General features: G+C 49.8%; 6 protein-coding genes, 2 long non-coding RNA genes and 1 other non-coding gene across 21 annotated transcripts; 7 read left to right on the top strand and 2 right to left on the bottom strand.

Annotated features, from left to right (window-relative positions):
• The first annotated feature begins 9,329 nt into the window (after positions 1-9,329).
• On the top strand, positions 9,330-11,122 carry CLDN4 (claudin 4). Its single transcript, XM_037504503.1, has one exon. The coding sequence runs from the start codon at positions 9,610-9,612 to the stop codon at positions 10,237-10,239; it is 630 nt and encodes a 209-aa protein (XP_037360400.1). The 5' UTR covers positions 9,330-9,609; the 3' UTR covers positions 10,240-11,122.
• A 923-nt stretch (positions 11,123-12,045) lies between these two features.
• Positions 12,046-16,508, bottom strand: METTL27 (methyltransferase like 27). Its single transcript, XM_037504502.2, is given in 7 exon segments — positions 12,046-12,517; positions 12,519-12,639; positions 14,661-14,753; positions 15,082-15,217; positions 15,394-15,522; positions 16,065-16,191; positions 16,481-16,508. Coding segments are annotated over 6 exon segments (867 nt in total). The 5' UTR covers positions 16,188-16,191; positions 16,481-16,508; the 3' UTR covers positions 12,046-12,252.
• A 12,486-nt stretch (positions 16,509-28,994) lies between these two features.
• TMEM270 (transmembrane protein 270) lies at positions 28,995-31,922 on the top strand. 3 transcript variants are annotated; one of them, XM_037504500.1, is made up of 3 exons: positions 28,995-29,562; positions 31,043-31,477; positions 31,627-31,922. In XM_037504500.1, exons 1-3 carry the CDS (start codon positions 29,524-29,526, stop codon positions 31,903-31,905), a joined length of 753 nt encoding a protein of 250 aa, XP_037360397.1. In that variant the 5' UTR covers positions 28,995-29,523; the 3' UTR covers positions 31,906-31,922. The 3 variants fall into 3 exon arrangements, with proteins under 3 accessions (XP_037360397.1, XP_037360398.1, XP_037360396.1); XM_037504501.2 differs by lacking the exon at positions 28,995-29,562 and adding an exon at positions 29,609-29,748 and having other exon boundaries at positions 31,774-31,922; XM_037504499.2 differs by lacking the exon at positions 28,995-29,562 and adding an exon at positions 29,610-29,748.
• An 81,907-nt stretch (positions 31,923-113,829) lies between these two features.
• Positions 113,830-123,577, top strand: LOC119240140 (uncharacterized). Its single transcript, XR_005124087.2, has 4 exons — positions 113,830-114,155; positions 114,395-114,478; positions 115,703-115,891; positions 122,711-123,577. It is a non-coding gene; the product is annotated as an uncharacterized LOC119240140 (long non-coding RNA).
• A 26,842-nt stretch (positions 123,578-150,419) lies between these two features.
• Positions 150,420-179,029, top strand: ELN (elastin). Of its 5 annotated transcripts, none has more exons than XM_054693613.1 (37): positions 150,420-150,634; positions 156,620-156,670; positions 157,532-157,561; positions 158,077-158,109; positions 160,052-160,078; positions 161,297-161,332; positions 161,847-161,939; positions 162,192-162,296; positions 162,380-162,442; positions 163,126-163,173; positions 164,036-164,107; positions 164,446-164,475; positions 164,927-164,998; positions 165,525-165,566; positions 165,945-166,004; positions 166,299-166,343; positions 167,277-167,342; positions 167,425-167,478; positions 168,048-168,185; positions 168,902-168,955; positions 169,529-169,621; positions 169,885-169,914; positions 170,286-170,375; positions 171,221-171,280; positions 172,226-172,324; positions 172,402-172,461; positions 172,988-173,092; positions 173,758-173,796; positions 175,115-175,168; positions 175,251-175,298; positions 175,550-175,633; positions 176,312-176,350; positions 176,562-176,606; positions 176,975-177,019; positions 177,379-177,408; positions 178,054-178,104; positions 178,965-179,029. In XM_054693613.1, exons 1-37 carry the CDS (start codon positions 150,553-150,555, stop codon positions 178,982-178,984), a joined length of 2,193 nt encoding a protein of 730 aa, XP_054549588.1. In that variant the 5' UTR covers positions 150,420-150,552; the 3' UTR covers positions 178,985-179,029. The 5 variants fall into 5 exon arrangements, with proteins under 5 accessions (XP_054549588.1, XP_054549589.1, XP_054549587.1 ...); XM_054693614.1 differs by having other exon boundaries at positions 169,882-169,914; positions 170,286-170,357; XM_054693612.1 differs by having other exon boundaries at positions 169,882-169,914.
• An 8,585-nt stretch (positions 179,030-187,614) lies between these two features.
• On the top strand, positions 187,615-270,569 carry LIMK1 (LIM domain kinase 1). Of its 5 annotated transcripts, XM_054693609.1 has the most exons (21): positions 187,632-187,716; positions 189,390-189,486; positions 196,011-196,149; positions 196,424-196,533; positions 197,630-197,836; positions 202,081-202,186; positions 202,294-202,460; positions 203,518-203,701; positions 204,241-204,327; positions 204,635-204,766; positions 206,136-206,195; positions 206,479-206,544; positions 207,583-207,739; positions 210,116-210,171; positions 210,422-210,579; positions 210,694-213,085; positions 214,016-214,102; positions 230,131-230,202; positions 244,965-245,047; positions 247,510-247,611; positions 270,532-270,568. In XM_054693609.1, the coding sequence occupies exons 1-16, from the start codon at positions 187,662-187,664 to the stop codon at positions 210,854-210,856; spliced, it is 1,944 nt and encodes a 647-aa protein (XP_054549584.1). In that variant the 5' UTR covers positions 187,632-187,661; the 3' UTR covers positions 210,857-213,085; positions 214,016-214,102; positions 230,131-230,202; positions 244,965-245,047; positions 247,510-247,611; positions 270,532-270,568. The 5 variants fall into 5 exon arrangements, with proteins under 5 accessions (XP_054549586.1, XP_054549584.1, XP_054549583.1 ...); XM_054693611.1 differs by lacking the exon at positions 214,016-214,102 and having other exon boundaries at positions 187,615-187,716; XM_054693608.1 differs by lacking the exons at positions 214,016-214,102; positions 247,510-247,611 and having other exon boundaries at positions 270,532-270,569.
• On the bottom strand, positions 212,021-213,602 carry LOC119241509 (uncharacterized). Of its 2 annotated transcripts, XR_008551212.1 has the most exons (4): positions 213,393-213,602; positions 212,532-212,786; positions 212,367-212,429; positions 212,021-212,288 (listed from the first exon to the last, which is right to left on the bottom strand). It is a non-coding gene; the product is annotated as an uncharacterized LOC119241509 (long non-coding RNA). The 2 variants fall into 2 exon arrangements; XR_005124330.1 differs by lacking the exon at positions 212,021-212,288 and having other exon boundaries at positions 212,336-212,429.
• Positions 221,860-221,965, top strand: LOC119242418 (U6 spliceosomal RNA). Its single transcript, XR_005124433.1, has one exon. It is a non-coding gene; the product is annotated as a U6 spliceosomal RNA (small nuclear RNA).
• Positions 249,061-279,734, top strand: EIF4H (eukaryotic translation initiation factor 4H). Of its 2 annotated transcripts, XM_037506813.2 has the most exons (7): positions 249,107-249,223; positions 270,532-270,719; positions 272,739-272,803; positions 272,894-272,990; positions 273,344-273,403; positions 277,061-277,198; positions 277,781-279,734. In XM_037506813.2, exons 1-7 carry the CDS (start codon positions 249,165-249,167, stop codon positions 277,918-277,920), a joined length of 747 nt encoding a protein of 248 aa, XP_037362710.1. In that variant the 5' UTR covers positions 249,107-249,164; the 3' UTR covers positions 277,921-279,734. The 2 variants fall into 2 exon arrangements, with proteins under 2 accessions (XP_037362711.1, XP_037362710.1); XM_037506814.2 differs by lacking the exon at positions 273,344-273,403 and having other exon boundaries at positions 249,061-249,223.
• Positions 279,735-282,547: the final 2,813 nt, after the last annotated feature.

The raw sequence follows: 282,547 nt of genomic DNA, 5'->3' as shown, positions 1-282,547 counted from the left end.
GGTGCCAAGGGTAGGGGCCTGAGAGGGATGAGGTGGCTCAGGGGCACGGTGGCCAGGCCGGAGCCAGGCAGGATGTCAGGACACAGGGATATTTGGCTGGAGGGGAAGGCTGGGCCAGATTATGGTTGACATTTTTTTTTAAGATTTGTTTATTTGTGCATACAAGAACTGGGGTACAGGCCAGAGATGGGGGGGCGGTAAGAGGATTCACCAGAGACAGAGTGGGGAACAGAACAGGAGGATTGACTGAAATACACTGCTGAGGGGAGCAGCAGGTGAGACAGGAGAGGTCTGCTGCGCCATGTGTGTAGCTCCCTGGCTGGGGATCGAACTTGTACTTCAGTGGCTGCGAACAGCTTCAAAGGTTGCATCTTAACTCCATGTGCCACCAGGGAGGCCCATATGGCCAACTTTTACGTCTACACCTGCTGTTGGACTTCATCTTGTTCACTCATGGGACACCGGACCATGTGCGGGAGTGGGGAGGGCAAAGCTGTGTCACAAGGGCACATTGGCTTGACGAGAGGCTGGAGGCGGGACAATGAGGAGGTTGAGGAGACAATGGCTAGTGTGTGGCAGTTATTGTCATCAGTTTGCGTTTGTTCTCTCTCCTGCCCGTTTCCAGCAGCAACTGCCAGGCTTTGGACTGGGCTGGGGTGGAAAGGGGCAGGATGAGGTAGGAGCTCAACTCGAGCTTGACCCTGAAGTAAATGCCAGGGTCAAGGAGAGCCAGGTTTTTTTCTGTCCAGAATATGGTGAGACTCATCCATGGGGAGGGGATGACAAGGGGCGTATGGACCACTTAAGAGCAAGCAGTGTCAGGCCTCCCTGGTGGCACAAGTGGTTAAGTCTTAGCACTATGAAGCTGTCTGCAGCACGAGTTCGATCCCCAGCCAGGGAGTTGATCCACATGGCACAGCAGACCTCTCCTGTCTCACCTGCTGCTCCCCTCAGCAGTGTATCTTAGTAGATCTGCCCTTCTGCTCCCCAGTCTGTCTCTTGTGAATCCTCTCACCCATACCCCTGCACCTCTGGCCTGTACCCCAGCTCTTACATGCATGCATAAATAAATAAAATAAATCTTAAAAACAAAAAAGAGCAAGCAGTGTCTGAGACAGCTCCTACTATATGCTCCTACTGTGCACCTGAAACTATTCTCAGGAACAAAGGTGACATCTTTTAATTGATGGCTGTATGGTTCCTGGTTGGTGTAGCTGAGAGATCATGGAACCCCAGGTCCTGTAGGGCCCAGGGAGACTGGAGCCTAGGGTTTCTATGGCAGCCAGGGCTTGGGCCAGGACAAGGAGGGCCTTTCCTGGGACCTGGGACCAGGGACCTGGAGAATCCCTAGTCAGAGAAGGAGCTGCCGGAAGGACTAAGATTGAGTTCCTTGCCAGTCTGCTACATGGCAAAGACATGGAGTGAGGTTGATTGAAAGGAAATACAGGACCCTTGTTACACACCCAGGTGTGTGGTGGGCGCACACAACCTGGAGGTGGGAGGTCTGGCTGAGGGGGGAGGTGGCTGGGGCAATAGGGTGGAGAGTTCCAGGCACCCTGTGGCTGTTGGCCAGCCCCCACCCCTGCACCTGCAGCTCCCTGAGCCCGGCCTGCTCAACTGTGTAGGTGAAGCCCTGCTGTAGAAGGAACACTGAGACATAAAAACCTCAAACCTCAAATGTCATTGCTCCTGGCTAGGGCACACTTCCTGCAGATGAGCCTGCTGGGGGTGGGAATGCCCTTCCTTGGGGCTAGACAAATCCAGGGCTGGGAGCCTGGGGAAATGAGGGCTGGTGTTTGGGCTGGATCAGTGGGTACACCCGGCAGTTGATCAAAGACCTGGCAGCTGGACTTCCTGGGACCCGAAGGCAGGGGGTCAGGATGTGTATGTGGTATCCACTCCCCTACTGGGAGGCACCAGAGCCGGAGAGAGGCCCCAGAGGCCAGGCCTTGGGGCTCTCTATACAGCAGTGAGGGGTAATATAATCTCTGAGTCACCTGGGGCTGGAGTGAGATGTCACTCGTGATTCTTAGACTCCTGGGTTTTCTCTCTGGCCTGTCACTGCTGACTCACTGGCGGCGTGTCTGCTAGTCTCCAGGTCAACCAGCTGGTTTCTCTCTCCCTCTCGGTGTGTCACAGAACCAGACAGTCATCAGGTGTGTGCCCTGCCCAGGCTGCCCTTAAGGGCAGACACTGGGTGCTAGTCTCCAGGATCCTCTGAGGCCCCACCCTTGGCATGGAGAGAAAGCAGGATGGGAAGACCCCCGTCTCCTTGCTCTGCTCACAGGAGACAAGGCTCATCAGTAGGCTTCTCCAGGAGGTCCAGGCTGGTCCTGGTTCAAGATATCCCCGCCTCCCAATGAAATCCCACCTCTCCCATCCTAAGGCTTCATTACCCACCCCAGAACAGGGCAGCCCTCCTGTCTCACTCCCCACAATTAACTTACCAAGCTGGCTCAGGTACCTCCCCACCAGTCAAAGCCGACAGGGCTGGCCCTTGCTCAGAGCTTGTGCTTGGCTCCCCTGTGGCCCCAAACTCCTGGGCTGGGCACCTGGACCTTTTCTGATGCTTTCCAGCCCAGCTCTATCACCTATGGCTCCATACTCCTCAAATCCACTGCCCCCTCTTTCCTCCTCCTGCCCCTTGCCATACCCCTTTTTGGAGAACTCTCTCTCTCTCTCTCTCTCTTTTTTTTAAAGATTTATTTATTTATGCATACAAGAACTGGGGTACAGGCCAGAGGTGCGAGGGGTGGGTGGGTGAGAGAATTCACCAGAGACAGAGTGGGGAGCAGAATGGGTGGATCTACTGAAATGCACTGCTGAGGGGAACAGCGGGCGAGTCAGGAGAGGTCTGCTGTGCCATGTGGGTAGCTCCCTGGCTGGGGATGGAATTTGTGCTGCGGTGGCTGTGGATAGCTTCATAATGCTGTGTCTTAACCCCTTGCGCCACCAGGGAGGCCCTGGAGAACTCTCTCTGGAGAGATTTCTAAGCTTTTACTAACCTCCTGATCTCCCTGCCACCTCCTCCAGGAAGTCTGCCCTGCAACCCAGATGGAGTTGACTATTTTCTTTCCAGAGTCCTTGGGGGCCTTAAGGACAGGCACTGGCCTGATTCCCACTGAGCTGCATGCCCCACCCCAGACCTGGTTCAGCCTGTGCTCATTATGTCCTCATGAAAGAATAAAAGGAGAAATAATAAAGTGTAATAAACATGAGGGTGGCTGTAGAGAGTAAGCCCCAGCAGCAGTCAGGGTGGGTGTGAATCCTGACCTTGTCATTACTCTGTGACCCTGGATTGCCACATCAGCTCATCTCTAAAGTGGTAATAATGATGCTCCTACATGATTTTGGAGGGAGATAAAATGATTTCCCATAAAGCAAGGCACCAAGCCCAGCACCTGACCCACAGCAGGTACTCAACAAAAGTTTCCTGACCAGGGCCTCCCCACTGATGCAGTGGTTGAGGGTCCCACATGGCGCGCAGACCTCTCCTGCCGCCCGCTGCTCCCCTCAGCAGTGTACTTCGGTCCTTCTGCCTGCTCTGCTCCCCGCTCTGGCTCTGGTGAATTCTCTCACCCTCCCGCGCTTCTGACTGTACCCAGTGCTTGTATAAATAAATAAATCTTTAAAAAAAGTCTCTTGACCAGGGAACAGTAGGAGTCTGGAAGAAGGAGGTCTCCCTGGGGAGGGGACCAGGGCAGGACTGACTCCTCCATCAGATTAGAGGGTCCTCAGGGATCCCCTGGCTCTCTCCTGTGGCCCTCTCCTCACACCATCTCTGCAGAGCTGCATACAGATAGACCAGCAGAGAGGCTGGGTTTGCGATGGGGAAGGAAGCCTCTGGCCTGGGAGGAGGAAAGTGCCCTGTGAAGGGGTGCGCCCTTGGGTGGGAGTGAGGAAAGCAAAGGTCGCAGTAAGTTTCGGGTTCTTTGAAACTGCCGGACAGAATTTGGAAGCAGAAGTTGGCTGCTACCTGAGGCCCTCTGAGAAAAGCAGCCTTCCTTCACTCAGCCCTCCCTATCTCAGAAACCATTCCCTAGTTTCTGTCCTGCCCCCAGAAGTGCCCTCTGTGGGACTCCAGCCAGGAGGCAGCCTTGTTTTTCCTCCTTGGAGAAACCCCAGCTGTGGCCACCTCCCCACCCCCACCTTCTCCCTTAACCCACTTGGGGCCCTGGCCTGGGGGCAGCACCTGCTTAGCCAGTCTGGCCAGCCAGGCCTGTCATTACCCCACCCCGCCAAGTGGGGAGGATGGCCACCCGGTATAGGTTGCCAGACCTGGGGGGCTGGGGGAAGGGAAGGGGGTGCTATACTCAGCCTGGGGCCAGCCCTCTTCTGAGTGCAGGGCCTATGACCTTCTCAGGCGGTTGCTGGGCAGGCTGGACACCTATACCTATCAGTGCTCCAGAAGATTCTCCGCCAGCCAGTGAACCCGGCTCCTAGTGCTTTCACCCCTTGTCTTCCGCAAGTTTCCCAGCACCCGGAGGGAGGGTGGTAGTGTCCTCTTTCTTACCCAGATGAGGACATAGGTTGGGAGAAATTCGTTCTATTACCCAATGTCATAGAACTGGTAGTAGCAGGACAGGGACTCAGTCCAGGGAGGGTTGGGGTCATTTCAGATGAGAGCCACAAAGGGGCCACCACATCCTCCTTTGGATTCTGAAAGTCCCAGCCCAGAGCCAGCCCCTCAAAAGCTGATGTTGAGTCCACCCTGGGGGAAGTCCCCGTGGCTATCAGAGCCTGCAGGAGGCAGCTAGTCCACGAGGGCCTGGTCTGGAAGTGACCAAAGTGACCACTTATTTACAGTATGCTCCGGAGGACCTGCGCCTTTGGGAGCCACTCGGGAAGAAAGCCCTGAAGTGACCTGGCAAGACCAGCCTTGCACTCGCTGCAGATTATTTACTGACATTGCAGTCATTTATAACTAAAGGCAGTGTCTCTGGTTTAGAAAAGAACACAATCTTAACTTGGGTCTGCAGGCTGAGATGCTAACGAACTCCTTGCAAAAGTAAATATTGAATAGTTTTACTATTCAGCTTCCAATGAGACAGATTTTTAGCCGAGAATGAGGCTGCTGCCTTTAGCTCTTCCAAATAGCCGCTTGATTTTATAAGGATCACATGTCATGTTTGGTGGGGACAAATAATTTTAAGCTGGCATTGGCTGACCTGGCCTTAGTCTTCCTGGAGTTCCTAGAAAAGAAGGAGAAAAGGACTCTGGGTCTTGGGGACCTGGTGGGCACAGGCCCTGGACCAGGCAGCAGCAGGCTGCTCAGGGTTGGCTCTCCCAGGGATACCCAGGGAGCTAAGGGTGTGTGTGTGTGTGTGTGTGTGTGTGTGTGTGTGTGTGTGTTGTGATCAAGGACTTGGCTAAGCCTCTGGTCTCGGGATCAGGGGTCTGAGAAACCCTAGCTCCTGCCTCGTGCATGCAGGATGGGAACTGAGTGTGGCTGCTTTATGCCTCTTGACCTTGGCTCCTTCCTTCTCTTGGTGCTGAGATTTCTGGCTCATGAAGCATTTCCACATCCTCGTGTCATTTCACAGCCATATTAGATAGGAGAGGGGCACTAGTGTCCTTTCACAAAGGTGAAAGATGAGACTCAGAGGTGGAACTGGCTTTCCTGAGGTCACAGGGCTGGCAAGATGGTGGATGGCATTAAAATTGTTAGTTCTGGTAGAAAACTTTTTGGCTCACAAGGCATTTTTCACATCGTCATCACATTTCACACTGTCTTCAGTGGGGGTGTGAGGGGGCGGCTGCTAATAGCCTCATTTTCCAAAGAGGGAAGTTGATGCTCAGAACTGGCTTCCCCAAGGTTCCAGGTTGGTAAAATGGTTATGGGATGGCAAGGGTGGGTGAAGGGATCTAGCAGGGGAGGGAGAGGGCCATCCTTGATAGAAACCAGCATGTATGGTCCAATTCTACTGGCATAAAATTATGCAGTGTATATTGGGAGAAAGGAAAAGGGGGGAAAAATTGCCAACTCTGCCTTTCCTGTCCCCAAAACAAAGGTGATGTGTGGCAGACACATTATAAAGTGTCACCGTAAAAGTTTATCTAAGTGGTTGGGAGAAGGCCAGGCTAAGGAGAGCTAGAGTGGGTCCAGAAGAAGGGCCTCCACTGTGCTGGTGCTTTTCCTGCCCCCACTGGGACCCAGCCAGTGTCTTCTGGTGCAAATCAAGCGTCAATGACTCTATCCCGCTCCACTCATGGCTCCCCCTGGACACCCCTCTTACTCCTCCTGCACATCTGGGCCCCCAGTCCCACCTGAGTTCCCTGCAGATCACCCCTGTCCTGGGTCTGCCCCTTTGCTGGTACCCGTTCTCTCCCCTCATCACCCCCCCCCCAGTCCTCCTGCCCCTCCCCAGCTTCTCATGTGCTTGGCTGAGCTAGGCAGGGTTAGACAGCTTTCTTTTGGGCCACAGGTGGAAAGCCTGCCTTCTCCCTTCCCCCACGCATTCCTAAGTTCCAGTTGACTGTGTCCCAGAACAAAGACAGGAAATTGGCAGGGGAATGTGTGTGTATTGTGGGGGGGGGGGGGGGTCTGGCCATCTGGTCAACTCTCTTCTGTTCTCAGAAATCTTGAAGAAGGGCAGGGACAATGGGTAAGGGGCACCTGGCTAAGGAGGCTCTGATGATGGAGTGTGCACCCCATCTGGGCAAGCCCCTGACCCCCTCTGTGCCTCAGTTTACTCATTTGTGCAAAGGCAGTAAGAGTCAGTGGCCTGCCTACTGGCAGGGAGGCAGGGATGAGGTCATGGCTGGAAAGCTCTTATTGTCAATCTCGGGTAGTTATCTCTGTTGCTCAGCCCACGGGCCTGGGTGCTGATCCTCAGAGCCTTGTAAGGAATATCCCAGGGGGTGTGGTCCGGGCAGAAACCATCTCTGTTTGTTTTGGTGTGTGTGTGCCCATGGGGGGGAAGGTGTGGGGAAGAGCTGCAGAGGGCAGCTGGGAACTGGGAGAGAAAGCTTCCTTCCTTGCTGAGTACCTACTCTGTGTCCACCCCGTGCTAGGCACTGAGGTTGACTCAGGCATTGCTTCTGGCCTCCGGGAGCCCCTAGCCTAGTGGGGGGGTTTGGGGGTGGTGGGGGGTGGAGAGCCAGGACAGATGCATTTACAGTCAACCATATCCAACTTCCCCATCATGCTAGGTAGTCTGAACCAGCCTTGAGGTTTATCAGTCCTGTCTCAAAGGCCTCCCGTGACAGAGGCTCACCAATGGCTTCACCCTCAACCATGCACATGTGATGGTTTTCCCACAGGAAGCTCAGGGAGCACAGGGCTGGGTCATCCCAGGTGGCTGGACAAGGCTGGGGTTCAGGGATGTCTTGGAGCCCTGGCCCTCAGCATGATCATCATATAAAATTGTTATAGAGCAACCCCGATATTAAACGGGTTCCTGGCTGTGGGTCCTCACCCGCGCGCTTTAAAGGGACTTATGAATACTCTACTACAGACACACGCAAAAGGGTTAATAAAAGGTTTATTTACAAGAGAAAAAGAAATAAGGAAAATGTACAACTCAGGGAGAAAATAGGGAAATAAAGTCTTTAATGCATCCTACCCGATCCGACGACCTGGAAACCCAAAGTCACTCTCAGAGCTAGACGGACGCCGCGAGCTGGCCGAGGGCCCCAAAATGGAGAGCGCCCCAAAGCCCACATGTCTGCCTTTTGTATCCACCTGGCTGCTTAACCCCACCCTCAGGTCCCAGCCACCTTCCCTTTGGTGGTGATGGGATTTGGAGTTCCCAGTGTCTTTGGCTTTGACCTGGGGTGGGGGTGGAGTCCACAAAGCCTGTATGGAATTTGCTTTGGGGCAGCCTTTTCCCCCTAACACTGGGGTGGGGGTGGAGTCCACAAAGCCTGTATGGAATTAGCTTTGGGATAGCCTTTTTCCCCTAACAAAATGAGGGGTACCCTTGGTTCAGCTATAATGAGCCTCAATTACTCTCACCCCCATAATGACCCCTTTCTACAGGTCCTCACCTCCCTACCCTGAAACAGGTCCTGGTTAATCCTGGACCCCTGCCCTATAGTCACTTCCATCCTGTTTCCAACGTCCTAAGGTGTGGGCATCGCTTAGACTGGCATCCAATGACCTGGCTAAACCCTGTGCCTCTGTGCACGGGGCTGGGTGATGTTTGAGGCCGGATATCTTTCTGGTCTATTCACTTGGGCTCCTCCCCACTCCCTCAAACTCAGGGTCAGACTAGATTCCTCTCCATCCATGCAGAACTATCTGCCTATCCCCACCTGAGTACCTTTGTCGCCTCTGACCTTCCTGAATGTTCTCCATCCACTCCTGCAGCCTCACACCACTCCAGGGGAATCCATTCATGGTGACTTGTCATCAGTGTCCACTGCAGCATAACCCCAGGCTACAATGTGCCCTCGGGCCCAAGAGCACCCCTTCAAGCCCCCTCCCAAGGGCCCTACCTCCACCCTAGTCCAAATTCTTCCTCCCTTTTAAAGTCTTCTGGGACTTTGCACCCTCCCTGGCCTCATCAGATAACTGCTCTGTGTGTCTGCAGAGTAAACACTCATTTGTTGGCTGATTTCCGTAAGGGTGGCCCACAGCTTGCTGTTGCTGGCCTCCCTCACCCAGTTCCAGTCAAGCAAGACCCAGCAGGAATGAAGCCCACGGGCTGAAACTTCCATAGAAGGGGGCAGGTTCCCTCTTCTCTGGCTGAAAGGGCATCGAAGGGGTGCCCCTCCTCTGGCAGGGATGGGAAGTCAGGGGTGAGTGTGGTAGTCAGAGATGGGGAGAGCAGGCACCAGCATTTCATTCCCCCAAACTGGACCTCACCAGGCCAATGCCAAGACTGCTGGGGAGGCAAATACATGGAAGATGAGAATCATAAAAGTAAATCGGACCAGTGATGAAGGCGATAAGGCCACAACCACAGTAACCCAGGTGTGGCGGCTCTTTGAAATTCATCCTGGAAAGGGGTCCCTACCCCTCTCAGTCCACCCACGCCTGCAATGGAGGAGCCCTGGGGTGTAAGAACCTTGGTCTTCAGGGCCTGAACCTGATTATGTCTGGCTGCCCCCTGCTCTGGAAACATCCAGGTGCCTACAGGCTATTACTCAGTCTCCTCTCCCAGCTGACCTCAGCAGGGACCCGGGGGCAGGGGAGAGGGCAGTTTCCTCTGAGACTGACTCTCCTCCAGCAGAGTGACTCAGGGACCCAGGGCTGGGGCCTTAAAGTGCCTTTGTGGCCAGGCTCTGGAATCCAGAGGAACTGGTCAGGGGGAGGCTCCAGGGACCGAAACCCCTCCCTCTGCTCCCGCCTACCTACTGAGCCTTATAACCCTTCCAGCCTTTAGCTGAGAGTGCGCGCGGCAGCTGTTTGCAGGGAAGAACTGGTCTGGCTTGCTGCTTCTCGCTGCTTCTGCTTCTCCAGAGGGAGAGACACCGGTGGCTTCTGACTGGGTGAGGACACTTGGTGGCTGTTCGTGGCTGCTCTGACTGACTTTGCCTCTGAACCTGTGGCAAGAGGCCTGCCTGTGGACGCTGAGTGTCCATCCTCAGTGCTTGAAAGCCTACAGCCCACAGGGTCAGATCCCCACAGGCGTTCAGTTTCTAGATCCCCGCAGACACTGAGTGATGGCCTCCATGGGGCTGCAAGTGATGGGCATTGCCCTGGCGGTGCTGGGCTGGTTGGGTGCCATCCTCAGCTGTGCGCTGCCCATGTGGCGCGTGACGGCCTTCATCGGCAGCAACATTGTCACATCGCAGACCATCTGGGAGGGCCTGTGGATGAACTGTGTGGTGCAGAGCACCGGCCAGATGCAGTGCAAGGTGTACGACTCGCTGCTGGCGCTGCCGCAGGACCTGCAGGCGGCCCGCGCGCTCATCGTGATCTGCATCATCGTGGCCGTGCTGGGCGTGCTGCTGTCCGTGGTGGGTGGCAAGTGCACCAACTGCGTGGAGGATGAGAGCGCCAAGGCCAAGATCATGATTGTGGCGGGTGTGGTGTTCCTGCTGGCCGGCCTGCTGGTCATGGTGCCCGTGTCCTGGACGGCCCACAACATCATCCAAGATTTCTACAACCCGCTGGTGGCCTCTGGCCAGAAGAGGGAGATGGGCGCCGCGCTCTACATTGGCTGGGCGGCCTCCGGCCTGCTGCTGCTTGGTGGAGCCCTTCTCTGCTGCAACTGCCCACCCCGCACCGACAAGCCCTACTCTGCCAAGTACGTCCCCGCCCGCTCCGCCCAGGGCAGCAACTACGTGTAAGGTGGCACCGCTCCACTCTGATGCTTTGGCTTTGTTTCTCCATGGACTGAGCTCAGTGCCGCCTATGACCCCGGGATGGCCCAACCACGGGCTGCGGGCTGAAGGCACTGGGCAGGCAGGACTGAACCAGGCCAGCAGCCCTCAGCCCCTCTGGCCCTCTTGGCCCACCTCTACAAGGATGGACAGAAAGACTCCTGGGCTACTCTCCTGAGTGGCCACTGATGGGGGGAGGGGGCTGGCGTGACAGGGTATGTCGGTAGAGCTGGTAGAGCTGGGAGCTGGCGCCTGCTGGCCAGGACAGCTCAGCCTCGATTTTGTTTGGGCTCTGAGTAGGTGCCCTGCCCATGCCTCTGTTGACCATTGTCTCCTTCTTTGATCTTCTCCACTCCCTCTGCCCACATCTTTGGGTGGGTCAGCGAGCACTGGGCTGTCCCTTGCCCACGGAAACCTGTGGTCATGAGACTGGCTGGGGCCTTGCTCATCCATCTGCCCGGTGGTGCAGCACAAAGTGGACAGACAGGTTTAGAGGGGAGGGGTGAAGGTGCTACAAACTGGTTTGGGTAGTGGTGGGGGAGGGGGCTACTGAGGCAGCCCACTTGGCCTCCACCCCTTCCTACCTTCCTGTCCCGCCACAGCCAGGCAGCCCCCTGGCTCCACCTCAGCAAAAGGACCCTGCCCCCCCGAGACTGGCTACCTCTGGATCGATGCCCCTGTCAAGGTCATTGGCCAGCCTGGGGAGGGCAGGGGGAGTGGTCTTTTGCTGGCCCTCATCCCAGGACATCCTGGGGCTGTTATGTTTTGTAATTTAAGATCTATTTGTCACTGTAGCTACTGTTATTTTCTATAATAAATGAGACGTGTGCACAGGAAGGCTCTGATTGTTTCTGATTCCAACTATGGGGGTGGGCAGGGAAGGCTTGTGGGCCTGGACGGTCTGTGAGGGGCAGGGAACACTTGAAAATCTGGTTTCGGGGGATTGTGAAGAATTGGAACTGGCCTCACCTTGGGAATCACCTTGTTCAAGTCCTCATGTGCTAGAGGGAAGACCTGTTCCCAGGAAATGTGCTGTGTGCCCAGGACCCTGGTGAGCTGCTGGGGACCCCAAGAAGGAAGACAGACGAGGACACCCAGCCCCGGGCATTGGGCCACTGTCCTGTCCCTCTGTCCCAGTTTGTCTGGCAGCCAGGCTGGTCTGGTCACCGTCAAATCCTACCTCCTAGCTTTTGCTCAGACTGTCCCTGCCCTCTCCTGACTTTCTCCACCCCTTGGAATCCTGCTTGTCCTGAAGGTCCAGCTCTGGGCCTCCTCCTCCAGGAAGCCTTCCCACAGGAGGCTTCAGCAGCCCTGTTCATATCCAATCCCCACAGTGCTGTCAGTCATCCGAGCCCTTCCACCTGCCGAGGTGAGGGCCGCCTCCAAGCCCTTTATAGATGAGGAAATGGAATCCTAGATGTGTGAAAGTGACCAGGGCCCAACCAGGAGCCCTTGAGCTAAAGAGGGCCCATCACCTCCCCAGTGGCGCAGTGGTTGAGCGCTGGGTTGTGAAGCTGCCCGCAGCCTCTGCAGCGCCGGTTCGATCCCCGGCTGCTCCCCGGCCACCGCAGGAGGGTCCCACATGGTGCGCAGACCTCTCCTGCCACCCGTTGCTCCCCTCAGCAGTGTACTTTGTCAGTCTGCCTGCTCTGCTCTCCCCTCTGGCTCTGGTGAATTCTCTCACCCTCCCGCGCTTCTGACTGTACCCAGTGCATGTATAAAAACAAAAACAAACAAAACAAAACAAATAAATAAATGAATAAAATACGTGCCTCTTTAAAAAAAAAAAAAAGAAAGAAAAGAGGGCCCATCAGCTGGGAAGAGCCATACAGTCACATCTGTGGCTGACTGCCGTGCCTGGTTCAGGGATGATCAGAGCTGGGGACCCTCTCTGTCCTGTCACTTCTGACTTCTGTCCTCAGCGACAGCTGGGGCAAAAGAATCACAGAACCACGGTCCTGCTGTTCCTCTGGGCCATCTTTAATGGGCACATTCTCCTGAAAGGTAGGTTGGCATGGTGACCCATTTTAGAGATGAAGTGGAGGAGCTCCAAGGATGGGCCTGGCCAATGCCAGGTGGAGGGTCAGTGACCTGCCAGGGCCTGGGGAGCAGGCTTTGCTCCCTCAACCCTGACTCCCGCTTGCTGCTTTCGGTACAGGTAGACAACGCCAGAGATGAAGCCCTCGCTGTCAGAAGAGCCAGGCACCACCTCGAGCTCAGAGGTGGCCAGCTCCCACCTGTCCACAGGCCAGGTCACCAGGCGTTCCCAAGCCCTGGCCTGCTCCAGCTCATCCAGGGTGGTCTCCAGCACCTCCTTGTAGCGAAGGTTGGATGGGTTGGTCCTGGTGGTCAGACACACCAGCCCTCCTGGGGAGAGGGAGGGGAAGTAAGTGAGGGAGGGGCAAGGTTCCAGGCCTGCCCTGGGAATGGGGAAGGAGCTCAAGGGCCCATGTTTTCCCAGCTTTGTCTCCAGGCCAGTCTTGCCCATCTCTAGCCTTTGGTGCTCACTTTTCTCCCCATGCCCCGGAATTCCCTTTTACTTCTTCAGCCTGACTGATGCCTTCTCCACCCTTCAAGGCCCAAGTCACCTTAACGCTGGGAATTCTTGGCTAATCCCCTGAACAGAGGGGTCTTGCTTCTCACTGCTCACCCAGCCCCTCTCCTGGAAGGTAAGGCTGTGTCTAGAGGCACAGGAAGTTCATAGGCTTTGAATCCTGGGCAAGTCTCTTCACCTCTCTGGGCCTCAGTTTCCCAGCTTGCACAAAGGGGATGGTTACCCTGTCTCACAGGAACACCAGCACAGCCAGCAAACACTGGCTGAATGAACAAGTAAGCATGTCCCTTTAGGTCTTCTTGGGACACCTACAACATGCCCAGTGTGGGCTCACAAACATTTAGATCAGTGTCTGGAAGGCTTCCTGGAGGAAGGGGTAAGGAGAAGCAGGGCTGGAGGAGGGGCTCCATGAAAGGAAGGACTCATTGCAGGAAGGGCTCCAAAGCCAGGCACCTGTGGCACGCAGGCAGCAGATAGGGCTCTGGCCAGCAGAGGGTGGGCTAGGAGTCCTAGTCCGCACCGGTTTAGGCTATGGGAGTTTCCTGTCCCTAGGTCAACCTTTACCTCTCCTGTCCCCACCAATCTTCCTGCATCTGTCAGCTGCCATAGTTCCCTGAGGCCAAAGCCTGCCCAGACCTGCCCAGGCTTAGCCACAGCCCTTGAGGGCTGACTGGGGGAATGAGTGGGGCAGGAAGAAGCTGTAATCTTGCCGCGGCAGAGTGCCTCTGTGGCACCTGATCCCTCCTACAGCCAGACCTTGCCTCCTGACCTTCCGCTCTGCTATTCTTCCTACCTCTGACTTTGCTTGAGTTGCTTCCCATTGTGGCCCTCACGCCCCATACCGGGCCTCAGAAATGTCTGAATTATTGGAGCACTGAGCACTCACAGCTCTTGTGGGTCTACCTCTGGCCTAACCATTTCCCCAGAGTTTGATGATAGAGGCTCAAAGGGTAAGTCTGCCTCTTCTCCCCAGCAGCAGAGCAAGGCACAGAATAGGGCACAGCAACAGAATCCTCACCGGCACATCAACCTCACATGTGGTGTTTATAAAAAGTGCTCACGTTGGGCCTCCCCAGTGGCGCAGTGGGTTGAGCGCTGCGCTATGAAGCTGTCCGCAGCCTCTGCAGTGTGGGTTTGATTCCCAGCCGGCCAGGGAGATACCCACATGGCGTGGCAGACCTCTCCTGCCTTGCCTGCTGCTCCCCTCAGCAGTGTCTTCGGTCCGTCTGCCTGTTCTGCTCCCTGCTCTCTCTGGTGAATTCTCTCACCCTCCCGTGCCTCTGACCTATACCCCCGTTCTTGTATAAATAAATAAAACTTTAAGAAAAGAAGTGCTCACATCTATCATCTCACCTGAGCAGTCCCATTTCACAAATAAGGAAACAGAGACCAGGATGGAGAGACTCACCTAACGGCTGCCCATGAGTTAGTGAGGAAGCTGGACGATGAGGGAATTGAGCTGAATTTCTTCTATGCAAAGGCCATAGAGATATTATTTCACCCAATTCTTACCCTGATCCTAGAGGGGAGGGACTGTGTTGCTCTGCTGATAGGTAAGGATGCAGGGGCTGGAGAGGAGGGTGTAACTTAAATGCTCCTGGCTGCCCGTGGACAAGAGGAAAGCCGGCCACAGGCTGCTCTGCCTGTTGGCCTGGTTTGTTGATGGTGGCAGCTGAGGCCCAGCCCTGGGCTAACAGCTGGTGGCTCAATGCCAGGGGAGGCTGTATGGCCCTGGGCAGGACCCTGTCCATTGCCTGGCCTGGGGGGTTCTGAGGCTGGTGTCTTTGGGTATGGAGAGGGAAGGTGTATATGCGGTTGGACAGCTGCTTCTCACCTGGCTTGGTAACTCTCAGGAGCTCAGGTATGGCACTGCAGGGCACCTGGCCATCGCTGAGGGCACCCACCATCAGCACTGCGTCAAAGGTCCCTGTGTGAGGCATGGGCATGTGGGTAGTGGTTTGTCTTTGGTGTGGCCTCAGACCACCCTGGAGGATAGTGCCCAGGATGGGGAGGGCCAGGCCTGTCACTAGTGTCTGCAGGCTCCAGATCCTGTGGGTGGCCCAGTCCCGGGCTGAGGTCAGATCATGGAGTGGAGGGATCAGTGAGAGGAGCTCACAGAGGGTCAGAGAGGTTCTCAGTGAGGCATTAGAGGACTCAGAAGGGGAATGGGGGCTTGAGGAGGGTTCAGCAGGGAGATCTGTGAAGGTAGGCTTGGACAGGGGGTGCAGTGGAGTGTCAGGTGAGAGGGGAAGTACCTTCAGGGCTGGGCAGAGGCTCCTGGCCCAGGGTGCAGAGGCTGAGGCACTGGTAGAGGCCGCGGGCCCGGGCCTGTTCCAGCATCCCTGGGCTCCCATCCACCCCATGCAGCTGGAGGAAGCCTCGAGCCTGCAGCTGAGGTGGGGGGGGAGGGAGGTGCTCAGTCACAGTTCAAACTTGCCACTTTCCAGCTGGATATCTGAACCGGGGAAGGGCAGCGTGCCCTGCATTGGATGTGGCTCAAGTATTTGGGACCAGTGAGTCTGAGGTGTGGGTCAAAAGAGAGGACTGGAGATCTGGGGAGACCTCACCTCGGCAGCCACCAGGCCAGTGCCACAGGCCACGTCCAGGATCAGGGCGGTGTGGGGAAGGCCTGGAAGGGCTTGGGTGAGGCAGTCCACTGCTAGGCGGGGGGCACGGTACTGCAGGGTCGCCACATCCTGGGGACAGAGGGCTGAGCCAACCACCACTCCATGCTCTAGTGTTTCTGGGATATTCTCTATGGGGTGATTTAGGAGTCAGCCAGGCCAAGCTGTGTGTGTGTGTCTGGGCTAGGGCCTGGGTGGAATTACAGTGAGAGGAGATGCTGGCATGAGACGCTTTCCTCTGCTAAGGGGCCAAGGCTAGAGAATTAGCCCCCAGCCCTCTGCCTGAGGCTTCTCTGTTTATCCCACAGTGACCCATCAATGGTATTCCCCTATGCAGCCCTGCTGCCTGGCCTGCAACCCTAGAGTGGGAGGTCTCGACCCCTGACCTTGAGGGCCTGCCAATCTGGAGCAATGGGGCTGGTGAGAGGGCAGGGCTGCTGAGGGTGGGCAGGTGAGGGCCCAGTCCTGAGGGGGCAGAACTTGATCAGGTTGCACCCACTGCAGGGGGCAGAACTTCTGGGATGACACAAGGTTAGCTATCCTCACTTCACAGGTAGGAAAATTGAGTCTATGCAAGTGGAGGGAGGCTGAGGTGATTAACTGGACAAGTTTACCTGGTCATAGTCCAGAGCCCAGCGGTCGTAGAAGCGGAGCTTTTGGGCCAGGTCGGTGATGCCATGGGAGGCCCCAACCCGGGCCCGCACTTTGGGCAGGCTCCAGCCGTCTTCCTGAGCCATCCTCCTGTGAGGACACAGCCTTCGGTCCTCAGTCCAGCCCAGCCCCTGTCCCCCAGCGCCCTCCCTCTGCACCCCTGCCTTCCGTGCCCGCAGAGGCCGTCTGGAGGAGGCCTGCCAGGTCCCCCCACAATCCCATTTCATATTCCAGGGCACTGAACACAGAGAGGACGAGACTGACATTTGGGGTTCAGGGCTGGGGGAGGGGTATTCCCCCTGGCGGGAGGGGCCGACCTCCCCACCCCGGGCCGTGGGGAGCCGCCAGCGGGGCAGAAGGCTGGAGGGTCAGAACTCACCGCCAGCCTGACAGCGCGAGCAGAGGGGCGCCGGGAGCCTGGCCCCGCCCACCCCTCGCTGACTGGCTGTCCTCTAGGACAAACTACCCAATCAGACGAAAGCAATGACAGCCCGCCCTTCTGCCAGCCAATGAACACCATTTTTTGACCCTTCAAACCCCGGGAGACCCCACACCCTGAGACATTTCCACGCTGTGCGGTTTTAGGGTTGTCTCGGTGCCCTCCTGGCGCTCGTTGTTCTTTATGGTTCCTACAAGTCCAGCATTTAGACTGTGGGAGCCTCAGAATTCTTAAGGCTAGAGAGGGACCTAGGATCAGTCTTAGTGTTTAAAATGCTCACCAAGGTCTGGGCAGTGCTGTCCATAAGAAAACTTGGCAGTGGGCCTCCGTGGTGGAGGAAGGGGTTAAGTCTCAGCACTATGAAGCCATCGGCAGCCACTGCAGCACGAGTTTGATCACAGGCCAGGGAGCTGACCCACAGGGCTCAGCAGACCTCTCCTGTCTCGCCTGCTGCTCCACTCAGCAGTGTATTTCAGTCCGTCTGCCTGTTCTGCTCCCCACTCTGTCTCTGGTGAATCCTCTCACCCCCCTCCCTGCACCTCTGGCCTATCCCCCAGTTCGTGTATGCATAAATAAATAAATCTTTAACAAGAAAAAAAAAGAAGACTTGGCAGAGAAGGAAATGTTCAATATGGTAGTCACTTGTCACCTGTAGCCGTTGAGCAATTGAAATGTGGCTAGTGCTACCGAGGAGTCGAATGTTAAATTTTATTTTATTTTTATAACTTCATACACAGCTAGCATCCTCACTATTGGAGAATGCCAGGTTGGCTTGCTCCCCTTAGGGAAGCTATCTGACTTGCAAAATCTTTTTTGTTAAATTTATTTATTTATGCATACAAGAACGGGGTAAAGGCCAGAGGGGTGGGGGGAGAGGATTCACCAGAGACAGTGTGGGGGGCAGAACAGGCAGATCTATTGAAATACATGGCTGAGGGGAGCAGCGGGCGAGACAGGAGAGGACTGCTGTGCCATGTGTGTCACCTCCCTGGCTGGGGAGGAGATCTACAGAATCAGAATCAGATTGCTAGGGGTGGGGAGGTGGGGGGATGGGAAGTGTGAGGGGGTGGTGGAGTGAGGGTGGAGCCCAGAAATCTGCATTTTAACAAACTCTAGGCGATTTCTATGCAGTTTAAGTTTCCAAAGTACTTCGAGAGCCCATTAGGCAGTGTTTGGGAGGTTGGGTGTGGGAGTTGTCCCTGCATGAGGTGATAGCAGCATGAGATTGTGTAGAGGTGATGGTTGTGGAAAGTAGTGGATGAATTTCAGAAAGGTGCCCAAAAAACCCTGTGTCATTTAAATAGTTAATTGGCTTTATTAATTGATTTGTGAATCAGGAAGCATTCCATTCCAAGTAGAAAGGGGCTCTGAAGAGCTGTACAAAAATGGAAAGCTTTTGTAAATGGAAGAGGGTGAGCTAAGGAAGAGAGTGGGTTGTTGAAGGGATTCCATTGTTTTAGGCAAGGTCATCTTTCTTTGGGGGACAAAAGGGTTTATCAGGCACGTCATATCTCTAGTGTTGAGCAAGTAATTCCAGAACTGGTTAAGATTATATTCCCAGGAGGGGTTGAAACTGCAATTAAGTTAGGTATGAACTCTCAACTTGGTGATGTGGGCTCACTACAAGTGACTCCATTGTGGGCCTTGTCTCGTTTAAGCAGCTGTTTAGGAACTCGAAGACGCAGGGCTTGAATAATTGAGAGTCCATGGCATGGAGTGGCACCCGGGCTTCTGCCTGAGCTGTTGGCTTCATGGTGGCATCATTCACAGCAGGGTAAGCCCAGAAGGAGAGAAGTAGGTTTGGGATGAAGAGGAATACTAGCAGCTGGGGATGTTGAGTTTGCAGTGTCTATGTGAAGATGTCAAGGATCTGTTTGAGGGCCTCCCCTGGTGGCAAAGCAGTTGAGCGCTGGGCTGCGAAGCTGCCCGCAGCCTCTGCAGCGCCGGTTCAATCCCCGGCCACCGGCGAGGGTCCCACATGGCGCGCAGACCTCTCCTGCCGCCCGCTGCTCCCCTCAGCAGTGTGCTTCGGTCCTTCTGCCTGCTCTGCTCCCCACTCTGGCTCTGGTGAATTCTCTCACCCTCCCGCGCTTCTGACTGTACCCAGTGCTTCTATAAATAAATAAATAAATCTTTAAAAAAAAAAAAAAAAAAAGAATCTGTTTGATACCAAAATCTTGAGCCCAGGAGAGGTCAGGCTGGAGATGGACTCAGGGTCATGGGTAAGACTAGTGGCGACTGGGGCAACTGGTGCTCGTAAGAATTGCATAGAGTGGGAATGTTACAGGGCAGGGAGAGGGGTACCTTAGAACCCCCAAACCTGCCTGTTCTAAATAGGTTCTGCCACCTACCACATCAACACAAAACATATAAGACTTTAATGGAAAGGAACTTTAATACAATTAATAAACAATACAGAAAAGACAAAGAATATAATTTTTAAATCAAGCACCCACAGTTACCCATCCCCTCATGGGTAAAAGTCCACCCAAATGGGATTGGCCCAGAGCAAGGCCCAAAAGCCTGCCACAAGTCTAAAGCACTATCCAGTGGGGATCCACAGAAAAGGATCAGAAACAACCAGACAAGTCTGGGAGGAAAAGAGCAAAATCAAAATCAAGATAAAAGCTGCCATTGTCACCTCCCCACGGGTCTCTCACCCACATCTGTGTCACCCAGTCCAGGACCAAGAAGCAAGTACAGTTTCTTCACATGTCTCTCTGCTCCATGTGCCTCCTCCAGGTCTCCTTCTGGCTCCATCCTGCTTCCTTCCTTCTCCAGTCTCCTCTCCAGCTTTTCTTCCTTGCTCAGCAAGACCATCCTTTTGGGTGGGGCAGGGAACCTGGAACCTCCCCTTTTCCTGGGCATCACCCTGATACAGGAAGAGAGAGAGAAGAGAAGAGGACTGAGGATCCCACTTGGGGACCTCCTACACTTCAGGGCAGAAGCGGATTGTCTAGGAGTAGTGGAGAAATCCCAGGGGAAGTTGGTAAGAATGCCAAGAACAGAGAGTTTGCAAAAGGTGGGGGATGGCCAATTCTACTCCATAGCACTGAGAGGCGGTGTAAAATGAGGCTTAGTGAGCACTGGGTATAGGGACATGGAGGTTTTTGGTGGCTGAGATCAAGTCTGCCAGTGTACACCAGCTGCTGAGGCTGCCTTTTCCCATTTTAGACTAAGGTCCCAGCCCCATTTGATGTAAGCGTAGCCATGTCGCTGAATTGGCCAGTAGAATGTGGGTGGGGATAAAGTGCTCCATTTCCAATCCTAAATTATAAATACTTCCTATGGGATCCCCTTGGAGTGGGCTCCAAGCACTCAGAGGAGAGCTGGGCTACAAGATGACAGTGCGTAGAACCCTAAATAATTGCCAGGAGCACCCTCCCAACTAATATGCGCTGGACAGTAACATAGACCAGACACAAACTTTCATTGAGTTGAGCCACTGAGATTTTAGGACTTGTCTATTCCAATGGCTATTATTATTACCTTTTATTAATACAGTGACCTGGGCAAAAGAGGTTTTGGAGACTAGAGGAAAAGGAGGAAATCTAGGTTTCAGCAGCCACCAGCCAAGATCTAGTCCCAAATCTGCCTCAGTCCAAAGGTGCCCAGGGATCATGTTGTGAGCTCTTTGTGTTCATCTATAAACAACAGGCCACAGGCACAGCAGAGAAATGTGGAGGCTACTAAAGGCAGCAGAGACTGGGCAGTGTAATCTAGGGCTTGGTTATGCCACCAGGGACCCAGGTTCTTGTTATCTTCCTTCTCTGCCACCTTTTGCCTGAGAGCCTTTGTCCTCATGTCTGTCACCTCATCGTGGCCGATGCACTTCAACAGGAAGAAGGGGAAAGGGCAGATCTTAGCTGTGTGGAGAGTAGTTCAGGTACACGGCAAGTTCCAAGGCTGTCACAATTACTCAGGAAACAGAGCAGCTGCAGCTGCATGGAGGGCCCGCTGGGAGCTGATAGGTTGTGGTGTTGCAGTGGGCACAGGAGAGAGACTTCCCTTCCTCCTGGTTTCCCTCCTGCCCTGGAAGCTGCTCCTTCCTGTCTTCTTGGTGGCCGCCCCTTCCACCCCCTCTCATCTATCTGTAAGTGGATGAGAGCCCCAGGGCTCAGTCGTTGGCCCTCTTTTCTCCACCAACACCCACTTCCTAGGTGATTTCATCTAGTCCCGTGGTTTCAACTACTATTTATATGCCCATGATTCCCCAGTGGGTGACTCCGGGTCTGACTCCCCTGAACTCTGGACTCTTGTACCTGACATTTCCCTGTAGAGGCCACAAGCCTCTCCCTGGCAACATGCCCAAACACCTCAGGCTCTGAAGGCAAACACCCCTCCTTGGCCTTGCATCTGGGCAGATGCCCTGAACCAGCCCTGAACCACTGCACACCCAGGGGCTCCCATCCCACATTCTGTCCCTCAGCAAATCCTGTGGCGTGGCCCTCCACCTGTGTCACCTGGTCCCACCCACCTCCCGTCACCCAGACCCCTGCAGTGGCCTCCTTACTGTCCTCTCTTTGGCCATTTTCCACACAGTAGCCAGAGGTAGTATTATTGTTTTAAAACATTTTATGTAAAATTTCAAACACACACAAAAGAAGAGATTAGTATAATAACCCCCATGTATTTGTTCGTCACTCAGCTTTTTACAAAGCGCTCTAATGGGCTTGATTAAAAGATTCATGAGTTGGGCAGCATCCCATCTAGTTAATTAATAGAAGGGCACTGCCTCATCACTCTGTTTTGATAGTTAACAAAACATGCCCAACCAGAACGATGTTTTCACAGTTTTCATTTGATGAATTTGCCCTCTGGCTTAAAACCTGAAATCCAAATTCCTTACCAACCTCGTGACTAACTTCTCTGGTCCTGTCCTCACTCCATTATCCTGGCCTCTGCAGTTCTGAACATGCCATGGTTGCCTCAGGGCCTTTGCATTGCTTTTTTTTGAGGGAGGCGGAGAACAGGTGGCTCTTCCTTCAGATCTTTGCTTGACTAGCATGTTCTCAGCCTTCCGGTATTCACCACCCAGGATGAACAGGTGCTAGCATTTTGTCATTATTGCTTCAGAGTACTGAAAGTAATTTCATTGCAGATGAAACTGACATTCCCTTTGACTTCCTTCCTCCTCCATCTGCTGCCTCAGGGTAGCAGCTATCACCTTGAGTAGGTAGGGACCTTCTAGATCTTGTTTTTGTATTTTACTATGGAGAGTAGGCATCAAGAACAACACATAATTTTGTTAATAGACCTGAGAAGCTTTCTATAAATTGTTTCAATTTATAGTCACGACTCGGAAACTTTTCTTTTCCACTTAGCACAGTTTTTGGAGATCTTTAATGCCTCTCTGTCACTCATTTTAACCACTGCTTAGTCATCCCTTACACGGACACACCCAGTTCATTAATCCATCCCCTTCTGAGAGGTAAAAACATTGCCCCCAGTGGTCCTGCACATGTTTCTTCATTCACAAGTGGATGTTTCTGGAAGGAATGCTTTCCAAACTAGGGTTTGCCACCCATTAGGGGTTAGTGAAACCAATTCGGTCAGTTGTGAAATAACATGACTAGAAAATAAAGAATCCCATTGCACACAGAAAGGTAATTAGTGTTGCTGGCGTCTTGTTTCAGTTTCACATGTGTGTAAGGGGTGGCTTGTGTAATACTTTTCACACCACAGCTCTCGGGCCTGAGAACCAGCTTGGAGCTGCCTGGACAGCCCCTGTCTGAGGCTCTGCTGCCCCGGGGACTTATTAGCACAGGTGTATTGTCAGACTTTTTTGTTTTTTTGCAAATGACTATGAGATAGTATCTTCTGGTGGTTTTAATTTGCATTTCCCTCGATTACTAATGAGGTTGAATCTCTTTTCATAGTCATTGGCTCTTGGGACTTCCTCTTCATGAATTGCCTTGGCCTAAGTGTTTATCAGGTCACATGACTTTGATCTTGTGTATCTTTATATTTATAGGAATTCCTTAGATATTCTGTATCTTCTGGATGCTGGTCCTTGCATGGTGACACAGGTTGCAAACATTTCTCCCAGCCTGTCACTGCTTTTTAGCTTTGATGGTGGAGACGCTACCCCAGATTCAGCAAGTAGGAGTTTACCTGTGACTTGGGCTGCGGCAGTGGCTGTGGGGAGGTGGGGACAGAGGGCAGATGGCCCGTGACTATTGGGGTTGATTAAGTGGCTGTGGAACTTCTTTCAATAACATGGTCTCATTGGTCAAGTGAAGGGGCGCTGAGAAATGTTTATTTTTTCCCCCTTTAATGAAAATTGGGTATATTTGTATATTTGTATATTACAACTTGATATTTCCATATGCATAAATATTGTGACATGATCACCAGAATCCAGCTACTTAGCCTATCTGTCACCTCTACACAGTTACCATTTGTGTGTGTTGAGATTAAGATCTTTCCTCTTAGCAAATTTCAAGTATACGGTATGGTTAGCTCCTGTTAGCATGCTGTGCATGACGCCCCCATAACTCCTTCTTCTTGTATCATGCTCATGTTGTACTCAGACCAGCAACACTCTATCTCCCCCACACCCAGCCTCTGACAACCACCATCTTACTGTCTCTGAGCATTTCACCTTTTGGGTTCCTCAATTGCAGTCATGCGGGATTTCCCTTTCTTTTTTCTTTTTTTAAAGATTTATTTATTTATTTATACAAGCACTGGGTACAGTCAGAAGCGCGGGAGGGCAGAGGCTGTGGATTGCTTCATAGTGCAGTGCTTAACCCCTTGAGCCACCAGGGAGGCCTGGGGATTTCTCTTTCTGTGTCTTGCTTATTTCTTTAGCTTAAGGTCCTCCAGCTCCATCTGTGCTGTTGCAAATGGCAGGATTTCTTCTCCACAAAATGTTGAATGATTTTTTTTCAATTTATGATTTTTTAAAGTTTATTTTATATATTTTTACATCATTTTTCATTTTTGCACAATGTATGCATTTTCATCTTGGTTATCGTTGCTATAAAATTCCCACCCCCCTTGTTTTGATCCTACTCCCTTCTCTGCCCCTCTGTAGTGTGTCTCCGGTTTATAGTTGCCTAATGATTTTGATGGTTGAATGATTTTTTAAAAAGATTTTTTTATTTATGCATACAAGAACTGGGGTAAAGGCCAAAGTACAGGGGGTGAGAGGATTCACCAGAGACAGAGTGGGGAGCAGAACAGGCAGACTGACTGAAATACACTGCTGAGGGGAGCAGTGGGTGAGGCAGGAGAGGTCTGCTGTGCCATGTGGGTTAGCTCCCTTGCCAGCATTGAACTCTTGCTGCAGTGGCTGCAGACTGCTTCATAGTGTGAGACAACCCCTTGTGCCACCAGGGAGGCCCCAGGTTGAATGATTTTCTATTGTGTAGACATATACCACATGTGGGAATGTAAATTAGTGCAGTCATTATGGAAAACAGGGGTTCTCTTCCCAGAGTTAAGCCAAGGACCCCAATCTCTGAACAACGCCTCTCCAAAATGACTTCAGCTACCACGTGACCCAGCAAGCTGTACTTCTGGTATAGATCCAGTGGATCAGATTGATTGAAATCAAGATTACGGAGTGATCTGCTCTTTCAGAAACACCGTTCATGACAGGCAAGGCATGGAAACCTCCTACAGACTTCCATGGATGGAGGGACATTTTCTTTTTTCTTTAAAGATTTATTTATTTATGCACACAAGAACTGGGGTACAGGCCAGAGGTGTGGGAGGGTGAGAGGATTCACCAGAGACAGAGTGGGGAACAGAACAGGTAGACTGACAAAACACACTGCTGAGGGGAGCAGTGGGTGAGACAGGAGAGGTCTGCCGTGCCATGTGGGTATCTCCCTGGCCAGCTGGGAATCAAATTGGTGCTGTAGAGGCTGTAGACAGCTTCACAGTGCTGCACTCAACCTCCTGCGCCACCAGGGAGGCCCAGGATGGAGGGACAGTTTCTGTAGGACACAAGAGGCTGGTAGAGAAAAGAGCAAGTACAGAAGCAGAGGTTGAGGATGGGGGTGGGTGGGGCTGGGGAGAATATCCTAGAGAGAGGGCTAGGTGAGCCTGCAGGAGACAACGAATGCCAAAAATTTTTTCTTCATTGCTGTCTTTTCATATGTTGGTGATTTTTGTATCTTGCTGGTGGCTGGCATTTATGCATTTTTGGTCCATTTATCCAAACTCTTATTAAGGGAGGGAATAATGTTTTCCAATAATGGGATGGTTTGGCAACTTTATATCCTCTTTTATAATCCTCAAAGCATTTTTATTATGTGTTAAACATTTTAAAAATTAATTTCAAGGTAGCAATGATCCTTCTTTAGAGTTGGCAGTTTTTATTGATTTTTTTTTTTTTAATTTCAAAAAACTTCAAGGTCTAATCTTGGGCTCATGAATTACCTGCAAGCAGTTTCGTTGAACTTAGTATTTCCTCACATTACTTTATGAATCAATAAAAATTGTGCGGGGAGGTTACTGTTGTTTTGCAAATTTGCACATATTTTAAAGCAATCTTGCCTGTAGCTTATTTTGTTTTAAAAAATTCTTGAGTTCCTGTTCAACCACAAATGCTGACTTCACTTACCCACCAGCCCCCAGGCTTTGGTGTGGGACCCGGTACTGCTGAAGGCACCCCACAAGCACATTAAACCTACTCCTACCCACTCTGCACCTAACAGATTCCACAAAGTACATCCCAGATTTATAGGTGAGGAAAGTTGGGGGGGCAGGAGTAGGGGATAAGGGGTGGGGGGCGTGGGGATAGATTTTCATTTCTAGAGGTCAGTTCAAAGCCAAATCTGTCTAACTCAGAAATCTTTTCCCCTGACCGGGATAAATTCAGTCCGTTTTTAATCACTTCTGCATTTCAGTGACTTCAATAAAATCACTTTTAGTAAGAAAATGTAAGGTCCAGTGTAGGGTAAAGAAAATGTCAGGCTTTTCTGCCCTTCCGCCATCAGGATAGATGATGGATCCTTGTCCTGGATGCATGCCTGATGGCGGGCACCTGGAATAGGGTGTGGGCATAGGTAGATGGGATTCAGCTGAGCTAAGACTGTGCTTTTAAGGGCGGCGTCACGGGGACGCCAGCAGCAGCAGTAGAAGCCGAAGCAGAAGCCGAAAGAGAAGCCGAGAAGCAGCAGAACGAACGCTAGAGAGCCCAGATAGAGTGAAGACTTGCTGGGGGCTGGGAGGCTGGCAGGCCTGCCAGCCTCCCAGCCCCCCAGCCAGCACCCCTGCCTGCCATATGCCTGGTGAACCCCAAATAAAAAACCTGCAAAACTACTGAGGACTCTGACTGCTCCTTTACCCGGTCTGCATGGGATCAGAAAACCTGCACTGTGGCCAGTCCTGCCCTTTACATCCAGTAAGCACAAAGGCATACTTACCATTTTTTTTGTGTGTGTGTACTTCTGGAAAAAGATGAAATTTGAAAAACAGTGAAATTTTAACCTTGGAACATGTAAAGAAGGGAGAATATTGGTTCTCACCCAAAGCTTTCTCAGTGATTTTTGCCTCCAGCAACTCAGACCTGACGGACCTGCATTCGGCGAGCTCCTCGGCACACAACATTGTCGTCCCAGGGAAACTGGCCTCCCACAACACTGTTGTCCCAGGGAAACTGGCCTCCCGGGTTGAGAAGACGACAAAACAAGCAACTAAAAACTTTTCCACCAATTTGCTCAGAGCGCACAGGTGCGCCGGCCCTCGCTCGCCGGTGTCTGCTGCCCCCTGGCGGTGGCGCTGCGTCCCCGCACCCGTGGAAGCGCGCACCTGAGAGCTCTGGTGCGCGGTGGGGGCACGTCTAGGCGGGGCTGGAGAGGGGATTCTCCGCAGAGAAGGGACGGGGAATTGCGCCCCTGGCGTTGGGGAGCGCAGAGACCACCGATAATTGGGTTATCCCGTCTGGTCCTCCCTGCTACCTTAAGAACAGGATGGCGCCAGGGTAGGGAGGTAGCACCTCTATGCCCTAGAACCTAGGTGTTGGGTAGTAAAGAGAAGGGGGTGGGGGGCTTCCCGCAGCAGTTCCTGCTGCCCTCCTGCCAAACTGGGCAGATAGGGATCATTAATTCATTGGATAAATATTTATGGAGCTTCCACTATGCACCCAGCACTATTTTAGACGTGGGACACCTTAGTGAACAAGATTCATGGTTTCATATGAGGGAGTGTATCAAGGTTCTGGCCCCTGGGACTGCGAGGTTGGGGCTGCTAGTTAGGGGGAGGTCTTGAGTTGATTTCACTCTTCAGGGAAGACCTCTAATCTGTCACTAGACTTCCAGCCTATGAGTCCCTCTGTGGTCTGGGTAGCCACAGAGCCAGAAACCTTGTTGAAATCTAGCTTGGGGACCAAGATGAGGGCTCTGGTGGGGTGGGGGCAGCTGATCGAAGCTGAAAGGACACAGGTGCAGCAACCTAATGGGGCTGGAGAGGTACCCTGGGCAGTGAGACAGAGTGAGGTCTCTGTGACTCTCCAGCTCCTGCCTACACCACAGGCTCCAGGGAGTTTGGTCAACAAGAAGTGGAGGATTATCAACTCAGACTAAGTGACAGTTGAATTCTGGGTACAGTGCTGTCAGGAGATGTTGGGTGGGGGGTGGGCAAACGAAATAAGGGAGAAAAGAGAGGAGGGAAATAAATTGCAATCCTAGTTTCAGCCCCCACCAGCTAGCTCCCTTCCCCCAACCGGGCAGCATCACCACCCTAGTCTTCTGAGGGGGGTCTCTGGGCCCTGCCTTGCTTTAGTTTCTTCCTCTGTTGGGAGAAAATTCTCCACAGGTCTTTCGTATGTCTGCACCTGAGCGAACTGTTCTTTGTTCTGGACGGTCCCTCCGAGGCTTCCCCCTGATATGGATAGTGTCTCCCCCTGGAGTCAAGTGCAGGCATGTTCCAACGCGATGGTGATAACTGTCTCTCAACAGCAAAGGGCAGATGGGCTTACTGCCTATTGTAAAAGATTTGGGTTCCCTAAGCTCAGCATTTCTCTTCTGTAACCCTCTGGCCCTCTTTATATCACCCGGTGGGATTTGAGACTCAAGGAACCAATGCAAGCCACTTTTGCTCTGGCTTCCTGCTGGTGTAAGGAGTAATAAATTATCCGTATTTCTGATCCAGGAGACTTGTGGCCTCCAAGAAACTCTGGCCAGCTGGCTAGTTGCTGTGCAAGTAGGGTAGTTGTAGACCTTTCATAGTTTTGACAGCTGCACATTCTGCACATTTCTAGCAATTTGTCCCCTTCTTGTCATTTCCAGCATCACAGTCCCAAGTCCAGGCTCCCAGCCTCTTGTGCCTGGCGGGCTTATTGTGGGTTCCTAGCGGATCCCTCCAGATCCCTTATTCCTGCTCCCCCTCCCCCAGTCTAGCTTCCTCATGCAACTGTAGGGACAACTAAAAAACCCACCGTGATCTCCAGGGGCATTGCCGCTTCAGTTCTGCAGTGGCCCTGTGGTTTATTCTTTTTTAAAGATTTATTTTTATTTATTTATTTATGTGTACAAGAACTGGGGTACAGGCCAGAGTGTGGGGGGTGAGAGGATTCACCAGAGACAGAGTGGGGAATAGAATAGGCAGGTCGACAGAAATACACTGCTGAGGGGAGCAGCAGGGGAGACAGGAGGTCTGCCGCGCCTTGTGTGGGTCAGCTCCCTGGCCGGGGATTGAACTGATGCCGCAGTGGCTGGCAATAGCTTGGTAGTGCTGAAACTTAACCCCTGCTCCACAGGGCCAGCTCCTGTGGTTTTACGAAACATCCCGTGACCCCGTTCCCTTGCTGACCTTACCACCCACCTGTGCTCTTCCCACGCCCCACTTTGTGTTGCAGTAATACTGAATTGTTTGAGTCATGCTGTTCCTTTTTGCCTGGCATCACCCACCATTTCACTTTCTTTTCTGGAAGATTCCTTCCTGTCTTTCAAAACTCACCTCAAGGAGGTGTCGGCACCCTCATGGTGCCCTGTGCTATGCAGTGCAGGAGACATAGAGGATGGGTGCGAGGGGCAAGGGCAGAGGGAAGGGACTTCACAAGCTCCACCCCCCAAACCCCGGCTTTTGTGGGGGGTGGGGACAAGGGGAGGTTGCACAGGACTACCCTGGGCAAAGGTCATGCTTGACACTCCAGGGACATGGCAGGCTGCCATGTGCAGTTGGGCAGGTTGTATGCTGGACAAGGGTGCCTGGTCGAGGCAGTGGGTGAGGACTGAAATCATTCCGTCTGCAAGTCCGTGGGAGACAGCCCTTTTTCCAGTCTGCCCAGAGGGGTCTTCTCCTTGCCGAACCCTGCACTGACAGCGACCTGTCCACAGAGGGTGTGCTGTGGAAGTGTATCCATTTCTGAAAGGGGTGAAAGCCTCCTGGACCCTCTGCTAGCACCCAGTCAGGAGAGCCATTGGGAAACGCTGTGACCCAGATTCTGAATTCTAGAGTTCACGGCCTTTGACCCGACACACACGGCTCCAGCCACCTCTCCACGGTGCTCCAGGCAGCCTGTGGCCTCTCAAGGCCCCGAGGGGGTTAGCACAGCAAATTGCCCTCCTTCCCTCAGAAGCTGCCTTTGTCCAGATGCTCTAGGCCTTCTCTCCCCGCCCTCTGACCTCCTGTCAGGACCCACTGGGAAGTCACTAAGATGTGAGGCTAAGGTCACGCCGTGGTCCTCTGCCTTGTGACGGGGGACCAACTTTTTAACAAAATGCAAGAGCCAGTGGGGAAGGGACTTGGCTGGACTCTCAGGGTTGGGCAGCAGAGGCTTCTGTCAGCCTCCAAACATGGTGTCACCTGTGGGCTAGGGACAAAGGTTTCAACTCATCAATAGCTTTTGCTCCTTTGGGAGCTGGCAAGGAGTGGGGCAGGATGGCACCGAACACCCTCTGTCTCACCCCTACACTTGCCAGTCCAGCTGCTAGCTGCAGGCTCCTCGGGCTCCTGCTGCTTGACAGGTGGGAGGCTGGTAGACTTAATGTCCCTAGGACCAGTCTCCAACCAGGAAGGGACAGGACATGGAAGACACCCCATTTTTTGTACAGGGAAGCAGGCAGGTAAGGGGGGGTCTCTTGGGCAACTAGGTCCCCATGGTAACTTAGCCCCCACCCTGCGGTATCTGTGAGGTCACCCTGCCTCTCCCAGCTGGGGGAGGGGAGGGAGGCCCAGACATGGAGGCCGTCCCTCTGGTCAGATCTGGCCTCTTGGGGTTTCTGCTGCTGGTAGCAAAACTCTCAGTGCTGGTGAGGAGGATTGGGGGGCAGTGGGGCAGGGACCACACTCCTGGTCCTTCACAGCTATGTCCAAGCTGCTGGACCCCACCACTCTGTCCCCACCAGTGGAACTGGGTGACTGCCCACCTCCTGCCAGCTCCCCGCGCCAAGGCCCTGGGCTTTATTCTGGGGGCGGGGGGTCACTGTGGGTTAAGCACCTGTCCCATCTGTCATTTAAAGATAGGTAAGTGCTAAAGATTGGGGCCACATTTCCAAAACGCAGCTCGGCAGTGGGCCTAGTTATGAGAAGAGGGTTCCCTGGAACTGCGGCCGTGGCATAGGAGGAGAAAGAACACGGTCTGGTAGAGAGAGATGCAGTAGGGTTTGAATCTTGACTTTTCTACTCTTTAGCTGTGTGATTTTGGGCAAATGACTCCACCTCTCTGAGCTTCTGTTTCCTCTTCCATAACCAGTCTTGTGGGACCATGTGGGGTATGCTAAGTTTCTCTCCTCTCTGATCTCAACGCTGTGAGCAGGGGACCAGCCCCTGTTCTTCCTAACTCCATCCCAGCCTCGCTCCTACTTGGCCCCCAGGGCCCCTGCCTTTCCAGCACCTCTACTGTCTCGGCTCTGCTGATCCAGCCCATGGGGGGCATTGCACAGCCAACCCCAGGGGGCTACTTGCCTTCCATACCCAACCCTGAAGGCTCCAGCTGACAGACTCAAGTGGAGCTTTCTGGTGTATCACCTCGTCTGCCACCTCCTCCTCTCCCAGCGCGGGGAGGCTCATTATCCACCCTGTCACTCAAGACAGAAACCTGGCATCGGGGGTCCCTCCCTGGTGTTCACCCCTCTCAATTGGTCAGTTGTTAATCCCACCTCTGCCCCTAGTGGTGCTGCTTTTGCCGCAGCTGCCCTTGGGACACTAAGAGCTGGGGTGGGGGAAAGCCCTGATTCTTGGGAGAATTGGATTCAAATCCTACAGGATTAGAGGGATGAGGGGGTGGTCACTCCTTAGATGATGATGATGATGATGATGATGATGATGATGATGATGATGATGAGAAATCAGCCTCCTTTGGACTGGAGTACCGTTAAGCATCATTTAAAACCAAAGGAAAGGAACCCCAAAATAATATGAAATGCCTTCTGAAGCTCCCTCTTCTTAAGAATGGAGTCCTGAGACTAGGACAGAGAAAGACCATTGTGGGGGGAAACAGACCTGGAGAAGAGGCAGCCCCTGCAGTCTGCAGCCAGCTTGGCCCACAGGAAAACTGTCCCAGTGGGGGGTGATGTTGACAAGTGCCTCTTCCTCTTCCTGCAGCTGGTCCAGAACCGGGTCCATCTCTACAATTTCCTGCTCCTGAAAATCATCCTCTTCAACCACTGGCTGTCGGGGTTGGCCCAGGAGGCCCAGGGGTCCTGTGGCTGCCAGTCCCACCCAGCCCCGGGCCTCTCAGCCTGCCCTGTGGGCCGGGCTCTCCGGGCTGGGCTGATGCTGATCGAGGTCCCTTTGTGGCTGCTACTGCAGGGGCTGAGGCTGGTGTGGGCAGCCGTGCTGGGCTGTGCTAGGGCCCTGGGCCTGGCCCCGCAGCGGCCTGGTGCCTCGGGGTGGCTGGGGCTGTCCGAGGCTACATGGACAGACCTGCTTCTGTCGTGTCTGCACAGCCTGATGCTGGCGGCCTTGCTGCTGCTGCTGCTGGCCTGGAGACTGTGCCGGAAAGCCCATCGCTATAGCCTGGGCTGGCTGCCCTGCAAGGTGGGTGGCCTGGGCCCAGGCTGGCCAGGTGAGGGCAGGTCTGGACATGGGCTTGGCCAAGGCCAGACTGGGGGGATCAGATGATGGAGTGGGGGTGGGCCCCAGTTCCCAGGCGGTGCAGCCTCTGTCTGTCTGCTTGCCGGCCCCAGGTCCTGCTGGAGAATCGTGTGGTACTAGAGCTGCTGGTGCTGCTGAAGCACCTATACTGGTGGGTGGAGAGCACCACTGTGCTTACCTCCTGGCACCTGGCCTATCTCGTCACCTGGGCCACCTGCCTTGCCTCTCACCTTCTGCAGACTGCCTTTGAGCACACGGCCCAGCTGGCCCAGGATCAGGAGGCTGAGCCCCAGGATGCCTCCTCACTCTCGGAGCCCTCAGCCCCTGAGGCTGAGCAGGTCCTAACACAGCATGGGACCTTTGGAGAATAAATATGTCCCCATCTGCCTCTCCATGTCTGGCCTGGCTTGGGTCTCATTCTCCATCCCTCTTCCCTGCTGGGCTGAGCTGTGAGTGTATGTGCATGTGCATGTGCGTGCATGTGTGATGGCATATGTGTATGTGTCCATCTGTGTGCATGTGTGTTCATGCATGGGTGTGTGTGCCCTAGGGCTGCCCCTGGGAAGAAATCACATTCTATGAACACCTGATAAGTGCCAGGTAACAGCCATCTCAGACACTTTATAGCTATAGTTTTATTTAATCTCATAGCAGCACAGGCAGCAGGTTTGATGAACTCTTCCAGATGAGAAAATCGAGCAGCCTTGGGAGGTTGAATATTCCCAAGGTCATGGAATAAGTCAGGGGAAGAACCAGTACTGGACCCTAATTTTTTTTTCATAGAACCCCTACAATCCTCTGTTTTGGTTTTTTTTTTTTTTAAAGATTTATTTATACAAGCACCGGGGTACAGTCCAGAGGCGTGGGAGGGTGAGAGAATTCACCAGAGACAGAGCAGGGAGCAGAACAGGCAGAAGGACCGAAATACACTGCTGAGGGGAGCAGTGGGTGACAGGAGAGGTCTGCTGCGCCATGTGGAATCTCCCTGGCTGGCTGGGAATCAAACTGGTGCTGCAGAGGTTGCGGATAGCTTCACAGCGCTGCGCTCAACCCTTTGCATCACCGGGGAGGCCCTGTTTTTTTTTTTTTTTTTTTTTTTAAGATTTATTTATTTATGCATACAAGAGCTGGGATGCAGGCCAGAGGTGTGGGACATGAGAGGATTCATCAGAGACAGAGTGGGGAGCAGAATAGGTGGATTGACTGAAATACACTGCTGAGGGGAGCAGTGGGGGAGACAGGAGAGGTCTTCTGCACTATGTGAGTCACCTACCTGACCAGGGATTGAACTCTGCTGCAGTAGTGCCACCAGGGAGGCCCCTCCCCCACTGCAGTCTCTGGATCCATGCCCCTGGTTCTCAGAATTGTTGGTGCCCAGGGCTTTAGGGTAGTTAGAGACTGTAGCCTCTGGGGGGTGCCAGGGCCTCACTTTTCAGAGATTTAGAAAATACTTTTGAGAATTTACTTCTGAGTCAGTCTGTAGGAAGCCCATCCATTCATTTTCACATGTAACTATTCACTTTCCCACCCATCCCATCCATCTACTCACTATTCACTCATCCATCCATCCATCCATCCATCCATCCATCCATCCATCCATCCATCCGTTCACCCATCTACCCCCCTCCTCCCTTCCTCACCTCAGCTTATGCACCCACCCATCTACCCATCTGTCAGTATCTACCCACTTACCAAAAATCCATCCACAGACCCACCCATCCATCCGCCCATCCATCCGCCCATCCATCCATCCATCCATCCATCCATCCATCCATCCATCCATCCATCCACCCATCTATCTATCCACCCACCCATCCATCTGCCCATCCATCCATCCATCCATCCATCCACCCACCCGCCTGTCCATCTGTCTGTCCATCCTTTCATCCGTCTGTCCATCCATCCATCCATCCATCCATCCATCCATCCATCCATCCATCTCCTCCAGGGAGAGGGAAACCCCTCATGTCTCAATCCCCAGAGCACTGCTGAGGGAGCAGCTGATGTGGCAGCCATGCAAGCTGAGGTTGCAGTGGGCCAGACCCAGACATTGCCCTTAGGCGAATGATTCTAGGAAAGGATCATTCTCTCACAGAATCACCCTCCCAAGCCCAAGGGTGGCACGCATATAGGAAGAGGTTCCGAGTGCTCTGTCCAACTTGCTCCTCTCTGACCCTCCACATGCTGTCCCACCTCACCTGCCACATCCCCGGGACCTGGGGTGGAGACCTTACATGACTGGGTGAACCCAGGAAGAAGGCACAAGGGCCAGAGATGGGGCAAAGAGGTCACTGGTCCAGACTTCAAGGGAGAGAGCCTAGACCTGGGTGATGGGGTGGGGCCAGGGGCCAGGAGACAGCTGGGCTTAGGACCCTACTTTCCTGAGAGTACCCAAACAGTTGGTTCCCAAATTGCTGACTGCTGGTGGTAGGGAGACTGTAGTTTTGAAAAGGCCTAGTCCCTACTTCCCACGTGAGGAACTTTGTAAGGAACACTCTTTGTGGTTATGCCTTGGGCTAAATGCCCACTCACAAGACACACTGGTGAGAGGAGCCCTCAAACGCTTGGAGGCAGGGTAGGGCTGGAAACAGACCAGGAGTAGTTCCTTTGGGCTGGGGTAGCTGGGAAGGCTTCCTGTAGGAAGGGTCCTTTGAAGTGGGCTTGAAAGAGAGGAATACACAGCAGCGCAGGGGAAGCTCACTCCAGATGTGCCCTTTGTTGGGCTTCTACCTTCACTGGACCTGGTTTCCCTTGCTGCTGTTGCTGATCTGCGCCCTGGAAGGGCCCCAGGCTGGATTGTGGGGCACCTGAGTGCACCCTGGAGGTGTCCAGGCTGGGGAGGTGGGGCAGGACTGAGCAGGGGAGGTGTGTGAGAGGTGATGGGTCTCTCACCATGAGTTCAAGACCCGAGAAGGCCAGGACTGGGCGCAGACACTCTGGTTCTGTGACTGACCTATCTCTCTCTGTGATTATGAATGAGGCTCTGTCCCCTCTGGGTCTCTGTTTCTGTGTGTGTGCTACATGGGATGATTATGTGACCCCCAATGAGACAGTCAGCATTCGATGGGCCCCAATGTCCTGAATGCCCACGTTACGAGGCGATCTCGGCCTGGAAGGAATAGACAGGGTCTTTACCAAGACCTGGCTTTTTGAAGTTTAAGTCTCCAGGCTTTGAACTTAACTCTCCAAGGGTCTGGTATCCTGGGACTGAGACTTGGGAGAAAGACAGGAGGGCAAGAATCTGCCCTTAGCTGCCTCTTGAACTCAGCAGACTAGAAACTGTGGCGGGGTCAGAAAACCTTGGATTTGACCCACCCCTGGACCCACAACTTCCTGACTGTGTGACCTTGGGTAAGTTCTTCAATCCTGTGAACCTCAGATTCCCTGTGAACAGCACCTCAGCACCCCAGTCGTCACAGGGGTGTCATGGGTCTGCGTGTCGGCAGTGCCTGCCTTGGGCATGGTGCTGGGAACCTCAGTTCTCTCTCCCAGGGCTGAGCCTTCTCAGGGGGCTCTAGAGACCCTGTCCTGAGGCCGAGGGTGAGGGCAGTCAATCAGTCTGTCTCAGGACTGTGAGTGTGGAGGGCCCCTGGACTGCTGGAGGAAAACAAGTGGGGGGCGGTGGGGGGGCCGCGGGCAGGGTGGGGGGAGCTGGCTGGCGGGCTGGCCAGCAGCTCCACGCAATCTGTCTGCTATGCAGTCCCGGGCCTGGCCTGTATTTATTTATGCTGAGCGTGTATTTATATCAGCCCCTTTCTCATTAATAGGGCAGGAAATGGCTGGAATTGTTACATACCTGGCGGCCCAGGGGTCCCACTCGGCCAAGACACACAGGCCCTGGCCGCCCCGCCACAGTTGCGAGGGGCCCCCTCCTCAGTCCCGGCCCCAGTCCCTGGCCTTTCACTGACCCCCTTGCCTAGAGCCCACCTCCACCTCACCTCGCCCTCAGCTCACAACCCTGGGATGGGGGCATTTTCAGGTCTCTCCCTCTCCCCCAGCGCCAGACCCCATGCTAACTCCAGGACAGACAGGAGGGGCTGTCACAGTGAGGCTCAGAGAATGGGGGAGACCCCAGGTGTAGGGTGAGAAATCAGGGTCCCCTGACTTGGGGATAGGATCCTGGGATCTTGGGAAGGGGGTCTGGGCAGAGAAGGAAGAGAGGTTGAGGGTGTTCCCTGGGGCTCTGCTCCCCACCCAACTGAGCTACATGTATGCTTGGGTAGACCCTGTAGCTGCTCCACATGGGACCCCCGTGGTGGGGATCTGTTTGCTACCCAACAGAGACCCAGTGGGGTGAGGGCGGTGGGACTCACCCCTGTCCTGCCTTCTCGGCCTTCATGGCTGAAGGAGGCTTCCCTGCTCCGGCCAGCAGCCCCCTCCCCGCCCTCACGCTGCACTCTGAACCCAGCCAGTATCTCTCTCCAGGCCCCAGCTTTGGGCAGGGCCTCAGGTGGGGCTGCCAGAGCTGAGAGGCGTGGCCCCCTCCCCAGAGCACTTGCCTGACATAACCTATTAGTGTTTCTCGCCTCAGCCCACTCCCCCAGCCAGCCTCCCCACCCAGGCCAGACAGTGCGGGTCCTGCAGTCCATCTCCTGGGCTGCTGTGCCAGAACAGGCCTGGCAGGAGCTTGTGGGATGCCCAGCAGCCTCAGAGGGTGGCTGTGCCTGTTCACCCCTTCCCTCAACTGGGGCCCAGGGGCTGCTTTGCACCCAAAGGCCTCTTCTAAGCTAGGCCTCCTGGCAGCTACCCATGGCCAGGCAGTCTGACCTCTGACGTCTGCCTGCTGCAGCCACATGCCCTCCTGGTTGAGAGGATTGCTGGGCCACGGCACAGACATGAGGATGAAGCTTAGAGAGTGTGGGGCGTTCCTGAGGTCCTGCCCTTGGTCTCATCCCTGAACTCTGTCATGCTCAGGTCTGGAGGAGCTGACCTCTGGCAGCTCCTGACATTGAGAAGGGGCTGCTGGAGACTTTTGGTTGGTTCCCTAGGCTGGAGACCCCTGGGTGGTGGGAGGGTTTGCTGTCGAGGTCTCTAGGCTCCTGGGGCAGCCCTCCTACATCTGGGGCAGATGCACTGTATGGGGAGGGAGGGCAGCTCCTCTGGGCTTTCCCTCGCCCACAACAACAGTTCAACTACCAGCCTGCAGAGCCCCCAGTTGGAGACCAAGTCTGGGCCAGGGGCTGAGACCTGACGTCCCTCCAGCCTTGGCTGACCCAGCTGTGTGACTCTAGACAGAGCTGGCATCTCTGGGAACTGCCCATCTATGAGAAGATGCCCCCCAGGAACTGTGGGACACCAGGGTGGTAAGGGACTCGCACAGCAAACTTCAGCTTGGTGACCGAGTGTCTAGGTGGTTGGCCCCAGTCCTCTGCCTATTTGGGTTCCTGACCCCCAATTCTCAGGTGCAATAGCATCATCTGGAGTAGGGGAGGTTGCATGGGAGGCTCCCAGGGTAAGGCTGCCTCTTTCAAGATTCTTCTAGGGCTGGACCATGTCTCCCTACCCTGGGGACCTTGAAGGTCATGGCAGCCCCTCCTCCCACTGCTTGGTCAAGGATGTCCAAGTTGCCTAATGATATGGGGCTGACAGCATCTGTGTGAGGGTGGGAAGAGGTAGGCAATGGCCCCAGAGCACCCCATCCTCCTGAAGATACCTGTGGTTTGAGGGGCTGGATCCTCTGCTTTCCCTGGGGTCCTGCCTGTCCTTGTCTGTGTGACCTGGGCAGGTTCCTGGGCTCTGTTCCTGCTGTGCACTGAGACTTGAGTCTTGACCTCTACAGTTTCTGAATTGGGGGCTTTTGTGAGCCCTGAGTCCCTTTGGGCCTCGGGGCCACTGGGCTGAGGGTTGGGCTGCTAGGAAGGGAGTGATAGGAGAGGTCCCTTGGCCCAGCCCCCAGAACCCCAGCTCCTTAAGCCCCAGCTCCCTGGGCCAAGTGCTGAAGCTGAGCCCTACAGCCACTCCAGCTCAGACCGCACACATCTGGAGCTATGTCCCACCCCCACTCCAGGCCCACATCTGGAGCCCAAAGCCTGCTAGCTGGCTCAACACGGAGCATCTGGGCCTGAAGTGCCTGCTCCCAGGTTAATGCAGCCCATCTGGACCCCTGGCTGCTGCTCCACCCCGTCTCCACAGTGGAATGCTGGCTGCACATCTGGAGGCCTGGAACCCTGAGGAGCCCTGCCTCAGTCTGTGCCCTGCTGGGTCTAGAGTGGGTGCCATCTGGGGTTCCCTGCCCTGAGGTGGGGGTCCTGTGTTCAGAGGGCTCGCCCTTCCTCTTTGAATGATGCAGCTCACAGGGCTTCTCCTGGGGCTGCCTTGGGAATAGCTTAGTATTGACATAATCTGGACACATGTCCCCTGCCAGGAGTGGTGACAGCTGTCACTCTGCACTAACTCACTCTGCAGTCTCCTGGCATGGCTTGAAAGAGCCTCTGGGGCCCCCAGTGTCGTCTGCCTGCTCACCCCCTCAGGGGGTGCCTAGACACTGCAGGATGGGCCATCAGCTGTGGGGACTGTGCTGGGTCCCTGTCACGAGCCCACCTCACACGACGCGCCTGGCTGTCATTTCCCGGGAACACTTCCTTGTCGGCCCCCTTTCTCCTCCAATATCCTTGCTTGGCAAGAGGGGGCTAGATGTCTCCCCAGAGGCCTCAGACTCAGAGATGAGAGCCTGGAGGAGCAGGTCACCCGAGGGAACGGGGGCTGGCATGTGGGAAAGCCCACCTCAGGGGCAAGGGGCTGCTGGGGAGGGAGGCGGGTCTGGCTTGGAGGAAACGTCTGTGCCGTGGGAACTGTCCAGCAGCAGCTGGCCTGTCCTGCCCTAGTTGCCCTTGTGGACCCTGCCCTGTTGATCTCCCTGGGGGCCTGGGACCCCAACAAGAGGCAGTGTGTGGGAGTCTGAAGCCACTCTCCTGTGGCAATGAGCTGCCTGTCACAGAGGGATCCAAGCTGGGGGGCTTCTTACTGCCAGGAAGACAGAAGCTGTTCTCACAAGAATCCCAAAGCCGTGTTGGACAAACTCCTAGCGGTCGGATTCTCGGATTCCGAGCTCTTGCCGTCTCCCATTCTGAACTCCCAATGACATGGGGTAGAGGCCGCATTCAGCATGCAGGCCGTGGAGGAGGCAGGGGAGAAGGGCCCTGGGAATGCAGGGGCCCCAGCTGCCTGTCCGGGGCTGAGAGCTGTGCTGCCTTCCTGCCCAGTATGTCCTCAGCCCTGGAACTGGCCCAACCTCCGAGGCCTGGGGTATGAGCACAGAGCCCAGCGATTCTGCATCCTGTGGCCAAACTTTATCAGAGAATCACTGGCCCCAATTGAAAGAAATCCTTTATGGCTGTAGCCTCCAGTCTGGAGGCCCCAGAGCAACAGGCAATTTCAACCACAGAGCTTCATGCCGCCTTCTGCACCTCCTTACCCTTGGAAAATTTGAGTCAACAAACATGCAAGACGGAGACACAAATAAAAAATAATGAGGACTAGCATTTATTGAGTATTCACTATGGGTTAGATAGTGATCTGAAGGCTTTACTGTGTTAACTCTTTCGTGCCTCCCTGAGACGGAGATGTATTGTTTTCATGAACCCATTTTACAGATGGGGAACCTGCTGCCTGAGGACCACTCAGCTGCTGGGTGGCAGAGCTGGGATTCAGTCTGGCTCCGAAGAGGGTCCTCCGCCATTGCTCCTCCCTGCCTGTCTGTCATCGGGGTAGATGGGGAGACAGAGAACAGAGGAGGAGAGGGACAGAGGGAGGAGAGTGGGATGGTGCTCAGGCCCAGGGGAGTGATGCTGCATTCTTGTCCCAGTTCAGGAGGAGCAGCAGGGACTGCTAAGTACATGGGCCATCCTGTCCTGGCTCCCCCAGGCCTTCAGGTAAGGTGTCCGGGCATGGAAAGGCAGCCCCAGCCCCTGCCTGCAGTCTTTTTTTTTAACAGACTTATTTATTTACGTATACAAGAACTGGTGTACAGGCCAGAGGTGTGGGATGTGTGTGAGAGGATTCACCAGAGACAGAGCGGGGAACAGAATAGGCAGATCTACTGAAATACACTGCTGAGGGGAGCAGCAGGTGAGGCAGGAGAGGTCTGCTGTGCCATATGGGTCACCTCCCTGGCCAGGGATTGAATTCGTGCTGCAGTGGCTGTGGACAGCCTCATAGGTTGCGTCTCAACCCCTTGTGCCACCAGGGAGGCCCCCCCACCTGCTGTCTTGACAAGATTTCCCCGGAGACAGATGGCATTTTCTGAGTCCCCTGGCCAGGGCCAGAGCCACTCTCCCGCTGTGCCTCGTCCTCTGGGGACACACCTGGACTGAGGCAGTGGCCCTGTTGGGGTGGTCACTGAGCTTCCAGGGTGGTACTGGCTGTCCTCATGAGTGGGCATGTGTGCATGCCGCTCCCCTCTACCCCGCCCGAGGAACCAAGGAGGAGGAGAGGACATCCTGCACAGTGGCATGGTCCTTGGACTGCTCCTCCAGATGCCTGCCCCACAGGTGCCTTCGAGCCATGTTTCCCACCATGCAGAGGCCCTGCCCATCCCAGCCACCCTCAGTGGGCCCTCCCTCTGTTCCAGGCTCAGAACTTCACCATGATGTGCCACTTCACTTAATCCCCACGACCATGGAAGGAAGCTGTCAATTTCATTCCTATTTACAGATAAGGAAACTGAGGCTTTGGGAAGATAAATCACTCATCCATGCAGCCGATAAAGGATGCAGACCTGTCTGAACCCCCTCTCTGAGCCGCTCATTCCCACCTCTGCCAAGAGGACCTGGAAGAAATCTCTCCCCTTCCCCCCAACTGGGCTAGGGCCAGTCTTCCCAGAACCGCACCTCCCCGTTGCCCCCATTCCCTAGCTGGGATGGTTTCAACTGGGCTCAGCCTGGCCTTTGGGCACTGGCCAAAGGCCAAGGTGGAAAACAATGGAGTGAAAGGAGCGGAAACCCTCTTGGAAGTGAAGGGGGAGGCAGTCCAGTCCAGGAAGCTGGGGTTCCTAGACAGGCTGGGTCCTGGGGTCCACGAGCTCGGGCAGTGACGGGGGCTCTAGGGGGCCCAGATCACACTTTCTGTGTGCATTTGAGCTATTGCCCAGGGAGACTGGGGCCGGGAGGGCTGACCCAAGTCCTGTCCTGTGGTCTTAGGGGTCTTGCCTCTCCCTGGGGTCCCAGCCTGAGGAGAAAGTGGAGGAGGTTCCTGGTAAGACTCAGATTAACTTGTCTCTATACTGTTGTGTTTGTCAAGAAGAGGAAGCTGCTGGTTCCACCCTGACAGCACCTCCACCTCTGGGAAGACAGGGAGAATAGGGAGGAAGGGAGAGGGGCCCAGGGCCCTTGGCCTGCACAGAAGGCCTAGCTGCCCCCACAGGCTCACCAGGTGGACTTCCTGTGGTCCCTCCTGGCTGCTCACCTGGGGTACTGTCCTCTGGCATTTATTGTTATTTAGGTTTCACAAAGTGCCTTGAGTTACAGAATGGGAAGCTAATAACTAGGGAGAAGAGGGAACTCTTCTGTTACCACATGCCAAGGCCCCAGTACCCAGACCACCTGGTCTGGTCCATCCTGGACCCCATGACCAGGCCTCTCTGGGCCTCAATGCTCTGGTAGGAGGGACCCAGCTTAAGTGCCCTGAACACTTGTGATCCTGCAGCCTTGCTCAGGGTCTGGCCCACTCAGGGCACTCACCCTGACCCCCAGATGGGAGGGTCCAGTTCTGGTCTAGGTATCTAGACTGGTTGGAGTTTCTGGGTGTGACTCTGGGCTGGGCTCTGTCAGCTGTCTGAGGGGCACCGTGGCTGGGGGCTCTGCCTTTAGCTCCAGACCTCAGGGTGGGCATTTCTTGTCCTCTCAGAGTTGCCGTCCTGTGGGTCTTGCTGCTGGGCCATCATGGGCACCGTTATTGTGGCCTCCCCAGGTTCTAGCCCTGGGAGGGCCTCTCACCATTCAAGTCTAGGGAAGGAAATAATCACCAACATGTGCTCTGGGTTGTGGGGGTCTGTCTGCTTCCTAGGTCTGCCTGGGGGCCCAGCTTCCCCTCTGGGGCCTTGCTCTTGTTGAGCTTTGGAAGCCCTCACTCCACACCCTAGTAGATGCCTCCTTGGTGTCAGGCCCTGGGCTAGGAGCAGAGGTTCTTGCTTGGGGTGGGTCATGGTTATGCTTGGGGTGAGTAGGTTTTGGTGACTTAGATTACTCACTGTTGGTCTCTGCCTCAGTTTTCCCTTGAAGAATGGGTTGGCCTTGAGTTGTTAACGGAGCTTGTTAGCTCTTGCTTTGGTGTAACCCACCTGTCAGCCTTTGCCTCTAAGGCGCCCCACTTTCCCATACTCCTGATAACTAAAATACCGAGGAAACACCCCCAGACCAAGATAACCATGACCATGAGGTCAGTCAGGCTAATGGGGCCCCAGATGAGAGTCAGGTGACCGTACCAGGACATGGGCTGAGCATGCGCCCTGCCTTCTGAGGAAAAGCACAACCGCCATCCCCATGCAGATACCCGTTAAGAATTTGGAAGTCCCCAGCCACCCACCTGATGGGGATCCATGGCATTGAGTTGTGGTTCAGACTCAATTACCAACCACTTTAGGACTGAGTGTCCATTTGGTGGTTTTCACCTACATAAGCCCGGCCCCTCCCCTACTGGGGTGGGGGCATACTTTTGATTTGTATCCCAGGGTTACATTCCTGGGTTTTCAAATGGTTTCTCCAAAATTGCATCTCCATCTGATTTTTGGTAACACTCCCAAGGCACAGGGCTCCCCCACCAGTCCCCAGCCTGTGGCTGTGGCAGTGTCACCTGGGCCCCCATAGGCCTGTTTCCAAGACAGAGAAGGGTCTTTCTTGCCTTGTCCTTTCCTCAGGACCAAGCAGCAGGGAGCTTGTCAGGCAGCAAATTCTCCCAGACAAACCAGGCCAGTAAACAAACAGGCGACCAAAACAACAAGGAGAGATTACGAAACCCAGATTCAGGGAAAGAGGCCACTCAAGCCTCTCTCCAGGACAGGGGGCGGCGAAATTGGGCCAGGCCTGTGGGTCAGAGCCTGCCTGGCCCGGACTATTTTTGTACTGTCTGGGGGATGGGGGCTGATGAAATCCCAGCTGCATTTCACCAAAACACTTTCCCCTTAAGCCCGGGCTCCATGTGGTTCAAATTCATTGTCACTTAACTCATCACTCAAGGCTCTGAGCCGCACCCCTCCCCCCCAAGAAAGACAAAAACACAGAGTCTCTGGCATGAGGGCGAGGTGGGCGTGAGGGGCTGGGACAAGCAGGCTGGCTGCCTTGACCTTAGCTGTCCCCGGCCGCCTGCCCCTCCATCTTCCCTGCTCCTTCTTTCTCAGCCTCGGTTTCCTCAAAGGTAGTCAGATGGGGCGGGTCTCAGTGCAGTCCCCACTGGGGTCAAGCTGAGGGCTCCGGGGTCGCTGACTCTTTCCCTTCCACCCCTCACTGCTAGAAACAGAAGCTGATGTGCCCCTATGGCCTGTGCGCAGGAATGCCCGGAGGTGACCCGGGCAGGGTCACGTGTGGACTCGCCTGTGCCAGCGAACATGGAGAAGCCAATCTGCTTTTACACTTGTGGCTTTTCACAACGTTTGTTGGCTTGCACCTGAGGTTCTTCACCTCTGGGCTGTGTTGGGGTTGGCGAGGGCAAAATCAGAGCGGATGGGAAGGGCTTCTGGGAGTGGGGGCGTGTGGAGGGCAGTTCATTCTTTATCAAACTTCTGCCTTCACAAACTATGCGCTGACCCTGCGGCTTCCTGAGCTAGTGGCCACGGCTGCCGGTGCACTTGGTGGTGGGTCCCCAGCCTCTCCCAGCCACGCCGCACCGGTCCCACGAGTCCATGCTTGAGCCAACACCAGGTCGGCGTTTCTCAGGAGGTGCCTACCTGCCCTCCTATTCCATTTCAGGTGTCTCTCCCCCAGACTGTGGGCTTCTCCTGGACAGGGTGGGGCTGACCCACTGCTGGCTCCCCAGTGCCCGGCACAGGGCTGGCACAGAAACCAAGTACAGCAAATGCTTGTTGAATGAATTGATACATTTCTCAAATCACATCAAAGTACAGTTTTCATTATCTTTAGGCCAGATTAACCCAGAGCCGTGGCAGCTCTCCAGATAAATATTGACAACCTGGCTCTCGCATAATCCACGGTCAGGGACGGAGCTTGTTTCTGATATAGGCAGAAAGGAAACCCCAGTCTCTAGAGAAAGGTGACCCCTGAGCTCCCCTCTCACCCACATTGGGGATGCCCCTGTCCCCTTTAGCTCTGGTGACCCCCTCTGCTGGGCTGCCTCTCCAGCTTCGGTCTCTGGTCCCCAGACTGAGGGGGCTGCAGGGTGGGGCTGCAGGAGTGCGCTTTCCTGGGCAGGGTCAGGCAGTTCCTGAAGCAGCCAGAGTTGTTTGGGTGCAAACATTTCCCTGTATTGTCCGACTTCAGAAGGCAGCCAAGAGTGGAGGCAGGAGGGGGGAGCTGTGGCAGGAATTTTTTCTCCTCCACCCCAAAGAGGATAGTACATCAAGGCACACAGGTGGGGGTTGGGAGGTCATCCCAGGTCCTGGGGGATGCAGAGGAACTTGAAGAAGACAGAATGGAGAGCCAAGGTGGGGGGCACTGGGGAATCAGGTGGACATAGGAATTCATTTTTGGCTGGCAAGGGAGATGCTGTCTTTCCCCTGCCCGCTGGGCACTGCAGCCTGCGTATGGCTCGCTCTCCTGTGAGGAGCAGACAGCTGACTCCCCTCTCCAATAAGCCGGCCCCTCCTCTGAGACTTCTGCCCAGTGACATGTTTTTTGGGGACCGTGGTTCTGGAGATGGGTCCACGTTGGGCTCCTATGGCCCTCCAGAGTAGCTGTTTCTCTGCCTTGGGGCCTTTTAACAAGATACTCCCCCAATTTCTGCTTTTCCTTCCTGCAACTCTGGAAAGAAGCTCTTCTGTGTCAAGATGGCACTGGATGTGTTTTCCAGGTGATGTTCCTTAGCACATTGTTTGGGGGGAAAGAAGATTCTGAATCTGATAAGCCAGAGACACACCGAATTGAATTGAACAAAACCAGATAGCACCTCTTTTACAGGATCCCTCAAAGCCCCCTGATCGTTAATAGGGACTATGATCTTCTCAGATGGGGTGCTGGTGTTCAGTGCTCCCAGACTTGGTTGCTACCACTGCTCCCTTTTTCTATAGACTCTCCTTGAAGACAAGCAGAAAGTACTCCAGGTCATGCAGGCTTAGAGAACACCTCACTGGACTTGAAATGTCAACTTACCTAGCAGAGGATAGCAGCTGTGGGTGAAGGTGATTCTCTTTTCCTGTCCAGTGGGAAATCATCCTTCCAACATTGGGTGAAGTGCCACCAGAGGTTCCCTGGTATCAAGCTAGTCTGCAGATCTGGACAAATAACTTGTCCTCTTTTCCTCCTCCCTGATGGGAGGTGAGCCAGCAAGTGGGCAGACAAGGAGACTGCCCAGCTCTCTAATATATTCTGATAATATGAGGCCAATGTTGAGGTCACCATCAGGTTGATGATGGCCAAGATTGGGCAAGACCTAGGCAGCTGGGAAATCTGGGCGACTTTACTCAACAAGCTGGTCTGAGGTTCTAGGAAGGGCAATCCTAGCTTCAGGAGAGCTCTGACTCCAAGGCCACATTTTGGAATTTATTATCAAGACCCAAACATGCTAGGTTGTACACTGAGCTCCTTGTCCCCTCCCCATAGCTGAGTTTTGCCTCTACTGTAGGCTCAGCTCCGCCCCAAACGTGGGGCCCCATTGTGACCTCAGTGAGGGGAATTTCTAAAGGAGCCAAGTTCAATGTTCAGGTGATTAGCATCCAATCTTGTGTCCTAGTTCTAACAATAGAGCCTGGTTTTGCTCCCAGGGCCCTACTTGGGAGCTCTTCCCTAGCATAAGGAGCTACCCTGAACCCTTTACTTGTCCCTGGATTTTCCCAGCTCTGCCCACCCACCTGATTCTCAGGTCCCAGACTTGTGTTGTTACATCCCATTGGCCTGCTGGACCCCCTTATCCTATTAATGGTGGCTGGTGCTCATTGGGTCTGCCTGAGTCTCAGACCCAACCCACTGCTCAGGATCCTTACAGGTAGGATTTTCTGAGAGGCTGCTCCTTCTCCAACAGGGGGTATCTTTTCCTTCCCTATTCTGGTCTGTAGCTCTCAACTGTCCACTGTCCCTGGGGCTTGGGCGCCAGATAGCACAAATGAACCATTTTACTCAAGCCTGGGGATAAGACCAGGTTTCTCAACACTCAATGACTCACTTGCCCATTCATATAATTAATTTTTATTTCTCTCAACAATTCTGCTGGTGACCATGGTCGTCAATCCAAGCCAGCAGTTTTTGAGTGTGCTGGATCAGTCCCTGGAGGACTTGCTGAGACAGATTGCTGATTTAGTAGGTTTGGGGTGGGGTCTGATAATTTGCATTATTAACAAGTTTCTAATTAATGTTGATGCTACTGGTCTGGGGACCACACTTTGAGAGGGCAAGTTGCACACTTTGTCAGCTATTACACCCACATGTGGACTGGCTTATCAGGCCATTGAAACCAGAAGCTTCCTCCCACCAGGGAGGTCTGGACAGAGTAAGGCATATGGAAGGGCTTGGGCCTCAGCGGGGAGAGGGGAGTTGTTGCCAAGAGACAGGGGTCCATATAGCTGACTGGAGTTTGATGAGCTTTGTCTTTTTCCTAGGCCTGGCTGGGCCCCAGACATCAGAGTCTGGGATGGGGGAAGACAGACAGGCCTTGGGGAGTCTGGGACCACGCTGAGCAGAGGCTAGGGTTGGGCGGCGGGCCCAGTGCACCTGACCCGTGGGGCCAGGAACAATGGTTGGGCTGGCGTGCCTGGCCTGCTGCTTCGGCACATCTCTGTTTTCCTTCCCAGCTCCAATCTTCCTGAGCCTCCTCACTCGCTCCCTCTCAGGCGGGCGCATCCTGTCGTCTGGCCCCTGGACAGCACATTCCTTCGTGCTGATCTCTTCCTCGGCGGCGGCAAGTGCACATTCTCGTAGTGAGGCATCCAGGGACCTGGGCAATGCAGAAGAAGGGCTTGGGCACGTGTTCCTGGGGCCCTGGGCCCACATGCAGAGACCAGAGGCACCTGGGCAGAGGGAGGAGCACCCCCTCAGGCAGGGGTTCCCCAGTGCCCTGCCAGCTCTGAGAACTTGGACTGCTTTTTCTCCAACTTTGTGTCTCCTGCTATTAGGTGAGACCCAGAGGTTGGGGGCTCCAGTTTGGCTCAGCCCCCGAGTCCCTGTGCCCTGACCTCATGTAGGTCACATCAGCTGCACCCTCTGCAGAGCATGGCCTGGGCCAGCTGGCCCTACATGTGGTCGGTTCCTCATGGAGGAGGTTCAGTGCCTGGCCTTGGTCCCTTCTGGACCTTCCCCTATGTAAGGCACCTTTCCTGTATGGGGAGGCAGAATAGCCCTGGCCCAGCCCTCCTTTTGTCCTACCGATGGGCTGTGGATCCTCTGTGAACTTCACCACTCACCTCCCGCCTGCCATCTCTAGGGGCCCGTATGATAAACCTTAGGCCAGGGAGGGTGGCACTGACTAGGGTGACAAAATATGCCCGTGGTCTGTACTGATTCTCCCTTCCCCATTCCAGTCAGGGTGACCCCATGTTCAGAATGATCTACTGCACTACCCAGTAGCAGAGGGCCCGGGGCTGTCACTGGATGTCTTGGAGGTTTTCCTGGACTGTTTATGTTGGGCCTTGGGATCAGTTTCAAGGTTTAATCTGGGGTCAGGCCAAGATCAAGATTATGGTCAGATCTCAGTCTCGGCTGATATTAGTGTCAGAGCTCAGTCTTTGCTGGGCTCGGGGGTCAGCCTGCATTGAGGTTGGCGTTCAGTCTGGGGGTGTGGGATTGCTGTTTAGTTTGCTGTCAGGCTCTGTCTGGTCAGGCTGGGCACTCAGCATGTCCTGTGTCGGGACCCTTGTATAGAACTGGTGGGGGCAGGTATGAGTTAAAGGTAATGCCTGTTCCCTCTTCACTGTCCACCTCACCCCAGCCAGCTGGTCCCTAACTCCTGAAATCTCACAGGAGGCCAGTGCTGGTCATAGTGGGTGGCCAGGGGTCTTCAGTCTTGTTCTCTCTTTTGCAAAATGTGCCCTGTTGCCTGTGGTGGGCCTGGGGACACGGGCAGTACCAGATAGCACATTTGCCTTCTGGGGGCCTCAGTTTCCCCAGCTGAGAAGCTCCATGCTCAGGAGCTGGGCTGTAGAAATGTGGGGTTGGCAGCCTGGGTAGCTGCGTCAAGAGGGTTGAAGCAGGGAGCAGGGGAAGGCGGCTGCAAGAGCTCTGGCCTAGACCAAAGAGCTCCTTTGGGCGGGGGACGGTGGAGAAGCAGGCAGGACAGGCCCTCCTGGAAGTCACTAGATGAGATGGCAGGGAGGCACTTACTGTCCCTTGGTGGCTGCTGGTGCCACCATTGTAGTCAAAGGGGCTCCTTCCTGGCATGGAGCCTCCCAGACTTCATGCGGTGTGGCTATAAATTTAGTGCTCAGTTATGGGACAGGTGAGAAGTCATGATCCGGGCATTGGGCTCCAGATGTCCCCAGCCCGTCTCGTAACTGATACCTGCCTGCTCATCAGCAGGGCCCCGAAACAACCCCGACAAGGGCTTTGCACTTGGGAGGGCAGGTCTGGGGAATGGGCGCTGTGCTTGGCCTCTGGTCCTTCTCTCCATCTCTCAGCTCAGCCCCCTAATCCGGCCTCCTCCTGTCAAAGCCACAGACACAAAAGAGAAACCCCGATTGACGTCAGGCGAAGCGCCCACAGGGCCTCTGTCTCTCCCAGAAATTTGGCTCTGGTGCCCAGTGTCAGATGTCTGTGGTTTTTAAAAGGTGAAAATGGCCCACGGCGCTGCTTCTGTGTCTCCACCAAAACCTAGGAAGATGGGTGGATTGCAGGGAAGGTGGGCCCTGGGGTCTTGGTCCTAGACGAGAGAGAGACTGTTCTGCTGAGCCTCTCCCCTCACTCCAAGGTCTCTTTCTACTCTCCGCCCACTTGCAGACCCCTTACCAGCTCCTGCACCCCTACCATCCCTACCAGCTCCTGCACCCCTCCCTCCTGCCTCTTCTTCCTTCCATCTCCTCTCTGCCCACCAAGGCCTTGATCTAGATCCTCCCTCATGCTGGTGCCTACTGCCCAATCCCCCTGGGTCTCCATGGCTTATGGATTTCTGGGCACCCCCCTACCCACCCATCCAAAGCCTCAGACCCTATTTTTCTAATCTCTGTACCAGCCCAGAGCCTGGCACTTAGTAGGTGCACATTGAGCCTTTGCTGGGTCAGGGTGGGTGAATTCCTCCTCAAATCCCTGTCTTCATTCATGCTTTGCCCCGGCATAGGTTTGATACAGACATTTAAACCACCAATTTCTGGCAACCTATCCAAGCGGTGAGTTGTGGTCGCTGGGAGGAGTAGAGGGTGAGGGAACCATATGTCAGATGTGCCCTCGGTCAGCATGACCTATGCTGGGCAGGGATGGCTGCTCTGGGCAGAGGGTGGTGACAGGCAGGCTCCTCATGGTTAGCACACTGGCACAGCGCAACACCCTCCTGATCATTCCTTCAGGGACCAGAGCCCCTCTCTGGTTCTTGAGGTGTCCCCAGCCCAGGATGGTTGTGAAGAGAAAGACTTTACTTTTGATTCCCACCCTGAGCCTTCTGCTGCAGCCTCACGGTCCTAGCCCGGCTGTGTGGATGACGCCTCCTCTGGGCCAGTGCCCCCCACACCGTGGTCAGTCTGACCGTGACCTTGCTTACTTAATCCCCTCGGTTTCCTATCATTTATGGAATATAGTCCAAACTGCTGATGTCGGCTACCCACACCCATGCTCTCTCTCCCCTGTCCACTCGTTGCTCCTCCAGCTCCTGCCAGCTCCACTCAGATCTCTACCACTCATAGCTCCTCAGGCCTCATGTCCCAGCTGAGTGGGGCATAGCCTGCCCCTGCCCTTCTCAGGTACTCACTAGAGTACCATGTCTCCTAAGTGAGGGACAGCATCTGGGTAGCCCCGAGCTAGTCCTTAGAGCACTGTGCCATGAGTGTTTTAGTGGGTAAGTCACTGTAAGACCTGGAGGGAGCCAGGGCTATTTGCCTCTACTTGATGGTTGAGAAACTGAGTCTTAGAGAGGGGAAGAGACGTCATGAGGTCACACAGACAGCTGACAGCTCACCTCCACGGACTCTGATTCTTCTTTGCAATTTTCCTTTAGACGATTTATCACCATCTCTTCCTAGGGTCACCTGAATGATTTCACAGAGGACTGTGTGGGGAGAATCCCTCTTCCAGGAAGCCATCATGATTCCCCCTACTCCCTTTCCCTCTGGGCCGTGGACACTGGCTGCTGTCCATCTGTCTTGGCAGCAACTCCTAAGCATGGTATTTGTGAACTTCATTACCAGACTCTTGCCTTCACCTCTGGTGCCCTCTGACCTTGGCCAAGCCCTGCGCACATTCTCTTTCTCTCTCTCTCTCTCTCTCTCTCTCTCTCTCTCTCTCTCTCTCTCTCTCTCTCTCTCCCCTAGTTTACCTGTTTATAGAGCAAAGGCATTGAACTTACTGCTTTTTGAGGCTGTTATGGGATTAGAGTTTGCTCAAGGACATTGAGACTAGGGTCTTGGCGGCCTCCTGCTGCCGGGACAAGGCATAGAGAAAAGCACTTGGGAGCAGGAAGGCAGCTGGCCTGGGTGAGAATCTGCCTCAGCCTCTCAATAACTGTGTGATTTCAAGCAAATTCAGCCCTGGGCCCCAGTTTCCTACAAAATGGGGAGACCCGCCAGGCCTGGCTTCTTCCAAGGGTCATTAACTCCGGTCATGGCTTTGAGGTGTTTGCTAAGTGGGGCAGCACCATGCAGGGCTGTGCAGGCTCCCTGGCCTGCAGTGCTCCACCCCGGGCAGCTCAGCGGAGACCCAGGGGACGTCTCCAAGCCCGGACGAGGGAACGTGGCAGGTGTCTGGACACTGCGTCCCCAGGCGACTCGTGCGGGCAGCTTTCCCGGCAGCTCATGCTACGTTCCCAGCCGGTCCCGCTGACGGGCAGGCCTCCCTGCTGATGGGAGGGGTGGGGGGCCACCTGGCACCAGCCCAGCCTGGCTGGTCGCCCACCCCATGTTTTGTTCGCAGAGTTTGGAATGTCCTGGGACGCGGAGCTCGGCTCCCTGGGGAGACACTGGTGCCATCTCCTTGATCTCATCGCTGGACAGGTTTCTCCTGCATTCCAGCTCGGGACTCGGCAGGCTCCCAGCCCCAGCTGCTGCCAGTCCCAGTCCGTCTGTGTCTGTCCCACTGCTGGCAGCCATGAGATGTGCCGCTGGGAGTCGGGGGGCTTCCCGGGGTGGGGGGAGGGGTTCTCCCAGCTTGTTTGCTGAGGGCCCTGGGCATCCTTCTGAACTATTTCCCAGCTGCCTCTCTTCACAAACTCCTTTGCCTGTGACCCCTGAGACTGGGACCCTGAGGTCTGTTTGGAATGATGTTCTCAGGACCTAATTGACTTGGGAGGGGGCAGAGCATGCCAACTGCCCTGATTTCTTTTCCCCTCAGCATGCACAGGGTGGGCCCTGCTAAGTGTCTGGAGGAGTGGGTGTCTGAGATGCAGAAAGATATGTGTGCCTAGGTTTTTCTTGAGTTCCCAGTTTTAAGTGACCCTACACTTGATTAATTGCAGGATGAGTTGAAGGGAAGGGCTAGTGAGGTCAGGGAGGACCTTCAGGAAGCAGGTCAGGAAGGAACCCATTGCACCTGGTCACCAGGCACCTCTGGGCGACTGTGCACTCTGTACCCCAACTTGGTCTCACCTGCCCAGATTGGGCCCACCTTGATGGAGAGAGGGGAGGTATAGCTAGTCCTGTTGCAGAAATGTACCAAGGTATGCGTGTGTGTATTCATGTGCACACACGTGAGTTGTTCTGGAGCCCCCAGTTCAGGAAGGAGATTCATCTTAGCTAGCCAGGTACTCACTAGTATAACTAGGTATACTAGTATACAGGTATAACTGGTTCACACCAAGAGGAATCCTCCCTGGGGGGAGGCAGAGCCCCGCTTGGACCCTTATGGGTCTGTCCTCAGCTTGGGTAATCCCTGGCCTGATGTAGGTCAGCACCCGCCCTAGACTTGGGTAAACTCTGCTCTTTCCACATCATTAATGAGGAGACTAAATAAGTCAGTCCCTCTGGCAGGCCCCCCCCCCAGCCCCCCAGGCAGCCTGGCTGGAGCTATTAATATTCCCCGTGTTTATGACCCCCTGGCCTTGCTGACAGGCTCCTCTCTCTAGCCGTTGGAATTAATTTTGTGAATCAGAAGTGGGGGGTGGGGTGGGCAGCCTGTTGGAATCCAGGACGATGACATCTCCACCTCCCTCTGCGGCGGGTCCCATTCGCTAATTCTCTAAAACAGTCACGGTGTCCAGCCTAGCCTGGGGCTGCCTGCCTGGCTAGGCTGCCTCATACCTCTGCTATGCTCTCCCCCCTGGGAGGGGGCTGGCCCCAGCCCCGATGATTCAGGCCCCCTGACACCTTGCACTGATGTCAGTGGGAACTGAGGCCTCAGACCCAGGACCTTCTGGCCTGTTGCCTGGGCCTGCGCCCTGCACGGGGCTGGGCCTCGGCTCGTGCCTCTCGTGACCTTCCCATGGTTGAGGCCTGGCTGGGAGAGGAGGCCAGGCTAGACAGCCTCTCCCTCGCATTGTCCGCTTTCTGAGAGCTGCCCGCACTGGCGCCGGGCCGTCCCCTGGCCTCCTCCGGTTTCGAGGACTCATTCTAAAATTAATATGGGGGAATGTGGAGAATTTGTGAGCAAGTTCCCAGAGAATTGTGGCTGCCCTGGGGGCAAGGGTCCCTGTTTCTTCCCATCCTCCCCCAATTTTCATTTCCCTTATTTCCTATATGGGCAGATCCTCTGGGCAAACTCACTCCAGGAAGGGCAGAGCAGGTGGCTGCACTCTGTCAACCCCCTTTACCTTTACCAGCACCGCCGGGAAGTTTCTGAATAGAGACTTTGATACAACATACTCTTTTAGGTCATTTGCAGTAAGATTTACAATTTTTTTTTTTCCATTCTGAGTTGTCTTTTCACATTCTTGATAATGTCCTTGGAAGTACAAAAGTTTTTCACTTTCATGAAGTTCATTTATCTATTTATTACTTTGTCCCTTGTATTCGTGGTGTTCTAGCTAAGAAACCACTGACAAATCCAACGTCAAGAAGATTTATATTTTCTTCTAAGAGTTTTATAGTTTTAGTTCTTATGTTCATGTCTTCGGTCTATGTTGAGTTAAATTTTGTACACGGTGTGAAGAAGGGGGTCCAACTTCACTCTTCTGTAAGCGGCTGTCCAGTTGTCCCGGCAAGTTTTGTTGTGAAGACTACCCTTTTTCCTGAATAGTCTTGACACCCTGGTAGAAACCATAGATCATAAATGTAATGGGCTGTTTCTCAATACTATTCCATTGAGTAACATTTACCCCTATGCTGTCTTTTCTTTTTTAAGATTTATTTATTTATTTATTTAGAGTCAGAAGCACAGGAGGGTGAGAGAATTCACAAGAGCCAGAGCGGGGAGCAGAGCAGGCAGAAGGACCGAAGTACACTGCTGAGGGGAGCAGCGGGCAGCAGGAGAGGTCTGCGCGCCATGTGGGACCCTCCTCCGGTGGCCGGGGAGCAGCCGGGGATCGAACCGGAGCTGCAGAGGCTGCGGGCAGCTTCGCAACCCAGCGCTCAACCGCTGTGCCACCAGGGAGGCCCTACCCCTATGCTGTCTTGATTATTATAGCTTTGTAGTAAGTTTCAAAATGAGAAAGTGTGAGTCCTCCAAATTTGTTCTTCTTTTTCAAGAGTATTTCAGTTATTTGGAGCCTCTTGAAATTCTATATGGATTTAGAATGAAGTTTTCCATTTCTGCAAAAAACACCGCTGGGCTTTTGATAGAAATTTCATTGAATCTGCTTTTAATAGCATTGTCATTTTTAAAAAAGATTTATTTATTTATGCATACAAGAACTGGGGTTCACCAGAGACAGAGTGGGAAACAGAACAGGCAGATTGACTTAAACACATTGCTGAGGGGAGCAGTGGGTGAGGCAGGAGAGGTCTGCTGCGCTAAGCTCCCTTGCTGGGAATCGAACTCGTTCTGTAGTGGCTGGAGACAGCTTCATAGGTTGCGTCTTAATCCTTTGGCATTGTCATCTTAACAATATGAAGCATTCTGATCCATGAGCATGGGGTATCTTCCATCTATTCCGATCTTCAATTTCTTTCAATGATGTCATGTAGTTTTTGGTATGTGAGGCTTGTACTTCTTAAAGCTATGCATATGTATTTTATCCTTTTTATGCTATTATATATGAAATTATTTTCTTATTTTGATTTTTGGGTTGAGTCATTTAAAATAGATTTGACATGAAGCATGAGCTTAAATTCATTTATGATCCAGCTTGTCAAGACCCAGCTTCTATAAAAAGTGAGATCCACCTGTGACCCTTTAAGCTTAGGTCTGTCACTTCCCAGGGCCTTCTCTCTGACCCACTGCTGGGGTTTGGGCCTCTGGAGGACATTTCATCCTCATGCTAGGTCTCCCTGCCTCCCGGCTCTGCCGAACCCAGCCTCTCCCTGCTACCCACAGGATTCTTGTAAATCTCATTGTGTCACTTCTCTGCTTACAGCCTCTAATCGTTCCCCATCTTCTCCATGAGCAGTTTGACCTTCTGTTTAAGACCCTTCATCTTCATTAAATGCTTCCCTTGTGTCAATGGTCCCCATGAGCCTCCTCCACTGTGATGTTCCAGATGCTACAAAGTCATCAGAGTCAAGGGAGCCCTCAGTGACCAGACCAGCTTCTTTTGCTGTCTCCATCTCCCCCTGCACCCCCTCTTTCCTCCTGGCTTCCCAGATGCCTCCTTCTCCCTCAACTCCCTACACCCTACAGGATTTATAAAAATCCTATAGATTTTTATCTCCTGAGTTCTTTTTGTGTCTGTCTTTTCTCCTTCATCTACACTCACTAAGTTTAGGCTTTATCCTGGTCTCCACAGTCCACCAGAGTGATCTGTCTATCATGTAAGTCCCCTGTGTTTAGAACCTTTTGATACCCACCCCATCCCCCTACCCCCCATCATCCATGGCCTCCAGGGACAGGTCCTGGGTGGGTGTAAGGCCCTGACCTTGTTCACCTCTGCCCTCTCCCCTGACCTGCCTTGCCTTCTCTGCAAGCACTCCTGCAGACCCCATCCCCAGCTCTGCCACAACAACCTCTCACCTGGCCTGCGCAGGCCACCTCTTTGCCATGGTATTCCCATGCACAGATGGCCATCAGCATTCATTGCTGAACACCAGGAGGGTAGATAGTGTAGGTGGGGAGGAATGTGATGCTCTGGAAAAGGCTAGTGGCGCTCACCTTTGAGTGCTCACCTTTGAGTACTAGGTGCCCTGAGGAATGCCTGGGTGGTCTGTGGGGGGTCTGCAATGACTGAGGTGGCTCAAGTAGCACTAGGAGAACCGTGGTAAGGCTGTGCATGTGTGTCCCTGACCTTCCCTGGCCCTCCCAACCCCTCCCCTCAGTCACCTGTCAGACACCCCCCAACCTGAGCTCTTGTCACCTCCACTTCCTCTCCTGTCCTGGCCCCTCTGTCCACTCTGATTTGGCTGCCACCCCCTGCTCCATGGACACAGGGATCTCTTGTTCATCAATCTGAGAGGTTAAGCAGCACATCCTCCTGCTCCCCTCGCCCCCAGCATCTCTCCAGGACCAGGCCTAGCTCTCCATGGCCCCCACCTCACAGCCTCCCCATCCTGTGCTGCCACACAGGTTCTGCTGGATGGTTCTGGAATACTCTGATTCTCTGCACTCATGTCTTCCCTGTTTGACTGGACACAACTCGAGGGCAGGGACTCAGCAGGTTTTTCTCAGTGTCCTCAGAACCTAGCATGGGCCTCTCCAGGAGGATCTCAGAAATGGTTTGAAATGGGATTCTTTGGGAAAATGGCTTAGGCTGCTTTCCTCTCCCCCAGAGAATAGTTATTTTTGGAAGAACATAGGAGTAGCCTCCCCAAAAGGGAATATGTGATAGCATTGTTGGGGGGGGGGCTATCACATAGAGGAGGGTCGAAGACCTTCTGGGAATGGGGTCAGGCGTCTGGATGAGCACCTTTCCTTCTCGGAGCAGCATTTCTGGATCAACCACAGGAAGCCCCACCCTGTCCCACACCTTTGTCCTAGCCTGAGGTTTTCTCTCTTCCCTGGGGACCCACGCCAAGCCTCCTGGTCTCCCAGCATGGGAGGCCATTTGAACAGCCTGGCGTGGTGTCCCCAAACACACACAGGCAGCCGCATGGCTGGGAGGAAGCCACCCGTCCCGGTCTGAGATCCTCGCACTCGGTTCCCGTCTCCGCCCCACCTTGCCTCCTGCCAGCACCTAATCACTTCCATCTGCCCCCACTGACTCACGGGACTCCAGCTGTCAAGGTTCTAAAAATTTCCAATTCCTCCTACTCTGCCCAGAGCTATTCCCCAGCTCTGGCCCCCTGGTGGCACCCCCATATACCAGGCTGCTCCTCCTCACACTGGCCGCATGAAGCAGGGAAGTTGGGGGCAGAGAAGAGCTTCTGTGAGGAAGCTGAAAGGGCTTCCAGATCCCTTTCCCCACAGGGGAAGCCCATGCCTCCTCCTCCAGCAGAGAACACAAAAGCTGGAAAACCAGGATCAAAGGAACCATCGGGACAGCCTGTCCGTTTTGCAGATGAGAACACCAAGGTCCGGAGCCAATAGCAGAGCTGCGTGTAGACTGCACGCCTTGGGACCTGGGTCCAGGCCTGCCCTCAGGCTCTTCCTCCCTCTCTGTCACTCTGCCTTCCACCCCTGTCTTTCACTTGGGACCATGGGAAAGGCAGTTTCAGCCCTGCCCCCCCTTCCTTCCCCAGGGACCAGGGCGACTTGCTGACCAGGAGGGGTCCCTCCATGCCCCCACCCTAGCCTCTCCCCAGCTGCTCTGTTCCTCCAATTTCCCCCAGGATATTTCCTGAAGAAGTGTTTGTACCTAAACAGTATTTCCAGGGCAACTTGCATTCCTGGGGGGTGGGTGGTGAGAAGGGGTGGGGAAGAACGGGTCCAGCTGTGATGGTCCCTGTGACTGGCAGTCCCTCTGGGTTTATGGGACTTGGGGCCTGGGAGCCTGTCCCACTCTTGCTCTCAGCCAGCACTGAGGGTGACTGCGTAACACCCCGTCCCCCTGCTTTAATAGCACATCCTCCATGGATGAAGTGTGTGTATGCATAAGGGGCAGAGTTCAGAAGTTTCCTCAGCCTGAGGAGGTAGGGGCAACCCTGGGGTGAACTACTCCCCTCTTCCTTCTGCTGCTTAGGGAGAATGTCAACACCGAGAGCCACCTCCCAGGCCCACCCTCTGTTGCCTCCACACCTCTGTCTATTCCCTGTTTCTTCTGAGGTGAAATCCCACCCCATTGGCAGCACTCACCAGGCAATGCCTGGCAGCACCGGTCACTTCAACAGCCTCACCTGTGTGTCTACCTGGCACACACCCGCCCTGGATGGTCCCCCACTCCTATGGTCAGGTCTCTTTACCTGGCCTTCTCCTCTTTCTTTAAACTCAGCTTGAGGCCCATGCCTCCTCCTCCAGGCAGCCTTCTTTGGGTGCCAGAGGGAGCTGACCATTGCCACCACACTTAGCTCACCAGCTGGATCTGATCCACAATAGCTCAGGTATCTGTATGCAGTGATCTTGTTCTTGACACGTGTCCATGGCGACTCCAGGGAGGGGTCTCTTTGCCTCTGTGTACCATGGCCCAAACAGGACTTGGAGCCTGAGTCCCACCCAACTCAGACAGCCCAGGCGCCTGCAGAGATGTCCTCAGAGTGGGCCCAGACCATAGGTCACTCTGTCCTAATCTTTGCTGAGGCCCTCACTGGAATGGCATAAGGTGGTTGCTCAGGTCCAGGCAGACAGGAGGCCAGAGGATGCAGCCTAGGGTGGGTGACCCAGCGAGAGCTATGTGACAGGCAGGACAAGAGGAAGTGTGATGGAGATGGGGGGTGGGGAGAGGGGCACCTAGGGGTCTTGCTGAGCACACCCTACATGGACCCCTTCTCTACGCCTCTCTCCCTAAGCCCCTTTCCCTCTCTGCGACCCTTTCCCCTCACTGTCCCTCCTTACCGAGTCCCCTTCTTACAATGTACTGACCCCTCAAGGCACCCTCTCCCCGCTAGGGTCCTTCTATTGAGGCCCCAGGGTGGTTTTCAGGCAGCTCCCGGGGTCCGGGGGGTGGGGAGTGGGTGGCAGCAAGTATTCCGGCTGCTCCAGATCCTGGTTCTATGGACAATTCCCAGGATCTGGCCCAGACCAGGCATTTTCTGGGGAGAAGTCCCCCTCCACAGCATGCTGAGAATGCAGCTCCTGCACACACAGGGCCCCCCACGCCCCCAGCGGGAGAGGAGCTCAATCTGGTGGACTTTTAAGGACTGAACAGTGAGCGCCCGCCATCCATCCCCGGCCAGGCCGGGCTGATCTTCAGATTCAGCCCAGTCTTGGAGGGGCTTGGCTGGCTGCCCCATGGGGAGGGGTCTCGGAGCTTAGATCAGGAATGAGGTGGGGCTGGAAGCATGCCGGGGCTAGCTGCACCTTTGTGCTCCCTTCATTCCCTCTCCGGGGTGCTCGGGGCTGAGGACCTCTGCCTCTCTCAACAGGGATTGGGCCAGGAAGTCAGGGCCACTGGCCTGAGCTGCCCACCCTAAGCCTCTCGGTGCCTCCCAGGGGACTTGAATTTGATGAAGGTAGCTGTGCCCGTGATACATCCCAGTGCTGGCCACGTCACTCCAAGGGCCTGATTTTTCCTACCACTCCCGTTTTAATGATGAGAAAACCGAGGTGCCGCGAGAATAACATCTTGGCCAGTGCTGTACAGTCGGTCGATGGCAGAGCCAGGACTTAGACCCAGTCCTCCGTTCCCTGGTCTGGGGCACAGAGGCGAGGCAGAGGCAGAGGAACACCCCCTTTCCATGTTCCCTGCACTCTTTCCCTGTTACTGCAATTTTTGGGCAATTTGACCCTCCCTCCACAATGGGTGACCCCTTATCCATTGTGCATTTGGCTTCTGAGCCCACGTGCTTCTGCCCCCTCAGTCCAGAGGCTCCGACCATCAGAGCTGTAAATCTCTGGACCGCGTGCCCAAATCTGGAGGCTCCCACGAGCGACAGGTCTAGGTTTTTCTTAGCGCTCGGATAACTGCCCCACCTCCACCCTTCCTGGGCTGGTCATGGATTCCTGCCTCCCAGATGCTTTCAGACCATCAGATCCTCCACTGCCTTGCTCTGCCCCACTGCACTTGTGAGGTCTGACGCCCCCACCAGCCCCAGGCCTCCAGGAGGGCACGCCATGTCTGGGTCATCCTGAGTCCTGGCTTCGCCCAGGGAGGACTGAACCGGAAACTGGGGAGAAAAAAGATGCGCAAGGAAGCCCCAAGCTGCCTGGAATCCCAGTTCCTGCTGGAGGGGGCCTCATCTGCCCCTGAGGCCGCCGAGGTTGTGCCTCCCAAGCCCAGCCCATTCTCTCCATGCCTGGCACTGGCCGGGGATGGAGGGACAGGCTGGTCTCTTGTGAGTTGTTTCCCATGCCTTGCCCGTTGTCACTACTTGGGGTTACCTGCGGCCAACTGAGGGGAAGAACACCCTGTGGATTTGTGCCAACTGTGTATTTGCCAGGGGTCTTGACTGGTGCAATCTCACTGACCACAGGGACCCCCAATATACGGGCTATTGATGCAGTAAGGTCAAGTAGCATTTGGGGTGGATTTAAGTTCAGGGGTCTGACCTGAAGCTTGAGCCCTTTTCTCTATCCCCACAGAGCCTCTGGGCCCCTTGTGTGGGGGTGATGACTACATTGGGGGCCACACCATAGAGCCTGGAGAAGCTGGGCAGGACATGTTGCTGGCTGCCTGCACTTGCCTGCACTTCGAGACCCTTCTCAATGTCCCTTCCCAGAATGGCCCCCTTCCAACCCCGTTCAGTCCAGGCCGCCTGCCTCAGGTTGGGAAATGTTTATACTTACCCCCAGCATAGAGTCCTCTGGGGACCAGGTAAGCCCAAGAGAGAGAGGGGACCTAGCCCCCGCCTTCATCTCTTCTCTTGGGGCACAGGTCCCTGGTCCCACCCTCTCTTGTCACCTCTGAGGGAGAGTCGAGGCTCGGCTCTCCCCGTCAGCAGAGTCAAGGGCCTGTGTGTGTCTGTGTTCCCGTGTGTGTCTGCGTGTCTGTCTGTGTCTCCACCTGCGGTGCATGCATGTACACACATACACAAACCCTGACTCGGGAGACTAGTTTTTAGGGCATCATCATCTTGCTGTGAAATGACGGTGTGAGGGTGGAGGCACAGTCGGGGGCCTAAAGTGGATGTGGAAAGAGACGCAGTGACTGAGCTTGTCCGCTCCTTGGCAGTCCAGAGCTCACGCTCAGCTAAGCCTGAGATCTGGCAATGGGGACGGAGCGGCCTAGGAGGGAGGAGAGGGGATGGGGGGACGGGGCTCTGGGGCTTGGGCGAGCAGCCCCTGACTCCTGGCCCTTCCTCCTTCCTGGACCCAGAGCAGGTGGCAGTCATCCTTGCATATCCCCACCCCAGCCGGACTGTCTGGGCCCCAGACTTGGCCTCCCTTTATGGGGCGATGTTTCTCCCCGGCCAGTTTGGCGGCCACTTCAGACATGCTCGTGCCTGGATGCCCCCTGCCTCGACAAGGACGGAGAACACAGCCCGCTCCCCCAGCTCCCGCCGCCCCCGCCCTGCTAATCCGAGCCGGCCAGCCAAGAATGTCTTGCATACTCTGGCGGGCGGGCTAGCCACGAAGCTTGCTGGAGGGGCATGAATCACGGCCCCGCCTGCCAAGTGCTCACTTGGGACGTGTTCGAGGCTGGCCGTGCCCAGAGTTGATGGGGAGAGGGGAGGGAAGGAGAGCTGGCAACTGGGATGAGCAGACAGAGCAATTTTGAGGGGAGAGATGTCTGCTGGGTCCATCCCCGGCGGCAACACAGAAATTATGTTATAGAATTTGAGGAGCCTGGAACCACAAGGTATTGACTTCTCAGAATCCCACAGGTCCGAAATGCAAGATGTGTGGAATGCAGCATCGTACCCGTCTGACAACGTGGTGATGCCAAGCCCCTGCCCTGCAGGTGGAGGTGCAGGCTGCGGGGCGGGGGTGCGCTCCAGGTCACAAGCACACTCAGAGGTCAGAGTCTAAACCAAGCCCCCTATTTTCAGTCTGAGCAGGCCCTACGTGCTCTGACCCTGCCCCATGTGGCAAGTTTGTTCCAGCCCTTTCCCCAACATGACCGGTGCTCCTGGATGATGGAACATGGGGCCATGGGTGGTGAAGGATCTCTTCTGTGACCCCCCAATTTCTCTAAGCACATAAGCCATCCTATGGAGACGCCTACCCAATCCTGCCTCTCGATCTGCAACCCCCCCGCCCCAGCCCCCAGGTCTTCACCCAGCCCTTCTGTTCCCGGCATGGGTAGGGAGGAATGAATGATGCTGGGGGTCTGCGCGTTAGGGCCTGCTCCCCCCATCTGTTCCTCCGCACTCATGTATCCTCAAATCAACCACCTTGGATACTAGGTGTCACCTTAGCCCTCCCAGGTCTGCAAACTCCTCCTCATCCTAAATATACCAATTACCACCCTCAATTCTCAGCTTAAAACAAAACAAGTTCCTTTTGGAATCCAGGTGACCCTCCTTCTCCAAAGTTCTCTCCATGTGTTCACAGCTCCTCACTCCTCACAGCTCATTGTCTCTGGAGCCCTGTCTGGTCTGGCTTCTCTCACCAGAGGGGTGGGTGCCGGAGCTCTGTGTCCAGGTGCCACAGCACCTCCTCCCCCGCCCCCAGGCTGTCATGGCTGACCAGAGCCCCTCCCACCCTGCCTCTTCCTGCCTCCCCAGAGCCTCCTGGTGAGCCTTTCCTCCCGCTGTCATCACCCAGGCCTGTGTTTTCTCCCTGTCATTGGGGCCAGTGGCCATGATCACCCCAGCTCATAGCACCAGAGTGCACAGACCCAAGTGAACACGCCCCCTGGGACACGCACAGACCCCCACGCTCCGTTGTCCATGCTGCCCTGGCCCAGCTCCTCTCCAGGGCTCCCCTTCACAGTGAGTGGTGCCCCTCCCACTTACCTGATTCCTAGGCAGAGACATGGGCATCACCTAAAACTCCTTCCTCTCTCATCTCCACGCTTTGTTCTGTCAGTCAATCCAGGCCATGTGACCCTGTGGCTTCACGCTCTCCAGAGCCATTGCTTCATTCCGAGTCCACCCAATTAGACCTGGACTATTGCGACACCCACATCACTGGTCGTTACGCTTCCAGGAGAGTGAGCAGAGGGACCACCTTCAAATGCAAACCTGACCCGGCCATTGCCCAGCCACTGCCCCTCAGGGTCCTCCGTGGCTACCCCTCCAACCTGACTCCACCTCAACACCCCTGCTCATGCCCAGGAATGCCACTCCGAGTCCTGCTTCTAATCTTTTTCCTGCCAGTCCTCCTGCCTGGAAGCTCCAGTCCTCTCTCCACTTGATCCAAGTGACTTGTCTGCCCAAGCCAAAAGTCCCCTCCTCGGTAAAGCCTTCCAGGATGCTTCCCGAGCTCCTGCAGCACCCTGCATCCTGCACTCTCAACACTGGGTGCCTTGCTGTGGCCCCCACTCTTTGGGAACAGGGCTGTGCTCCATCGTGGGTCTCTCTAGTTCCTGGAGTAGAGGGATACTCAACATGAACTTTCTAAACGGATGCATGGATGGATGGATGGATGGTGAATGGATGGATGGTCCCAGGAAGAGCTAATTCCTCTCTGTGGGTCCCCGCTGCAGTCCCAGCTTTGGACCCAGCAGGTCTGAGTTCTGTGGGTTGGTGGAAACAGCCTCTCCTCCGAGATTCTCCCTGTGGGGGAGGGGGTGGAGTGGGGTGTCTGCCTGGGAGCTGGCAGGGCTGGCAGCCAGTGGGGGGACTAGGTAGTCAGAGACCAGGGGCTATGCTTGGAGCTGGCCCTGGCCTTCACCTCTGGGGTACCTGGGCTTTGAGAGTTCAGTCTGAGACCTGTCTTCCCACCCTTCGCCAGGCCTGCCAGGGAAGTCCAAGCCGAGAAACCTGGAGTGTAGGAATCAGTGGAGAAATAGTTTGTGCAATAGTCTTCAATATGTTTGCAATAAAAAGAAAATGGAAAAAATGTTAATTCAATTTTGACAGTGCCCTGGGGACAAGGCTCAGAGCTCCGAGCTCTCTAACTGCCACCCTGTTGGGCCTTGCTCGGGGAGACTCCAGGGAATGAGGAATGTGGGGGCAAAAGGTGACAGAGTCTGCACCCCCTGTTCCAGGACATTCCCCCTTCCTCCCTGTCACTGTGCCGGCTACTCACCCATGAAGCAGCCTTCTCAGGGCTTCTAGACCGTGTGCCTTTCAGCTGAATGGAGGCCGCTCACTTGGGAAGGGGGCACCAGCCGCTCACTGCGTTGGCCTCCCAGAGGGTCTGGCCTCTGAAAAAGACCCCTAGCTGGGAGTTGCCAACCCCTCTTGGTCTGGGAGACTTTGCGCCTGCACTGCTCCCACCTCCTCTAGGCCAGTGTTCACCCCCAGAGCCTAGGGGCTGGGGTAGAGCGAGGGCCTGGCAGCAGGACACTAGGCTTCTGCTCTGCCTCGGTGCCCAGCTGCAGGCCTGGCTGGGGAGTTTTGGGTTGGAGGGAGTGAGGGAGGGGTGACTAGGGACTCTGACCTCTGCCCCTTGACACCATTCAGAAACTGAGGGGCTGGGCTGTTCACCCCCGGATGTCAGGGTTGTTGACCTCCTTGCACACTGGCCTCTGCTTGTCTCTCCACATGTCACCTTTGCGGAGATGAAGGAGGCACCGGGGTCAGGACCATGGTCCCGCAGCTCCTTCAGGGCTCTTGGGTGGTGATAGAGAAGTCACCCCAGCCATCCTCAGAGCGCCGTTACGGAGCATTGCCTTAAGTTCTTAGGAATCTGCCTTTTTGGAGTTTTATATAAAGAGAAGCACACGGTATTCCTTCTTTTCTCTACGGGTTCATTAGCTCAGCATGCTTTTTAGATTCCTCATGTTGTTGAGTCTATCAGTACTTTATTGTTTTTAACTGATGAGTAGTGCGCTGTTGGACGGGCCATTTGTTTATCTCCTCACCTGCCGACGGACATCAGGACAATTTCCAGCTTGGGGCTGTTAGGAAGAAAGCTATTATGAACAGATGCGTAAAAGCCTTTGCGTGGCCATATGTTTCCATTTCTTTTGGATATATACTTAGAAGTGGGATTATCGAGTCATATGGTGATCATTCAGCTTTACAAGTAACTGCCAAACTGTTCTTCAAAGTGACTGCACCATCTTCATCTGTAGTGTATGAAAGCTCAACATACTCACCAACACTTGGTATTGACAAGTGTTGGCTTATTGAATGTATTTTAAAACGTATTTTTAAAATGTATTTTTTAAAAGATTTATTTATTCATTTATACAAGCGCTGGGTACAGTCAGAAGCGCGGGAGGGTGAGAGAATTCACCAGAGCCAGAGCAGGGAGCAGAACAGACAGACTGACGAAATACACTGCTGAGGGGAGCAGCGGGCGGCAGGAGAGGTCTGCGCGCCATGTGGGACCCTCACCTGGTGGCTGGGGATCGAACCGGCGCTGCAGAGGCTGCGGGCAGCCTCGCAACCCAGCGCTCAACCACTGAGCCACCGGGGAGGCCCCGAAAATGTATTTTTTTGAATGTATTTTTGATCATGTTGTATTTTGCCTACAGTGATCACATCCTAAATGCACCACTCAATGTGTTTTGACAAATGCATATCAAAACACAGAACATTTCCATCACCTCCGAAAGTTTCCTGTGAGCCACGCCTGTCAATGTCCCCCACTGCACAGAAGCCACCACTGGTCTAGTTTCTAATCACCATCGGCTATTCCTATCTATTCTAGATTTGTATGTAAATGGCATTTTATAGTACATACATTCTTGTGGTCCAACTTCTTGCATGTAGCATAATGTTTTTGAGATCCATCCATGAAGCCACTTGAATTTTGTCCTGAGTGTTATCCCACTGTGTGGACACTCCACAGTTTCTTTGTCCATTTTTCTGTGAATGGCATCTGAGTTGTTTACAGTGGAGGCTATTTTGAACAAAAGTACTCTGGACAGTTGTGTTCAAGTCTTTGTGTGGATATATGTTTTTCATTTCTCTTGGATGAATGCCTAGGAATAGATAGAACTATTGGCCCATATGCAGGTGTATGTTTAAGAAATCATCAAACTCTTTCAAATGGCTTCAATTTACATTTCCACTGACAATTGCTCCATATCTGCTGCAGCATTTAGCAATTCCAAGCTTTTTTTTTTAATAATTTTTTTTAAAGATTTTATTTATTTATTTATACAAGCACTAGGTACAGTCAGAAGTGCGGGAGGGTGAGAGAATTCACCAGCAACAGAGGAGAGAGCAGAACAGGCAGACAGACAAAGTCTGCTGCTGAGGGGAGCAGCGGGAGGCAGAAGAGGCCTGCGTGCCATGTAGGACCCTCGTCTGGTGGCCGGGGATCGAACCAGTGCTGCAGAGGCTGCAGGCAGCTTCGCAACCCAGCGCTCAACTGCTGCGCCACCGGGGAGGCCCAATTACAAGCTTTTTCATTTGACCATTCTCATCAGTAGATAGAGTGTCTCATGGCAGTTTTAGTTTGCATTTCCCCACTGATTAATGATGGTGAACATTGTTCTTAAAAATGCATTTATTGAACATCTATTTTCTTTGGTGAAGTGTCTTTTCACATCTTTTGTTCATTTTTAATTTCATTGTTTATCTTATCCTTTCTGTATTCTACACTCAAGTCTTTTATTTTTTTTTATTTTTTATTTTTTTAATTAATAAATTTTATTTTTATATTCCCCATACAATTGCAATCCCCCCATTCTGACCCCAATCCCTCCCCGCCCGCCCCCCACCCCCCAAAAAGTGTCTCTGGTTCATAGTTTTTGTTGATTTTGATTTTCACTTTCTTATAGTTATTCATTTTCCTGGTCCCTTATTTAAGTTTTCTAGATTCCTGCTATGAGTGAGACCATCGGTATTTTTCTTTTTCTTTCTGGCTTATTTCGCTGAGCATGATCCCTTCCAGCGCCATCCATGTTGCTGCAAATTGTATGTGTTTATCTTTTTTGAATGCTGAGTAATATTCCATGGTGTATATGTACCACATCTTCTTGATCCAGTCATCTATTTTTGGGCATTTGGGCTGTTTCCAAAGCTTAGCTATTGTAAACAGTGCTGCTATAAACATAGAGGTGCAGGTGTTCTTTGGAATTGATGTTTCTGTGTCCTTTGAGTAAATACCTAGGAGTGGAATTGCTGGATCATATGGAAGCTCTATGTTTAGGAGGTCCAGAAATCTCCACACAGCTCTCCATAGTGGTTGGACCAGTTTGCACTCCCACCAACAGTGCAGGAGAGTTCCTTTTTCTCCACAACCTCGCCAACATTTGCTGTTGCTAGTTTTTTTAGTATGTGCCATTCTCACTGGTGTAAGATGGTATCTCATGGTAGTTTTGATTTGCATTTCCCTGATTGCAAGTGATGTTGAACATTTTTTCATATCCCTGTTGGCCATTCGCATTTCCTCTTCAGAGAAGTTTCTACACTCAAGTCTTTTGTGAAATGTTTTTGTCAGATATGTTTCATATTTTCTCTCAGTCTGTGGCTATCCTATTCTTTTTCTTGTCAGTGTCTTTTGAAGAACAGACATTTGAAATTTGATGATTTAATTTCAATTTCTTTTTCTTCTAGGTTTCTTTGTTCTAAGAAATATTTGTCTACCCCTACATTGGAAAGATATTCTCCTGTTTTCTTCTGGAAGCTTTGTAGCTTTCTCTTTACTTCCAGGTCTAGGATCCACCTCAAAATAATTTTTGTGTATGTATGTAGAAAGGATCAAGGTTAGCTTTTCTCCTGGTTATTTCAACACCAGCTGAAAAGTCTTTCTTCCATCATGGAATTGTGTTGGCACTTTTGTTAAAATCCATAAGCCATATTCAAGTCTTTTGCTCATTTTAAAATTGAGTTGTCTTGTTGAGTTAAAGAGGTCATTTATATATTGTGGATATTAAACACTGAAGAGATAAATGATTCACAAATATTCTCCCTCTTCTGTGGGTTGTCTTTTTATTCCTTTGACAGTGACTTGATATGCAAAAGTTTTAAATTTTGATAAAGTCCAATTTATCTATTTTTTTTTTGGCTTGTCTGTGTTTTTAGTGTCACATTTAAGAAACCATTGTTAAATCAAGGTCATGAAATTTTCCTTATGCATCTCTATGTAAGACTTAAAATGTTAGTTCTTAAATTTCAATCTTTGGAATGAATTTTTGTGTTTGGTGTAAGGTAAGGAAGGGTCATTATTTCATAGGTGTTTGATCCCTTTTCCCATTATCGTTTGTTGAAGAGCCTGTCTTTCCTCATCGAATGGTCTTGGAATCCTTGTCAAAAATCAGTTAGCCATAGCTATGAGGGTTAATTTCAGGACTCTCTTTATACCCCGAGCCTATATATCTTTTTTTATACCAATATCATGTTTTAAAAGTTATTGTAGTTTTGGGCCTCCCCGGTGGCTCAGCGGTTGAGCGCCGGGTTGTGAAGCTCCCCGCCGCCTCTGCAGCGCCGGTTCGATCCCCAGCTGCTCCCCGGCCACCTGAGGAGGGTCCCACATGGCGCGCAGACCTCTCCTGCCGCCCGCTGCTCCCCTCAGCAGTGTACTTCGGTCCTTCTGCCTGCTCTGCTCCCTGCTCTGGCTCTGGTGAATTCTCTCACCCTCCCGCGCTTCTGACTGTACCCAGTGCATGTATAAACAAATAAACAAATAAATAAATAAAAAAAAATACGTGCCTCTTTAAAAAAAAAAAAAGTTATTGTAGTTTTGTAAGTTTTGAAATTGGGAAATGTGAGGCCCCTAGCCTTGTTTTCCTTTTTCAAGATTGTTTTGGTGGGGCCTCCCTGGTGGCGCAGGTGCTATAAAGCAATCCGCAGCCTCTGTAGCACAAGTTTGAACCCCGGCCGGCCAGGGAGCTACCCACATGGCACAGCAGACCTCTCCTGTCTTGCCCGCTGTGTATTTCAGTCAGCTGCTTGTTCTGTTCCCCACTCTGTCTCTGGTGAATCTTCTCACCCCCCTGCATCTCTGGCCTGTACTGTACCCCAGCTCATGCATGCATAAATTAATAAATCTTTAAAAAATAAGATTGTTTTGGCTGTCTGTGGTCTCTTAAAATTCCATATGAATTTTTGGATGGATTTTTTTCATTTCTGCAACCATGGTTTTTATAGAGATTGATAGAGGGTTTTTGATAGAGATTGTACTGACTACGGTTTTTGGTAGTACTGCCATCTACCTGGAGCAGGATTGCCATCTTAATTATATCAATTCTTCCCATCCATGAATGTGGGATGTGATATTTCCATTTAAGTCTTCTTAAAATTCCTGTCAGCAGTGTTTTGAAGTGTTTAGTATATAAGCTTTATACCTCCTGATTAAACCTGTTCCTAAAGAGCTTTTTTATGCTATTGTAAGTGGAATTATTCTTTAAATGTCTTCTGCATTGTTATTGCTGGTATGTAAAAAGACAATTGACTTTGCATCCTGCAACTTTGTTATGTTTATCAACTCTTACTCTGTGTGTGTGTGTGAGTGTGTGTGTGTGTGTGCATGTATTCTTTAGAGTTTTCTACGTAAAGACCTTGTCATCTGTGATTATGCCTTCCTTTTCAACTTGGAGGCCTTTTATTTTGTTTTCCTGCCTAGTTGTTCTGCTTCAACTTCTAGTACCATGTTGAACAGAAATGACAAAAGGGAGCATCTGTACCCTTCTCTTGTTCCTGGTCTTAGAGGAAAAGCTTTCAGTCTTTCACCATTGAGTATTGCTGTGAGTTTTACATATATGTCATCTATCTTATTGAGGAAGTTATTTTCTATTTCTAGCTTATTGAGCATTTTTTTATCATGAAAGGAAACTGGATTTTGTCTTCAGCATCAATTAAAATAATTATGTTTTTTCCATCATTCTATTGATGTGGTGTTTTATACTGTGTGATTTTCATATGTTGAGTCATTTTTGCATTCTGGGGAGAAATCACATTTGGTTGGTCGTGGTGTATAAATAGTTCTTTTAATGTGCTGCTGAATTCAGTTAACTATTCATTTGTTGGGGGGGGGTTTACATTTGAATCCATATAATCCATCTGTAGTTTTCTTGAGTATCTTTCTCTGGCTTCTATATTAGTATATAAGTTAGCAACTGTACCCTGCTCTTCAATTTTTTAGAAGAGTTTACGAAAGATGGGTGTTAGTTCTTTGGATATTTGATAGGATTCACCAGTAAAGTCATCTGGTCCTGGGCTCTCCTTTGGCAGGAGTCTTTGATTGTTGATTCAGTCCTATTATAGGTCTGTTCAGGCTTTCTGTCTTCTTCAGTTAGTCGTTAACTTTGTGTGTTTCTCTGAATTGGTTTATCTCACCTAAGTTACCTAATTTCTGCTCTCTTGCTGTTTCTAAGATTCTTTCAGGGTTACTTGTGTTTTGAAAGTTTGTTATAATTTGTCTTGTGTGATTTTAGTTTACCTTATGAGGTGTTCTTTGAACATCTTGGATGTATAGATCCATGTATGTCATCAATTTGGGAAGACTTGATCTGTATTTCTCAGCTATTCTTTCTGCCCCCCTTCTCCTCTCTTCTTGGAACTCCCTTAATGTGTATATTGGTCTTTGTCATGCTAGCTCACAGGTCTGTTAGTCCCTGCTCATTTTTCTTTTAGTCCCCCAAGTAGATAATGTCAGTCATATGTCTTCAAGTTTGTCCTTTATTCCTTCTGCCTGTGCAAATCTGCTGAATCCCTAATGAATTTTCACGTCAGTTGCATTTTCAGTTCTATTGTTTCTGTTTGATTATTTTTTAATAATATCTATCTCTTTGTTGATATTCTTATCAGGCCAGTCTATTGTTTTCCTGATTTCCTAATTTCTCCGTTGATAGCTTCTCTTAGTTCTTGGAGGATATTTAAGATAGCAAGTTTAAAGTCTTTTTCCAGCAAGCCTAATGTCTGGATTTCCTCAGGGATGGATTTGGTTAATTTATTTTTCTTGTGAATGGGCCATACTTCCCTAATTCCTTGTATGACTTGTAATTTTTGTTGAAAACTGGGCATTTGAATATTATAATGTTATAATTCTAGAAATCAAATTCTCTTTCTTCCCTGGGGTTTACTTTTGTTGATTTTTGTAGGCTCCAGTTATTCATTTGTTTAGTGACTTAGCCAAACTATTCTCACTGTATTCCTTGTTATCTGTGGCCTCAAAAGTCTGTTTCATTATCCCAGTGCTCAGTGACCTGACAGAGATTTCCATCAATGCCTAAACACCCGATTCCCGAATACTACACCCTCAGTTTTCATCACTCGACTCTGATCTGGCGCACTCTTTCAGTGCTAAGCTGTGCAGCCTACAACTCTGACTTAACTTCACTTTCTGCTTGTATGGTGTCCACAGAAACATCAGAGGCGAAGTTTAGGGCCACTTCAGGCCTTTCCTGAACCTGCATCCCATTTTGGTTATGCACGTTGACTCTGTTTCCCCAGAATATGCAACGGTGCCTCTGAAACCTTATTTTCCCAATAGCCTCCATTCTGTTTCTCTCTTCCCAGCCCACTTGTCCCACCCACCATCCTTTGTCCCAGCAAGTCACAAAGTGTATATGACTTTAATTCTTACCATTGGCAAAGATTGCCATTCTTACAATGGCAAAGATGCTGCCATTGCCCAGAAAATCATCCCATCCTGGCAGGGGGTAGGAGGTCATGAAAAAAAGTCAACCTCTGAGCCATCCCTCTGGGAATCACCAACACAATTATAACATTTTAAGAACAAAGTCTGTGTTAGCCCCTTGGCACCAAAAGCCACACTAGGAATTCAGGCCACAGTCTCCACACCTGCCACCATGCTGGGGAATGAGGAATGAGAGTCAGGTGAGTAAAAATGCCACAGTGTTTTCTTATTCTATTTCAATTTCCCTTTTCATTCACTAAGCAGCTTCTGAATTGGGATTGTATCAATTTAGGGTTATATCCTAAAGTCTCCAAGAGGCTGATTAAGTCAGTCTTTGCCAGCTTGTGGTTATTCCAGTAGAGGAGCTAATTCTTTAAGTGTCCTACTCCACCAATTTCCATGATGTCACCTGTTTTCCTTCTTTTACTAACTTTAAATTTTTATCAAGGTAAAATTCATAAACAGCAAAATATGTACATCTTAAGCATATAGTTTGGTGACTGTTGTGTGTATGTGTGTGTGTGTGTGCATGAATGCTCAAGCAGCCTCCACTCATGTCAAGATACAAAATGGTTTCAGCTCCTCAGAAGAAACTAAGCTCCCAGCTCTCTCAATAACCATGATCATGACCTCCATCATTGTGAGTTTGTCTTGTGTGTTGTAGAACTTTTTATACTGATTTCAAGCAGTGGATACCCTTCTGAATCTGGTTACTTTTGCTCAGCTTACAGATTTTTGGGATTACATCCATTCATTGCATGTAACTGAAGTCCATTCCTTCTTTGTTACTAAAACAATTCTACTGCATGACTATACCATGATTTGTTTATCCATTCATTAACGGATAGACAGTTGGGTTGTTTCCAGTTTGGGGTTATGAATAGAGCTGCCATGAACATTCTCGCCTGTGTCTTTTGTTGGAGATGATGTATGGACATTTTTCTCTTTGACAGACGGTTGGTAGAAGATTCTCTAGGTCACCAGACTTTTGAGGGATTCCCTATTCTCTACACTCAAAGATATTCTTTCTGTGTTTACCCAGCCTGAACTCTGGTTTGGCCCTCTGCTTCTTGAATTTCACACCTCCCAAGAATTCTGTGGCCTGGCCCTGCTGGCTTTTTTCCACCCTTTGAAATTTCACTCATCAATTCTAAGACTCTTCTTGAACCCCAGCTGGACCCTCCCCCTAAAACCTTCTGGACCCTCTTTCCATTGGACTTCGTTGCCCACCATGGTCATTGAATGTCTTCCCAAAGGTGTTACCTTCCATCCAGTGAATGTGGACTCCAAGGCTCAAACTTTCACTGTCTTCCCTATAGGAGTGGGCCAGTGGCCAAGTACTTGGTAAATGTCTCTGGCTGACTCCAGACCCCTCACAATCCACAATTTCCTGACTTCCCTGTCCATCTGCCCTCAGATCCCCCCTTTCTCCCAGTGTTGTCAAATACTGCCCCAATTTTCCTTTAGCCTTGTAGGTCTGAACTCTGCATTAGCCCCTACTTCCTTCGTTTTGTCCATTTCTTTCCCCTCAGAAACCAATCTGGAGTACTAAATACAGTCGCTAGTACCCCTCGAATGCTTGGGGGAGCCGCCCTCCTCTCTAACCCCACCTCCCCTGCCCCGGTCCAGGCTTTAGCATCTCCTGTCAGCTCTCCTTGTTGTACTTCCAGCCTTCAGCCTTGTCTTGGCTAATCAGCTTGGCCTGCACCTCCAGACGTGGTCCCCCAAGCTCACTCTGGCTGTGTCTGCCTTGGCGAGGCCATACTCAAGGCCCTGCTTTTGGGCCTGGGCTGCAGCTGAGCCAGCCTCAGGCGCCATTCCTTAGCACCGATCGTGCATGGCGGACACGCTCTGCGGCCAGGGCTCACAGACAGGTTTTTCGAGTTAGGGATTTGGAAGGGATTCCAGTGCTGGTTATAGTTCAGAGCCTGAGAGGCGCAGGAGAGCCCCTGCGTGAGCTCATCTTTCCAGGGGCGGCCGGACTCAGAGCTGAGCCGGCTGGGGAGGAGAGTTGGAAAATTTCACACTCAGTCTTGCCACTTGGCCGGCCTCTGGGTGTTTGGCAGCTCAGGTGACTTGTGGTGAGGCCTCAGTCAACCCTTCCCTCCAGTAAATACTGCCCTGGGTGGGTATGGGCACCTCCAGATGGGTCACAAAAAGGAGGCTCAATGGGGGAAGGCAGATCCTACAAGGAGGGGCTACACTCTTGTTGGGGAAAAGAGACTCGTAAGGAAACAACAAGAGAACAAGATGGGCGGGACTTTTTGGGCCAAGAGAGTGTTGATCATTTAAGATTGGAAAGTTAATTTATTTGTGCTGTAATATGTCCACAATCCTCTGGAAAAGACACAGTAATACACCCCAGAGAGACACTACCTTATCACAGTTAAGAGCTGGGGTTCTGGAGTCAGTCTGCCTGAGGCCGACATCTGGCTCTGACACTTGTTAGCTGAGTGACCCTGGGTAAGTTGCCGAATTCTCTCTGAGCATCTATCGCTTCATCCACAAAATGGAGGTGACAGTATCAGCACCCATCTCTGCTTACCTCTTCAGATATTTGTGGCCATCAAATACGTGCACACAAAGGAAGCACTCAGGCCAGCACTAGACTCCTAGATGCTCACTAAATATTTGCATTGTTACTGCAATGGCCGACTCCCCCACCGCAGTCCACCTGCTCCAGCCTGCCCTTCATGCTGTTGCCGCAGTGTCTACACTGGGGGACTCCTGCTCCTCCTTAGGACCCCGCTCAAAAATCACCTTTTCTGGGAAAGCTTTCCAGCCCTTGGGTTCCTTCTCTCTATTGCATTGATGATTGCTCTTTTTAATTTTAAACATCTCTTTACCTGCTTGGTCTTTTTACCAGTTGGTAAGCAACTTTAGGGCAAGTCTGTGTCTAAATCATTGCCTTGTTCCTAGTACCACAATGGACACAGCGCTAGGCCCCCAAACCACCTAAGCACTATTGGATAAATAAATTGAAAGAATTACTGACACAAGATAATAAAACATATAATAGGAGAAGACAGATATAAAATCCTACAACCTGGCAGGTGCTATTGTAACAGGGTGGTCCCCAGGAAAGGGGGAAGTTCCAGGTTCCCTGCCCCACCCAAGGGAGGGTGGAGCTGAGCAGGAAGAGGAGAAGCTGCAGAAGAGACTGAGGAAGGAAGCAGGATGGAGCCAGGAGACCTGGAGGAGGCGCATGGAGCCTAGAGACACGTAAAGAAACTGCGCTTGTCTTTTGGTCGTGGACTGGGTGACACAGATGTGGGTGAGACCCGTGGGGAGGTGACAATGGCAGCTTTTATCTTGATGTTGATTTTGCTCTTTTCCTTCCGGGCTTGTCCGGTTGTTTGTGACCCTTTGCTGTGGGTCCCCACTGGAAGATGCTTTAGACTTGTGGCAGGCTTTGGGGCCTTGTTCTGGGCCGATCCCATATGGATGGACTTTTACCCACGAGGGGATGGGTAACTTTGGGTGCTTCATTTAGAAACTAGACTCTTTGCCTTACCTGTATTGTTTCCTAGTTTAATTAAAGTTCCTTCCCATTAAAGTCTCCTATGTTTTGTGTTGATGCGGCGGATGGCAGAACCCATTTAGAATAGGCAGGTTTGCAGGGTTTTTGGGCTGCCCCTCTCCCTGTCCTATAACACTATGACCTGGCATAAATTGACAAGGATGTTGCCTGGAGCTGAAGCCACGGAGATGCCACATTGTGAGATCCTGTGCATAGCAGTGGTCAGGGAAGGCTTCCTGGAGGAGGAGGGGTGGGTGTGACAAGCCCTGGCTGGCTCCAAGTCTGTGGTATTGGCAGCTGGTGCCCCCATGGTCTTCACTGGGTCATTCTGCTGCCACTTTGGGGCCAGAGGAGCTTAGTAGAGAGTAGGCCTTGCTTTGGTCCAGGGAAAAGGCTGAATGTGAGATGGTGGTGGTGAGGACCGGCCTCTATCCTGGAGACACACGGAACCTGTTAGAATGGATTTCACGCTCCCTGCCCTAATGCGGACCGTCTCCTCTTTGCTTCGGAAAAACAGAGGTCTCGATCCAGCCTCCTGAAACCAATTGGAAACAAACCCTCCCTCCCTGCCCTTCCCCCAACATCTGGGGAAGCCAAAAAGAAAAAAAAAAAAAAAGATAGAACAAAGCAAAACAGAATGACCCAGGGTCTTAGGACCTTGTTCCCTGCAGTGAATGGAGTGGCTGCTTCCTTAGATGGGGGAGCTGGCTCTGATGGTCTCTCGCACTCCTCATCCATCTGTCCATCCTGTCTGCTCACCAGAAACACTACAGATGGGGCGCGCTGCAGCTGCTGCTGGAAGTGGAGCTAAAGCCACACTCCCACTCTGTGGCTCCTGCCCCAGGCCCATCATCTACAAAGGCCATGCTCTGCGGCCTTTGGCCCTAGCCCTGGCCCCCCTGCTCTGATTCACACCCTGTCTTCTTCCCCAGGGCTCTGACTGTGACCCGGGCCAGCTACTCCCTGCCTCCTGGGCTCCTGCCCTGGCTCCTCTCTCTACTGCCTGGGTGACCTTGGCCAAGTCCTTGCTTCTCTGAGCCTCGGTTTCCTGGTGCTTAGGATCACCTGTGCGAGGAGGGAGGAGGCCCATGAGAGGGATGTAGAAGGGGTATCTGCCAATTGATGCCCTTGTCCTTGCCCAGCTCAGGCTCAGAGACTCACCTCTGCTTCTCCGGTTCCTTGGTTCCTTGACATTCGTGGTTCAACTCTTGGCCAGTTCCCAGGACACCTCCCCAGGCCATTGTGACCCTTAGGGAGGCTGTGTCAAGGTCACGCTCTGACAGCTCAGTCCTTCCTATGACACCTGGTTTTATTTATGTGTCTGTTTATTTCGGAAAAAAAACGTGGCACTGGAGGCCAAAGTTCTGGGTTTGCGTCTCTGATCCACCACACTGTCTGGCCGGGATAGGAAGGCAGCCTAGATTCTCTCTGAGCCCTAAGTTCCTCATTTATAAACAGCGATGGTTACAATCGTGCCCACCTCCAGGCTTCTTATGGGCACCAATGAGATGCGTGCATGTGAAAGCACTTCATAAACTATAAAAAGCACTGTGTCACGTTGCTTCTCTCTTTCTAGCTGGATGTCGTTTCCTGAGGGGGAGACCTGCTTTTGCCCGGGCAAGGTGGCTGCAATGGGATGGTGTGACCCCAGGCAGGTGCCCATGAGCGGCCCTGCCAGTCCCCCTGTTGGGGGAGGCCCGCGTGTCCCCGTGGGAACAGACCCATGAGCACTGGCCCACCGTGACCCACATGGCCCACAGGATTGCTGGCGCTGGGAGGTGGCAGTGGCTGCCCTGCGGAGTGATTTCCGGCCCTTGTCCCAGTCTAAAGACATCCAGATGGGCTCTTAAAGATGTTACCCAGGAAGGCGGTTGCCAGACATGAGGGCTCAAAAGAAGGCCCAAGGAGACACGACCAGAGGACACAAGAGGACACATCCGATCACCGAAACAGGAAAACAATCGAAACACTGGATTGTCCAAAGCCCAGCTAGAAACCGTCAAAATATAAACACCCAGTGGTAAACACAGTGCAGCCATCAGACCGTGAGACCGATTGCCAGAAAATTCTAAATAATTGAATTATGAAAGTTCAGTTTTGAAAATGAAGGAGAAAGATGGCCTGGTGGCGGGGTGTCAGGAAGAGGGCCTGGCTTGGGAGACAATGTCTTTCTGAGTCCCCCCTGGCCCCCAGGCCAGATGGGCCTGAGTCACCTCTGTGTTCCCTGTGCCCAGCCAGAGCCCAGGCCAGAGCAGGCGTCAGCGAGATCCCAGAGGGCCTCAGATACCAAGCCCAGGAAATTGCTATCTTTATGACAATGGGAAGCTATGAGGGAGGTTAAGCAGAGAAATAATGAGGCCAGATATTTGGACATGAGCTGCAGTGAAGAAAAGATTGGGTGGGTTGGGCCTTACAGCCAGGAAGCTAAGGAGGGAGACAGAGAATCAGGAGGGAATCGAGTCGGGAGTTGGGGAAAAAGGTGCTGACTGCTTATTGTAGGTGGAAGGTGGTGGTGATGGCTGAGGACGGTTCTCACATTTGGGACAGAAAAAGATCATGTCACCATAGGGCTCTGGAGTTTGAGGTGGGCTGGCCAGCTGGTCATGTCCGGATAAGGGTGATAAACAGGCTGCTAAACAGGTTGAGGCCTGGGTAGAAGTCTGGTCCGGAGGTTCAGTCTGGGGCTTGTTCTTGGGACTGTGAGGAGAGGTAAGCAAGAGGTGGGTGACCTGGGTGACAGGGACTGTCCAAGTTCCTGTCTGGAAGGGGCCTTCGAGCCCACTAACCTGATTACCTCTTGGCTCCCTCTCTACTGCCAACAAGTTGGCTCAGTGGACTGAAACTCAATTGGAACGATTTGAGCAACCCAGAAAAGCAACTTACTGCCCAGGTAGCTGAGAATGCCCAGGGATGGAGAAGCCCTTGACAGGAATGGTGTCACTGGGTTTTTCTTGCTCCATCTTTCCGGCTTGCTCCCCAATGCGTGTTGGTGTCTCTCTCCATGAGTTGGAAAGGCTGACTTTTGACATCCCTCCTTCCATCTGCCTCAGAGCTATCTTATAGAAGACTGTCCTGCTGGGCCTGTATCCCTGAATCAATCATCATGGGACATGGGCCTCCCTGGAGGCGCAAGGGTTAAAATCTCAGCACTACGAGGCTATCAGCAGCCACTGTAGCATGAGTTCGGTCTCCAGCCAGGGAGATACCCACATGGCACAGCAGACCTCTCCCGTCTTGCCCGCTCCTCCCCTCAGCAGTGTATTTCAGTCAATCTGCCTGTTCTGTTCCCTACTCTGCTTCTGGTGAATCCTCTCATCCTCCCCCACCCACCCCCCGCACCTCTGGCCGACACCCCTGCTCTTGTATGCATAAATAAATAAAATAAATCTCAATCATCATGGGACATTCTTTCCCAGAAGGCCCCCCTGCCAGCACATTTACCTGCACAGCACCACCCACTGTCTGGGTGTCTGTATTTCATTCAGACCTGAGTCACTTGTCCACCTCTGTGAGGGGGCAGGAAGGGCCAACCCCTCCAAACCAGATGAAATGAATTCTCCATGGGATAAAAAGGACTCTGCTGCTAAGAGAAAGGGGGAGAAGCTGAGGTGACACCACAGATGTCCTGTCCACTGACGAGTAACCCCCTGGCCTCTCTGTGTTTCTGAGATGGGGCACCCCTCACCCCAGGCCTCTAGTTATGTTAGGGTGGTCCTGGGGAAAATGAATGGTCTCTGAGTCCCCAGGGGAAGGTGAGATGAACAGGTCTTGGTGGGGTGGCTGGAGAGTGTCTGGGATCTGACCCTGGGACAGGGAAGGAGTAGGTGCAAACCCTAAATTGAGCCCCAAGGGGTCTGGCTTGGGGTTTGGGGAAGCTGCTCGGGCAGCAGGTAGAAGAACCATTTCCAACTAGAACTGAGGGGCTGGCAGAGCTGGTGGGTGGAGCTGCCAGTTGCAGGGGCTGCTCCAGGGTTCAGGCAGGAGGAGACACCGGCACCAAGAGTGCGGTAGGCTGGATGGTGACCTTGCTGGCAGGCACAGTCAACAAGGGGGGTCGGAGCAGTCATCCCTGGCCTCAGGGAGGCAGGGGGTAGAGCAGTGGCTGCTTAGAGCTGGTGGAGGGCTGTGGGGGCTGGAAGGGAGACAAGGAAAGGCTATGGGGCTTCTTTGTGAGGTGATGAAAATGTTCTAAAATAGACGGTGCTGATGACTGCACACACTTGTGAGCACACTGGTGGGTGAGTTGTGTGGTGTGTGATATATGTCTTCATAAAAAGTTTTTGTTGTTTTTATAGAGTGTGTCATTTGGGAGAAGTCCCAGAATAGGAGTGCTTGACAGGGAGACCGAGGCATAAGCCTCTCCCGTGGACTGGCAGGGGCCCCCCTAGAGGGGGAGAGGCATCTAGGTCTCAGGGGACCCCTGGGGTGGCAGGCTGGCCACCAGACACAGGTGGTGGGTTCAGCTTCCGACCTTACCTTCTGGCAGGACTATGGGGAGGACCTACCTGTCTGAGCCCCTTTCTGTATCACCTGTCTCCCCAATAGCTCCGAGGTGGTGCGCCTACTGTCTACCACGCACCCCTGCTGGGTGGTCAGGGCACCTCTGCAAAGACAGATGTGCGCTTGCCTCTGCACATCTGGCGCTCGTTGACTGGTCACATTGACCTCATTCCATTCTTTGAAGTTGACTGGCCTCAGGGCCTTCACATTTCCTGCTCTTGTGACCAGAGCTCCTTTCTCCTCCGTTGGTCTCAGAAATGCCAGTGCCCCCGAGCTCGCCTCCTGAAGCACACTTCTCCCATGCGCGACGATGCATTCCTGTCTGTTTGGAATGTCAGCTCTCTGGGTCTGTGTGTGCTCGCCCTGACTCAGAACACTCCATAAAAATGTGTTAAATGAATGAAGGAATGTTCTCTCTGGCCTGGGGAGGCTGCAGTCTGCAGAGGCAGTCTCCAAACTCCGGAGTAGACATCTGGCTGTGGGCAGAGGGGCCTACAGGTGAGTCTGGTACCCGAGCCACTGTCCAATAAGTGTCAGCAGCACTGAGATCCTAAGGTCACACCTGTCTCCGCAGCCACCGCCCTGGAGGTCAGAAGTCTGGCAAGAGGGCACCCCTTGTTGCTGCTGCTATACCGTTGCAGGTTGGGGGCAGGATTGGTCCTCAGACTGAGACAGGGGTGATTTGGAGCTGGAGGCTCCTGGGGTAAGAAGATGCCTCACAAAGATAAACAGATGGGACTACATCAAATTAAAGAGCTTCTGCACAGCAAAAGAGACAATAACAAAAATAAAGAGAAACCCCACCAACTGGGAGAACATTTTTGCACCCAACACTAATGATAAAGGACTGATCACAAAAATCTGCAAAGAGCTGATGAAACTCAACAACAACAAAGAAAATAATCCAGTCAAAAAATGGGCAGAAGAGCTGAAAAGAAACTTCTTTGAAGAGGAAATGCAAATGGCCAACAGGCATATGAAAAAATGTTCGACATCACTTGTCATCAGGGAAATGCAAATCAAAACTACCATGAGATACCATCTTACACCAGTGAGAATGGCACATACTAAAAAAACTAGCAACAGCAAATGTTGGCGAGGTTGTGGAGAAAAAGGAACTCTCCTGCACTGTTGGTGGGAGTGCAAACTGGTCCAACCACTATGGAGAGCTGTGTGGAGATTTCTGGACCTCCTAAACATAGAGCTTCCATATGATCCAGCAATTCCACTCCTAGGTATTTACCCAAAGGACACAGAAACATCCATTCCAAAGAGCACCTGCACCCCTATGTTTATAGCAGCACTGTTTACAATAGCTAAGCTTTGGAAACAGCCCAAATGCCCAAAAATAGATGACTGGATCAAGAAGATGTGGTACATATATACCATGGAATATTACTCAGCATTCAAAAAAGATAAACACAGGCAATTTGCAGCAACATGGATGGCGCTGGAAGGGATCATGCTCAGCGAAATAAGCCAAAAAGAAAAAGAAAAATACCGGATGGTCTCACTCATAGCAGGAATCTAGAAAACTTAAATAAGGGATCAGGAAAAAGAATAACTATAAGAAAGTGAAAATCAAAATCAACAAAAAACTATGAACCAGAGACACTTTTTGGGGGGTGGGGGCCGGGAGGGGAGGGATTGGGGTCAGAATGGGGCATGTGCAGTTGTATGGGGGAATATAAAAATAAAATTTATTATTTAATAAAAAAAAAAAAAAAAAGAAGATGCCTCAGCTTGGAAAATCACATCACGAGCTCGAGGCTGGCCTCCAGACAAGGCAGGGAAAGTGCAGGGAGGCTGGTGTTCCAAGAGGCGGCCTGTGCAAGTGAGAGACTAATTCTTGGAAAGTGGAAACCCCCAGTGGGCTGCAACAGGTCTTTAAGTTGCTGGCGAGCCATTCTGGCTGTGGGACCATCCCGAGTGGTGAAAACAGAATGGCTGGAGGTTCTGGCCTCCTCCTGGTGTGGACAGGACTCTGGGGCCAGAGGACAGGGCCATCCTCCTTGGCTGAGCTAAGCTGGAATGTGGGCCCAGGTATCCTGGCTCCTGGCCTGGCCTCTTTTCTCTCTGCCAGGCTGCCGAGGCCTTTTCCAAATGGGAAAATCCACGTGGCATTTCTCCTGGATTCTGGAAGGGATAATACAGCATGTGGACACTGACAAGTCCATGCAGTAAAGTCACCTCCCTTCCTAAGTATCCTTCGGGGGGGTGATTCTCCAAGCATCTTTGCTCTCTCATCCCTTGTAAGCTGGCCTTGCTATTTCACTTATGTTTTTCATTTTTAAAAACTTCATATTTAGAGTTAATTTTAAACTTACTGCAAGAATATCACAAGACACTCGCCTGTAATTGGTTTAATCTAGATTCACTGTTCGTTTACATTTTTCCTTATTTTCTATATTATACAATGTCCCTCTCTCTCTCTCTCTCTCTCTCTCTTCACACACACACACACACACACACACGCACACACAGATGCACTCTGCAGACACACTCATTAAAAACTGTGCGTTCATACTGATATACCCAATTCCAACCCAGCAACCTAGTATAGGCTTTCCCTACTATTTGAAAATAGAACATTCCTTTGAAACCTTTTGTACTGAAATGGTATGAGGCAAAGAAGCAATTGTCATTAATGCATATGGGGACTCTCAATATAACCTACCAAATCATATAAAATAACACATAAAACCTGAAATAGCACTGACATAGTAGACACATCTTGATAAGACACATCTTGCATGAAGCACTTTCTGGCAAAGAAGCTTGGGGGTGCTGCTCTCCCTGCTCGGGTGCAAGCTGCCTCCAGACGGCTGCTGCAAACCCAGCACTGGATGCTATTTCCACATTTGCCCTAAAAGTGAAAATCCTCTTTGAATTTCCTTCAACTAGTGTAAACAGATTCTATTGCAGATCTTTTGTAAACGTGACGTGGTGTAATGTGACCTTTCAAAAAGTGGGTTTGTACTTTTAGACTTTTCCTTTCCACATATGTATGTTCTCCTTCTCCAATGATACAAAAATTGGTTCCTGTCTTTTACTCATTTGCTCAAGCCCAGGATTCCAGAAAACAACTTCAGAGTTGGTAACCCATACCATGGAACAGGCAAACCTAACTGGATTGCTTTACATTTCCTTAAGCTAAAATTTGATCTAGGAAATGCACAAATCTTAAGTGCATAATTTGATGAGTTTTAACGAATACATACCTCATATTACCCATACCCCAATTTTCCTGGTCAGCTTAGCCTACCAAAACAAAATATCATAGGCTGGGGGACTTAAACAACAAGCATTTATTTCTTACAGTTCTGGAAGATGAGAAGTTCAAGATCAAGGTGCTGGTAGATTCAGTTCCTGGAAAGCTTGCTTTATGATTTGCAGATGACGACCTTTGAGCTGTGTACTCAAATGGCAGAGGGAGAGGGCGAGCAGGGAGGGGGAGAGAAGGGAGAGCAGGAGGGGAAGAGGAGGGGTAGGAGGGGTAGGGAGGGGGAGAGGTGGCTTCAATCTTTTTTCTTATAAGGTTGTTAATTCCATCGGGGGCTCCTCCATCATGACCTCATCTAAACCAAATTAGGTCCCAAAGGTCCATCTCCAAATGCCATCACTCTGGTGGTTAGGGCTTCAACCTATGAATTTTAGAGGGACACAAACATTAAATTCCGAGCACCAATCTAGGTAGAAAACATTTCCATCACTTCAGAATGTCCTTTAGGGTCACTAACTAGGAGTGGGAAGGCTGGTGAGTGTGTTTAGCCAAACAAGAGTCAAAACTTTTCTGGGTGTTTGTATTTTTTAACCTTCCCCCAACAATGAAGGAGATGTTGCTCTGCAACATTTGGTGCTGTCAGTCTTTTACAGTTTCAGTCTTTATAATAAAACCAGACAGGATATGTCCTTTCTTAGTCTGGTCATTCTAATTTGTATTCTCCTGAGCACTATGTTGAACTTATCATTTATAAAACTTCATTTGAGCTGTGTCTAGTGTCTAGTGTCTAGTGTTTGTTTTTTTTTTATTGGGTTATTTTTTATTATTGACGTGTAGAAATTATTTTTCATTCTGAATACAAGCCCTTTATCTGATATATGTCTTGCAAATATTTTCAGTCTTTCACAATTAAATAGAATGTTAAGTCTAGGTTTTTCACAGATGGCTTTCATCTGATTAAAGAAATTCCCTTCTAGTCTTAGTTTTTTTTTTTTTAAAGATTTATTTATTTATTTATACAAGCACTCAGTACAGTCAGAAGCATGGGAGGGTGAGAGGATTCACCAGAGCCAGAGCGGGGAGCAGAGCAGGCAGCAGGACTGAAGTACACTGCTGAGGGGAGCAGCGAGTGCAGCAGGAGAGGTCTGCGCGCCAGGTGGGACCCTCGCCGGTGGCCGGGGATTGAACCAGCACTGCAGAGGCTGCGGGCAGCTTTGCAGCCCAGCGCCCAACCTCTGCGCCACCAAGGGAGGCCCTAGTCTTAGTTTTTTAAGTGTTTTTATCAGGAAAGGTGTTGGATTTTTGTTAAATGCTTTTTCTGCATTTATTGATGACTTTTAAAAAATATTTATTCATTTATGCATACAAGAGCTGGGGTACAGGCTAGAGGTGTGGGGGGTGAGAGGATTCACCAGATACAGAGTGGGGAACCGAACAGGCATATCTACTGAAATGCACTGCTGAGGGGAGCAGCGGGCAAGACAGGGAGCAGCGCCCTGTGGGTCACCTCCCTGGCCGGGGATTGAACTTTTGCTGCAGTAGCTGCAGACTGCTTCATAGTGCTGAAGCTTAACCCCCTGCACCACCAGGGAGGCCCTTGAGGATTTTTTTATTGTATTAAAATATACAACATAAAATTTACCACCTTAACCATTTTAAAACATACACTTCAGTAGTATTCAGTACATTCACAATACTGTACAGTCATCACCATTATTCTAATTTCATTTCACTATCTAATTTCAATCAAAAAGAGGGACAATAACAAGTCCTGTTTAGAATGTGGAGAAATTGTAACCTTCATTCATTGCTGTGGTGATGTAAAATGCAGCCTCTGTGAAAGTTTGGCAATTTCTCAAAAACAAACACACAAGCAAAAACTAAACACAGTGTCAGGACCCACCAATTCCACTCCTTTTCAATGGATTGTTTTGTTTTCTGTCACTGTTGGTGTTGTCCTTTGATGCACAAAAGCTTTTGAATTTTAATGAAGACCAATTTATTTTCTTTATTAGTGTGCTTGAGCTTTTGGTCATATCTAATCCAAGGTTGAACAAATTTAACCTCATGTTTCTTTCTAAGAGTGTTATAGTTTTAGCTCTGACATTTACATCTTTGCGCCATTTCGAATTATGGTGTGAGGTACAGGTTTATTTACAAAGGCTTGTTATGTACAAGGTCTATTTACTGGACATTTACACAGCAGACAATTCCATAACATAAAATACTTTCAATAACCAGGGGTCATCATTAATCATGCTGAGGGCTCTGAGGTGAAGAGGGAGAGAAAGGAACAAGGGGACACAAGGGGTGGTGGTGGTGGTGGTGGGAAATAAAATAAAAATCAGGAGAACTAGGTATTAGGTCAAGTTCAACCACTTCCCGAACCTCAAAGTCTTTTTCTGTAAACAAGGATGTTATTATTAATGCTGGCAAACTAAAAAAAAAGGTATATCATACGATGTGGAAATGCAGCTTTACGCTTTTGCATGTGGACAGCCAATTGTTCCAGCATTAATATAGGCATTATTTTTTTCTCCATTAAATGGTTTTGGCGCCCTTGTTGAAAATCAATTGCCCACAGATGACATGGATTTATTTCTGGATCCTCTATTCCATTCTATTCCATTGTAGTACTCCCAAAACTTGGCTTCTTTATCAAGATTACTTTGATTATTTGAGGTTCACTGTGTTGCCATTTGAATTTTAGATTCAATTTGCCTAACAGTTAAAATTGCTAACATTGGAAATTTTGAGAAGGATTGCATTGAATTTGCAAGGCGATTTGGGGATTTTGTAAGTCTTTACAGTCAGAAGCATGGGAGGGTGAGAGAATTCACAAGAGTCAGAGCGGGGAGCAGAGCAGGCAGAAGGACCGAAGTACACTGCTGAGGGGAGCAGCGGGCGACAGGAGAGGTCTGCGCACCATGTGGGACCCTCCTCCGGTGGCCGGGGAGCAGCGGGGATCGAACTGGCACTGCAGAGGCTGCGGGCAGCTTGGCAACCCAGCGCTCAACCGCAGCGCCACAGGGGAGGCCCAACACTATTAAGTCTTTCTGTCTGTGAATAAGAGATGTTTTCTTATTTATTTAAATCTTCTAATTCTTTCAACAATGTAGTTTCAGTACAAGTTTTGTAGATCTTATGTTAAATTTATTCCTAAATATTTTATTCTTTTTAATGCTATTGTAAATGGAATTGTTTTCTTAATTTTAGTTTGAGGTTGTTTGTTGCTCACGTAGAAAAACAACTAGCATTTGTATATTGATTTTATATATTGTAAACTTGATGAACTGGGTTTTGTATGCATAAGGCCATGTCATTGACAAGCAGTTTTTCTTCTTTCCTTTCCTTCCTTTTTCTTGCTTTAATGTCCTCACTTGAACCTCAAATACAAAGTTGAACAGAAGTGGTGAGAACAGATGTTCCTGTCTTGTTCTGATCTTAAGGAATAAAATTTTCAGTCTTTCACAATTAAAAATGATGTTAACTCTAGGTTTTTCACAGATGGCCTTCATCCGATTAAAGAAAGTCCCTTCTAGTCTTAGTTTTTTGAGTGTTTTTATCAGGAAAGATGTTGAATTTTTGTTAAATACTTTTTCTGCATTTATTGAGATTATCATGGGTTGTTTCCCCTTATTTGTTAATATAAGTATCATTGATGGAATTTTGTACATTGAACCAAACTTGTTTTCCTGGGATGAATTTCACTTGGTCCTGGGGTATAGTCATTTTCTAATATCTTATTTTGATTTCTGTTTTCATAAGGAATATTAGTCTATAATTTTCCTGCCTTGTGATATTTATTTATTTATTTATTTGCACAAGCACTGGGTACAGTCAGAGGCGTGGGAGGGTAACAGAATTCACCAGAGCCAGAGGGGAGAGCAGAACAGGCAGAGTGACAAAGTACATTGCTGAGGGGAGCAGCGGGCGGCAGGAGAGGTCTGCGCGCCATGTGGGACCCTCACCCAGCAGCCGGAGATCAAACCAGCGCTGCAGAGGCTGCGGGCAGCCTCGCAACCCAGCAGCCAACCGCTGCGCCACCGGGGAGGCCCTGTTGAAATTTTTTTGATTACTAATTTAATTTCTTGTTAAAGTCTTTTTAGCTACTTTTGGAAATTTGTACATTTCTAGGAATTTTTTCATTTCACCTAGATTGTCTAATGTAGGCGGGCATAAAATTGTTCAAAGTATTCACTTATAACCCTCTTTATTTCCATAAGGTCTATATCAATGTTCCTTCTTTCAGTCTTTATTTCAGTAACTTGAGATCTCTTTCTTTTCTTCCTTCACCATTCTGAGTAAAAACTTGTCAAAGAACCAACTTTTGGTTTCATTGATTTTCTCTGTTGACTTTCTATTCTCTATTTTATTTATTCTGTTCCTTAAGAAACAGTAGTTGGTCTATTTTGGTGAATTCTCTCTACATGCACTTAAAAACTGTGTATTACATTGCTGTGGTTAGGGTGTCAATTAACTTTAGTTGGTTTGTGGAGCTGTTCAGTTCCCCACTGATTTCCTGTTGATCTACTCTGTTCAAGACTGAGAGAGGACACCGGTTTGATCCCCAACCACCCGCGAGGGTCCCACAAAAAAAAAAAAAAAAAAAGACTGAGAGAGGAATGTGGATATTTCCCAATATAGTAATTTATTTCTTATTCATTCAATACGTAGGTGTTATTTCCTATAGCTGTATATGCATATAAAATGAGAGTTGTTTTTTAAAAATAATATGTAATATTTCTCTTTATACCTGGTCAATTTTATTGACCAGTATGCTTTGTCTGATAAGAATACAGCCACTCCAGCTTTCTTTTGATGAATGTTTCTATGGTGTGTATTTTCCTATACTCTAAATTTTAACCTCCCTAAAGTATATAGTTATATCTTTTTTTAAAAAAAGTCTCCTTTCTAGTTGTGTCTTTTAGTTGGTTGATTAACTCATTTACATTTATTACAATGGTTGATGTGCTGAGATTGAGTTCTGTCATTTTATGTAATTATTTTCTGCTTGATCACTATATTTTTATTTTTCTCTTTCTCTTTTTCTTGTCTTTTTTTGTTTATTTGAATATTGTTTGATATGACCATTTATTTTATGTGCTTCAAGAGAGTCTTTTCATAAGAGCTGGTTGTACACAGTACACAGACATTACAATTTGTACACAATTTTTTATCAAAAATCTAAAAAATTATGTAGCTGTGATTCTATTCTAAATAATTATTCCAGTGACTTTCCAGTTTAAAATTTGGAGGCAAATTTTCCTTAACTGGATATCACTATCTTCACAATTTAGTATTATATACACTCAATACCCAAAACTTCAGTTTTTCATAGCACACTAACAAAGTTACTGGGAAAACTACACCATCATGACCAAAGATGTTACAGAGTACGTGAAATTCTGACAGTAGAGTCAAGATCAAGGAGAACTTTTTTTTTTAGAAAACAATCCTCCTCCTAAAAAAAAAAAAAAAAAAAAAACCCAAAACACAGGAATAGAATGTGTTTTAAATGTATAAGACATTAAGCATACAACTGAGACTCCAAATGGTCATTTAGTATGTTTTGTGTAATAGGATATAAAAACTAGCCCCTCCCCTCCCCATCTATACAGAATGTTAAGCTGACATCCAAGACGACAAAAGCATCTTGTATTCAATATCCTACTATTTTCTGGTCGTGCCCCAAAGTAAACCACCACCAAATGATTTCACCTCTTAAAAAAAGGCATTTAGGTCCTCCCTGGTAGTGCAAGGTTAAGATGCAGCCTATGAAGCTGTCCGCAGCCACTGCAGCACAAGTTCGAACAGTGGCCAGCCAGGGAGCTACCCACATGGCGCGGCAGACCTCTCCTGTCTTACCCACTGCTCCCCTCAGCAGTGTATTTTAGTACTCCACCTGTTCTGTTACCCACTCTGTCCCTGGTGAATCCTCTCACCCCCCCACACCTCTGGCCTGTACCCCAGTTCTTATATGCATAAATAAATAAATCTTTTTTTAAAAAAGGCATTTATACTTAAAAATAGGATGAGGTGGTTTTCCCTCCCTCTTAGAAATGTTTCTAGAGCTATGAAAAATTAACATTTACAAAATAGTAACTAAAAAGATTCCTCTGTATTGTACAAGAAAGGAGCCAGGGACCACTGAAAAGACGTGATTAATGATAACCAGATTTGGCTTTTTCTCTCTGGCTGCATCAGAGGCTGAGCCCTCCATATTTTAGTCTTTCCCTTCTCTGCAGTAAGTCTTTAGTTTCTTGGTTAGCTACTTCCACCTGCCAGAAAGACTTTGTGAAGCTGATGTCCTGGTTTCTCTCTCTGCCCCCACCCCCGACCCCTTCAAGCTGCCGGGACTGTGGCAGCAGCAGTGGGAGAATCTTAGTATCACCATTATCACTTTATTATTTTATTATATCGCAATAGTGGTTTTTTTTAAGATTCATTTATTTATGCATACAAGAGTTGGGGTACAGGCCAGAAATGCAGGGGAGAGAGAGGATTCACCAGAGACAGGTTGGGGAACAAAACAGGCAGATTGACCGAAGTACATTGCTGAGGGGAGCAATGGGCAAGTCAGGAAAGGTCTGCTGCGCCATGTGGGTAGCTCCCAGATCAGTGGAGGATCAAACTGGTGCTGCAGAGGCTGCAAATTGCTTCACAGTGCAGTGCTTAATCCCTTGCGCCACCAGGGAGGCCCCGCTATAGTGTTTTTAGTGGCCACTCTAGGAATTTATATTTATATATTCACATTCTGCTTAGAATTAGTACATTGCTTCTTTTAATGAAATACAGGAGCCTCAATACTCTACAGGTCTCTTGATCTTCCTTATGTGGTAGCTGTCACATATATTCTATCTACACATATATTCTATCTGTATACATTAAAAACACATTAGAATTTAAAACTGTTTAAAAATAAATTTTATTTTATTTATTTATTTTTAAAGATTTATTTATTTCTTTATACAAGCACTGGGTAGTCAGAATTGCGGGAGGGTGAGAGAACCCACCAGAGCCAGAGTGGAGAGCAGAACAGGCAGACTGACAAAGCACACTGCTGAGGGGAGCAGCAAGCGGCAGGAGAGGTCTGCGCGCCATGTGGGACCCTCGCCGGGCAGCCGGGGATCGAAGCAACGCTGCAGAGGCTGCGGGCAGCTTCGCAACCCAGCGCTCAACCGCTGCGCCACTGGGGAGGCGCAAATAAAGTTTATTTTAAATGTGCATTAGACATTTTTATAATCTATGCCTTCAATAGCTATATATATTTAAAAGAACCAAAGAAAAAATAATGTATTATATTTACCAAGATATCTGGCATTTCTGTTGCTCTTCATTTCTGATGATCCAAGATTTCCTCTGTTATTACTTTCCTCTTGTTTGAAAAACTTCCTCTAACATTTCTTCAGAATTCTATGAATTCTCTTGGCTTTTCTTTGTCTCAATGCCTTTATTTCACATTCATTCCTGAAGGATATTTTCATAGGGTTCCAGTTTGTCCAGAATTCTGAGTTAACAATTCCTTTCTTTCAAGCACCTAAGAAGTGACTTGCTTCTTGTCTTCACGGCTTCATATGCTACATCCCTCATCATTCAAATAATTGTTAGCTTGTATGTAATGTGTCCTTTTTCTAGGACTGCTTTTGAGATATTTTCTTTGTCTTCAGTTTTCAGCATTTTGATGGTGCTGTGTCTGGGTGTGGATTCCTTTGAGTTTCTAAATTTTTTCTTTCTTTCCAAGTTTCAGAAGTTTTAAACCAGCATTTCTTCAAATATTTTTCTGTGCTATGTCCTTTGTTCTCTAAGACGTTGTTCTTTGTTCCCATTCTCCCTTCTCGTTGTTTGTTAGATAATTTTTTTAAAAAAAGATTTTATTTATTTCTTTATACAAGCACTGGGTACAGTCAGAAGCACGGGAGGGTGAGAGAATTCACCAGAGCCAGAGCAGGGAACAGAACAGGCAGATCGACCGAAGTATACTGCTGAGGAGAGGTCTGCCCACCATGTGTGACCCTCGCCAGTGGCCGGGAATTGAACCAGCGCTGCAGAGGCTGTGAGCAGCTTCACAGCTCAGTGCTCGACCGCTGCGCCACCAGGGGAGGCCCTGTTACATTTTTAAAGCTTAATTTCAAGTTTACTGACTCTTTCTTCTGTCATCTATTTGTTGCTATTAAGTTTATCTGATGAATTTTACATTTTAATTATTGCATTTTTCAGTTATAAAATATTTATTTATTATTTTTATAAATATCTGTTCCATGGTCCATTTCGTGAATTCTTTGTCTTGGTCTTGCTGGTGAGTAGCCCACATTGAGGAGCCACCTGGAGTCACCTCATTAGGACAAAAGACACTGCTATCACCCAGGAAATTCCAAGGGATTTCAGAAAAGAACTCTTTGTCAGGAACTGGAGTCAAAGATCGACTATGAAAACAAAAGATGCTCCTTGTGGTCTTATCACTTAGGAAATTACGTGGGATTTAGGAACTTTGTGTCAGGAACTGGGGTCAGAGACCAAATATTAAAACAAAAGATGCTCTTAATTCCTTTATCACTTAGGAAATTACAAGGGTTTAGGAGCTCTGTGCCAGGAAGTGGGGAGATACATACATTCTTTTATTTCATATGTAATATCATTCTTTTGTTGTAATATTCTTTAATATATAGAACTTTTTCTGTAAAGGGACAGGTGAGAAATATTTTTGGCTTTGTGGGTCACATGTATGTACTCTTCTATTCTCTTTAAACAACACTTTATAAATATACAAACCATTCTTAGTTGAGGGCCATGTAAAAACCTGCTGTAGACAGGGCTTGGCCTGAAGGCCGTAGTTTTCTACCCCGCCTGTAAACCATTTAAATTTTATGTAGTATTGATTTGATGGAATTTTAACCTTTTGATTTTGATTTCTCTTTAACCCATATGTTCTTTGTTCCCTTTCCCCTCTGTTTTTTTAAATCTTCTTTGAATTAACTGAATATTATTTATGATCCTATTTTATCTCATCTGTTTGTTTATTAGGTATAATTCTTAGTTTTTATTATTTAGTGTTTTATGGTTTATAGTATATATCTTTTACTTATTAGTCTATCTTCAAGTAACATATCACATAAAATACAGTATGCAACCCTACTTTTGTTTTTTCTCTTTTAGGACTTTATGGTTTTTGCTCTTGTATTTTGCTTCTACATACAATTTCCAAAGTACATTGTCACATTTTAAATAGTCAATTTTCTTTTGAAAGGATTTAAATTTTCTTTTCAAGTCTTTTATGTTTACCCACATATTTACCATTTCTGATGCTCCCTGTTCCTTTATGTTCATCCATGTTTCCATCTGGTATCATTTTTCTTTTGTCTGAAGAACTTCCTTTAAGATTTTTTAAAGATTTTTGAAGATCTGCTGGTGATTAATTCTTTCAGCTTTTGTATGTTGAAAGAAATCTTTAGGTCCCAGTCTGGGTAGAAGGGAGTAAGTGTACCCCACCCTGTCTCTCCTGCTGAATGCAGCTATAAAACCTGGAAAGAATATTTAGGACAATGATCTGAACACTCTGAAAAGTCAATATTATCAGAGTGTTGGAAAAGAAAACCAGAATTTGGAGTACTACTGAGCTAGTGGTGAGTCTACAGTTTTTTCGTTCTGCTGAGCACAATGCAACCTGAAACCAAGAAATAGCCTTGGTAAGAACAGCCAGAAGTTCAGAAAGGCTTGTAGTTCAGATCAGAAGATCAGGGACAGGACCTGCCAAGGGCCTTTCATAATGTCCCCTCATAAGATCCCCTATGGTGTACTCTGTACATGAATTTTCTCACCTTTTATTTGGAATAAAATACCTTAATGCTATCTTCATTTTGGAAGGCTATTTTCATCAAATAAAGAATTTTACATTGTCTTTGGGGTTTCAGCATGCACTGCCTACCCTCCCGGAGAGATGGACACAGGTTGGCTAACAGGCAGAAGGAGGCTGCTGGCAGCAAGAGTACCCTGAGCCACACGTACTAGTACCCCTGGGGGTCAGGAGCTGGGTTGTCTGATTAACTTGAGGATGTCACTGACACGAGATTGCTGAGGTTATTTTCTGGGAGCACTAGCATAAACAAATTTTTATTATACTTTTCAATTGTTGATTTATTGTTTGTTCCTCTAATTATGTTTATGGAGGTAAAGTTGGTTTACATCATTGCATTTGTTTTAGGGGTTATAGGTTCAACCCCCTACAGATATATGCTTTCATATCATGTCCACCACCAAAGCCTCGATAATTCTCCACCATGTTCACTGAGTCCCGTCCCTCTCCCCCTCCCATCCTGTTACTCTCCCCTTGCAGGTGCCTCAATGTTGCAGTCAGGGGAGACAGGAGTCTCTGCTCTGAGTAGCGTCAGTTAGGGGGGATGCTGTGAGCTTTCCCTGGGAACTGCGACCCAAGGAGAGATGTGAGACCCTCTGAGACTGAAATCAAGTACATCCAGAATCTGGGGATGGGGATTAACTTCCCCAACAGCAACCCTCAACCTGTGAGTGATGGGGGCATCAGGAAATGCCCATCTCCTGTCACCCGGACAGAACAAGCTGAGTGGCTCTCTGTGCAATCTGAGGAACTTCTGGTGGAACTGAACCCCAGCTGTCTCCAGCAGGCCTGGAGAACACCCTTAGGTGGCCTTCTTGCTTTCTCTGCCCTGCCTTCCTGGCCCTTGGCCTCATGTCCCAAATGCATGCTCCTGCTCAGACACTGCATTTGGGGGAACCAGACTAGACACCCCCAGGAGAAGAAGGCTGTCTGGGCTGTACCCCGAGGGTACTGGAGACCTATGGAAAGTTTTGTGCTGGGTCAGGGTGACTTCATCTGGTTTACTTTTTTTTTTTTTAAGATTTATTTATTTATGCATACAAGAACTGGTGTGTAGACCAGAGGTGCAGGGGGCGGGGGGATAGTGAGAGGATTCACCAGAGAGAGTGGGGAGCAGAACAGGCAGAATTACTGAAATACACTGCTGAGGGGAGCAGCAGGCGAGACAGGAGAGGTCTGCTGCACCATGTGGGTCACTTCCCTGACCGGGGATTGAATTCATGCTGCAGTGGCTGTTGATAGCTTGATAGCACTGTCTTTAACCTCTGAGCCACCAGGGAGGCCCCATCTGGGTTACTTTAGATCAGTTCATGGTGGACAGACAGTGAGAGAGGATCACATCACAGTGGCTGTGTGAGAGGGGGCTTGGCAGGTGAGCATGGGAGGGAAAAGGACAGCAGTCACTGAGAGGGGGAGAGGTGGAACCAGGGCTGGTTGGAGGGCACAGGTAGTCTGTAGCCCAAAGCTCTAGTAGCCTGGACTCGGGGCGGGGAGTAGGGGCCAGGACTGGGAGCACGAAGAGGCTTCAGAGAATAGCTAGTTTAGGGGTGGCAGGCCGAGCCATGTTGCCCAATGTCCTTCCTCAGGAAAGAAGCATCAATTACACAAAAAGGGCAGAAGAGGCAAGAATATGGAAGAGAAAGTAGATTTGTAGCTGTCCAGGGGAAGGGGGGTGGCTGTGGAAGGATTGAGAGTTGGGGGTGTTTCTTTTCAGGGTGATGAAATGTGCTGAAATTGACTGTGGAGATGATTGTATAGCTAGGTGGTTATTGACTTGTACACTTTAAATGCATGAATTGTATGGCATGTGGATGGTATCTCAATAAAGCTGCTATTTTTCAAAAAGAAATGAGTGCACAGGGGCCTCCCCTGGTGGTGCAGCGGTTGAGTGCTGGGTTGCGAAGCTGCCCGCAGCCTCTGCAGCGCCGGTTCGATCCCTGGCCGACCTCTTCTGCCGCCCACTGCTCCCCTCAGCAGTGTATTTCGTCAGTCTGCCTGTTCATCCCCAGCTCTGGCTCTGGTGAATTCTCTCACCCTTCTGCGCTTCTGACTGTACCCAATGCTTGCACAAATAAATAAATAAATAAATAAATAAATAAATCTTTAAAAAGAGAGAGAGAGAAATGAGTGCACAGTTGTGCAAGGGGTATGGAGCTGGCATGGGAAGGAGACTTGCTGGCTGATGGAAGGTAGGATGGACCTCAAACGTCCTGGTACTCAACCACCTTATTTACGAGTGGAGAGCCGCACCCTGGGCTTGCCTATGAGACAGGGTGAGTCAGAGCTTGAACCCGGGCCTCTGTGCTCCCTGGTCCAGTGTTGCCTCCACCACCTCCAGCCTACAGGGGGTGCCAACAGACCCCCTCCCCCCACACCTCTCCCCAGCCTTTCCATCCGACAGTGCTCTCTTCTTTTGGTTGATGACCTGTTGAGTGGTGGGCGACAAATTGGATGAATGACCTTTCTGCATTCTGCCCCACCCAGCCTGCCTGGTGAGTCCGACTGCTCCCCCACTCCCCCAGGGGTCTTTGTGCTGCCAAGGAGGCGGCCTGGGAGGACCCGGTTTGGGTGGAGGGACGAGATGTTTGGTTCTCTGAACAAGAAGGGTTGGGAAATTGAGTCTGACACCTGGCAAGGCCCACTGGCCGGGCAGTGCGCTGGGGAGGCTGGCCTGTACCCCAGCCAGGCTCTTCCACCCAGCCCCTTGCCAGGGGCCTGGCAGAGGCCACCAGTGGGTGCGCCGCGGGACTGTGGTGGGGCAAACCGCCCACGGGTAATGGAAAAGTTCGAACATTGGTCATGGCGGGCCTGCAGGATTTGCCTGTTGATGTTAACAATAGAGGAGGAATTTGGGAGCTCTTGCCAAAGATACTGGGATTCCCAGTGGCCGCCTCAGAACACTTGCTCAGACCTCTCCTGGAGCCTCCTTGCTGCCATTGCTCCCCGCTCTTTGCCAGCAGACCCCCAAGCCCCTGTGCCTCAGCACCTCCATCTTCTCAGCGTTCTCACTCCCAGCACCCTCTCCAGCCTGACCCTCGCACTGCCACTCAGCTACCCCTTCCTCCTCGCCCCACCAGTCTCTCAGTGCTCTCCGCAGGGCCCCACCTCCCCGCCTCGATGGCCCCAGGGGGGACTGGCTTCCTTCCGGGTGCAGACGGCCTGTCCCCAGGCACCTCCCCAGCACTCAGCCTCTGCCAGTTGTCTGGGGAGAGCCTGATGCGTCACTCACATTAGCTAATGCCTGGGTCCCCTTCCTGCTCATTCTCTTCTCCAAATGCTTATCAGTGACCCAGGCAGGTCAGAAGGGGCTTCTGAGACTGACATGATCTGTGGCTGGAGGCACTTCTATGTTCACTGGAGGGACCTGCGTCCAGAGTTCCACTCAGCCATTCTCCTCTGGCTGAGGTCGTTCTCACTGTTATTATTATTTCCAGATTCACTTGCCACTCAACAGCCCCATCACCACGACATCATTGCTGCCCATGACCCCATCATTTTCATCATTTCCTCAGCCTCATCATCACCCCATCTGCCTCACTCGCCATCACAATCACTCCAGCCCCAACTCCACTATCTTCACCAGCTCTGCTATCACCACCACAATCATCATCGCCAATCTCTATCATCTCCATAATTTCTTCCATCCTCACCTCCATCTTCACTTCCATTCTTGTCTCCATCCTCATCCTCATACTGCATTTTTACTTCCATCCACTTCACGATCTCAGCCATCATCACCTCCACCATCCACCCAACTCCCAGGCTGGGATTTCATAAGATATTTCTTAACAGCCAGGCCTATGACTGGTTGGAGAAGTGAGCACAGGTGTGGGTGTGGCCAGGCTGCAGGTTCCCACTGCCTCTTGCCTCATGAATGGGGACTCTTGCCTTGTATAGCGGTGGTAGCCTGGGGCCTGAGGGCCAGGCTGACTGTCTTGGTGTCCCTGTAGCTGATGCCTGAGAATCTGTGGGCAGCTCAGTCAGGCCCCTTGGTTTATGTGCCATGAAACTAAAGAGCTTTGTCCTCACAGGTGATCTCAAAGAAACCAGGAGATCCTGGGGTATGGGTGGAGCCTGAAATGGGATTCAGGCCTCTGCTGTGCCATGGACTTGGTGTGGCTTCCAGCCATTGTCTTTTCTGGCCTCCTGTTCTCGTCTGTGACATGACAACCTCCCCTTTCTTCACGAGGCTCAGCCTTGTTCCTCTAAGAGAGTCTACAGCAGCAGGTGACCCTGTCCATCACCTGGGAGAGTTTCAGGCCTCTACCTCTTACCAGCTCTGAGACCTTGAGGAAGTCACCCACAGGTTCCACAAAGCCTCAACTTCTCCATCTACAAATGCGGTAAACAAGATAGACTGAGATAAGGATTAACTGACTTCTCTATGGACAGTGTTTCATTCAAACTTACCCATGTGGCAGGCATACAGCAGTGGTGTTCCCCACTCTACAGAAATTTAGGAGGAAATTTCCAGGTAAAAGGAGAAAAGTCGAGGCTCATATACTCAAGCAGCTCCCCATGATGGCCGCATCGCTCCCCTGGGCATGCTCCCCTCTGCTCCTCCTCTGTGTGTCTTATCTCAGTGGGTACTCTTGACGGCCCCTCACTCCCCACCGAGAGTCCTTGCAGCCCCTACTGATGGCCACACAGTGCTTGCTCCCTCTCTGGACCTGTAACAACAATTTCCCCCCAGGATTTTGTTAGCAACAAGGTGGTGCTGGTAACTCACATAGTGGGTGCTTGGCAGTTGGCTACTCTCCACCCCTTCCTTCTTCAGGGAGCTTCTGGATGTGAGACACCAGAGATTTATCCCCAGAGAAGCTGGGAGTTGATGCCAGCTGGATGTGGCATCACATCCAGGCTGCTCCTGGAGGGTCCTGCCCTGGGAGAAGGGGCTGAGCTACAGATACGATGCCTACCTGTTCTCCTTGCCCAGTGGCCAGGACCCCTGCCCTCTGTACTCCTTGGCAACCCAGCAGGGCCAGTACCTGGTGTGCCCAGTATTGGCCCTGCAGGCGCCAACGGGACCAGCCCTGGCCCTGGCCCTGGGCCTGGGCCTGGGCCTGGCATCCCTTTGGCATTGCCTGGGTACCAGTTTCCTGCGGGCAGATGCATGAAGACCTTCCCCAGAGCTCAGGGTGCCTTGGGGCCAGGCCCACACCCACCATCCCTCCCAGGGGAGGCCTGATGAATGGACGCTTGTCAGAGGAGGGCTGCGTCTCCACTCAGTTCAGGTCCATGACAACCTGACACCTCCGCCCTCTGGCTTCTCAGAACAGGACCTGTGCCCTCCTCAGACTAGACTTTCTGGGCCAAAACTATATCTCCCTCCTCAAGCCCTTTCCAACATAGGATCATGTCTCCCCCACAAACAGTGTTTAGGGGAGATGCACACCTCCTCCCTTATACCAACCTCCTGGGAAAGGGCTGTGTCTCCTGCTCAGATTAGGTGAAGGCTTGGGTTGTAAGAACATTCTAGAGATACCTGGTGGTGAGGGAAGCATGGCAAAATCAAGGTCCTACAAAAGGTCCTTGGGTGGGTATCAAATGAGTAAAGAATGAGAGGCCCCAAGGCACTCTTAAGATGGGGCATTTGTTCTGAAGATCATGGGGCACCTGAGAGGGGAGCAGGAAGGTCAGGTGGGTGTTTCCTACAATCCTTCTGGTTGCCAGTTATGGAGAGATCAGGTAGGATGGTTTGGGGAAGAGGAACTGATGATGGGCCTGGTAGTTGGAGCAGTGGGGACAGCAGGTGAGGAGAGGAATTCTGACTCTGGATCAGGGGACACAGGGAGGAGGCAAGGCAGAGACAGCCCTCACCCCTCTGTCTCCATTTCCTCTCCTAAAAAGGGGCAGCCACATGCTGCTTGGCCTGCATCCCTGGTTGGGTTGGCCATTCCTCCTTCCTTCCCCCGCTACTCCCAGAAGCCAACACTCTGCAGGCTCTGTGGGCTCCCTGATGTCCCACCCAGCCCGATCTGAGCCCTCCTTCCCCACCCTCCAGCCCATAAACTCAACACTGATCCCTTGCATGCTTTTGGAATTTTCCAGGTGGAAAATTGCCTCTAAGGCCCTCACTGGCCCCACATACTCAATAAGTCTTGTCTCTTGTCCCACCACCCCTGATCCCCTGCAGTCCTGTGGGCTCTAGTTCTGAGACCCCCTGGAGCACCAGGCCCTCCTCCCGGAGGGAGCAGCAGCGGCCAAGGGAGGAGACAGGCCCCCTAGTGACCTCTGAGTACCTCTCCCCGCTCCCCACCAGTTCCAGACACATTTGCGATTTATCTTTCTCTGTTGTTTATTGTGTGGAGGCCAGGCCTCCCAGCCAACTCAGAGCTGGATCGGCCAGCCGCGGCCCGAGACGGCCATCCCAGCCAAGCCCAGAGCAGCCCCCCGCCTGCCGTCCCCTCAGCCATCCCTGCGCCCAGCAGACCCTGAGCTTTGGCCCAGCCGGACACTCGTTATAGAGCCCCAGGGCCTGTCTCCCCTATTGTCTGCCCATGTTTACAGCCTCGCTAGCATTATTTTATTCCGGTGACGCCCCAGTCTGGATGGGGCCTGAATGCCATCCTGCTGAGGCCTCTCTCATCACCCGTGCTGGGCCCCTGGCTACTCATCCATCATTTCACTGAACCTCACCCACCAGCAACAGCAATAGGGGGGTTCATCGTGCATGAGGAGTGAGCAGACAAGTCTGGAACACAGGGGGCTTGTTGCGTGTATGCACGTGAGCATGTGTGTATACACACACAAACTGGCATGTGCATGAGCATGTGCACATGCATGCACTCGTGTATTTGTGTGCACACACAGCCTGTTAATTGTTGTTCCATCTCTGCTGAAGAGACGTAATCTGGACTGCTAAGGATCTGGCTGCCCATGACCTCCAGGCCAGGCTTCCAGGCAGGGTCTCTTCTTCATAGGTGTGTGAACTTGGCCAAGTCATCTGCTTTTCTGGGCCTCAGCTGCCCTTTGGGTGAAGGGAGGCCATACTGATACAGCCTCATAGCCTGCTTACAGGCCTCTAGCCAGGCCATGTTGGTTCTTGCTATAGACTCAGGACTTGTCTGTCCTTCTGTCCCTCCTAAGTCACATTAGTTAATCATTGAGGCTCTCTCTAGAAAAATGCATGGGTATACATACAGGTAAGATTAGGCAAGCCCCTGAAGTCTCTCTATGAATCTACTGGCTAAAAATCTTCTGTATGAGTTTCAATAGCAAAATCCCCAAGAAGCTAGAGTTTTCCGGTAAATACAGTGTCCCTGTCCCTAGAGTTGCCCCAGCACTGCCACTCAGGCCCTTCTGTTCTGGGCACTAGGAACAAAATCATAGGCAGGTCTCAGACACCCTGAGCCCAGGTACAGCCCATAAGCTGAGATCATACCATGGCCATCACTAGTTTCTGACAAAAATCGGCCTCCCTTTTCTAGAAATGAAGAAGGTGGAGTGTCATGTAGCTTGTGGCCCTGCACAGAGGCCCCTGCCAGTCCCCTGGTGGAGGTGGTGAAGGGAGACCATGGTCAGAGGGGACTGCGGCTCTCAGGCCTGAGCGGAGGGCATGTGGGGCAGCCGTGGCCCTGCAGCCGAGCGTGCAGTCAGCGGGGCTTGTTCATCTTGCTCATTCTTTATGGCGCGCTGATGGCAACCATCCTGCTTAACGCTTTCCAAGCACATTCCTGTCCCTCATGACCCCCGCTCGAGAGGCTGCCCATGGCTGTCATGGCCACCACCTGGGGTGCCCAGACGTGGGCCCTGAGGTTTTGTAAATTCCTTGGAGACACCAATTCCCAGGTTCACCTCTTGAGGCGGGGCTGAATCCCCCGGGTCTCTGTTCCAGGAAGCTGCAGCTAATGCTCCTGCAGCCCTTCTCCCCCTCCCCAGGCTCCCCTGGCAACAGACCCAGGAATCCGGAGACAGGGAAACAGCCCAACCCTCTGGGGCTGGGTGAGGAACTGACGGGTGGGGTGGTTGTAACTCAGGGGAACCCTGGGGAGGGAGAAAGTTCACCCCAAGAACACAGAGTCCCATGGGGCAGCCATCTCCCGGGATCCACTGACTTGGGTGAACAAGGGCTCCCCCAGGAACTTCATACTTTGCAGGGACCAAGCTGGATGATCCCTGCTCACCCCTAACCCTGTCCCCCTCCCAACACCCCAAGTTTGCCTCAGCCCCTGAGAAACTCTCACCTGTTCCATACCAGCTGAGGACCTCTAACACAGTGTCTTCCTTGGATTGTGCTGGAAAGTACCGGGAAGGTGGGAGGCTCCCCAATGATTCAAGAAACCCTGCCTCTGCGAATGAGCTGATCGCCAAGAGACGGGCTGGAAGGAGCAGTTCATTTCTCCCTTCAGCAATGTCTGGCACTCAGGAAAAGCCCACGTGTGCATATGTGTGGATGCGTGCCCCCTGGAGCCCTCGGGGTCTACCCAGAATCTATAGCAAGGCACCCGTGACTCCAAGGCAAGCCATGCGACTGCATCTGAGAATGCGCGTCCCCGCCAGCACGGGCTGGGAGTCCGCTCACCCCCATACATGCACACGGGCCAAGAGCCCGCTTTGACGGCCTGCCTCTCAGAGAAGAGGACTGGAGATGGAAGGTCTTGGGAGAGCCCATAAAAGCGCTGATAGATGTACTTGTTTCTCCAACTGACACCATGACAGAGCACACTAAAGACAGTTTCACACGTTTGAAATCATGGTCACTGGATCTGTGCAATTAATTTCCACTTATCATCTTTCTTGTGCACTGGAAAAGTCCGTGTCTCAGACCGGCCCCTCCCAAGCCCCTTACAACTGGGTTTCAACCAGACGCTCATAAATCTGTTTTGCTTGTTCCACAAAAGCTGCCTGGAAAAGGCCCCATTTGCTGCGTCTGCTCCTCTGTCCAAACTTCAACGCCTTCAAGATTTTATGGTTTCGAGTTATTGAGTTGGCCTCCGGGGTCCCCTGTGGTAGGCAGCTGTTTGAGAGAGCGGCAAGAAGCTTGGAGTGACCTCAGGTTCACCCTTTTGCCTGGCGGGAGCAGGAAGGACCATGCAAAAGCCCGCAACTTTGCAGGGACCCTGGGGCCTCATGTGGAGCTCCTGGGGAAGGAAAACAGACAGACCAGGGCCGCCCCTCCTGTCCCCATTCAGCCCTATACCCACCTATGCTGTGGTCCGGGGCCCATTTTCCCGCAACTTTCCGAACCTGCATTGCCAAAACTTCAGCTTCTGCTTCCCTCCCCCTCTCTCCCTCTCCGAGTTCAACTCCTTTTTCCAAGGACCTCCCAAGGGGAACAGACATAAGGTCAATGTGCTCTGGCAGCAGAATATCCAGGTAGAGGGAAAGATAGGCAAGGGTCCATGGCCAGGGTCGTCCCTCTAGTCCACAGCCAGGCCCAGCCTCCTAGCTGCCATGGAGGACACAGATCTTCAGCTGACATGTCGTGGAAACAGCCCAGATGTCTATCAGTGGATGAATGGATAAACAAATTAAGGCATAATCATACAGTAGAAGTTGACACACTAAAAAAAAAAAATGAACTTCTGATAGAACATGGAAGCATCTCAAAATAACCTGAATGAGAGAAGCCAGACAAGAAAGTAAAATTATGAGTTGTTTGTTGGGGACATGGTGGAAGACTGGAAGGAGGGATTGCTGAAAAGCACAAGGAAATTTCAAGAATGTGGATGTATACATTATCTTAAATGTGACAATGGATGTAGACAAATGTCAAAACATGAGTTATAATATATGTCATAGCTGCTGTTATGTATGTCCAATCCAATTGGACAACATGCACTTCCAGTTGAACCTTAACAATGCTATTAAAAAAATAAGCAAATAGGCAAACAGATTAGCATAAAGGCAGAAATTAAATCTGCCTTGTTCATCCTGGGTCTCTCCTGGCCACCTTGTAGTAGGCACCAGAGCAGAGAAAGATGAACTCTCTCAGGAGGACTTTAGAAAGTACTTGTCAGACCTGTCTGAGGTTAGAAAGGTGAAGAGCAAGAAATAACTCCAACATGTCCAGTTTAAGTCGATGCTGCTGGTGGGGAGAGGAAGGGAACTTGGAGACATGGAGTTTCTGGTGCTGACAGCCATTGTGAGGAGACAGGTAACACTGGAGTGAAGGATTTGAGTGTCACTAGCATCTCAGAAACTTGCCTGCATATTAGAATGAAAACTGGAAAATTTTGTAAAATACTGATGCCTGAGACCTACCCTGGACCAATAGAATCTCTGAGGATTCTATTGGATTCGGCTTGGCATTGAAATTTTCCTAAAGCTCCGAGGGATTCTAACACGCAGCCAGAGAAGATACCTGTGCCTGAGAGAATTCGTGGGAGAAGATAAGCTTCCTAAAGGAAGGTGTTGGAAGGGGAGAGAAGGGGACCTGAGACAGAGCTTGTGGGAGCCCAACTTCAAGGGACAGGAAAGGGAGAGTAGTGAGAGAAGGAGTAGCTGGAGAGAGAGGGAGCAAGTCAAGTGTGGGTCACAGAAGAAAAGGCAGAAGAAATTCATGTAGTGAGAAGTTGAAACTAGTGTCAAATGCTGTAGCAACATGCAGTGAAAGAAAGACTGAAAAGGGTCTATTGGATTCACCAACGAAAAAAGTCATCAGTGGGCCTCCCTGGTGGCACAGCAGGTTGAGCGCAGTGCTGTAAAGCTGTCCACAGATGCTGCAGCGCGTGTTCAATGCCCGGCCAGCCAGGGAGATACCCACATGGAGCAGCAGACTTCTCCTGTCTCGCCCGCTGTTCCCCTCAGCAGTGTTTTCAGTCGTCTGCCTTTCTGCTCCCTGCTGTCTTTGGTGAATGCTCTCACCCTCCTGTGCCTCTGGCCTGTACCCCAGCTCTTGTATAAATAAATAAACCTTGAAAAAAAGAAAGAAAGAAAAGTTAAAAAAAAAAAATCATCAGTGAACCTGGAGGGAGTGGCTTTGGTGGAATAGGGGTGATGGAAGCCAAATTGGAGTAGGTTATGAGGGAAAGCGGGAGATGAGGGGCAGGAAGAGTGACCTTTTCAAATGGCTTGACTTTGAAGTAGAGGAGAGATTGAAGGAGAAGGTGAAGTTAAGGGAGGATCAGGCATTTTAAGCAGGGGAAGACTTGAGCACATTTAATTGCTGACAGAAAAGACTCAATTTGGGAAAGAACAGAGCCCAGAAACAGGCCTTGCCTGTGTGTGCAATAGACTTACAGCAAAAACATAGATGTGATTCTATGATGAAAGCAAAAGCTCTTTATTTTTTGCTACTAGAACATCTGGATAAACATTCAGGAGTGGGGGGAAGTGAACCTGATCCCTACCTCATACCACACACAAAAAAATTAGCTCAAGATGGATTATAGATGAAATATAAAAGCTAAAACCATGAAGAAATTATAAGATAAGATCTTTATAACTTTGGGAAGCAAAAATTTATTAATAAGCATTACACACAAAAAAAAACAATGACCAAGAAAGAAAAAAATTGTACATTGGCTTCAAAAAAATTATAAACTTCTACTCCTCAAAAGACATTACTAAAGGCAAAATTAATCGATAGTTATACCAGTCCCATCAGAGGTTCCTGAACTACTGAGAAAAGGTATGAGGGAACTTCTGGAGTGATGGAAATGTTTTGTGTCTTGAAAGAGGTAGGGGTTACATTAATATATGTATTTTTCTTTTCTTTTTTTAAGAATTTTTTTCTTTTTTTATTTAAATATTTTATTTTATATAATTCTTACATCTTTTTTCATCTTTGCACAATGTATGCATTTTCATTTTGGTTATATTCCCCATACAATTGCACCTCCCCCCTTATTTTGACTCTAGTCCTTCCTTTCCCCGCCCCTCCCTCCCTTTTTTAAGAATTTTTAATGAAGGGCCTCCCCAGTGGCGCAGCGGTTGAGTGCTGGGTTGCGAAGCTGCCCACAGCCTCTGCAGCGCCGGTTCGATCCCCGGCTGCTCCCCGGCCACCAGAGGAGGGTCCCGCATGGCGCGCAGACCTCTCCTGCCGCCCGCTGCTCCCCTCAGCAGTGTGCTTCGGTCCTTCTGCCTGCTCTGCTCCCCGCTCTGGCTCTGGTGAATTCTCTCACCCCCCTGCGCTTCTGACTATACCCAGTGCTTGTATAAATAAATAAATAAATAAATAAATCTTTAAAATTAAATTGTATAAATTCAATTTATACAGTTTGTTGATTCGTACATTTGCATGTTATAATGTTGCCATGGTATCAATAGTTGGCATCTCCATCACACCACATAATTTCTTTTTGTGGTAGGAATAATTAATATCCAGATTCTCAGAAAGTTTGATGATTATAATGAAAAATTGTCTATATTCACTATACTGTGCATTAAATCTCCAGGACCTATTTGTCTACTAATTGTAAGTTTATAATGTATGCATTTTTCAAAACAAGGATTAAGCTGTATACTTGGCTGTTTTCAAGTTATATCCAAATGTAAAAAGATACCAAAGAAGAAGGAAAACACACCCATTAAGAAAGTGACATGGCAACTTGTAGAGTAGGAGGAAAAAACTGCAATACATAGATCAGATAAAGAACTTACATCCAGAATATATAAAGAGCTCCCACAAATCAAATTTTTTTTAAAGACTCCAATTTTATTTTATTTTTTTTTTTTTTTTTTTTTTGGGCAGGAACTAGACAAGTTTATTCTAGAGTTATGTGCAAAACCAAACAGACAAGAAGTAGGAAAACTCCAGGTGGGAGGATCATGGGTGATGAGGGGATATTAGTTCTACTAGATTTTTTTTTTATAATAAATTTTATTTTTATATTCCCCATACAATTGCAGCCCCCCCATTCTGACCCCAATCCCTCCCCTCCCACCCCCGCCCCCCTAAAAGTGTCTCTGGTTCGTAGTTTTTTGTTGATTTTGATTTTCACTTTCTTATAGTTATTCGTTTTCCTGGTCCCTTATTTAAGTTTTCTAGATTCCTGCTATGAGTGAGACCATCCGGTATTTTTCTTTTTCTTTTTGGCTTATTTCGCTGAGCATGATCCCTTCCAGTGCCATCCATGTTGCTGCAAATTGCATGTGTTTATCTTTTTTGAATGCTGAGTAATATTCCATGGTATATATGTACCACATCTTCTTGATCCAGTCATCTATTTTTGGGCATTTGGGTTGTTTCCAAAGCTTAGCTATTGTAAACAGTGCTGCTATAAACATAGGGGTGCAGGTGTTCTTTGGAATTGATGTTTCTGTGTCCTTTGGGTAAATACCTAGGAGTGGAATTGCTGGATCCTATGGAAGCTCTATGTTTAGTAGGTCCAGAAATCTCCACACAGCTCTCCACAGTGGTTGGACCAGTTTGCACTCCCACCAACAGTGCACAAGAGTTCCTTTTTCTCCACACCCTCGCCAACATTTGCTGTTGCTAGTTTTTTTAATATGTGCCATTCTCACTGGTGTAAGATGGTATCTCATGGTAGTTTTGATTTGCATTTCCCTGATGACAAGTGATGTTGAACATTTTTTCATATGCCTGTTGGCCATTTGCATTTCCTCTTCAGAGAAGTTTCTTTTTAGCTCTTCTGCCCATTTTTTGACTGGATTCTTTTCTTTGTTGTTGCTGAGTCTCATCAGCTCTTTGCAGATTTTTGTGATCAGTCCTTTATCATTAGTGTTGGGTGCAAAAATGTTCTCCCAGGTGGTGGGGTTTCTTAAAGACTCCAATTTTAAAATGGGCAAAATACTTGAACAGGGACTTCACAATATGCCAGCCTCATATTGTTCCAGTGGTACACAACATCATTACTCCACAGAGAACAATTTCTCCCACTCTTTTTAGAGAGAAATAAATTGCTTATTTGTTTAATATACTTTTATTTTGGATTTTTTTTGTCATTCATGATAGAACATTTTCCTAAAACCACAATGAGACATACACACCCAAGGGGGTCAAAATAAAAAAGACTGACAATTTCAAGTGTTTACAAGATATGGCATTTTATACTCTCATACACTGCTGGAAGAAGCACAAAATGGCACAACCATTTTGGAAAACTGTTTAGCAATTTCTAATAAAGTTAAATACACATCTATCTTCTGACCCCACAGTGTCACTCCAAGGTATGCATCTGAGAGAAATCTGAGTTCACAGATCCACCAGAGGACTGTCATAGGAATATTCGAAACAGCTTAATTCATAAAATCCTAAATGGAAAACAACCCGCACATCCATCAACAGAAGCAGAAAAATGAATTATAGTATATACATACAATGGAATCCACACAGCTATAAGGAGAAAAACTACTGATTCACACGAAACTTGGATGACTCTCAGAAACATGTCACTGCATAAAATAAACAGTCACGAAGGGATGTATACTGTATGACTCCATTTATGAAGTTCAAGAACAGACAAACGCAAAAGTGGTGACAGAACTGGAAGGGGGTGGCCTTTCTTTTCCCCTTCCTCCTTCTTGATGATTGGATGAGAATGTGATGCCTGGAGCTGAGGGTGAAGCGGATGGTTGGGAAAAGGCATTTGGATGCCAGGAGGTTGAGCACTCCTTCTTCTAGCTGAAAGACAGTGGGCAAGAAGCTGGGGGTTGAGGGTTTGTGAGAAACCAGCTTTCTTTTGAAGGCAGGAGAACAGGTTGAGAGTGGGGACCCAAGTTCCAGGAGCTGGGTGGGGGTGGAGAGACAAGGAGCAGTGGGAGGGGGTAAACCCTAAGCAAGAATGTATGGAACAATATGAGCCTGGCAGGACCGGGCAGGTGACCTGGGGGCTGGATTCTGAGGGGCACCTGTTCAGATGAGCAGGCCCCAGCAGCAGGCTGGTCCCCAGGGCATGTTACACATGGCAGAAGGTAGGTGGGCTATACCCAGGTAAGTATAGGTGTGGGGAGGTAGGGGCTCAAGGTTGGCAAAGAGTCACTGGGCTTATGTCAGGGCTGCCATCCTAGGCCTGGGTGCCCTCAATTTCCCATGGGGCACAGCTGGAGAATAGCTGCATGAAGGCACCCAGTTCCTGTTTCCCTTACATGTATTCCCCCAAGAGCCCCTGCTACCTGAGGTGGAAGCACAGCCCTGGGCTGCCCTTTGTCAGAGTCTCTGGGTGAGCAGTACAGTCAGCCAAGTCCCAGTGCACAGGGTGGGCAACAGAGGCTCAGTCCCCTCTGCAGTAGGGTGGGCTTCTCTCCTGCAGCCCAGGGTCTCCTTTCTACATGCTCCTCTTCTCTCAGATCCTCCCTACTGTTACCCTGGCCTCCTGTTCCCCCTCTGTCCCACCATCACCCATGTGCTGCCCAGTGGGCACCATTGCAACACTACAGTGCCGCCCACTGCCTTCAGGTTAAAACTTGAGCTTGGCATTCAAAGCCTCTGTGGCCTGCTCCGTGTGCCTCTCCATCCCACTAGGGGAGCTGGAGGAGTGTGGAGCTGAGCACACACTCACAGGCTGGCCCGCATTGCTATCCAGGGTGAGACAGATCAGGCAAGTCTTGGGTGGAGTGGGAAGTAGAGGTGGGGTGGCTTTAGGCAATGGTTCATCCGGCCCACCCAGGATGCACGTGGCTAGGGGCTAGGCGGGCAGGCCAGACCCCTCACTGACAGACACACTGACACAGCATGAGTGGGCCTGGCCCACGGAAGTAGGAGGTCAGCATGGATTTTGAGGGCCAGGATGCACATGAGGCAAAGGATGCACATGAGGCAAAGGGCAAAGATGGGGCCATGGGGAGAAGTCAGTCAACTGGGGAGGTCTCAGCACTAACGAGTGCAGTTTCAAGCTTTGGGGGTGGGACAGGTGCTGAGGCAGGCAGCTCTAGGTCATCAGTGCCTGTGCTGGGTCCTGTGTCAGGAGGTCTTGGCAGGGCCTCAGTGAGACATCCAAAGAGATTAATAGATGCAACTTCAAAGAACGGAGTGTGTGCAGAAAGAGAGGGGGTGGGACCTGGGAACCAAGAAGAGGTGCTCAGGCCCAACATAGCAGCCGTGGGGGCCATTATCCGCCCACTTCAGGCCTGGAGGCCACAGGAAAGGAAGGTGTCACTCGGGTGTGCAGGTGGCCAGCTGAGATCCTAGAGACAGCTGCTGGCAGAACTATGACCAGGCAGGAAGAGAGCCCTCTTCATGGGATAAACACCCCAACAACTTCTCGCTCCTCCTGCCCTCCTTCTACAAGCACAGTGTCTTACTCAGTCAACACCCCTTGTGGTAGTGATTTTTATGAATAAATAAAATGAAGTAGCAGTTGGTACATAGTCTGTGACCTTGGACCTCAGCTCTCAGGCCCAGTCTCCAAGGTGCTCCCTGCATGGAGCGTGACGAAGGCGTGTCAGTCCCGAGTAGAAGGTGGCAACCTCAGCCCCCACTCCTTCTGAGCCAGGGCTTCGAGCTGCGGGTGTCTCCCCCACGGCCATGGCTGGACGCCGGCTGGTCATGAGGCCCGTGCTGACAGATTGGGTGTCTCCGGTGCGCCGGCGGCTGCTGCTAAGTGGCTTCCTGGCAGGGAGTCAGGGGTCACCTCATCGCTGCTCTGCTCGAGCGGTGCTGGCCTCTGCAGGGGCGCCTCCCGTCTGTCTGCCGGGCTCGTGTGTGTTTAGCATCAACTCTGAAATCCAGCCACCTCTTGAGGACTCTCAGGGGAGCAAGCTCAGGAACCCGTGGGCCCTCAGGGCTGAACCACAGGCCACAGGGGCCCGGATTCTGGTTTGAGCATGAGTTGGCACCTGTCACTGCCCATGTCCGTGGTGTGCCACATGTGCGGGGCCACTCTGGCTGACGGTGTCTGATCCCTGGCTTTGGGCCTTGGCCTGGATGAGCCTTGACAGAACTTGTCTTGGTCTTCAAGCAGCATGACCCACAGAGGCCCGTCTGCAGCGGGGATTCCATCAGGCCCAGCAACTACTGGGGTCTGGAGGAGGTTGACTCTGAGCCACTGCCCAAGATGATAGCCCAGTCAGTGAGGCCAGCAGTATCACCTAAGTTGAGTAACCCTGGGCTCTGCTGTCTCTGAAAAATGGTGAGGAGAATGGAGTATCTGACGGGACTTGGAGACCCCAGAGACACCTGGGCATGGGTGTCATGGTGAGGCCAGTCTGCCTGCTCTCCCAGCAGTCTGTGCAGAGTTCAGACATGCCCAGGAGGAGAGCACCACCAGAAGGTATGTTGTAAGGAAATGGAAACACAGACAAGGCAGGGGTCTAGACAGATTTCCCACAGTGACGCTGGATCCTGCCCGCAAGGCCGAGGAGCAAGGAAGCCGATGAACAGATATTCCAGGCGAAGGGGCCAGCACAGGGAGGGGGAAGTTTGTTCTGTATTGGGGAAACAGATGTGGTCTTGATTTTCAGGTCAGAGGGTAGGTAGATAGGGTGGGGTGGCATGAAGTAGTCTGGAAAAGTAGGGGTCTGAGTCCAGGGAGTCAGGGCTAAGGTAAAACTCAGGGGGTAGGGGATATCACCTTGAGGGCAGGAGGGGCAGCTGAACCTGAAAGGAACCTCAGCAGAATCTCTCTAGATGTTGGGGGGCACCATCTGCCCTAGATCACCTGAGGAGTCTTTAAAATGTGGATTCAGGCCTGGTGCACCATAGCTCCAGAGGGTTGGTGGCAGAGAAATCTGAGGTCCTCGAGAGATGGCCCCATTTCAACAGGGCCAGGCCCTGGGCCATTGGCAGAGAGGTCCTGAGGTCCAAGGTGGGCCAGGAAGGCTGTGCAGTGGTCTCAGGCTCCTGGTTCTGGCCACTGGTGTTCACTCTACATGTTTCCCAGCAAACAGAAGGCCCTTTTACTTCCACTTCTTCCTTGTGAGGCAGGAAAGGGCAGGGGCTGAGCTTCTGGGGTCCCTGTGCTGGGGTTGCAAGCCCTGGATCCCTGTAGCGGGCAGCCTGGCTCCATGGTTGGCAGGCAGAGCCCTATCTAGCTGACACTCGCTCTTTGTCTGCATCTCAGCAGGGGAAGGTGTCCGGGTTGGTGTCCAGTTTGGTTGGTATCCAGGCTGGGTCAACAGTGCCAACCTCCCTTCTGGCTCTGGAGACACCCCCCCCAGTGTTCCAGGACTTCAGAGAGAAGTCAAGATGGCCTGTGACAGGCCAAAGGCTGCAGGGGCAAGGGGCTGGCACTGGGGCTGGGATAAACAGCTTTTCCAGCACACATGGGCAGAGGCTCAGCGGGTGAACAAAGACATGGATGGGCTGTGTAGGGCTGAACACTAGACCCAGCTGAGCCAGGGTGGCAGACCCAAGGCCTGCTCCAGACACCCCAGGGGCTGGGCAAGTTTGCACGTGGGAATGAGGCATTGTCCAGCTCTGCCAAGCCTTCAGATCTGAAATAATCCCAGCTTAGTGAGGGCTAGGGGCTGAGGAGGCCAGGGAGAAGGGTGGGGCTCAGGGACAGGGCCCAGGGAAGGTTCTGGGGCTCTGAGAGGGACTTCATCCTGAATCCGGGGGATCAGTTGTGGCTTGGCCCAGGACTGAGCTCCCTTGGTGCCTGGCACAGCTGAGGCTGGGGGAGGGCCTGGCCTCTTCCAAAGCTCTCCTTGTCCGGCAGCGGGTGGGGCTGGCCGGGGGCTGGGCGAGGCCACTCATATCTTCCCCGTTACTTCATTCATTTTGCTCCTGCTGATCCCTTGTTTATCTCACTGGGAATGCAGCCACGGTGGAAGCTGGGGCCAAGGGAAAGGTCAGAGCACTGGCTGCCTCCAGGAGGGCCCCCGGCTCCATTCACTGGCCTCCTTCACCTGGGTCCTGAGCTGAGCACACCTGGGGACAGCTGTCTAGATACCCGCCATGCAGGGAAGCGCCAGCCCTAGAGCCCTAACACGGAGCCCAGAGGCTGGGCTCTGAGCTGGGCCCTGCCCTGATGGGCTGTATGCCTGGGATGAGCACTAGCCATCTCTGAGCCTTGCCTTCTCCATGTGTGAATCGAAGGTTGCTCTAAATGACCTTTCAGAACACTTATAGTCAGGAACAACAGAGCTACCATTTTATAAGCACTGGCTCAGAGCCTGCACGGGGTCCCTGGTCCCATCTGAGGTTTCATGTCTCTGTGGGTCCCTGTGATCCCACTTTATTTAGAAAGGAGACAGGATAATGGGGGAGAGGGGGCATCCTCAGGTGGGGCTGGGGTGGAGACCAGGTGGGAGAAGCCTCTCTGTGTTGGATGAGGGTGCAGCACAAGAAGTCAGGGCTGCTGTGGGCAGGGGTATGAATCCCCAGCAAGGCCAGTGTTTGAAAATGTCCTTCAGAATATTGATAAGGCCATGCCAGGCCCCTTACCATGCCTTCCTGCTGCAGGGTGCTTGACTGGGTGGGCATATTGGTGGCCCAACCAGGGGCTGGGTACAGTGAGTCTTAATTCCATCACCTGGCAAAGCTGTGACCCCTGAAGGATCACCCCTCTGCTGGATGGGGGGCCGGGGTGGGGGACGGGTAGGCTCTGGCTTTGAGCAAGTCAGTCTGGGCCTGTGTTCTAAGTCTATGATGTCCACAGACACCACAGCCCTGCCAGGAAGGGGTGGCCAAGCCCAGGCAGATGAGGAAACTGAGCCTCAGTTGCTCAGGGTACTCAGCTGTGAATGGCAGAGCTGAGGTCTAGTCGTAGACTGTCTGGCCAGAAGCTTGCCCACTACTCGTCAGGATGGCGGGACCAGTCAGGCTCTCTTCCTGTGGGCTCGGCAACGCAACAGCACTTGAATTCAGGTGGGGGACTAGGACAAAAACCTCAGTGCCTTCTTGTCTCCTTGCCCCAGCGACCTAGTTTTCCAGTGTGTGAGATGGAGTGGGTGGGCCCGGCTCCAGGCCTGTTCTGTCCTCCATCCTGGAAACTCGCAAGGAATGAGGTCATCTTTGTCTAGGGGCTGGAGCATCTTGGGAGGAGAAATCTCCACAAAGACAAGGGCCCATTGTCTCCTCTTCCCCAGACCCTGCCAGCTTCCCCCCCAGTCACCAGATAAAGTCAACCCTGCTGACAGGCCTGAGAGAGCACATGAGCCAAAAGGGGTGATGCGGCGCCCCTGCTCTTCCCATTGGTTGACACCGCCCAGAATCCCACCATCAAATCTTTGTCAGGGTGCCACAGAGGGGTAGGCAGGAAAGGAAGGGAGGCTCTGGGGGGTCTTGGGGGTCTTACCCTTGGGTCATTACGGTGGACTTGAGTGAGTGGCCAGGTAATAATAAATAACACCAACTTGTATCCTGGCTTTTTAGGAGCCTGACATGCATTATTTCAGTAAACACTTACAGTAGCCCTACAGGAGCACTGATGTCATTGCCCCCATATCACAGGTGGGGTACACCAGCTCACAGCTAGTAGATGTGGGTGAAGAGGTGGATTGGAGTCTGTGTGGTTCTAAAGAATTATTCAGAGAGGTTCCAGGATGTGCAAGTGGGGTCTGGACTGAGGGCCAAGCACAGATCCTGGAGCTCGCAGTGGATGGAGGGGTCCCAACAGAGATGTGGATGCCTCCTCACCGAGTCCGTGGCCTAGAATGAGATGAGCCCAGGCTGTAGAATGAAAAGGTGGGGTGGGGCAAATTGCTTCCACTAGAGACTGGGAAGTTCTCTGGCCCCTGGCCCCAAGAAGACAGGATAAAAGATGCCCCAGCTCCAGTGCTTCGAAACACCTCAAAGGGTCGCTCGTGGGCAGGGCACTTCTGGGTGGGAGACACCCTTCTTCCCTGCAGCTCTGAGGTCCACTCAGCTCTGTCAGCAATTAGCCAAGCAAAGATAAATAACAGCTCAAGTTTAACACATCCAAAAGTAAACTCTTGATTTCCTCCCCAACCTGCTCCTCCCTGTGTCTCCCCCATCTCAGGAAATGGCACCATCATCCACCCAGTCACCCAGGCCAGAAAACTGGGAGGCAGCCTTGGGGCCTCCTGCTCCTCACCACCCACATTGAGGTATTGCCAAGGCTTGTCAATTCTACCCTCAAAATAAGTCCCAAATCCATTTCCCTGCCACCACTGTGTCCAAGCCACCACCCACTCTCCTCAAGGTGATGCTGCCAGTCTTGCCTTCCCTCTGCCCACTCCAGCTTGCTTCCCCAACCAGAATGACTTAAAGTATAAATCAGGTACACTGTCCTGCTTAAACTGCTCCTCTTTCCTCCCCAAAGCCTCCTATTGCATTCTGAGCAAAATTAACACCCCTCAAGGTCTATACACCCATATGACCTGGCGTCCCCTCAACTCCTTCCACGGTCCCCGCACTGTCTTCTCTTTGCAACTGTGCATTTGCACCTGCCTCTGTCTGGAAGTTCTTCCCTACAGTTTTCGCTCAGCTGGTCCTTCTTGTCCTTCAGGTACTGGCTTTTATCTCTGTCTCTCTTTTTTTTAATTATATGATTATTTCATTTTATTTTTTTCTGTTTATTTTTTTAAACAATGTTTGCTTCCCCCCACCTGCTCAGATTGAGTCCCCACAGAATCTCCTTCCCCAAGGTACCCGTGCACCATCACCACAGTCCCCTGTGCTCTGGCTTTTATCTCTTTTACTGCCATCCCAAACTAGGTTTCCTCAAGCCTCCTTTGTAAGAATTTACCTTAATTTGCAATGAAGGATTTACCCTTTGTCTCTGTAGCCAAACTGAGATCCTTGAGGGCAACAGAGTCATATCTGCCTGTCACTGCTGTGCTCTCCGTTGGCACTCAAATCTCTGTTGCACAAATGAACGTGTGTTGGTGTCCTGCACCGAGAGTGTGGGTAGACTTCCCACAACCACTAGTAATTCTTGGACACAGCAGGGTGTCCAAGACTTCAGCTCAATTCTGTGTTGCTTCGTGACCTTTTGGCTAAGATCAAGTCTTTTGGCTAAGTCATCAATTCAATTCTGAAATTACCCACTGGTTGGTAGTGTCACATTTCACAGGTGAAGGGCTTGGTCTCCCCAAACCACGGGCCACTTCAGAGGCTAGTCCAAAGTCCCAAGCAGTTACCTGTGTTTTTGACCAATCAACTACAAATCAAATCTTCTTAGACTTTTGCTTCATTTGCTAGAGAGGCTCAAGAACCTCAGCAAACCCAAGTACTCAACAGATCACTGATTTATTATAAAGAGACTGTAACTCGGGAACAGCCACATAGAAGCGCTGGAAAAGGCAAGGACGGGGGAAGGTGCAGCCTACCATGCCTTCTCTGGTGCGCCATCTCCTGGAAGCTCCATCTGTTCACCAACCCAGAAGCTTTCCAAACCCTGTCCCTTTGGGCTTTTATGGAGACTTCATTACATAAGCATGACTGATTAACTCATTGGCCATTGGCAAATGGACTCAACCTCCAGCCCCTCTTCCCTCCCTGGAGGTCAGCAGTGGGAATGGAATGTCCAGCTTCTAATCACACGGTTGGTTCCCCTGGCAACCAGGCGCCATGGAAGTCACATGAGCCACCTTTATCCTCTCAACACTTTCAAGACTTTGGGGAGCTGTGAGTTGGGAACTATGGATGAAGAGCGAAGATGGATGAGAAATATATATTTTGATGAACTGAATGACCAAATACATTTTTTCCTTATAAATCACTGTTTTATGATTAACAACCAAATAGCAGCAGCTCTTACTTATTGAACACTTTTCATTCTTTCTCATAAGGAATATAATCATCTCAACCACCAAGAAAGCCAGCACAGGCATGCCTTGGCGATATTGAGGGGTCTGTTCCAGACAGCCACAAAAAGGCAAATCACACAAAACTTGATTTCCCAGTGCGTGTAAAAGTTACATTTACACTATACTATAGTTTATAAGTGTGCAATAGTATTATGTCTAAAAAAGAATGTTCATGGCTTAATTAAAAAATATTGTACTGATAAAAATACTGGCTATTATCTGAGCCTTCAGAGAGTCATCATCTTTTTGCTGGTGGAGGGTGTTCTACAAAAAGCAATATCTGTGGAGCACAGTAAATGAAGTATGCCTGTCATGTCAACTCTCCCATTTCCAGATGTGGCAACCGAGACTCGAAAGCCAGAAGTAGCCATCTACCATCACACAGCCAGAATATGGCAGAGCCAGCTTCAGAACCCAGGTCAGTCAGGTTCAAGGTCTGACCTGAACACTATGCTGTCTCAGTATCTTACTGTAATTAGCATCCTTACATTCCATCCAGTCTTAGCAGCCATCGATTGAAAGATGCACCATAGTTCTGTGGCCCATTAAGAAAGGTCAAATCCCTGACAATGAAACTAGACATGCCATCCCAGTTTCAAAGTGGGAAGACTATTTTGGGGAATTGATGACATACAGTACTTTTGAGAGCAAAAACCATTCAATCCTTAGGACCCAAGGGACAAAGTAATAGATGGATTTCTCAGCAGGGCTGAGGAGTGTTCTGTAGGGAGCATGGAGAAATCCTGCCCTCAGTCCTTGGAGAGTTCTAGTTCAGGCAAGGACAATCCAATGCAATGGGTGTGCTGGATGCTCTCGAGAGGGATTCCAGAACATTCGGGGAGTATGAGGAGGAGACCCCAACTCTTTGGGGAGGTGGTGAGGGACAAAGGCAAAGATGGAGGAGGGTGTGTGTATGGTAGACACGGAGGGTAAGCAGGCCAAGAGGAGGTAAGAAGCTGTCAGGCCTAAGGAAGAGCCCACGCGGGACAGTGCCCACCTTCCCTTATGGGGAATGGCCTGCAGCTGACTGTGTCTGGAGCAGAGAGAGCAACCCCTGTAATGGGGTGATGGTGAGGTCCTTCCAGAGCTGATGGAGGAATCCAGGCTTCATTCTACAGAGAGCATGAAGTCATTAGGCTGAGAAGTGACAAAGGCATCTTTGTAAGTTAGAAGGATGGAATGAGGGGCCATGGGAAGTGTGAAGGCAGCGTGCAGGCCTAGGAAGGACTGAGATGATGCTATCAAGGGTCCCGGTTGTCCCTGTGCTGGATGGTAAAGAGGACCTGATTCACACACTCACTCTCGAGGACTCCCTGGTGTAAGTGGACCCACTGGTGGGGGCACAGGGAGCAGGCTGGGCAGGGGCCCACCTCCCCGGCCCCACCTCCAGGCCTGGGAATGTCCGGCCGGCTGAGAGTCCTCGGGAGGCTGGTGAAAGGCCCACTTACCATGACGGATGGGGGCCCCGTCGGGCCGAGCCAATTAGGCAAGATGGAGTGCCAGGGCCATGCTATAAATATCTTGGCTGCTGACCGGCCCAGGAATGTAAATTGTGGTGTTGAACAAGCGGGAGAAAATGTTCAGTTCAGACAGGATGGGTTTTTTGTGTGTGTTTTAAAAACATGTTCTTTCTTCTGTGAAGGCTTCAAGCCGGGCAGTGATGAAGCTGGGTGCCCAGATGCTGACTACTTGTCCAGTCAGTCAAGGACCAGAGCAAAGTCTCATGAAATGCAAATCAGGGCAAATCCCTTGAAAGTTCAGTGCATCCAAATCTCAAGAAAAGCCTGAACCCCACTTGCAGCTTGTCCCTGCGCAGATGGGCGCCCCCTGGGTGAGTACACTAACCATTCAATTTGGGGACACATAGCCCAGCAGGTGTAGAGGGTGCCACATGAGTTCAAGTGTCTCCCCAGTCCCAAGCCTTTCCCCAGGACTCTGTCCTGTGTGGGCAAAGCTGGACAGGCTGCTGTTTCCTAGCTGGGGGTAACCTGCTCTCCAAGGCCTGCGACCAGGAGCCCTGAGCCTGGTGAGCTAGGCTGGGAGAGCTCAAAGCACGCCTGGAGATGCATTCCACCTACCCTGACACCCTTTGTAAATCTCAGAGTTCCCAGGCCCGCCCGGGGCCTGGCCATTTCATTTGTTTTGAACTGGGATGCCAGGCAGGGAAAGTGACGGGGGCGCTGAAAAGGAGGCACATTCAGCAGGCCCTGCAGCACTGTTCCCCCATGGCCTGCTTGGAGAGGCCGCAGAGGGCATGGGGCTGCCCAGAAACCTCATTCAAGTCCTGCAAATGAAATACAACCCCTCAGAGGGGGCACAATGACAGTGACATAGGTGGGCCCCCTGGACCCTGACTAACAAGTAAACTGGAGCCCAGTTCCAGTTCCAGAAAACCCCGGAACAAAATCATCTAGGGTGCCTCATGGTGCTGGGGCCCTGCTCTGCGTGCAGGAGAAGGTTCTCCAAATGCAGAAGGGAGAGACAGACAGGGGCCCAGTGTGTGCAGGCAGGGGGACAGGAACTGAGAGCTGTGGCCAGCTAGTTCTTGTCTCCTGGTCAAAGCCTACACTGAGGAACAGGGCTGAGGGCATGGGTCAAGGAGCTCACTGGACTATTTGAGGGGACGGTCGAGGAATTGACTCATTTGGCAAACATTTATTGAGAGCTCATTTTGTGCCATGTGCTGTGCTCAGCTCTGGCTGGAGTCCCTGGCACAAGGCAGGGTCAGGGGTCAGGCCTACCAGGGAAGGGGCTCAAAAAGGCCTGGAGATGGGACCAGGGCCCAGTCAAGCTCCAGACAGAGCTGGGGGCAGAACTCAAGCTCTAGGGGGCACTCTGGGACAGCTGGGGCTGGATTAAGCGGGATAAAGGGCAAAGAGCAGACCTAGAAAGCACAAGGTGGAGGTCAGCCCTGTTCCCTCAGCGATCCCAGAGGATCCCAGCCCAGCAGCTAGACCTGGAACAGAGCCGACCTGAGGTAAATGGGAATGACCGAGCCCCGTGTCCTGTCTGGAACATGCCCTCTGCTTTCAAGACCTGAAGACAGGGTCGGAGCAGGTGCAGGTGTGTGGTGCTGCAGCAGCAGGCTGGGCCCGGCTCCCTCCTGCCTGGTGGCAGGGCCTTCAGCTACATTACCCTGGAGTGAGATGGCCACTCAGAAAGACCCAGCAGAGCAGAAGGGGCCTGGCCTGTGCCCAGCCACCACGGCATCTTCCCAGTGGGTGTGCACACGCCTACATGTGCCAGACTTCTCCAAGCAGCTCCCAAGGGACCACTTTTGTGGGAAATCAGTGGGGGGATGGGAAAGCAAGAGAAGGTTCATCTCTGGAAACCCAAGTGTATGTGAATACGATTCGGGTTCCCAGGCCCAGCGCAACGTGGGTGCGGGTGGCACCTTTCCAGCACTAACAGGCAATTTTCAGACACCAGCGGGGTGTCACAGAATTCAACTTAGTTCAGCTCGCTCCTGGTGCTATGTGCACAGAGATAGCCTCAAGTTCCACAGGTAAGGGCCCAGCTCCCAAGACCGCCCTCCACTTCAGAAGCTGGTGGCAAGTTTTCACAGTCACCTGTGCTTCAACCAGCCACTATTGGCTACTGGGGGTTCCCACCACCCCTCCTTAGCTTTGATCACTTTGTCAGAGAGGCTCACAGAGCTCAGAAAAATCTGTTTACTCAACAGATCACTGGCTCATTATAAAGGACTAACTTGGAAACAGTCAGATGGAAGGGATTCACCAGGCAAGGGATGGGGGAAAGGCTCTGAGCTTCCATGCCCTGGCCAGGTACACAACTCCACCTGCCTGGAAGCTCTTAGAAGCCCCTTCTCAAAGAGAGAGCTTAGACAGCTTCCTTACAAAGGCACAGCGGATGAACTCATGCCATTGGCGGTAGCCAATTGAACTCCCCATCTGCAGCCCTCTCCCCTCCCCAGCCGTCTGGGGTGGAACCAGTCCTCATCCAGGTGACTCCAAAGGCACCCTACTTACATAACAAAGGAAACCCCTATAATTTTTAACACTTAGGAAATTCCAAGGGTTTTGGGAACTGTGAGCCAGAATCGTAGATCGTAGATCGCCAAATATATCTGAGAAATATATTTTGATGATCTGAATGACCAAATATTTATTTTTCTTGTAAATCATGGGAAGTACAAATCAGGAAGCTGTGCACAGGGGTGGGAGCTGTATGCACAGTCACAGGTCACCAAGGAAGTCCGAGCAGTGGCAACATAGAGTTGATGTCTATTTCTTAGTCTTCAAAGATGATTCCTAGTGCTGGTCCCTGCAGCTTCATCCCCATGGTCACTCTGCACATGTCCATGTTGTGTGCTCCTAGAGGAGCCCTCTGGCCCCTTCTCCTCCCCATTCCATCCATTACAGAGCCAAAAAATTCACCTTTTCCCTTGTGGTTTTTTCCTATTGCTTGGAAACTTGCAAACTCCTCAGGAAGTTTAAGAGAAGTTAAGGAAAACTTACAACTGTTTTTCCAGAGGGTAAGAAAGACTTCAATATTTCCTGCTAGCTACTGTTGAATTTTATTACTCATTTATAGATTTTAACTCTGTCATCTGACTGGAGATAAGTTTAGTGTTAAATATAAAGTGTTAGCTAATTTCCTCCCACCCTGAGTCGTGGACCATTTTGTTCATTTTACCATGCTTGCTTTACCAAGAACTATGTTTTTCTATCTAATTGGTTCACCTATATAGTAGCTGCTTTGTGTTCTATTCTAATGGTATGTATTTCTGATCTTACTCTAGTATCACACTGTCAAATTATTGTTCTTCTAAAACATGTTTTGTTGGAGGTTTTACAGCATAGTAGTTAAGATTGTGGGCTTTGAAGTCAAACTAACTGGGATTTATATGGGAATTTTACTATTTAATAAATATATGACCTTGGGCAAATTGCCTCCCAGTTCCACCTCTCTAAGGTGGAGTATTAGGAGGCCTATCAATAATACCTCCCTTGCAAGTTCAGAACTGAGAGGTAGCTTTAGGATTCAGTCAGACAGATGAAACATTAGTCTTGCTACTAATTTATGGTGGGTGGCTGTCTACTGTCATCACTTGTATTCAATAATACACCTGAGATCCTAACCTTTGCAATAAAACAGGAAAAAGAAATACAAGTTATGATGATTGAAAAAAACAAGCCAAGAAACAGAGCCTCAGTTGGCCTCCAAACGCTCATCCCTATGGACCCCAGTCAAAGGGAGTGGGGTACAGGCCTCCCCTCAACCACTGCCAGTTATAACCCCATGGAATTACCATAGAGCACAGCAGAAAATGCAGGTCCCCTGGGGGAGAATAGGGTGGAGAGAGAGAGGACAGGAGCATTCTCTAGCTCAAGTCTCTTCACATGGAATGCAGTGGGGGTGGCAGAGGAGACTCCCCAATGACAACTACACCCAGAACCTTAGCGAGTGTGCAGTGAGATAATGCCTGCCACACGGCGAGGCACAGGAAGTGCCGCTCGTATTGTGAACAAGTGCAGCATCCATTTAATTTCTCCTCTTGCACTGAATTTCTTAAAAAATAAAAAATGACTTTTCCAGACGAAATATAGGACCCTTTGGTGATATTCTGAAGAAAAATGCTTCCCTCCAATCCAGTCCCCAGTCTCCCCACCTTTTCAGTAGGTGCTACACAAATATATAAATGACTTTGCAGGGGGAGGGGGATGTCGGGATTAATCCCAGCACAGGACTGGAGAGGGTGGGTCTGGGCATCAGGGACAGAAAGGAAACATGTCACAGAGGGATGGAAACTAATGCTACGGAGGAGCTGAGGACAGTGCAGGACAAGGGTTGCAGGGCCTGGTAGTGGTGGGTGGGAAGGTTATCAGACTTGGGAGAGCATGAGGCTGGTGGTAGAGTTAGCTCAGGAGAGTTGAAAGGGTTGGGGGGCAAGGGGACAGATTTGAGCAAGTTGCAGAGAAAAGAAGAGACTGAGAGCCAGATGGGGTCCAGGTGTGACGTATGAGCACAGGAAGTGAAGGCCAAAGCAAGGCGGTGTCTTCTGGAGCTTGACCCCATGTCCCACAGTTGGGGTGCTATTCTAGAGTCCTGCTCTGTCACCAACCATGATGTGAACCTGGACAAGCCACTGGCCCTCTCTAGGCCTCAGACCCCCTTTGTCAAACGAGGACATTCTCTGCCATGGTGCTCTGGATCTCTTCCCTGACTGGGGGTGTCCCCCCCAACCCCCCTTTCTTTTCCTGCCTACAGACTCCCTGGGCCTGCTTCTCTTTCCCATTTCCCCACTTGGGCCCCAGCATCCCCTGGTCTCTTTAGACGCCTAGACTCCATCCTGCCCTGCTCATCACTCTGTGTCCACCAGGCCCCACTTCTGGGAGAGCAGCCCCTCCCCCTCATTGGCCCCACTGCCGCCTCTGCTTTTCATTAGCAGCAACTCAGTCAGCCCTTGCACCTGCTCACTCCCTGCCCTCTCCTGGCCCCTGAGCACCAAGGGAAATAAACCTGCACCCACCCACCCAGAGCCCACAGTCTAGGAGGGACCATAGGCAGGCCCTCTCTTTGGACTTACTCATTCTGAAAATAGTTTTAAGTGGCCAGCCTGTATCTGGAACGGGCACAGGAACCGGTGGTAAGTACTGAGACACAGTCTCTGCACCTGGGGGTGTCCAAATTTGAAGTCACAAGATCATGATGTGTGCTTCTCTAGCCCCGAGGCAGCCCAGCAGGGGTCTGGGACTGAGGGAACATTTCTCAGGAAGGGGACATCTGCACCAGGATGGTGTGTGAGCAGACATGAGTCGATCACATGGTGACTGGAGGGAGGTGAGGCAGAGCCGGCTCCAGTGGCGTGAGGGGAGCTCAGTGCACTCCAACGTGGCCAGATCAGCTGGGGCAGTGTTGGAAGAAGAGAGCATAGCTGAGATTGGTGCAGTAGGCTGGAGCCACGTAACCCAGGGCTTCGTGGCTATCTTACCGGTGGTAGGAAGTTATTGGTGAATTTAGGCAAGTGGTATGATGACTAGCATTTTTTAAAAATCAAAGCTGATTAAAGGAGTGGATGAGGGCAGACAGGCTGGAAAGTTATCCCAGAAAGGTGGGTGAAAAGTGGTGACAACTTGGATTGGCGGGGGTGTCAAGAGGGGGCTGTGGCAGGTAGGGGCAGGTTGGGGGCGGTGATAGAGGTGGTGGTGAAGGAGTAGTGGTGATGGGAAGATTGTGGAGGTGGGTGAAGGGGTGGTTTGGGGGCTGGTGCTGAGATGTGGTGAGGAGGCCAGGGGTGTAGATGAGGGTGGGGAGCAACGGTAAAGAGACAGGTGGGTGGGCTAAGAGGACAGTGGTGGGTCTCGATGGAGCAGAAATAGACCAGTGGATAAATATGAGAGCCAAACATAGACAAGCTTTCTGGGGCATCGCCATGGGCTGTGGCCGGGGCGGGGAGGAAGAGAGTAATGACTCTGCCCAGCAATAGAAGCATGTGATTCCCCGGGCCGTGAGAACTGTGGCGGGGGCGGGGGGCCTTTTGGGGTAAAGAGGAGGAGTCTAGGTTTGGACCACTGAGAACAGGTGCCCAAGGGACAGCCAGGCAGAGGTGGCACTGTCTTGACCAAGGAAGGCAAAGCAGGGTCATAGGAGCCCGGAAAGAGAGTTCCAGGGTGTAGGAGGGGCCTAGTATTGAATGTCGCCCAGTTGGACAGAAGTTAAATGTGACAGTGCTCGTCAGACTGGGCTCCGAGGATCCCCGCTGCCCTCGGGAGGGCTGTCTGTGGGCCCCGGAAGTAGACAGAGTGGGCTGAGGAGGGAGAGGGAGGTGAGGGGTGGAAACAACTGTGCAGACAGCTTTCTGGAGAGTTTGGCCATGACGGGGAGGTGAGAGGTGGAAGTGAGAGGCCAGAGGTGGAAGTGGGGTTCAAGGAGGGTTTTCTTTGCATTTCCTCAGTGGAATGTTTGAAATGCCAGTGAGAAAGGAGCTGTAGAAAGAAGGCTGAACATAAAGGTGGTGCGGGCTAAGATGCCTGAGCGGGTGGGAGGGGCCAGCACAGGTGGGCCCAGGGGAGGAGGAGAGGCGGCTGATGGCCAGAGACTTGGAAGCCTGAAAATGCGAGGGGAGGTACAATTCCATAGAGCTAGCCCCAGAGGGTGAGGCCACAGGAGCTCAGGGACAGTGAGGAGATGTGAAAGACTGAAAGCTCAGTGAGAGGAAAGCCCAGAATTGGCTGCGGTCAGAGGTCATTGCAGACCTTGGGCCAGGTCCGAGTCTGGAATTAGGGTCAAGATGCGATCTGGAGTTACAGGGGGCTCTGTCCAGAGTGGGGAGCAGAGGGTTAAAACAAAGTCAGACACCCCATCCCCACCCCCATCCTGGGTCCATCCCAAGCTCAGGGTATAGGACCTGGAGCCACTGAGGTCAAAGGTAAGTTCTTCCAGGCTTCAGGTGTCTGATCTGGCCCAGTTCCCATCCCAAACCCTCTAGCTTGGTGGGGAATGGGGGCTCCACTTACCCCTCAGACCTAAAGGGCCCCCGACCACCCCATCCTCTCCACACTGGGCACCGGCTGAGTCTCGCCCCACCCAGTCCAGGGTGAGAATTCCGGCCACACGTCTCTGTGATGTGGTCACGCTGGAAAAATGTTAATCAAATATTCTCCTCCGTGTTTCCTTTCTTTCCCAGGCTGGATTCCTAGAAGACAGGAATTTATGGTGTGAGAGCTCCAGCCCCCGCAAACCCTGAGCCAAGGTCAACAGCATGAGGAGGGCAGTACCGCCAAGAAGAGGGGAGCCGCAGCCTGGGGAGCGAGCTGCACAGAAAACCAAAGGATGTGATTCCAAAACGCCCTCTACCCCTCAAGCGCCCACACTGGGGGCTCGAACAAGATCCCCCAGACTTGCCCAAACAGGCCATTTCTGTGGGCAGAGCCACCAATTCAGAGACAGGGCCTGTGATGCTGCTGAGGGGGCAGATCCTTGGATTCATGGAGGATCTGAGAACGTCCCATGGCTGAGACCCGAGAGAGATGGCCCCAAACATTCAGGGGGTGCTGAACAGGGTGCCCATGGTGCCCCCATCCTTCAAGCCAAGTAAGGGCAGCTAAGATGGAAGAAGGTGACTTGGGCCCAGTGAAAAGACCCCCAGAGGTGGGAGCCTGATTTACACCTGTCTCCCCTCTGCCTCTGGGGCCTGAGATCCTGCCTGTCCTCACACAGCGAATGCCCAGGGTCCAAGGCTCTATGACAGCAGAGGACAGATTTGTGCCAGACCCCAAGGCACTGGGGAGGGTACCCAAGGGGAAATGAGCAGGGACCTGGAGACCACTTTGATTCAAACCCAGATCACCTGGGACTGGGAAGACAGGCCTGCTGTGAGACCCACAGCTGTAACTTGACATCCATGTGCCCCTGAGCCCCACTGGGGCCCCCCTCCCTCAGAAAAAACAGGGCTTCCTGTTGGAGAGAAACCCCAAGTGAGGGTAGTGGGGGGACTGATATGGAAGTGGAGGATGAGTATCACGTGAGGTGCTGCAGATTCCCCGAGGAGAGAGTGCTGGCCAGGGCGGGGCGGGGTGAGGGGGGTGGGGCGGCTGGGTGCAGGACATGGGTTGGAAAAAGCTTCCTGATGAAGGTGCCCCAATGGGTGGTGGAGTTCACCAGGAGGACACAGAGTAAGAGGGGGGCTTGGAGGGAACATTCCAGCCAAGTCCATAGCATGTGCAAAGGCCCAGAATGTTTATACCTTGGTAAGACTTTTTATAAATAAATTCTCAAATCCAAAATGAAAAAAGGGTGTCTGGCAAGCCACATGTCTGGATTTCTTGCTTGGAAAAGCAGACCCTGCTCTGCCTGGAGCCTGGGGGCCAGAAGAAGGTGTGGCTTGAACTGACCATCAGGTTCACATCTTTCCTCCAGGCCCCCGCAACAGTGCAGCACCAGGCACCCCCAAAGGGTCCGCCTCTACTTCCCTCCACATCCTCAGCTCCCATGCCCGACAGCCTGCGTCCCCGCCACTTCCTTCTGTGCCAGGAGAGGGGGGGTGGGAGCTCCAGGATCCTTCCAGAGCCTCTGCTCCTGGGTGCCTGGATTAGGGAGAGTCTGAACCTCTGCTTTATCTTTTTTTTTTTTTGGCCTCAAGCACAGCAGATTTTTCCGCATCACTTCCAGTGAGCATCCGTCATTTCACATGTACCTTGTGATGAGGGGACAGTCAGAGAGGCTTGGTGAGGACAAGGTTTCCTGGCAGGGGGTGATTTGTCTTGGAGCTAGAGGGAGGGGGTGGTTGCACAATGTTGTGAATCTACTAAATGTCGCCGAATTCTGTTTTAAAATGGTTACTTTTATGTTATGTGAATTTTATTTCACTTTTTAAAAGTGTATACCACTGTCTGAAAGATTTTTATTTACATGAATGGCAGTGGGCAAAGAGCTGTATTTCTTAGTGTTTCTACTCCCCACTCTGCTTTTCAGATCTTTCAACAGAGTCTAGTCTCCACCAGGCTTGTTGCTTCAAACTGTTGCCTGGTGCCCAGAGCAGGACACCACACCCAGGGATGTGCACCCAGGCCCCTCTCCACACCATCACTACCAGTGGTGCATGATGGGCCCTTGCAGGGCTGGGTGGAGGGCTTGGACATATGCTTGCACTTAATTTAACGAAACACAGCTAGATGCCACTCAGGCCCGCTCCTGCACACATCCACCAACACTTGGCATTATCCAGTGGTGTCCAGCAATCAGATAGGTGTTAAGCAATCTCTCTCTGTTGTTTTGATTTGCATTTCTCTAACTGTGAGTGCATTTGAGACTCTTCCCATACTCTGCAAATGGCCAGTTCCTACCCTCAGTCCATTTTTCTGCTGGGTTTACAATCTTTTTGTCCTTGTTTTGCAGGCATTCCTCATATAGTCCAGCTCGCAGCTCCCAGCTGCTTAAAAATCACAAATCTCCTCATCTCCATCCTTCCCCCTCACTTTATCCATGAGGTCCTTTGTTAAGGGAAATCCCTAATTCCAGCAGGATATTGTTGAGGAACATGATAGGCATGCTCTAAAATATACAGTCACTGGTAGCTTAGCAACGAGGACACACATTCTGAGTAATGTGTCATGTGTCAATTTTGTCATCTCGTGGACATCCTTGAATGTGATGACAAAGACCCAGGTGGCCCAGGCTGCTACTTGCCTTGGCCGCATGCACGATGATCTGGGGGCCACTATTGGGTACACAGTCCATTGTTGGCCACGACAGCGCTAAGCGACACATGACAGATTCGTGAATGGCCAAGTGATTGAAACAGAGATCAAGGAGGGAGGACTTGCCCTGAACAATGTCAGCATGTACCAGAAAGCTGAGGGGAGCGACCGAGATGACATTGGTGCAAGAACAGGCAAATAGGCAGTCGGAACTGGTCAGCAAAGAGAAAGCCTGACACCCCACAGTTCCATGGGGAAGGGACGGACCAGTTAACAGGGTTGAGAAGATAGGCTCACTTGTGAAAAAAAGCTACAAGTGGATCCCTTGCCCTAACCTGGTAAAAAGGTGACTGCAGGTAGAGGAAAAATAGACACAAATATGAAAAGCAAAACTCTGAATTTGCCAGAACGAGCTGTTGGAGACAATCTTGGCAACACGGGTGCGGGGAAGGACTTCTTAAAACAAACGCACAACCCATAAAGCAAAAAAAGCCAACCTCCAGTCTTATCCAGAGGAAGTGGCATTTCCTCCCGGAAGCCAGCCTCGGCCCTGCCCACCTGTGAGTCATGGGCACTCTCGAGGCTGGCAGCCTGACCCGCCTTTCCTGTAGGTACCCACGAGGGAGCAGCGTGCAATGCGCCTTATCTCGCCCTCGCCCATGGCCCTGCAGACATGAGGTCAGGGCTGGGGATGTGGTGGGGGGTGGGAGGCAGGAGATGCAGAGGGGTCAGCGAGAGGGCAAGGGTCACTGGCAAAGCACTTTGAGGATGGGAGGGGGCAAAGAGGGCCCTTGAGGGACCCCCAGGCCTGCCTCCGGGGCTGGGGTAGTGGAAGGTTTATGTTATCAGGAGGCGCAGGGGCAAGAGAGCAGGGACACGTGTGCCAGCCTAGTGTAGCAGAAGGCCTTAGATTAGGATCTCCCATCTGGGACTCTGTTCGCAACCCCTGCCCCTCCTAGTATCCAGCTTTTGGAGCCAGCCCCGTCCAGCCAAGAAAGGGCCAGACGGCGAAGTCCTCGAGAGAACAAGCTCGGGTGTGTCCGTCTCTCCAGTGAGTGTCTGTGCTCCAGCGGGGGTCTCCCTGGGGCACTGTGGTCATCCAACAAAAGGTCACCAGCTCCAGCACTGGCCCTGTCCCAAGGTTCTCCGTGTGCAGGGTGAGACGAGTCCCTCTCAAAAGCAGGATTAGAGAGCGTCTGTGTGCCTGGGTCCCAGGACAGGTTCCAAATCTGTGTCTGTGACCATGCATGTGCAAATGTCCGACCGTCTGGCCCGTTGCTTTGTCTGAGTCCATGCCAGCTGTGCCAGCTGCTCTTTTTCCAGACACCTGGGACAAGCTCTTGTGTCCTTCTCCAGCCTGCCCCTGGGGGTCCTGACCAATGTTGGGGGCAGGCTATGAGTTGGAAGGCCAGTTGGTTAGCAAATGTTTATTTAGGGGTGTGTGGGTCTGCCCCGAGGGGTGAACGGCCTGATCTGCCTGTGTTTGTCAGCTGGTGGGCTCTTCCCCTCCCTGAGGGGCCTGGTCCGTGGGTCTCTGTAGGGGGAGCAGGGAAGCAGGGTCTACTCCACGGTCAATACCACCCTCCACCCAGCCCTCAGCAGAGATTGGCTGGACTCTTCCAAATATGCTGAGGTAGATGATGATGCCAGGCACACAAAAGATTTGTGTATGTAGACACACATACATATATATATTAACATACTGTGACTAATTTTTTAACCTTTTAATCATGGTATTATTTATATAAAGAAATGCACAAATCCAGCACAAACTTCCATCCAATCAAATGTGAATATTCACACAATGAACACATTTGTGTTGACCTCACCTGAATCGATATATAGAACTTTGCCAGGCCCCCCAGAAGTTTCCTGACACTGTCTTCCAGTCACCACTCCCCCGCTCCATAATCGCTGTTCTGCTTCCTCCCACCATACATCAGTCTTGCCTGTGTTTGAACCCAAAGTCAATAGAATCCAAGAGAATGTCCTCCCTTATGGCTGAGATCAACCAAAACTATTGCATGTAGTTGACAATGTGTTATGTATATGCATGCGTGAGTGCATGTGTGTGAGTGCATGTTTATGAGTGTGTCGTGCTGTGTGTGTGTGTGTGAGATACAGGTTGTACTCTGTGCCTCTCCCCCTTTCTGTCCACTCCACCTGAGTTCTCAGGAGCTCACCTCTGGGAAGAAGATCTTAGAGTGAATTGTGGCCAGAAAATCGGTAGTTTTGCTCACTGAAGTCACAAACTCAGCAGAGCTGAGCGGTGTGGGTGGAGCTACAGCGGGGACCCAAACCATTTGCTGCCTCTGTCCAAGAAGGATGCAGTTGTGGTCCACCAACCAATGTGGGCTCTCTCTCCAAGCCCAGAGTGTGCCAGGCACAGGGACACAGATGTGAGCCAGATGCACTGGCCAGATGTCCTTCCTCCCCTCCTTCAAGGCCCAATTGAGTGACACCTCCTCTGTGAAGGTTTGCTTCCCAGCCCCTGTTTGCTTCCCAGCCCCTTGCCCAGAAGCTCTGGTGTGTTGTTCTCACATAGGAGGCAATGTCCCAAGGTCTAAAAGGCAAATTTGATCAAGCCACCCATCTGCTTTGAACCTCCGCTGGGTCCCAATTACCTCTGCAAAAACAGTGAAACTCCTTAGTCTGGCATTTTATCTGGCAGGATGCAGCCCCACTGGCCTCTCCACATTTTTTCTTTCCATTTTCTTTTTTCAAACTTTCCACTCAAAGTCCAGCCTGCAATTTCTTGCTTCTGTCTGTACTTTCTGAAATGTGGTCACCCTGATGGCAGTGCCCTCTTCTCCCTTTAAATTAGCTAACATCTCGTTTTTGAAGACTCCACTAAAAGGTTCCCTCCTCCAGGAAGTCTTCACTGACAACTGAAGCAGGGTCAGTGCTTCCTCTGGGCTGCCACAGCCCCATGCTTCCCTGGAAGTAGTATTCCTCCATTGAAATAGCCTCTTCAGTGGACTTCGGGTTCCTGGAAAGAGACTGGCACCGAGAAGGAACACTGTATGGACATATGGTGAGTAGGTGCCTGAGGGCATCCTGGCAAAGGCACCCAGCAGGCAAGTGGATATGTGGGTCTGGGACTTAGGAGGGAAGCCTGGCTGGTGCCAAATGTCTCCCCAATCCAAGGTCAGAAACCAGTTGGGTCAGAAACCAGTCTTGGACAGCACCTCTGATTTGAACCTCTTCTGGCTCCCTCAACTGCCTCCTAACAAAACTCCCCACATGCCTCAGCCCATTGTCCACATGGCACCTGCTCACATGCAGCCCTGACTCTGATGCTCCCTGTCTCAAGCCCTCCATGGCTCCCCATGGCCTCGGGGTAAAGTCTTAGGCTCACTCCCATGGTCTACTAACCTCTCCAGCCTCATGGCTCAACGTCTACCCTTCCTTCACTCCATTTCCTCAGAGCAAATAATGAGCAGGTTCCCAAACTGCCCCCTCAAAACATTTTCCTACTCCCTCAGTCCCCCTGAGGCACTCCCTTGCCATATTCCTGGACCATGAGACACTCTGGAGAGAGCCTTTGTGCTTGTCTAACACCTGTCGAGATTGTGGACTTGGGGCTGAGGCTCTACATGGCTCATGTCCATGCCTGAGGCTCGGTACAGGGTGAATATATAAAGGAATGTGCCCATTTTATAGATAAGGGGCATGAGACTCAAAAGAGCCATGGCAGTGTCCTTCAAGTTGTTAAGGGGCTGTGGTTGGTTTTCGCTTCCTGAGAATAGCTACTGGTATGGGCCCGCTTCCCACTCGGCCCTGGGTCAGGCCCTGCGAGGGAGAGCAGGTTTGACCATCCCTCCAGGAGCTGGGGAGGGGGCCTGGAGCAGTGCAGCAGGCTTGGAGATCTTAGGGACACTTCCTGAGAACCAGGTCACCCAGGACATCTGCACTGCAGAGCTCCCAGGCAGGCCCTAGGCTCACCTCTGGGCCCCTCTGCCTCCCAAGCTGGGTGGGACTCAGAGTGAGGCGGGCAGCACCAGGAGGGTGTGGCAGGAGCAAGGAGGTGTTGGGAGAGGAGCCTGATTTAGGAGGCAAGCAGTGATGGGACCACTTGGCAAGGTGGGCACGCACGACAGACCCTTCGAGATAAGAGTCCAGAAGTATGTGAGCGATGTAAACAGGTAGGGGGGCGGGCACCCTAGCTCCCCGTACCAGCCAGAGACATAGAGACCTGAGCAGAAGAGGCAGCCATCTTGGACGGGAGGGGGCATCAAGACCTTCCAAGGCTGACCCGGCTCTGCCCACCCCAGCCTGGACCTTCACATCCCTGCTCAGAGCTCCTTCCTGCGAGATCCTACTTCATCACGGAATCCCACCCAACTCTGCATCCTCTCTCCGGGTCAACCTGCTCCAGAATTCTCCCTGACTTCTTCATGTTTCTTCATCGTGCTTCCATACCACCTTAGATCACCTCAACACTCACCTGTCTCACCTGGACGACTGCTTCCGTCTTCAGATCTGATTGTGTCTCTCCCGTCGCTGGCTCCCTTCCCCCTTCCGGATGACACCCAGCCCCATAGCACAGACCTGAGGCCCTCTGATCATACCAGTCAGTCTCTCCTTTTGTCTCACGATCGCACTTCTCAAGTTCAGCCTTCCCAACATCTGGCACTTCCCCGAGTATCCCGAACTTCCTGCCATCTCTGGTCCTTTGCACATATTACACCTTCGATCAAAATTCCTTCTCTGCTCTGGCCTGCTGACATACTCCTACTCAACCTCCAAAACCCGTCTCGTAGGTCCCCTCCTCCAGAGCTAGCCCTGCCTCTAAGGGAGGAATGAAGACAGCTCCCAGGTTGCTCTGGGCTCCCTCGGCCCCCACCCTAGCCCCGCCCTCTCAGGACTCTCAAAAGCCAGTCCTCTTTTGATGGAAGCTCTGTAGAGCAGGGTGCTGGTGTGTGCCTTCTCTGGGTAGCTGACCTCCGCAGCAGGTTGTTGGTAAGGACTTAAAACCTCCAAGTTCAAAGCTAAAGCTTCCCTCCTTCTGGGAAGAGGCCCTGCACTGAGAGGCCAAAAGGATCAGGCCTCCAGCATAACTCCCCCTCAGGTACACATTCTATCTCCAAAGTACCCCAACCAATCCTGAGTGCAGAAACAAAGTGTTTTGCCACTGTCCTTTGTCCTGTTCACAGTGGTCATGTGATGGGAAAAACCAGACCCAGTTGAAGAGGAGGAAACTGAGGCTAGGAGTCGTGGAACATAGCTATGCAAGCCATGTTTGAACAGTGGGAGAACCCAAGCTGGTTGACTTGAGCAGCCCTGTAGCCAGAGGAGGTTAAGGCCATGCCTCTGCTCTAAGTACAGGGCAGTGCACGTGCCAGCTAGTGATCTGGCAGGACACAGACAGGGGAAAGGTCAGTGTGTGCAGCGAGGTCAGGAGCTGCACCGACTGCCTGCAGAGGGCAGGGTTGAGGGCACATGTGCATAGGGCCATACCAGTGCCCACATTGGCAGGGAACTTCCAGCTGAGTGCCCAAAACAGGAAACAGATGCAAGGTGTCAGCCATGCGAATGAGACCAGGGTCTTTTGACTGCCTGGGTGGACAGAATGTAGCTGCACACCCATGGCCCACCCGCCCATGAAGCCAGCACAGACTGTCTTAGCTGTGGGCACAGCCCCGGGACCCACGTCTGCAGACAGGCCTGTATGTGCTGTGGCAAAGCTCCACCCTGTAGACAATGACGACCCCTCCTCACTGCCCTCCGCAGGAATTCACGACTTTGGAGGGAGACTGTCATGCAAGAAACATTCCATGTTTTCCTTGGTGCATGCTCTGGGAACGTGGTGAGAACGGCTGTCCACATTGCATCCACATACTTGGGTGGCTGCCGGAATGCTGGGCCGACCAGGCCAGCTGTGTCTTCAGTCCAGAGGGGCCTGGCCCTGTGGAGTCAGCTCTACCACCTGCCTGGCAGCCCAGGTAGAACTAGAACTACAGCTGAGGCAGGGATCTGAGAGGAGTTTTCAAGGATCAGAGGTGGACTGCTCCCCACCAGGGCCCAGGCCCTACTAGCCAAGCCCTGACTTTGTGTCTGGGAGACAGAGACATGGGTGCCAGTTCTCATACAGGATGCACCCATGTGACTTTGGGCAAGTCACACCCTGCTCTGAGCCTCAGTCTTACCCTCTGTACAGTGAGGTGTATAGAATCCCCAAATTCTATGGGGGCTGAAGCTAGAAACTTTGGATCTTGACCAGGACAGCTCACACCAAAAGGATAAAAAGAGGCCCACCATTGTCCCTACATCCACAACCACAAAGGCAGGGACACCCCAGCCTTAGCCCCTGCTGGCGTCCTGCCTACAAATGCCTCCCCTCCTCTTTCTCACTTTCAGAGCAGAGGCCAGCTGTGGGGCCCCTCTGAGAAGGCCAGCTTCTCCTTCCTCCAAGGCCTCTAGCTTCACATTAGTCTTCCCCAACCTGTGACAAAGCAAGTTAAGGCCCTGAGGGTGCTGTCTGTGTGTCTCTGTCCCCACTGGAGCGCCCAGGCCCACTCCTCAGGTGGCCCTAGCACATCTCTGGGCCTTGGCCTGAGGATGGCTGACATGCCACCCTATCCCTCCAGCCAGTCCTGAATGTGCCGCTTGACCACGGAGCCTGCAGAGGGGCAGCCCTGGCCCCCAGCCCCAGGCCCAGGCCTGCTGTCTGCTCGGCAGGAGTTAACAGCAGCACTCCAAACCTTCTGTTTTTAATTTGGACATGGTGGACAGGGCTTAAGGATTTTCATGTTTTCTTAAACACTTCTGGGCTGGGGCCCGGGACAAGGGCCGAGGACAGATGACTTCAGGGAGAAGAGTCAGATCCTACCTGCCCCTCTAGATGGCCACATTAGAACAGCAGACATGGGGATGTCTCTCCCATAGGCCTCTTGGTACTGGGGCCGAAAAGTGGTAGACCCCAGACAGCTCCTTTTAAGGGCAAGGAAGCTGAGGCTCAGGGAAGGAGCGAGATGGCCCAGGGCCACAGGGCACAGGGCATATAGCTGGATGGAGCCCCCAGTACCTGCTCCTCAGTCTTTGACTGGACAGCTTCTGACATGGCTGCTCTGAAGCGGGGTCTCTCCTGGGTGTCAGAGGCACAGACTGAGATGGGCTTCTCTATGTGAACAGCCTGTCTTGCGTGATCTGGGCCTCAGGCCACTGCTATGGCACACAGGTGTGTGTCTGTGTGAGAGATTATGTCCTGTGAGGACTGACCCTGGCTGACTGGCATTCCAACTTGGGGGATTCTAAATGAATACAGAAATGATCCCTGAAGCTATAGTCTTTAATTTGGGGGATTCTGAGGATCTGCCAGAGAATGACCAGAGGTCTGCCAGAGAATGACCTCTCAGGGTAAGTGCACCAGCTTCCTGGCTCAGGGCCTCACCTACGATCCCTGGAGCTAAGAATAAGGCCTGAGGTAGGCAGGGCCATGGTCAATCCTTGGATCCCTTGAGCTGCCCTCCCTGCCTGGCCCTGCCCAGCTGGCGTTTGCCTTGGCCCGCTTCTCAACCCAGCCCCGTGGAGGCCCAAACGCTTGGAATCGGTCATATCCGGCACAGCCGTCTAAACAGGCCTGATGCCCCACAGCCTGCTGGGCCCAAGGGGAGCCCAAAATAACATCTGAGTCAGCGTCCCTGCAGACATCCCCACCCGCTGGGTCCACAGGGAGAGGCCTAGAGGCAGCCCAGACGGAAGATTAGGTCAGGGCAGGCATCCACCTGCTCCCATGGAGTTCTGCCAGTGGTGGGCCCAGCTCAGCAGGCTGTAAGACCACGACAGTCAAGAGAATAAGGATGGAGAGTAGAAGGAAGAAGGGCAGCTCTGCCCTGGGGTGCTTCTGAAGGAGGCAGAGGTGTTTGCAGATGGTGACAATTCTGTGGTCAATGCCACTGCAGAGAGAGAAGCAGGGGGCTGAGAGAGCAAGAGAGAGCCCTTGCCTAGCTGACAGAGTAGGCTCTTAAGCAAGTCCTGAAGGATGGGTTGCACTTGACAGGATGGGAATGGGGGAAACACACCCCAGACAGGAGAAGCCCTGTCCTCTAACTGGAACCGCCATTCACAACAGACCCAGCAGCTACAGCCAGGCACAAACAGGCCCCAGCAGAAGGGACTGTCTGCATTGCACCAGCCACATCCTCCTACCCATTCCTTCAGGTGAACCCCAACTCTGGGAGACTCAGGGGACTTATAATCTCAAGTTCGGTACATCCTGGGCTCAGCACAGGAGCTGGGCCCCTGTTGTCCAGGGCCCAGGATGGGCTGGGGGAGAGGTTCAGGGTCTATTTGGGGCAGAAGTCAGGAGGCACATGGCCTCTGTTCCTCCCTGAAGACGGTCCTCAAGCCTAGGCAGCATTCTGTTCCCCTATTCCCAGGGCAGTGACTCATGTCATTCCCTTCATCTCATCGCTCTTCACAGCTATAAAGTTGTCCTGCCCTCATCTCAGGCGGATACCTGAGACCCCACCAGCCTGCAGCTTAATCCCCAGCTTTCCTGAGAACGGCTCTGCTGTTCTTGGCCCAGGGCCTCCACTGAGCCTGGCACGGCCCTGGCTTGGCCCTCACCAGCGAGCGAGAACTTGGCCAGGGCCCAGCCAGGGCGATGGACATGAAGGCAGCTCAGAACAGGGGGCCCGGGCAGGCAGCAAGGGCCCAGGTGGACTCCGGCTTGGGGCCTACCTCCTAGGGCCCCTCTCACCCAGTGGAGGCAGCAGCAGCCTTCTCCCCTCTTACCTGGTCTAGAAAGCACTCACATGCTGCCCCTCTGAAACACATTAGGGCTTTCCCAGAGGGAAAGAACCAGAAGATTAAGCGCAAAACCCTGGCCTTCCTACCCTCCCTCCCATAAAAGGCTTTGATTACGTCTCTACCATGTTCCCGGCTGCTTGCCAAGCTTGGGGTAGGGGGCTCCGGGATGAATTTCCTCCAGACTCCAAGGGCCTGGCCACACCCCTCCTGCTGCCCCAGTTTCTGGGAAGAGCTTACGCCAGTGGTCTGAATGGGGCCCCAAGGGGTGTGTTTGTGTGGGGAGTGGGGCCCTGGGGAAGACAGCTACACCACATTTGTTGAGCAGTGTGCTAAGTCCAGGACTCCTCACCAACCTCTAATAAATGGGGAAACTGAGGCTCAGAGAGGGTAACTTGTCCAAAGCCAACTAGCTCAAAGTAGAACAGAGGGGCCTCAACCTAAGCTCTGTGAACCCAGATCCCTGCTTTCAACTACTGTGCTGAAAGTGGGGGGTAGGAGGTGGGGTGAGGGGAGAGAGGGATGTTTGTGTCTGTGTATATGTTCCCGTGTATGTGCACATGTGATTGTGTGTCTTGCGTGTGTCCCTTTGTGTGTGTGCACTTGTCCGTGTGGGTGTGCGTCTAGGAAAGGGTAGAGAGCCCTGAGGTCAGCTCAGAGCGAGCAAGGCCATGCCTTGGGGCAGGACCAGGGGATGTGCCACAAACGATATATAAGCAGTCCCTGCGGACCTTGTAGAAACTCTGACAGTCCCCTGATCCCTTTCATTAGCAATTGGGGTTTTCACACCCTTTTGTTTCCAGGCTTCGTTTGTAAACCCATTTTCTAAAATTTACCTAGGAAGAAAACATTTCAACTATGGAATCCCGGTTATTCACCAAGTTTCACTTGTTAAAATTGTTCTACAATCCCACCCTAGGCCTGGAGCTAGAGGGTGGAGGAGTGAGTAACAGCAGGCTCCCTAATTGGCAGATGCCCCTCATGAGATCCGTGATTTGTTAATTCTATTTACTGAATATTGGAGTCAAGGAAATCGTGTGGACTAGGGCTATTCCAAAAGAGGTTGTGTTTACCAGGAAATCCTTCATGCCCAACACAGAGGCTGAAATATAGTAGGTGACCAACCTACAGTTGCTAAATAAACAAGCACATGCCTCTCTGTTGGATGCATAATCCCCTGACTTCCATATCATCTCTATTAATTCATAGCTGAGTGCCCTTGCACCAGTCATTTAAATTCTACTGTCGATGAATCCTAATGCGCAATTGATGCCAACTCCTGCTCCCAGAACACAGGGCCAAGCAACTATCTGATTCTCACCTGCTGAACCTGGAGATCCTCAGAATCCTTTTTAACACTATTTCAGGCGGACACTGCAGTCAATGTGGTTGGTGATGGAACTCATCTGCTGTCCTGGGATGGGACAAGCTCTTCCTGCCCATAAGTCCATGAATAGGTAGCAAGAAGATGCTGGGAACCCAGGCTGTGGGGTTGATTTAGGGAGTGAGGACGTATAGGGTCAAGAGGCTCCCTGGAGATTACTTATCTCAGTCTGGGGACTCAGAGCTCTGTAAACTGGTGAGCTCTGCAGCAGGAGGGAAAACAGATGCAGAGGGGGTGGGGGACCCCACTTGCTGGCTGAGTCCTGACAGAGGTTGGAAGCAGTACTCAGCCTGAAAACCACAGGCAGCTCAGAGATTTCATTAATTCCAGGGCTTGGAGAAAGGGCTGGAGCCAGAGAAAAAGGCACTGAAGCTGGCAACCCAGGAGGGGGGATGTTTCCCAAACACTGGGGCCACCAAGCTTGGGAGGGGTGGGGTGGACAGGCAGAGGCTTAGCTCTGTCGAGATTTAAAATGTTCTTGTGTTAAGGATCATAGACCTATATATTTAAAAAAAAAGACAAAACCATAAAGCATTTAAAAGAAAACTTGGGAGAATATCTTCATGACCTTTGGGTAGGCAAAGATTTCTTAATGGGACAGAGAGAGCACTAACCACTAGAAAAGATCTACAGAATTGATTCTTTAAATTCAAGGACTTCTCTTCATTGCAAGACAACATTAAAAGAAAGGCAAATCACAGTGCAGAAAAGATCTTTCTCACACATGCAATTAACCATAGACTTGTATCAGCATATGTAAAGAACTCCCACAAATCAAAGGGAAAATACCCAACAGCCCAATTTTCAAAAATGGACAGAAGACTTGAACAGGCACTTCACAAACAAGAATACTCAAATTCCCAGAAACCATGAGAAGGTGCTCACCATCATGACTCATCAGGAAAATGAAAGTTAAAACCACAATGAGATACCCACAGACACCCACCAGAATGGTTAAAATGTAAAGGCTGACAATTCTAAGTGTTGACAGGATGTGGATCAAATGAAACTCTCACACATTAGTGGGTGTAAAATGGTGCCATTACTTAAAAAAAAACTGTAAACCTTAAAAAGTAAAACATAGAGTCATGTGTCACTTAGCATTTCAGTCAGCTTTGCACCCCATATTAAATGGTAGTCCCAATAGGCTGTACCATAGAACTTAGGTAGGCAATACCATCAAGGTTTGTAGAATATATTCTATGACGTTCACACAACAGTTAAATACTAAATGGTGCATTTGGCAGAACATATCCCTGTCGTTGAACCATGTATGACTGTAATTACCATAAAACCTTGCAATTCCGGTCTCCCTGGTGACGCAAGGGGTTAAGTACAGCACTATGAAGCAATCCACAACTTCTGCAGCATGAGTTCCATCCCCGGCTGGCCAGGGAGCAACTCACATGGTGCAGCAGACCTCTCCTGTCTCGCCCCTTGCTCCCCTCAGCAGCGTACCTCAGTTGATCTGCCTGTTTTGTTCCCCACTCTGACTCTGGTGAATCCTCTTACCCCCTGCATGTCTGGCCTATAACCCCCAGCTCTTGCAGGCACAAATAAATAAATCTTTAAAAAAAAAAACAACAACCTTGCAATTCCACTCCTAGCTCTATACCCAGGACACATGACCACAATAAAACAAGAACGTTCCCAGCAGCATTATTTGTAAAAGTAAAAAAATGGGAACAATCCAAATGGACATTAACATTAGAATGGGTAAATAATTCATGGTGTATTTATGAGCTAGAATAATGCACAATAATGAAAAGGAATGAACTCTTGCTATACACAACATGGACAAACTTCACAGATGCAAGATCAGCAAAGAAACCGGCACAAAGAGTATACACTTTTTGTGATTCTATTTATTCCATTGTATTATTATTATTATTATTCCAATTACTCCATTTTATTTGTTTCCTGGGATCACAGTAACAAATGACCACAAACTTTGTGTAAAAACAGCAAATTTATTTTCTGTCAATTCTGGAATCTAGAAGTTTGAAATCAAAGTGTCAGAAGGTCTAAATTCCCTCAGGAGGGCTCTAGAAGGAATCCTCCCTCACGTCTTCCTCACTCTTGGTGGTTGGTGGCCCCCTTGGGTTGTCCCTTGGCTGGAGACACATTTCTCCCATCTCTGCCTCTGTCTTCCCACGGCCGCCTTCTCTCTGAGTGTCTGTGTCCCTGAGGCTTCGGATGGTCTTATGAGGACACCAGTCATGGGATTTGGGACCCACCCTCATGCAATGGGATCTCATCTTAATGTAGTTATATCTGAGCCCCTATGTCCAAATCAGTCACATTCAGAGGGACCAGAGATTAGGATTTAAACATCTTTTGAGAAGACAAAATTCAAGACATGACAATGTTCAAGAAAAGGCAAAGCTAATCTGTGGTGAGCAACATCAGCTGAGCAGTCATCTCTATTTGGTACCAACTGGGAAGGGACAGGGGGCACCAGCTGGGTAGGAAATGCTCTATTTGTTGATTGCGATGACATGGTACACAGTCTCAGTGTGGACAGTCTCAGGCTGTGTGCCCTTCCTGTGTGCATGGCAGTCTCACTCTAGAATGCTCTCGTGGAGCTGAGGGAGCAGATGTCAACACACACCACACCACACACCTAGTCAGACTGACGACAGATACACGGCCCTCACCGACACCTCCCAGACAGGCCTTAGTCTCCTCCTCTGTCTGCGACCTGCAGCAGTTGGCGGGAAGGCCTGCCAGGCTGCCCTGGTGATTTCAAGCGCAGGAGGGAGGATGTGTCTCTCTCCCAGAGTTGAAAATCAAAACCCATGTGTGCTGGGAACCACATACCCCTCCAGGCACAATTCCTCCTCTGAAGCCTGGAAGAACAGCTGGGTCTGCTTAGGATGAATGGCTTCATACAAACCTGGGGACCTGAGAGCCTCAAACTCGGCAGGAGTAGAACCCTAAGAGGCAAAGAAAGATGGGGTGGAGGGGTAGGGGGTGAAGAGACACACAGAGCCAGAGATACACAGAGAGAGCTTGAGTCCCAGATGCAGAGGGGGTGTGAGCAGGAAACACCTACTCTTCGTTCACTCACTTCCGATCCCCAGCAGGCGTGTGTTCTGGGTCAGGACATGATGGGTGCTGGGAACACAGAGGGCTGACAGCATCAGCCCCCAAGGAGCTCCTGGCAGGGAAGTAGCGACCCCAGACATCCAGACGGAGGGGTGGCCAGCCTGGAGGGAAGGTCTGCCTCCTGCTCTTCTCAAGAGAGTTTGTGCCTCATTCGCCCCTTCCACACCCCCTGAGAACACAGATGCGGCCGAGTCCAGAAAGGAGAAGTGACAGGCCAACCTGCAGAGGGCTGTGCGCTTAGAAGGGGAGGACCAGCAGAAGGGCCAGCTCCAGGAGATGTGCTTCAGACCACTCTGAACCCTGAAGCTTCCTCCCTGCTTCTGCCTGACATTGCTCTGTCTGAGTATAGGGTCTGGGGAAAGACACGAGACTTGGAATAAGGTTCAAAGTCCCACTGTGCCATTACTGGTTGCCATTACATCTGAAGTGGGCTAGTCACTTAATTTCTCTGGGCCTCAGTTTACTCATTTGAAAAAAAGGGAGGAGAATATTTTAAAATACAGGTTTGACATTAATTCCAAAGAGCACCTGCACCCCTATGTTTATAGCAGCACTGTTTACAATAGCTAAGCTTTGGAAACAGCCCAAAAGCCCAAAAATAGATGACTGGATCAAGAAGATGTGGTACATATACACCATGGAATATTACTCAGCATTCAAAAAAGATAAACACATGCAGTTTGCAGCAACATGGATGGAGCTGGAAGGGATCATGCTCAGCAAAATAAGCCAGAAAGAAAAAGAAAAATACCGGATGGTCTCACTCATAGCAGGAATCTAGAAAACTTAAATAAGGGACCAGGAAAATGAATAACTATAAGAAAGAAAATATCAAAATCAACAAACAACTATGAACCAGAGACGGGGCGGGGCGGGGAAAGGAGGGATTGGGGTTAAAATCAGGGGGTTGCAATTGTATGGGGAATATAAAAATAAAAAAATAAAAATAAAAATAAATAAAATAAAATACAGGTTTGATGATGAAGCCGGCAGGTCAGGAAACCCCTGCGTTGGTAAGATAATTAGTTAGACTCACAATTCCAAGGGAAGGGGGCACCCCGTGCAGACCCACACAGGGAGGTACCAGGTCAGAGGCAGAGGGAGCAGGGTTGGCAGGTGCGGACTCTGACAAGACCTTTTATTATGGTTTCCATGGGAAAGAAGAGGTGAGGGAGTGTAAGCATGTGTAGGATTGGCTGGTTGGAATCATTCCAGCAGGATCTAGGGTGCAGGGGCTGAACCTGGCTGTCTGGCACCTAGCCCTACTGTGCAGGGGGAGAGTGACTCTGAGAGTGAGAGCTTTGGGCCTTGGGCTCTGCATTGGTTGGTTTGCATTTGAAGGGCAGGCATCCTGTTGTGAGTTATGTGCTAGCCCTTCCTGGGAGGACAAGTCCCTCAGGGTCAACAGGGCCCAAGATGTCAAGGCATCAATAGTACAGAACAAAAAGTTCTGCGTAATACACAGGACTAACTGTACCCCTGTAATTGTCTGGAGATTAGACCAGTTATTGGTAGAGATGCTCCTGTGTAGAGGTGAAGCCACATCTCACCTCTTTTGGGAAGCCTTCAGGGACTGACACTCTTAGCATGTCACCAAGGGATACCCTGGAACTCCCTAACTTGCATGATCTAAGGGCTCTGTCCATCTGTGCACACAAAGACAAAGCATCCTTAATGTAAAAGTACTTTATTAGAATTAATGTACAGAGAGAGAGAGAGAGAGAGAGAGAGAGAGAGAAGAAAGGATAATAGTTTCCCAACAAAACACCCAGTTACCCATTCACTTGTGGGCAAATGTCCAGTCAAACAGGGTCAGCCTAAAATCTTGCCACAACTGTAAGGCACCTTTTGGTGGGGAAACACTGGAAGGGCCTGAGAGGGGTCAGGCTAGTCTGGGACAAAAGGAGAAAAATCAAAGCACAAATCAAGGTAACGGCTGCCATTGTCAGCTTCCCCGTGTCTCCTTCAAGTGTCTCAACATGTCTCTCTTCCACGTGTCTCCTCGAGCACCCCAAGGCCCTGGTGCAAGTCCAAAGCTGAAAATCAAGTGCATTCTTCTCCTCCACGTGCCTCCCCCTTCTCCACGTGTCTTTCCTGCGTCTCTGTGGGGCCCACCTGCCTTCCAAGTTACACAGCTTCATCTGGCGCTCAGCCATGCGCCCTGGTTCCCAGCCACTAGCCCAAGGCTGCTGCATGTCAGTGGGGGCAGGGAACATGTCCCTCCCTCTTTTAGGGAGAGGCTCTGTGTAGGGTAAGGTAAAAGGTATCAGGCTTTTCTGCCCTCCCACCATTAGGATAGATGACCAAACCCTGCGGTCCCGAATGCATGCCTGATAGTGGGCACCTGGAGTGGGGCGTGGGCATAGGTAGATGGGATTCACCTGGGCTAAGACTGGGCTTTTAAGGGCGGCGTCACGGGGATGCAGGCAGAAGCAGGAGAGCAGAAAGGCAGAGACAACGTGAGAGAACGCCAGAGAGCCCAGAAAGACTGAAGACTTGCTGGGGGCTGGGAGGCTGGCAGGCCTCCCAGCCCCCCAGCACCCCTGCCTGCCATGTGCACTCCTCACACGGGTTAAATCCCAATAAAAGCCTGCAAAAACCACTGAGGGCTCTCTCTTCTTTACCCCATCTGCTGGATCAGAAAATCTGTTCAGTGGCCTGTTCCTGCCCCTTACGCTCTGTTACAGCACCTCTTCTCTTTAACGTCGCTGGTTCCCCCCATTAGCACCATGGACATTTGTTTCATTTTCCTATACTCGTGAACTCTCACTCATGTGGTTCTGGGGAGGCAGGATTCTCACCAGAGTAGCTGATGAGGAAGGAATGGGCAGCTCAGTCCGAATCAAAGAATATTGTGAAAAAATATTGAGAAGAACTGTACACCACCGGGATGCTGAGATCATCTGGTAATACAACTTGATTGGGGAAGACCTCTCAAAGAAGTTACTGTGGGTGAGGGGCCTTCTCCCCTTACAGGGTATTTTGAGAATTGTTTCAGGAAGTACGCACAGCTCCTCAAACCCACCCAACAATCCCAGGCAAGAATCAGAACCCGAGTATCTGCAAGGGGATGGGTGCAATGAGCCTGTGATGATTAGGATAGGAATCAGAGTGTCCAGAGGACTTACTTCCAGAATGTTCCCTCATTGCATATGGGGCCTACAGGAGGAAGGTGGTGGCCCATTCCTAAGCCATTTTAAGCCCTATGGAGTGGGCTGAATTTTGTCCCCCAAGTTCATATGTTAAGCTCCTAACCCTCAGAATGTGACTGTATTTTAGAGATAACAGGTCTTTAAAGAAGCAATTAAGTTAAAATCAACTTGTTAGGATGGGCTGTAGCCCAACATGACTGGTGTCTTTTTAAGGAGAGGACATTAGGACAGAGACACCTGCAGAATAACTATTGTGTCTGGACACAGCAAGAAGGCGGTCATCTGCCCAGCAGGAGCAAGACCTGGGGAGAAATCACGCCTCCCAGCATCTTCATCTCAAACTCCTAGCCTCCAGGACCATAAGAAAATGAATTCCTGTTGTTTAATCCCCCCTAGTCTGTGGCAGCCAAAACGGGCAAATACACCCTCCAGAAACTTCTGGTGGCTTCACCTTCTTTCCATCAGCAGAAGCCGTGGTTGGGAGACACAGGTGATCCTCATGCAGAGAACCCTGAGGTTCAGGATTAAGCCCATGGCTCTCACCCTGAGTGCATGTCGGTATCAGCTGATGGGCTTATTAATGAGGACCCTGAGGTTCAGGATTAAGCCTATGGCTCCCATCCTGAGTGCATGTCGACGTCAGCTGATGGGTCTCACCCCCAGTGTTTCTGGTCTCCCCCCCAGTGTTTCTGGTCAGAAGGACCGGGGCCTGAGAATCTTCATTCTAGCAAGTTTGAGCTCATGAGGGGCTGATGCTACTGAGAACCTATGATCACAATGCTCGCTAAACCCGAAGAGCCCAGGCCTGACCCAGAGTGCCCTGTCAGAGGGTCGTTTGCAGACACAGCTGATCTAGACCAGGGTTTCTCAGGCTCTGCTGTGCTCTGCTGGGAAGCTCCAGGAAGTTTTATAAACACCAGTGCCTGAGTCTACACAGAGTGTATGGTCTGGGGCACAACCTGAATAGGAGGATTAAGAATCTCCCAGGGGTTCTATGTACAGCCAGTTTTGAGAACCACTATCTCACTCTGCAACGACACTGTTCAGTGGGAGCTCTAGGCCCAGAGGCAAGGGAAGTGCCCAGGGTCACGCAGGGACAGATGCCGTCAGGGCCAGGACCCTGCCTTCTCACCAGAGTGCTGGTTTCATCTTTACAACCCCAGAAGCCTTTCTTCAAATGACATGTGCCTCAGAACCCCAGGCTATAAACCAAACAAAACTACGTCTTATTTGCTGTTGGCTGCGTGGGGCTGGGAGCATGCCCACCCAACAGCCCCACCTCCATCCTTCGGGCGCTGAGGAAATCATTGACTCCCCCAAGATGTCGGTCTCAGGGGGCCTTTGGGGAGCCTGGAGGGCTTTGGGGCTGGAAAAGGCACAGCTGCCACCTGAGAATAATGGTGACCAAAGCTGGGGGCCAAGACCCCAGTTCTTATCAGCTTGGCAGGCGCCTGACATATCACCAAGTTAAGGGCAGAGTAGGGAGGTGAGTAGCAAATAAGTAGCAACTTATTAAATCATGCATTGACTCAGTCACCTGGCCCCAGTGGGCACAGCCTGTACAGTGGTATCTTCCAGACTTTCTGTGAGATGGATGCGGGAAAAAATTCAACCTAGTCCAGCACTACATGCAAGCACAGAACTCAGAAGATTCAAGACAACGCTGATTTGATCACTTGCATCATACTCTCATCTATTCTCTTCTCTTCTCTTCTAATCTTATTTTAAAATGCTGTTCACGACCCACTAAGTCAATTTCACACCCACCAATGGGCCACAACATGTACTTGGAAAAGTGGTGTTAAAGCATAAGAACCTCTATCAGAGGCACGGGGTATGAGCTGAGCGGGAGGGGCCAGTGTCTTGAGTCAGTTACTGCAGGCTGTAAGTAGGGTGGTGACAGAGCTTTCGGTGGGATCTGTGCTTTCGGAAGGCAGGCAAGCAGGCCGCTTGGGTGGGCTGAAGGGCAACGCCAGCTCCAATAGGGCTGCCTTCAGACTTCGTGCTTTTGCATACACCGCTCAGAAGACATCTTCCTTTGAGAGAAGGGAAGAGGGATTCAGCCCCAGCATCATCTCCTCCAGGAAGCCTTCCTGACTGCTCCCATCCCTATCCCCAGACTCCTTCCCGAGCAGCAGGTATTGGTTTCCTGTCTATGCCCCTTCCTAGACCTGAGGTCCAGCCAGAGAGGGCAACTCAGGAATGTGGAAAACAGAATGAAGGAGGGCGTAGATAACCCGGGCCCAGCGGGAGCCCCTGGCCCAGCCTTGCCTGCCTCCCACCCCGCATCCTGGCAGCTGCCCTGCCCTCCCTGTGGGACCCGCCCGGTGCCACAGGGATCAGGCCAGTTGAGGGTTCCGGGCATGGTTGGAAGGGTCTGCCCAGGGCAGGGAGTAGCCAAACGTGATGTCGGGATGGAGACCGGCAGAACCCCGGAGGAAGAGAACTCCTTCCCGGCAGTGTTCCCGGCTCAGGTTCTTGGAAGTGTTCCTGGGCATGAGGGTTGCGGGGGCAAGGTGATAAAGGCACACTGAGGGAGCATGGGCCGGGGAGAGCGGGGAGCATTGACATCTCTGCACACTAGCTCCCATGCCCCGCACAGCCATACCAGGGGCAGGCAGCCCACCCCAGGCCTATGTGCCCAGCCCAGGGAAAGGAGAGCCTTGCTCTCTGGGTACTGAGTGTGCCCCAAAGATGGGACCATCACCCCACTGGAGAACTCTGTGGCTGGTGGGATGAAATTCCCCAAAGGCCACAGCTCCAGGCCACATGTCTTGGGGTGAGCTCATACCAGTTGTGTGCTTCCTGGAAACTCAGTTTCCTCACCTGAGTAACTGGGTCATTTAAAGCATGAACAAACCCCTGTGGGTGTCCATCCGTGTCCTGCTCCTGCCACACTCAGCAGCTGCAAGCCAGAGCAGGCTGAGCCCCTTCTCTTTGAATGAGTATCCTAGAAGGAAGTTGGCCAATGTGGGTCCCAGGAGCCATCACTTCTTACAAACATCTAGCCCAGGTCCCCAGCTCCCAGCCTTGGCAAGATTCTAGCACATTTCCAGGGTGCACAAAAGTGCACAGGCTCCCACGAAGGGGTCAGTGAAGCCAAGGCCTCTCTGTCTTCAGGCTCCATGCAAGATGCCTGGATTTCGGTATGGGCGGAGGGTAGACGCAGAGAGACCCAGTAACTGGGATGGAATTTACTGCTGCCTGCCCATGTGACAGGGGCTCCGAGTTAAAATTAAATAGCTCTAAAGGAGATACAGAGAGCTCTTTCTGGCAGCCTGAGTTTGTGGACAGAGCTCCTAACCCTCATGTTTATAAACTGGGATAATAATATCCCCAATGCAAATGGAGATGTGCTTTGTAAACTGTCAAGTGTCAAACAAATGAGAAGCTTGTTCTGGACTCCTCCATCCCAGGTCCCATGGGGAGGAGGTGCGCTGAGCAGCACGGCTCGTAATGTTCCCTCCAGACCACAGCAGACAGCCCATGAGGCGATGTGGGAAGAGCACGGGGCAGAACGGCCAGTCCAGGACAAACCCCCCTTCCCCAGCCCACACCGGCCAAGGACCCAGACTGACAAATGACTCAGTCACGCAAACACCCAAGCCAGGCAGAGGCACGACTGTTGAGATGGTGCTGGATCAGGAATCTCGAAGTTTGCTTGGCTCCATAGCAGGGACAGCTGGGGTATGGGGGGGGGGTGCGCCCTTACAGGGAGGGGGCTGCTCCCTGGATCTCCACCCCCAACCGCAGGTTGCTTCAGTTGTCTGAAATAGTGTCATGAACCCCCATCCTACTTTTGAGCGCTTGCAGTATGCTAGACTCTTACAGACGTGAGTTTTCGATCTTAAAGACCCCTGTGTCCATAAGAGGAAATGAGGGGCAGGCAGTTTCTGGGGGCTAATCTCTGTTGAGTCACCATGGTCAGATATTACTAGGTTATCCACCCCACACAACTAATCAATATTCATCCCCATCACAGAACACTGGACCCCTCTGCACCCACATTGCTCCTGGCATCCCAGCCAGGGGCTTGCAAAAGCGCCCTGTGCTAGAATTCCAGACCCCTCCCCAACCACCAAGCTCCCGCCTGAGCACAGCCTGTTCTCCCCCCACTGAGGATCCTCATGATGAGGTGAGACTTAACAAGTGGCGCAGACCGGCAGCATTGCATCTGTTTGCAGCCGCAGACACTTTACCTCCAGTGAAGTCTGACACCTGTCCCTGTGGCAGGCTCCTTCCGCTCAGGGCCTGCCCTGGGGGTTCCCACTGCCTCTGGACAGGACAGGCTGCAGGCCTTTCTTGTTTGTTGTTGTTGTTGTTTGTTTGTTTGTTTGTTTGTTTGATGGGGGGTGCTGCAGGGCTGACTTTGGCCTGCTGTTGCTCAGTACCCCTCACTAGGCAGCAGCTCTCTCTGGTCTCCCCTGGGGCTGCCTGTTGCAGGTGTCCCCAGGGACTTTTCTGCCAGCCCTGGAGGATGCCCCTCCTTCCCTGCCTGTCTCCCTGTCCTCATAGCCAGTCCTAGCTCTACCATTTTTTTTAAAGATTTATGTATTTATGCATAAAAGCTGGGGTACAGGCCAGAGGTGTGAGGGGGTGAGAGGATTCACCAGGAACAGAGTGGGAAACAGAACAGGCAGATTGACCAAAGTACACTGCTGAGGGGAGCAGCAGGCAAGGCAGGAAAGGTCTGCTGTGCCATGTGGGTAGCTCCCTGGCCGGCCGGGGGGTAGAACTCATGCTACAGAGGCTGCAGACAGCTTTGTAGATTGCATCTTAACCTCTTGTGCCACCAGGGAGCCCCCCACCCCCCAGCTCTACCTTCTCAGTAGGAGTCACCTTGGCTGTTTCCTCCTCGCTCTTCCCAAGTCAGACCCACTCTGTCCATCCCCGGGTAGTGTCAAGCTGTGCTGTCTACTCTGCGGTTACTGACCACGCATGGCTACTGAGACCTTAAAATACACGTAAGTGTAACATACACACCAGTTTTAAGGCTTAGTAGAAAAAGAATACAAAATCTCTCATTGATAATTTTTCTCTCAATTAAATGCTCAAATGACAACATTTTACTATATTAGGGTGAATATAGCATTGCATTAAAATCGACCACTTAAGGTTTCTTCTAATTTATGTGGCTTCTAGGAAATTTAAAATCACAGGAGGGCTAAGTTCTGGCTTTAATGACTGCAACTTGAGTTTCACTGGTGAGGGAAGGTTCGGGGGTGATATTTCAGGGTTCTTCATTTGCTTTTGCAGCTGATTATCTCCTGGAGAGTCTATACTTGAACCCACAACACCCAACCAGCATTCGCTTCCTTTTCAAACCTCACTGAGTCTGTGTAAGAAAGTCATGTTCTCCCATTAATGTAACCTTAACCTTAGTCCCCATGGAACTTGCTGAAAGGCCCCTCACTCATATGGAAGTGTAATGACCCACAGCAGAGACTCCCACTCATTGGGAGGGGGTACAGCATGTCACGGCTTCCCAGGCCAGTCCAGCAGCCCGTGCTGTTTCTCTCACTGGTGCAAGGTCTCGTGTAGATGGTGCATCCTGCACTCACTGGATAAATGGAGCACGTGTAGACAAAGGGGCAAAAGAAACCATAGGCATTCTGGAGGCCTGTCCATACCAGCAGCCTCTGCCCCATCTCCCAGAGGACACAGCTATGCTTACTGTCCAGCACACTTGGATAACAGGGAGACAGAAATAGGTCCACTTCGTACTGCAATAATGGTTAGGCCGGAGAAGAATAAGATGAAACCCCAAGCTTAACTCAAGGAGGCCCACACCAAGGACCCTCAGAGAGGTCCTGGGGGTCAGGGATGTGGAGGAACGCAGATCCAGACATCAGTAAACTTTCCTAACAAAGGTCCAAGGCCCAGTCCCTCAGAAGCAGCCTTTGGGGGCCAGGAGCATCTCCACCAGCCAGTCGGGAAGAAGAAGAGCTGCAGAGTACTTGATCTGGGTCATGTAGGGCCTTGAAGGTCATACTCAGAAGCCTAGGTTTTAGCTGAAAGACAACTCTCGGGAAAACAGTGACGCACTCGTTGCCACCAGGAGGCTGGCCACTCTGTCCTTCCTGAGCAGGTGCACCTGGAGTTGCTGGAGCACAGAGACAGCTTGTCATTGACTCACCTGGGTGCCAGGCAGCACGTAGGCTGGGGAGGCCTGCCAGTGAGAGCATGAAGCCACACTAGCTCAGCATTTGGTGCACCAGGTAGCCTTCCGTGGGCAGTTCTGCATTTATAATCTCACACAGCAGAGAGGTGGCACAGAGCAATGGAGGACTGTCGTTGGTTTCTTGAGTGTACAACAGAATCAATGGTAGGTAATTGTAACTCCTAGTCTTTACAGAATATTTTGAATGCATTGGGTTAAATTGTACCACATAAGTGGTTTAATGAGTTTGATTCTGAATTGAGGCCCCCTTTTGAGAGGTACAGAGCCTCGTTGGATACCAATCAATGGAGCTCCTGCCGTAAGCATCGTACTCTAAGAAGGAAGGTCACAGATGGGGATGGGACATAGGGCCCTGGCCCCGCAGAGAGAGGTCCAGCCCACCAGCCTCCAGTCTCTTCCTGTAAGAGCCCCTCCACACCTCTCCTGGATCCCCCCACAGAGCCTGCTGGCTCCAGCCTCTCTCCCAGTCCTGGAATTAATAAAGACTCTGAGCAGACTGCGGTTTGCAAGTCTGAAAGCCAGTTCCTGCCCACGTCACAGCCCCAAAAGGAGTGGGGCCCAGCTCTCCCCAGCACCCCTTTCCTTCTCTCTTCCTGGGAGGGGGAGGCACATCGATGTACCCCCTGACCTACTCCTCCCCCAGCAGGTATCTCTTAGATTCTGAATCTCAGACCCTGACCCCCAAGCAGCCCAGACTCCCACCAATGAGGGCTATCTGGGGTCTGTCAGCTACCCCCAAGATACCCCCAAATAACATACATTGGAAGTAAGCGCTTGCTGTTTAAGCACAGCTTTTAGACTATTCCCCTAGTATGCCTACCCCCCTTCAAACTTGTGGAGCTGCTGCCAACCTGAGACCAGAGGAGAAAGGAATGGCCCAGAGTCCCAAGGTGGCCCAGCACACAGCCACGCCTAGTGGTTACGCTGAAAGCAGGTGGTATCTGAGCATCCGTACCAGTGCCTGCCTTGTCCATCAGTGTAGAATATTTGGGCTCCGGCAAGCACCACATGGCAGTATAGGACTACATTTTATTTATCTTTGCAATAACCCTCCGAGGCAGGGATATATATCATTTGACTGATGAGGAAACTGAACTTCTGTAAAAAGTTTACCACACTTGAAAGTACTAGAATCAGAATGTAACCCTAGGTCCCACTGCGTCTAGTGCCTGGCCTTGGCCATCTGTCTCCACTCCTGGCCGGCCCTGCTAGCCTTCCAGACTGCCGTGCTGCTCCTGGCAGGCAGAGGATTCCTTTAACTCCTTCCCTCTGAGCTCTGGCTGTATCCTCCCCCATTCTCCATCTGGATGCAAGGAAAACCTCACAGAACTCGTGGCCTTGACTTTTGTCCCTGACAGGCTATGGTCTAGGCCAATACCAGTTTCCCTCTCCTATCCTCTGGCTCCCAAATCTCTTCCCCACTTTTGGGGGCAGACATGACCCTCCTCTCCTTCCAGGTCCCTAGCCCCCTCCATGGCATAAGTCCCCAGGGATCTCATCCTGCCAGGAGGCAAGAACAGCAAGATCTCCTGGAAATGCTGGTCCCAGCTGTGTCAGCTCAGGGCTGCCCCCTCCTGACCACCAGAGGAATGTCAGCCTTGGACTTCCAGCCAGGAGGGGAGAAGCAACAGTCTGGGGGCTCCCTAGTCTGGTCTGGGTACTAGCAGTGCTCAGCCTTGGGACAGGTGGGGGCAATTAATAACGGGGAGCTGAGCTTCCTTGTCTAGATGGGGTCCCCAGCTCCCTGGTCCCCTGAAGAGCACTTTGGGGTCCGGACTGACCTTCACCAGACACTGTTCTGTGCAGGCCTGTTGTGGGACTGAGAACTTGATCCATGCAGAAGAAAACCCTTAGTGTGTCAGGTTCCCCCTCCTGCCCCCAGCTGACCCAGGGGACAACACCAACATAGTCTGACCTCCCAGGCCATTCCCCTAGCATAGTCCTCACCTCTGCAGACTTGGACCCCAGACCTGCCCAACACCTGGGCCCTATTTCAGGCAGGAGGCTGAGACCTTAGCCTATGCTGCATGGAGCGTCGTAGTGTGGCAGGGTCTTCCTTCCATCCCCAATGCCCCACTGAGCAGCAGTCTTCCCGCCTATAGTTCCTCACCTCTGCAGACACTGGCCCCCAAACCCCTGACCCAAGATGTGCCCATCAGGGATTTGCACAGGGACTGCCTCTAACCAGGTCTGGGGGTGTTGGGGGAGCCTGGAGGGCCGGGTGGGGGCAGAGGCGCAGGACAGCTGGCCTGTGTCCCCACACTGGGCCCGGGGCCCAGCCGGAGGGGCGGGGGCCTGGCCACTCAGGCCTTGGCTGGGGCTGGGATTTTTGGCCGGGCTGCAGGGCCCTCCCTCCTGCTTCCTCTCCCGAGGGCTGTCCTGGCAGAGGCCCCCCTCGCACTTTCTGGCGGGAACAGGGCCAGCAGTGAGAGAACAGCCACAGAGGGAAAGCAGGAGAGAGATGGGGGGGGGGGAACTGTGTGTGTGTATGTGTGTGTGTGTATATGTGTGTCGAACGAGTGTGTGTTTTAAGGAAAAAAGTCCACAGTCCAGTCGGTCCCAGCCCGGGAGGCTTGTGAGCCCGGCCTTTCGTAATTGCCCCCCTCCCTGCGGCCCCCTCCCCCAGGCCTCCCCCTCCTCCCGCCCTCCAGCCCGCCCTCTCTCCCTCCCTCCTTCCCTCAGCCGACGAGGCAGCAATTACGCTTTGGGGATAAAACGAGGCGCGGAGAGCGGGCTGGGGCATTTCTCCCCGAGATGGCGGGTCTGACAGCTGCAGCCCTGCGCCCCGGAGTCCTCCTGCTCCTGCTGTCCATCGTCCGCCCCTCGCAAGCTGGAGGTAGGCCTCGCCCTGTTCCCAGCCGGCCCGGCCCTCGGTCCTTGGGCCTCCCTGCCAGGTGCTTGGACTGACGGAGGAGAGGGCACCCTTTACCCCCTGAGTCTTCCATGGGTCCCAGGCAGGAGCCCCTTGGCCACCGGATCCGTGGAACTCCTCCTCCCCAGAGCTGGCCCAGGCTGCCGAGGAACCTGTCACACAGACTCAGAGTGGTCCCAACCCACTGTCCAGGTTCTGGTGTGCCGAGAGGGCCGAGCCTCCCACCACTCTGTCCTGGCTGCTTTCCCAGCAGAGGGATTGGGAGCACGGTGGATAAGGCCAGTGGGGCCCTCTTGGGTCCTCTGGCAACAGCAGTTTGCACACCTGTGGCCCCAGCCAGGTGTGCACGTGTGCCTTGGGGACAAGGGACCTGGGTTGGAGGCCAGCTGAGCCTCCAAGTTGTGTGACCTCAGCAGGTTCCTGGACCCCTGGGAAGACATAAGCCCCTCTGGGGAAGGTTAGGTTTGATTATTGGGTTGCAGTTTGGAAAACTGCCACTATGATCTGTCCCTGGTTAGGAGGGCTGGGACTTCCAAGCACTATGTGTGAGTGTGAGTGAACAAGTGTGTTGTGTGCTCTTGCACAGGTGCACATGTGTGTCAAATGTGCATCAAATATGTCATCAAATAGTGGAGGAGTTTGCTTGGAGGGGATGAATGCCTATTCACAGGCTTGTCGTGGACAGGGGTGTGTGTGTGTGTGTGTGTGTGTGTGTGTGTGTGTGTATTGGTGGGGTAGGTGAAAGTGCCTGTCAGCATGTGCCCCTGTCAGAAAGTGCCGTCACTCAACAGGCTGGTACACATGGGAGTTCTGGTGGCCAGGTGTGTCTCTAAGTGTGGACTATCACTGTGCATGTGGCGGTGTGTGTACCTGCATGCCCGTGCGTGTGAGGGGTGTGGTATGGAACCTGGGAAGCTGGGGAAGGGGGACGGGGCCCACCTCTGGGCACTGGGAGTGCAACAGTGGTAGAAGCTGGAGTGGACCTCAGCTCAGGCCTGGACATCTGGTGTGTGCCCTGCCTTGGGGCAGTTAATGCAGCTGAGGCTGTTAGGAGCGGCTGGGAGTGCCCCCCTGCCCCCAGGGGCTCATTTGCTGTGAGAAGAGAGAGGTGCAGACTCAGGAGCTATTTGGTGGGGTGACCTGGGTGGGGTCTGGTTTCTGTGGGAGTCCTTCTGGCCATGAGAACCAGACATCAGTGGGGGCCTGGGGGCACGGGGTGGAGCGGGGCCAGGCGGAGGGCTGGAGTAGGAGGCTGGGCAGGAGCAGCAGCTGTTTCCGTGAGATTGCACGGCTGGCAGGACCTCTGGGAGCAGGGCTTCCTGCACAGGGGTCAGCTCCTGGCCCAGCTAGGACATGCACACCTTCAGGTGGGGCGCAGCAGGGGAGCAAGACAAGCCCTGAAGACCTGCAGCTCTGGTGCCTGAGAGCAGTAGCTCGGGACCCTGCTGAACCCCCTCTAGGTGTGCACCCCCTCTATACACACACACATACACATACACACACACACACACATACACACACACTGACTCCTGCACACCTTCCTTCCAGGCAGGGCTTCCACCCAGAGTATGCAGTAACCCCCACAACAACCCTGACAGCTGGGGATGACCATCTTCACTCTGCAAGTGGGGGAATTGAGGCTCAAACAGTCTAAGGCAGCCCCCCAGGATTAGTATCAACCTGTTCTCTGCCCTGGGCCAGGTGGTGAGGGAGTGGGGGGCAGGTACTGGAACATTTGGGGAGGGGGAAGCCTGGGGTTGAGTTCTTTGGGGGATGAACACCCTAGAGTAGAATGTACTCTCTCCTCGTGTCCCAAGTAACACCACTAAATGTTCTGCTGACCTCGTTCTTCCTTTGCAAACATAAATCTCCTCTCTGTCCCAAGTCACCAGAGGAACTGGATCCAAATAAGGGGTGTGTGAATTGATGAGGTGTTCTGGGGCAAAGTCTAGAAGTTGGGAAGTAGGAGGAGCCACACACAGAGACATACACACCACACACACTCATTCTCACACTTTCACATGCATATTCTCCTTCTCTCTCTCTCACGCACGCACACATACACACACACACAGCCACCCACCTAGCTGTTCTGGGGAATCCAGTCTTCCCCTCCCCAACAGGTAGCACCCCACATGTTCCTTGGCTCCAAAGAATCCTGTTGCCAGTGGAGGGAAGAAAAGGCCTGCCTGGAAAGACTGTGATGACAGGGTCATCTCAACCCATTTAGGATGGGTCAGAGTGACTTTGAGAACCAGCTGCCCCCAGCCCCCATGTCATTTAAAAAGAAAGAAAAAAATTAATTCAGGTCTATTAATTCTCTCCCCCCGGAAATATTATCTGTTGTTTTCCCCCTGATTTTGGAATTGAAGATGTTTGGAACAGAGGTTTTCAGCCCTGGCTCATATTAGAGTTACCCCAGAAACTCAACAATTCCCAGGCAGGGTCCCATCCAAGAATTCCTGCTTTGTTGGGTCTGTGGAGGGTTCCAGACCTAGAAGTTTCATAAAGCTGCCCAGGTGACTCTGGGGAGACTCTGGTTGGGGGTGATCCTTTTCTCTGTGTCTGCTGGAGCCGAGGCAGGAGGGCAGATTTGCCCAGAGGAGGGAGGGGACAGTCACCCTCTGGAGGACAGATTGTTTTTGAAAAATTCTTGGCAGCTTTCTCCATGCAAACAACAAACAGCTTCGTGAGGTCTTATCTGCTCCCCAAGCTTACCCCCTAGACTTAGGCTTGGCAAAGCCCCCTGCCAAGACCTGCTGGCCCGCTGCTTGCTCCAAATAGCCTTCTCGCAGATCTCTGATCCTGTACCCCAGGGCCCAGGCAAAAGGCCTTGCATATGACTGGGGTCATCGGTGGGTCATCTCACTGGCGCTTGGTTTCCTGAGCTGTAAAATGGGAAGAAATATCCCTGCCCTGCCTATCTCCTAGGACAGTGGGAAGCTCCAACAATATAATAACTGAAGAAAAAAAAAAGCATCAAATAAGAGAACTGTAGAAATGTGCATTTTAAAAACAATATATAGTCTCTTATTCAGAATTTGCTGAGTCAATTGGCCCCATGGGTTTAATTTCCCCTCTTGTACTCGCCCCACATTTTGTCTAGTGGGGGGAAGGGGCAGCCATGTGTAAGCAGAGGTGCAGTGATGGAGAAGGCAGGCAGGCCTGAGAGAAGGGGTGGTCCGGAGGAGTCCCAAGAAATCCAGGAAGGCTTCACTGCAGAAGTGACATTTGAATTAGGCCTTGAAAGGTCACCTTTGGAGGGGCTGTGCCACAGAGAAGAGGTGAACCACTTTCTCAGGAGCTCTGGGAGGCAGAATTGGCAGGACAGAAGGGCAGATTGTATCTCAGCAGGAGGGAACCCTCACCTGATACCATAGGAAGTAGGGCTGATACCATAGGTGGTGGTGACTTTCCTGTCCCCGGAGGCATGCGAGCAGGAGCACAAAGGGGTTGCTTGCAGAAGGTGTTTCAGCCCAGGCCAGAAGGCTGTTATGATCACTGAGAGTCTAGGATCATAATTCTAGGTTGCAAGAGACAAGTCCCACCCTGGGCTAGCCAGTGAAATGAGCCAAACCCACATAAAACAAGACAAGTGTGCTCCAGGCCAACTGCTTTGGGCCAGCTGAGCAGCACAAGCTCAGGGAAGGCAGGAGGGAGAACTTGCTCTAGCTCAGTCTGGGTGGAAGGGTAGGACTTGGAATGAGGTGAGGGCATTCCTGGCAGGAAAAACGACTCCTGCCAAGGGGTGGAGGTGGGAAGGAAGAAGACCCGCTGGAACACTGGAGGAGGCTCCTATCTTCTTTAAAGCCCTCGATTGACTGCTGTCTGATTTTATTCTCTCCTCTCCCACACTTGAAGAGAGGCAGGCAATGCATGGATCTGTTACACCACCCATATCCTCGGTGCAAGATGGGGATCAAATTCTTTAAATCCTCAGACTGTCCTGATTCAGACATGAAGTTTGGCAACTACCTTTAGGATCTGAATCATGGAGGTGGAAAATGGGGAGAAGGTAAATTTGGGGAGACAGGGGCTCACATAGGAGAGAAGAGGGCAGAGAAGGAAGGTTGGGTATGGAACAGCAGTATGTGGGAAAGGAAGTGGGGGTTCAGTCAGGCAGGAGGGCTATACCAGTCATAGGTGGAGAGATGCCTGGGGTCATTGGGGATGGGAAAGGTGGGACCCAGACCCACAGGCAATATCCTTCCCTCACCTGCACCCAATCTACCCATTTATTCAATACTACTATATACCTGGCCCCAGGTCATGTGTTGTGCAGTGGAAACAAAGGGTCACCTTTTTTTTTTTTTTTTTTTGCGTAATTATTGCGTGCCAGGTTCAAGGGGTGATGTGTCTTACTTAACAACCTGTAAAAAATACTTGCAAGGCAGCAGTTATCAACCTCACTTTGCTAAAGATGAAACTGAGGTTCAGGGGGATTAAGCAACTTGCCCAAGGTCACAAAGATGGTAAGAAATGGCCCAGCCAGGGTTAGAGATCACATGGGGCTGTCCAGAGCATCTTGTCCCTCTACTTACCAGGCTTGCTGTTCCTCCACTCTGCTCTGGAGTCAGAGCAGAGAAGTGTAGTGGGGACAAGAAAGGCCAGAAGGAGAGAGCTTGGGGCAGAAAAAAGCCTGGAGCACGACAGGGAAAGGCACATATTAGACGTGCTCTGAGCTGGAGGCCGGAGCCAGCGAGGAAGGCATCAAAGCCCCGAGGCAGGCCATGTGTGCGCTTGGCAGGCGATGACAGGACCAGAGCGTTCTTTCCCAGCAGGCCCAGCCTCCTGGGGCCACAGCTTCGAGTCCCAAGGCTCTGACCAGATTGCTTGCACACTCCAGGCCTGGATTGCAGTTCCTGGGGGGCCGCAGGCCTGGGGCCGGAGAGGCGGGGGCAGGAGGGGTGGCGCCGGGGCTTTGGCACAGGATGGTCATGACAACTTGGCATCCCCTACCCTGCTGGGCTACAGCTGGGGCTGATGCGGCCTGGCCCAGCTGGGCAGTGTCGCCAGGCCATGGAGGCCAGACGTCTGGCCACACTACAGAGCTGCCTGACACTGTCCCCCCAACCCTGCCTGTGCCCCTTTCAGCAGGGTGGTGCTGGGGCTCGGAGCGTGGGTCAAGGTCACAGTCTTTCTGTGGTGGTGGAGTCAGGGCCAGGTCCACACCAGGATTGTCTGTTGACATGACGACGTGCAGGCTGGGTCTGCAGCCCAGCATCACAGCGTCCCCAGTGAGAGCTTCACTTGTCCGTGGGGGCTGAACTCGTATTCTTGGCTGGGCTGATGGCCCTTGGCCTGGGCCATGAATTAGCTTTTCCTTAGGAAACTATTCACTTTGCTCATTCATGCTATCCCCCTCCCCCCTCCTTGAGAGGGCCCGGCGCCTCATGAGACAGCCTGTGTCAAGCAGCCAGCCAGAAACTTCACCCAACCCCCGCTGCCCAGTGACTGAGGACGCTGACCTCACGCTATCCTATCAGTGTGGGAATGGCCCCATTTTTTGCTGGCAGCAGTCACACTTCCTTACCGCTCACTGTGGCAGCCCTGCCTGCCCTCCCTCAACTGTCCCTGCCCTCCTCAGGGCTGGAAAGAAACAGGCTCAGACCCAGTTAGGCCCGTGCTGGGCCCTCTCCAAGGGGCAGTGGAGAGCAGGTGAGGCAGTACAAACTGTCACACTCCGAGAGGGGCCTGGTTTGAGGCCAGACTCCATCTCTCCCAGCTGTGTGGCCCCAGGCACATTCCTTAAGCTCTCTGAGCCTGAACTCACAACTGTTGAAATGAAGATGTTAATCTCTGCCCTTCCAGCCTCACAGGGCCACTTTCAGAAGCATGAATGAGAAAATGCTTTGTAAACATAAATTGTTTTATAGATGTGTGATAGCATCCTGACCTGAGACAGTTCTTAGTTCCGGCTAATGGAGGACTCTATCTGCTTCCTTCCAGGGGTCCCAGGTGCTATTCCTGGTGCAGTTCCTGGAGGAGTCTTTTACCCAGGTAAGGTACTCGAACTTCCCCATCAACAGCTGAAACAGATCATGATGATTTGGGAAGAAAAGCACATTTTGACATTGCGGAAGGGAAGAAAGTTGGCAAGTAGGAGCCACAAGTCCCGCCTACTTTGAAAAGCGGTCAGCGTAACAGCTGTCAGGAGCTTACATTTTCTGACAGCGTATCACAGTGCGGGTGAGGCTAGAGAAGTGGGCCCTTCACACTCCTGCCAGTCAGAGTCCTAAAACTGTTAGATTCCTAGAACCAATGGATTCCACTCTTGGGAATTCATTCAAAGGAAATAATTGGAAAAAAAAGAGAAAAACAACAATCTGCAGTGAGGCTTATAGGAGTGGCGCTTGCAAAAATGTAAAGCCAGAAAGCCACCTGGCTGGAGAGTGTGATGAAGTAAACCCTGAAACATGACTCCATTACTAAAAAGTAAAAATCCGCAATCGTGCAATATGGCGAGATGTTTTACAAGTAAAAACAATATGAAAGCAATGATTACGGAGGATGGAGGCCGGGAGCCCCACCCCCCGAAGAGAAAATTGGCAGAATGTGGAAGCAATGGTATCGGGGGCCGAGTTTCTTTTAATGTAGGAAAAAAGCGTAACACTTTAAAGTTGAAAAATCAAAGTAATCTTTTCAATATTTAAGAAGCTCATAAGTGTTCAGAACTGATGTCAATGGGAGGGCAACTCCTGGGGCACTCCAGACCCAAACTGCACGGGCTGTTGGCCCAAGGAGGAAACAGGCTCACAGAGATCACTTAGCTAGACCTTGCATTGAGGGTGGTTTTCTTTGGGGAGTGCTAACAGCTCTCTCTCTCTCTCTCTCTCTCTCTCTCTCTTTCTCTCAACTTAGGGGCTGGTGTCGGGGGCCTGGGAGTAGGAGGTAAGCTCAGAAACCAACACTGGTTCCTCACCAACAGCATCTGGGTATCACTCTAGCCCATCTAGGTCCTCAGACCTCAGAACCCCAGAAGGCCCAAGCAGCAAGGGCACCTCTTTTCACAGACCAAGCATCCAGTGGGGAAAGACTTGTCTGAGAACTGGAGCCCATGGCCCCAGCCTTTCCCCCTGGGCTCTTTCCCTGCGGCCTTGCCTTCTTTCATATTCTTTGAAGCCCACTACATCCTTGAAGTTGGCTGAGCAAGTGTCTCTGTCCCCTTTGGAAGCTGAGAAACTGAGTCTCAAAGAGTATAACCACACGTCAAAGCACAGTCAGGCTTTCCACCCAGGTGTCTGAGTACTAGGCTCCCATGGACTCCCTGTCCAGATAAGGGGACCCTCCCTGAGAGCCCTTTTGGGACTTGGGGGGCAGGACCCCATAATGCCCTCACTCAGCCCTGGGGGATAAATAGGACTGGAACTAGAACTACTGTTCACTGCCATCTCTTCCCTCTACAGCATTGGGGCCTGGAGGCAAACCACCCAAACCAGGTAAGATCAGAGCCTCAGAGCACCAAGAGAAAAGGGGAAGGGGGTGCACAGAGTGGTGGACCCAGCAAGGGATCCAAAGGTCACGAGAAGGAAGGCAAGTACAAACTGGAACCACACCCCAGGGCTCCAGGGGCCCAGGTTGGAGGCAGCTGATGTCGTCTGGCATCTATCCTGCCAGTTCCCATGTGCCCAGTTTCCCAGAAACTCCCTTCTGCACAGGGTTTCAGAGGCAGCCCTGGTGCTGGGGCTTTTGGCTGATGTTCCAGTGGCTGCCAGGCCTCGAGCTCAGACACAAATAGTAGGCCCCAGACTCCTCCAGGGTCATCCTCTGACCCAGACCAAGCCCTCTCTAAGCCCAGACAAAGACCCTAGATATACCTGACCTTGATGACTATCTGAGCCCAGACAAGTCCTGAACTTTACCCCAGGCTGAACCCTGATTCTGGCCCCAGAGGAGGTCCCATCCTAATCCCAGTTCCCTTCCAGCTGTGTCCAGACCATGGAGTTTTCCAGTAAGAAGATGTGGCTAGATCTGCCTGGCCTTGCTCCTGGGGTCTACCATTAGCTCCATGGAGTAATCCCCAGGAAAAAGGGAGGGAGGGCCCTTCAGGAAGCACTTGTGGGTAAAGAGCAGGTGGAGGGAATAGCATCTCTGCAGATTTATGGGCCCGTCAGCATGAGAGGCTCCACATGTGGCCTTGGCACTCACCCTCTGTGTCTCCCAGCTCTGAAACCCAAGGCTCCAGAATACAGTTTGTATGTCCAACAGCTCTTACGAAATCACAAAGTTCAATGATCCAACTGCAAATGAATCTACAAGATTCCCCTGGTTGTGAAACTCCAGGGCTGGGGTCAGGCAATAGAGAGGCGAGAAGTTGAGGGGGGCAGGGGAACAGTGGCGGCAGCCTGAACAAGGGCTTTCCTGGGTGCTGCGGGGGTCGGCAAGCCAGGAGCCCTTAGGTTGCACTGCTCATCCTGCCAGAATCCTCATCTTGTCTTCCCAAGAGCTGAGCCCTCTTAACAGGATCTTTGTTGATGTAGAGAACGCAGAGGCAGTCTAAATCAGCAAAGCCGGGGGTGGTACTGCTCTTAGCCCAGCAGCTAGAGGGGTCTTGGTTGACCCCATTGGCAGCAGAGAACACATGGCAGGTTGTGATTGAACACTGAGGGAAGGCAGAGAAAACTGCCTCCAGAATCCCATAGTGGACAGCCACTAAAGTGAAACTTGCATTGAGGAAAGAGTCAGCTTAGCTGTCCAAAAGAAAGTCCAGCTTCAGGTAAAGGAGTAGACTGGAAGGAAATTAGGCCATCTGGTGAAAAGGGGCTGAATTCCATGACCCCCCCCCCCAATCTTCTTTCAGTCTGGGGACGCAGGGTTACAGAGGCTGGGGCAGGGCCACACAGCCGCACATCCTGGCGTGTGGAAGCCTGGGCCTGCCCCTGGCGGAGTGCAGGCAGCGTGTGTCGGACTTGGGAACAATTAATCCCTTGGCCAATTAATCCCTTGGCGAGCAGACGGTGGGTGGCCTGGCAGCTGTTCTGTGGGGGCCTTAGGGGGCTGGCCCTGCTTCGACTCTCGGCAGGAGACCAGGCAGCTGGGAGCCAGTACCACCCACATCCTAAGCACCAGCTGGAGGCCAACCACCCACCTGAGAGGACAGGAAGGGTCACCTATTGGGCACCCTGGCAGGCTACATGAACTCAGTGCTTTCTGTTCACAAGCCCACTGGTCCCAGGAAGGCCAGGGCCATAATGACCATTTGGTATGGGGGAAACTGAGTCACAGAGAAGCGATGTGACTTGCCCGTGCACTAGAAGAGTAGGTGGGCAGAAGGATTTGAGTCTAGTGTTCTCTGACATCGGGAAAAGGGAAGGTTGGGCTGGCCAGGCCCCTGGGCTCCCAGCTGTGAGCAGTCCCTCACGCCTCTTTCCTCCTTTCCAGGGGCTGGACTTGGGGCATTTGCGCCAGGTGAGTCCACAGGAAGGAAGTGGAGGGGGGAAGGAGCTGGTCATCCCAGAGGGTGGCCTGGGGTGGGAGCCTGGGAAAAGGGCAGATGGATGTTTAGGGGCTGTCTTCTTCCTGTCAGGCCCCATCTTCTCTCCCCAGTGCCTCTGTGGTCAGGAAAGGTCTGAGCATGTCGCCTGCCCTCTTGGAGCTCAGGAAACAGGCCTGGTGCAAGAGAAGATCCTAACAGAGCTGGGGAAGGGCAGGGCCTGTGGTGGGAAGTGAACTGGCTTCGCCACACCTGCCCAGGGTTAGAGACCCATCTTACAGGGGTGCTGACTGAGTTTCAGAGGAGTTAGCTCACACAAGTAGGAAATTGAGGAAGGGAGGGGGATGTGGGGCGAGAACACACCCAGTGAAAGCCAGGGAGACCCTCTAGGGCTCAGCAGTCCTCGTGTCTGGGCTCTATCCCCAGGGAGGTCCCCTTGGCCTTGGGACGCTGGCAGCCAGGACTGGCACTTGCAGAAGAGAATCTCACATAATTGGAAACAAATCCCGCATGATTGTGAACTCCAACTTGATTGCCCATCAGTCCTGGCCAAGGCCATGGAATGTCCCCTGGAGGGGTAGATGGAGCAATTAGGTCCAGATGTGGGAAGGAGAGAGCCAGAGGGACCCATTTGGCTTCTCATAAACATTTTAGCATCCATCTGCAAGTAAGGAGACTCTTGGATGGCAGGGCAGCCTGGATGGACAGAAAGATAAATGGTGGGGGACCGAGGGATTCAGACACAGGAGGTGTGGCTTGATCCAGGGCACCCCTTCAAGAAAGAAGAGGAGCAGTCTGGAGTACTGGTACTAATGGTGGTAGCAGGACAGGCTCGGCCAGAGTATGGTCTTGTTGGCAGACTCTTCTCAGCTCCAGCCCTCATAGAAATTTCTGCTGGGTCACCCTTCTAGGAGAAACAAGGCCTGGCCCAGGCACATTAAGGGGAGTCAATGCAATAACATCTGCATGGCACACAGCAGCTAGTCCTTAAAAAGAGACTGCTGTTGTATCAGGTTCGACTCCCAAGTACCAAAGACTTGGGGGCAGCTTAAGGGCCTGAGTGGCTGCACACTGGCCACAGACTATCAGTCTGTGGTCAGTCTTGGCCCATGGAGCAGTCTTGTCCCTGCTCCATGGTCCAGGAATGATGCCCCCACACCAGCCTCCCCTCAACTGTCTGCTTCTTCCCACAGGTGCTGGAGCTCTCCCGGGTGTTGTCCCCGGGGCAGGTTAGTGTTGACACCCACGCAAGATATCCTCTGGGCACCAGAGCCAAATCCAGGGCAGCTGGCCAATATGAAAGGTGGTCAGGGTCCGGGGGTGGGCCAGGCCTGTCCTGGGCAGTGGCATAAATGCTGAGACCACCTGCCCCAAACAGCTGCCCAGGTCACGAGGAAGCCACAGCTGGGCTCTGGGTACATTATAACATTGTCGTGAGGACAGGACAGAGGAAACCCCATGGGCCAAAAGACTCCAGAAGTGTCACTCGGCTCAGCAAGGTTTCAGGAAGGTTTTCCAAAGGGGGTAGGTGTGAAAGTTTGACCCTGAAAGACCCCTGCAGTTTTGTCAGGCCAAAGGGAACAGTCTGGTACTTTTGCTCTCCAACCCTCACTCCGGGCCGGAGCAGCGTCACCACTTGGCATGGAAGTCCTGCAGAAGCAGAAAAGCCTGAGCTGTGCCTCCCAGGTGGGACAGGGTCAGGTGTCCTGGGGCTTGGGCCTTCACCCTGAGCTCCCTCCACAGGGGTGGGAGCCTTTCCTGGAGGAGCTTTCCCAGGGGGACTAGTACCTGGCGGAGCTGCTGGTGCTGCTGCAGCCTATAAAGCTGCTAAGGCTGGTAAGTGTTTGGGACGTGCCCTCCAGCCTACGGGCTCTCCCCTTTGCAAATAACCTTCCTTGGGAGGCAGGCAGGTGGGACCCTCATCTCCAATCTATTACAACTCATGGGAGGCAATGAGCTGTGCCCAAGTCTCAAAGTGTGGTGGCAGGGCCACACCGCAATGCTGGGCCTGCAACACGCAGCCCAGGACCTCCCGTCTCCCAGTGCTGTTTGCACGATCCCTCGCCTCGCCCACTCCTGGTTCTGCAGGTGCTGGACTCGGTGGTGTTGGAGGCGTTCCTGGCGTTGGAGGCATTCCTGGTGTTGGAGGCATTCCTGGCGTTGGAGGCATTCCTGGCGTTGGAGTGTCTACAGGTAGGTTGGCCAGACCTGAGTTGCCCAGGTGAAGGCTGCAGGTCCTGATGGAACCCACTCTGATGCAGCCCCTTCCATGCCAGGTGCTGTGGTGCCTCAGCTCGGAGCAGGAGTTGGAGTTGGAGCGAAGCCTGGGAAAGTGCCTGGTCAGTGTGCAGACCCTGGGGCTGGCGGGCAGAAGTCAGGGAGGGCCAGGGGCCCCCACCTCCACAATGGGCAGGAAAGTTGCGCCCTGGCTGTTGCAGAGCGGGAAAGTCAGCCAGGTCCAAAGCGTGGTGCCATGTCCACAACCAGGCAGAGGTGTCCCAGTCTCCCTTCTGGGTCCTTCTTCTGGGGTCTTGGAACAGAAAGAGACCTCAGAGACAGACTCTGGTGTGCTGTCAGGTGATGTGAAGGCTCAGAATGGAGTGAGTACAGAGAAGCTCAGGCAGCAGCATAGCTAGGGGGGCCCAGGGGTGCTGCCTCCCCATCTGGTGCTAGTTCCTCTGCACGGAGCCCTTCAGGAAGTGACTTCAGGTTGAACAAAAGGCTGTCTGAGTCCACACAGCAGGGAGGGAACATCTGGAAGCTGTTGGCCAGAGGTGGGTTGGGCCGACCATGTAAACAGGCTCCGGGAGACAAGATAAATCCACGCACAGAAGGGGAGGCAGATGACTTCCGAAACTCGTGGGAAGAGGGCTTCGGCCACTGGACACATGTCCCTGGCCGCCCCCGCCGGGCCTTGGCAAGTCTGGCTCTGGAGCTCCAGAGCTGCCTGCCCTAGAAGGACCAGGGAGGGGTTCCTGGAGGCCAGGTTGCTGCTCACTGCTTCTCCTTCTTCTGGCCACAGGTGTGGGGCTGCCAGGTGCATACCCAGGTGGAGTTCTTCCAGGAACAGGTGAGAGCAAGGAGAAGGGGACCCTGTGGCAAGGAAAGCAGCCCCTGTCAGGCTCCCTGGTAGACCTTACATCTCCCCAAAGCAGAAGGCACCAGAGGCATGGATCCTGACCTGCCCTGTTTCCCTACACACCAAAACTCAGGCCACAGGTCCCTGCAGGTCTCTCCCACAAAGGGCAGTCAGCCCCCACCCCAACCTAAACCCTGACCCCAGCCCAGCCCAGATCGTCATCACAGCCTGAGGTGGGTCCCTAAGGACACACCAAGTTTTCAGTGTGGCCAGATGTTTCCCAAAAGCCATGAGTCACCAGGGCCCCACCCAGCATATCCGCCCTGCGGGGGACCCCTCAGTGCTCTCACCTCCTCTCCCTGCCAGGGCCTGGCCACCCCACCTAACATGTGATCTTCTGAATTCCCCCAAAAGCCCAGATTCAGACTCTCCCTCCTGGCCCAGCCACAGGGAAAGAGGGGAGGTGGGAGCTCCAGATGCTGGCAGATAAGGAGTTGGGGCCCCAGCAGATGGCAGCTTCAGGTTTGATTGTGAGTGAGCGTCATGAGAGAGTCCCCAAAGGGAATGGGCTTCCCCCTTCACACTGGCTGTTTCATGTCCACCTTCTCTAGTAAAGGTGGGCAGAACTGCTTGAAACTGACTCCAATTCAGAGAAACCAACTTAGGCACCAGCTCATGTGGCTGGAAATGGGATTAAACTCAGGTCCTCTAACCTTGGGTCAGATAAGGAAGGAAAGTTACCCTATGAGCTGGGGTTCTTACTGACCATGTTGGAGATCAGTTGTGTGACCTGAGAGGGTATGGGTGCTGAGCTGGACCCTGCCCTTATGCCCTAACCTCTGTACCCCCTCAGGAGCTCGGTTCCCAGGCGTGGGGGTGCTCCCTGGAGTTCCTACAGGAATAGGAGTCAAGCCCAAGGGCCCAGGTATGCAACCAGCTGGACTAGGGGGCCCATGGTGAAGATCTTCACCCACCCTCAGGACCCTCTGGCCTGGAGTGATGGTGGGGTGGGGGGACCTGGGCTCAGGGCCCTCCAGTTGGGCACCGCTTATGCTCCAGTCCTCATAAAGGTGGCCGAGACAGGCAGCACACCTCCCTGGGTCCTCACTGTGTGTGAGGACAGTGTGGTCACAGTGGAGGTCTGGGCAGAACTAGTCACAGCTTGGGCGGCCTGCCCCTTGGTGCTGCCTGAAGCCAGCCAGTGGTGCCTCTGTGTCCAGTGCCATGGCGACTGGGCTCCATGACAGTATCTTGTCATTGCAGGTGTAGGTGGAGCTTTTGGTGGAATCCCAGGTGAGCCTTTAGCTGCGTGGGCAAGCCAGCAGGTCGGCCAGCCAGGGAGCAGCCTTGCCCTGGGGGGGAGCGGGCCTGTCCTATTTCCCTCATGCATCCTGCTCCAAGCTTTGGTTGGCCTCTGCACACAGCAACATCAGTCACAGGCCTCTTCCCCCACCCAACCCTTCTGACCGTGTCGCGGTCCCCAAACCCACTCATCTATGCAAGATGCAGCCAAGGCTGCAGACTCTGTGGCCCAAGCCCTGGGCGGAGGGAATCCTGCACCTTCCTCCATGGCCCATCCTGGGGAGTACCCAGCTCCCCAGAGACAGGGAGACAGGGGTCCCATTTAGCAGGATGCAGTAGGGGCTCCTTCTGTCTGTGTGGAGTGGAAAGCAAGGCTATAGGCATAGCAGAGGTGGTTTGGCCAAGTTGCTGGGATCTGAGTTTGCCCTTCTTGTTCTCACAGGAGTTGGACCCTTTGGGGGTCAGCAGCCTGGAGTCCCTCTGGGTTACCCCATCAAAGCTCCCAAGTTGCCAGGTAAGTCTCCCATCAGCGCTGAGACATCAGCTTGAGGGGAGGAGGACTTGCTTGGCCTCCCAGGTCTCTGAGGGGCAGTTCAGAAAACCTGGATATTGAAGCCTACTTCAATATGCATGTGAGCACACAGACACCCCTGTTGGGAAACCATTAGTGTTGATGGTAAGAGATACTATTCATTGGCAGGACCCCTCTGACATCAACTTACCCTCACAATCAGCTCTGATGATGAGCTGTTTCCAGTTGGGGATGGAGAGCAAGGAATATACTCAGACTCCAGGGCCACGGTAGAGCCCTAGAGAATTTGCTGGATTTGGGGGAATGGGCATCCCATGGGGCTCTGAAGCAGGGAGACTCTGCTCTCCTGAGAGCCATGAGCAGCTCGTGACACTTGGGGGGCGAGGGGAGAGATGGAGTGTCCCAGGTGCTAGGCCCTGTGGAGGTAGTTCTGCCACCTAACCTGTAGGAGCTCAGCAAGGCCTGAGGCTGCCATGGGGAGCCCCTGAACTGGCCCCCTTCTCCTCAGGTGGCTATGGACTGCCGTACAGCACTGGAAAACTGCCCTATGGTGAGTAACGCTCCCCTAGACTGTGAACTTGTGGCTCTTTCCAGCTACAGGGCCCTGGCAAGGGCATTGTGGCTCCAGCCTGGGCTAGGAGAGCTCTGAGCTGGGGAAGGGGGAGGATCTTGGAATGGGAATCCCCTGAGGAAGGAACAAGGAACTTGGACAGCCTGGTTCTCAATCCTGTCTGTCCCACTTATCTCTGGGCCTTGGGAAAACCAGTTTCTTCTCTGAGCCTCAGTGTCTTCATCTGTAAAATGGGAATAACCATCTCACACATATGTTTAGGCTTGTTTTAACTCTGGCTGGGTTGACAGGGTGGGGGCTCAGGGTACCCTGACCCCTGAAGGTCGGGGCAGGGGCCACAACCTCTCTGTTTCACAGGCTACGGGCCTGGAGGAGTAGCTGGTGCTGGGGGCAAGGCTGGGTACCCGACAGGCACAGGTAAGGAGAATGTCACCCCATGGTCAGCAAAAAGGGCACTAATCACCCAGGCTCCAGGGCCCTGAAGTGGGCCAGGGTCTTTCCAGAAAACAGACCAGCCCGGGCTGCATACAGACACCCGCCTGAGCCTAGAGAAGGACCCTGGGTGGGAATGGCTCTATCAGCCTCTGCTCTGGGAAACCTCCGGGCATCCCATTTGTGAACATGAGTGGTTTTCCCGGAGCTGGAGTGAGTGCTGGGCACCGCAGATGCAGGACCATAGTTTTCAGCATCTCTTCCCTTCCCCTCCCCCAGGGGTTGGTGCCCAGGCTGCTGCAGCAGCTAAAGCAGCAAAATACGGTGAGTATTTTGAGACCCCACTGCCAGCACCCAGCCCCAACTTCTCCATCCCTATTACTGCTGAGAGCCGGCCTCATTAAACAAAAGCGGTCCTCCCACCGCACCCCCATTTTTCCAACTTTTCAACCCTACCCAGTCTTCACCCGCCAATCCATATATCCAGCCATTCACTCTCCTTCCATCTTCCATTCATCCATCAGTCCTCCAACCCCTCATCCATCCGTGCCTCCCTTCCTTCCTCCATCCATCCCCCGTCTCTCCCTCCATCCAACCCTTCCTACATCCCTCTGCCTCTCCAGCCCTCCAGGCATCCTTCATCCACACCTCCCTCCTTCACCCCCAGTCACAGAGAGCCCTTCCTGTCACCGTAGTGGGACAGAAGACATCTCCCCACCAGCACAAGGGGGCAGGAATGTGGGGGAAGCATAGAGCGGGAGGCCCATCCAATGGAGGCCCCGCAGACCCCCCTACCAGGCCCCCAAGACTCCTTGGCCGACGTGGCTTGTGGGAAGGCTGGAATGTGGGATCGGGAGAGCAGGGAGTGAGGGGCTGCCAGAGCCAGGCAGCCAGGCACTTGGATTACAAACTTGGCCGAGTGTCTGGAACACAGGGAGAGGAAGCCTTGAACATTCCTACAGGAGCCCCTCTGGCCCGGGGAACTGCCGCTTGTGGTTTCTCAGTATGTGGCAGTGATTAGAATGGGATTTGTCGGAAAACATACAAGTCCCTTAATGAGTGTGTTGAAATGGACACTTTGGGGGTGAGTCAAAGAATTGTGGGGTGGGGACCTCCTCAAGCAGGCCCAGCCGGAGACGCCTGGGCCTCATTCCCAGTGGAGACTGTGTTGGTTAAAATGTTGGCCTCCAAGTGGCCTTCCTGCCCAGCCTCAGGAAAGGTGCTGGGACTCACATCTGCATGTCCCCATACCAACAGGTGCTGGAGGACCTGGAGCGCTCCCCGGAGTTGCAGGTGCAATTCCTGGGATTGGAGGCATCGCAGGTAGTATCATTTCCAGCAGGGGTGGGCCTGCCCTTGTGGGCCACAGGGAGAGGCCCTCACCCCCATGTGACTGTCTCTCCAGGGGTCGGGGGTCCAGCTGCTGCTGCGAAGGCTGCTGCTAAGGCAGCCAAATACGGTGAGTGCCTCCAAGGGTGGCAGGTCCAGGCTTCCAGCCTATCCCCAGGCCCTCAGGGCCTGCCCTGGCCCCTTCCAGGCCTTAGACACCCTAGTTCAACAAGGCTAGATGGACTTTGCACTTGTCCATCTGTGGCAGCTTCCTACCTCCACCCCTAATTGCCTTGTTCCGCCTCCTGTCTTTGCCCATTCTGCTCACTCTGCCTGGAGGCCATATCTATTGTGCTCTGTTGATTGACCCAACAGTGGGACCCCGTGGGCAGGAGGACTCCCATCTGATGCCCAGAGATGACCCACAGCTTCAGCATCAACTGCTTGAGTGCCTGATGGCATCCAGGAGCTGCTTTAGAAATAAATTGTATACTTCCCACCCACAGATCCAAACCCTTCAAGCACCACAGCGATTTTTTCAGTCCCTCCCCATCTCTTGGATCAGCTGGATCCACACAGAGACAATGACAGCCCACCTGGGATCCTCCACTCGAGACCTGCTACTCCCTCAGGTCTCCAAAGCAAGGCTTCTGAGGTCCCCACTGGGTCCAGGCTAAAAATAATTCTTTCCTTCCACAGGAGCTGCTGGAGGCTTGGTGCCAGGTGTGCCAGGCTTCGGCCGGCCAGGGGTCGGCGTCCCAGGGGTCGGCGTCCCAGGGGTCGGCGTCCCAGGTGTTGGGGTCCCAGGTGTTGGGGTCCCAGGTGTTGGGGTCCCAGGTGAGCTGGTGTGTGTGTGTGTGTGTGTGTGTGTAAGAGAGAAATATTGACACTATTGTCAAGACTTAGATTCTCCCTCTTACCTCACTCATTTGTCCTCTTCTCTCCATACACTTGATCGTGCCTCCTTCCTCTCTCCCTTGGGCTATCCCACGTCCTACTTAGCTCCTGCCAGCACCATCTTCTCCAGTGCTTCTCCAGTTCCTGCCTGTTCCTTGGGGCAGGAACTGTGACTTTTTCATCCCTATGTTCCAAGTCCTTAGCTGGGGAGGTGGGTAGATGGATGGATGGATGATGGGTGGATAGATGGATGAATAAACACATGGTTGGATGAACAGATGAATAAATGAGTTGGTAGCAGGCTATGCAGATGGATGGTTAGCTAGATAGTTAGGTGAATCGCTGGATAGGAAGATGGGCAGAGAAGTGGATGGTTAGATGGGTGCACGGGTAGACTGAGAGAAATGTGGTTGAGTGGGTAGATCTAGATCCAAGGGTAGACAGACAAATGAACAGACATGACAGATCAGTGGTGGATGAGCTGAGTGGAGAGGACAGGCGGGTAGCTGGATATGAGTGGATGAATGGAGGGATAACTCTATATTGGCCTCAATAGTTAGGGGAACAATGGGCCGAAAGACAGACAGGTGAGCAGAGGGCTATAGATAACTACCCCCCTCTCTCCTGAGCATGCATATCCCCCTTGGTCTCTCCAGGAGCTGTGTCACCAGCTGCAGCTGCTAAGGCAGCCGCCAAAGCTGCTAAATACGGTGAGTGTTGGACTGATCTGTTGTCCCTCTCTGTTCTGGACTTTCCTTGCCAAACTGAAGGACCCTCATCTTCTACCAGAGAAGGGGAGAGACTTGCCCAAGGTCACATATCATTTCAGTGGCAGAGCAGGGACTTGGCACTGTTGGACTCCAGGATGATGTGACCCCAGTTATGGCCCTGATGCCATGGGGCTGCGTGATGGGAGAGTCCTGGGATGGCATCCCCTCTTGGACGGTGTCCCTGAGCATACCTGTCCTGATCAGGGGCTCTCAGAGGAAGCCAAGCCTGGCTGGGGACAGGGGACCAGCCTTCAATCTGTCCATTGCCACCAGAGGGCCCCTCATCCAAGTGCTCAGAGAATAAAGGGGGTGGGGAGCACAGGGATGGGGGTATTGGTAAAGGATTTGTGGAAGAGGCTGGAGCTGGGATGAGGGATGCCCAGGCCATAGTTCCTATTCTTCATTGACTATACTTGGGGCCCAGGTGGGAGAGGTTGTATCTTTTCTCCCAGGCAGCTGGCATCCCCCAGATCCTCTCACTGAGACACTTTCCATGATCTGCTTCCTCTGCAGGGGCCAGAGGAGGAGTAGGAGTTGGCGGCGTCCCTACTTTTGGGGCTGGTGCTGGGGGCTTTCCTGGCTTTGGTGTTGGAGCCGGAGCAGGAGGTATTCCTGGAACTATCCTTTCCCATGAGCCTTAGTTTCATCTGGGGAAACCAGGAGAAAGCATGACAGCTTCTCTTCTTGGGACTTTTGGGTGTGGAGGGAGTGTGGGTTGGGCTTCATTGCACCCAGGAAGTAGTCAGGGGAGCAGGGGGTATGAAGGGAGGGCCTGCAGCACCTTCAGCTGCTGGAGAACAGTAGCACAGCCTGGCTGAGACAGGCCTGGGTCGCTGAGGGTCTCTTTCTTTCTCATTTTCTCAAAGCAGCAGCCGCAGCGGCTAAAGCAGCTAAGTATGGTAAGTGCCCTGCCTGCCTGAGCCCCAAGCCCCAAGCCCAGGGCACCACCTTCCCTGTCTCTCCCTCCCCCGGCTCTGCAATCCCTTGGGGTCCAGGTTCTGAACTCAGAGTTGTTCTCCTGCCAAAGGGCAGAGCAACCTCACACTTGGTTCTCCAGGGCTGAGATGGCCTGGGCCAATGTCAGGAGTCCTTGACCCCATCTTCCAAAGCCACACTGAACTTTTCTGCCTTTTCAGTTGCTCACTGTTACAGCCCCCACCCCAAACCAGTGAGCTGGAGAGGCCCATGCAGCTATGGTTTCCCACCCCACCTCCACCCTCTGCTCCCCTAAGAGGAGGGTGCTTGGAGGGTCAGCACTTCACCCTTCTAGGTGCCGCAGGAGGACTGGTGCCAGGTGCTGGAGGCGTGGTACCAGGTGTGCCAGGCGCTGGAGTTGTGCCAGGCGCTGGAGTTGTGCCAGGTGAGCGGTGGCCCCCACAGAGATAGAAGAGGTCCTGGAGTTGACCCCGCTCAAGTGTATCATTTTGAAGGTAGCAAGACTGAGCCTAGAGCTAGGGGAAGGGAAAGCAATTCCCCCCTCATTTGGAGGGTAGAACCCTCCTTGGGATTCCAGTTTGCTGAGTCAGCCGAGCAAGTCCCCTCCCTGCCTGCGGAGGCCTCAGACAGCCAATGACATCCCTCTGGGTGGTGGAGCTCTGCCAGGGTTGGGGGACCTCATTCATCCACAGGTGCTCTCTGGTTCCGAATCAAGTGAGCGAAACTGTGTCACCCTTTGGTTCCCCTGAGCTTTTTCCTCCATCAAACACCAAAGGGAAGAGATGCAGAGTTACACAGAAATTAAGTTACACCTTCCTTGGTTGTTTTTCCCACCAGAAGAGTTCTCTTCTGCATTCTTTCTGGGAGGAAATTGTCCTTGCAAGAGTTTCCCTAAGAAATGAGTTGTTTCCTACTATGGTTTTGAATACAGGTTCTCTTAGGATTTTTTAAAATTAAAAGCAGCTTAAGAAGCTCCACAAATCATTTAGACTGAGGTTTGGAGAGGGGTGAGGATCGATGCCTCTACAAGCTACAGCGCTGGGCTCCACTCCACTGTAGGCAGAGGTCCAGGGGCACAGTCCCAGGTGGAAGTTACCTGGCTGGATCTGTGGGCTTCCCGGTCTCGAGTGAACAGGCAGCTCTGGGAGGGACTTCTGAGAACAGGGACAGTCCCTAGAGATGGATACCGAGAGGTTTCTCCACAATGGGGCACAGGGAGGGTGGAGGTGCTGGGGAACCACTCCCCAATTCTGCTCATCACCTCCTCAGGAGCGGGGGCCCCAGCAGCTGCAGCTGCTGCCAAAGCTGCTGCCAAAGCCGCCAAGTTTGGTACGTATCCCAGCCCCACGCAGTCTGCTGCCAGCCTGCACCTTAGAGCCCTGCTGTCTCCTTTCCCTGGCTCTGGGTCTGGCACTCAGCCCCCTTTGAGAAGTAAGCCCCCCTTTGGCTGTCCTATTCCGAACATGGGCCTTCCTCACAGCTTTGATCCCTCTGACCACTTTTAGGGGTCTAGGTCAAGTTCCTGGTTAGGAAGCAAGTGAGAGAGGGCCTGGTGAGTCCTCTGGTACCCAGTTCCTCCCTGCAAAGCCCATGTGCCTCCCAGTCCAGCTGGAGCCTGCTCCACTTGCATACCTCCTGCTGGGCTCACACCCTCCTGAACTTGGCAAAGTGGAGCATTTTAGAGTTCAGTTGTATGCCAGCCCCCACATACCTTTGCTTTAGGGAACTACAGGCATCAAGATTTAAATCAGAAAATCAGGACTGTTATCTAGACAGGAATCTTAACTTCAGACCTGCCAACCCTCACCCTCAATATGAGAAATGACCCTTTTTTGTGAAGCTACCACTTGCTGAGGTAATCCTTACACCAACTTATAAAGTTGGTGCTATTATTCCCATTTTACAGATGTGAAAACTGAGGTTCCAAAAGCTTAAGTGACTTGCCCACCGTCACACAGCCAAATGCCTGAGCTGAGCTTCGAACCCATCATTTGTCTCACATAACTGCCTCCTTCCCTCTCAGAAGTCTCCAAGGGGTCCTTGTCTCTCCAGTGGTTAACACCTCCTGATCCTGCACATGCCTCATTCTAGGGATAAGGGCCCTGAGGCCCAGGGAAAGTAACTTGTCTGAAATCGCATATAGCTTGACGGAGTCTGTCCAGCTGGAGGAGAACCACGGCTCCTGATTCCCAGCCCACTGCTCTTTCGGCAGCTTCTGCGCTCCTTGCCCAGGACGTGGTCGAGGATTACTTCTTCTCACTCTTGCATGGGCAGGTGGTGTTCCCGGCGGCGTTCCCGGAGCTGTTCCAGGCGTTCCCGGAGGCATTCCTGGCGCTCCCGGTGGCGTGGTTCCTGGCGTTGGTGGTATTCCTGGTGAGCCGCATGATGGGCCTGAGGAGCCTCCGACTCTTCCCTGGGTGTCATCCCTGAACACCTCTCTCTCCCTCCAGGAGTAGGGGCTCCGGCTGGAGGCAAAACCGCTGCTCAGTTGGCCGCCAAAGCCCAGCTCCGTGAGTGCCCCCCAGCCCAGGGCCTGCCCCGTGTGCGGGCCCACACGGCAGCCTCATTAGGTCCCCAAGGCAGCAGAGGGGTTGGGAGCATAGATTTGATATGAAGGAGACCCAGTTTCGAATCCTAGGCCCCCTACCAGCTGAACACCCTCTGAGTGTCCTGCTCTCCCGTGTGACCTGTTGGGGGGGCGGGGGGGACTCAGATGGTTGCTAGAAGAGTTAAAAGAGTTCATCCAAGAGGGAAGAGCAAGAGGTTAGGCTGGAAAGGGAAGTGGCACAGTGTGCCCCCTGAATGCCAGCTGGGGAGGGGATGCTGAATTTGGTGGACGGGGTGGGGGGGGGTGGTTCAGAAAGTCCAAACTGGCATGGAGGGCCCCATAAGGACCTGAGGGGGGAGAAAGTCCCTGAGTGGGTCTGGGAGCCTGCCCTGGGGAACTGGCTCAGCACACTGGGGAGGACCCCCAATGCACACACAAAGCCACACGTTCCCTGCCTGCTGCTACCACTCACTGTCCACCTCCCCCAGGGGCTGCAGCTGGGCTTCCTGCCGGTGTGCCCGGATTTGGAGTTGGTGCTGGTGTGCCTGGATTTGGAGTTGGTGCTGGGGTTCCTGGATTTGGGGCAGGTGCAGGTGAGGAGGTTTCTAAAGGCTGGGCAGAAAATGCTCCCTGAACTCAGAGGAGGGAGTTCTCCTGCTCCCAGCAATCTCACGCAGGGAATCAGGGTAAATTCTCCGTAAGGGGCTTCTGAGCAGTCAGAAATGACTAGAGTAGCAGATGGGGGAACAAGTCAGATAAGGAGGACCCAGGCTGCAGACTTTAGTTTCCCTGCTCCGTGGAAGGATAGCAGGGCTCCAAACTGAGCAGGCTGCCACCCAAAGAAAGAGCTCCCTGAAATCAGTGGGCCTGGGTGGGCCATCTTGGCTCCACATTAACAATGTGCTGTAGCAAGGGGGGGCACTAGGAGATCCAGTTCTTCACCTGGGGGTTCTGAACCTGCTGTGTCCAGCCTCAGGCCTGGAGGGGATACGAGGGAGAGATAGAAGGAAGAAGCACAGTTCAGCCTTCAAGCATCTCCCAGACCAGACTGCTAGAGGCATTGTTAGACGCTGGGACTCTGACAGGAGGAGGCAGGACTCTGACTCTAGGCAGGAGGTGATCCTGAGCTCAGGGCTTTGAGAGGAGCAATGAAAACCAAGGAAGTCAGAGAGGGCTCCCTGAAGGAGGCAGAAGCCTTAGGCACAGAACTCAGGTGCTGACCGACCCCCCCCCCCCTTTCCTTTTTCTCTTTTCCCAGTACCTGGATCCCTGGCTGCAGCTAAAGCAGCCAAATATGGTGAGCACACCCCTCCCACGGTCAGTTCCCTTGCTGCCCCGCTTCACTCCCACACCAGCCAGGGCCCGTTGCCCGGAGCTTGTAGCACAGGACTGGGATGGGCAGAATGGAAAAAGGCAGTTTCTAGGACACGTTAATGATGCTTTTGCAGACCTGGCCCCTGCCCCCTAAATACCAATCATGCCTCCAGTCCCAGGACAACCAAAAAAAAAAAAAAAAATCTCTTGCATTTCCAGCCCCTAGAGGGCCACCTTAGTGAGGACAGGGTCCCTAAGGCCTCCCTGGCCTGACAGTTTCAAAGGTCCCGGGGCCAGGGAAGGGCCTGGCCTGCTGGGTGTGAGAAGGTTAGATGGTTTCTGCCTCCCTGGCGGCAGAGCTCAGACTCCTGTCTGAACTACATCTCCTACCGGCCTCCCTGTCCACGGGACTGAGGCCACCAGCCCAAGGACGTGGCAGAGCTGCCTGCTCCCCGACTTGGCGCTCAGGCAGCCCCACCTTGTCAGACTCATACTGTCTGCGGCCCCCACATTCCTGGCCTCCTGGGAGCTGGCCCAAGGACTCAACCAGGGAACCAGCCGGTCCTCTAGGGCCAGTTTCCACCTCGGAAAATCCCAGCTTCCTTAGCCCCCACTCGCTGGCCCGGCGGGTTCCCTGCTATTCTGTGGCTTGCTGGCTGCTCCGCCAGTCTGCATCTGACAGCTGTCACGAGGGAAACAGTGACTGGGGCGCTGGCCCTGGAACCATTTCCAGCCAGGAGCCCGTTGCTTAAACTCAGCCATGCTTCAGTTTTTTCATCTGCCAGGGGGCTGCTAATGGTACCCACTTTTCCTGTCACCATGAAAAATAAGCAGGCTCATGCAAGTAATGCTCTGGGGACTGAGTGTTCATGTACACTTTGCTGTATGCTCTGTGCCAAACTCAGTTCACAGCTGATGTGTCCTTTTACTCCCCTATCATCTTCCTTAGGGAAGTGGGTCTCTGGGGCAACAGATCTAAGTGGAGAAACCTGGATTCAAACCTGGGACTTTGAGAGCTGGAGACTAGTCCTCTGCCCTCGGCAGCTTTGGGCCACCACTGTGGCCGCCTGTGGCCCCAGCACTGGCCCTGGGGAAGGAGGGGAGACGGACAGGCCAAGGCTCAGGGGGCTGCCCTTGCCCATTTGGTCAGGGCAGAGCTGGGGGCTCATCTCTCCCCTCAGGTGGGAGGCACAACTGTCCAGTGCTCCTCCCCTGGAGTCACTAGTCGACCTGTTTAATGACCCAGGGGCAGGGAGACCCTCCTCAGAAAGGAGGACACTGACTTTCTCTCCTCTCCACAGGAGCAGGAGGCGCAGGAGCTCTTGGAGGAGTAGGTGTCCCAGGTGGTGTGGCAGGTGAGTTGAAGCCCCAGGACAGGCTGTGCAGGGAGGGGAACCGACTGTGGAGAGTCCCTCCCTGAGCACCCTTTGTCCCCAGGAGCTGGGCCTGCTGCTGCCAAAGCTGCTGCCAAAGCTGCCCAGTTTGGTGAGTGCTGGGGGGAGGGGAGCTGCTGCCAGCCTCCCTGGCATGGGGCTCTGACCATGTGCATGAGGAATATCTCCCTGCACCTGCCCCCCACAGCCCCTTGGGAACATCATCTGCCCAGGGTCCGGCCCGCCTCCTGGCCCCAGTGTACTCTGGAAAGCCCTGGCAACTCAGGCCCCACCATCACCATGCACCCCTCTGCGGAGGCATCAGTGAGAGGTTGGGGAGGTAACACACAGCTGTCTCCACAGGCCTGGGCGGAGTCGGTGGCCTCGGAGCTGGAGGGCTCGGGGTTGGAGGACTTGGGGCAGGTGGAGTCGTCCCAGGCTTTGGAGGTGAGGGGCCGCTCTGGAATCAGTGAGTGGGGTGTGTGCGTGTGTGTGTGAGAGTGTGTGTGTGTGTGTGTGTGTGTGTGTGTGTGTGTGTGAGAGAGAGAGAGAGAGAGAGAGAGAGAGACTATTTTTGCTCAAACTGTGCTCTTTGCCTCCAATCCCAGACCCACCTCACCTGCAACCCAGGGTGAGGGAGCCCCGCTTCCTACTCTGGGCTCCTGTGGGCAGTCTTTATTGAGGGCCCTTGACAGGCAGAAGCTAGGTGTGACCCTTGAAGTTGAGGATCCCAGTCTTCTCTCCCCGTCATCATTCAACCTGCCAGAGCGTGCAGGTGGAGGTCTTCAGGATGATGGTGGTTCCGCCCACATGCCAGAGAAGAAAACCCAAGCACAGAGAAAAAGGCATGCCCAGGCCTCCGCCACCAGCAGCTGCACGTTGGCATTCCCTCTCCCATGAGCCTCACTGTTGCCCTAGAGCAGCCGAAGTCCTCCTGCGCGCTCTGTGAGACTGGACACACAGTGGGAGCTTAACAAAGATGTAGGGAAATGAATGGATGAAGGAGGGGTGCAGAGGCAGGGAGGCTGACTCCAAAGGCCCTTGATAAACAGCAGGCAGGGAGGGAGGGGCATGTGACTTGGAAGGAGGTGATGTTCCCGAACCTCACGCGCCCCATCTCCCCAGGTGTGGCCCCAGCTATATCTCCTAAAGCAGCCAAATATGGTGAGTTGCCCACTGAGCCCTCCACCTGCCCAGGTCTGCAAACTGCTGATCTGGCGCGCCCCTTTCAATTCCTGTGTCCCTGGTGCAGGCCTTGGCCCTGCTCTCAGCAGCCACCGAAGGCCCACCCAGATACCCCCGACCCTGAATTCAGAGGGGTTGCCCTGGGCCCCTTAAACTGCCCTGTCCTGACTCCTATCTGTACTCTTCTCAGGTGCCGCTGGCCTTGGAGGTGTCCTTGGAGCCAGGCCCTTTCCAGGTAGGTAGGCCCTTCCTCAGTTCAGCTCTAGGAGAGGCCTCTCGGGCTAGCAAAGGGGACTCTGGGTCCTCCTCTAGCGCAGGACAGAGAGAGGGTGGAGGGCACAGATCCAGAGACGAAACATCCTGGCAAAGAGCAGGCCTCAGGTTGGTGCCACTCTTTGGGCCTCAGAACCTGGTCTGATGAGCTGAGGCTACAGGTTCCCCTACCAAGATGCCAGTTGGGGGTAAGGTTTGTTAAGAAAACTGTTGTCGTTTGGGGTAGGCAGAGGAGTGGGGTATGGGGGATAGGTTGTCATGGGCAAAGAGGCCACAGGTGACAAGGCCGAAGTAGGGCCTACCCCTTGCCAACCCAAATGTCTCCCACAGGAGTTGCAGCAAGACCTGGCTTCGGATTGTCCCCCATTTTCCCAGGTCAGCCCCACCCCCAGACCCTTCTCCTTCCTCCCCTGCTTCAGACTCTCCTGCTCAGAAAAACTGAGCCAGGGCCTGAGTATGAACCCATGACCTCAGATTACGTATAGTCCAGGCCTCCCCTTATTCTTCTCTCCCTCACTTGCATCAATTTTTCTAAAATGCCATGTTCCAAATGAGGTAAACAGAGGTTCAAAGAGGGCCAGGGGCTTGCCCAAGGTCACACAGTGAGTGAAGCAGAGTGTAAGGTTCCTGACACCCAAGTCCAGAACTTGCCCCTCTGATAGGCCCTGCTGTCAGGAAGGCTTGGGGGCTCCCCAAAAGTGGGCACACTCACAGTTCCTCTCCTTGCCTTGCAGGTGGTGGAGCCGGGGGCCTGGGAGTTGGTGGTGAGTCTGCAATTAAAAGACATTTAAGGCCTAGAGGGGACCCTCTATCAAGCAGGGCCAAGAGCCCTCAATTCCTTTTGCAGGGTCGGGGAGTTGAGGGAGTAGCTAGTGTGGCCACAACCCTGGGCTGGCTGTCTGGCACAGGGGCCTGAGAGCCCCCAAGGGAATGGAAGAAGCTGAGAATTCAGGCCCAGGATGTGGGGACACAGGCCAGGATCCAGACTCCTGGGACTCTTGTCTGGCACTTGACTGGACACCAGGAGCAAGGGCTGAGGGCTGGTGCTGAGGGGCTAACTGGAGAGACTGGCAAGGTTTGAACAGAGCAAGTTCTGTTCAAGCAGGTGGTCAGAGGAGGCTGAAGACTTGAGCATGTGAGATGGGGCAGGGTGAGACCAGGAAGCATGGCTGGGTCTGACTATGGTGACAGGGCCGGCCCTGAGTGCACAGGCCTCCAGGGCATCCACAGGGAGCACTGGCCATACAGGAGGGACAGGCTGGGCTGGGTTGAGGGCAAACTGGGGACAGGGAGGCCTTCAGAACCTACTGCGACAGGATGGAGCCTGGGTACATGGTTGGGGGCAGGGAAGAGGGCATTGGGAGAGGCGGGGAAAGTCTGGCCCTCCCCAATCTCCACTCCGTCCACAGGCAAACCACCCAAGCCCTATGGGGGAGCCCTGGGAGCCCTGGGATTCCAAGGTGAGTGGAGACTCAGCCCCCAAAGAGACCGACCTCAGAGAGGCAGACAAACTTCTGGGAGTGTGTGGGGCGAGCTCTGATCACACACCCCCACCCCCCCCCCCCCCCCCGCCCCCCAAAAAAACCAAAGGAGACCCAGCCTCTCCACTGTGGTTACTCAGGCTCCAGATTCCCTTTCACACACACCCCACCCCCATCCCACTTGCTTCCCACCACGTAGATGAAGCAGCTGAGGACAGGACAGGCAGAGGCAGAGGCGCTCTTTCTAGGGTGACTGCCTCTCAGTCAAGGCCGGGCTGATGTCCGCGGCCCTGTCACGCTGCTTTCCTAACACTGGAGGAGCTTCCCGGAAGCCTGCCCTGCCCTACTCATCTGCCCATCACCACTAGGTGGCGGTAATGAGCTACATCTAGCTCCTGGGAAGGGGCACTGGTTGGGGATTTCACCCACTCCTACATCAGGCCCACCAGACAACCCCGCCTTGATTTGAACAAGGCTCACCAATCAGATCCTCCCAGCAAAGGTCAGGAGTCCTGGGTTCCAGTCCCAGCTCAGCCACTATGGGGAGATTGAGAGTCCCCTCTTTGGGGGCCTCATTTAATCTCTGATGCCTTCTCATGTTTAGGGTCTTCCCTTCACCCCATTTCCTTTGATAGGGGCCACACTGCATGGCTCAATTCAGGCCCCCCTGGTACAGTGACCGCTTGGAGTTGGTCAGCGTGAGCCCGGCCTCACAAGGCCAGCAGGAGGGCCCACCACACACACACCCCACACACCCCCACACCCCCCAACACCCTCACCACCACCCCCATCTCCCCTCGCCAGCCACCAATGACCTTCATGTACCTCCCCTTGCCTAGGTGGCCGGAAGAGAAAGTGAGCCTCCCAGGACCCCTGACTCACGACCTCATCAACGTTGGTGCTACTGCTTGGTGGAGAATGTAAACCCTTTGTGACCCTCACCCCATCCTCCCTCCTAAGTCCCCACCCCGGGAGGGGACAGGCAGGCCAGGAGACTTGGAAATCCGCAGGGCAAGGAACAAGAGCGAGAGCTGGCCCCAGGAGGTCCCCTTCTTTAGAGGCAAGGGGTGGGCGGGCTTGGCCCCCTGCCCCGTCCCCTTCCCACCCAGGAGCTCCCCCTCTACACACTCTCCATCTCCAGAAGAACTTGGTGCTACAAGCTGGTGCTCTCATCTTCCTGGGGGGAGGGAGGAGGGAAGGGCAGTCCCTGGGGAATCCCCCTCCCTGGGGCTCCTCTGAAGAAGGTGCAGACACTTCCTGGGCAGTCCCACCTCCCCCTGCCCACCTGGACCCACCTCTGGCTGTGGTCCACTTGGTACCCAAGCACAGAAAGCCTCAAGCTGGATTCGGTCACACATCTCGGGCCCCTTTGATTCCCTCTCCCCCAGCGGGTCACTGTTCCCCATGTCTGGTGCATCCTTGGGTCAGAAGACCCTCACTGGGAATAGCCCTCTTGCTCTTGTGGAATCCATCTGCCCATCTGTCCATCTGCCCATCTGTCCATCTGTCCATCCGTCCATGTCCCCAGTTGACTGCCTGGCACCACCAGCTGGCTGGGCACCTCAACCTGGTTAACCTGTCATGGCAGCCTGTGCCCTGCCTCCGTCCCCCCACATGCACCCCTAGGAAGGGGCTGTGCTGGGGCTGTGAGGGGTGGTGCCAGTCCTTCCACCGGGGGCAGCAGGAATCTCCTCCCAACCTGGGTCTCCCCCCACGCAGTACTGTAACCCCCGTCCCTCCCTCGAGCCACTGTACTTCAGAGCATTTCCCACCCTGCCCCGCCCATCTCTTTGTGTCTCGCTGTGATAGATCAATAAATATTTTATTTTTTGTCCTGGATATTTGGGGATTATTTTTGATTGTTGATGTTCTCTTTTGGCTTTATTTTTGTGGTTAATTGAAAAAATAAAAAGGGGTTTGTTTTTTGTTTTTTTTTTTTCTGATCTGGGGAGCTATATCCCCAGTAGAAAATTCATTTTAATCACTTTGATATAACTCTGGATGAAACACATTTTTTAAATAAGAAAAGAAAATTAACTGCTTCAGAAAAGACTAATAAATGAAAACCTTTTAAAGGAAATCGTGTCTTGCTCTCCTTTGTACTCCTATCTGCTTCAGTTCCTGGTCCGGGTACTGGCCAGGGCCTTGGGGAACACCTACTGTTAGAGGTGTTTGGAGGAGGCCTGGCTCCTTGTGTATGATCATACCCTTCTCCAAGTTCCGCTCATCCTTTACAATGAAAGCCCTTTTGTAGAGGAAGCAGGGTCAGCTGGCCTCACACTGGCAGCTTGCGCTCCATAGGTTTCCTCCAGCAGGCGCCACCTCAATCCCATCTCCCTGCAGCACCCTCCTCCAGCCCCCGCCAGCCACACCTCCAACCCTCCTCCATTCAGGGTCCCCCCTCAACACCCCCCTCCCCACCCCACCGCCCACCTTGAGCACAGGGTCCAGTGAGCGGCCTACAGACGGAAAGGGTGCACCTAAGTGGTGGAGGAAATGGAAGTGACACTGTTGTTCAGCCCGAACTCTGGCCTTGGTGAACAGTCATACAGAGAGGGAAGAAAGGGCCCAACCTAAGAAAACTAAAAAACATGTTTCCCTCTGAAATATCCCCTCCCAGGAAGCACATTGGCTTCTTCATGAAATGTAACAAATGGCACCTGCAGGTGGCACCAGGAAAGTGAGTACCACCTTTAAATGGTCCCCGCCCCTCCCTGTCAGAAACTCATGGGGTCCTGGGCCGTGGCCACTTGGAGACCACAACTTCCTTCTGTCCTGGGGGTGGATCCGGGGGACACTGGACACGCCTCCGAGCCAGAAGGTGGCTGGAGAGCTGTCACTTGGGAGTGTGGGTGGACTTTGCCAAGCAGACTGGAGCACCTGTGCGTTTGTATGCAAGGGCCCTGGAAGCACCAGAGGGGTTGGGGTGAAAGAAAAATGGGGTGGCATAATGCTCAGGGAAGCTTCCCAAAGGATAGCAGAGTGCAAAGGGCAAAGAAGCAGGCCAAGAGTGGAGATGGGTTAAGTCTCGAGCAGTGGTGTGAGGGCCCAGAGGGCAGGAGAACTGGAGAGCCAGGTGGGAGAAGACAGAGGGGAGGCAAGATGGAGGGTGGTTCAGAAGGGGCCGGGCATCATGGAGCCCCATAATCTGGTTAGTAGCCTTCTCTCCAGGCTGCAGCCAAAGCAATCCTTTTAATACATAGTCAGATCAGGCAGTGCCTCTGCTCAAGCTCCTGCAAGGCTCCCAACTCACTCCGGACCAAAGCCAGAGGCTTTTCAATGGCCTGGGGTCCCTAGCTGAACACCCCTGCTGCCAGCCCTGTGCTGGCCCATCAGGAGCGCTGGCCCTCTTCCTTTCCCTTGCAGGCAGCAGCTTCCCCCACCGCAAGCCCCCACATTTGCAGTCTCTCCTGCCTAGAATGTTCTTCCCTTGCCTGGTGATGTGCTTGGCGCCTTCAGATCTTAACTCAAGTGTCACCGTCTCAGAAGATCCTTTCCAACATTGCAAACTGCGGCCCCTCCCCCATGCAGTGCTCCCTCACCCCCACCTGCCCACTTGCTTTCTCTCCAGAGCACCTGTCGCCATGGGGCACAGTAGCTTTACTCCCTTGCTTATTACTTAATGCTCCACGCCAGAATGGAAATTCCCTGAGAACAGATGCTATTTTAAGAACATAATAGATAACTACCTGCTTTCATTATTTATGCCTCTGGTAATAACCCCGAAGATATCTAGGTCCTATACCCCCTGAAACCTTGTGAAGTATTATTAATCTATATTCATCTATGCAGGTCGCCAGAGCAAAGTAGTACCAACTGGGGGCTTAAGCAACAGATATTTACTTTCTCACAGTTCTAGGCTGGAAGTCCAAGATCAAGGTGTTGGTGGGTTGTGTCGTCTGAGGCAGCTGTACTGGACTCGCAGATGGCCGTCTCTTCCCTGCGTCTTCACATGGTCTTCCCTCTGCATGTCTGTGTCCTGATCCCCTCTTTTTATAAGGACACCACTCAGATTGGATGAGAGCCCATTCTGATGACTTCATTTTAACTTAATTGCCTCTCTAAAGACTGTCTCCAAACACTGCAACATTCTGAGGTACTAGGGGTTGTGACTTCAACATGTGATTTTTTGGGGTGGGGAAGGGGGTTCAGCTCACAGCGGTTGCTTACATGGAAAAAAGTTTTTGCAGCAGTGATTAAGGATCACGAGATAAGGAAATTATCCCAAGAGTCCCTAAATATCATCACGAGTATCCTTAGAAGCTGGAAGAATTGTATGCCAACAAACTGGATAACCCAGAAGGCATGGATAAATTCCTAGAAACACACAACCCACCAAAACTGAATCATAACAAAATATAAAATCTGAACAGACCAATAATGGGTAAGGACATTGAGTCAGTAATCAAAAACCTGCCAAAGAAAAGTCCGGGGCCAGATGGTTTCACTGGTGAATTCCACCAAACATTTAAAGAAAAATTAACACCAGTCCTCCCAAAACTTATGCAAAAAAATTGAAGAGAAGGAAGCACTTCTAACTGCATTCTAAAAGGTCAGCATCATCCTGATACCAAAACCAGACAAAGATACTACAAGGGGAAAAAAAAAATCAACAGAGAAGTAACATCAGCAAGATGGCAGAGTGGAAGATGCTCATTCCACACCCCCATGCACAAAAACAAATATTTGGCAGCCATCCATGGGCAAAAATACCTTTGTGGGGGATCTCCCGGGTGGCACAGGGTTAAAGCCTCAGTCTTACCAAGTTATCACCAGCCACAGCAGCATGAATTCAATCCCTGGCCAGGAAGCTAAACCACAGGGCTTAGCAGACCTCTTCTGTCTCACCCGCTGCTCCCCTCAGCTGTGTATTTCAGTAGATCTGCCTGTTCTGCTCCCCATTGTCTCTGGTGAATCCTCTCACCCCCTGCACCTCTGGCCTACACCCCAGTTCTTGCATGCATAAATTTAAAAAAAAAAAAACCTTTTGTGGGACCAGATAGGAGGATGTAAAACCCCAATGGAGCTCAAGACCCAGGGGCCCACTTGGAGAAGCTAGATACATGCACCGGTGTCGGGCCCACTGCCTGTGGTCTCTGCTGCACACCAGCAGCGGCCCCTACCTCTATGAACTTGGCACCTCCTGCCCAGGGATCAAGGAGAGCAATGTGCATCTGAGCCCCTGAAACAGGCTTGCTGGCCTCAGACCAACAGAGGTCCCATGATCTGGCCCAGTCCCCGCTGCAACAGCCTGGCGGGCAGCCCTCCCTAACCAGGGACCAGCCCAGTCCCTGACAGAGACACTCTGAGACCCAAAAGAAACCACATCTCTCTGTGTCCCTGGTAACAGGCCTGCCAAGTGCAGGGGACACAAGCATAGAGGCAATGACAGTCATAAGACCCAGATCCAGCCCCACGAGATTTCCACCCCAAATACAGACCTGACACAAGCCGAGGCACACAGCAGGAAAAGGTGTTTACCTCTGAGACCAGCGTATAAATACTGGAGAAGAGGTATCTTCTCCTTCAAATGTGCAGATACAATGCAAGACTGCACAGACCATGAAGAAGCAGGTAAACATGATGCCACCGAAAGAAAGTAACAAAGCTGCAGGAAGGCTGTGAAGAAATTGGCACTTTTGTGCACTATTGTTGGGAAAGTAAAATGATGCAGGGGCTGTGGAAAACAATATAGAGATACCCAAAAAGAGCTACAACTAGAACTATCATATGATCCAGCAATCCCGCTTCTGAGTACATGCACCAAAAAATTGAAAGCAGAGTCTCTAAATGTTTGCACAGCCATGTTCATAACACACGATTCACATTCCAGCAAGAGGAAGAAGGGAAACAACCCAAATGCCAGCGGATGGATGCACAGATAACAAAATGCGATACATACATCGATGAAATATTAGCCTTATAAAGGAAGGAAATCCTGTCGCATGTTGCAACACAGATACACATAGAGGATATTGAACTAAGTAAAATAAGTTTCAGGATAAACACTATATGAATGTGCCTACAGGAGGTATCTAAAATAGTCCAATTTCAAAGAAACAGGAAGTAAAATGATGGTTTCTGGGGCCCAGGGAAGTGGGAGAGGAGTGTTGCTTAATGGATAGACAGTTCAGATTGTCAGATTTGCAAGATGAAAACCTTTTGGAGAGCTGTTTCACAACAATGTGAACATACATGAGACCACAGAAATATACACTTAAAAATGGTTAAGACAGTAAATTTATATAATGCGTGTTTTTATTATAAATTCTAAAAAAGAAAAATAAAACTAGAAGGGAAAAGGGACTGATTCTCCTTTACAGGTTCCAGAAGGAAAGCAGCTCCTGATTTTGGCCCAGTGAAACGGATTTCAGAGCTGTGAGAAAATTATTTTCTGTTGCTTTAAGCCACCAAGTTTGTGGTGATTTGGTAGAGAAGCCACAGGGATACAGTGAATAAATGATCAATTCTAAGGCAGGAGAATCAGTGCGATGAAAACGAAACACCAGGGAAGGTAACAAAGAGTGACACAGAATGTTACGCTCTGGGGATGGTTGGGGACATCCCCAGGTTAAAGGCCCTGTGATAAGCACGTGTTTCAGAACTGCAGCGTTAACACCGAGGTTAAGACAAGTTAAGTAAGGACAGAAGAAATGAAAGCAAAGTAGCCAGCGGTCGGTCCTATATAGAGCAAAGTAAGGGCTTTGGGTTTGAAAGCAACAAGAGGCCATAGTTTGACACTCATGTTCAGAGGCTCTGAAGGGTAACAGGGAGCATGGGCATGACTTAGGGACTATTGTACTGAATGCCCAGCTAGGGCAGAGAGGAGGGCCAAGTGTTGAAATTCTGAACGCAGTTGGTACTGAGAGCTGGTGAGATTTGCTGATGAATCAGATGCAAAGAGAATGAGAAAGAATGAGGGAAATCAAGGATGCCTGCAGATTTTGTCCTGAGTCACCAAATGAGGGTGGTGCCATTTACTGAGAAGAGAAACACCTGGAGAAGCAGACCTGGGTACAAATGACGTTTGCCTGTGTTAAGTCTGAGTGCCCATTTGCCTTCCATGAAGAGATGCCAAGTAGACATTTGGGTCCTTGTGTCTGCAGTTCAAGGAGAGGACAGAAGAGTCACCAAGCCATGTGTCTGGATGAGGTCACCCAGCGTGGGCAAGGAGGGGCAGATGGAGTCTGACAGCAGGGATCCTGTGATGCCAGCTCTTTTTGTCCCTAGGAGAGGACAGCTCAGGCTGTGGTGCTCCTGCCCTGGGTAACAGTCCTTGGCTCACCCGACAACCGGGTCTCTGGGGAGCCTCTTGATCATCACCAGTTTGAGTTCAGTCAGGCACCAAATTGGCAAGTTTGAAATAATCCTAATCACTGACCTGGAGTAAGTGAACCTTTCTCACAGGGTTCTAGACCCCTCATGTAGAAAACGTTCATCATGACCCCCATTTGGGAAAAAAATATATTTATTTGTTACCTGGATGGCAAATGGGCACCTAAAACTTAACACATTTAAGTTAGAACCCTCAATTTGTGCTCAAATTAAGGTTTGGGTCCAAATACACATATTCAATTATAAATTAAATATATAGATTTGACTATAAAAATGTTGGTCACATAACTCTTGCAAAAGCCAAATTCAAAGAATGCTCTAAAGATGAGATGAATCATATTTGAATGATTTTATTTATTAATAGTACAAAACGCCCTTTTTGCTTTCGCTAAAATAAAGACAACATTTCCTCCGCGCTATGTGCTGGATGTGTCAGGGCTGATAAGCCGTCCCTGGTGGCTGGCCAGCAGCTCCTATCAGGGATGGGGCCTGCGCTCTCTTTCTGCTGTCTTGCAGTGTTAGGATTGTCTTCTGTCTCTGCTTTCTATTCAGGAATCTTTGGCTGCCAGCAGTTCATTCTAAGAAGGTTAGTTCTGTCTAAACTAGGTAATGTCACTAAGCCAACTAAGTACAGCTCCACTCTGGGCTCCTCCACCTGCATTGTGGCTTCTCCTACAGGGGCCCTCTTCCAAGCCCCTTCACCCTGGGATGGTACAGCCCTCCTTAGCTCCGCTTAACCCTTTCCTGTCCTAAGATCCCCTTTATTAAATGCTCCACCGAGTGGTCCTGTTTCCTGCCAAAACCCTACCTGATACATACCCCGTAAAAAGGCGACAAACAAGCAGAAACATCGCTGCACTGCCTCTGAGGACCTCCATGCCTCCTGGCGAGATTTCTCGGTCAAAGTCCTGGGACAGTATATGATCAGTGGGCAGAGCAAGGGCACCAATGTCAACCTGAACACTTAGCTTTTTAAAATCTAACTTTTTTCTTTTTAAAAAAGAAAATTCTCTTCCCTCCCCCAGACAACTGTATTGCACCCAGAGTTAAGTGCTGCCACCCTGCAGGCCATCAGCCCCAAACCTGGGTTAGAGAAGTCTACACAGGTTGAAGGCTGAAGCCAGCTCTACCCCTTGCCCACTGGCTGCTCTTAGGAAGGTGGTCAACCTCTCGGCTCATAGCTTCCCTCCCAGGCAGTGGGATCAAGTGAGAGAGTGGGTCTAGGAGAGAGAGGGTCACCCTCTCCCCTGGCCCAACACTCCAGGATCCTCCACTTCTAGGCAAATCCTCCACCCTTCTAGCGCTGAACCCTGCACCTGTGCTACCTGGACAGTCCAATTCCTCTGACTCGGTCACTCTGCCCAAACCCTGTTCAGTTGTGTCGCCTCCTGGGCAGTGCCTGCTCCTGGCAGCCAGCACTGCAGCAAACACCAGAGCGCCTCTGTGGCAGCCTGGCAGGGGTGCCTCTCCTCCCCCAGGGCCTGCACCTGGAGCAACCCGCCTAAGGGGCGAGCGAGGGCCAGACACATGGGCCATGGCTTCCTCAGCCTGGTCTCCCTCCCAGCAGGGCTTAGAGGCGGTCCAGGCGCGGCCAGCGCTCCTCTCCAAGGCGACCACCGAGGTCCCCAGGGACAGCTCTGGCTCAGGTCCCGAGCCTCCAGCTGGCCTCGGTCACCGTTGCTCCCCGCGGGCAAACTGAGGCCCCATCCCTGGCCGCCCGCGCCGCCCTCGGCCAGCGCCCGAGCGCGCACCATTCCCAGACGCAGGCCGGGCTAAGGCGTCCCGCGCCGCCGCGCCGGGCGGAGCCGGGGGAAGATGAATGAAAGGAGGGGGGAGCCGCGGGGGCGGGGGGCGGGGCGCGGGGGACGCACGGGGCGCGGGGCGGGGCGGGGGGCCGGGCCGCGCAGGGCCGTTCCCGCCGCCGCCGGCGCCCCGCCCCCGCCCGCCCCGCCCCGTGCCGCAGCTCGGAGCCCCGCCCCGGCCCGCCCCTCGGCTCCCTCCCCAGGCCGCGGCGGCGCGGGCTGCGCGCGGGACCCGGCGTGGCACAGGCGCCGGCGGGGGCGCCGCGAGCCCCGAGCCCAGCCCGGCCGGGCCCGCCATCTCCGCCTGCGCCTCCCGGGCGGGCGGCGGCCGCGGGCGCGCTCGCGGGGCCGGGCCGCCCCCAACCCCAGCCCCGCCGGGCCCCGCCCCCCGCCGAGTGCATGAGGTTGACGCTACTTTGTTGCACCTGGAGGGACGAACGTATGGGAGAGGAAGGTGCGCGGGGTGCGCGGGGTGCGGGCCGGGCGGGCGCCCGCGCGGGGCCGGGCGGGGGCCGCGCGGGGGAGCGGGGCGCGCGGGAGGGGGTCGGGCCGCGCTGCGGCGGAGACCGGGTCTGCCCAGAGGCCGCGCCCCTGCCGCCTCCTGGATGAGCTAGTCCTTGCGGAGCCCGCAGGCCCCTCCCTGACACGCTCCAGTCCGATTTTCCCCTGCTCGGCCTGTGGTGGGCTGCCCTCCCGCGGGCGGAGGGCCCCTGCTCCCCTTTATCCCCGCTCTCCCCCACCTCCGACCAGCCACCAGCCCGGAGGAGTCCCCGGCACTGCCCCCCAGGCCTCCTTCCTCGTGATCTGTGCACCCGGGGCTCTCCCTGAGGCCACCCCTTGTCCAGGCTCTAACCCGGCCTTGGAAGAAAGAGACGCTGGGGAAGCCGCAGCTCTGGGTACTAGTTGCCTCATGGCCCGGTGACCTTGAGGCTGGTGCTGCTTGCCAGGCCTCAGTTTCCCTGTGTGTATAGTTGGGGGCCACGTACTTGACCCTCGGTGCTGGTGATTGGGGTCCAGATGGGCAGAGCAGAGATAAGCCTCCAGGGAATGGAGGCAGTGTCCTGGGGACGCCCACCCACCCCTTCTCCCTGCTCCTGTCAGGTGCCTTCAGTCAGTCTTGGCTAGGAGGATGGGGTGAGCCTCTCCAGCCCTGTCACCCTTGCTGGGGCCCAGCGCTTGGTGTTGCACCATGGCCAGAGTGTAAAACCTGCAAAACTCTCCCACCCAAGAGAGGTGTCAGGTCTCCTTTCCTGGGTTGCCTCAGCTGAATCATCACGTAGGCCCACCTGGTCCAAGGCAGGTGCTGCTGCGCCAGACCTCCCCCACAGCACGGAAGGTCTGCTTGGGTCTAGAGCTGACCTTCCCCTCATCTGTGCCATAGGCCCCCGGATTCTCGTGGAGGGCCAGGCAGCAGCTTGGGAGCCTGACTGTGTGACCAGGCAAGCCGTACCCTCCGTCCAGGGCTCAGTCTCCCCGTCTCTACAATGGGGAGAGACAGGCATAGGGGAGCTTCCAGGGCCCACCCAGCTCCAAGATGCCAGGCCCCAAGGATGACTAAGCATGCCTAGTGGCCAGCTTGAGGAGATGCCAGGCCTCCCTGAAACAGGTGCTTGGGAGCAACCCATTCTGCAGCCCTGGCCTCCTCATCAGGTCAGGGCATAGCCAAAGCTCAGTATGGGGCCAGCACTTCTGGACTCCTGCCTGCCCTCCCCCAGGGGCTTCAGCCCAGAATACACCAATCCAGCCCTGCCCAGTGCCTTTGAAGGGTCCTCTTCCTAAGCAGGCAGAAGAGGAAAGGGGCTGTAGAGGTGTCGCCTGGTGTCTTTTTTCAAAATCCTGCTACTTTCTCCCCTTTTACCTTGCCCAGACCCCAAGTTGAAATGTTGCTGCTGCAGGGTGAACATCTGATTCCCCTCAGTTTACAGGAGGGAAACTGAGGTCCGGAGAGGCTGGGTCACTTAGCCAAGTCTCAGCAAGACTCTCAGACCTGTGTTCTTTCTCCTTCTTCTGGGCACAGTCACTCTTCAGCGCTGCTGGTGGTGCAGGGCATGTAGGTCTGGATGGTAGCTGTGCCTGCACCAAACCATGCTTCTTAGGAATGGTTCCCGACTCTTTCCACTCCTGCAGGAAGCGAGTTGCCCGTGTGTGCAAGCTGCGGCCAGAGGATCTATGACGGCCAGTACCTCCAGGCCCTGAACGCTGACTGGCACGCAGACTGCTTCAGGTAGGGTGACCTGGTCAGGGGTGGGGTGCCCTCAGCAAGGGCTGCCAGAGATGAGAGGCTGGGCAAGCAGTCCAGATTTGGCTGTTCCTCCTGGTGCTGTTTCTGGTTGTGACTTCCAATGAGTCCTTGGCCTCTGTTTCTCCACCTGTAAAAATAAGGGATTTGGATGAGATCCCCGCAGGCCTTTCTGTTTCATCACTCTAGACCCTTCAGGAAAGAAGGGGAAAGACCTGCATCTCCTCCAGTGTTAGTTACCAAAGCCTGCTGGCACTTTAGGGGGTGGCGGGGGGAAGAGGTGGAGAGCAGTGCACCCTTGACTTGTGGGTGCCCCTATTCCTAGGGAGGGAGGGAGACAAACCCCACCTAGGAGGAAGTGGGGCTTGTGAGGATACATTGGCCAATTAGACCAGCCCCTTCCCTCCAGACACCTGCTCCTAAGTGTGGGTTAGGACCAAGGCCAAGCACGTGAGGACCCAAAAGTGACCCAGCAAGACCATACCAAAGGGCAGATACAGGGCACAGCTTTAGAGATGGCTAGACGGCAGAGCTGGGGTCTCACAGGACGTGAGATTTCCAGGTGGGAAGGTGTGGTAGGAAGCACTTCCAGGCAGAGGCCCCGGCAGGTGCCAAGAGTAGAACTGTGACACCACCTGACCCAGTTAGTGAACAGCAGGTTTAGGAGGAAGGAGGTGCCAGGAAGCCTGTCTGGGCCAGAGCATCGACCACCAGCTAAAAGAGTTCATTTTCAGCAGTGGACGCCTCAGATGAGGTTTTTGCTTTTTATTTTGTTTTTGTTTTTTTAAGAATATCACCTAGTGTTTTTATGATTTAGTGAGGGCTGGACACGGCTTTAGGACTTTATATAGCTAGACACTGTCATCCCCCCCTTATCTGCAGAGAATGTGTTCCAGGACACCCAGTGGATACCTGAAACTGTGGGTAGGATTGAACCCTACATACTGGCCTGTCCTATATGTGCGTACCTCTGGTAAGGTCTAATTTATAAATTAGTCTCTGGAAGAAAGTAACAATGATAACTAAAAATAAAGCAGTTATAGCAATATGTTGTAATAAACGTTGTGTGAATGTGGTCTCTCTCTCAAAGTATCTTCTTGGTATTTTTGGGCCACAGTTTACCACAGGTAACTGAAACCCAGGAAAGTGAAACTGGGTAAGGGGACTACTGCATAGTGTTGTCTCCATTCATTGGGGCACAGAGAGGTCAATTCTCTGCCTGAAGTAACACGGCCAGTGAGTGAAATGAACACATGGGGCCCATACTGGCTGGTAATGTCAGAAGAGGCAGACACCATACTAGAGACTCCCAATCAGGTGCTCAGGCCTTCGGGATGGAGGAGACAGTGACTCTCCATAGTGAAAACCACGTGCGCAGAGTCAGAGAGGTGGAACCATGTGGACAGTTGAGGGAACAGAAGTAGTTTATTTGGTTGAAACAGAGCAAGGGATGCACTGAGGGGACAAGATTGGGGTTGATTTGTGAGGGCCCTTGAAGGCCAAGGTGAGGGCATTCTGAGAGCAGTGGGAGCAAGTAATTTTCAGAAAGCAGTCCACATCCTTGCGGAAGGAAAGAGGTGAGGGCAGGGGCAGAACCTGAGGTTTCTCACCCTGGTGCTGGGGAGGGCTGTGTTCCGCTGTCTCTGATGGAGTCAGAGGTCAGGGTGGTGATGAGCTATGCCCATCTGTGTCGAGTTGGAGGTGCAGTAGATTATCCAGGGTGGCAGTGCCCTCCCTGCCCACCGTGGGCCAGAGTGCTCTGGGGTCTGTCAGAGGTGAAGGCCAGAGATGAGGTCCTGCTCAGGACTGACGCTGAAGTGATGGATGAGATTTGAAATAGGAACAAGCGAATTTTGGGGCCCCTGGGCCTGGAGTAGAGAGGGAGATGGAGTCTTGGGAGACATCGGGGAGGACCAGGAGTACAGCCACAGAAGCCACAGGAGGGATGCACCTGTCTAGCTTTGGAGGGGTCCCTGCTTTCCGTAATCAGCAGGGGGGTGAGGCCCCAGCTGGGGGCAGAAGGGAGAAGCCATGTCCAGTTTGTCCTTCCTGTGATAGACGGGAGCACAGAGAGGGAGCCCACAGGCAGCAAGAGCCATAGTCTACAGTGTGACTTAACACGAGTGTTCCTGGCCCAGTGGAGTGGGTTTTCCCAGCCCCTACATCTCTGTGAGGCTGACGGTATCCCTACTCCCTTGACAGTTAGGAGGGCAGCTCAGAGAGGAGAGGTTGCTGCTTGCCTGGGCCACATGGCTGACAGGCAGCCGATGGACGTGAACACTGGTTGGTGTCCCACTGGAAGCATCTCAGTGCCACTGTGGTGGAGCTGCCAGCAGCCCCTGAGCTTCATGGCTGGGCAGTACGGTGCATTTTGCATGAGCTTTGGGGTCTTTGTCACCCCAGGCTTGCCTCTTTCTTTGTTCCAGTTATCCAACCCCAAGGGACTGCACCTCCTGGTAGGTTATGTTTAGGCCCAGAGTGATCCAGGCTTCCCTTCTGCCCCGCTGGGAGGTCCCTTCCCAGAAGTCTGAAGCGCAGGAGCCCTAGAGCTGCCCTCGTGCAGGAAATATCTCCTGGGTGCCAGGTGGGCTGGCCCCGGGCAAGGAGGGTAAGCATGCAGCTGGCCCTGAGGGGTCAGAGCCTAGGCTGGAGCACAGTCTCTTCTCTGGGGACCCTTCAGGAAAGGACAGGACTGCCCCCTTGGGGGCAGCACCGGAAGAGGCAGCTGCTTTTGAGCTTGTCCCTGTCTCCGGAGAGCCATGAGTCCCCAGTGCCTTTGTCAAAGCAGAGGCCGAGGAGCATGGAGGTGCCTCTCCTGTACAGGACTGAGGGCAGACTGCTGGCCACAGCCTCCCACCGCAGTGAGCCCAAGCAGAAGATTTTAGCTGCTTCCTGTTGCGGACCACGTCCTCTCGCACGCATGCTGCTCCTCCTCCGTGCGTGTGACCACACCAGCCCCACCCCCCTGCAGCCTCCAATCTTGAGTGTCTGGGGTAGGATGGGGAAGCGGCTGGTTGGCCCACCCCTGTGCTCCCTGTGGGCCTCCGGAGCCCCCTGCCGTAGATAGCTGCAAAGGATGCTGACCTCAGCCCTGAGAAGAAGAAACTGCTTCCTCAGAGGGGCCAAGTAAGTGGAAAGCCCCCTCCCCACCTGTCCTAGACCTCAGGCAAGGCCCCTGGTGTGAGTGCTCAGACTGGGTCAGCTGTGGGCCACCTGGGCCCTGCCGCGTGGGGCAGAACTGAAACAACTTGGTCACTGTCTGATGGCTCACAAGGGGGAGCGAGCAGGCCATCGCTGAGCTTCTGGCCCTTTTGGTATAGTGTCCCTGGAGGCTAGTCCTCCAGCTACTCTTTCTTCACTCCTGGCATCCAGGGATGTCGCCCTGGGTAGAGCACACTCCTGGGATGGTGGACTGCCATTGCAGAGGTTACTACTGCTTCCTAGCCTAATCCTTTCATCCCTTCCCAGGATCCCCTTCTTCTTACCCCCCACAATGACCTCCTCTCCTGCCTGTGCCTGCTACATCTTCACTAGTCTCCGGGAGGGACACCCAGGACCAGACAGGTAGACACCTGTCTTCCAAGTGTTCCTCTCTGATCCTGGGCCATCTCTACACACCCTCATACCTGACATCCTCTGTAAGGGCAGGAGCCTGTGCGGGGCACCCTAACAGCCAGACCTGCCCTGCCCCACCTGTTTCCTCTGGCTCCTGGTCAGTTGTGGGCCTGAGGAGCAAGGGGGTAGACAGGGTCAGGGACTCCTGTGTGCCTCCTCCAGCAGAAGTCCACTGAGGCCTGAGTGCCACCACCCAGCCGCTTTGAGCCTCAACTAGATCCCCGGTCTGAGACAGTGGTCCCCTGTGCCAGTCTGAGATGGAGGCTGAACTGGGCACTCTGAGACAGCGTTGAAGATGCTGGGATGGGGACTGCTACAGATTGGGTGTCTGGCAGGAGCCATTCTGTTCTCTTCAGGGTCCAGTTTCTGTGGGTGCTTGGCCTGGGATCCCCGGGAGCCCATGGCTTAATAACAGACTGGTGGGCCAACAAAGGCTACTAGTGCAGACAGTATGGAAGCCTCTGGGGCACCTCAGCCAGGCCTCTGAGCAAGCTTCAAGGAAGTGGTGACCAGGGCGCCATGGGTGGGTCAGTGTGGGTCTTCCAGGTCGCTGAGGTGAGCAGCAAGCAGCGTCTGCCAGCGAGGGAGGGAGTGGGAGTTTGTGGTTGGGACAAGAGCCTTCTCTCCCTAGGGAGGCAGCTGCTCCTGAGCTCCCACCCACCTCCCCACCCACTGAGAGGCAGGCTTCCTGCAGCCCAGCAGCAGGAAGGGACTGAGGGGAGAGGGTGTCTCCTGTACTGACTCCTATGACATGATTTGTGTCTAGCTGGTAGAAGGGCATGAATGAATCACCGTTCTGCACCAGGCGTGGGGGCCTCCCCAAGGTCACGACTGTCTGACTCTGCAGAACAACTCCTGCCACTAAACCTTCTCTCTAGATTAGAGCCCTTGGAGATCTCACCCCATCCCTGGGCCTCCTGCCTCCTGGCCAGGCATCTTCCTTGCCCCCTTAATAAGGTGCTGGTCCCCTACAGGCACCCAGGACTGGAGCAGGAATGCAGTAGTGTGGGGGCAGGAAGGACAGCCACACAGGGCAGTGGATGACATCATGGCTCCGTGGCCAGCCTCCACTTCCGGCAGGCAGCCTCCTCCACATCCCAGGGCAGTCTCCTGAGGCTTTCCCCCACCCCTGCCCACTCCCCCCTCCCTTTTCATGGGGGGAGCCCACAGATGGCCCCCCTTCCTGAATACACCCCCTTGTACTTCTGAACTCTGACATTTCACACACACACACACACACACACACACACACACACACACACCTCTCTGCTGTGGTCTCTTGCCCCTCCCCTTAGGCTCCCAGACAATGGGGAACTGGCTGGATCCTCTTAAAGAGACAGTGTCCCACCAGCACTCTTACTGCTGTCCTCTCCCTCCCCCTCATCCCTGGTTCCCTAGTAGTAGGCAGCAGAGCGAGGTCTGTGCAGGCCGAGGTTGGTGCAGGGTTCCCTGGCTATCTGGGGGGAGGTTTCAATCTTCATTGTCCTCCTGTCCCCTGGATTGTCTCCCTGCTGAGCCCTGAGCTCTGACAGGGTCCTCCTGTCTTTGTGTCCTTGGCATGGCCCCAGAGCACCTGCAAGAGCAGAGATGGATTTCCTAACCTGTTCTCTGCAGTGTGTCTGTCCTCTGGCCCACACATTCCCAGCACCCCAGTCAGGCTCTGCAGAACTGGTGGTTCTTGGGCTCACCTAGGATCCCACATTTCTGCATTTACTGTTCCTGGCTTAGCTGGACTGCTGGCCTGTGGGGTGCTCCGGGTGAGGGGTAGGGACATCCTGGTCTTGACGCTGCTCCCCTGGTCATTCTTTTTTTTAAATTTAAAAGAGCAGGTTTATTAGAGAAAGGGACAGAAAAGGACACTTGCATAGACACAAATGGGCAGAAAGAGCTGCCCTGAAAGGAACAGGTTTGCTGAGAGAGGCCTGCATGGTTGCAGGCAGGTGGCCTTGAGGAGAGCTGCTTCTGCTGAGGGAGGTCAGTGAAGAGAAGCCCCGGCATGGGACAGGTCACGGGCAGGCAGGAGGGCTGCTGCCCTTCAGAGGAAGAGGGTTGATGAAAAGGAGCACCTGCATAGTCACAGGTGGGCAGAAGGACTGCTGCCTCCTCTGGTCATTCTTCATACAGTGTGACTGCTTTTCTGAGAGAAGTAGGATCCGTGGCTCTGAGCTGGGGGCTGTGCTGAACCCCCTAAGTCCGTTCTTAGAACTGACAGCGCTGATGGGGCTGATCCTGACTGGTCTCCTCTGAACTGAATTCCTGCCATTATCTTAGTGTGGCAAGAACTAGCTCTGTGAGACTGTGACACCCATGCTGGGGCACTGCAGCTCTTCTGAAGCTCATGTGACTCGTGGCAGCCTGTGAGGATTAACCAAGAGAAGAGCAAGGTGCTAGCCCTTAATAGGTCTTCACAACTTTCACAAGTCACTGCCATCCACACAAGCTGGCCCAACTGCCTCCACATTGCTGGGGGGCGGAGGGGTGAGGAGAGGAATACCACCCCGAAGAATGGGGCCCCCCACAGTTTATTCCAGCCCTATACCTGCACCCTCGGCTCCCAGCTTCCCTCCCTTCCACTTGACATGAACAGGAGCAAGTCTTGGACCCTCTTCCTTAACCTGACAAGGAGCAGGCTCAGATGAGGAGCACTTTCACCCCAGGACTGGCAGGCAGGCCAGACACTCTGGATACAAAACTGCTGTGGATGGTTGTGCCGGCTGTGGGGCCAGGGGACTAAATCCATCTCAGCCTCCACTGGCCCAAGCCTTGTGCCCCAGCGCAGGCTGCTTCTGCCCTTCCCCAGTTCTTCCAGAGACAAGTGAGACAATGGCAAGGGGTAGGGGTAGGATCCCTGGGGGCGGGGTGCCAGGTGGTACTAAGCCCCGCCCCTCCTCCAGGTGTTGTGAATGCAGTATCTCCCTCTCACACCAGTACTATGAAAAGGATGGGCAGCTCTTCTGCAAGAAGGACTACTGGGCCCGCTATGGCGAGTCTTGCCATGGGTGCTCTGAACACATCACCAAGGGGCTGGTCATGGTGAGTGCCCCTCCCCCATGACACCGCACCTGGGGCACAGGGGGTGTCTGTGTCCTCACAGGTCTACCTGCTCCACCTCCTTCTCATTCTTCTCACTGCTCTCTGACTCCTTCGTGCCTTCTGACCTGTTTGTCCATCTGTTTCCCTGCACCCCCTACCCATGGAGCTGACAGCCGGGCCCCTGAGTTTGGGGAGCCCTTCTGAGGTCCAGCTAGGGGAGGAGGATGGGGCCCAAGGTGGTGCTGAGCTGGGTTGTTCTCCCAACCCCCACCAGGTGGCGGGGGAGCTGAAGTACCACCCAGAGTGCTTCATCTGCCTCACCTGTGGGACCTTCATCGGTGACGGGGACACCTACACGCTGGTGGAGCACTCCAAGCTGTACTGGTGAGAACCTGGGCCCTACGCCTACCTGCATCATGGGTCTCCCTCACCAGGGCCCTGGCCCTTTCCACAAGGTGAGGTTGAGGGAGGCGGTCATGCCTGCCGGTGACAGTGCAGAAGTGACTGGGAGATGCAACACAGGAGTCAGACTTAGAGGGCCTCAGCCTCAGCCTTTTCACAGGCACTGACCTCACACGTGCAGGGCCCCGGGCCTGGCAAGACCACCCTCACCTCAAATGCCAGCTGCGAGTTCAGTGGTCCCCAACTGGCTACAGAGTTAGGGCTTCCCACAACCCCATCAGATTTGACAATTCCTTAATTGACCCACAGGCTCCGGAAAGTGCTATGTATTTAGGGTTATAAGTTTTTTCAACAGATCAACCATATGAAGAGGTGAGGTACAAAGGGTGAAGTCTGGGAGGATCCCAATGCAGAGCTTCCATACTTCTTCAGGGAGTCAGCACATGTGACACACGTGGGCACACACACCCTGCAGGGTCTTATTAGGCAAGATTGATTGCCTGGCCAGGTGATTGAACCCACTCTCTAGTCCCCTTCATTTTCCCCCACCTACTCACCAGTTCATCTTTCCGGTGGTGGCATGGCGGGGGCCAGCCCCCATGCTGAGTCATATCAGTAAGATCAACTCAGGTGTGAAAAGAAAGACACTCCTATTCCAAGAATTTAGAGCCTCTTTCTCAGGAACCAGGACGGAGACCAAACAAATTCTATACACACCACTGATAAAGCTGGGTTTGAGGGTTGTTTGATCCCAAATGGACTTGGAATCAAGTCCGCTTAAGCTGGATTTATCCCAGGTCATCTTACAGCATGACAGAGAATAGACAAACCCAGGATGACTGAGCCCCAGAGAGGAGCAAGGGCTGGGCTGGGCTGGACTGAGAAGGGCATGCTTAGTCCTTCCCAGGCCATCAGGCAGCTAAGACCATCCTCCCCATGGGAGTAGTGAAGGAAAGGGGCGTGGCAGAAAGGACGCTAGGACTGGGGGTAGCAGGGGAGGTGGGAGGTAATGCTGGTGACTGTCCTAACGCTCTTTTTCCCCCATTCTTTGTGTCCTCACCATCTGCGGCTTTTGCAGTGGGCACTGCTACTACCAGACTGTGGTGACCCCCGTCATCGAGCAGATCCTGCCTGACTCCCCCAGCTCCCACCTGCCCCACACAGTAACTCTCGTATCCATCCCAGCCTCAACTCACGGCAAACGTGGCCTCTCGGTCTCTATTGATCCTCCTCATGGCCCGCCAGGCTGCGGCACAGAGCACTCCCACACGGTTCGCGTCCAGGGGTGAGTGACTGGCCTGCTGAGGCTGCAGCTGGTATGACTGTGGCTGTGGGTGCTGTAGGTGGGTGGCAAACTCTGGGGCTGGGGCCCTAAGAATAAGCGAGCATTTGGACAGGTAGAACCCAGCTCTGACAACCTGGTACTTGAAAATTATGGTTCAATTTTCAAATCTTTTCATGACTAGGCCACTCAGAGCCCTGAGCTGCTCAAAAAGTGGGTCTGATAGAGCCGCTCCTCCCCCTCCACCCCAGAGCTGGGACCAAGAGCACTCAGGGTGATGGGTGGGAGATAACCGCACCTCTCATCAGGCTCCCACTCCCAGAAAGTAAGATAAACTGATTTGAATTTGAATGAAAGGGGAAGGAAACTCCCTGAGACCTTATAAACTTGGGTTTACAAGCCAAGTTCATTATGTCTGGGTGGGTCTCAAAAAAACCTCAAGATAAAATTGTCAGTGTTGAATGTGCTTCCTAACTGCCCATGCTCCTAGACTCTGACAGACTCAGATATAAATCCTTCTGGAGGATCCCACCATGAGGCTTCGTTGAATGAGATAAATGTCCCAAGGAAGATGGGTGATTCAGGCAAAAATCACTAAGCATATAAGGAAGCAAGGTGCCCAGAGAAAAGCCACCCAAAACCGAAAGTATCAGAAACTGAAATAATGCTTAGCATGTTTCCATAAATACAAAAAGCTTGAAAAAATTAGTAAAGAGCAAATAAGTTTGGAAAAGAACCAAGTAAAAGAAATATATTAAAATATAATTATTAAAATTTTATATTATTCTGTAATTATATTAAGATACTAAGTAAATATTAAATTTAAATGTTAAGATTTATTGAGTGAAATTATTACAATAATATTTGTTATTAAAATAAAAGCCTCAGTGCAAGTGCTTAACAGCAGAGTAGGGTTCTAGAAAGATGAGAACTGTGAAAGAAAGGTTAAGACGTTTGGAGGACAAGGACAGGATCTGATAATTACTATTTAGAATTCTGGAAGAAGAGAGAGAATGGGAGCAAGGCGATAATTGAAGATACAGTGACTTGAGAACTTTTCAGAACTGATGCCAGCACACTCAAACCCCATTAATCCCAAACAGCAGAATAAAAAGAAACCTACCCCATCTAGTGAAATTTCTAAAACAAGAGAAAAGTCCTTAAACGTAGCCACAGCGGAAGAAAATTATCTTAGTAAAAGGACAATGAGACTGATAGCTGACTTCTCAACAGAAACAATGAAGCCAGAATCAGTGAAACATGGGTGTGGCCATGCCCTGTGTAAAAACCATGCTGTGTGCACTGTGGTGGCCCCAGAGACTGCACCCCATCGCCCACCCCCACCCCCACCCGTAGTTAGGCTGTGCCGTCCAGGTGTGAATAAGTATTCTCTATGATGCTCAGCAAAATCACCAACAGCACATTTCTGAGAATGTTAAAGCATAACTGTTAAATGCACTGAGCAAGAAAAATAACCCTCAACCATGAATTCTATACTTGATGAAAATATCTTCAAGAATAAGGGTAAAATAAAGGCATAGCAAGGCAGACAAAACCCGGATTTGAAACTAGCAGGTCCATCCCTAAAGAAAATTCTACAGCAGGCAGAAAAGGTCCGAGGGGCACAAAGGCATGAAGAGTGGGGAGCCAGCCCAGTTGCTAGTGCACTGTGACCTTGGTAGCGCTCTGTAAACATATGTAAACACATATATTTACATATTCCATCTCTCTGGGCTTTGTGGTCCTTCAGCAATGAAAAAATTGGATGCCTTGGAGCCTTTGAAGATTTCTCCTAGGCCTTCACTGACTCGTTGAGGTGTAGTTTTAAATGTCCCCATCTCTGGGCCTAAGCGCCAGGTCCCAGCTTCCCTTTGACACAGGGAACATTTCTCACCCACTGGCTGGACCTCAGGCCCCATGCCTCAGCCTGATTGAAATAAAGATGGAACCAGAGAAAGGAAAGCTACTGAGCTGAAATCTGCAGCTCACCCCTGCCTTGAGCTTCAGCCAGGTCAGCAGCTGCCTTATGTATACAAATGAGTGGGTCCGACTGGTGAGAGAGATGGAGAAACTCCCAGACCAGGGCATCTTGCCAGAGGCCAAGGGAAATGCTCCTTAGAGGCAGGGGGCTCAGCTGGTCTCTGACAACCAGGCAGGATCTTAGAAATGGAGAGCCCCTGGCACCCCCCTCCCTGTCTCTTCCACCAGATGAGCATTCTCTCCAGCCAACATCTGCCTCCCTAATAATATTGGCAAAGAGCCACAGCCTTCTTGAAAGCAGCGTAGCTTGCCCAAGGGCTGCTGGCCACATTTGCTTTCTTCCTTGTCTGCTGGTCTTAGGTGACCACTTTCGTTTTGTTCATAGCAGCATCTTAAGAAAGCTTAATGTATCTGTGCCCCAGCTCCCTTAGCAGGAGACTGAGTTTAATGGATGTGTATTTTTAAGGTGATATCCACAAGAAACCTGTATCAGTTAAAATAAATTCGTTGTATTGTGATCTTTTTATCTTGAGTTTTTCAAATTTACAGTAAGTTTGCTAAAATAAAGTGTACCTTGATATGTATACACTCATCACTAATATTCACTAATTTTAACTTTTTGCCACATTTGGTGGGGAGGGGATAGAGGTATCACCCTCTGTCTATATATGTGTGTGCACATATGTACACATGTATTCATACACACTCCAGCTTATTTATGCTTGTGTATAACACATATATTTACATTTTATCTACTAAATCATTTGATTGCAAATTGCTGGCATCATAGACCCATCCCTCCCCCCTGCGCCAAATACTTCAGGCATTTTCCTAAAAATGAAAGTCTTCCCTTATACAGTTATCAGTTGTATCTTATAATGCAGTTAGGACATTTAGGGAATTTAACATTGATACAATCATTTTATCCAATATATAGCTCAGATTCAAAGTTTGCCTTTCAGTTCTGCCAGTTATCTCAATGCCACCCTTCACTGAAGTTTCCCCCAGTGCAGGTCCATGATCATCCACTGCATTGGATCATCATGTCTCTAAGGTCTCTTTTAATCTGTGATAGTTCCTCAGCTTTTCATTGTCCGCCTTGACCTTGGCATCTGTGCAGAGTATGGGTCAGCTGTTAAGTAGAACGTCCCTCCACTTGGGTATGCCTAATGTCTTTCCCTCAGTAGATTTAGGTCACGTGTTTGGCCTGCTGCTGCATAGTGTTCTGTCCTTACCCCTGCATCTCACTGGTAGACACACAACATCAATAAAGTGTGTCCTTTGTTGGGAACATTAGCTCTGAATACTTGGATAAAGTGCAGTCCATTCTCTGCTGAAAAGGATTCTGCCCTTTGTAATGGGATCAATAAGTCATCTGTGAGACTCGAGTCTCTAAATACCCTGTCCCCAAGAACCTTTCCCCGCACGGTTCCTAGCATTTACAGGTGAACCTCACCTTTATCAGTCATTACTTTCATGGTACAGAATGGTGATTTTCTCACTCTGCTCTCCTCTGTTTGTTACCTGGCTTTCTGGTGTAAGGAAGAGCCTCTCCTCCACGTGAGCACATAGACTTGATAATAAAGAATTTTGAATCATTTTTCTTAAAGCACTCAGTCTTTCTAGCCCCCATCTTAGCAGCTCTCCATCACAAACATAGACAAGGTGAATATTTTAAAAAAAACTCTTATAACAACATGATTACCATGCAACTAACACCAGAGAGTTAAAAGCACTAGCTTCAGCAGCACATATACTAAATTTGGAAGGATCCAGAGATTAACACGGCCCCGAGGAAGGATGACACAAATTCATGACACTTTCCGTATTAACAATAAAAAAAAAGTTTGGCAAATTGACCATCCTAAGTTAGCTGATCTGAGGGGTGTTAGCTCTGGCCTACAGTGTGGCTCAGGGCAGATGGCTAGACCCCCACGATTCCAGGGGAGTGGGAACCTCAGCTTCATCTTGCATGGTGATTGTGGAGTCAGGTTGGAAGCCAGTAGATTCAGGCCCTCTTAGGATTCACCAGGCAGTTGAAAGGGTAGCTCTGTCCTCACGGCAGAGACAACAAGCCACTTCTCTCCAATTTCACATCCGAAGCAGACATTAGCAACTACTTACAAAATTCTTCCCACCAATGCAGAATTATGCAAGATAGAACCATTTACCCCCTTACCTCTGATCTGATTCCCTGGGCCTTGGTTTCCTATAAGTGCTCCAGGGGAAAGGTAGGCAGGGGTCTCACCACTGCCCTGTGCCCACAGAGTGGACCCAGGCTGCATGAGCCCCGATGTGAAGAATTCCATCCACGTCGGAGACCGGATCCTAGAGATCAATGGTACTCCCATCCGGAACGTGCCCCTGGATGAGGTATGGGTCCAGGGTAGTCAAGCGGAATCAGAGGGGTGTCTTCACGCCTGCTCCTCCAGCGCCCCCGTGACTACCACCTGTACTTACCTGTCTACTCACCTCCCCAGATTGATCTGCTGATCCAGGAAACCAGCCGCCTGCTCCAGCTGACTCTTGAGCACGACCCCCACGACACATTGGGCCATGGGCCAGAACCTGAGCCCAGCCCTCTGGTCTCCCCAGCTCACACACCCAGTGGGGAGGCTGGCAGCTCCGGCCGGCAGAAGCCCATCCTGTAAGTCAGCCTGGGCCTTGGGGTCTCTAGGTACTTCACTCATGCTGGGCCTTGTCCCCACCATCCAGGAGCTCAGTCTGATGGGGAATCAGCCCTGCAAAAAAGCAGTCTGGCAAGGTGTACTGGGCCTGTGAGCAAGGAAAAACAATGAGAAATAGGAAATCAAGGGAAACTGCTCCCTAGCTGGGGATTACAAAGAGCTCTGTGTCGGGGGGAACCAGTACCTCGGGAGCTATAGGCAAGTAGCTCAGGATGATGGGACCTTTAGATGGAATTGGGGACAAGGGTGGGGGCTGGGATGGGACAGATGAGCTCCCATACAGAAGCTAACAGTAGGGCCTTGGATGTGTCAAGGGTTTTTGGCTATTGCCCACCCATCACGGGACCCAACTGAAGGGGTGATTGATGCAGCAAAGTGATACGCTTCATGGAGACCATTTGGGTCCTCTGTGTAAGAGAGTGCCTGCAGCCAGGTGGCTAGAGGGCTGTCGGGATGGTGCAGGCAGAAGGTGCCAGGCACCATACTCTCTTGAAGGTAGATGGGGGCACATGGAAGAAACCCAGAGGTAGCCTGGACCTCACTCCACTTACTGTGGGATCTGCTTGGGACTCTTGGTAAAGGCTTTGGGGGACCACCCCGGGAGGACCACCTTTAACCTTTAATGCGATTCTTCCTTGCCTGAATTTGTCGGGAGCTCAGGCCGCTGTAGGGAACCATACATGTGTCAGGGTTAAGGCCTCTTGGGCAGTTGTCTACTTCTGCACCCCCTGACCTGGAACCCACATGCTGGGAGACATAATGTTTGACCCAGATTACACGGCAGAGGAGGACAAGGACAAATATTCCTACGGGTGCCTCAGTCAGGAAGGTTGAATAGGACAGACACTGGGCATTGACATTAGGGTGGCTGAAGCCCTCGGAGAGCCCCTTGCCACCCTCTCAACTTGAGGGTGAGGGTGAAGAACAGGCAGTGACCTAGGACTGGCAGGTGGGAACATGGTGGGCAGGAATTGGGCCTCAGCCAGGTGCACTGGGCACTATGTCTGCTCCCCCCAGGAGGAGCTGCAGTATCGACAGGTCTCCAGGTGCCGGCTCACTGAGCTCCCCAGCCTCCCAGCGCAAGGACCTGGGTCGCTCCGAATCCCTCCGTGTGGTTTGCCGACCACACCGCATCTTCCGGCCTTCTGACCTCATCCATGGCGAAGTGCTGGGCAAGGGCTGCTTCGGCCAGGCCATCAAGGTACAGGGCATGTGTAGGCCGTGAGCCGCCTAGGGTCTACATGTGACCCAGCAGGCCTACTTCTTCCCCCCAGTGCCTCCAGGAATCCTGTGGAAGGGGTACTGGTTTCCAGACTCCCTGGCCAGTGCCCTCCTCCACCTGGGCCTCCTGGAGTGTACTATGGAGATACCCCCTATTTTGCGTGGAGGAGGTTGTTGGGAGATGGTTCCTTGGGTTGGAGGGTGGAAGGTAGCCCATTCCCAGCCTAATGCCAGCACCCTGGTGACCCCTGCACATTCTCCCCCTATCCAGGGCCCAAGCTCCAGCAGCCTCGCTCCCCTGCCAACTGGGAAGCCTTGGGCTTGTTAGGACTCCTCCCTGAGTCTCATCTATAGGAAGAACAAATCCCATGCCATGGGCCTGGGATTGTGGCATGAAATTGAAGAGTCCGAGTTGTCCGTCCATCTTCCTGTCAGTCCTGCATAGGGTCTTCTGCCGGGCCGGCTTAGAGCAGAGCCTCTGTGGGCACTGAGTCTCCCTGCTTTGGTGTCCCCACTCAGGTGACGCACCGGGAGACAGGCGAGGTGATGGTGATGAAGGAGCTGATCCGGTTCGACGAGGAAACCCAGAGGACATTCCTCAAGGAGGTCAGCGGGCCAGCTCTCACACCCTCTTGACCAGGCCTCGAATAGGCCTGTGGCCCACAGCCCTTCCCCACTGAGAGGAAATAGACAAGGCTCTGGGAGGGTGTGACACTCAGGCCACAAGTTGAAGGAAGGGAAAGGAGGCCAATAGGGCAAGGACATCCTGGGGGTGGGAGCCACCCAAGCAAAGGAGGCCGTGGGCCCCAGAGGGGCCATGGGCAGTGTTGGGATTGTCTGTGGCCTCTGCTGGGATGGCAGAGGGAGGAGATGTGGGCACAGCCCCAGGCCCAGCCTGTCTGCACCCCACCAGGTGAAGGTCATGCGATGCCTGGAGCACCCCAATGTGCTCAAGTTCATTGGGGTGCTATACAAGGACAAGAGGCTCAACTTCATCACCGAGTACATCAAGGGCGGCACACTCCGTGGCATCATCAAGAGCATGGTGAGTGCCCACAGTGCACTGCGGGAGGCACTGCTCCCTCCACAGAACCCTGGGCCAGGCCAGCTCCTCCCGGAGCCACAACCCCTCAGCAATTCAGGGTACATTGGCTCTGGTCTCAAAGCTCTTCAACCCCTGATTCTGAACGAATAGCAGAAAACACTCCATTAAAGCCAGGGACCCAAAGAACTGGGGGTATCACCAAGGGGACACACAGGCTCTTGGGTCAGCTGTCCTGTTCACGTTGCCTTGCAGGATGGCGGGACTTTACTTGGATTCTGGCAAAACCAAATGATTTTTCCTACAATAATTCCCCCTTATCCTCAGTCTCATTATTAGCAATTTCAGTTACCCTCGATCTAATGGAGCCAGAAGATATTAGATACATAAGATATTTTGAGAGAAAGCACATTCACATAACATTGACCACAGTATGTTCTTATGATTGTTTCTGTTTTGCTATTGGTTATCACTGTTAGTTACTTACTGTGGCTAATTTATAAATTATGTGCAATACAGAAAAATATAGCACACACAGTGGTTAGTACTCTCCACAGTTCTATTTGGTGTGGTCAGTACTGTCCACAAGGCCCTCCACCAAGGTCTCAGATAAGGTGGGTTTCATAAAACTCAGAACTTAGTTTAAGAGCTTGGAAAAAGACACAGATGTATCTAGGAATAAAGTGCTTAGGGAGGGCACTTCTAGAACTCTCATGCCGACAGTGGTGTCCTGGGGACCCAGGGCTTGCCCCCTCCTTGGAGTCATGCTGAGACACCAGGTTCCCAGCCCCCTTCCCAAAGCCTCAGTCTCTCATCCTGGATTGCCTGCTTTGCCAGAGTGGCGTCCCTGCAGGTTCCCACAGGTGTGGTTCCCTGGAAGCTACTCTGTGGTTGAGTACAATTAGAAACACTGATCCTCTTGTGCCTCCCCAGAGGTCTCTGGGGTGGCACAAGAGAATCAGGCCTTTCCCCAAATGGTTTGAGCCCAAACTCCTACTCTCCTGCGTGACTTGTGGCTAGTGCTCTGCCGGCAACCCCCCGTCCCACCCCCAGGCCCATCTACCACTATCAGACCCTGAAAGTAGGTTTAGATTTTTTTTTTTTAACTTGAAATGATGGGATTTTGTAGAGAAGGTAAGCCTTTTTTTCCTCGGAGGAGGAACCATAAAGGAATATCCCTCCTGAGCATTTGAAATCAGCTCTGTTAGAAAATTGCTTTGAGTCACTCACCCACACCTATAGCATCTTAGACAGTTGTGGGTGCAGAAGGGAGGGTGGAGGGCCCTGGACTCTCTAGGGCACTTGCTCCCTCCTGTCTCTCTTGCTCCCTTTGCCCCCCCCCAACCATCTTTTTCTTGTCCTTCCCCCCCAGGACAGCCAGTACCCCTGGAGCCAGAGGGTGAGCTTCGCCAAGGACATCGCTTCAGGGATGGTAAGTAGTCCTGGTTCCCACACACCATGTGGGCTAGTGACCTGACCCCCTTAGAGATCCACCCTTGATCACCGACCTGAACATCCACATGGAGTTTAGAAATGGAGGTACCAGCAAGCTTTGAATGAGGGCAGGGGAGGAGCAATGAAGAGTGGGAAGAGCACCCCTACAGGACCCAACTGGGGGACCCTGTAGAGGGGTGGTGGGAGCCTCAGGGGTGCCAGGGTTGGGCTGAGGTCCCTCAGTGCAGCTACCTGCTAACCTCTGTGTCCCCCACCCCCAGGCCTACCTCCACTCCATGAACATCATCCATCGGGACCTCAACTCCCATAACTGCCTGGTCCGAGAGGTGAGCCTGGCAGGGGAAGGGGGCTGGGGAAGGGATGGTGATGAGAGAGGCCACAGGCTGTTCACAGAAGGCAGAGGAGGGTGACTGGCGGTAGCCACTGCCCCTTGTACTATTTCCATGGGTTGTCACAGCAAACCATAGAGTGGATAACTGAAAGCAACAGAAATGCGTTCTCAGAAAGCTCAGGAAGCCAAAAGTCCAAAATCCAAGTGTTGGCAAAGTTGGGTCCTTCTATAGTCTCTGAGGGGGAATTTGTCCCAGGCCTCTCTCCAAGCTTCTGGTGGCTGCTTGGCTTCCATGGCATTCTTGACGTGCAGTCTCGTCAGTCATCTGCCTCTGCCTTGACATGGCCGCCTTCTCTCTGCCTGTGTATGTCCTCCTTTTATCATTCAGTTAGAGCCACCCTAATCCAGTGTGCCCTGATCTTAGGCAATTAGATCTGCAAAGACCCTGTTTCCAAATGAAGTCACATTGATGTTCTAAATGGACATGAATCTGGAAGTCACTGTCCATCACACTGCAGGCAGGTGAAGATTCAGAGAGGACATTTTCTAGACAGGTGGCCAGGTTTTCTAGGTGGCGGCAACAGCACATGCAAAGGCCCTGTGGTGTGAGTCAGGAAGCAGTGGACAGTGGACCGGGAGTCCCTGCCCTTTGGGCCTGCCCAGGAGGCTGCTGGAAGCAGTCTGCACAGCAAGGTGGGGGCCTGAGCCCCACCTCCCAGGGAGCTAGCTCCCTGCTAGTCATGGCCATCGCTGCAATACCCAGCCTGAGCAGGGTGTGCTGGGTAGGGTGAGGAAAGGTTCTCACAACAGGGACTGTCCCCTTTAGAGTCTAATGAGAGCTGTGAGCCCCTATGTCTCCAGAATCCATTTGTGTACAAAAAAGCTTTGCCGATGATTTGGCAGAAAGTGATCAGAGGCCCCTTGTGTTGGGCATGTCCTGGGCTATCTGTGGACTAATGCAGACTCCAGGCTAGCACCAGGTGGCAAGTGGCCATGGCAGCACTCAGTGGGCTCTGCTTTGTTGTCACCCCAGAACAAGAATGTGGTAGTGGCTGACTTCGGGCTAGCACGGCTCATGGTGGAAGAAAAGACAAAGTCTGATGACCTGCGAAGCCTTAAGAAGCCAGACCGCAAGAAGCGCTACACAGTGGTGGGCAACCCCTACTGGATGGCGCCCGAGATGATCAATGGTGAGTGGGGGCTGCCCCTGGGCCCCAGGGACCCCAGACCCAGCCGGGCCACCCAACCCTTGGCCTCTCCCAGCCTCAGCCCCCAGCTTCCTCTTAGGTCCCTGTGTTGGCTTCCTTTTGCTGCGATGACAAATCACCACACACTTGGTTTGAAAAACACAATGACCTTGTCGTTCTGATCAGAGGTCCAGCGTCAGTCTTGCTGAGCAGAAATCAAGGATCAGTAGGGCTTGCTCCCTTCTGGAGGCTCCAAGGGAGAACCTGCTTGCTTTTCCAGCTTCTAAAGGCTCCCTCATCCCTGTTCATGGCCCCTGCCTCACCCGAGCCATTGTCACAGCTCCCTCTCTGGCCTCACCGCATCCCTCTTCCATACGGACCTTGTGATTACACAGGGCTCACCTGCATAGTCAAGGGCACTCTCCCGATCTCAGACCTTAACTTCCTCACACCTGCAGAGCCCCAGGTAGGGGAGCATGTTCTCAGGTCCAGGGATGAGGGCATGGACATCGGCCTCCGGTCAGCCTCACACAGCTCCTCTGATTCTTGACCAGGCCTATCATGGCCCCTCCATGGCAAGCGATGTGGCAACACAAGATCAGGACTGGCCGACCCGGAGCGTCTCAGTGTCAGCTCTGTGCAGTTAGCATAGCTCCCCAGATAAGGTCCGAGGTGGGACTCACAGCCCCTGCTTTTAGGGAGTGACTCCAGCACCAACTCAGATTGGTAAAGTAGTCAGCATTCAGTAGATAAGAGTGTTGATTGACTTTTTTTTTATTTTTAAAGATTTATTTATTTATTTATTTATTTATTTATTTATACAAGCTCTGGGTACAGTCAGAAGCGCGGGAGAGTGAGAGAATTCACCAGAGCCAGAGCGGGGAGCAGAGCAGGCAGAAGGACCGAAGTACACTGCTGAGGGGAGCAGCGGGCGGCAGGAGAGGTCTGCGCGCCATGTGGGACCCTCCTCCGGTCGCCGGGGAGCAGCTGGGGATCGAACTGGCGCTGCAGAGGCTGTGGGCAGCTTCGCAACCAGCGCTCAACTGCTGCGCCACCGGGGAGGCCCATGATTGACTTTTCTTTAAAGATATATTTATTATATAAGTATACAATGTAATGATTCAATATTTGTATGTATTGTGAAGTACTACAGTGAGTCTAGTTAATGAACATCTCTCACCACACATAATTGCAAATGTTTTTTTCTTGCTTTCTTTAGTAGAACTTTTAATCTCTACTCTCAGCAACTTACAAACATGCAATTCGGTGTCCTCACTTGCTGTCGCCAGCAAGTACTTTACATCCCCAGAATTATTTATTTTATGACTGGAAGTTTGTAGTCTTGGACCTCCACCCATTTCACCCACCCCACCCTGCCTCTGGTGCCTGTCAATCTGTTCTCTGTATCCGTGAGCTTGAGACGGTAAGATCGTAAGATCATACAGTATTTGTCCGTGACTTATTTCACTTAGCATAACGCCCTCAAGATCTGTCCATGTTGTCACAAATGGCAGGGTTTCCTTCTTTTCTCTGAAATTCTTTTCATGCAGTCTCATGGAATAGTATTCTGTTGCATACGACCACAACCTCTTTATCCATTCATCCTGATGAAGTGGACTGATTGTTTCAAACATTCTTAATTTGGTAGTATTACTCTCCTTGTCCCAATAGGGAAACAGGCTATATTTGTTCTTGGGGCTGCTATAACAAATCTCCACAAACCAGGTGACTTAAGTAACAGAAATTGGCTCTCATAGTTCTGGAAGTCTGGTAGTGGGGGCCACAGACAGCTGGGTGGGCCAGGCTCAGTCAGGGACTTTGGGATGTCCATGTTCTAGAAGTCTGAAGTCCAGTACAGCTGTGCTCCCTTCAGGATATTTAGGGGAGAACCTATTCCTGGCTTTTTCTAGCTTTGGATGGGCATCCCTGGACTCCGCCCCCATCTTCACATGGCCACCTCCTCACCTTCCGTGTCCACTCCTCCTCTGTTTCTCTTATTGGGACACATGAGACAGCCGTTAGGGCCCTCGTGCGTAATCCAGAATTAGCTCAGGATCCTTAATCATGTCTGCAAAACCCTTTTTCTTTTTCCAATAAAGTAACATTCAGGTTCCAGGGGGTTGACATGGTTATCTTTTGGGGCAACCACAGAATTCATGACTTGCCCGTGACTGTGCAGGGCTCAGAGCCCCTTGCCCAGGACTCCCATTCTCACCACCAGGAGTGCTGAGATCAGGTGGGGTCAGGGAGCAGAGCCCACTCCCTGGTCCCATGGAGGCTGCTAGCACCTGCCTCTTGCTCCCAATCCACTGGCTGGGTTCACCCAGCTCGCCATCCCTAGCCCAGCCTCGCCTGCTGACAGTCCTTCTCTCTGTGCAGGCCGCAGCTATGATGAGAAGGTGGATGTGTTTTCCTTTGGAATCGTCCTGTGCGAGGTAGGTCCAGGGTTAGGTAGTGGTTGGTGTTGGGTCCAGTGGCTTCACTGCACTCCCCATACTCTCAGGCTGCAGGCTGGAAGTCTGCAGGGGCCTCAGGGAGCAGGGCTGGCTGCCCACAGCAATCTGCATTCCCCTGGGAGTGCAGGGGCAGGCGGGCACCACACCAGTGTCACTTACCCTCAAACCCACCTGGGTGGCTCCCTGCACCAGCATCCCCAGGGTAACTACTGGGCCTCTTGCTGAACAGATCATCGGGCGTGTGAACGCTGACCCCGACTACCTGCCCCGCACCATGGACTTTGGTCTCAATGTTCGAGGCTTCCTGGACCGCTACTGCCCCCCAAACTGCCCCCCAAGCTTCTTCCCCATCACTGTACGCTGCTGTGACCTGGACCCTGAGAAGAGGTGAGTGAGTTGGGGGCTTGGTGGTGAGGGCTCGAGTGGCCTTGGAGGTGGGACCAGCCTCCAGCAGAACCAGAAACCACCATCTCTTCCTTCACCCCACCCCCTGTCACCTAGACCCTCCTTCATAAAGCTGGAGCAGTGGCTGGAGACCCTCCGCATGCACTTGGCCGGCCACCTGCCACTGGGCACACAGCTGGAGCAGCTGGACAGGGGCTTCTGGGAGACCTACCGGCGTGGTGAAAGTGGACTGCCTGCCCACCCCGAGGTCCCTGACTGAGCCCGGCCCACTCAGCTACCTTGGCCCCCACCTCCAGAGAATCCACCCTGCACCAGATTCCTCTGCAGGAGGTGGCTGGGTGTGGCACTCTCAGCCCGGCAGCAGGCACCCAGCCCCTCCTGAGCACCAGGCCCTGACTCGCCTTCTCTTGCCCTGGGAGCCATAGCTCCTGCCTTGTCTCTGTCCCTGGCCCTGAGCTGGTCCAGCTGCACACACACCATCACCTCACCCTGCCTTACCTCTGTCTTAGTGGGGCCGCTCCGCCTCTCGCTTCTCCTTGCATGAGCTGGAGGGCCCATGTGAGTTGTGTCCCATGCCACGCGCCACCATCCTATGCATGCTCCACCATCTGTAGGTCATGCAGGGGCGGCTGGAGGACGCCTCAGACCAGGCCTCCCCAGGAAGGTGTGTTGCACAGGAGAGGCCATATTCCTAGGAGCCAGATGGGGAATCTGGGGCCTGTTACCCCCAGGCAGTGCCCAGGTAGCTGCAGGTATTGGTAGTTATCCAAACCCCTAATGCAGAGAGACGTCTGCTCCTGTTGGGTAAAACCCCTATGTCCAGGTAGCTGCTCTCTCTTGCTTTGGGTCATTTTGTTTCTTTATTGAAACCACTTTAGTCAGAAGCAGGTACCAGGGTGAGGAGAGGGGAGCTGTGGCCTCTAGGCCAGAGCTGCAGGGGGGAGCAGCAGAGAGAGGTTGGGCAGAGCGGACAAGGAAAGTCCACCAGCATCTCAGCCCCTGAAGTTCATCTCAGTGCCCCCCCAGGCCTCTCCTCGAGGCTTCCTGCCGGTGGCTGGAGCTGCCCCCGCATCCCCTCCCCAGTGTCCCTCTGTCCTCTGGGTTCTTTCTGTGTAATCTATTTTTTAAGGAGAGTTTGTATTATTTTTTCATACGGCTGCAGCAGCAGCTGCCTGGGGCTTGGGGTTTTATTTTTTTGGCGGGCGGGGGCGGGAGGGCCATTTTGTCACTTTGCCTCAGTTGAGCATCTAGAAAGTATTAAAAACTGTGAAACCTTCTCAGTGCACTTTGAACCTGGAAAACAATTTTAAACAGGCCCATGGGACTACCACTCAGGGAGGTGAGACAGTCACCTCCATCCAGGAATTGTCATGTCTAAGGAGCAAAACCCAGACACAGAACAATAAATAAATTCTGTATTCCCCACCCAGACCCCATGTTGCCATGTGTGTCCCGGGGCCCCATAGAAATAGGACAAGAGAGGAACTTGTGCCTAGAGGCCTGGTGGAAGATGGGAGGAGTGTAGGCAGTGGACACCCAGGACAGGAGAGTCTGACCTCAGCCCAGTGTTGTGTAGTACAGGTAGCTCAGCTGGGACAAGTCCAGACTTTTCCAAATTTCCTGGGTTGTGGAAGGAGAACAGGGAGGCACTAAGGAGTGTTTTGCTTTCTTTTAATGTTTTCTTCCTGAAACTGAAAGCATCCTATCAAGAAAACAGAAACCACACTAGTTACTCAAATATAGGGCATTTAATCCAGGGACATACTTACACTGCTGCTGGAAGACATTTGATTGGTAGGATGTGAATACTGGGGTAACCCAGAGATAATGAACTGCAGGAAGCATTTAAGAAACATGGTTACTTGAGTTATTGATTTGCTTAACATACCACCCTTTCAACTTGATGGCTTAAAATAACAGCAATCGCTCCTTACACTTTCTCTGTCAAGAATATTGGGAGCACCTTGGTGGGTAGTTCGGTCTGGTGTCTCCTGAGGTGGGTGGGTGGTTTTCACCTGGGGTCTCTCCTGTTGTTTTGGTCAGTTATTGGGGCTGCAGAGTCTGAGGCATGATGAGGGCCAGAGGACTAAAGAGCCTTGCCCGGGGTTCACTCACGCGACTGGCAAGTTGATGCTGGTGTCAGTGGGAGGCTCAGTCCTGCTCAGGGCATTTTGTCCTCACAGCAGCCTCTAGGGTGAACATACCATGAGAGCAAAGCAGAAGCACCATGTCTTTTATGACCTAGTCTCAGAAGTCACGCGGCATCATGTCATGATATTCCATTGGTCACAGAGGCCAACCTTGATTAGGTGTGGGAGAGGACCATACAAGGTCACAAATACCAGGGCCAGGCGGGGTCACAGGGGCTAATCTTGGACACTGGGTTGGAACTTGGAGGAAGGAACCCATTGGGACCAGTGCTTGCATTTTTTATGAGTTGGGGGTGAGGGTTGGACTCAAAGCAGTTGGTGCTGGAAGCTCTAAGAAGGTAGGTAAAAAACGGTCGGTGCTGGAGCCAGTGTCTGCTAATGCTGAAAGGCAGTGGAGAGCGGAAGAAAGTCTCTTCTCTTTCACTTTCAAGTCTCTTAACTGGCCAACAGCCAACTGGCCAGGAAGTCTGGGAAATGTAGTTTTCAGTGGTCCAGCAATATCACAGAAAGGAAAAGGGACTGAGCTATCTCTTGGGGCTGAGATAGAGTAAACAGCCAGCAGAGTCCACCCTTTTGGGTCTCATCACCCCACACCCCTTTCTGGCATTCAGTTTCCATACAACGCTTACAACTTTGTGGCTCTACCTAGCAAGAGGGAAGCATCTTCTGTGTATAGTTGGATCATTCTCTCCCAGAAAAGGAGGTTCAGCAAATTTCCATAGTCATCATCTCCACTCAGTGTTAATTCCAGGCAGGATTCCACTAGAATATTCTGAAACCTAAAGACTTAAAAGTTCATCATCATCAACACGTAAAGTAAGTGGGAAAGGAAAAGTTGACGGGCACATGCTCAAAGAAGAAAATATACAACAGAACGGAGTCCTCATTTCTACAATTGGTTATGATGTCATAATTGCTTTTTTACCACTTATAAGATCATTCACACAAAAGTTACTCACTTGAAAGGTAAAATTCAATAGTTTCCAATGTATTCACAGAGTTATGCAACCATTGCCACAACTTAGGACATTTTCATCACCCTAAAAGGAAACCCTGTATCCACTAGCACTTATTCCCTATACCCGCACTAATATTTCTCTGAATTTGCCTCATCTGGACATTTCATATACATAGAATCGCCAATATGTGACCTTATATGTCTGATTTAACGTGACATTTTCAAGGTCCATCTACACTGTAGCATGTATTGGTACTTCATTCGTTTTTATGACTGCATAGTATTTCACTGTGTGTTCTGTGTATGCCAGATCTTACCAATCAATGAAGCAATTGGACATTTGAGTTTTCAACTTTTGGCTATTACAAGTAATGCAACTATGAACATCCATGTGCAGGTTTGTGTGTATACATATGTTTTCATTTCTCTTGTTTATGTATCTAAGAGTGGAAATGCTGGATGCTATCATAGAGATGTGATGACTCTGTGTTTTAACATTCTGAGGTCCTGCACACTGTTGGGTATTGTGGCTGCATCATTTTAAATATTCCCACTAGCAGGGAATGACAATTCCAATTTCTCCACATTCCCATGGGTTTTTTTTAAATAATTGAATCACTATTACACTCATGGGATAAACCCTAGTTGGTCATAGTACATTATTTTTAGATATTGATGGATTCTATTTACTAATATTTTGCTGAAGATGGTTGTTTTTATATTCTTGAATGCTACTGGAGTGTAATTTTCTCTTGTATCTGATTTTGGTTTCTCAGTGATTCTGACCTCATAAAATGAGTTAGAAAATGTTTCCTTCTCTTCTGTTTTCTGGAAGAGATTGTGTAGAATTGGTGTTTCTCCTTTTTAAATTTGCCAGTGACACCATCTGGGCCTGAAGCTTTCTTTTTTTAAGGGTTTTAAACTACAAATTCAGTTCATTTAGTAGGAAAAAAATGATAAGTCATGTTTTTTCTTTGGTAAGTTTTGGTTGACTTAAACAATCCATTTCATCAAAATGTAAAGCTTGTGCACTAAGGGACTCTATTGAGAAAGTAAGAACCCATGGAATGGGAGATAATATTTGCAAATCATATATGATAAGGGATTTGTATACAGAATGGTTAGAGAACTCAGAACACAATAATAAAAAGATAAATTTCCCATTTTTAAAAATGGGTGGAGGTCTTGAATAGGTATTTCTCAAAGAAGACAGGAATGACCAATAAGCATGTGAAAAAATGCAAACCCACAGTGAGAGACCTCTGCACGCCCATAGCAATAAAAAATGACACAATGTAAGGTGTTAAGACAGTAATAAGTGAGGATGTGAAAAAATTGAAACCCTCATACATTGCTATCAGGAATGTAAAAGGAGTTTATTTGGGCAATGAAGAAAATGTTCTGGAATTAGTGTGATGGTTGCACAACTCTGAACATGTTAAAAACCACTGAATTGTATACTTGAAAATGGTGGATTTTAAGGAATGTGAATTAGATCTCACTTTTAAAAATCAGTCAATGTTCTCTATTCTATTACTAGATCATTATCAAAAAACTGAAGCATTGACAGAAAAGGTTTGCAGATTTAAAAAATAACTTAGCAAACTAAAAATACACAGTGACTTCCTCGAAGCAAAGAAGGGTGGCTTCAAAAACCAACAGCTAATTATACTTAAGAGTGAAAGAATATGGGGCCTCCCTGGTGGCGCAGGCGGTTGAGCGCTGCACTGTGAAGCTGTCCACAGCCTCTGCAGTGCAGGTTCAATTCCTGCCAGCCGTTGAGAATCCCACATGGCACAGCAGACCTCTCCTGTCTCGCCCACTGCTCCCTTCAGCAGTGTATTTCGTCAGTCTGCCTGTTCTGTTCCCTGCTCTGTCTCTGGTGAATCCTCTTACCCTCCCACGCATCTGGCCTGTACCCTGGTTCTTGTATAAATAAATAAATCTTTAAAAAAAAAAAAAAGTGAAAGAATGTGGGCCTCCCTGATGGCCTAGGGGTTAAGTCTCAGTGCTATCACCACTACAGCCTGAATTTGATCCCTGGCCATGGAACTGACCTACATGGTGCAGCAGATCTCTCCTGTCTCGCCAGCTGCTCCCCTCAGCAGAATATTTCAGTACATCCACCTGTTCTACTCCCCACTCTGTCTCTGGTAAATTGTCTCAACTCCCGCACCTCTGGCCTACACCCCAGTTCATCTATATAAAAATAAAATCTAAAAAAAAAAAAAAAAAGTGAAAGAATGTGTGCTTTCTCCCTAAAATCAGGTGAGAAAGGGCAGGAGGTACAACTGGCCCTCTCCTATTCGCCCTGGACCAGAAGCCCTGAACAGCCCAGGAAGATAAGGAAACAGACAAGAAGGTTTAGAAGTACACAGGTGGGAAAGGAAGAAACAGAACTTTTCTTATTTCAGAGGATGTGATCATCTACATAGACATGAATCTGCCAAAAAAAAAAAAAAAAAAAAACCCTAAAATGAAATTTAGCAAAGTTAGAAGATACAGTTGTATTTCTATATACTACCAAGTAACAGTTGGAAACCAAAGTATTTTTAAACACCATCTTGAACAGCTTGAAAAAAAGAAATCTAACAAAAGTGAGTCTAAAAATTATAAATCCAACTATAAAATGCTGAAGAAAGAAACCAAAGAAGACTAAGTGGGGAGACCTCATCTTCAGATGTTAATTCTGCCCAAATTGATCTATTGATTTAACTCAATTCCAACCAAAGTCCCAGGATTTTTTTTTTTTTTTTGTAGAAATAGACAAACTGACTTTAAAACTTATATGGAAAAACAGGGACTAAGAAAGCTAAAACAATTTTAGAGAAAGAAAAAGTTGGAAGGAAAGCGCACTACTCAACTTGAAGACTTACTATAAATCTACACTGTACTGTGACAGGTACCGGCAAAGGAATGGACAGAGAAACCAGTGGAGCAGAACAGAGCTCACAGGGATACCCACATATAGAGAGCCACTTGCTTTTTTTTTTTTTTTTTAAGATTTATTTATTTATTTATACAAGCACTGGGTACAGTCAGAAGCACAGGAGGGTGAGAGGGTTCACCAGAGACAGAGCTGGGAACAGAACAGGCAGACTGATGAAGTACACTGCTGAGGGGAGCAGTGGGCACGGCAGGAAAGGTCTGCGCACCATGTGGGACCCTCGCAGGTGGCCAGGGAGTGAACCGGCGCTGCAGAGGCTACGGGCAGCTTCGTAGCCCAGCGCTCAACCGCTGCGCCACCAGGGGAAGCCCTTTTTTTTTTTTTTTTAAGATTTATTTTTTATTTATACAAGCACTGGGGTAGAGGTCAGAGGCACGGGAGGGTGAGAGGATTCACCAGAGACAGAACGGGGAGCAGAACATGCAGACGGACCAAAAGCACTGCTGAGGGGAGCAGCAGGCTAGACAGGAGAGGTCTGCCTTGCCTTGTGGGAATCTCCCTGGCCGGCAGGAAATTGAACCAGCACTGCAGAGGCTGCGGATGGCTTCACAGCACTGTGCTCTACCCGCTGTGCCACAGAGAGGCCACTTGCTTCTTAACAAAGATGCAAAGGCAATTTAATAAAGGATAGTCTTTACAACAAGTGTCTTTGGAATAATAGGACATCCATATATCCTAAATAAGCAAAATCCCAGATTAATTCTCAAATTTCAAAAATTAACTCAAACTGGGTCATAAATATAAAAGTATAAAATGTTGAGAAGAAAACAGGAGAGAGTCTGCATGATTTTGGGCTAAGCAGAGCTCTTAGATATGACTGCAAAGGCACAATCCACAAAAGAGAAAAAAATTGATAAATTGGACTTTTGCTCTACAAAAATACAGAGAGAATAAAGAGACAAAAATCAGATAGGAAGAAAACATTTGTAAATCATATCTGGAAAAGAATATCTAAATAACTGTCAAAACTGAAAAATAAAGCAAACAAACCAGTTGTTTTTTTTTAAGTAGGCAAAAGGTTTTTATATCACTACATCTGAAAACAGATATCACTCAGGGACATACAAATTAAAATTGCAATGAGATGTAACTCACACCTAATAGAATGGCTGCAACGCCAAGTGTTGGTGAGTACTTGGAGGAACTGGAACACTCATATATTGCTAGCAGGAATGCCAAGTGACACAGCCACTCTTTATTCTTACAAAGTCATACATTTATCATCGTTGTACTGTATAATTTACCATATAACCCTATAAAACCATTCCTAGGTATTTGCACTGGAGAAATTAAAACTTGTGTACACATACCCTATACGTACATGAATGTTTCTACAGGCTCTCTTCAATAACTGACAAAACCTGGAAATGACCCAGATGACCTACAGGTAAATGAATAAACTGCAGTAAGCCCATGAGTGGAATCCTACTTAGTAACAAAGAGGAATGATCCTTTGAGACATGCAACATTGATAAATCTCAAAAGCACTATACTGAGTGAAAGAAGTCAATCTCAAAAGATTACAGACAGTATGATTCTAGACATTCTAGAAAAGGCAAGATTGCAGGAATGGAGAATGCCCAGGGATTAGACGGGGGCAAGAATTAACTAAAATTAAGCAACAGGAGGGAGTTTTTTGAGGGTGATAGGACTTCTATATTCGAATTATGGTTGTGGTTATATTAATCTATAAATATGTTGAAACACGTGGAACTGAAGGCAGAAAAAGAAATCTATTTTACTCTAGAGTTTAAAATAATACTTTTTAAAAGCCTAACCAAAGTCAAGAGTAAATACTTGCAACATATAAAAAATATTTGTAAACATATATTTAAATTGAACTGGCCATATATAGTTTGGATTGAGTTGGATTGGACTAGATTAAAACCAAACAAGTAGACTTCAGAACTGGGAAAATTATTAGGAGTAAAGAGGAAATTACATTACGATCAAAGTGTTAATAACCAAGAAGACGTAACTGAAATGTGCAGGTACGTGAAAACATTGTTTTGAAATACATGAAGCAATTGGAAGGAAAACATAGACATCATCCAGCACCAACTCTCTAGTTGTGTGAAGTATCTTTGAGGTGGATCCTCCCAGGTCTAGTCAAGTCTTCAACTGACCATGGCCTCAGCTAATCTCTTTGCTGCAAACTTACTTTCTGAGCCAGGACTGTCCAGATACGCCATTCCTGATTTTTGGGCCTCAGGAACTTAGATAAGCCTTTACTATTTTAAGTCACTGAATTCTAAAATAACTTGTTCAGTGGCAACAGATATCTGATACAGCCACCGTAAAAACCTCTCCAATTCTCTGACCATGACTTGAGTTGAAAATTTGAAGCCCCAAGCTAATCCTTTTCTTTCTGCAACTGCAGGTCATCAGAAAGAGCCAGCCCACCTCACCATCCTTATAGTTTTCTTTTTTTTTTTTCTAAGGCACGTATTTTATTTTATTATTTGTTTGTTTGTTTATACAAGCACTGGGTACAGTCAGAAGCACGGGAGGGTGAGAGAATTCACCAGAGCCAGAGCGGGGAGCAGGGCAGGCAGAAGGACCGAAGCACACTGCTGAGGGGAGCAGCGGGCGGCAGGAGAGGGCGGGCAGGAGAGGTCTGCGCGCCGTGTGGGACCCTCCTCCGGTGGGCGGGGAGCAGCCGGGGATTGAACCGGTGCCGCAGAGGCCGCGGGGAGCTTCGCAACCCAGCGCTCAACCGCTGCGCCACCCGGGAGGCCCATCCTTATAGTTTTCTTAGCCACTTGTTTTCACATGGCATTGAGTTTGACAGATACTCCATCTCAAGCAACTATGAGTGATAATTAAATTTACTAAGGCACCTCTTTTTAAATTTTTTTTTACTTAGAACTGGGGTACAGGCCAGAGGTGCGGCAGTGAGAGGATTCACCAGAGACAGAGTGGGCAGAAGAGCAGTCAGATTTACAGAAATGCACTGCTGAGGGGAGTAGCAGGCAAGTCAGGAGAGATCTGCTGTGCCATATGTGGGTCTGCAGCTCCCTGACTCAGGCCATATGTTGATGGGTGCTGAGACTTAACCCCTGGGCCACGAGGGAGGCCCCTAAGGTGCCTCTGTGCTAGACTCTGGGATACCAGAATCCCATATACATTGACAAGGTGCTCAGCATTGAGTTCAAAATCAAAAATAAACCAAATCAAGTTCACAATCTCAAGGTCTTATTCTCTTGCCAGCTGACTTCCTTCTAACTTCTGACAACAGGAAGCACTAAAGGAACCTTGGAAGATGGACAAAAGGGAAAAATACTTCCTTCCAGTTTTCCAAGGATTGTCTGTTACTCAAGCAGCATTTGGCTTCTTCCCTAAACCACTTTGAGCACACAAGAGCTCAGGCTGCCCAAAGCTCTCCCTCTTCGGAGCTCGAGCTCCTCCTCAGTAACCTGAACATCACCCTGTCCTCAGGGTGCTGAACACCAGCTCCATGGAGATGCAGCTTAGAGCTTCTAGGTCCTGGTAAATTATACATTTCAGTTTCTGTTATCCTGACTGGTCTCTAATTGATGTAGTACTGGTACCAGGAAAGGAGCTGAAATATTTGCAGAATAAAATAATGGGTATTTGAACTTACAAGAACTAGGCTCCTAGCTACCATCTTACTCTCAGAATGAGCACCTGATAAATTATTCACTCAATAATTAAATCATTCAATATTTATTCTACGTTAACCTCTTGACCATTCCATTCCATCAAACCAGCCATCAACCCCCTCTGCCTCCCCTTCTTGGCCCTATAAATAAATTTAAATGAGATTCATTCAGACTCTACAGCCCTCTATTTGAACAACAAATACAATCGGTTTGTAGTTTTATTAAATTTTTCAAAGAAAGGAAGGGGAAATTTTCAATGAGCCTTTCTTGACTATAACAAAAATAATCTTAATTATTTATATCTTTCAGAAATCATATGCATCAAATGTTATAAAGGCAATCAATTATTAAATAAGATAACCAGTATGTAGAATTTCAGGGATTATTATTTACAGTTTATGAAAATATAGTAAAAAAAAAACCCTAAAGTTTGAGTATCTTAAAAGACTAATTTGAACAAATGCCATTTCATGAAGAGGATTATACATTTGCACACTATCATATCAGACAGGAGTGTGGAACTGTCACTATTGTGAATACTCTCAATTTCCTATAGCTTTGTGAGAATGATGTCTGCACTTCAGCAGCTGTAGAACAAGAACATACAGTGTAAATGTCTTTTTCTAAGATTTTCTTGATTAGCAGCATTTTCAAGCCTATCCCCCAGAATTCCATTAGTTAGCACTGAAAAAAGAAGAGATTTAATGAGCCTAAAACACAAAATGTGGAAAATGAATTGCCAAGACAATTTTTAGACAAATTTTAAGCACAGTAAAATGCACAAATCTTAAGTGCCTAATGTGAAGAACTGTAATAAATGTATACACCCAGGTAACCACTGTGCCAATCAAGATATAGAACATCTTCATGTCTCTAGAAAGTTCCCTTTTTTCTCCTCCTATCAACCCCCTGCACCACCACCCCAAAGGCACCCACTGTTATGATTTCTTTCAAATTAGAATATATTTTCCTGTTCTCTTTTCCTGTCCCTTCAAATAAATGGAATCCAACAGCATTAGCTTTTTTATGTTTACCTTATTTTGTTCAACATGATTCTTTCCAGGTGCATCCATGTTGCTGAGTACAGTTGTATTTGATCCTTGCAGCTCATTTATATTTCATTGTATGAATATACTCCAATTTGTTTATACATTTTTCTGTTAATGGACATTTTGGTTGTTCCCAGTTTCGGGCTATTACACAATTATATACAAATCATTGCAATGATATGTGTTTTCATTTCTATTGAATAAATACCCAGAAGTGAAATGGCTAGGTCATATGGTATGTGTTTAACTTTATAAGAAACTGCCTAAGTGGCTGCACATTGTTCATTTCCACCAGCAATGCCTGTAAGTTCTAGCTGCTCTGTGCCCTCAACAGCTGTGGGCATGATCAGTCTTATTTTTAGTCACTGGCATCTAATTGTGAATTTAATATGTATTTCTCTAGTGCCCCATTGTATTGATTGGCATGGTGGTTACCTAGGGGTAGACATCTGTATGCCTTAAAGTGAGCATCTTTCCATTTGCTTATTTGCCATCCATATATATTCTTTGGTAAAGTATCTGTTCAAAACTTTTAGAGCTCAGTACACTAACACTTATACTAAAACTGAAATAGACATAGCAGATTAGCACGGCCCCTGAGCAAGGAAGACACATAGATTCATGAAGCCTAATAATTCCTAAGCTAAGCAATACTTAATACATGTAGGATTTTTTTTTTAAAGATTTATTTATGCGCTCAAGAACTGGGGTACAGGCTAGAAGTGTAGGGGGTGAGAGGAGTCACTAGAAACAGAGTGGGGAACAGAACAGGCAGATTGACTGGGGCGTCCCTGGTGGCGCAAGGGGTTAAGCAACACACTATGAAGCAATCCGCAGCCTCTGCAGCACAAGTTCGATCCCCGGCCAGCCAGGAGCAACCCACATGGCACAGCAGACTTCTCCTGACTCTCCCGCTGCTCCCCTCAGCAGTGTGTTTCAGTCAGTCTGCCTGTTCTGTTCCCCACTCTGTCTCTGGTGAATCCTCTCATGCCCCGCATCTCTGGCCTGTACCCCAGCTCTTGTATGCATAAATAAATGAATCTTTAAAAAAAAAAAAGAAACAGGCAGATTGACTGAAATACACTGCTGAGGGGAGCAGCAGGCATGTCAGGAGAGGTCTGCTGCACCATGTGGGTATCTCCCTGGCTGGGGATCAAAATTGTGCTACAGTGACTGTGGATAGCTTCATAGGATGCATTTCAACCCCTTGCACCACCAGGGAGGCCCTATAACGTAGTTTTTATTAAGATATTATTCACATGCCATGTAACTTATCCTTTTAGTGGAACTCGAGTGGTTTTAAACATATTTACAATGTTGTGCAACCGTCACCACTATTAATAACAGAACATTTGCATCACCCCTACTTTACACTAATAGACACTTCTCATTCCATCCTATTCACAGTTTCTGAAAACTACTTACCTAGTTTTTGTCTCTGGATTTGCCTGTCCTGGACATCCCGTATAAGTGGAGTCACACAATAGTAACATTTTGTGTTTGGCTTCTTTCAATTAACATAATATTTTCAAGGTTCACCCATGTTGGAGCATATGTGGGTGCATCATGCCTTTCTGTGTCTGGATGCTATTCCTCTGCATATGTCCTTTTTATCCATTCATGAACTGGTGGACAATTGGACATTGTGGAGAATTGGTAGACAAATTGTTTCCATCTTTGGACTATTAAGAATAAACATTTGTGGGCCTCCCTGCTGGCGCAGCGACTGAGCACTGGGTTGTAAGGCTGCCCGCAGCCTCTGCAGCACTGGTTCGATCCCCGGCCGCCAGGCGAGGGTCCCACATGGCGCGCAGACCTCTCCTGCCACCCGCTGCTCCCCTCAGCAGTGTACTTCGTCACTCTGCCTGTTCTACTCTCTGCTCTGGCTCTGGTGAATTCTCTCACCCTCCCGTGCCTCTGACTGTACACAGTGCTTGTGTAAATAAATAAATAAATCTTTAAAAAAAAGAAAAAGAAAAGAAAGAAGTCTTCCTTTAAAAAAAAAAAAAAAGAATAAACATTGGTTACCAGTTTTCATGTGAACATGTGTTTTCAGCTTTCTTGCATATATACCTTAAGGTGAATTTCTGGGTCATATGGTAACTTTATGGTAAACACTTTGAGGTAGTGACAAACTTTTCCAACTTTGTGGGAATGTGGCTAAGTCCTTTTACGGTTCCACCAGCAAGAAATGAGGAATTTGATTTCTCCAGATCCTCACAAACACTTGTTATTGTCTTTTTTATTATAGACATCCTAGTAAGGGGGAATGTGGTATCTTGATTTAATTTGTACTTCCTTAATGGCTAACGATGCTGGGCACATTTCCATGTGTGTTAGCTATTGTATATCTTCCCTGGCCAAACATGTTCAGATCTTTTGCCCATTTTTTTTAAAGATTTATTTTTTTATTTATATATACAAGAACAGGGTGTGGGGGCCGGGGGTGGAGATGAGAGGGTTCACCAGAGACAGAGTGGGGAACAGAACAGGCAGATCAACAGAACTACACTGCTGAGGGGAGCAGCGGGCAAGTCAGGAGAGGTCTGCTGTGCCATGTGGTTAGCTCCCTGGCTGGGGATTGAACTCATGCTGCACTGGCTGCAGATTGTTTCATAGGTTGTGTCTTAACCCCTTGCGCCACCAGGGAGGCCCTCTTTTGCCCATTTTTAATTGGGTTATATTTTTGTTGTTGTTGTTTCAAATTATTTATGTATTCTGTATAGTAAATCCTTGTCAGAACAGATATGTGACTTGCAAATATTTTCTTCTATTCCTTTGTCTTTTTTCCTTCTTAATGGTGTCTTTTATGTATAGGTTCTCAATTTCGATGAGGTCCAATTTATCTAGTTTTTACTTTGCTGCTTATACTTCAGGTGACTCCTAAAAAGCCATTGTCTCACACAGGATCAAAAAGATTTACCTCTTGCTTTCTTCTAAGAGCTTTAGAGTGTCCGTTCTTACATTTAGTTCTGTGATTCATTGTACGTTAATTTTTGTCTATCATGTGAGGAGCAGGAATACAGGTTCAATATTTTTGCATGTGGATATCCATTTTTCCCAGTACCGCTTGTCACACAGAGACTGTTCTCTCCCCCTGGAATGGGGAATTCTAGCACCCCTGTCAAAAATCAATGGACCATAATGTATGGGTTTATTTCTGAACTTTTTATTGTATTCTATTAATACAGTTTTGTCTTGATGCCAATGCCAACAGTCTGGATTACACTAGTTTTATAGTAACCTTTAAGATTGGGAAGCTTTGAACAAAGCTCCAGCTTTGTTCTTGTCTTTCAAGATTGCTTTGGCTATTTGGGGTCCCTCGATTTCCTATATGAAAGTTTGTCCATTTCTGAAGAAACAAAATCAAGCTGGAGTTTTTTGTAGGGTTTGCTTTGAATCCGTAGGTCAATTGAAGAGGGTATGAGTATTGACACCTTAATAATAATAAGTCTTACAAATCCACTGACATGTCTTTCCATTTATTTAGGTCTTCTTTAATTTTTTTTCAATGATATTTTTGTAATATACAGTGTATAAATCTTGTAGTTTGCTAAAATTATTCCTAATAGTTCTGTTTTTCTAATTAAATTGTTCTTTTAGTTTCTTTTTTGGATTGTTCACTGATAGTGACTATAAATATATTTGAGTTTTTGTGTATTAATATTGTGTCCCTGATGGATTTTTGTTAGCCCTGCTCATTTTTTGTGGATTTATTAGGGTTTTCTATATGTCATCTGTAAATAGCATAGTTTTACTTTTTCCATTCCAGTCTGGATGTCTTTATGTGTATTTCTTCTCTAATTGCCCTGCCTAGAACCTCCAACACAATGTTGAATAAAAGTAGCCAAAGCAGACATTCTAGTTTTGTTTTTTGGTCTTGGAAAGCTTTCGGTCTCTTGCCACTACATCTGATGTTAGCTGTGGAATGTTCATATATGCCCAGACTCAAGCTGAGGAAATTGCCTTCTGGTCTGAGCTTAGTGTTTTTATCATGGGAGGACTTGAATTTTGTCAAATTCTTGGTCTATATCCATTCAGATAATCATGTGCATTTGTAGACAACATTTTAAATTGAAAAAGAACTAATTGGGGCCTCCCTGGTGGCTCAAGGGGTTAAGTCTCCGCACTATGAAGCTATCTGCAGCCACTGCAATAAGAGCACTATGCCTGCCAGGGAGCTGACCCACAGGTGCAGCAGACCTCTCCTGTCTCGCCTGCTGCTCCCCTCAGCGGTATATTTTGGTGGATCTGCCTGTTCTGCTCCCCACTCTGTCTCTGGTGAATCCTCCCATCACCCATGCCTCTCACCTGCATCTTGCATGCATAAATGAATAAAAATAAAATCTTTTTTAAAAAAAGAACTAATTTTGGGCCTCCCGGTGGCGCAGCGGTTGAGCGCTGGGTTGCGAAGCTGCCTGCAGCCTCTGCAGCGCCGGTTCGATCCCCGGCTGCTCCCCGGCCACCGGAGGAGGGTCCCGCGTGGCACGCAGACCCCTCCTGCCGCCCGCTGCTCCCCTCAGCAGTGTACTTCGGTCCTTCTGCCTGCTCTGCTCCCCGCTCTGGCTCTGGTGAATTCTCTCACTCTCCCGCGCTTCTGACTGTACCCAGTGCTTGTATAAATAAATAAATCTTTAAAAAAAAAAGAACTAATTTTTAAATAGCTTAGTATTTTACTTCTATGGTTTACATGCATTTCTCATTTTTTAAGAAACTTGACAAGTTGGTCACTTACATTAAGTATTATTAAATAAAGGCAAAAACTAATTGCCTTTTAGCAAAATACTCTATGCAACAATTGCCAGTATCATAAATACGATTTTATGGTTCACAATTATAATACATGCCCTGAATATGATAAATTCACTTACTGTTTTTTAGATAGCATCTGGCTTTTAGATTAGGAATAAGGATTTTCCGGGGCCTCCCTGGTGGCATGAGGGGTTAAGCAATTCACTATGAAGAAATCTGCAGCCTCCGTGGTGAGTTCCATCCCCGGCCCACCAGGGAGCAACCCATATGGTGCAGCAGACCTCTCCTGTCTCACCCGCTGCTCCCCTTAGCAGTGTACTTTGGTCAGTCTGCCTGTTCTGTTCCCCACTCTATCTCTGGTGAATCCTCTCACCCCCTGCATCTCTGGCCTGTATCCCAGCTCTTGTATGCATAAATAAATGAATAAATCTTTTCAAAAAAAAAAAAGGAATAAGGATTTTTTCCATAAATAAAAGTTACTGCAGAACATTCAGTGGTTAACAAGTCAATTATTTTTCCTAGTTGTGGTACCACAGTATTAAAAGCATTAAGTACCTGGGATCTGTGATAGAGTTGATTTATAAGTCAAACAATGCACAAGTCTGCTTTAAAAAAGAATCCTTTCTGGTCATAATTACTTCAAAATGGAATTACATTCAAATCATCTGACATAACATGCTTTAGCAATTATAGAAGTGTGATTTTTGACACATGGCAATTTTATAAGTTAGGTGAATCCAAAATGTTAAAAGTCGTGAGCAACTATTCCTCCATTTAAGTCTAGGGTGCTGCAAAATGTAGGTAATAGTTTCGGTTAGCACTGTCAGCCTATAATGCAGCTTTATAAATCAGGAAGGTTTTTGGAAATACAAATCGAAAGTAGGTAAGTCCTTTTTTTCAAAATTTTGGCAAATCAACACAGTACTTTTTAAGACAAAACCATGATGTATTTGTTAGATTCGTATATCCCTTTAATGATAATTCCCATGGCAAAAATAACATTGAAGTACAAAATCAAATTACTAAGACTTTTCATGAGTTTATAGCAGAGCCATTTGTTTCATACAAATTAGTATGACTTTTAAAATTATATAATTTCCTTCTTTTAGAGTATATAACTTCTTTCTTGTAAGCTGCTGAGCTAAAACAGCAATCATGTATATAAAATGTGCTGTGTCCTTCTGAATTTGGCTCCAAACCACTCATAAAAAGTTTTCATGTAAGACCCTACTTTAAGAAACTCAAACATAACAACAAATTAATTTTTCAGGGCCTCACTGGTGGCATAAGGGGTTAAGATGCAAACTATGAAGCTGTGCGCAGCCTCTGCAGCATCAGTTTGATGCCCGGCCGGCCAGGGAGGAACCCACACGGTGCAGCAGACCTCTCCTGCCTTGCCCGCTGCTCCCCTCAGCAGTGTATTTCAGTCAGTCTGCCTGTTCTGCTCCTCACTCTGTCTCTGGTGAATCCTCTCACCCCCACACCTCTGGCCTGTACCCCAGTTCTTGTATGCATAAATAAATAAATCTTTAAAAAAATTAATTGTTCAAATATCAGTAAGCCTTCCATAAATAGGGCACCCCTCAATGATAAACAATCACATATATAGTCTTTTTTTAATTACTGTAAACCAACAGGATCTATTGCAACTCAAATATCGTGAGTTTATTGTTCTGGTCCTGTGGCACTGGCTTGGCCCACCAATACACCATGAACAAAAGTGGTAGCAGTAAGCATGCTTTTTCCGTCCTAATTTTATTTTTTTTTAAGATTTATTTATTTATGCATAGAAGACCTGGGGTACAGGCCAGAGATGCGGTGGGTGAGAGGATTCACCAGAGACAGAGTGGGGAGCAGAACAGGCAGATTGAAATACACTGCTGAGGGGAGCAGCTGGCGAGAGAAGAGAGGTCTGCTGTGCCATGTGGGTCACCTCCCTGGCCAGGGATCAAACTTGTGCTGCAGTGGCTACCCCTTGCATCACCGGGGAAGCCCCTCCCTAATTTTAAAGGAGTACTTTCAATATTTCTTTTTTGAAAAAGCTGTTTATTAGATGGCTTTGGTAAATGTTTTATCACAGGTTAGAGAAGTTTCCTTCTATACATTATTTGTGGAATTCATAAAACAGATTTTGAAAAGTATGTGTCATCTTTTGAGATGCTCATATGATTTTTTCTTTTTTAAAATGCTAAATGATGGGTTTCATTAATATTTTTAGTTGTTAAAAATCTTGCTTTCTTAGAACAAAACCAATTTTTGCTGTAATATTTTCATTTTTGTATACACTATTGGATTCTGTTGGCTGAGATTTTTTTTTTTATGATATACCCATAATTCTGAGGAAGATGGTCCTCTAGTTTTCTTTCCTTTTTTAAAGATTTATTCATTTATGCATATAAGAACTGGGGTAAGGCCAGAGGTGTGGGGGGTGAGAGGATTCACCAGAGAAAGTGGGGAACAGAACAGGCAGACTGACTGATATACACTGCTGAGGGGAGCAGCGGGCGAGACAGAAGGGGTCTGCTGCACCATGTGGGATGCTCCCTGGCAGGCCAGGGGATTGAACTCACTCTGCAGAAGCTGCAGATAGCTTCACAGTGCCGTGCTTAACCACTTACGCTACCAGGGAGGCCAGCTTTAGTTTTCTTTTGTCCTTGCCTTGTTTTGGTGTTGATCTTATTTTAACCTCAAGGAATTTGTGGGTACTGTTCCTTTTGTTTTTCCTCTTTCTATTCTCTGGAAGACTGTATAACATTTTGATGCAATTCCTTGAATACTTAGTGCGAGTCTTCTTTGGCGAGTCTTCTTTGAAGCTGTTGTGCATGCTGTTATTTTAAGATTTAAAATACCATTCAATTTCTCTGATGGTTTTCTAGATCTTGAGCTGTTTTTGATAATCTGTGATTTTCTAGGAAACTCACCATTTGGTCTTATATTTTAAATTATTGTTAGAAAAATGACAGTTTAAGTCTCTTTGTGTCTTGATCATTTCTAAAAGGGTTCATTTAGACTTCTTTTTTTCTTAACAATTGGGCCACAAAGAGGCCTCCCTGGTAGCACAGGGGTTAAAGTCTCAGCGCTATCAAGCTATTGCCAGCCACTGCCACATCAGTTCCATCCCTGCCAGGGAGTTGACCCACACGGCCAGCAGACCTGTCCTGTCTCTCCAGCTGCTCCCCTCAGCAGTGTATTTCAGTAGATCCACCTGTTCTGTTCCCCACTCTGTCTCTGGTGAATCCTCTTCCCACCCCCATACTTCTGACCTATACCCCAGTTCTTGTATGCATAAATAAATAATAATAAATCTTAAAAAAATAGTAATTGGGCAACAGGTTTTCTTCACTATTGTTTATTCATTTGGGAGCTCATTAATTTCTGTTCTTATTTCATTAAATTCTTCAATTCCCTTTGCATTCAGTCCATTTTTCTTTTACTAAGTTATTTACTGAGATTATTGGCTCACTGTTTCATATTTTCAGTTGCATGTATTTATGCCTGTACATTTTAAAAACATTCCTATAGCTACATCTTACAATTGCCATAACTAGAGTCTGATTATTTTCCTATAACCAGTGTTACAAATTCCACTTGATGGGAATTTGGTGGTAAACTTGGTTGCTTAAAACAACAGAAACTATTTTTTCTCATACAGCCCTGGAATCCTGAAGTCAGCATTACTAGGCCAAAATGAAGTGTTAGCAGGGCCAGACTCCTTCCAGATTGTTTAGGGGAGAAAACATTCCTTCCTTGCCTTTTCCAGCCCCCAGTAATCACTAGCATCCTTAGGCTTGTGGCCCATCTCTGATCACTCTGCCTCTTGGTCTCCCTGCCTTCTCTTCTGTGTCGATCTTAGATAGTAAATAAAAAAACACCATGAAAATCTGCAGAAGTGTATGGAATAAAGGGAGTCTTCACACTTTCATTTTGCGCTGCAACCTACTAATTACATAGTTCAGCCAGCTCTGCTTCCAGAACTCTTGTCACATGTATGTTGATGCGCTTGATACTGTTCCACAGCGTTCTGAGTCTCTGCCAATTTTCTTTTTCTTTTTAGACTTGAGACAGAATAATATGTACTGATCCATCTTCAAGTTTGCAAAGGCTTTTTTCTATCAGCTCAAACCTGGTGAGTCCGTCTAGTGAATTTCTCATTTCAGCTGTATTTTTCTTTTCTTTTTTTTTTTTTAAAGATTTATTTATTTATTTATTTATTTATGTATACAACAGCAACAGCTGGGGTATAGGGCAGAGATGTGGGGAGGTGGGCGGTGAGAGGATTCACCAGAGACAGAGTAGGGAACAGAACAGGCAGACTGACTAAAACACACTGTAGAGGGGAGCAGCAGGTGAGACAAGAGAGGTTGGCTGCACCATCCCCTGGCCAGCCGGGGATCGAATTGGGGCTGCAGAGTCTGCGGATTGCTTCATAGTGCGGTGCTTAACCCCTTGCGCCACCAGGGAGGCCTTCAGCTGTATTTTTCAAGTCCAGATTTTCTATTTGGTTCTTTCGAAATAATTAACATTTCTTATCAATATTCTCTATTTGTTGAGTAACTGTCATACTATAAGTCTTTAAAACATACTCCTTTAGTTATTTGAAAATATTTATAATAGCTAATTTAAAGTCTTTGGCTGCTAAGTCCAGCATCTGGACCCCTTCAAACAGTTTCTAGTTCTGCTTTTCCCTGTGTTTACACTTGGCTTTCCTGAGTTTCTTTACATTCAGGAAGACCAGAGTTTGTCAGTTCAACCCTTTAGTAGCTGTGTGACCTGGAGCAAGCTACTTCACCTTTCTGAGCTTCATTTTCCCTAAATGTGAGCTAGAAATTCCTCTGTTGGGAGGATTCTATGAGATCTGCCTCATTATTTTTCTTGGAAACTGAACATTTTTGATAATACGTTGTACTTCTGGATTCTGATCTCATAGGAGTTGCTGTTGAAGATGTTATCATTGTTAGTTGGGTGGCTGCTTGGTTGGTGTAATGACTTGTTTAGACTAATTCTAGTTTGTCTTCCTTGCAGCATGTGACCACCAAAGTCTGTTGTTCAGTTTGTATGGGTGGCAGAGGTGGTTAATTCTTGTTTTTATTCATAAGCCTGGCTCCCAAAGGATTACCTCTGAGTCAGCATAGCTTAGTGATCCGGCAATGTTCAGAAGTTCTCCTTATGTTAATATGACACCCAGCATTACTCAGGGACCCCAAACTGTTAAGGGGTACATGTTCTAAAAGGAATTCAGCCATCTGTGCACACAAAGGCAAATTAAGCAAACTCTTAGTGTGATTGATTTTTTTTTAATTTATTTATTTATGCATACAAGAACTGAGGTCTAGGCCAAGGTGGGGGCTACAGGGGGGAGGGATTCACCAGAGACAGAGTGAGGAGCTGAACAGGTGGATCTACAGAAATACACTGCTGAGGGGAGCAGCAGGCAAGACAGGGGAGGTCTGCTGTGCCATGTAGGTTAGCTCCCTGGCTGAGGATCAAACTTGTGCTGCAGATGCTTGTGATAGCTTGATAGCACTGAGACTTTAATCCCTGCGCCACTAGGAACAGCCCAATGTGACTGATTTTTAATATAATTCATGTGCTTAGAGAAAAGAAGAAAGGATGCAAATAATAGTTTCCCAAAAAAATGCCAAAAATTACCCATCTTCCCATGGGCAAGTGCCCAATCAAGCAGGTTTGTCCTAAAGCAGGGCTGCTGAGGCCCAAAAACTTGCTACAAATCTAAGTACCTTTTGGTGGGAAACCATAAGATAGGAATTTGGCTGGTCCCAGAGAGGTGGGACAGAAGAGACTCAGAATTCAAAACACAGCACATAATCCAACTTGAGGTCAAGATAATGGCTACCATTATCTCTGCCAAGGACCAGGAGCAGCGTCCCCATGTGTCTCTCTTCCAAGTATCTCTTCCAGTGTCTCTACATGTCTCTCTGCTCTGCTATGTCTCCTCCTGGCAGTACCAGGAGCAAGTCAAAGTCAGAAAAGCAAGAGATCAGGAGCACAAATGTGTTCAGTTGTAAGCCAAGCATGGCTGCTTAACTCTGTACCCAGCTCCTGACAGCCCCCCATTCAGGAAGTCAAGTTCTTGGCACCTGAGATGTCTTCTGTGTGGAGGTGGGGGTGCAGTCTGTAAAAACATCAAGGGTAAATTATTCCTCTAACACATAAATACCTTCATTCAGTGCCTTTGGCCCTTTGCCAAGAGGATGCACGTGTGGGTTGGGGCACAAAGTTCAGGCAGTGTACAAGCCTGACTTCATTTTCACTTTCTGCTTCATGAGGCCTCCTGCTTGGGGTTCCCTCCTGCATGCACACGTAGCCCTAAGTTTGTACAGTCTTCTAGGTCCCCAGCATATGTCAAAGTCCCCATAACTATGTTGGGCCCTTACCTCTTACCCCACCCCCTTGTTTTTTTGCTTGCTCCAGACAGCACTGTAACTTTAGGTGGCTATGACAATGGCCTTTCCCAATTATTTGCCACCAATTGGCACCATTTCTGTAATGTCACCCCTGACCAGGAACTTTTTTGCAGAGCTTCAATTGCTCAGTCCCTCCAGTAGCAGTGAGGTTGCCAGTTTCATGGCTGATCTGTCATGTCACAGGAAGGAAATAGGGGCAGTCTGGGGATAAAATGCCACAGACTCTATTGTAATTCAACAAGATTCAAGACTTTCTGAATAAGTGCCTTTCCATTTGTTTTATAAATTTGTTAAATTCCAGAGCACTCAAATGGTTGTTTTTTAATAATTTCCCTGGTATTATCATTGCTTCTTTTTGAGGAGAGGATTTGCCACGGTCTTCCCTTTGCTCCTTCTCCTCCTCAATCCTCACTGCTTCTTAAAATGCTCTACATAGAAGGTTCTTTTCCTGAAATATATACCCATTAGCTGAAATATACCAATTAGCAATTCTTTTTTTTTAAGATTGATTTATTTATGCGTACAAGAACTGGGGTACAGGCCAGAGGTGTGGGGGGTGAGAGGACTCACCAGAGACAGAGTGGGTAACAGAACAGGGAGACTGACTGAAATACACTGCTCAGGGGAGCAGCAGGCAAGACAGGTGAGGTCTACTGCGCCATGTGTGTTGCTCCCTGGCTGGCCGGGGATTGAACTCGTGCTGCAGAGGCTGCAGATTGCTTCATAGTGCGATGCTTAACCCCTTGTGCCACCAGGGAGGCCCAGCAATTCTTTCAGAAAGGATCTATGAGATAAAATGTTGGGGTTTTTTTATACATTTTTAGCTCACTTTACTACTGCAGGAATCTAAATGAACCTATGGCACCAACTTTGAATCAAATGACTCCATCTGGTCTCCAGCTGCTGAGACAAGACTTCTAGGTTGAAAGCAATAGCTAACTCAGCAACCTGACTCAACTCCTTATCAGTGACTAAGAAAGAACACCCACTCACTGATTTCTCCTTATTGCTAAGAAAGAAAAACACCCTGTCCTGTTCTCTCCTGAGACAGGAAGTCCATACCTGCTGAATGTTACTACAAAAAGACCCCACATTGCAACACACTGTTTAAACACGCCCATCAACCAATCAAAAATTTTTAAATAAATGACCTAAGCTTACTCAGACTCCTCCCTTGCTTAATTCTTTGAAGCTTGCCCATGCCCTGACTTTGACAGGACACATTTTCGGACTGCCCCTTGGTGCTAGACCCAAGTGGGTCCCTGTTCCTAATAAATGCTTTCTTGGTTATTATTTGTTGACAGACTTATTTTAATTATGTTAGTGGTTCATAGTGTTTCCTCATTCTTGAAACTCATGAGTCAAAAATTCTGGGATATTCTTAGTCATTATACCTTCATATATTACCTCTACCTCATTCTCTTCCTCATTCTGGAAACTACTTGACATGGGTCAAATATGCTGATTCTATGTCTGTGTCTTCTAACTTCTTCTTATTTTTTCACCTTTTCAGTTTTCTGTGCTTCCTCGAACCTGTTTTCCAGTTCACTAATGCTCTCTTCTACTGGTTCAGTCTGCTCTTAAATTTGCCCATTAAGGGTTTTATTGTAATCTTTATTTTGGTGACTACAGTTTTCATCTTTGGAAACTTCATTCAGTTCTTGGTCAAACCCTGAAGGTCTTATAAGTCTTTGTTTTCATGGGGCTTGGATTTCATATTTTATGTTTTTAATAATTCCTAACATACTGTATTTTACTCTCTCTTTCATGTTGTTGCATAGTTGCAAGATCTGTCAAGATCTGTGGGGGAGAATCAGGTGTAGGCCAGAGGCACAGGTGTGAAAGAATTCACCAAAGATAGGGTAGAGAACATAATAGGTGGATTTATTGAAATAAGCTGCTGAGAGAAACAATGTTTGAGCAGAAGGGGTCTCTGCACAAGGAGTGAGGCTCCTGAGGCTCTATTTATACTCCAGGCATCATTGACTGGTTAAGGTGGCTGGTCTTGGGTGTGTCTTGACTGTTGATCTGAATTAGCACAGAGGATCATCAGCTCTTTGGATCATCAGTTTAATGTCTGGGTTCCCATGACAGTTCCATCTACTCCCTTTATCCATTCAAGCCTCCAAATCTTGCCTGCTGGGCAAGGCATGGGGGCTTGGGTTTTTAAATTTAACAATGATACCACAACAAGATCTAGGAGTTCTGATTGTCCAAACAGTTGTGCCTTTGGAGTCCACACTCTTACATGTGGAAAATTTTCCCTCAAGGGTTTTGTGGTATCTTAACTGCAATGCAACATTTGTTTTTGGCTTTCATTTTATGCGACTCCCTTACAGCCTGGGGACATATCTTCAGGGCTCCCCACCTCCCTACCCCTCCACCAATCCTCACTCTTTTTTTCTTCCTCTGGTGTATCTTTGTTTCTGTTGTTTTCTTGGCTTGCAAGTTACAGAACCACCCCTGTGGAGTGTCTGGAATTCCAGGCACAGGTCAAGAGCATTGAGTTCTCAGGTTGGTGCAGACAGCTTACTTATGTCCTCCCTCACCCCTCAGCTCCTTCCACCCCAGTAGACATATTCTTTCTAGTTGTCCTTTCTTGGAGATTGTGGCTTTTCAACTGTCATTCTTTCCAGGGATCTTGGGTGCAGTTTCCATTTTAGGTGGGTCTAGGCTGCAATATTTAACAACAACAAAAAAAGTGTTTGCATACACACCACAACATATATACACGGGCATCCTGTCATATCCTATTTTTTTTTTAAGATTTATTTATTTATTTATATAAGCACTGGGTATAGTCAGAAGCGCGGGAGGGTGAGAGAATTCACCAGAGCCAGAGCGGGGAGCAGAGCAGGCAGAAGGACCGAAGCACACTGCTGAGGGGAGCAGCGGGCGGCAGGAGAGGTCTGCGCGCCATGCGGGACCCTCCTCTGGTGGCCGGGGAGCAGCCGGGGATTGAACAGGTGCTGCGGAGGCTGCGGCAGCTTCGCAACCCAGCGTTCAACCGCTGCGCCACCAGGGAGGCCCCATATCTTATATTTCTGGAAACCCTAATGCAGGACCTTATCTCCATCACTCCTGGTTCCTGACCTCATTGACACCCAAGGGAAGACACATTATCTCATTGGTTGTGATCTAGCATAGAGCCCCTTTAGCCCCTCTTTGTTTCTGGACTCCTGGGAATTCCCTTTCATGGGAGCTATCCATTTAAAATAGAATTTTATCACACATTTCAAAGAGTTTTTTTTTTTTTTTTTTTTTTTTTTTTTTTAAATGATTTTTTTTTTTTTAAAGTGACAGTCTTTTTTTTTATTTATTTATTTGTTTGTTTTGTTTATACAAGCACTGGGTACAGTCAGAAGCGCGGGAGGGTGAGAGAATCCACCAGAGCCAGAGCGGGGAGAAGAACAGGCAGAAGGACCGAAGTACACTGCTGAGGGGAGCAGCGGGCGGCAGGAGAGGTCTGCGCGCCATGTGGGACCCTCCTCCGGTGGCCGGGAAGCAGCCGGGGATCGAACTGGCGCCGCAGAGGCCGCGGGCAGCTTCGCAACCCAGCGCTCAACCGCTGCGCCACCGGGGAGGCCCCATTTCAAAGAGTTTTAATAGAAGAGTCTTCTGGTAAGCCTAGCTTGCCAAATCAGAAACATATGGGGAGACTTTTCAGAATATATTTCCTAGTCCCTCTTCCCCTGCCAAATTCTGATGCAGCCCCCTAAGGGAGTATACTGAAATCTGGGTGGAGTGGAACCAGAAATGGGGTGGGTGGGGGTTGTTCCTGTGAGATTTGAAAAACAACACACAGGGCCTCCCTGGTGACTCAGGGATTAAAGTCAGCACTATCAAGCTATCACCTTCCACTGTGGCATGAGTTTGATTCCCAGCCAGGGAGCTACCCACATGGCGCAGCAGACCTCTGCTGTTTTGCCCCACTGCTCCCCTCAGCAGTGTATTTCAGTGGATCCTGTTCTGCTCCCCACTCTGTCTCTTGTCAATCCTCTTACCACCCCCACTCACCTCTGGCCTACACCCCAGTTCTTATATGAATAAATAAATAAATCTTTTTTTAAAAGAAAGAAAGAAAGAGAGAGAGAGAGAGAGAGAGAGAGAGAGAGAGAGAGAGAGAGAGAGAGAGAGAAAGAAAGAAAGAAAGAAAGAAAGAAAGAAAGAAAGAAAGAAAGAAAGAAAGAAAGAAAGAAAGAAAGAAAGAAAGAAAGAAAGAAAGAAAGAAAGAAAGAAAGAAAGAAAGAAAGAAAGAAAGAAAGAAAGAAAGAAACCGTATAGATGCTGGGGAACTGTGTGCTGATGGCAAAAATGATTATTGGCAGCCACTTTGTGATCAGTGTGTAATAACAGAATGCCTGTTGTGCAGGTCTGATACGTCATCAAAGTAGGTCATGCTTGGTACAGCCTAGCACCTAGTAATGCCTCAATAAAGATTATTTTCCCTCCCTCCTAAATGGGGCAAGAGGAGCTCACCATGCCTGTGGACTGGGCAGGCCCAGGGTGTAGACAACCTGCATGTCTGCCTTGGTCCAGGTCTCTCATGACCTAGATGGAGGTCAAGTGGGGAACCTATGGGTTGACCTAGGTAGGTTCTGCTCTGTGGATTTGGGACCTACAAGTGTTTGATGAATGGGCGGGGCAGCCTGCAGGATAGACCCTAGGTGGTGCCTCGGGAGTCTGATTTAGGCCCCACCTATGTGTCTATTTGGGGTGTGGCACAGAACTAAGAAGGAGCAGGAGCAGCTCGAGTGACATCCAGGACTCCAGATGGCTTCTTTTGCCCCTTAAAGTCTCAGCTTTCTTTTTCCATCCCCTTCCTCCCTCCCCCACCCTATCCTCAGGCCTCTCCTGACTCTGGGACTCTCTCCAGAGAGCTCCTTCTTTGCCAGCAAGACTGGTCATCTCAGGGCCTCCAGCTCATCCTTTCTACAGATCTTCATTCTGTTCCTGGAAAGTCTAAAGGCTCTTCAAAGACACAGTCTCCCCACTGCTCAACATCCTGCCCTCCATCTGTGATTCCATCACCACAACGTCATCCTCACCCATCCAGTCACCCTCACTGGATGCCAAGGGACTGCCCTGGTCACCACTCTGTCCTTCCAAATCTGCCTATGGGCTGTCATGAGGATTGTTCTCAAAAATTTTTTTTTTTTTTTTTTTTTTTAAAGATTTATTTATTTATTTATTTATACAAGCACTGGGTACAGTCAGAAGCGCGGGAGGGTGAGAGAATTCACCAGAGCCAGAGCGGGGAGAAGAACAGGCAGAAGGACCGAAGTACACTGCTGAGGGGAGCAGCGGGCGGCAGGAGAGGTCTGCGCGCCATGTGGGACCCTCCTCCGGTGGCCGGGGAGCAGCCGGGGATTGAACCAGCGCCGCAGAGGCTACGGGCAGCTTCGCAACCCAGCGCTCAACCGCTGCGCCACCAGGGGAAGCCCTGTTCTCAAAAATTTTTGATGATCCATTTCAAACATGAAAAGTTGAACCCATTAGGTTAATTGTCCCTTGTGCTGCCCATCTGTATTCAATAATTGTTGGCATTTCCCACAGGTATAGGATGAGTTGGTTGATTTATTTGTTTTGTTGAACCATTTGAAATTATTCCCAAACATCATACAATTTTACTTGAATAGACTGAATAGGTCAGTGTGCTCGTCCTAAAAAATATGTTCTCTTCAAAACCCACAGTATCACATTCAAGTTAATTAACGATTGACAACCATCCTCAGCATTGTCTAATATGTTGTCCATAGTTGTCTCCCCAACTGTTTCAGTCCCATCTAAGCCTCCCAAACCTGTTTGCTGGGCAAGGATTGGGGGCTTACTTTTTAAATTTAGTAATGATTCTGATGGAGTTCAAGTGATGGGGTTCGGTACGTGGAGTACTTGGGTCCCTCTGAGAAAGAATTCAGACACGGCACGTTTAATGAGGAAAGGAAAACAAGGAAGAGAGACGCCTGCATAACACAGGCAGGCAGTCCTAAAGAAAGAGAAATGTGTTTTGCCAGGGTAAGGGGTGTTCTTTTATAATGTTCTTGGATAGAATTACTGTGGAAAGTATCCCTTTGGGGTCAGATTGGGTTGGTCTTCTAAGACTGATAATCCTCTCTGCCTCCACCTTTGGCTGATAATCTTTTCTGACCCCACCTTAGATTCCTGGGAACTTTCATAGCCAGGTTTAGTGCAAGGCTCATTAATCATCCCTACCCCCACTTCTAGCATCTGTCCTTGTGAGACCTTCCATCCTAAACTTTTCTACTCTAAAAGATTCCATCAGTAACACATCACTCATGCTCTGGGAACCCACAGGCTGGTTCTCTCAGGCTCTCTAAGGGGACAGCAGTGCCCACCTGCTCTTTCTAACCAGGACCCCACAGAGCATGGCTAAGAATGCCTGGCTTATCACAGGGGCTCCAGATTATCTGAGAAAGCAGAGCCCAAATTTCATTTCTGATCTTGAATAAGAAATACATTCATGTGGCAGAAAATTCCAAAGTCCCAACTGGTAATCTATAGCTGTCCCCAGCAGGTGGAGGGACATTCTCACCCAACATTTGTTTTTGATCTGAATGGACACATGCTCCTCAGTTCCTTTTCTTTCTACCTTCAAATTCTGAAGATCACTTCTTCCCAGCATATGAAAAACTTTCTCAATCCTTTTATTATTATTTTTCTTGGTAAGTTTTAAAAAAATATATGTGATATTTAAATATACAATACATAAAATATAAAAGTGTACATAAGGGAAAAATCTTAATAAACATTCACAAAATGAACACATTCATGTAATCAGCACCCAAATGAAGGCGCAGAAGTTTCCAGCATTACAATACCCTGCAAGAAACCACTGTGCTGACTTTTACCACTGGAGCTTAGTTTTGTTTGCTTTTTTGTTTGCTTTTTTTGTTTGCTTTTTTTTGTGTCTGGCTTCTTTCACTCAACATTAAGTCTGTGAAGTTCATCCATATTGTGTGTAGTCGTGGCTGATTCATTCTCACTCCTGTGAGCTACTCCATTGAAGGAATAGTCCCCATTTGTTTATCCATTCTTCTCTGGATGGGAGTCTCTGGATGGATTCCAAGTCTTAGTTATAACAAATAGTGCTGCTGTGCACCTTCTCGTATGGATGTGTCCTTCGATGAACAAAATGCTGGTAGGTATTTCTGACAAATATGTACCCATGAGTGGATCCCTCCTTTGTTTTTAGAGCTGCATGGTAAAATACTGGAAGAATACTACTTTATAGCTATTTAAATTGCTTGTAATTTTTTTTACAAAATAATCTTGCATATTTATCATTTCCCATAAATATATTGGTATATTAAATACTGAAAGTAGAATTGTGTTTCAGGGACTCTTAAGATTTGTTTTGTTGTGAAAGTAAATTTTAAAAATATTCTTCTAGCCCTTTCTCCCACTATTTCTCAATTGAGGCAGTTAGCATTTTAGGCAGTCTTTACTCTGTGAGCTGGTTGAAAGAACAGGATTCATGAAATGTCAATTACAGTCTCCAGTCACTGAGAGTTTTTAAAAAGCCAAGTGTCTATATATTTTCCTTGCTGGGAAGAGCAGGACTTCCCCTACTGGGGACTCTAGTTATAACTAAGAATTCCTCATCAGTGTTCTTGATTCATATTCCATCTCAGTTAGAATACCTCTGGTGACAGGGATCTCATTAGCTCACAAGGTAGCCCCCTTCATCGTCCAACAGTATTGGTCACTGTCCAGTTCGCCTGTATTTTTTAAAAGATTTATTTATTTATTCATACAAGAACTGGGGTACAGGCCAGAGGTGTGGTTGTGGGGGCTGAGGGGATATACCAGAAACAGAGTGGGGAGCAGAACAGGCGGATTGACTGAAATACGCTGCTGAGGGGAGCAACAGGCAAGTCAGGAGGGGTTTGCTGCACCATGTGGGTCACCTTCCTGGCCGGGGATCCAACTCGTGCTGCAGATAGCTTCATAGTACTGCGACTCAACACCTTGCACCACCAGGGAGGCCCCTCGCAGGTATTTTTTAATCATACTCCAAGTGCAGTTCACTTGACATGCAATATTAAATCCACGCCCTCTTCAGCCTCAGAAGCTTTATATTCTGGCTAAAAGTTCCCCCAACTTTCCTTAAGGTCTGTAGGCCTTTCAACATACTGAGAATGAGCATCATTCTGCATCATATTGCTCAGGACTGATAGGCCTCCCTGACCAGTCAGGGATATTCACTTTACCAATTTAGCTCTTATTAGTCAAACCCTTAACCCTATTTGTTGATAGTGATAGAAACCAACTCAAACTGGCAAAGAAAATACAAAAATTGGTCAGGTGGCTCACACAGCTGTCCTAGCTTAGCAACCCCAGCAAGCGAGGGCTCCCCACTCGCACATGAGCATCAGTTCCAAGGGAGGCTTCCAACTGACTCTTGCATCTATCACTGTGCCCAGGAATGGGGACTATGGGGATGATCCAAACCCAGATCCTCTGTCTTAGCTTGCAGGTGGTAATTGGATGATTGCATGAGAACTTGTGATGCTAGCATGATAAATCGGCAGATGTCTATTAAATCACCTTTAAGATGAATGGCATTTGCTTTTTAGGAACCAGAGTTCACCGTGTCTCAGGATGACTTTATAGATGGCTGGAGAATCCACATCAGCCTGAAGGCAGGTCTCACTTATCTTGAACTAATGTTGCCAACTTTTTTGACAATTCATTTACTTGGCAAACACATGTCACACACCCATTTGCCAGCTTTTCAGCACATGGATGGGATAGAAATGAACCCCGGGACTGGAGGACCCATAGCACAGTGCAGGGAGAGGGGGGCAGACATGCCAATAGCAGTGTTGGTCAGAGGCAGTTATTGGCAATGAGCAGGCGTCTGAGGATAGATGAGTGAGAACAGTGAGGACTAAGAGGGAGTGGGTGTTCTGGGAAGCGGGATCAGCATGTGCAGAGGCAAGCAAGGGTGGGAGTATTTGGGGGTCGAGCCCCTCGGTGGACGCACCTCCGGTCAGTGTCCAACCTGAGATCTGGGCATCAGTTGGTACCTTTGAAGAGCCATCCTCTCAGTGAAGGCGTGAACTTGAGAAAATGTAAGGGATGAACTTGAGAAAATGTACCCATCTACACGGGGGTGACAAGCAAACAGTTCTGTTTCAGCATGACCTTCCACAGCTCCCAATGCAGCATCGCATTGTCCAGGATGTAAATTTTCTGGACAGGTTGGGTCCAGTAATTCCTAACCCAAAACACTAACATCAATACTTAGTCCAGTGATACCCTGGGGTTTAGCAAGAGGGGAAAATGCCCTGAAGCTGTGTTCCCAAGATCCAGACTGCAAAAGACTCTATCAGAGGAAAAAAGTAATTAAGAACCAGTCACCCTAAAGATGTTAGTTCACAATAAGAAATGTCAAAATCCTTAGCAGGCATAGGGGAAACAATCTGCTAGGATTGAAACTCAGAACAAATTCAAACAGAAGAGGAGAGACCCATATCTCCAGGGTGCATGAAAGCTGAGAGAGACCACCAAGTACATCTTCACAATGATTATAGAGCAGTTGCCTTGGGGGGAAGGAGCAAATGAGTGGGCACTCGGGAGCCTCTGGGGATACTGGAATGGTCTGTGCCCTGGCCCAGGTGTTGGCTACCAGCTTTGTTCAGTTTTTGGACATTTAGTGAAGTTTACAGTTGTGATTTGTACATTTTTCTGAATGTGTGTTGTAATTCAATAAAAATGACTTGGCAAATGCTTTCAGGGAAAAAACTAGGGACCAGAACTCTGAAGAACAGATATTAAGGGAGCATGGCATGAGAGGCAGACTGTAGAAGAATCAAATAGAACTTTTAAAAGATTAAAACTGCACTCAATGACACAATTTTTTTAAAAAGGGAATGAGTTACATAATAAGTACCTAAAATGAAAATTAGTGACCTAGAAGACATATCCAAGGCACAGATTACCTGTGCCCACAACACACAGAAAGCTAAACTGATAGAAAGATAACAAAATTTGACATAATTCTAGTAGGATTCTTTAAGGAAAAAGAATGAGTGAAGGAAATTCAACTCAGGTGCACATAAAAAAGATTCTATACCATGATCAAGTAGGATTTATCCCAGGAATAAAATATTGGTTTAACATCTGAAAACCAATTAATGCAGTATATCACCTCACTAGAATAAAGGTGGTATCTTCTAGTCATCTCAAAAAACACACAGAAAAGCATTTGACAAAATAACCCTTTCATGATTTAAAAAAAAAAATTCCGAGAAAGCTAGCAATAGAAGAGAATTGCCTTAGCCCAATAAAGGGCAGCTATGAAAAACTCACAGCCCCCATAATACTTATTGGTGAAACTGTCAGCATCCTCTGCAGCACAAGTTCGATTCCCCACCAGGGAGCTACCCACATGGCGCAGCGGACCTCTCCTGACTCGCCTGCTGCTCCCCTCAGCAGTGTATTTCAGTCAGTCTGCCTGCTCTGTTCCCCACTCTGTCTCTGGTGAGTCCTCTCACCTGCCACACCTCTGGCCTGTACCCCAGCTCTTGTATGCATAAATAAATAAATCTTTAAAAAAAAAAAAAAAGAACTCTTGGAAGAAAACAAGCATAAATCTTCATGACCATGGGTTAGTCAATGGTTTCTTAGATATGACACTTAAAGCATAAGCAACAAAAGAAAAAATAATTTGGACATCATAAAATTTTTAAAGTTTCTGCTTCAAACAAATAACACCACAGAATGAGTGAAAAATTTTGTAAACCCTATATCTGATGAGTCTTCAATCTAGACTATATAAAGAATTCTTATATTGATAACTCAATAAGATAATCCAATTTAAAAATGGGCAAAAGACAAATATACATTTTTCCAAATAAGATATATGAACGACCAATAAACACCCGAAAAGATGTTCATAGTGATCAGGAAAATGCAAATCAAATTCACAACTGAATGCTCACGAGATGGTTATAATCAAAAAGGAATATCATAAGAGTTGGCGAGGGGAGGGAAATACTGGAAGCCTCATACACTGCTGGTAAGAATGTAAAATGAGGCAGCCACTTTGGAAAACAGCCTGGTGGTTTGTCCAATAGTTAAGCATAGTTACTGCATGATCCATTATTTCCAACCCTAGGTATATTCCCGAGAATGGAAAAATATGTGTAGACATAAAAACTTATACAAATATTCATTATATTATTCATAATTACCCAAAATGGAAAGCTCAAATGTCCATCAACTGATAAAAAAATAAGTAAAACATGATCTAGCCATGTAATGGAATTTTATCAATGAAATGACACTGATAAACACTGCAGCACCGATGAATCCTGAAAGCATTGCACTAAATGAAAGAAGTCACAAAGGACTACATGTTGTATGATTCCATTTATACAGAATTTCAGAATAAGTCAATCTATAAATATAGAAAGTCATTTAAGGGCCTCTCCAGTGGCACAGCGGTTGAGCTCTGGGTTGCAAAGCTGCCCGCAGCCTCTGCAGCGCCAGTTCGATTCCCAGCCTCCAGGTGAGAGTCCCACATGGTGCGCAGACCTCTCCTGCCGCCCGCTGCTCCCCTCAGCAGTGTACTTCGGTCCTTCTGCCTGCTCTGCTCCCATCTCTGGCTATGGTGAATTCTCTCACCCTCCCGTGCTTCTGACTGCACCCAGTGCTTGTATAAATAAATAAATAAATCTTTTTTTTTTTAAAAAAAAGAGCTAACTAGACATTGCTTCAACGATGCTATACAAGTGGCCAGTGAGTATGTGAAAAGATGCTTGACTTCCATCGTTATAGGGCAATGCAAATCAACACCATGATGGGATCCCACCCCACACGCACTAGCACTGCTATAAGGCTATAAGAAAGAAAATCATGAGTGTTAGTGAGGAGTGGAGAAATTAGAACGCTCACACATGTCTGGTGGGAATGTAACATGGGGCAGCCACTGTGGAAATAGTATGGACTGTTCCTTAAAAAATGAAAGATGGGGCCTCCCCTGGTGGCGCAGGAGGTTGGGCGCTGCGCTGTGAAGCTGTCTGTAGCCTCTGCAGCGCCGGTTCAATCCCGGTGGCCGGCAAGGGTTCCACATGGCGCAGCAGACCTCTCTTGCCGCCCGCTGCTCCCCTCAGCAGTGTACTTCGTCAGTCTGCCTGTTCTGCTCTCTGCTCTGTCTCTGGTTAATTCTCTCACCCTCCCGGGCTTCTGACTGTACCCAGTGCTTGTATAAAAAAATAAATAAATCTTTAAAAAAAAAAACTCTGCAGAAAAAGAAAGTCATTTAGTTTTTCCCTCGCTTTTTTGGGGTGAGGTGGGATTGACAATTAAGGCTATGGAGATCAGGGTTTCTTTCAAGTAATGAAAATGTTTTAAAATTGATTGTCTTAAGGCTTGCACAGCTCTGTGCACAGAGATACACCTCCCTTACTGCACTCTACTTTATTGCTTTTCACAGATATTCCATTTTTTTACAAGCCCCTTCAACAAAAAGATGACTCACTGAGGCAGTTTTTGGCAATGAAGTCATTTTTAATTAAGGTATGTACGTTTTTTAGACATAATGCTATTGCATGTTTAATGGACTTACTAGACTACAGTATAAGATAGAATATAACTTTTCTGTGCACTGGGAAACCAAAAAATTCATGCGATTCCCTTTACAGCGACATTTGCTCAATTGTGGTGGTCTGTAACCCACAGCTGCCTGTATACCACAGACCACTGAGTTGGTCACTCAGTTGGGTGAATTATATGGCATGTGAATTTTATCTCAAAAAAATTTAACAATACTAATAGAGCACATGAATGGCACCATCATTGAGGGGGTTTTTTTTATTTAGAGCTTTAGGGGGTGCTGAAACTCTGCAATGCTACCCAACCCAACGAGGGACAGAAGAAATGGACGATAAAGAAATGGTTTTAATCTGACTAGATATTTTCATAATTTTAGTTTTCTAGAAGCAACTAGTATTTATTGAACACCCTTTATAAAGTGCTGGAGCTTTGTCAGCAAGCAAAACAAAGGGAAGGCAGATATTAAATAACAAATCAGTAAGTAGGTAAGTCAGGTGAGACATGCTGGGGAAAAGAATCAGCAGGAAAAAGGAAACTGGGTAGCTGCTGCTATTTCAGATAGAGCAGTTAGGGAAGGCTTCTTTGAGCAGAGCCTCATGGAAGTGAGAGTGGGTGCCATATGGGTGTCAGAGGGGTGAGCAGACCCGGAAAGGGCTTCATTCTGAGCAACAGGAGGATTTGAGCAATGACAGGCCTGGATTTAGGTTTTAGAAGAAATAGCAGGACCACCATGTGGAAAATAAATTACAAAGGGATTTGAAGCATTCTTCTTCAAATATTGAGATTCTTTTTAACAGTTTTTTAAAATATTTATTTATGCATACAAAAACAGGGGTACAGGCCAGAGGTGTTGGGGTGAGAGGATTCACCAGAGACAGAGTGGGGAACAGAACACGCAGATCGACTGAAATACACTGCTGAGGGGAGCAGCGGGTGAGTCAGGAGAGGCCTGTTGTGCCATGTGGGTATCTCTCTGGCCGGGGATCGAACTTGTGCTGCAGTGGCTGTGGATTGCTTCATAGGCTGTGTCTTAACCCCTTGTGCCACCAGGGAGGCCCTCTTTTGAACAGTTTTTTGAGCTATTTTGCAAAGTCTGATCATTTTTTAGTACTAGTGATGTTTAATTTTCATTACAAAGGAAACACCTTCATTCCTCCCCCGCCCTTCATTTTCATGCAGACTCCAAGTGTCATTTCAATTCTTCTCATATTCTGGGCCTCCCCTGGTGGCACAACGGTTGAGTGCTGGGCTGCGAAGCTGCTAAGCTGCTAAGCTGCGAAGCTGCCCGCAGCCTCTGCAGCGCTGGTTCGATCCCCGGCCACCAGCAAAGGGTCCCACGTGGCATGCAGACCTCTCCTGAAGCGCCCACCGCTCCCCTCAGCAGTGTATTTCATCAGTCTGCCTGTTCTGCTCCCCGCTCTGGCTCTGGTGAATTCTCTCACCCTCCCGCGCTTCTGACCGTACCCAGTGTTTGTATAAATAAATAAATAAATCTTTTAAAAAAAAACAAAACCAAAAAAATCATTAATTCTTCTCATATTCTTATTCACTTGTTTAAAAAGTCTTTGAGCTAAAGAAACACACATGCTTGTAGTAGAATTTCTAAGTAGCTCACTATGGGTGCTTACTGAGACTCCCTCAGGGGTGGATCTGTAAAGATTTGGAGAACATTAAAATGTCTTTTCACATATATTGAATATTTAAGTCATTGATCTATCGCTCAGTATAAAAATGATTCACATTTCAGATTATTTTGGATAGGTAAACAGTGTTACACCAACAAAAATACCAACATTTCAGAACTTAAAAATAGCTGAGTACTGAAAACTGGCAGATATCACAATGAATATTATTTGTTTTACAAAGAACTGACAGATTAACAGCAGCCTGGAGTAAGTGAATTGGCAAGGATATAAACACAGGCAGTTTGAAATGCAACCCATAGGCTTCACCACAGCACTAAAGGCTTTTTGGAGACCTTCAAGAGGTTGTATCTGCACACCCCCAGGGCTCAAGGGGATGGCTTAAGGCTGGAATAGCCACTCTAGGGGAAGGTGTTAGAGGACAAATTTGGATCAAAGCTCATGAGGACAACCTCAGGAGAGGTTGGACATTTAACTTTGCCATGGAGGGAGTCGCCATTTAAAGAACTTTCTAGCACTGGCTTCAATCCTCTGTATTCTAAGCCGAGGGGGACTGTGTGCTGAGACCAACAGAAAGGGAAGGGGGCTGTGGATAGCAGGACCTAGTAGCGTGACTCAAGAGTTTGGCTATGGGTGCTGTTTGGGAGAAACAGGAATTGACCCTGGAGAGGGGGGATGGCCCTGGGATGGTCATGGTACTGGGAGAGCCCCAGCCACAGACCTTCCTAGAGGCTCCCTCCTTTTATTTCATGCATGAAAAATTAACCCTTTTTCCTCACATAGGGCCCAGTGGGAGATAACTGAGAACCCCCTCAAGATGGTTTCTATCCTTTGGATCTCACCTTGAGGTGACTTTGGACTGGGACACTTTGGAATAAAAAAAATGTAAGGCCATTCAAGATTAAATATTAAGGTCTCAATGAAACTGGAAGAAAAAAATAAATAAGAATATTAAGGTTTTCATTTAGTCAAATGCCCTCAAGTGTACTTTAAAGGTCATGGAATCATAGGGCACAGATTGTCCACATTTAAACTGTGCAAGGAGAGAAGAAACCTTTGGTTTCCATGTGCTATGAAATCAAAGTTGTGTGATCTTGGGGAGGCCACTTCCTCTCTGGGTGTTTCCACAGCTGCAAAATAAGATTTGGAATTACATGTGAAGAATATCCACATTGCTACCACAGACTATGTACCAGGTATTTGACAAACGTTTCCTCATTTAATCTTTACAATACTGAGGAGGTGAGCAGAAATCCCCCCTTATATAGATAAAATCGAGATGTGAAAGAGATTAAGTAACTTGCTTGAGGTCACACAGCTAGTCAGAAGACAGAGCTCAGGTTACTCTGGATCTATCTGAAGTGGTTTCATCGCAAGAAAGACAGAAAAGCAAAAAATGAGTTGCTAGCTACTGTCAACCCCACCAGTGGGGTAAAGTAGGAGAAAAAGCTTAAATGTAAAAAAACTGGGTATCCATTGTAAGAAAATCCTGCGACATTCTTTTAAAATGTGCCTATGCACATCAGGGTTTGTTTCGGAATTAGGACAATCTCAATCACCAGGAACCTGAGAAACTACAGCTGTAATGAATACTCCACATCCCTTCTTTGCTACTGTTACACAGAATTCACGTTACTGCTACATAGAGAATTCTTTCACAGTACAAAGACCAAAGCAAAAGCGAGATGCGCTGGCTCTCCTGCTAGTTCAACAATTAGTCTAATCTCCAACCCCACCCTCACCTCTCAATATCCAGGCAGCGAGGAGACCCTTCCCTGAAGGCAGGATTCCTATCTGCATCCCCATCGCCTCTGCTCCCTCAGATCCTGACCCCAACCTACCCCTTCCAGAGCCTTCAGCCCTGTGCCTTCTCAAGGAGTGCCCAACCATGGGGTCCTCGGCCCACAGGAGGTGGCCCTTCCTTTGGAGGGGCGACCCCTGGGCCGGGAAGAGGGCAAGCGGGGCAGGCCCGTGGGGCGGCTGCCAGGTGGGGAGCGCGCAAAGCTAACCAAGCAGCAGAGGAAGCGCAGCGGGTCTGGCTCAGCGTCCGAGCCAGCCAGGGAGGCTGTCGGAGCGCGCGGAGAGCCACCGCGGGCGGAAGAGCGAGGCCGCCGTCCACGGGCGGGGCCGGGGGGGCGGGCAGGAGGCGGCCCGGGTGAAGCCGCAGGGCCAGCACACAATGGGCCGCGCCGCGCCGCCTGGCACCCGGCAAGGGCGCCGCCGCACCACGTGGGCCGCAGAGCGCGCCGGGCCAGGAGCGGCCCGTCGGCCCAGGCCGGGCGCGGCGCGGCGCGGCGTACGTGCGCGCGCGCGCGCGTGCGTGCGTGCAATTTGCGATCAGGCGGCGCGGCGGACAGCCCCGGCGGCGGGGCGGGGGGGAGTTATATTGCGGGGTCCTTCCTCGCTCAGCCTGGTTCCTCACGGAGCGGAGACGGCAAATGGCGGACTTCGATACCTACGACGATCGGGCCTACAGCAGCTTTGGCGGCGGCAGAGGGTGAGGAGGGCGTGCGCACACCCCAGCCGGGCGCAGGGCGCGCTGTGGGACGGCGGCTCCCGGGCGGCGGCCGCCCCGCGCTCACCCAAGCGGCGAGCGAGAGGGGCTCGGCCGGACCCGCGGACGCCTGGGAGGCGCCTGGAGGGCCGGGGCCTGGAAATGGCGCGCTCGGGGAGGGGGCGGCGGCGGTTAGGCTTCCAGGGTCTTGCTCGCAGGGCGGATCCCTCCCTCTGCCTTCCGCTGATGACAACGTGTCGCCTTCCCCACACTTGGCCGCAAGGCCAGGCCGCAGCGGCTCTCAATACCCGGGAGGACGAGCTCCCGCCTCAGCCCCATCCCCCAGTACGGCCGAGCCAGCGCGGGGCTGTGCTGCAGCACGGGGGTGAGGGCCGGGGCCTGCCCTTCCCCTGCCCCGGCCTTGGCCTCGGTCTCCTGTTGTCTGCCTGCTTCCCAGGTATCTTGGCCCCATCGCCATGAGGCCCGCCGGCTAGGTGAGGTCGAGAGACCGAGAGAGATTTCCTTCCTCTTACGTGTGAAGCAGGGATTCCGCAGCTGGAGTCCGGGAATGGTCCGATTCACCGACGAGGGTGGGGAGCCCCCCCCAAACTAGTACATCATAGTGTTTTATTATTTCTTGGGTCTGAGTGCCTTATTGACAGGTTCTACGTGCTTGCTGGCAACGGATTTTATTTCTCCCCAGTTTTTTCTGATCTAAAGGAATCGCATTTAACCTCGTTCTGATCGTGGGTATAGACAAACTATAATGGAGGCAACTTGTTTAGAACCAAACTCCTTGACCGGGTAGTAAAAAGGTTACGGTGTTTAATTCTTAGAACCCGCACTGAATAATTTTTTTTTAATACAGATTACCTCTTACAGAAAGTAGAAAATGAGCTATAAACATCTTGCTATTTGTCAAGGACACATGTGGCCTTTGTGTGCTTATGCAGAAAGGATTATTTTCCCAGGATAAAAGCACAATAGTACCTACTGAGGTGTCCAGTCTCCTGGGTTTCAACCCAAAACTGTCTTTGTTTGGTAAAGAATGATCTTTTAATACTTTGGTTTGAGAATGACTCAAACAAAAGCTTATTTTGGTACATGAGTGTACCCGGTAACATTCATGATACTAGAACATGGAAATTGGGGAAGGTGGAGCCATTTGTTGTTTCAAAGAATATTTTATTTGCTAATAAAAAAGAAATAGACTTTGGATGACATGTAATATTATTGCCTTTGGGGTAGGTTTCTAGACATCATATTTGTACTTAAATCACCTTCAAATTTAATAACTAAAATTTTTTTCTAGTTTCGCAAACATTTACCTAGTAAAACTTTGCTTGAAAGTGGTTCAGTTTAAGGCAGATTCAAGGATTTTTAGTTAGTTTGGGACTACAATACGTTGGTTTTTAAATTGTGTCTTGACAAATTTGCCAGCTTTTCTGATGACTTGAGGTGTTCAAGTTAGACTTTTAATGAGGTGCAGTTTTGAGGAAGTTCTTGAACAATAGCAAGTGATCAAAAGAAAAGTTCTCTTAAGATGCTTTTCATCTCAAATAACGAAAGACAAGTGAAGATATTGGCCATTTGCCCAGACATACTCCAAAAACTGGTAGGAGAGAATAGTGGATAGCACTATCCATCCCCTACTGTCCTGATAGAAAGTCCCTTTACTGTTAAGTATCCTATGTGTCTGACCTTGGATTTTCCATTTGACTTCATGTAAAGGTACATAGAAAATATTGCTCAGATTCCTAAAAGTAGTTTTAAAACCCTGTTGGTGAATTTGTGTGTGGAATGGGTCCAGAAACCTCAGAGGACCAGCCATGGAATGGTGTGGTCTATGCCAAACCTTTCTTATTCCAGAGAGTCAATGTTATTTTAATTACTTGTCAGATCAGGAGTTATCAGTTATTAGGATCTCTGAAATTTAGCATGATGTTAGTACAGTTGACCAGCTATTCTCCAGTGAAAATTTCAGTTGTTACTTGAATTATGTTCACATCAACAAAAAGTGTTGTTGAAATTTGCTTATGTACATGTAGACGATTACCAGCAATGGAAAGCCAGTTTTGCATTGTTTTGTCTGACACTTAGGTACCTCTTGTCTAAAACACCTTAGAGGTGTCGAAACTTAAACCACTTGGGTCATAAGTGAAGGAACTAGCAAGTTTGAAATGTGTACTGATATCCAAAAGTATTGGTTTTAATAACTGTATACATTCTTCTTAATTTTGTTATCTTGTATAATGAACAGAAGTTGTCGGGAAGCTATTTGAGCAACTGCATTATTTTAGCAGCCTAGGAAGGCATATCTCCAGCAGCCAAGGAGAGAACCAGGGGACTGCATTGTTCAAAAAGCAAGTCAAAACAAAATTCCAAATTATCAAGAGTTGATTATACTACGTCTTGAATGTACTTTGTTTTGCAGTTATCTTTTGTGGTCCCCATTTTTCATTTGCCTTTAGACAAGAAAGTGGAGAGTATTACTAGTTTTGCATTTCTGATTACAGCAAAACCTTATGAATGTTTAACCTAAAACCATCAATCCTGAGAAGCAGATTGGAACTTGGAGGTAGCAGGAATGGAGATTTTTGACATGGTATTTGTTAAAAATTGGTAAAACTACAAATTTCGGTTAGGGTGTTTTGAATTCTAACCCTTGAGTTTTGTAGGATTTAAGCTTGACATCTCTCTAAATTGCTGAGTGTATTTTAAGACTTAAAAGGAGAAGGAAAGTAATGTTTAAAAAAATGAAAAAATATAACAAAAACAACCCACAGTAGCTGTTTCCACTGAGACTAGGATCTAAAAACTTATTCTAAAATCCTATTTACCCATCATGTGACAAGTTGCTTGGATTTATGGTCAACCTCCTCTCTTTGCTTCCATGTCCCAGTTGGGATTGTCTCCAAGTCATTACCTATGGGAAGTATTATCACAAATACTTGTATTACCAAGGCAATTCAGGGCAAAAGTCTGAAATCAGGAAAGCCAGAGTGCCATGTCCTTAGTGGCCAAGTGCCAGGTGGCTTCAGCTTGCTGTGAGCCACTAAAAAAGGTGGAAACTCTGGAGGCTCATTGAGAACCTCAATGAAGCCAAGAACTATTTGGCAAAGGTTGATTGCAAAGCCCTGAGTATCAGCTCAGCCATGTATTTAGTGGTGTGATCTGGAGCAAGTTCTTTACTTCTCTAAGCCCTGTTCTCATATTTAAGAAACTCCTTTATGGGGTTTCTTGGGAGTACTGAATGATATATCTAAAATATCTAATACATTTAAAAAAAAAAACATGTAAAGAGAGCTCTTAATTTTTTTTTAAAAGATTTATTTATACAAGAACAGGGGTACAGGTCAGAGGCGCGGGAGGGTGAGAGAATTCACCAGAGAGTGGGGAGCAGAACAGGCAGACGGACCGAAATATACTGCTGAGGAGAGCAGCGGGCGAGACAGGAGAGGTCTGCCACGCCATGTGGGTTTCTCCCTGGCCGGCCAGGAATCGAACCCACGCTGCAGAGGCTGAGGACAGCTTCACAGCGCAGTGCTCAACTCACTGCACCATCAGGGAGGCCCAGATAGCTCTTAATTTATGATTTACTTTGGAAGAAATTCTGTTGAATTAATTAAAGTGAGTTTTTATTTTCCTGGTTGTATTTTTAAAACCAGGTAAAAGAAATCATTTTATGTATATGACTTGTATGACATAAATATTATAACTGAGTGATAACTAATTTGTTCTTGGAAATTTATGCTTGGAATATTTAATATAAATGTTCCTGGTATTTATAGAACTTTTAAACTTTTATGTTTCTATTTGAGATTAACCTTCATCTTCTGAGAAGACCTCCTGCAAGTTCAAAAAGTTTTTCCAGCAAACTGGAACACAGCAAGCAGAATTGGGGGGTGGGAGACATATCAGTCCAAAAGTAGACTTCATTTTCTGGTTTCCAGCTAACCCTTGAAATAGAAGGTAGAGTTAGACTGGAGAGTATTCCCTGCCCTGTGCCTTTTTTCATTTGTAAATTGGTTAGATCTGTACATTCAGTCCACAAAAGAAGTGTGATCTCATGATTTTGGTAGAACTTAAAAACAGCTGTAAAATCTAAGTCCTCTTTTGTGGAAATTGAATGTCTTGAGGTACTCTGAAATTACGCCTCTCATGGATTTATATGCTCCCGCTACATGTTCTCCATTATGTGATGCTCCATTGTAAACTTAGCACCTTTCATTTATGCAGTGTGCTCCAACACAGTATGAATTGATACCATGAGATTTCTTTTTCAGCGCACTATTGTTATACAAGGAAAGTATTGTATTTTGGGGTTTTTTTGTTGTTGTTGTTTTTAGCTTTTTAAATGTTTGGTTTAGTAGAAGATGCTGGCTCATACATGCTCTGTATTCATCCTTGAGATGGTTGTTTTACATGATATATGTGAAAAGTCCAGCCTTACACAGTTGTTGGTATAAGTTGTTGGAAAGGGGGGGGGGTATTTTAATAGCCTTTTTTAGATAATTCTTTGTTTGCTACTGTGCCAAAGCCAAACAAATTGTAGTTTTCATAAAGGTGGGTTGCAGTGTGGGTTCTGACACTATCAATAGGCTTTTTCTGTTCAATTACATTAAAATCTATTGCTGTATTTTGTATATTGTAGTGGATCCTTTACCAGTGCATTGGTTATTTGAAAAATATTGGTCAATTATGCAGATCTTCGGAATGTTGACACGTTTCAAAAGTCATGTTCATTATACAATATCAAAAATTATTGGGTTAGAGAAGTCATTAAATATTGGGAGGTTCTCAAGCTTATATTGAGGCAGTTTTTCTGAAATTTGGGGTTTTTTAAGGTTTTTTGTTTTTTTGGTTTTTTTAGATTTATTTATTTATTTATTTATTATTTTTTTATAGAGGCATGTTTGTTTTTTTTTATTTATTTGTTTGTTTGTTTGTTTTGTTTATACATGCACTGGGTACAGTCAGAAGCGTGGGAGGGTGAGAGAATTCACCAGAGCCAGAGCGGGGAGCAGAGCAGGCAGAAGGACCGAAGTACACTGCTGAGGGGAGCAGCGGGCGGCAGGAGAGGTCTGCGCGCCATGTGGGACCCTCCTCTGGTGACCGGGGAGCAGCCGGGGATCGAACCGGCGTCGCAGAGGCCACGGGCAGCTTCGCAACCCAGCGCTCAACCGCTGCGCCACCAGGGAGGCCCAGATTTATTTATTTTTATACAAGAACCGGGGTACAGGCCAGAGGCGTGGGAGGGTGAGAGTATTCACCAGAGACAGAGCGGGCAACAGAACAGGCAGACAGACCGAAATACACTGCTGAGGGGAGCAGCGGGCAAGACAGGAGAGGTCTGCTGTGCCATGTGGATATCTCCCTGGCTGGCCGGTAATCAAACCCGTACTGCAGAGGCTGTGGACAGCTTCAGAGCACGGTGCTCAACCCGCTGCGCCACCAGGGAGGCCCTGAAATTGTTTTATGCTTGAAAGCTTGAGTTTTACTATTGACAACAAATACTGGTAGTTGTGTTCATTTTCAAGAAAATGTCTGCCTACTACCCAGGTCTGAGTAACCTGAGTTTTAAGTTTGTCAGTTCTTTCAAGTAAGAATGGTGTTCCATGAAAAGAGTAGTTTGGCTTTTAATTCATTTGCATGAGTTCTTTGTCCGTGTTTTGTGACATGGGCTATTTAAAAATGGGTCAAATTTTAATATAATTCATTTTTTTCCTGCTTTATTATTTCATTTTATTTTTAATCTATTTATACAAGCACTGGGTACAGTCAGAAGCGCGGGAGTGTGAGAGAATCCATCAGAACCAGAGCGGGGAACAGAACAGGGAGACTGACGAAATACACTGCTGAGGGGAGCAGCAGGTGGCAGGAGAGGTCTGCATGCCATGTGGGACCTTCGCCGGCGACTGGGGATCGAACACCAGCGCTACAGAGGCTGCGGGCAGCTTCACAGCCCAGCGCTCAACCGCTGTGCCACCAGGGGAGGCCCTTTGCTGCTTTATTGAGAACTTTTTTTTAATGTTTTTTATTTATGCATACAAGAACTGGGTTCAGGCCAGAGATGTTGGGGGTGAGAGGATTCATCAGAGACAGTGGGGAGCAGAACAGGTGGATCTACTGAAATGCACTGCTGAAGGGAGTTAAAGGTCTGCTTTAACAGGATTAAAGGTCTGCTGCACCATATGTGGGTTAGCTCCCTGGCCAGGGATTGAACTCATGCTTCTGAGACTTTAACCCCTGTGTCACTAGGGAGGCCCAGTCTCACTCTTTTGGTGGTAAAATATATATAACAAAATTTACCATTTTAGCCTTTTCTAAGTATATGGTTGTGTGGCAATAATGGTTACAGTTCACTAATCATAATGTTACATAACCATTACCACCATCTGTTTCCAGAACTTTTTTTATCATTCCAAACAGAAACATTACCTGTTAAGCAACTTTCCATACCATTTCCCAGTTTTAACTTTATAATTATTTTTGCTATTTCTGGTTCACCTATCATTTCCATTGGGAGAGAGGATATAATATTTTAAAGCTAATCCAAGCCATCCTATTATCATTCTATTTTAAAATACTTTTAAATCTCAAATATGTGTTTTAGCTGATAAGGGTTGTTGTTTGTTTGTTTTTTTTTTGTTTTTTTTTTTTAACCACCTGTTTTCCCAGCGCTTAGTTCATATTGTTTTTCCCACTTGTCACAAAGATTGCTTCATGTTGGCTTGTTAGAATCTGCAAAAAATGTTCAATTATAGAAAATTTAAACTATAAACAAAATTAGTCTAGAATGACCTCATATACCCATTACCACTTTTAATTAAAGTGACTACTGTTGTTTCATCTCTAACTCCTTACTTCACTCCTCCCACACATTTCTGTATTATTTAAAAGCAAATCTTGAATGCAACTATCATTTCATTTCATTTCATCTAGAAGTACTTCAGTATGAATTTTATTTTTTTTAAAGATTTATTTATTTATGCATATAAGAACTGGGGTACAGGCCAGAGGTGCAGGGGGTCAGAGGATTTACCAGAGACAGAGTGGGAAACAGAACAGACAGACTGACTGAAATACACTGCTGAGGGGCCAGCGGGCAAGATAGAAGAGGTCTGCTGCACCATGTGGGTAGCTCCCTGGCCGGTTGGCCAGGGATCAATCTCATGCTGCAGAGGCTGCGGATAGTATCACAATGCTGTGCTTAACCCCTTGTGCCACCAGGGAGGCCCTTATGAGTTATAAAACTAAAAAAAATTAAATATGAATGTACTAGCATCGGAACTGAAAACTTAAACATAACACTGACCTAGTAAACAGTTTAATTTCTCTAGTTAGCTCATAATTGTTGGCATATAGCATTTAGTCTTTGTCACTACTAATAGTCTCCTGTTCTCTTCCTTGGCTGTTTTTAAAAGGGGCATGGGGGAGAGTTTTTCGTACTGTCAGTATATCTTTAATTCTTATAAATTACAAGAATTAAATATAAGAAAAACTAGCATTAAATGTAAAATACAAGATCAAAATTTGTATTTAATTTTGGTAACATGTGAAGTAGCTATATAAATTTGATGTTAGCAAAGTATTAATCAATACTGAGTTATTAAATACATGTGGTTAGTACGAGTAACTTAAGATTTTAATGATTTGTCAAATATTAAATGATGAAGAGAACTCTTAGCTCTCATTGAATGCCTTTGAATTCCAGATTTTTTTTTTCTTTTTATAGAGGCATGTTTTTATATATTTGTTTGTTTGTTTGTTTGTTTGTTTGTTTTGTTTATACAAGCACTGGGTGCAGTAAGAAGCGCGGGAGGGTGAGAGAATTCACCAGAGCCAGAGCAGGAGCAGAACAGGCAGACTGACGAAGTACACTGCTGAGGGGAGCAGTGGGCGGCAGGAGAAGTCTGCGCACCATGTGGGATCCTCCTCTGGTGGCCGGGGAGCAGCCGGGGATCGAACCTGCACCGCAGAGGCGGCCGGCAGCCTAGCAACCCAGCGCTCAACCTCTGCGCCACCGGGGAGGCCCCAGATTTTTTTTTTAAGGATTTGTTTTATTTATATATGAGCTGGGGTACAGGCCAGAGGCACGGGGTGGTGGGGGGGGGGTAAGAGGATTCACTAGAGACAGAGTGGAGAACAGAACAGGCAGACTGACTGAAATACATTGCTGAGGGAAGCCGTGGGTGAGAAGGAGAGGTCTGCTGCTCCATGTGGGAATCTCCCTGGCCAGCTGGGCATCAAACCCGCACTGCAGAGGCTGCTGACACAGCACAGCACAGCTTCACAGTGCTGTGCTCAATCCACTGCGCCACTGGCGAGCCCTGAATTCCAGATTTTAAATGGTGACCTATCTACAGCATTTTGTAGTTATCTAAACAATTGAAATAGAATCATGCCAGGTCCAACATTGCATGAAAACGTGAAGTTTCATTAAGGTGAATTGGAGCCCATAATATGAGATGTAAAATCTCAAAAATCAATATAAATTAGAAGAAAGAACTAAAACAAACTGGACTATAGAAAATAGCTAATACCATAGCTTATAGTTAATGCCATAGTATTGGTATGTGTGGCAGTATTCTCTCAGGACCAATAAGTAGCTCAAGATTTAAGATTTTATGTCTTCTGAAAAGTCTTGGACTTTCTGATTGAGTGACCTTTTTCACCCTTTTGAAATTGTTGAATAATCCATTTGCTTTCATTAATGCGGGGGTGGTCCAAAGTTTAGTTCAGGCACTCCTCAGAGATAGTACAGATTCAGTTCCAGATAATGCCATTGTGAATAGCACCAAGCAGGTCAAGAATTTCTGGGTTTCCAGTGCATTTAAAAGTTAGTTTTACACTGTTGCATACCGTTGTCTATTGAGTGTTTAGTGTCTAAACATAAACAGTGTACATGCTTTCATTTAAAAATACTTTATTACTAAAAATGTTGACCATCAGCTGAGCCTTCAGCCAGGAGCAATCTTTTTGCTGGTGCAGAGTCTTATTTCCATGTTGATGGCTACTGACTGATCAAGGTGGTGGTTGATGAAGGTTGAAATGGCTATGGTAGTTTCTTAAAGTAAGACAGCAGTGATGGTTGCCCCAATAACCGACTTTTCCTTTCATAAATGATTTCTCTGTAAGATGCCATGTTGTTTGATAGTATCCACAGTAGAAATTCTGTCTCCAAAAATCACTTCCTGTGCTCACCCTAAAAAGCAACTCCTCATCCATTAAAATTTTATCATGAGGGCCTCCCTGGTGGCGCAAGGGGTTAAGAATCAACCTGTGAAGCTATACGTAGCCACTGCAGCATGAGTTCTATCCCCGGCCAGGGAGCTACCCACATGGCGCAGACCTCTGCTGCGTCACCCGCTGCTTCCCTCAGCAGTGTATTTCAGTCAGTCTGCCTGTTCTGTTCCCCACTCTGTCTCTGGTGAATCCTCTCACCCCCCCACATCTCTGGCCCATACACCAGTTCTTGTATGCATAAATAAATCTTTTAAAAAATAAAATAAAATTTTATCATGAGATTGCAGTAATTCAGTCACTTCTAAATTCTAGTTCTTTGGCTATTTCTACCACATCTGCAATTTCTCTGCTGAAATCTCGCACCCCAGAAAGTCATCCATGAGGGTTGAAATCTACTTTCACTCTCCTGTTAATGTTGATAATATTACCCCCTATGAATCACAAATGTTAATGACATCTAGAATGGTAATCCTTTCCAAAGGGTTTTCATTTGACTTTGCCCAGATCCACCTGAGGAATTGACCGCTATACTCTAAAAAGTGTATTTCTTAAATAATAGTTGAAAGTTCAAATCATTCCCTGATTCATGGGTTGCAGGATGGTTGTTGGATTACCAGGCTTGAAAACATTCATCTCCTATATCTCCCATCAGAGCTCTTGGGTCATCAGGTCCATTGTCAGTGCACAGTAATATTTTGAAAGGAATCTTGTTTTTCTGGGTAGTATGTCTCAACAGTGGGCTTAAAGTATTTAGTAAATCATGTTGTAAACAGATGTCATCCAGGCTTTGTTGTTTCATTTATTGAGAACAAGCAGAGTAGATTTGGCAGTGACTTGGGGGCCATTCATTAACACCCTGGGATTTTCAGAATAGTAAAATGAGTACTGGCTTCAGCTTAAAGTCACTATCTGCATTAGCTTTAAGACTAGGAATTGGAATTGTATGGGGAATAAAAAAAAAAAGAAAAACAGTTTCAAAAAAAAAAAAAAAGAATAGGAATTGAGGGCCTCCCCTGGTGGCGCAGCAATTGAGCACTGGGCTGTGAAGCTGCCCGCCGCAACACTGGTTTGATCCCCGGACAATGGCGAGGGTCCCACATGGCGCCACAGACCTCTCCTGCCACGCCCGCTGCTCCCCTCAGCAGTGTATTTTTTTTTTTTAGAGGCATGTTTTATTTATTTGTTTGTTTGTTTGTTTGTTTGTTTGTTTTGTTTATACATGCACTGGGTACAGTCAGAAGCGCGGGAGGGTGAGAGAATTCACCAGAGCCAGAGCGGGGAGCAGAACAGGCAGAAGGACCGAAGTACACTGCTGAGGGGAGCAGCGGGCGGCAGGAGAGGTCTGCGCGCCATGTGGGACCCTCCTCCGGTGACCGGGGAGCAGCGCCGCAGAGGCTGCGTGCAGCTTCGCAACCCAGCGCTCAACCGCTGCGCCACCGGGGAGGCCTTCAACAGTGTATTTCATCTGTTCTGCTCTCCGCTCTGGCTCTGGTGAATTCTCTCACCCTCCCGCACTGCTGACTGTACCCAGTGCTCGTATAAATAAAGAAATAAATAAATCTGTAAAAAAAAAAAAAAAAGAAAGAAAGAATAGGAATTGATATCGCCTCTAGCTATGAAAGTTTTAAATGACTTCTTTCAAAGTAAGCCTGTTTTGTCTACACTGGACTTCTATATGGTGTAGTCACCTTCAGCAACATTAGTTAGGTCTGGATAACTTGCTGCAGCTTCTACATCAGCACTTGCTGCTATATCTTGCATTTTTATGTTGAGATGACATCTTCGCTTAAACCTCATGACCCAACCTTTGCTATCTTCCTGCTTTTCTGCAGCTTCTCAGTCTTCAGTCTTCACGGGCTTGAAAAGAGTTAAGGCCTTGCTCTGAATTAGGCTTTTGCTTAAGGGAATGTTGTGACTTGTTTGATTTTCTATCCAGACCACTCAGATTATCTCCACATCAACAATAAGTCTGTTTGACTTATCATTTGTGTATTCCCTAGAAAGCACTTTTCATTTCCTTGAAGAACTTTTCCTTTGCATTCCCAATTTGTCTAAGTGGTTCAAGAGGACCTAGCTTTCAGCCCATCTCCAAGCTTTGAAGTACTTTCCTCCCTAAGCTTTGAAGTACTTTCCTCCCATTTCTAGCATTTGATTTAAAATGAGGTGACTTCTTTTTCACTTGAGCGCTTAGAGGCCAAATAATTGTTATTAACTGGCCTCGTTTTGATACTGTGTCTCAAGAAATAAAGAGGGTTCAGGAGAGGTAGAGACTGGCTGGTGGGTGAGCAGTGAGAATACACACATTTATCAATTAAGTTCACCATCATTTATGAGCATGGTTTGTGGAGCCCCAAAACAATTACAGTAGTTAACACCAAAGATCATATATCGTCATAAAAGATAGGTTTTATTATATTTTTATTTTTGTATTTTATTATCAAGGTAAAGATAATAAAAATTTTCAAGGTAGCATAAGGTCTACCCAGAAATGACAGCTAATAAAGCAAGCACATGTGGTTGGGGAAATGATGCCAATAGATTTGCTAGACAAAGTGTTGCCACAAACTTTCAAAGTGTAAAAAAAAAAAGAAAAAGAAAATGCAATATCTGCTAAGTGAAATAAAGCAAAGCACAATAAAACGTGGTATAGCTGCCTAGGTCATTTTCCTAGTAAGAAAAAGTCCTCTAAAATGCTTTCTATTTCTTATTGTTAGTTATAGTCCAAAAATTTTTTTTTAAAGACAAAAGTACCTAACTTGGGGTGTCATCCAAATTCATGTAACACTCTTGTATTTAAAATTTTTTCTAAATGAGAATACCCATATTGGTGACTGACAATGTTTGCAATCTTAGTTACTAGGCCACCCCCGGTAAGAGACTATAATAGTTCTGAAGATAAAAAACGGTTCTTACCTTAGAACTACTTTGCATTTCCCTGCAAGACTTTTTATATTTCACAAATAAGATTGGACGATTAAGATCTCTTTCATAGCAGAAAAAAGCCCTTTGAAATAGGGCCTATTGAAGAATGCACCGAAGACACTGCCCTGCCCCCAATGTTTACCAGAAACTCTCAGGATTTCATCTACTTCCTGTTCAGTAATGACAGTTATCAAGGTAAAGAGATTTAATTTTGAGCTCTGATTGAAGGTCTTAGAGAATCATTCAGCAGAGGAAGATCTACTCGGAAATAAAGTGCCTTTTTACTCCAAGTTGTATTGGGTTAGATTTTGAAAACCTGAGCTACAACAAAATGTAATGTGGCCTCTTAGATAGGAGAACAGAAAGGACATTCGGGTTAAAAAAAAGTAAGGAATAAACTGAACTTCATTTAATAATGTGTCGGTATTGGTTCAATAATTGTTACCAGGGCCTCCCCGGTGGCACAGCGGTTGAGCGCTGGGTTGCGAAGCTGCCCGCAGCCTCTGCAGTGCTGGTTCGATCCCTGGCTACTCCCTGGCCACCGGAGGAGGGTCCCACAGGGCGCGCAGACCTCTCCTGCCGCCCGCTGCTCCCCTCAGCAGTGTACCTCGGTCCTTCTGCCTGCTCTGCTCCCCGCTCTGGCTCTGGTGAATTCTCTCACCCCTCCCGCGCTTCTGACTGAAACCAGTGCTTGTATAAATAAATAAAAATAAATCTTTAAAATAATAATAATAATTGTTACCAGTGTGTTAATATTAGTACAGTGTGTGTTATATGTCAGTTGGTTGGCTGGTTGGTCTGTTGGTTGGTGGTTGCGTAGAACTGGGGTGTAGGCCAGAATTGTGCAGTGAGGGGGAGTGAGAGGATTCACCAAGGACAGAGTGGGGAGCAGAACAGGCAGATCTACTGAAATACACTGCTGAGGGAAGGAGCAGGTAAGACAGGAGAGATCTGCCATTTGTGGGTTAGCTCCCTGGTCGGGAATCGGACCATAGAGGTGATAGCCTAGAGACTTGACCCCTAGGCCACCAGGGAGGCTCAGATAGTGTTTATTAAATAAATAAAGATTTGACTTTTGATAACCTTTTATTATTGTCCAGATGCCAAATAGGTTACATTATTTTAAGAGGTACATTTTGACCATTTTTTTTTTTTTTTCCAAGCATGCTCACTGCATTTTGTTGATTGCTTGGATGGCACAAGGGGTTAAGTCTCAGCACTATGAAGCTAGCCACAGCCATTGCAGCACAAGTTCCATCCCCACCAGGGAGCTGACCCACATGGCGCAGCAGACAGACCTTTCCTGTCTCCCCTGCGGCTCCACTCAGCAGTGTATTTCAGTAGATTTGCCTGTTCTGCTCCCCATTCTGTCTCTGGTGAATTCTCTCACCACCAACCACCTGCATCTCTGGCCTCCTCAGCTCTTGTATGCATAAATAAATAAAACTTTTTAAAAATGAAAAGACAGTCTTATAGTTTAAATAGGTGCTAATACAGTGCCACATGACCAACAGCATATGCTAGTGTTTCTGGAGGGCATATGAAAGGCTATGTTGATCAGCCCTAATGAAGATAGCTCACTGCTTATGTTCCAAATACCATGGTACTCTAGTCTCAGTATCTTGGCATTGGTCTTGAAGTTTTGAGTGAAGGCAGCAGTATTTAAATTCTGTCATTCTAATGCACCTAAAAAATTTTATAAAATGCTTTCCCAGGAATGAATTAGCATGTGTCCTTCATTTTTCATTATCTTTTATAATGAAAAGATGTTATCGTTCATCTTAAAGGTAAGTCTTGGCATGGTTTTCTGTTTCATGTCTTACTGGATCTAATCCCAGTCCTAACTTTGCTCTTTTCTTTTTTCTCACAGTCATCCTCCCTTTAGCCTGCTTTCACTCCTGCATAGCTTTGCTTATTCAAACTCATCATTATATTAAGAGTTCAGTGCTGGCCCTCTCTGCTGTCTGCACAGTGGAGTCCAGATGCCTGTTACTGTGCCTGGGAGAGACTGCTTTCACTGCCCTCTCGTGGATTTTCTGCAATCCTTTGCTTGGAAGTTATTTCTTCTTTCTAGATGTCTGGACCCCCTCGGTTGACTTATCAGCTCTTTGAGGGCAGAAACTGAGTCTTGGTACCCTTTCTACAGTGCTTTGTGTTTCATAGACGTCCACTATTCAGTTGATTTGAGGGAAAATTAGTGATTTGTCTGAAAAAGATTTTGGTCATGCTTGGAGTTGAAAGTTAGATATCTTACCTGGTGGCACCAGGGGTTATTAAATCTCAGCGCTATGAAGCTATCTGCAGCCACTGCTGCCAGGGAGCTGACCCACATAACACAGCAGACCTCTCCCGTCTCACCCTGTCAACCCCCTGTTCTGTTCCCCACTCTGTCTCTGGTGAATCCTCTTACCCTCCCACGCATCTGGCCTGTACCCCGGTTCTTGTATAGATAGATAGATAGATAGATAGATAGATAGATAGATAGATAGATAGATAGATAGATCTTTAAAAAATAATAAATTTATAAAGCAGTCAGGAGTTAACAAAGTATGTTTATGGTCAATTTTAAGATCTAACAAATTTGAGGAGAGGAAAACATATTTAGGATTTGTTCTCAATATAGTATTGTGTTGAAGGGACAGTGATCTTATCTGTTTGATGTGAATTTTCATAAGGCCATAGTCATTTAATTAACTAGTCATGGTGTAGTAGAGAGATCATGGATTTAGGTTCTATGAACATGTGGATTACAGTTCTGGTTTTTTTGGCCACTTACCCAGCCAAGTGACTTTGGTGAGCTTATTCAGCTTGCTTGAACCCTTAGTTTCCTCATTTCCAAAATGACCTTAGTAAATACCTGCAGTAGAGAAAGTTGTTTGTGTGTATGTGAGGGGAAATGTGTATAAAACACTTAACATAGCACCTGGAAAGTATTCTATAAATGAGAGTCTCCTCCTCTCCTTCCAGAAGTCACTCTAAACCATAACCTTATAAACCAGTATATCAAAATTTCCTTGAGCCAACTGGTATTTTATCTACTTTACGTAGAAGCAGAGGCCCTTACAGAATAATCACTGCATCTTGCCAGAGTCTTCAGAAAGAAATTAAGTGAAGCCTCAGCGTTGTTTTTGTTTGTTTGTTTGTTTGTTTTTCTGCTAGTTGTGTTTTATTCAAATAAAGATTCTTACTATTTTTATTTTTTTAAAGATTTATTTATTTATACAAGCACTGGGTACAGTCAGAAGCACGGGAGGGTGAGAGAATTCACCAGAGCTAGAGCGGGGAACAGAACAGGCAGACCAACCAAACACACTGCTGGGGGGAGCAGTGGGCACGGCAGGAGAGGTCTGTGGGCCATGTGGGACCCTCGCTGGTGGCCGGGGATCGAACCGGCGCTGCAGAGGCTGCGGGCAGCTTCACAGCCCAGTGCTCAACTGCTGCGCCACCAGGGAGGCCCTCTTAATATTTTTAGTACAAATGCTTTAATCTTGCTATTTAAGAACCTCTTCCCCTCAAATATTTAAAATATCAACTAACAGGAAACAAGTATGGACGTGATTTGTGTATTAAATGAATCTTATCCCTGTGTATCACTTTCAGCCTGTTGTAGAAAGAGCTTTTGTGTAGCACAGCTTATTTAAATAAACTTAAATTGGTATCAAAGCTATTTCATAGGAATTTTAGCTTGAAGAATTTTCTGACATTAGATTTTCTTTTTAGTTGATTGGTGACAGTTTTATCATTTAATCATATGCATGTACACTCGGCTTGTCTCAGCTTGCTGGCACACATTAGCACCCAAATGTTAACAGTAAGTTAGTTAAATCCTCCTGGATGGTCCCATCCCTACAGTCCTGTGATGTCTTCAGTAAACTACTCAATGAAAAGCTAAAATCACTCTCAAGTCTTGTGGAACTAACTATATCAGATAATGGTGTTGTTTGAGACTGTTTTGGTAATTGTTGAGTAAGTCTGGCATATTGAGCTTATGACAGTTTTGTGAGGCTAGTGTGGAATGAGCAAGTTGATGGACTTGGGGTGAGCTACTTCCCATATGATAATTTATCTAGCTCTTAATATGCTGCTTTCCCTTAACACAGGATTCTTGTCTTCCCAAAGCCAGAGCTGGCATCTCATCCTGCTGCATTCATATTAGGGCCTCCACCATTCTGTTAACACCTGGCTCCCTAAACTCAAAAGGTCATCAGACCCTATCTTTTTAGTCCTAACATCCAGCACCTTCATCACTGTTCATGCAGACATTTCCTGAGCCCTTTTAGCAAAACTTCCCACTTCTATTTTATGGGTTGATCACATAAACACATGCCAGATATATCTCTTCATCCTGACTTTCATCTTACATTTAAAAAATATCACTGTAGGGCCTCCCCTGGTGGCACAGCGGTTAAGTGCTGGGCTATAAAGCTGCCCGCAGCCACCGCGCCGGTTCGATCCTTTGCCGCCAGCGACGGTCCCACATGGCGCGACAGACCTCTCCTGCTGCACCCGCTGCTCCCCTCGGCAGTGTATTTCGTCGGTCTGCCCGTTCTGTTCCCCGCTCTGGTGAATTCTCTCACCCTCCCGCACTTCTGACTGTACCCAGTGCTTATATAAATACATGAATAAATCTTAAAAAAAAAAAATCACTGTAGTATTTTGATATGTAATACATACACAAACTTACATTCATAATTATTTGTGTTTTATGTGTGCTAAATTATAAGCCACTTGAGTACATGGAACTGTTGTTCACTAGATTTTTAGTAAATGCTCGATATGAGTTTTAAGTGTTTTTCCCCTTATAATTCATTTTCTTGTTTTGATAGTTTTCTAATTAGAAATGTTTATATTGTACCTTCACTTTCAGTATCCAGCCCCAATGAGTATCAGTATCTTTTTTTAAATTTTTTTAATTTTTTTTACATTATTCATTTTTAAGCAATCTAATTAGAGTATCTTAATTGAAAACATTTTAGGTTTTATGGTTATGGAGATAGAACAGTGGTGTTGCAAAGAGGAATTAAAATACAAAATGAGAGCAAGTAAGATATAGTTTCACTTGAAAACCTATTTTTCTGGTGTTCTTAGAACAGAAGCAGGATTTCCTTTTGGGAAGTAGCAAAATCCTTAGTTATTAAACAATTTTAGCCCTCTAAGAATTGCATCATTGCCTGGTTCTTCTGCTTTAGCAAATTTATCATTAAATATTAGCAAATTTATCATTAAATATTTGAGACAACCTGGAATTTATCTCAGGAAAGATGAGGAATTTCTTTCATGATTGAGCTAACCACAGATAAGTTACTTTCCACATGTTAATATTGCCCCTGCAAAAAGGATGACTTTGAGCAGACTTTTGATTTTGTTGCAAGGGAACTCATTTATTACTTTTTTGTTATTGTTGCATTTCATTGGTAATTGATAATATATAAGTTTTGGAGTGCAGCTACACACCTCTTCAAAAGTATGATACTACACTGTGCTCCCCACCACGGTTTTAATAACTCTCCAGCACCATCCAGTTGACACCCACAACTCATTCCTCCCAAAATTGCAACTACCATTTTGTTGCTAGAGTCAAAAGGTGGTTTTTATTTTGTTTTTGTTTGCTTTATTTTTTTATATTCCACATATGAAGTCATCTGTTATTTGTCTCTCTTTTTGACTTAGTATAATCACCTCACAGTCCATAGCAAGACTTCATTATTTTTATTTATTTATTTGTTTGTTTGTTTATTTATTTATTTATACAAGCGCTGGGTACAGTCAGAAGCGTGGGAGGGTGAGAGAATTCACCAGAGTCAGAGCGGAGAGCCGAACAGGCAGAAGGACCAAGGTACACTGCTGAGGGGAGCAGCGGGCGGCAGAAGAGGTCTGCGCTCCATTTGGGACCCTCGCCGGTGGCCGGGGATCGAACTGGCGCTGCAGAGGCTGCATGCATGCAGCTTCGCAACCCAGCGCTCAACCGCTGCGCCACCGTGGGAGCCCTATTTTTATTTTTTTAAAAGATTAATTACACGAGAGATCTGCTGCTGGGCCATGTGGGTCAGCTTCCTGGATGGGGATCAAACTCATGCTGCAGTGGCTTATGATAGCTTGATAGTGCTGAGACTTAACCCCTGCGCCACCAGGGAGGCCTCAGGTCTTGCTCTCCATCCTGCTTCCTTCTCCATTCTCTGCAGCTTCTCCTCCCTACTCAGCTCCACCCTCCCTTAGGTGGGACAGGGAACCTGGAACCTCCCCTTTTCATGGGAACACCCTGTTTACAGGTTAGCTCCTTGTGCAGGGATGAACTCATGTCTCAGTGACTGGTGATATATTTTGATAGCGTTGAGACTTTAACCCCCTGCGCCACCAGGGAAGCCCATCATCTTTTTTTATAGCTGATCATTTGCATAAGTATCTCTTGTAAAAGGGAGGAAAATCCTGTTTATTTTTTTCTCTGTGTGTTCTGCAAGCATTTTATTTTGAAAATTTTCAAATCTAATAAAGTTTTAAGAATAATAGAATGGACACTGATATGTTTATAAGTTTCACATTAACTTTATACACATACACACATAACCTTTATGCAAAACCCTTTTAAAATAATGTTGGCTATCTTGACACTTAATTCCTAAATACTTTTAAGTTTCACCTGAGAATAGTGGCATTCTACTAATTATTCTAAAAAGTTAGCAGTGATACCATAACTTTTCTCCCTGCCATGTTTAGATTGTGACATCTGCTTTTTCTTCTTATAGCTGTTTATCACAGTAGACAGATCATAGTAGCATTGATTATCATATTTAATGTTTCTCCGGTCTTCCCTGCCTTTGTCTTCCATGCCAAAATAGAAAGCACATAATTGAGTTTATCCTGTTACTAATAATACTAACTTCAGTTACCTGATTATGGTTGTAACTGTTATTATTATTTTCCATTTGAGAAGGGATTTCTCCAGTCCTGAGATTAATAATAAGCTGTTGCACGATAATGCTAGATACTGTAAATATCTTGTTCCCCAGAAACCATTTTTTAGGTGGTTTTGGCATTCATTGATGAGCCTTTCCTAGATCGGTTACTACTACATTGGTGGTGGTTGCAGAGTCATAATTCTTTAATGTCATGATTCCTACATTTATCAGCTGATATTCTTATTGGTGTAAAGAAGAGCTCTCTTTTATTCATTGTAATAGACTCTTTTATAGGTTCACAGTAAATTTGATCAGAAAGTACAGAGTTCCCATATATTCCCTGCCCAAGTTGCATATCTGCTAGTCAGTGAACCTACATTGGCAGTGTCATTATCACCCAAAGTTTACATCATTATCCATAGCTTACTTTATTTTTTTTTTTTTTAATTTTTTTTAAAGATTTATTTATTTATTTATACAAGTGCTGGGTACAATCAGAAACGCGGGAGGGTGAGAGAATTCACCAGAGCCAGAGCTGGGAGCAGAGCAGGCAGAAGGACCGAAGTACACTGCTGAGGGCAGCAGCGGGCAGCAGGAGAGGTCTGCACGCCATGTGGGACCCTCACCCGGTGGCCAGGGAGCAGCCGGGGATCGAACTGGTGCTGCAGAGGCCGCGGGCAGCTTCGCAACCCAGCGCTCAACCGCTGCGCCACAGGGGAGGCTCCATAGCTTACTTTAAGGTTCACACTCAGGAGCATACATTTTTGTGGGTTTTGGCAAATGATAATGCTCCCATTTGTTTTTAAACTTTCTATAAAGTATTTTAAACCTCGGATTATAGATGCCAGTAGCAATGTATACTATGTGTCAGGAAGCATATAAAGCACCATATATTTGATACTTCTCAATCTGAAGGGTTGTGTTGGTGTTAACTCAATTTTACAAATAATTGTAAAGAAGTTGAGAAACTCAGTCTCAGGGTCACTATGTCTAGTAAGTAACAGCAGAGATTAAATCAATGACTCTGTATATGAGCAGTGATGTAGCAGAGCTGAGGTCCTGCCTGTGCCACCTGGTAGCTCTATAATCATGTATAAGTAAACAGCTTTCACTGTAAATGGCATTGAGGTTTAAATGGATTCATAGCACACATCATATATTTGAGGATCCAGTGAAATTGTGCTTGAGGAGTATGTCTATTGCTGCATGAAATGTACAATTTTTTTTAGAGCTTATTGTCTATAATCAGATAATAGCAAGAATTGTATTATGTGTATATTAAACTTCAGCAGCTTCTGTAATCCTTCCTGAATATAATGCAGTCACTCTTTCAATGTCTGTTTCTATATGGATTAGTACTGTTTGTAAGGGAGGTGGTTTGCTTAGGTTGCAGCCTATGAACACTGCAGATGCTGATTTAAAGTGAATAGGAGAGGTCTCACTCATAGCAGGAATTTAGAAAACCTAAATAAGGGACCAGGAAAAAGACTAATTAATATAAAAATCAAAATCAACAAGCAGCTATAAACCAGAGACACACTACCGGGGGCTGGGGGAGAGAAGGACTAGGGTCAAAATAAAGGGGGGGTGCAATTGTATGGGGAATATAACCAAAATGAAAATGCATACATTGTGCAAAAATGAAAAATGATGTAAGAATTATAAAATATTTTTAAAAGTAATAATAAAGTGAATAGGAGAAAAACAGTTCTCGTAGGACAACATATTATACTTGGATTTTACTTTCCAGAGAAACTTGTTTTTGTAGGTTGTATGTTTCTGTCACTAAAAAACAAGTACCTTTTTCATAAATGGTATTTTGGAATACTCTTTATCTTTTTTTTTTTTTTAAGATTGACTTATTTTTGTGTAGAAGAACTGGGGTACAGGCCAGAGGTGCGGGGGTGAGAGAAGTCACCAGAGACAGAGTAGGGAACAGAACAGGCAGACTGACTGAAATACACTGCTGAGGGGAGCAGCGGGCGAGACAGGAGAGGTCTGCTGCGCCATGTGTGGGTTAGCTCCCTGGCTGGGGATTGAACTCAGACCGTGGGGGTGATAGCACTGAGACTTAACCCCTCGGCCACCAGGGAGGCCCCTCTTCATCATTTCAAGAAGCTATACATGAGAGTGGAGCATTTTACTTGCCAGTATGGCTGAGTAGAAGATGTTTTCCGTACCCCTGAGTTCTTGGGAACAAGACCTCATGGGCAGACTTGAACTCTCTTCTCTTTCACCTCCTAGGTCCCGCGGCAGTGCTGGTGGCCATGGTTCCCGTAGCCAGAAGGAACTGCCCACAGAGCCCCCCTACACAGCATATGTAGGAAATCTACCTTTTAATACGGTTCAGGGCGATATAGATGCTATCTTTAAGGATCTCAGCATAAGGAGTGTACGGCTAGTCAGAGACAAAGACACAGACAAATTTAAAGGTGAGTTTGGGGGAATACTTAGGGAGGGGAGGGTCCAAACTAAAATCTTAGTGAACCAGAGGACTCTAATTGTGAAAGTGCTTTCAATATTTGCCCTGGCCCAAGAAGCTGATGTAGACATAGCTCTTTCACCCATAGGACTTCAGTTCCACTTGGAAAAAAATGTTTTAAACATATGACTTGTAGAAATATATGTCATATGCCCATGTAAATCTACTGTTTCCTGCTCCATATAGTAGTCCTGTCTCAGCCAATGAAGGAGTTACCTGGAAGAGCAATGAAGAGGTAAAACTGAGGACTTTTCAGGTGCATTTATTTCACATTGGTGGGCTCATACATTTTTCTTGGTAGTTTTCCTATAATCTAGTTTATAAAATGTAAAAGATAACAAGTGCTGTGACTGTGCATTTGTGACTTCAGAGCATGAGTTTAGGAAAGGGCTCAGATTTCAGAAGTGGTATGTATGTACATGGTTTCTTAGAGCACATGAGCAGAGGAGTAAGTGAAATGATCAAATCCATAGTAATTCCTTCAAGGTTTCCTGAAGGGAACTGTGCTTAGTTTTTCAGTGTATGATGCAAGGTACAGGACACTTGGTTTGCCTTATTTATCTAGAAGTGGCACTCTTTAAGAGCTAGAGGCATATTACTCATTTGAATGGGTCTATGTATACATGTATCTATCTGTGTGAAAGTTTTTTTTGATATTAGAACCTGAAGCCTTGTTACAGTAAGTGATCAAACAGTGAAAGCAAATCACAGTAAGGTCTGTGAAAGTAAGTTCTATCATTTTGCCTATAAGCAAGCATTAAGGATTAAAACTTAGGGTAAAACTGTGGGTGCAGTCAGCCTTCGGGCTGAGTCAGTGGCAGCAGGTTTTAGAGTTGTCTCATAGAGGATCATCTTCAGTTTTAGCAGTTCTGGTGTGTAAGATGCCTGCCTTGGCTTTTGCTGCTCTGAACTTGTTTTTCTCAGGTCCTCTAAACATTAAATTTGCTTTGGTAATGGGGTAGGGAGGTTTCTCTCCAGCCAAGCTGTACATTCTCTATATAAATGCTTAATGAACAGTTGGTGAAGGGCAAAGATTGGAGCCAGGCCTTAAAAGCATTTACAGTCTAGTGGGCTTTGAGGGTAAAGTGTGACCATCAAAGTGAGGCAGGGGTAGGGAATAGTGTGAACATATTGGAACGTGGGGAGTGCTTGCCCCAAATTTAGATTCAGTGAATAGCAAGGAAGGTGAAAGACAAAAGTGTCGACAGGTAAAGTGGAAAGCTTATTCAGTGCTTTGAGGTGGGAGAAGGTATAGTTTTCTATTTGAAACGTAGGTCAGAATCCAGCAACAGGGAGACCAGTTGTTAGGTGTACATGCTTAAACCTGGACCATTTGTCTTTGACTTAGCATCCCAGGGAGCTTGCCCTTACTGCCGAGGGTATATTTTTAGCTTTGTAGGAAATTTTATGCCAACTGCTTGAGTAGTAAATCATAAGCACTTTCAGCCTATTCCTTCAGAGCACTTCAGTATCAAATTTGAAATCGTAGGTTATATTATAAAGTCATTTAGAAGTCAGAACTAAAAGCACTGCAATGACCCAAGAAAGGTTTTAACATTATTGTTTAAACATACAAGAAGAAAGCCTTATAAATTATGGGAACTACTCCTGAGAGAGAAATCAAGCATTGTATGAAAATGAACAATGGTATAACATAGGTATAAATGAGTATTTAAAAATAAAAATATAAAAGCAGTTCACTTAAAAAAAAGAAAGCTGTTTTTATAAAACAGCTGCTATTTCAGTACCTGTTTGATAAGCACTTTCTGCTAAAATATAACTGAGGGAGGAATAGGCCTTAAATTCTGCTCATTGAAGGGTAAAGTGCACTTTGACTCTCAACTAGTCACTGTGAATCTAGATACAACAGAAGCGTGGTTCTGATGTGGGAAGTGACATATGGAGGGGGATCCCACCATGTCTTAACCCAGAATTCCATGAGGAAAATGGGATTTGTTTTCTCTTACAGGATTCTGCTATGTAGAATTTGATGAGGTGGATTCCCTTAAGGAAGCTTTGACTTACGATGGTGCAGTAAGTATAGATACCTTCAGGTTTTCTCTTACATTAGCATTTGAGTTTTGTTTTTGCCAATACATAACACTATTTTCTCCTTATCATTAGCTCTTGGGGGATCGGTCACTTCGTGTGGACATTGCAGAAGGCAGAAAACAAGATAAAGGTGGCTTTGGATTCAGGAAAGGTGGACCAGATGACAGAGGTGATTAGTTCTTCTAAAACTGAACATAAAACTTGCTCTGTGCCCAGTGCCCACCAATTACAACTCTGGAAGGTTACTACTAAAACAGTCTCATAGGTCTGATAGGGTTTTGTGAGTTTTTAAAAATGTGTAAAATCTTAGAATGGACGATGCTTCTGCAAGCCTGGGTTTTTTGTTTTGTTTTGTTTTGTTTTGTTTTGTGTTTTTCCTGTCAGCAGCAAACACTCTTATAATGATTTCTTTGAACTTCCCATCACATGAGTTTGTACGTACGTCTTCCCAATGAGTTTTTCCATGTTTGTGCAGCAAGGTAATGATACAACCTCAACTTTATCTTTTTTGTGTATCCTCAGGAATGGGTGGCTCTCGAGAATCTAGAGGTGGATGGGATTCCCGGGATGACTTCAATTCCGGTATCAGTATTTAAAGTATCACCACTTACCTTTTTCAGTGGCCTTGCTGCTGTTGTATGTTTCTTGTGAGTAGCTCGCCTGGCCAGGCTGCTACTTTAGTTCCTTTCAAAAATGAATCTTTCCTAAAAGGTACCCAGGCATGCAATAAGCCTCTATTAGAACTTAAATGGTGGGGTCGGACTTGGAAGGTTCCGCACTGTGGGTGAATTAAGACCTATCCACCTTCTTTTGTTACCTTTCCTTAGCCATATTTCTCACACATGTCTTTATCTCCTGCAGCAGTCTCTGTCAGAGTCCAGCCCAGGGAAGCCTCTTGGTGCTGGTGTGTATGACACAAATAGAAGTACTATTACTTCTAGAAATAGCATGGAGGTTTTAGCAACTTACAGAAAGCCTTATAACTATAGTTCATGGTGGCTCCCTCTTAGATGGTAAAAGAATCTTTGCGTGACCTTTTTCCCCTCAAGGGTCATGGAATTCATATCCCTTAATGGTGGACATTATCCACTTTACCATTCCTTTACTTAGCTCACTTGAGGCAGACTAGTAGATTCCTTGGTGGCTCAACTTAAGATTTGTCAGTTTGCGTGTCAGTTCTCTGCTTTGAAGGAATTGAGCCCCTAAATTATTCTTTTTTAATTATATAAAGTAACTTTTTAAAAGTCTATTTTCTTTATTATAAATATGAGCTGCTCTCTGTACTCTGCTGTGTAATATGAGAACATCTGCTCACTCTTACCCACCCTCTCTCTCACACACACACCCCCAAATCAAAACAAAACTCAGTATAAAATAATTGGTAAGTATGGGGAAATTGGTACAAGAGATCTTCCGAATCTAAATTTTTTTTTTAATTTCCAGTATTGTTTTAGCTAAACAGATGATTGTTTATATCTGTTGACTAATTTAATTCTTAAAAGTCTTGTAGCCAATCAGAAATGAGCTTATTCATAAAAGTACAGTATAATCCAGTAAACCTGTAATTTTATGTATAAGCTGGTCTCTGATTGAAACACGCAACAAATGACTTCTCAAATCCAGGTGCAGTGGCTCAATGAGTGGCGGTCTCTAACCTGCCAGTTTTATATTCCATGGTACTGTAGAACCAGTTCAGAGAGCTCCTCGCTCCAGAACTATGGAAGTTACCTCATGAACATCATCAGCCTTTCTGCCATTGGCTTTGCTTGGGTTTTTACTCTGAAGCAGAGGTGGATAGTGAACGTAGCCAAGGAAACAACTACCATGCCACATACCACTTCTAGTGTGAACTGGTGATATCTAATACCGGAAGTGCCCAAGTGGTGGAATAGTGCCTATATACAGCTTTTGCGAAAGTCTTTTTTATTCTTCAGCAGAATACTATTTTTAAATAAATGGTACATTTTGGGGGTTTTTTTTTTGTTTGTTTGTTTTTTAAAAAGATCTATACCAAGAAAACATGAGGAAAGCAATGCAAATAAAAAATTCCCAACACCAGAAATAGCCATTGTGTGAAACTAAACTTTGTGAAGAAAATTCAGAAAATCTTATGACTGGTATGCCTCCTAGAAATTGGCAACTTTGATTAAAAGATAATTATTCTATGTCAGATCTTGCTTTCTGTGAATAATCTTCCCGTTGTTCATCTCATAAGAGATTTAAAATGAGGCTGTTGCCTGAGGTTAATGTACACTGGCTTTTCCCCTTTCTCTACTTTGTTTTCATGCACCTGGACAAAGTAGTTGTTGTATTTATCTTGTCAATGTGATGAACGTGTACTGATTTGTTTTTCACTAAACACCAGTAGCAAAAAATTACTTAATCTCCTATTAAAGAGAGAGTAGCTTTAGTTCTGTGCTCACATGAAAAGGTACACCTCACAGTTTGGGGGGATATCGGTGATTTTCTAATTAAACTTATTTAATGAATGTTGTATGCTTAACCATAACCACTTGTATCCAAGTGTGTTTTTCCCCAAGTAAAATTTTACCACGTTTTGTTAAAATTGATGTTGTTCAACTCATTCTCTGAACTGAATTTCAAAGAACCCTCTCTATTTCCAAGACACTGAACAGAAGATACCACCATTGGAGATTGTTGAGTGTCAATATCTGAGATTGTTAGCTTCTATACTGTAGACACCATATTAGCAAATACCATATTGCTTCTCGGGGAAGTAACAAGATTAGGTTCCTGTCTCTGGTCACAATATTTTTGTCAACATCTCAATATGTAATCTTTTTATGTGTGTTTCTGTTCAAAGGCACTTTACACATATTGTTGACTCACAGGCAACAGTACTTTTAACATGTGCCTGAGCAAAGCTTATCTGGTTTCTGTTCTCTCCGTAAGGCCTCCTTAAATGTAAGAATACTAGACAGCTCTTCAGCACAGTTCGGGTACCATTTTGAGCAGTGAAATCACACACAAAAAAAAAAAAAAAAGAGCAAAAATGTGGTAGTAGATAGTGGGGAAAACCCTTGTACAGGTGAAACCAGAAGGCAGAGTACTGCCTTGTTCCTCCTCAGCTGGGAACATGCCTGACAGGTGACGGAGATCTTGTTCTCTGTGCATGCCTGCGTGACAGCAAAGTATTGCAGGTGTTGATTTTGTGGTTACAATGAGTGGATGAATTTACAAATACAAAATTTTCTAATGGGAATCTACTGAGTTAAAGAAGCATATACTCTTGGACTCAGATCTTCTCAAAGTTCAGCTTTGAGAAGGTCTAATCCCTTCCTCAGAGGGATTAGAACATCACTTTTGGGGGCTTAAACCAGGGGGTGGCAAGATCATTTGTTAATTACAATCTTAGTGTTTACATTTTTACTGGAAATTAGCTCTTTAAAAATTAGAATTAGCTTAAGTCACCAAATTGAAAGACCTTCACTTAAATACAAAACTAAATACAGCCTAATTTTTTTGAAAGGTTCATTAAGAAAATTTTCTTCTAGGGCCTCCCCTGGTGGCACAGCAGTTGAGCGCTGGGCTGCGAGGCTGCCCGCAGCCTCTGCAGCGCCGGTTCGTTCCCCGGCCGCTGACGAGGGTCCCACACCACCAAACAAAAAAAAAAAATTTCTTCTATATACTGATGAACATTGCAGCTTAACATTTCTAAGTGAGATGCAGTTTACTTCTTGGCAATTGCACAAATGAAGGGGTGACATCCCCTTGCAACCAGAGGAAGTATAGGTGGGCTTGCGTTCTCTGCTCTACAGCAAGTCCCCCTACTCCCAAGCAAATGGGCCTGAATCGGATAACTGCTTTTTTTACCACACAGGTGCTTTGCTTTTAGAATGATCGATACCTGAAATGCAGCAGAAACAGGAAAATGGGGAGTGTCACCCAGAGGTGACTTTGTATTTTTATTTTGTCTTAATATCTAGCTTTTCCTGTGATTTTGCATTCTAAATTGAAACTTCTAAATTTCAGGTTTTTCTTTCTAATAACCATATAGGCTTATATTAGAGAATGGAATAAAACATGCTGTGAGGATTTTTATTGTTTTAAACCATATTAAAATATGGCCTTACATGGTATTCCACTTTTCCTGCAAACTAAGAATTTAAACAGCTCATTTTATTTTAAAGTTAAACTCAGAAACAATTCACAAAAGCTGCGTGATCAGCTTTGAGATAGTACTTTAAAAAGTAATTCACTGTCACTTTCCTTCTTCAGGCTTCAGGGATGACTTCTTAGGAGGCAGGGGAGGGAGTCGCCCAGGTGACCGGCGAACAGGTCCCCCAATGGGGAGTCGTTTCAGAGATGGCCCTCCCCTTCGAGGGTCCAACATGGATTTCAGAGAACCAACAGAAGGTATGAACAGCTCATAAGCGGACGAATCTTGTCATGATTGTTGTCTGTGTCAACTTGACCTGTGTTGCTACACACTACCCCTTGGTCTCAAATACTAAGTTTGCCTCTACTAGAGTATCTGGTAATAGACTGGTAGTTCCTTAAAGCTGTTCTTTTTTTTTTTTTTGTAAGATTTATTCATGTATTTATACAAGCACTGGGTACAGTCAGAAGCGCGGGAGGGTGAGAGAATTCACCAGAGCAGGAAGCAGAGCAGGCAGAAGGACCGAAGTACACTGCTGAGGGGAGCAGCGGGCGGAAGGAGAGGTCTGCGCGCCATGTGGGACCCTCCTCCGGTGGCCGGGGAGCAGCTGGGGATCAAACGGGTGCTGCAGAGGCTGCAGGCAGCTTCGCAACCCAGCACTTAACCACTGCGCCACCAGGGAATCCCGTAAATGGGTAAATCTTTGAAAAAAAAAAAAAGAAAATGGGCTGGTTCTAGAGATCAGCATAAGTCTGATATTGCCCAGCTGGGAGGTGGGATCCGTGCTTGGTAAACCATGTTTGTTTTCTTTTTTCTTTCTTTTTTTTTTACTCCTCCAGAGGAAAGAGCACAGAGACCACGGCTCCAGCTTAAACCCCGAACAGTTGCAACACCCCTCAATCAAGTAGCCAACCCCAACTCTGCTATCTTCGGGGGAGCCAGACCCAGAGAGGAAGTCTTTCACAAGGAGCAAGAATGAGCTCTCGGGTGGGAGGGAATGGGGTATGGGGGAGCCTGAGCAAGACCACAACTGGCTAGCCCCCCTGGACCGGCAGTCCTGCAGTTACCATTCCTGCGCCTGACCTTTGTCCTCCTTTCTTACAAGGAAAACACAGAGCTTGTGAGTGCATGTCAGCAGTTAACAAGTGGTTTTTAGTACATCCTTGGCTTTGCTGTATCTAGCTAGTGCCTGTTTTGTGCTTTTTTTTTTTTTCTGCCACTCCTTTGCCATTTATCCTCCTGTCTTTTTTCCTTCTTGCTCCTTGCTTCCTTCCAGCACATGAGTTTCTTTAGAGGGACAAAGGCAGCCACCACGTGGACTTCTTTGGATTGAGGTGCGACCTCATTTTTCTCCTTTGCTTTCTCTTTTACTTCAGGCACACTGGCCAGATTCCAGTTGCTTCCTTTGGTTTTCTCAGTGCTTCTCTTCTGACTGCATGTTGAGTTCTGTATTACTGTGGCTGCCAAGAGAACAGAAAAGTCACAACTTGGATAGTGTCTTGATTTTATTGGCTGTGGTCAACATACAGAATTCAAGGCACCTTGTTTTCAGAACAAGGATAAAATAATCTGTTGATCCTTGCAAAGTCCTTCCTATCCCTATTTATAGGTAGTCCTGTCTCCATCACCTCCTCTCCAAATAGATTGTTTAAGCAGAGTAGGCTCACATTTCAAGCAGCCAAACTGAAAGGAATAATGTGAAATGTTGGTGGGGGGTTCACCTACAAGGAAATTGAGTGCATCACGATGTTCACGGGTTTCATCATTGCCCCTTGAACGATGTCCGGCAGTGCTGTATCGCAGGCGCCGACATCTGGCTGGGGGCAACGAGCCGCCAGCATGTTGGTTTCCACCAGGCAGTGGTGCTGTGGGGGCTGAGGGTGTTGGTGTGGAGAGCTGTGCTGGGCTGTGTAGTGCACATGTTGCTTTTTTGCAGATCCCTGTTGTCTGTGTTTTGCATCCCGGTTGTGTTTCTCTGTTCCCTGGTGTAAGTAACATGAGATACTAAGCTTCCCACCATCCCTCAATTTTATGGTGAAAATGAGCCTAGAATTTGGCTCTTTTTTGCTCTTTTCCTTGATGAACTGAAATTTTTACTATGCAGTAAGTTACTGGATCTCATCTTTGGGACAAATTTTATTCTGTGTGGTGTTCGGCTTTACCTGGGGCTAGGAGACTGGGCATTATGAGCTTTTGCACTTGATCACGTGTGTGAACAAGTCAAATTCTGTAGCACCCAAGTCCCAGTCTGTCCCTTTGGGAGTGATTTGGGGTCAGCAAGCCGCTAGAGCCCCTGAGAAAAGAAGCCCTCCCCAGCATGACTTGGAGGGCCGAGGGAGCCCAGCCCGTGCGCGCAGTGTGCTCAGATGGCAGTTCATCGCTCGCCGGCACCCTTGGCCTCTCTTCCTCTGTCTCTGTTATAAGGCCTCAGCAATTCACAGAACTCTCCCTCCTTTCCTTCCTTCCACCTGTCATCTCTGCTTCTGAAATAAGAACCATTTGTATAACACCAATACTTAACTTAAGAAAGACATGCATTATGTGGTTGTAATCAAACCAGATGCTTTCAGATGACCTACTTACATCTTCAATGTGGAAAGATTAAGAACAAAACAAATTCATCTAAACTTCTGGGCAATCCAGTTGACTTTTAAATGTAAGAATGAAATTCCAAACACTTAACACATTCAGCTATATGACAAAGTAAATCTATGGATATGGTATTTTGTGAATGATCTTTTAAATAAAAGAAACCTTACGTAATATTTAATGCTTGTCTTTATTTTGAGCTCTTCTCTGCTGCTTCTGAAATTTAATTTGGGAGGCACGTCCCAAATTTAGAGAAGTGTGCTGTGAGATGAGCATCTTTTAGAAGTCACAAGATTAGTGAAATTGTTTTTATAACTTGTGATGATTAGACACGGGATGCCAAAACCACCCCACCTCACCCCCACCCCCATTTCCTAGAAGTGTAACTTTCCTAATAGAAACCCTACATTCAGTTAGTCTGGCAGGAGTTTTTGGATAATAGAATTGGGTTTTTTCTACAAGATGGAAGAAAACAAGTGCTTGCTCATCATGTGCCCACTTTTATCAACTCCTTAATTGTTTTCAGAAGAAAGTCTCGGTGCTCGTCATGGCCATGGTGGGAGCTGCTTTGTGGTGAGCATGTCATGGTCAGGGAGGCTCTGCTGTGTAGTTTGCCCTTCAGTGGTTTGGGTTTCAGTGTCTGGGAGGCCCCCCTTTCGCTGTGCTCCCTTCACTCACCTCCAGGTAGGACCCTTGACTGTGGCTAGATCCGTAGAAATAAGACAGGCTGGAAGGTACCTGGTAACTGTGCTTGGGCTGCCCCGAAGCCCAGAGTGTATAGCCAGGGATGCACTGTCTGTTGCTGTCTCCAAGGGGGGAAGCCCTGAGGAGGCGGGCATGCGGGATTCTGGGGCTGGAAGCCAGAGACTTGGAACCTAACTCCAAGACACTGCCACGGTCCTTGAGTTCCCAGCTCTGAAGATCCTTGAAGCAGGCTTATCTAGATCCCCCAATGATTGAGGATTCTTATCACTGAAACTTGTGCAGCTGTTGCCCTGCCTTCCCCCCAAATGTTGCTGTTAGTTGGTAACTACTGCTTTTCATGAGTACCTATATCCTTGGCTTATAAATACATAAGTTTCTTAAATGTACCTGCTGCCATCAGTAAGTACTGAGTGAGGAAGAAGTTTATGGGCTTTGGCAGGTCTGTGATCCCTGGTTTCTATACTATTCTTGAGGCTCCAGAGAAACAACTGAATGGAGTGCCAAGCGGGTCCATTTTGTCCTGGGTCAGGTTGTTCCTCCAGGTCCTAATAGGAGAGAACTAGAAGCTTGAGTTTTCCATCATGACTTACAATGTCCAGCTTTTTCAGTGAGGTCTCATTGAGCAGGAGGCATATGTTTGAAGGAAGGTGTCAGGATTGTGACCTTGTGTCCACCTGAATGCTGAAGTTCGAATTCTGTAATTTCTAGGGAATTGGCCTGGTTTTCTCAATGAAGCAATTATTGGGTAGCAATTATTTAGTCTAGGACAAGAAACTAATTTCAGTTTGTAAATCTGCTCAAGCTTGAGGCTCACTAGAAGGTTCCCTTTGGAATGACAACCTTGGTATTCCATCGTCCTTCCTGAGCTGATGGTATTGGGCGAGTGGGGTCATCAAGCCTCCCCTTGTATCTCCCCGAGGGGCTCCTCCCCAGTGTGCTCTCCGGGAAGTCAGGAGGGGAAGTGGATTGGGTGTCACATCCCAGACTTTGTAAAGGCGCTTCCAGAAAAGAATAGTAACCCATGGTGCATGCCACATGTATCGCCTGGCCTGCTCTATACCCCCGAGGGAAGAGTGCTCAGAGGACAGGCCGCTGGGCTCCCGAGCTTTCTGCAGGTGAGGCTGTCCAGGCCTTTTCTGCTGAGGAGCTTTGCTCATCTGTGTGTTTCCCAATCTTAAACAATGTTGTGTTTGTATGTGTGGTTGGCCAACTTTGAGTGTTCCTTTTGCCATTTTTTTGTTCTGAAAATGAACTAAAATAATGAAGATAATTACAATCCACTAATCTCTTCCCCAATTTGTAATCACCCTCTAAAATACTAAATATACAAATAATAGCACACTATTTCACAGTGGCCATCTCCTCGGTGTTCACTTTGGACACCAGAGAGAATATATTTCCAGTACCTGTTCTTTTAATTCACTGGGAGACAAGGTTAGTGTTTATGAAATCATTATTGGCCTGGAAGTTTAAATGGTATTGGAAGGGAGGGAGGGGAGAGGGAGATGAAAGCAGCTCTTTGGCAGCCCAGAGATTCTGTAAATTGTACCAAGATTCCTTGAAATTGGTAGAATTCTTTCTAGTATGTATTATACTCGTGTGTGTGTGGAAGAACCAGGGTGTCAGCAAGAGCGTATGGGAGGGGTGAGAGGGTTCACCAGAGACACAGAGGGGAGCAGTGGGCGAGACAGGAGAGGTCTGCTGCCATGTGGGTCATCTCCCTGGCTGGGGATGGAACTCGGGCCTTAGCAGTGATAACACTGAGACTTAACCCCCCGGCCATGAGGGAGGCCCTCATATGCATTACTCTTTATTGAAATAAAGAAGATGCTCACTAGATTTTTAAAAATTATCAAAGTAAAGTGAGGGTATATGAAGAATTCCTGCAAATAGGCAGGGGGATAAAAGCAACCTGATAGAAAACTTAGTGAAACATTAACATCTCACAGGAGAACATGGGCCCAAAATGATGTTTTAGCACCATTAGCAATCAGAGGATTATAAATAAAGACTAACATATTTTGTGCCCATTCAAATGGCAAAAAGCAAGCAGGCCAACAAACCAGTTGCTGGAGCGTGTGCGTCTCTCAGGTATTGTAGCTGACAGTGTAAATGGGTGCAGCCACTCTGGAAATTAGCTTGAAAATGGAGTGTTGCCTTAGCCGATAGCCCAGTGGCTTCCCCTCCCAGGTCTACAGTCGCAGGATGTGTTCAGACACCATGAAATTGTCCGCAGACGAAGGGAATGAGGTAAGTCAGCAACGATGAGGGTCACGGCAAATGTAGCAGAGGGGAGTAAGCCCCAAATGCTT

This window comes from Talpa occidentalis, unplaced genomic scaffold (genome assembly GCF_014898055.3).
Source record: "Talpa occidentalis isolate TD23 unplaced genomic scaffold, MPIMG_talOcc4v2.1 talOcc4.12, whole genome shotgun sequence".
NCBI classification, from domain to species: Eukaryota; Metazoa; Chordata; class Mammalia; order Eulipotyphla; family Talpidae; genus Talpa; species Talpa occidentalis.
The sequence above is the reverse complement of the archived record's forward strand: the minus strand, read 5'-3'. Positions and strand labels throughout refer to the sequence as shown.

Excerpts from the sequence above, each read along its gene's own strand:
- CLDN4 (XM_037504503.1), top strand. The coding sequence starts at position 9,610 with ATGGCCTCCATGGGGCTGCAAGTGATGGGCATTGCCCTGGCGGTGCTG.
- TMEM270 (XM_037504499.2), top strand. The coding sequence starts at position 29,677 with ATGGAGGCCGTCCCTCTGGTCAGATCTGGCCTCTTGGGGTTTCTGCTG. Across the intron at positions 29,749-31,042 it reads TAGCAAAACTCTCAGTGCTG|CTGGTCCAGAACCGGGTCCA; the intron begins GTGAGGAGGATT and ends CTCTTCCTGCAG. Across the intron at positions 31,478-31,626 it reads TGGGCTGGCTGCCCTGCAAG|GTCCTGCTGGAGAATCGTGT; the intron begins GTGGGTGGCCTG and ends TGCCGGCCCCAG.
- ELN (XM_054693612.1), top strand. The coding sequence starts at position 150,553 with ATGGCGGGTCTGACAGCTGCAGCCCTGCGCCCCGGAGTCCTCCTGCTC. Across the intron at positions 172,325-172,401 it reads TGGCGTTGGTGGTATTCCTG|GAGTAGGGGCTCCGGCTGGA; the intron begins GTGAGCCGCATG and ends CTCTCCCTCCAG. Across the intron at positions 173,797-175,114 it reads AGCTAAAGCAGCCAAATATG|GAGCAGGAGGCGCAGGAGCT; the intron begins GTGAGCACACCC and ends TCCTCTCCACAG.
- LIMK1 (XM_054693608.1), top strand. The coding sequence starts at position 187,662 with ATGAGGTTGACGCTACTTTGTTGCACCTGGAGGGACGAACGTATGGGA. Across the intron at positions 197,837-202,080 it reads CACACGGTTCGCGTCCAGGG|AGTGGACCCAGGCTGCATGA; the intron begins GTGAGTGACTGG and ends CTGTGCCCACAG. Across the intron at positions 204,328-204,634 it reads AGAGGACATTCCTCAAGGAG|GTGAAGGTCATGCGATGCCT; the intron begins GTCAGCGGGCCA and ends GCACCCCACCAG.
- EIF4H (XM_037506813.2), top strand. The coding sequence starts at position 249,165 with ATGGCGGACTTCGATACCTACGACGATCGGGCCTACAGCAGCTTTGGC. Across the intron at positions 249,224-270,531 it reads AGCTTTGGCGGCGGCAGAGG|GTCCCGCGGCAGTGCTGGTG; the intron begins GTGAGGAGGGCG and ends TTCACCTCCTAG. Across the intron at positions 270,720-272,738 it reads AGACACAGACAAATTTAAAG|GATTCTGCTATGTAGAATTT; the intron begins GTGAGTTTGGGG and ends TTTCTCTTACAG.